A 208,810-nucleotide genomic window follows, 5' to 3' on the forward strand; every position below is an offset into this window, starting at 1 on the left:
AAGAAGGCTATACTTTAAAATGAAACCAATGGAATAAAAACCTTAGGAGTTTTAAATGTTATGAAGAAGTGTTATAATGATATAATATTTCTAGGGGCTGATTTTTAGAAAATGAAATAGGACTGTTAGAGAATTTTTTAAAACTCTGCTAATTGTATTTCTGATGGCATCAAGGGGAAAATGTGCCATGACTGGCTGCTGGTTCTGTTTGTCTGCTTAGATTTCCTTATAGTAAAGAAGGGTGCTTCAGACTAGTATAGCTTGATGACATTATCCCTTAGGATAATCTTCATTTACACTACCTTTGTCAAGCCACCTTTTGATTTAAATTTAGTGCCTCAAGGCGACTTCTCTACTTGGAAGGGAAAGTATAAAGAAGCTAACAAAGCATACCATGCTCATTCTATAGGTGGTATTTTGTATTTTTCAATGTAGGGTAATATTAATATCCTGATTAAACAAGCAGTCTCATACACAACTCCTTACCTTGGGAGTAAGGGTCTGCTCCTGGGCTCATGGTAACTCTATCCTTACACAGACATTCTGCTTCAGAAGTCAGTAGGATGGCTTTCTATCTCTTGAATCATGGTGAATACAAGAAGGTCACTGGTGACTTTCCCCCTATGGGTAGTACACTTAAAGCTTCTCATGACTTGATGTTTACATTACTTTGTGATTAACTGCACACCATTTGGAGCTCACAGTAACTTCCACTGTTTCTCACTCCTATTTCTCCCTTCCTTAGATTTTTTTCCCTTTCATATTCCCCTTTCCTTTCACATACATGTGTTTTTAATAATAAATTGGGTTTCTTTAACTAATTCCATTCTGTAATTGGGCCTCTCAAAGGTAATTTACCTCTCTTCTCTTGTTTTCATGCATATTTGGCATAAGGAATTCCTTGGAATATTGTTTATGAGCAGGACAAAAGTATTTAAAATATTTTGAATGATTTTCTTAAAAATAAAAATGATTCAAGTTTGGATGCTTCAAATGTCTAGAATGCTCCATGCCTTGTGCAGGCTCTAGAACATAGAAAGCGACCCACTGACATTTGTTGAATGAATCTGGGAAACGAAAAATAGACTAAACATTTTATTCCTGAACGATGAAGCAAAAAAAGAAAAGCTTTTAGACTTCCATTTAGACCCACTTTATTAACAGGCCAAATCCTTTAATGAAAAGGATCCAAGCATCATTCTCGTAACTTGTCTTTACCTAAATCTATTTCTATCAAATTCTGCTTGACTATTGCTACCTCGGGGTTTCAAGTCTTATTTTTATGACACGGAGACGTTCGTTATAATGGAAATAACACAAGTAGTATGGGCTTCCCGTCTTTCTCCCTCTAGGATTTCAACCTCTTCTCGAACACCATCCTCCTCTTCTAGTAAATCCTACATTACAGAACAGGCTTAGGACGGAGAAGAGAATTAATCGGAGCCATGGAAACGGCCGAGCGGAGGAAACGTGTGAGCTGGGAGGTGAGCAGAAGGGCAAGATACCCTCCCCTGACGACGGCGCCAGGGCGCTCCGAGGATCACGTCACGCACCTCAGGTGACGTCACGACCGTGACACGCGGGTGACGCCGTTGCCGCGGCGACTTCCAGTCGTCTCCGCCCCCTGCCCCCGCCCCTCGCTTAGCGTCCTTCCCCCAATCCCCTCAGGCTCAGCCGCGCCGGGGGCAGCAGGCCGGTTCCCGAGGTGGCCCAGGCGCCCTCCCGCCGCAGGCGCCGCCCGGGCCGTCCCTCCCCGCCGCCCCCCGCCCTCCGCCTCCGTCTCCCCCCGCCCTCCTCCTCCCTTCCCCCTCCCCGCCCAGCAGCGGTCGCTCGGGCCAGGCTCTCGGTTATAAGATGGCGGCGCTGAGCGGCGGCGGCGGCGCGGAGCAGGGCCAGGCTCTGTTCAACGGGGACATGGAGCCCGAGGCCGGCGCCGCGGCCTCTTCGGCTGCGGACCCGGCCATTCCCGAGGAGGTGAGTGCCGGCGCGCCCTGCACCCCTCCCGTCTCGGGGCTCGGCTGGCTGGTGTTTATTTTGGGGAGAGAGGTGGCGGTGGGGGCTCTGGTGCCCTCAGCCACCTTCCCTTCTGGGCGCTGCGGGCTGGGAGACGGGCATTCCCCTTCTGTGCCTCTCCGTCATGCAGCTCCTCGCTACGTAAACACACACAATGGCCCAGGGGGTTTTCCCTGGCCCGCACTTGGGGCTTGAGGGATTCGGGCAGCGGTGGTGGAGCAGGAGGCTATCAATAGGGGGCGAGACTCAGGGTTGGTCCGAGAAGGTCACGGCTGGCTGAAGGTAGCCAGCCTCGCGTCTGCTGGATGTTTTCTTTATTTTGAGTGGGGGGCGGGGGAGGCTGGCGGCGGCATCTGGGTGGAAGATGTCGGTCAGTAGCCGGGGCCGGGACCCCAGCCCGAGTTAGCGTTGTATGTAATTATTACACGGTCACGGTGATGATGGGGCGATCATTCCCTCTCTACTCTCCCTGACTCTGCCTCTTTTCAGGCCGCTGCCCTCCCTTACACTTCTCTACTTGTTAGGGGAGATTGCTCTTCACCTGTTTTAACCAGCGGATGGTCTTTACTTTTTTAACCCTAAATGCCACTGTTTCCGTTCTTTCTCCCATCCCGGTCTCAGGCCCCCGATTCCTAATGTTTGTCAGTGTTCTGTCGCCGACCGGTAACCCCCATCCCAGTTCCATCTGCCGCCCCGCTCCTTTGCCAGTGGTCGGACCTGCCTGCCTTCTAACCTCAGCTTCTACTTAAGACCATTTTTGCATTTCTCTTATCTTAGTCCTGTTGAGGCCTTCTACTTCATTTCACCGCTCGCTAACGTTGTTATCGTCACAAATCCTTCTGAACGCTTTGGAGCTACTTACTTTCTGAATCGTGAAGCTGTCAAGATCCCGTCAGGTTTCACTTGCACTTCTATTGTGCATCCACACCTCCTTGTTTATTTCTACTCTTTTTTTAAAAAAAATAGGTGTGATTGATTTCTTTCCGTTGTCTTCCTTTTTGTCCCAATATTTTTCTTTTACTTTTTCGTCTTCAGTCCTTGCTTCTCTCAGCCATTATTTAGCCTCTTATCACCTTGTCAAATGACTTTATTTACACTTTGGTTTTTGTTACGTAAAATTTATTACATTTAGTGTTTGGTATTGTATTACATAAAATAATACACTTTATTGTACTTTACAAATAATGAGATAATATATGGTATAATAACTGTGCTTTACAATTATTGATTAGATAATGTGACTTGCTCCGTTGGCTTTGCTCAAAGTTCATTCCTTTCTACTACAGTACTTACATTTTGTTTCCCAATTCTCATAACGTCTCGTTCTTCAGTCAATGCACTTCTCTTTTTCCTGCTTCATCAACTTTACTTTGGAAATTCATTAGATATGGTTGCTCTATTCAGTATCAGTTTGTTCACAATAATATTTGTTTTTCATTCTCTTATACCACTTCCATCTATGCCCAAGATGTGTTCTGTACCATCATTTGATCTCATCTAAATTTCTCATGTATACATACATATATATATCTTTTATGAATATATATATCTTTTATACCACTTTCCGCTTACTTTTCTGTTTGCATTTCTGCTCAGATCAGTTTCCTCTAATATCTGTTCATTTCCCCCAACTTCTTGGATTTTAAGTAGCACTCTTTCCTTCTTCCATTTCCTAGTTTATTCTGTTTTCCTTGTCCCCAGTTGCCATTCATTCTGCCTTGTTTCCTGGCTTTTGGTACTTACTCGCTGAAGCTTCCTCTTGTCTTCCCCACACCTCCACATTCCTTCTTATTTATAAACAGCTTTGTTCCGTTGACATGGAAATTTATTTTTAGGATACATTGTTTTTAATGGATAAATACTAGGGGTCACATCTGCTGTCTATTTTTTCCATGAATCGGATATGCCTTTGTCTTACTCTGCACAGGTGCCTCTAGGCTTGCTTTACTCTGTAGTGCAAGTGTGGTTTTATTGAATTGTATCTAGAAGAATGGGTAAATTAATGGACATGGGTTATGAAATCGTATTTCTCTGATTATAACATTGTTTTCGTTGAGAACTTTGTTTGAGAGTTATTAGAACAGTTTGTAATGATATAGAGAAGGCTTTTGTTAAGTACAGTGTCCGCTATCTTATTTGAAACGGCCAGATTATTTGAGCTCTACTCTCTGAAGATTCTGATTCGGTAGGTGAGAGCTAGGGCCATGAATTTCTGTTATTTGGCACACTTCCTGGGCAGTTATGTATCAGTACTTGAGAACCTCTAGGCTAGATGAATTTAAACCTCAAGTTTAAATTGGCAGTAACTGGAAGGCATATTAGTATCTCTTGAAACCATAAGGATACTCAACTAATTTTAATTACTTAGTAGTGTTTCCCACTGCCTCCTCCACCCAGGTTTTAATGGTTAATGATGAATAGTAGTTTTTCCTCCATATTTTCTTACAGGAACTTATAATAAATGTATTTGGGGGGGATAAAGGGTTAAAAATGAATCTCTTTCTAATATAGATATCAGTGTTATGGATGGCAGAATAAAGTACTCCAAGAAATAATTTTTAAGTTTGAAGTTGGTATTTGTTTATCCACTGGAAACTGAAATGTACTGTGGTCTTTTAATTGAACTGTCTTCTATGCACTTAAAGAGATATAATTGTCAAGTGCATGGAAAGAAATGAAAAAAATGTGTCTAAAGAATTACCTTGGGCTTCCCTGGTGGCACAGTGGTTGAGAGCCTGCCTGCCGATGCAAGGGACATGGGTTCGTGCCCCGGTCCGGGAAGATCCCACATGCCGTGGAGCGGCTGGGCCCCTGAGCCATGGCCGCTGAGCCTGTGCGTCCGGAGCCTGTGCTCCGCAACGGGAGAGGCCCCAGCAGTGGGAGGCCCGCGTACCGTTAAAAAAAAAAAAAAAAAAAAAAAGAATTACCTTACTTGACAGTAAAATACAGGTTTTAAAAAGTTTCTCAGAGTAAAAGCACATTTATTATTGAAAAATTAGAAAAATGTAAGTACAAAAAGTTTTAGAAACTGTAATCTTGCCACTAAGATAGAATTACTATAAACATTTTAGTGTGTATCCATATACTCCTTTTTCATGCTTGTCTAATGTATGTGGTTTTGTAATTTTTTTTTTTTTTTTTTCGGTACGCGGGCCTCTCACTGTTGTGGCCTCTCCCGTTGCAGAGCACAGGCTCCGATGCGCAGGCTCAGCGGCCATGGCTCACGGGCCCAGCCGCTCCACCGCATGCGGGATCCTCCCGGACCGGGGCACGAACCCGCGTCCCCTGCATTGGCAGGCAGACTCTTAACCACTGTGTCACCAGGGAAGCCCTCTCTTATCATTTAATAAACTCCCTTCTTTAGGCATCTGCTCACCTCTTCCTTTATTTAGAAATTTTTTCTGATATCAGTCACTTATATATGCTGACTATTAAAGGAATTGATTGTCAGTAAACGGATTAAGAAAGGAACGTTGGAACTGAGTACTTGAATCCTTGAATGTAGTAGAACCTGAAAGCAAACTTGATTTAATTGTATTTAGATAATAGGCCAGAAAAATTATATTAAGGTAACAGGTTAGAGAAGTCTGATTTATCTTGATTCCCTGTCTCTGGCTTTCCTGTTTAGGAAGCTGATCAGGTCTTAACAACTGGAAACCTATGTTCTGTGAGTGGTAGGGAAGAAAGGGAGGGAGCAGGCTACATTGCTTTGTTAGCATTTTCTAAGACTTGATGCTTACCTTGTTAAAGAATGAGACAGCTCTTAAGTGTTCTTCGTGTTTCTCCAACCATAAAGCTGTTTTTCTCCTTTAGAAATGCAAAAGTGTGTTTTTTTAATTTGACATCTTGATATTAATTTAGCTGAATACTTAGTGGACATTTTGTGTCATAATCCTCTTTTATGAAATTCAGTATGTTCCTGTGCTTCCTATATTTCTGCCTCAAATTATCTTTGAAATAAGCCTTTATAGTCAGTGGCTCTTACTGGACTTTGTCTTCCTCAAAAGTTGAATTGTTTTAAGTCCTTTACTCATTCTCTTTGTCCAGTTGATCTACATTGGTTATTCTGTAAAGTCAGGATCAGCAATAGTTAAACAACTTCTGAATTCAAAATAGAAGAGCCTGTTTAGGAGCTTTTCTGTTTCATAAGCAGTGCTTTCATAGTCATAGTGTTGTAGATACTTAATATAAGAACCAAAAATTTAGCTTCATTTCTTCCATTCCTTCCTTTAATATTTGGTGGAGACGTTGACATGTTCTGGGAGGTAGTTTTTATTTTTCAGCTTTCTTTTGTCTACCAACCCAATTTACTGTTATGCATAATTAGCAGGGTAGTCAGAAGAAACTCTTTAATACAGCCTCCACCCTAACAGTAAGCAGTTATTTTTTTTTCCCCTCTACCCTCTGAGATTATTTTGGTTTCCATGTTTTCTCTTGGTCTTAAAAAACTGTTATTCTTGTTCCTTCCCATATCAGGACTATGCTTATAGAGGGAAAGTGATGCTCAATAACATTACATTTCTTTCTGCATCCTGGGAATGCCCTTGATAAAGAATATAAAAATTGCTCTGAACTCAATTAACTTTATATCTTCTGGAAGCTCTGTAACATCAAATGAAACATCATTTTCATTCTTGTAATGTAGCTGCAGTTATTGACAGCACTTTGGGAACAAATGTACTGTAGGGCGGTGGTTTTCCAATTACTATAGAGCTCTAGCACCGCTTTTAAAAAACAACATTAGCACTGTAAGAAATACAGATTTTGAGTTGCTCTAATACCTATATACATGAAGCAGTTTTTGTCTGTTTTGTACATTTTTTTAATCCTCATCTGGCACGTACATACTCAGTTAGTGAAAGAGTTAATGTGTACAAAACAGAGAATATAGCCAATATTTTATAGTAACTTTATTTATTTATTTTAATTTTTTTATTTGTGGCTGTGTTGGGTCTTCATTGCTGCACGCGGGGTCTCTGTAGGTGCGGTGAGCGGGGGCTACTCTTCGTTGCAGTGTGCGGGCTTCTCATTGTGGTGGCTTCTCTTGTTGCAGAGCATGGGCTCTAGGCACACGGGTTTCAGTAGTTGTGTCTTGTGGGCTCTGCAGCACAGGCTCAGTAGTTGTGGAGCACGGGCTTAGTTGCTCTGCGGCACGTGGGATCTTCCCGGACCAGGGCTCGAACCCGTGTGCCCTGCATAGGCAGGCGGATTCTTAACCACTGCGCCACCAGGGAAACCCTATAGTAACTTTAAATGGAGTATAATCTGTAAAATTTTTCCATCACTATGTTGTACACCTGAAACTAATATAATATTGTAAATCAACTATACCTTAGTTAAAAAAATTTTTTTTAAATAGTGAATGAAACCCTATTAGATATGGTGCACTCTGATTTTTCTATACCATTCAGTTCTCTTTTTTTAAAAGCTGCTCATAAAATCAATTTATTAAATTGACAACCATCTAGTTGCAGCACACAGTTGGAAAAACACTGTTTTGAGGCTATCAAGGACTTTCTTCAGATGTTACCTCAAGGCTCTATTTAGTCCCACTACACCTTAACTATTGAAGTTCTTCATTTATCTGCATTACTTGTTGGTTTCCTTGAAAAAAAAAAAGGCTTAATGGCTGTAAAAATGTTAGAGCTACTGTGTATGGAAGGGAGATCTGTGCTGACATGAATCTTCCTAAGTGTAATAATCTGTGTAGAAAATTTCAACAACTTGTGTTTAAGGCAGTGGTCAGCGGACTTGCGTAAATGGTCAAGTGGTAAATATTTTAGTTATTGTGGGTCTAACTGCTCTGTCTCTGTCACAAGGACTGAACAGACTGAAAAATGGTATTGCAGTGTAAAAGCAGCTGATAGACAATATGTAAATGAATAAGTGTGACTGTGTTCCAATAAAACTTATTTATGGACACTGAAATTTGAATGTGTCATGAAATATTCTTTTTTTTTTCATTTAAAGATGTAAAAACCATTCTTAGTTTGTGAGCTGTACAAAAAACAGGTGGTGGGCCAGATTTAGTTCATGGGCCAAAGTTTTCAGACTCCTGGTCTAGGGGAGACTAAGTATATCATATTTGAGGTTCTGAAATTAAGGTGTGGGTTAGAGTTCTATAGAAAGTTCATAACTGCTTTTTAAAAATCGGGTTTATTGGGATATAATTTACACATACTATAATGTACCATTTTAAACACACAGTTTGATGAGTTTTGACAAATGTATATACTCATGTAACTACTGCCACAGTCAAGAGATAGAACTTTTGATGGAAAAGTTCCCCAGTTCCTCTTTGCATTCATTTTCCTCCCCACCCCACCTCCAGCCCCTGGCAAACACTGGTCTGATCTCTAGCTTTGCCTTTCCTAGAAAGTCATATACATGAAAACATACAGGATGTGGTCTTATGTATTTGGCTTCTTTCATTTAGTTTGATATTTTTGAGATTCACCCATGTTGTTGCTTGTATCAGTAATTAGTTTGTTTATTGCTTAGTAGTATCGTGTGGATGTAGCATGACTTATTTCTACATTTACCAGTTGATGAGTAGTAGGGTTCTTTCTAGTTTTCAACAGTTATTAAGGTTGCTATAAATGTTTGGGTTCGGGTTTTGTGTAGACACTCATTTTTATTTCTCTTGAGTAAGGACCTAGAGCTTGGACTAATGGGTCGTATGGTAAGTATATATTGATATTTAACTTTATAAGAAAGTGCTAAACTTTTCTAAAGCAATAGAAACCATTTTGCGTTGCCACCCACAATGAATGAGAGTTCCAAACTCTACCCTTGTCATGTCAGTCTTGTTAGTTTTAGCCATTCTAGTATGTATGCAGTATTGTGGTTTTAATTTGTATTTTCCTAATGACTAATGATGTTGGACATCTGTATATATGCTTATTTACTACCCATGTATTTTCTTTGGTGCAGTACCCATTCACATCTTTTTATTCTGTATTTACCTTCTTATTATGGAGTTGTAAGAGTACTATATACATATTCTAGATACAAGTTCTTTGTATCAGATATGTGTTTTGCACATGCCTCCCAGTCTATGGCTTGTCTTTTCATTTTCCTAAGTGTCCTTTAAAGAGTAGAAGTTTTATTTTTGATGAAATCCAATTTATCAATTTTTTCTTTTAGAGTTCATGCTTTTTGTGTCCTACCCAGTATAACTTTGCCTAACTTAAGGTCATAAAATTTTCTCCCATGTTGTCTTCTAGAAGTTTTACAGTTTTAGCTTTTACATTTAGGTCTATCATCCATTTGGAGTTATTTTTTATATGTATTGTGAGGTAAGGGTTAAGGTTTGTTCATTCCTTTTCATATGGATGTCCAGTTTCACCTTTTTTGAAGAGACTAACCTTTTTCTGTTGAATTACCTTGGCACTTTTATTGAAATCATTTGATTATGTTTGTGAGTTTTATACTGTTTTATTGACATATATGTCTTTGGTACCACAATGTCTTGATTGCTTTACAGTTCAGTCTTTTTTTTTTTTTAATATTTATTTATTTGGTTGCTCTGCATCTTAGTTGCGGCTCACTGGCTCCTTAGTTGCGGCACGTGGGGTCCTTAGTGGTGGCATGCGAACTCTTAGTTGCAGCATGCATGTGGGATCTAGTTCCCTGACCAGGGATTGAACCCGGGACCCCTGCATTGGGAGCTCGGAGTCTTATCCCTTGTGCCACCAGGGAAGTCCCTATAGTTCAGTCTTAAAATTAGGTAGATCCAGTTCATAGGATTTTTAGAACTTTAAAATTTGATTTTTAAAATTTTTTGTGCTATTGTCTTTTGAAAGGACAGGGTACATAATTTGCTTCCAGTTCTTAAAGGTGTCTTCTACTCAAAAAAAGCTTAAGACTCACTGTGGTATATAGTTAACACACCCCTATCTTGAATCATTTGGTGGAGAGATTGTGAAAAGTGACAGGTAAAGAAACATACTTCATCCAAAATTAATTTTTTTGTAAGAAATGAAGGCGATATCCTAATAGGTGGCACCAAAAAGTCAATGTCTTTTTTTCCCACCGTATTTCAAAAATGTTAACTGTAATCAAGATACATTTAGGTGAAAGTGAATACGCCAAGATGTTTATTCACCAAAAAAGTCATGGAAAATGTCAATCAGGTGGTGGGGGATACTAGTTTATAATACTAGCTGTGTCATTTTCCATCTTCAGCGTGAGTTTTTCCATTTGAAACCTATGTCATGTTCTGTGATGTTCCAGAATTAGCACCTTTATTACACTTAGAGGCATCATTAAATTGTTGTTACTAAGGATAAGCATATGATGGTTGTTGGTCATATTTCTGCCTTTTTCATTTGGACCCATAGGACCCTTTACCTTGTTTTAAATTACAATGGTAGTAGCTTTTCACTGCTTAGCCTGGAGGGCTTCCCTACCATATAAAATGATATTTCTAGTTATGATTTTTGCTTAATAATTATGAACATGTTTCCTGATTTTTTTGTTTTTTAAGTTTCATTATGAAGGAAGGAAGACTTAAGTCTTAAAAATGAGCGTAAGTCTTGAATATCTGACAAGTACAGGGTCATGTGACAATTGGGAAGGTAGACACTGTTCAGGCTTTCGTTCATGTTGTAAGTAGTAGTAGTCTAATTGTATTTGGCTACCTTGCAAATTTGGAAATGGCACTTACAGGGAGAGAGAACCATAACATTTTGGAGACTATTTTCAACTGTTGTTCCAAAATTAGTGTGTTTAAAAAAAAGTATGCATCTCCTTATTGTAAAAGATGCCTTGTGTTTAAATTAAGAAATACTCTACTCTTGTTTTACGTTTTTTCTTTCACTAAATATATAACCTTTAAGTTAATAACACCAGAAAAATTTGACTTTTTATTTCCAGAACAGCTTAAATTAAATAAAATTTTAGGATGCTTTGAATTAGTCACTTCCCTTAAATAGGTATTTTGAAACAGTTTAAAATACTGCTTGGGGTTGTTCCTCCATTGACCTAGGATTTTTAAACTGTATTTGCTACATTACAGAACTTATTTTGCAAAGTAAATTTCTTTTTTTTTTTTTTTTAATTAATTAGTTTATTTTTGGCAGCACTGGGTCTTGGTTGCTGCGCGCAGACTTTCTCTAGTTGCAGCGAGCAGGGGCTACACTTCGTTGCGGTGCATGGGCTTCTCATTGAGGTGGCTTCTTCTTTTATTGTGGAGCACGGTCTCTAGGCACGCGGGCTTCAGTAGTTGTGGCTTGCGGGCTCTAGAGCGCAGGCTCCTAGTTGTGGCGCATGGGCTTAGTTGCTCCGCTGAATGTAGCATCTTCCCAGACCAGGGCTCGAACCTGTGTCCTCTGCATTGGCAGGCAGATTCTTAACCACTGCGCCACCAGGGAAGCCTGCAAAGTAAATTTCTGTTTGAGTTTATAGATGTGCTCTATTAAAGAGGATTACTAGGCCCAGCAGTAACATTGTAAATAGTTATTAGAACCCCTGTTTTTTGTTTGTTCATTTTGTTTTGTCACCTTGGATCTAATCCCATTTCGTCTGTTTTAAAGTTTATACTCTCTACTTAGAAATCTGTCTGTAGCATAGAGGGAAAAGCCCACAACAGTTACTAATTTGAGAGTTTTATTTTTAAAGTGTTCTTATTAGCATAATTTCTGGTAATGTTGTATGAAGGTAATTTAATTCCCATTTATTATGTTTAAAAAATCCTACCTTTTCTATGAATCCCAAACAATTATTGCCTTTGTAACTTTTTTTACTATAAAAAGTTAAAGAACTATTGTGAATTATTCCTAAATAACTCAGAATTCATTTTTTACACATTATATTACTATATTTCCATGGGTATAGTGTCAGAGACCTTCAGATAGGAAAGACATTGTGATTCAGTATAGTCCTTACATTCCTGTTTTACAGCCACTGAAAATGTTTATTGCATCTTAGTTTTTACATGCTTTCTTCTAAGATTTGAAATATTCTACCCATATATTCTTCCTGCACATGTCTTCTCATGTTAATAATAAATTACACAATCTTAAGTCTCATTATACATAAGAATTTAGTTCAGTGTAACTTCTGGTAACTCTATTGCAGATGATTTTCTACTACTGAGTTTGGCACGTAATTTAAGTTTCTACATGAATTTATGAATCAAACTTTTGGTTATTGGTTATCATGGATGGCTATTTGAGAGAAAAGTTTAGTCATAAAGTCATAACTATTCTATGTCATAGCCATTCATATGCTGCTTGCTTTTCACTGGCAACTCTTGATCCTTCTCCTCCTGATGCTACGTTAAGTAAGATAAAGACTAAGAATTTATCACTCTAGTTAAGGTATTGGTGGTATTGATGATTTACACAAGGAGATGCTGAGAGAGATATTCTGATTGAGTGATACTAAGAGAAGAGGAGGGGAAATGAAGATAGTGAAGACTTTTCCTGTAAAGGGAAAAGAGAAATGGGGCCATAGGTAGTGAAGGAGATGGGGTCAAGGAATTTTTTTTTGATGAAAAAAATAAGGGCCTGTATTGTAAGAATGAACCATTAGGGAGTAAAAATGTGATTTCAGGAGAGAGAGAAGAATTGCTGGAGCAATGTCTGAAGAGGCAAAAGAGAGAGGGATTTGGTGTACAAGTGGAAGGGTTGGCTCTCAGTAGGAGCATAGACACTTTACCTTTGATAATAAGTGGTAAGGCAGAATATGTGGAATAGTGATGCTGATAGGTAGATAGATGTAATGCTGCGAATCTGTACATGTTCTCTTCCAGTTGCTTCATTTTTTTCTTCGGTGAAGTAAGACTCAAGGTTATCAGTGAAGAGTAAGTCTTGGGGATATGGTGTTGTAAGGAGGAAGATGAAGGTGTTAAAAGTTGTTAGGGACCATGTGAGAGTGAATGGACTAGGAACAAATAGTGAAATTGATAGGCAATATTAGGTTATGTTACTTAATATTTTACTTGCTGATGTCCAGACAGCATTGTGGGCCTCCTAACTTGTCCTCAGGTCAAAGTTCATTGTAACTTGCCAAAGCAATTTAATAATTGATATGAGTCATTCTCATTTTGACTCTCAAACATAGAAGCATTGGGAAATAGAACATGAATTATTACTTCTTCATGAAGTATCTGCCATTATCCTGCTATGAATGTAAGCTAAATTTGGAGAGGTCTGGTTGCTAATTTTCTTTTTAAAAATAATTCTTTCTTTCTTGAAATTTTTTTGAATATTTATTGTTTTGTCTATATAGAATAGCATCCCCACCATTGTAGTCTAATTTTTATACTGTATAGTGAAGCAATTGCTATCCTGTTATTTTCTTTTAAAAACTCTCCAAATTTGACCTGTCTTTGCTCATGCTTTTCCTGCTGCCTGAAATATAGATTCCTTCCCCGTACCCATCCCCCAAACCTTTCAGACTTAGTTCACTTATTGTAGGAAGCCTTCCTTAACCTCTTTCCAAGGCCCAGTTAGGTGCTTCTACTTTGTGCTTTTATAGCATCCTGAGGTATACCTATATCATTTTACTTTCATTGTATTATAGGTTTTTTGTTGGTATCTGTCTACTCCCTCTAGACCAGCACTGTTCAGTCAAAATATCTGCCATGATGGAAATGTTCCCTGCTGTCCAGTATGTCCACATGTGGCTATTGTATACTTAAAATGTGTATAGTAGGACTGAGGAACTGGCTTTTAAATTTTATTTGATTTAAATTAATTTAAATTTAGTCACACTTAGCTAGTGGCTACCTTGATCAGTACAGTTCTAGACCTTTTAAAAGTCAAGGCTTACTTATTTACAAAACAGAAGCAGAGTCACAGACATAGAAAACAAACTTATGGTCACCAAAGGGGAAAAGAGAGGGGGAGGGAGGGATAAATTAGGAGTTTGGGATTAACAGATACACACTACTGTATATAAAATAGATAAACAACAAGGACCTACTGTATAGCACAGGGAGCTATATTCAGTATCTTGTAATAACCTATAATGGAAAAGAATCTGGAAAAGAATATATATATATTATGTGTATGTATACACATACACATATAGCTGAATCACTTTGCTGTATACTCGAAACTAATACATTGTAAATCAGCTATACTTCAGTAAAATAGATAAGTAGTCAAGGCTCGTGTGGGTTTCATATTTATTCTCTCATTGCTTCTTACCAACAGTACTTAATCCTACTTAAATGATTGCATTCTTTTTCAGTGCTCTTAGTCCACATAGTTCTCACTCACCTGGAATGTGACAGTTTTCTTCTCTAGACTTTTGTTCTTAACCACAGCTTTCCAGTTTGTTTTCAGAATTATTTTGAAGCCCTAAGTTCTTCAGTCCTGTAAAACTAGGTTGTTTTTGGTTTTGTTTTCCTCTTTAGAAATGAACACCTGGGTGCTGTAAGGTTACCTCAAAGACTTTCTCAGGGGTGGGGAGTGTGGCAAGGAAGAGCTCAGTGAAAGGTTTGGGGGGTCAGGGAGGCAGTTTCTGCTGCAGCCAAAGTAGTTACACTTCGTAAGTTAATGTATTGGAATTGTGCTTAAGATTTCTCTTGGAGGGAAAAGAAGACTTCTAAAAGGTAAGAACACTCTTAACTGAGTGTGCGGGCATGCACGTGGCATTATGTGATTAAGTGTCAGAGTGGGTGATGGAGAACAATAAATGCAGGAGGAGTTCAGACATGGAAGGTTATTATAGGCTAATAAGGTCTTGATGGAAGTTAGTGTTTAACCTAGGCAGGTAGAAGGAAGGAAAACGGATGTAATAGGCAGTGGGAGTAGAATTTGAAAAAAATTAGAGATGGAAATACATAAGGTAGTTTTGTTGAAGGAACAGAACAATCTGAGTATAGTTGGGTGAATTGTATAAAATAAAATTTGGCTAAATTTGATGGCACTGGATTGTGGAAAATAGTGACAGACTGAAAAAAATTTTAACTTTATTTTGTATGCCGTGGGATGAAAGTGTGGAGATTTAAAATAAAAAATGATAAAAGCAGTGTTTGAGGATGATTGAGTTGGTAAGTGTTTGTAGGGTAGATTCAAGATGGGAAGAGGTCAAACAAAAAATGTTTACAGAAAGACTTGGTAGTCAGATGTTATACTAGGCCGCTGTTGGGGGTTGGGTTCTTTGAAAGCAGATACTGAGACATTTTTTGCAGTGCAAGATGTTTATTCGGAATCAATACCTGTGAGAGGAAGAGGCACGGTGCAGGATTGAGCAGACAACAAAGTTGTATTGTGACGCAGGCTTCACAAAACCTTTGCCTATCAGCGTGGAGCTCTAGAGTGAGAGATTGCCTGTCAGTCCCACATTGAGCAGAATGGCTGGGCCTTTATACCTCTCCTTGTTTGGTCACTAGATGTGGGCTGCAGTTGAGGTGGACCTTGAAGGAGGTGACATTTGGAGGCTGTCTGCTGACTGTACTCACAGCTGGGCAGCAATTCCTTCCATGAAGGGAGAGCTTGGTGGTACATCTCTGTGTTTTCTATAGCCAGAGGGTTTGCATGTGGGCAGTTCTTCCCCAGAGGAAAGGTTTTAAATACTTGGAGGTGTTTTGGTTTTTACAAAGATGGGGGAAAAGGGTACTTACTAGCATTTAATGAGCAAGGACCAGGGAAGTCAGCCATCCCACAGTGTTCCAGACAGTCTGCACATTTAAAAACTGTTCAAATAAGCACATGACTTAGAATGAGTTGCTGGACTTTGATGTAGGGAAAAAAGTGATCGTAATGATGTGAGCTTAGAAACTAACTTTGTTTTATGTATGAGGCATTATTATTTTTTTGTTTTTTTGCAGCATTATTTTCATAGAGTACACCAGAAGCTTCAGGAATTCAGTTGTCACGTAAATTGGAGGAATATTAAAGTTTTCAATCAGAACTTTATCAAGAGTTCTTTACCACTTCAGAAAATCACATAATTGATGGCAGTGCCACTCGTACAGTAATTGATGACTCAAACACTCTTTCCCTCAGTCTACAGTTGTAACCACCACAGTCACAGTGATTCTGTGTATAGATGCAAGCACCTGATGCCCTCATTATGTTGTTTATTATAGTAATTGCTTTCACATTTTGAAGTAAATATTATTTATTATAAATTAATTTCTTTCATAGGCTTGAAAGTACAATTAGGGAATTATATTGACTTTTAAAGTTGTGTTTATGTACGTTATCACTGAATTTCAAGAAGTATTACAAAATGGTTGTCATAAAGGGGAAATTGAATTGTTTTCAGTAATGGTGGATTGGGTTATTTGGATAAACTCTTTTGATGAAAACAACTAAAAATCTTGGAAAAATTATTTTTAAAAATCTTAAAGAATGAAGAGCTGAAAAGTTGGTGGAGAGTTCCCAGGCCAAATTATAGAAAAAAAGCAGAAACCCAAAAAAATAAGTAGATGATGAAGTAGCTTTTGCCCTAGGGGCAGTTGCCAGTCTGTTTGAATTTGGGCTTTAGTTTTGGTGGACTTCATGGGGTTGAAGAGGACAGAATTCAAGGCCTACAGTTCATCCAGAATGAGAGTCAAAAAGAGAACAACTCCATTTGAAGATGGTACCCAAGAACTTCATCATTAGGTTAAGGGTGAAAGAGAACTGTCTACCAATTACAATATCTAGGGGATTGTAGGGTTGATTGGAGCAGGGCAAGAAAAAGGAAATTAATTAAACTCTTCAAGTTGTGGCCATAGTTTTAACCCTCACACTGATTGGCAGTTAGATTTGTCCTGCCTGGGTGATCCAGGGACCTTTTATTATGGTTCCTGTTTCCGACTGGTAGTACTCCCAAGGTCTGGCAAAAGGAAAGGCAAATCATCTGTAGAGAAAGTCCCCTTCATTCTGAGGGAATTGCCACCAGTAATTTTTCAGGGACAAAGAACAGTACATTGTCACAAGTAACCAAGCATAGTTTAAAAAAAAAAAAAAAGAAACCAAAATTATATGAAATACGATGTAGAATTCAAGTAATATAGTTAATATTTGTGTAGTTTTAAAATTGAAATATAATTGATATATAATTGTGGTTTTTCTTTATGTGCATATACCTCGAGGTAAGTTTTTTATTTTTTAAATTTTTCATAAATTTATTTATTTATTTATTTATGGCTGCATTGGGTCTTCGTTGCTGTGCACGGACTTTCTCTAGTTGCGGCGAGTGGGATCTACTCTTCGTTGCGCTGTGTGGGTTTCTCATTGTGTGGCTTCTCTTGTTGCAGAGCACAGGCTCTAGGCGCCTGGGCTTCAGTAGTTGTTGCACGTGGGCTCAGTAGTTGTGGCTCACAGGCTCCAGAGTGGAGGCTCAGTAGTTGTAGCACACGGGCTTAGTTGCTCTGTGGCATGTGGGATCTTCCTGGACCAGGGCTTGAACCCATGTCGCCTGCATTGGCAGGCAGATTCTTAACCACTGCGCCACCAGGGAAGTCCCTCGAGGTAATTTTTTTAAAAAGAAAAATATAGTAACATGCATGGAAATAGCACTGTGAATAAGAACTAGAGAGCATAAATGGACCCACAAAATTCTCAGATATCGCAAATTTCGGAGTTAAAACAGTTGCTTTTTGTTATGTTTAAAGAATTAAAGACATATTTGAAGACAAGCAGGGAATGAGAGATAAAAACCAAATAGAAATTTCAGAAATGAAACTATGCCAAATATACCTAAGGGGAAAATTTAACAAATTATGCCTAGCTGAAGAAAGAATTAGTTACCTGGAAGGTAAGGCAGAAGAAACTTTCCAGAATGCGCCACTGAGAGTCAAAGATATGGAAAATATTGGAGATGTTGAGTGGCGTGCAAGACAGAGTGAGATCTAACATAATTAAATCAGAGCTCCAGAAAGTGAAGAAAGAGATTGATACCGAGGTAATATTTGTAAAGGTATTTCTGGCTGAAAAATTTCTAGTTTTGATGAGAAACCAGTTGATACATTTAAGAAGCTCAGTGAATTTCTAACAATATAAATAAAAAGCAGTCTGCACTCAGATCACATAGTGAAACGGCATAAACCCAAATACAAAGAGAAAAACCTTAGAAGCAGCCAGAGGAAGAATTTCTTTCAAAGGAGCAACCGTGGACTGACAGCTGACTTCTCAACAGAAAATCATATATATTCTCAAAATAACTTCCAGTTTATACTTATAAATTCTATACTTAAAAAAAAATACCCCTCAAGGATGGGGGCAAAATAAACATCTAGTTGAACAAAATCCATCAGCCCTTTGTAAAGAAAATTGAAGGCAGTTTAGTTTTCTACTTCAGGCAGAAGGATTCCAAATAAAGGTTGAGGTATAAGACGGAATGAAGAGTAAAGAGAGTGACAAATATGTGGATGAATTGAATTAAACATTGTATAAAATATTAGTAAGGCCTTAATTAAAATATATGACAAATGAAGGCTGTGTTCTGAGATCTTCTGTTTTCTGGGAGAAAGTGTATTAATTGACTTGACTGATAATTGCATGTGTTAATTTCTAGGCTAAATATAAGTCTAAAACCTAGATTTATGACTTCTAGGAGAGGAGAAACATGGAATAAAAAAAAATTTATCCCAAAGAATGCAAGAAAGGTAACAAAGAGCACGTAGGACAAATAGCACAAAGTAAGATGGGTAGATTTAAATCTGAACATAGCACCAGTTACATTAAGTACTAAATGAATTAAATGCTTCACTTAAAAGCCGAAGATTGTTAGACCAAATTAAAAAAAGAATTAGTTATGTGGGGTTTATCTGGGACCTAAGTAAAAGTTGTAGTAAGATCATGCATATTTTAACAAAGTGACTATGGTATGGTTATATTAATATCAGGCAAAGTAGACATTATGGCAGAAGGCATTATTGGCAATCAGGAGAGTCCCATCAAAATGTAAAGTGAGCGATTCACTAGGAAGATTTAATAATCATATAGGATAGCCTGAAATATAGCTTCAGAATACATATAGCAAAAATTAACAAAACTACAAGAAGTAGACAGATTTATAGTCTTAATGGGATGTTTTTAAACATTTCTCTCATTACTTGATACAAGAAGCAGACAGGTTAGGTAGGATTTAAAATATTTGAACAACGCAATGAACAAACTTAACCCAGCTGATGTATAGAACCTATTGCACCCAGTGGTAGAAGACTACACATCATTTTCAGGCACATATGGATATTTGGGGGGAAAATTGTATACTAGGTCTAAAACAAGTTTCAACAAATTTCAAAAGATTGAAATAAAAAGAGCATCTTTTCTTTCCATAATGCATTTTTATTAAAAATTGTCAGTAGGGTAATTTTAAAAGCGTCATGTGTTTATAAATTGTGTAACTACTTTGAATTAATCCATGCATCAAGGAAGAAATCACAATGGAAATTAGAAAGTACCTTGAACTGGATGAATACAAAATTTTGATGGCAAGTTGTGGAATTTGATCAATCTCAGATCATTAAAAACGGGATAATCAGACGTTATGTCCCTCACATGTAAAGGATCTTGACAAAAAAAAAAGTAGGAAATACACAGCACCAAGCTATGAAAGATTCTTGATTGGAAAAAAAAAGATTGAATCTCATCAAATCTTTAAATCAAACCTCTGGATCTTACTGGCTTATGGGAAATACAGGAACAAGGTAAGTGATCCATGAGAAAGCAATCAACCAAATCCAGAAAGTGGGACTTTCTACAGTATACATGATGTTTTTTCCTAACAAATCAATGTCGTAGTAAAGGAAAGAAGGACAGGGAAAAGGAAAAGGAAAGGATAGATAGGTGTACTATTAGAATAAAAGTTTTGATAAATATAACAGTCACTCCCCCCAATGGAAACAAAATTAAAAAGTTATAGAATGCAGCTAAATAATGCATGGAGAGAAATTCAGAGTCTTAAATGTGTACAACTACGAAATAAGAAATCTCATTAATTGTCAACTTCAATATCCATTTATCACAGGAATTTAATTTTGACAAACACCTGGAAAATAAAGGAGGAAACCAATAATGCAGAGGAGAATCATACAATAGAGAACGTTATCAAAGCCAGAATTGATTCTTTAAAAAGAGGAATGGATAAATCTCGAATGAATAGTGATCAGGAAAAAAAGTCATAGAATAACCAAGAGCAAGGAGCAAAAAAGAAGGGGGCTCGGGGGGAACATCATTACATACTCTAAAGACATTTTAAAAGATCATAAGACAGAATTATGAATGGCTTTAAGCCAACTAATTAGAAAACTTAACAGAAATGGACAAATTCTTAGAAAAATAACACCAAAGCTGACTCTTAGAATATTCAGAAAACTTGAAAGTAGTATCACAGCTTAAAACCAGTAGTCAAGGGAGTCCAGTGGTTGGGACTTCGTCTTCCAGTGCAGGGGGTGCAGGTTCAGTCCGTGGTCAGGGAGCTAAGATCCCATATGCCTCGCGGCCAAAAAACCAAAAAACATAAAACAGAAGCAATATTGTAACAAATTGAGTAAAGACTTTAAAAATGGTTCACATCAAAAAAAAAAAAACTTTGAAAAAAAACCAGTAGTCAAAGCTTTCCCCCAAAGAAAACTAGTAATTCTACCTTCATTCAAGGAAGAAAATTTCTGTCTTGCATATGTTCTTCCAGAGACCAGCGAGAGACAAAATGTTCTCAACTTCTTCAAAGTTAGCACAACTTTGATTCCAAAGCAAGACAAGAAGAAATGATAAAAGAAAATTACCAGGTTACTTCCATTCATGAACACAGATGTAAAATTTCTAAACAGGATATTAGGATATCTGTCTATCTAAATAAAACAAGAGTGCATTTTGACCTAGGAATGTAAGATTTATCCTAGGAATGTAAGATTTAATACCAGAAAAATAAATTTATGTTTGTGTTGCCATCTTAACAGGTTAGAAGAGAAGAAACATATGATCTGCTGAATAGTTGCAAACAGTGCTTGATAAAATTGAGCATTCATTAATCATAAAACCTGAGACAAATCTAATGTGATAAAGGGTATCTACTTTAAAAAAATCAAGTTTCATAATTAATGTTGAAATATTGAAAGCTTTCCCTCTGAGATTGGGAGAGAGACAAGATTGTCCATTATAACTACTTCTAGTCAAAGTTATACTAAAAGTCGTGACCTTCACTAAAACAAGAAAAAGAAATTTTAAAAACCTGAGAATTGGAAAGGAAGAAATAAAACTATCACTATTCACAGACTTAACATGAGTGTGTATTTAGAAAATCTAAAAATATCTACAAATTGTTAAAAACAATAAGAGTTTAACAAGATTGCTGATTAGGAAAATGAAAGATCATTTTTATTACTATATTCTAGCAAATAGGAAAGGAAAATCTAAAACAGTATAATTTCACAATAGAATAGAAAATATGTACTCAGAGATAAGTCTAAAAAACAGTCTAAGACTTATAGGAGCCTTGTTGAAATAAATTATTAGAAGACCTGCTGTTTGGAGCAAAATACCATGTATTTACATGGGTTGATCGACCTGATATTGCATAGATATGATTCTCCCCAAATGGATTTATATATTTAATACAGTTCCAATCAAAACAGTAGGGTTTTTGTTTGTTTCGGTGGAACTTAAAAAACTGGTTCTAAAATTATATGGAAAATCCAAAAAGGGCCAAAGTAGCCAAGACACTCTCAAAGAAGGCAATATGGGAGGACTAACTTTTCCAGTTTTTGAGACATTACAAAGTGTAGTAATTAAGACATTGTCATCAGTAGTCTAGTGATAGATGGAGGACCAGTGGAACAAAACAGAATAAAACCTATACTTATAGATTACTTGATATATGACAGATAGATGTTGGAAATTAGAAAAGAATGCCCTTTTCAATAAATGGTGCTGGAAAAATAAATTTGGATTTTTACCTCACAGTATTCACAAATTCTGGGTAGATTAAATGCGTGGATGTGAAATGCAAAAATATAAAGATTTTAGAAGATAATATGAGAACATGTTTTTATTTGGAGAGCTTTTAGAGCTTTTTTTTTAAATTTGGGAGCTAAAGTTACATTTTTCATTAAATTTAAGATGTAATTGATTCTTAGATTCACCATTACTTTTGCATTTCTGAAATAAAATATTGCTAGTTAACCATGATATGCTATTGATTGTAAAATGCATCCCAATTTTCACTTTTTCAAAATGCTTTAACATCTTACAAATGATGAAGTACAGTGCATTTCCTGAACTCCCTCTCATCAAATGTGGATGCAGTTTAGGTTCTTTCAGTTAGATGAATTCCCACAATTTGGAAGCCAGATTGGACAGGGAAGCTTTCTTTTTGCTGCTGTTCTGGCTGGTTAGCAGAGTTGTGAAATCTGAGTAAATAGAAGCAGTTGAGGTGTCTGGACTGAGCATTCCTGTGTTTACAAGCTTCATGGATATGTAGAAGCAGTAGTAGCAAACAGTTTTTGGACCTTTGACTTGCAGTGTATCCTTTAACTCCTTAGTTCAGTGGCTGCTCCTTATTCCCAGTCCTTCCATATGTTGAATGATAGGCATCTTAGTCCTTGTATTTAATGCTTTACTAGTTGCAATATCTAAGTGAAATGTATTTTTTTCTTTTCTGCATTGGGTCCTGATTAATGAATTTTTATTGGCTCAAGGAATGATTTAATGTTTTAAAAATTCGTGTTAGCATATACATAACATAGTATTTGTCATTTTAACCACTCATAAGTATATAATTCAGTGGCATTCAAAATACTGTATCACCATCATCATTATCTATACCCCCAATTTTTCATCATCCCCAACAAAAACTGCCCATTAAAAAATAATTCCTTCATTCTCCCTTTCCCAACACCTGGTAACCTCCATTCTACTTTATGTCTTTATGGATTTGCCTATTCTAGGTACCTCATATAAGTGAAATCGTACATTATTTGTCATTCTGTGCCTGTCTTATTTCACTAAGCTTAATGTTTTCAAGTTCCATCCTTGTGGTGACATATATCAAAAAAACCGCCAAACTTTTCCCACCAGCATTCCATTTACATTCTCACCAACAACGAGAATTCCAATTTCTCCACATCCTGTAAGCATTGGTGGTTCAGTGGTAGAATTCTTGCCTGCCAATTTTTCCACATCCTTACCAACGTTTGCTATTTTTCTTTTTTTGAATCGCAGCGTGTGGGATCTTAGTTCCCTGACTAGGGATCAAACCCATGCCCCCTGCAGTAGAAGTGCGAATTCTTAACCACTGTATCCAAACGATTATTTACTTTTAGAATTAGATGATAATGCATCTAAGGACTAAGCATATTATTGTGCCCAGCACATAGAAGGTACTCAATAAATAGTAGTTCTTTTCCTTATGACAGTTTATACTTTACATTAATTGGTTATATTTATTCATTCTTTTGTTTAAAGTTTTAAAATACTGAGTTCCCTTGTGATGGTTGCTAGGTGCTGTGATATAGAAATGAATGATAGTCCCTGTCCTTTAGAGGCTTCTAGTCTAGTGGTAGAAGCAGACAAATAAATCAAGAATTAATGACAGTATACTATGTTTAAAGTGTGCCCCAGGTGCAGAGGAATCACAGAAGAGGAGCATATAACCCAAAATAGTTGCGGGGGATAGAGGACAGAAAGATTTTCTAGAAAAGGAGATACTTAAACTGAATTCTAAATATGTAAGATGTGTAAGACCTTTATAAAGACAAGTAATTAAACTTTATTTAGAGACATAAAGGAAGACCTAAATAAATGGAGTTACATACCCTATGCTGAGGATGGATTGGAAGGCTGAATGGTAAAACTGTCAGTTTTTCTCAGATTGATCAGTAACTTTATTGAAATCCACACCTCTGTAGGTTTTTCTGTGGAACTTGACAACTTGATTAACAGTTTCTATTGAAGTAAAAAGAGGCAAGAATTGCCATGATATCCTTAAAGAACAGTAAGATGAGACAACTTCTTTAATCCGTTTTTTCAGCCAACAAATTTGAATGCTTGCTATATGTGAGGCACTGCTGGGACCTGGTTATTACCTTGGTGAATATGACATGTGGCTCCCACCAAAGGTCACATTCAAATTTACTTCTAGAGATATCTGAGGGTTTTAACAGACCACTTCCTAAAATATCAGATGAGTGCCAGGACTACCAACAAACTTATCACTCTAATTTTAGTATCTGCTTTTTATATTTAAAAATTTTCCTCGTTGTATATGTTGTTTGTTTATATTTCCTTTTATTAATTTCTTTTAATGGTAGGAAGCCTAGAAATAGACAGGTTTTTCTTTAAATAGATCTTTAAGAATGTCAGTTGGATTACAGTTTTGTTAGAAAGGCAGAAGAGGATGGGGATCTGTTGCTGAGTGATGTCCAGAGCAGTTACCTGACCTTGGGGAGCAAGGGAGTGACTTTGAGGGTTCCACAGGCATGGGTTTTGAGGCCTAGCCAGCGGGTGTCTTAGGGGCCTATAAGAAGAAAAGGGAAGATGAATAACAAAATGACAGGTGATACTATATAAGTAGAGGTTGCTAATGAATTTTATATGCTTTTATGGGAGTAGGTGGGTGGATGCATGCTTAATGGCAAATTAGTTGCTTATTGTATTAAATAAATAAAGCTGTACCCCCACCTCTTAATATGCATAAAAATTAATTACTAGTGGATTGAAGGTTAAATACAAAAAGACAAACTCAGAAAGCTTTTTAAAAGAGGGGGCATACTTTTATGAGCTCAAGGCAGGGAAGGGTTTCTTAAGACTGAAAAACACCATAAAAATTGATGAAGTTTTGACTATATTAAAAATAGAAACTCGGTTGAGAGTCCGCCTGCCGACGCAGGGAACACGGGTTCGTGCCCCGGTCCGGGAGTATCCCACATGCCGCGGAGCGGCTGGGCCGGTGAGCCATGGCCGCTGAGCTTGTGCGTCCGGAGCCTGTGCTCCGCAACGGGAGAGGCCACAGCAGTGAGAGGCCCGCGTACAGAAAAAAAAAAAAAAAGAAACTCTATTGAGATCCCCGTAAGAGGCTAAAAGGCAAGGCACAGATGGAAGATATCTCCAAGACAAGCAATAGCTACCTACTGCAGCTGAAAACAACAAACATTTATCTCTCTGTTTCTGTGGGTCAGGAATCTGAGAGCAACTTAGCTTGGTGGTTCTTGCTCAGGGTCTCTCATGAGGCTGCAGTCAAGGTGTCTGCCGGGCCTGCAGTTATCTCAAGGCTGGACTGAGGGAGGACCTAATTCTGTGATCCCTCACGTGTATGTTGCAAGCCTCAGAAGATCCAGTTCCAGATTCACTCACATGGGCCTCTTTATAGGGCCACCTCATAACATGGTAGCTGGCTTTTCCCAGAATGAAAGATCCAGAAGAGAGTGAGAGAGACTTTCTAAGGTGGAAGCCACAGTCTTTTTTTTTTAAAATCTGTATTCCCCGTGCTGATCAATATATCCTTTTAGCTTATTTATTTTATACATAGTAGTTTGTACCTCTTAATCCCCTACCTGTATTTTGTACCTCTTAATCCCCTACCTCTATTTTGACCCCCTCCTTCCCTCTCCCCACTGGTAACCATGAGTCTGTTCTCTAATTTCTGTGACTCTGTTTGTTGTATTTATTCACTTGTTATATTTCTTAGATCCCACATATGTGATAACATACAGTACTTGTCTTTCTCTAACTTATTTCACTAAGCATGATGCCCTCCAAGTACATCTGTGTTGTTGTAAATGGCAAAATTTCATTCTTTTTTATGGCTGAGTAGTATTATCTATCTATAGATATCTGTAGATGGTATATCTACAGATATACCACATCTTCTTTACGATTTGTCTGTTGATGGACACTTAGGTTGACGGTATTCTTTTTTTTTTTTTTTTTTTTGCGGTACGTGGGCCTCTCACTGCTGTGGCCTCTCCCGTTGCGGAGCACAGGCTCCGGATGCACAGGCCCAGCGGCCACGGCTCACGGGCCCAGCCTCTTCACGGCATGTGGGATCTTCCCGGACCGGGGCATGAACCCGTGTCCCCTGCATCGGCAGGTGGACTCCCAACCACTGCGCCACCTGGGAAGCCCAGGTTGACGATCTTCTTAAAACTTAATCTTAAAAGTCACATCCCATCACTTCTGCCATATTCTATTCAGTAGCAACTCAGTAAGCCCAGCCCACACTCAAGGAGGGGAGGTTGTACAAGGGCATGAATACCAAGAGGTGAGAATCATTGGGGCCATTTTAGAAGTTACATACCACAACATATAATGAATGGACAACTGTTATGAATCACTAAGACAAAGAACGCCAAGTAGAAAAAGGGCAAAAAAGTCTGAGAAGGCATTTGATGATAAAAGAAATTTAAATGACCGGTTAACATATGAAAAGATCGTTATCCTCATTAACAGGAAAATAGAAATTAAAACCACAAGAGACCATTTTATACAGACTAAATTGACAGAAATAAATATGTGACAGCATCAAGCATTGGTAAGGATATGGAGCAGTGGGAGCTCTTCCGCTGCTGGTAGGAGTGTGAATTGGAAGAACCACTTTGGAAATTAATAGTTTTCTACAACCTGCAATACTACTCCTAGGCAGTTACCCTAGAACAGTGGTTGTGAGACTTGAGTGTGTATCAGAACCACCTGGAAGTCTTCTGAAGACAGATGGCTGGGCCCACCCCCAGAGTTTCTGATTCAGTAAGAATGGGGTGGAGCCTGGTAATTTGTATTACTATCAAGTTCTCAGGTGATGCTGGTGTTGCTGGCCCAGGAATCATACTTTAAAAACCAACCATTGTCCTAGAGAAATGTGTCAATATGTGGACTAGGAAGCTTATGTATAGAAGAATGTTCATAGCAGCATTACTCCTGTTAACCCCAAAATACATAGACACGAAATTCAGATGTCCATCAGTAGTGGATTGGATAGATAAATCATGGTATATTCACTTATGGAATAAAAATATTGTTCAGATAGATTAGAAAAAACCACAGACGGCTCCTGCATCAATCGGTGTGGATCTCCCAAATATAGTCAAACATTAATCACAAAAGACTACATGCAACATGATTCTATTCATAAACAGTTCAAAAACAAATGGAATTAACTATATTGTTCAGGAATGCAAATTATAGATACTAGAATTATAAGGAAAATCAAGGGAATAATCACAAAAATAAAGAGTGATAGTGATTATTTCAGGGATGACAAAGTGTATGCGATTGAGGAGGACGCATGGAGGCTTTTAAGATACTAGCGGTGCTCTGTTTTTTGGGTTGTGATTATGTAAGGTTTGCTCTAATTTACAGTTATTCTTTAAGCTATAGATATGTTTTGTAAACTCTTCTCTACATAAGTTTATAATAGAAGAAAAAATTTAACTTTAATTTCTATCCCTGATTATTACTGAGGTTGAGTATGTTTTTATATGTTTACGTGCCTTTGGATTTTTTCTTTTTGAATTATTTGTGGACATCTTCTGCCCATTTATGTATTGTGCTTATTTTGTTTTTAAAATTTATTTTCAAGTGTTCTATTTTATATTATGGATATTATTTTTAATCTATTATGTGTCAAAAATATTTTCTTCCAGGCTCTTGTTATGAAGAAGTTTGTTGTTATTGTTTATGTGGTCAAACTTATCCATCTTTTCCTTTTTTTTTGCTTTGTCTAGAAATCTTTCTGTACCCAGGATTTAAAAAGATATTACCTGATTTTGTCTTCTGATAAATTTAAAGTTTTTAAAATTTTTGTAGGTATTTAAGTGGTCTGGTATTTATTATGTGAAGATATGAAGGTATTTGGGGGGATATAATTATCCAAACACCATTTGCATACATGTGCGTGGTCTTTTTTCCTCTTTCTGTTTTGTGACACCATCTCTAATATATACCAGCTTTCCATGGGTCTGTTTCTGGGCTATCTCTGATTTGTTTGTCTGTAATAGCACTAGGTCTGCACTGCTACTTTATACTGTATCTTGCATTTTGGTAATGCCAGTCTCTTCTCTTTGTTCATTTTGTGCAAACATGCTCATTTACTCTTCCATATGACTATTAGAGTCAGGTTGTCAAGTTCTATAAAAAGTCCTACTGGGATTTTGATAGTGATTGTATCAAATTTATATATTAATATAGGGACATATATATTAGATATTTACATATTGAGTTTTCCAGTTCGTGAACATGGTCTTTATCTTCATTTATTTAGGTCCATTATTTCCTTAAATAAATGTTTATAGTTTTCTATATAATGTTCTCATACTTTGGGGAATGGGGGGTTAGTTTTATTCCTGAGAATCTTTTGTGCTTTTGCAAATGGGATAAAAAAAAACTTATGGTTTGGTATGTAAGGAACCTATTGTTTCTTTTGTATGTTGATTTTTGTATCGGGTTCTTACAGAACTCTTGTTACTTCTCAAGTTCATCAGTGGATTGTCCTGGATTTTTAAGTAACAATCATATGTACGAGTAATGATTATTTTATTTTTTTCCCTTTCCATGCTTATGTCTTTTTTTTTTTTTTTACTTGTTCTAACACACTGCCTAGGGCCTTCCATACAATGTTTGATAGTTGTAGTGATCTGTATCACTACATTTTTATTTCTCCTGTCTTTAATGGGAATGCTTCTATATGCTTGTTGATTGAATTTCTAGTTCGAGAGGTTTGTGGGTTTTTTTTTAATTACCATAAATGGGTATTGAATTTTGTCAGATATTTTTTCCTACATCTGTTGAGGTGATTGTATGGTTTTTTCTTCTTTCTTCTACTAATGTAAGTAATTATATACGCAGACATCCTAGTTTTGAGAAACTCATTATTACTTATGGAATACATTTTATCACAGTGTGTGTTCTTTTAATTTGTTATTGAATTCCATTTGCTAATACAGGTTTTTATTTAGGGCTTTTCCATCTTTGTTTATAAATGAGATTAGTCTGTAGCTGTCTTGTGCTCTTCTACCCAGTTTTGGTATCAGGATTATTTGTGTTGTTAGAAAGAGCTGATTAGTTTTCTCGGACTTTTTATGGTCTTGAACAGTTTTTATACCAAACCAGAGAAAATGTTGCTTGAAATAACTTAAAATAAAATGGTTAAGGTTTTATCATTGCTTATGATTCCCTGATTTAACTAACCTTCTCAATTAACCAACCGTTAGACTTTATTACATTGAATAAAGGGGCTTCTCTTGCACCCACTTCAGTATTACAATTGTGATGATTTACTTTGTAGAGTTGGGATTACAGTTTCTCTCAGCACCCTACTTTTCTGGTCATCTAAACTCATAGCTGAATTATTAGACAAAAAGTTCTCAAACTTCCTCTTTTGGAATGGCCATTTACTCTCTCAGAACCTTAACTTCTTCCTTGCTACCCTGCAGGGTTGTGGTAGGATATTAAATTGATCAACAGTAGTTCAGACCCTCATTACTTCTTGCTGATAATTGTAGCACGCTTTTAATGGGACTCTCTGCCTCTAGTACCTCCCTGACTTGTTAGTTAACCTAAACATTGTTGCCGGAGTAAACATCCTAAAATATATGTCTAATCAGATCAAAAGCCATTTATAACAACAAAAACTGCATTTAAAAAATTACGCTATGTGCTGGCTTAGATGTAGTCTCTGCCATCAGCTGTCCTTTACAAAATTATTTTAAAAATACATATATACACAAATTCTGAATTGTGATTATCTGCTGTGAGAGTTTGAGTATCCAGTATAGACTGGGAGGAGGGTAATGAGGAAGGGCCTCTGGGAGGAAGTGAAATCTAAAGATCTCTTCTATCTGAATAAGCTGTGCTAGTTTGGAAAAGTGCTGAACGAAGAGTTTTCCAGGAAGAAGGAATAGCATGTGAAAAGGTTTGCTGCTGGAACTCCATTGTGGTTGAGTTTATTGAATAAGGGATGGAGAGAATAGTGCCTGATGAGGCAGGAGGTAGGCAGGAACAAAATCATTTAGGATCTTGTATTCTTTGCGAAGAACTTTAGGTTTTATTCTGAGTCATTGGGAAGCCATTAAAGGTTTAAGCAAGGAGAATCATGCGATCAGATTTGTGTTTTAGGGATTTCACTCTGACTGTGGAGAATGGATGTGAGAGGAATGGAAGTAGGGCAAAGGAAGTGGGGGAACCAGTTAGGATGCCTTTGTAAGTAGTAGTTCAGGGAGTAAAGATAATAGTTTAGAGTAATGATAGTAAACAAGGTAACACATGAAATGATTGTCTCATAAAACCATTAAAATAAACTGTGAAGTAAGAGCAGAATAAGATTTGGAATAAATTGATCCAAGCCCATCTAGTAAATGGTGGTATAGAATTGAAACCAAGGGTGCTGACCATTTGCCCTTGTCTTTAAAATAAAAGCCAAACTCCACTGTAGATTTTTCAGTCTACCTTTATTACCTTTATCTCCTCCTAAACTCTTATTCACTTATGCTGTAGCCAAACCAAACTATTGCAATAGTTATCATTAACATACCTTGTACCTTGATGCCACTGATGATTATTTACTATGACTGGAATACTCTTACCCCATATACTTAATAAAATTCTAACTATCCTTGAGGACCCAGGTCAAATATGAAGGCTTCCAAGTGTGCCTCCTGACACATGTTGTCCTTTTACCTTCTTTTAACCAGAGTAGTTTCTTTGTATTGTAGTATGTTAATTCAACAGACTTATGTGATGACTGTGTGCCGGGCACTATGTGTCTACATTGTGGACGTTGAACAAAATCTGTTTACACATATATGTAACTATAAATTTTGAAAAGTGATATGAAGGAATAATAAAGAGTGCCTGTGGGTTCTTGAGACCCTTAGAGGGTCCTTGAGGTCAAAACTATTTTCATAATACTAAGACATTATCTGCCTTTTGACTCTCATTGTCCTGTGAGTATATGGTGATGTGATGTGTGATAGTGCAACAGATTGAATGCAGAAGATGATATGAGAATTCAGATGTCTTCTGTTAAGGTAGCTATTAATTAGTATGGTAAAAAAATGCCGCTTTTCATTTTTACTGTTTTTTATTGTTTTGGAAAATGTAGTTATTTTTTCATAAAAAATAGATGATTTGTGTTAATGAGTTTATTGTAATTTTTAAATGAATTAGGTATAAAAATTTCTTGGATATAATTTTTAATATGATGAATATTGATAGCTATAACCTGCATGAATAAAGGCTCTGTGGCGTCCTCAGGAAATTTTAAGACTATAGAGGGATCTTGAAACTGGGAAGTTTAAGAATCTCTGTAATGGGGACCTGACTTAAATTAGCAGCTTCTGGAGAAGTAAAAGATATCTTATGTCTCCTTTTAAATTATCATGTTTTTCTAAAAAGTAGAGTTTGGTTGTCTCCATATTTCTAAAGCCTATAGTTATTTGCATATAATGGGTATGTTGGTTAAATTTCATTGTCAGGGTCTCCTGTAGATGGTCATTCTTTATTGGATTTGTGATTTGTTTGAAGCCTTTGTTGAAATACTGTCATTTCTCATTACTAAAGGAGATGGATCTGGATTCAGATCCTTCTTGTTATGAATATGGGCAAGTTACTTAACCTTGCTGAACCTTACCACTCATCTGTAAATTGGAGTACATATTATCTTACTCTTTTGTAACAGTTTAATGAGTTAATGTATGTAACCTGATTAGTAAGTGATAGTTACCATTTTATTGCGTGCCTCTGTGCCTATTTTTATTTTACATATCACATACATACTGGCCTTAGCTTAGTTAGTAGGGAGGTCTGTGAAGAAATCAGTATATAAATTTAAAAATCACCATTTGAGTACATATAACAGTTTATTAGGAGGGGAGAAAGCCAAAATAATCTATTGTGTGGTTATTCATCTCTTTTTTTAAAAAAAATAATGTATTTATTTTGGGCTGCGTTGGGTCTTCGTTGATGCGTGCGGGCTTTCTCTAGCTGCAGCGAGCAGGGGCTACTCCTCGTTGCGGTGCGCGAGCTTCTCATTGCAGTGGCTTCTCATGTTGTGGAGCATGGGCTCTAGGCTAATGGGCTTCAGTAGTTGTGGCTCACGGGCTCTAGAGTTCAGGCTCAGTAGTTGTGGCACACGGGCTCAGTAGTTGTGATGCACGGGCTTAGTTGCTCCGCGGCATGTGGGATCTTCCAGGACCAGGGCTTGAACCCGTGTCCCCTGCATCGGCAGGCAGATTCTTAATCACTGCACCACCAGGGAATTCCCGGTTATTCATCTTTAGAAAAGGGAACTGAGGGCTTCCCTGGTGGCGCAGTGGTTGAGAGTCCACCTGCTGATGCAGGGGACATGGGTTCATGTCCCGGTCTGGGAGGATCCCACATGCCGTGAAGTGGCTGGGCCCGTGAGCCATGGCCACTGGGCCTTTGCGTCCGGAGCCTGTGCTCCACAACGGGAGAGGCCACAGCAGTGAGAGGCCCGCATACCAAAAAAAAAAAAAAAAAAAGGAACTGAAACAAAATGTGGGCTTGGAATAGTTTAAGTAACTCCCTTAACACTATAAGGATAGGGACAGTGCCTCACATTTACGGAATATTTGAACAGTATTAAATAGCTACAGATACTTAAGAACACATTTTAGAAGCCTTGAAAAATATGTACTATAGATTAAAGGTTAAGCCCTAAAATATCGCACATGGCTAACTAGAAAAGTAAATAATTACCATGGAAGAAAAACAGAATTGCCCTGTGGGAATAATACAAGATGTAACTAAATACGATCTAGTAAGATAAGAACATAGGACATCCTGCCTGTGGTGGATTCCAAATTCGGTGGTTAAAATCCTAACTATATTAAAGGTAGACTTCTTAAGATAACTGCAGAATGTTTGCCAAGGGATGACCAGGAAATAGTTAGGAAGATCAAGTGACTGCTTTGCTTTGCTTTTCATAGCAGAAAACTATAGGAAAATTATCCTTTATAGTATCTTTTGAAGCAGATAGTTCAGTTGTGCTTAAAAATAAAAAAGAAAAAGAAATAATACTGTTTTTTCTTATATGAGATAAAAAGTAAAGTTGGTTTAAGTTCTAGGCTTGGATCTAGAACTTGCTTACATTTTAAATAGAAAAGGTTGTAGACATTCTGTTCTTTGTACAACTGTGAAGCTTTCTAGGATACGTGTGTGTGTATCCTAGATACACACACACACACACACACACATACACACAAATGTATTCATAGTATTTCTTTCTTGTTTGAAGATTTTATCAATGTAAGGTTTATTTGATTTTTCATTGATTATTGCTGTGTATTATCTCCATAGCTGTGATCTTTGAACTTACAGTCCATTAGGTTGTGATGTCATTTGTATTAAAAGCAAATGAAAAGCTATCTTGCTATTTACGTTTGCCATTTAAGTTGATGCTTAAATCATGCAGTCAGTGCCAGTTAATTGAAAAAGGTTGTTAATTAAAAATGGTTAAAATGGAAAATTATTTAAGGAAAGAAGGAGATACATATTTCATTTTAATTGAAAGCATATAACTATATTCTCATGACTATATTTTGATATAGGGCTTAAATTTTTTGTTTGATTAATGGTACTCTGAGTGGAGTTACATGTTGTTTTTAATGCCACAACCATACCCATAATGCATTATCCACAATTTCTTGTTTTCTTTTTCTTTTCTTTCATTTATTTTTCTTAATAAATTTGTTAATTAATTAATTAATTTTTGGCTGCATTGGGTCTTTGTTGCTGCACGTGGGCTTTCTCTAGTTGTGGCAAGTGGGGGCTACTCTTCATTGAGGTGCACGGGCTTCTCATTGTGGTGACTTCTCTTTTGCAGAGCACGGACTCTGGATGTGCGGGCTTCAGTAGTTGTGGCATGTGGGCTCAGTAGTTGTGGCATGTGGGCTCTAGAGCGCAAGCTCAGTAGTTGTGGCACATGGGCCTAGTTACTCCACGGCATGTGGGATCTTTCCGGACCAGGGCTCGAACCCATGTCCCCTGCATCGGCAGGCGGATTCTTAACCACTGCACCACCAGGGAAGTCCTCTTTTTATTTTAATCATCTGTGAGTTCAGTGAACAAATCAGTGGAGATTCTGGGAGAGAGATGATGGTAGTTTGGACTGGAGTGATAGCAGGGGAAGTGGTAAGAAGTCATCTGATACAGGATATATTTCAAACATGGAGCCAAGATAATTTTCTCTTGGACTAATTTCCAAATGTATAACTTCCGAAGACAAACTGAAGAAGAGAAACCACTGTTCAGAACCAAATTTGTGTTCTGGAAGACCAAGTAAAATCTTTTTTCCTTCACATCCAAAATCCACTCTTCCAGTGAGTGCCATTGGCTCTACCTTTGAAATACCTCTTGAACCAGATCAGTTCTCACTATTTTCTTTGCCACCATCTTAGTCCTAGCTACTGTCATCTCCCCAGTTACTGCAATAACCTTCCAGCTGGTCTTGCCCCCTTATATTTTGTTCTCTACATAGCAGTGGGAGTGATTATTTAAAATGTAATTTATATTATGTTATTCCTTTGCTTAGAAAACTACACTTAAAACAAAAGCCAAACTTTAAACTATGGTTTCAAGGTTTATGTAATCTGGCCCCTGCCAGCCTCTGTAACTTCATCTTCTAAACCAGTGATTCTCAAAATGTGGTCCAGGGGCAGCTGGAGGTCCTTAGGCCCCTTTCAGAAGAGCCATAAGGCCAAAACTATCTTTATAATAATAGTGGGATTATATTTACCTTTTTCTCTCTCATTCTCCTGAGTATAGAATGGATTTTCCAGATGCTACATTATATGTATTATTGCTACAGGTTAATGTAGAAACAGATATGAGAATCCAGCTACCCTCTGTTAAACTAGTCATTAAAGAGAATTGTAAAAATGTAAAACAGTGCCATTCTTCTCACTAAATTCTTTTTTTGTTTGTTTTGGACAGTGGACTTATTTTTATTAAAAAAGTTATTTGTGTTGGGCTTCCCTGGTGGCGCAGTGGTTGAGAGTCCGCCTGCCGATGCAGGGCATACGGGTTCGTGCCCCGGTCCGGGAAGATCCCACGTGCCGCGGAGCGGCTGGGCCCGTGAGCCATGGCCGCTGAGCCTGCGCGTCTGGAGCCTGTGCTCCACAGCGGGAGAGGCCGCAACAGTGAGAGACCCGCGTACCGCAAAAAAAAAAAAGTTATTTGTGTTAAACAATGGATTTATTATTAAATTAATACCTTAACAATTTATCAGTCTTATTTTTTAATATGGCAAATATCATTAGATACAGCCCATGTAAACAACAGTTTTTGGGATCCTCAGTAATTTTTAAGAGTGTAGAGGGATCCTGAGAGCAAAAAGTTTGAGAGCTGTTGTTTTGCACTATCTGCATTTTCTTACTTCACATCAGCTACACTGGCTTTCTCGTTCTCAGAGTACTCCAAGCATACTTGTGACCTAGGGCTTTTTTTATTAGTTGCTATTTTTTTTCTGCCTGGAGAATATTTTCCCCAGCTTTCTCACTTCATTCTCATATCTGTTCAGATGTTACCACCTCTTTGACAAGACCTTTCCTAACCACAAACAACTCTTTCTAAAAGAGCCTTCTTGGGACTTCCCTGGCTATCCAGTAGTTAAGACTCTGCACTTCCACTGCAGAGGGCATGTCTTCGATCCCTGGTCAGGGAACTAAGATCCCACACGCCGGGAGGTGCGGTGTGGCCAAAAATAAATAAACAAATAAATAAATTTTAAAAATAAATAAAATAAAAGCCTTCTTCCTACTCTCTGTCTCTTACCTTGATTGAATTTTCTACAAAGCATTGATCACTGCTGGAAATTATACATTTGTTTTCTTGTTTGTTTGTTCCCCTAATAGAATGTATACTCCATGAGGGCAGGGACTTTATTTGTTACATGTCTAAAGCCTAAAATAGTGTGTTTGGTACATAACCCCTTAATCAGTAAAAAAAGAGAAATACACAGAATTGGAATTCATTAGTAAAAATGTAAATGACTTACAAGATAGACTCAGGAACTCTAACACGAATTAACAGGTTTCTAGAAGGAAAAAAGAAGCAGAGAAGTAATAATTAATTAAATAATAGAAGACTATATCCTGAGCTGAAGAAAGACTTGAATCTGTATATTGAAAGGCAGAATAACAAGCAAAAGTTGAATTGCCTGGTGAAATTACTGAGTATTAGGGATAAACATGATCATAAGCTTCTATATAGAACAGAAAGGAAAGATAATCAGGTGAACAATGGCAACACGGAGAGAAAAATAAAGCTGTGATTAAGAATCCCATACCCGGGGGCTTCCCTGGTGGCGCAGTGGTTGACATTTCGCCTGCTGATGCAGGGGACATGGGTTCGTGCCCCGGTCCGGGAAGATCCCACATGCCACGGAGTGGCTGGACCCGTAAGCCGTGGCCGCTGAGCCTGTGCGTCCAGAGCCTGTGCTCTGCAACGGGAGAGGCCACAACAGTGAGAGGCCCGTGTACCACAATAAAAAAAAAAAAAAAAAGAATCCCATACCTGGCCAAGGTATTTTCAGACACAAAAGGAGCCAAAGTATACATATCACCTCTATACACTATTTGTACATTCAAGAGATACGGTTAATAAAACTGGAAATCAACAATATCTATTGAAAACTGATCCCATATCCTTTAACATAGCTTTTTAGAAATTAAGAAACATTCTTTTAAATAAATTGTTCTCAAAGTGTGGTACCCATACCAGCAGTGGCAGCATTACCTGGGAATCTGTTTAAAAATGCAGACTCTACCTTAGACCTACCGAATCAGAAACTCTGAGCATGAGGCTCTGCAGTCTGTATTTTAACAAGCCCTCTGTGTGATTCTGATGCATATTTAAAGTGAGTTACTTGTAGACACTGTGTATTTAGGTATTTTTTCATCCCTTCTGATGATCTTTGTCTTTTAATTTGTATCTGTAGACCATTTACATTTAATATAGTTATTGATAAGTTTGGATTTAGGTTGACCAGTTTGGTAATTTGTTTTCTATTAGTTTCCTCTGTTTTTCATTACTCTGTTTCCCTTTTCCTGCCTTCTCTTAGGTTATTTGAGCATTTTTTTACTATTCCATTTTAAATTTACCTAGTGTGGTTATTTTCTTTAAATATGTCTCTCTATAGTTTCTTTAGTGCTTGCTCTGGAGATTACATTGTATGTATATATAATATACATACTAAAGTTTTCACTCTCTGCTTAGAATAAATTCTCTACTCCCTTAAGTAGATTATAGAAATATAGTTACCACTATATAGGTGTCTTTATCCCCTCCACCGCACCCCTTTCTGTTATTCTTGTCTTGCATATTACATTTTCCTTTATGGAAAGCCTCGTTAGGAAATGTTATAAATTTTCCTTTCAACTATTAAACATATTTAAAGAATGTAAGAAGAGAGGGTTAGTGTATTATATTTACCCAGATATTTACCATTTCTGTTGCTCTTCATTCCTGCTCTTTCAAGTTTCCTTCTGATATCATATCTCTTCTGTGTGAAGAATTTCTTTCAGTAATTCTTTTAGAGCAGGTCTTGTTGGCAGCAAATTTTCTTAGTTTTTATTTATCTGAAGATATCTTTATTTTACTTCATTGCTGAGAGATATTTCACTAGGTAAAATACTAGGTTGACAGTTCTTTCAACACTTTGAAATGTTGTGCTACTTCTTTCTGCCTTCATGGTTTCTTTTGAGAAATCTGTAGTCATCTGAAATGTTGTTCCCTTATAGTTTATGGGTCATTTTTCTCTGCTTTCAAGATAATGGCTTTGTTTTTAGTTTTCAACACTTAATGATGTGTGTGGGTGTGAATTTCTATATATTTATCCATTTGGGGATTCACTGACCTTTCTGAATCTGTAGTTTTATGCGTTTTGTCAAATTTGGGGAGATTTCAACCAGTATTTCTTCATATATTTTTTATTGCTTCACTCTCCTCTCCTTTTGGAAGTTCAGTGACACAAATGTTAGACCTATTGTTGTTGTCCCATAGAACCCCAATTTTTAAAAAAAATTTCAATTCTTTTTCCTTCTGTTGTTAAGATTGGATAATTTCTATTGATCTGCCTTCATGTTCACTGACTCCTCTATCTTCATTCTGCTGTTGAGCCCATCCATTGAGTGTTTAAATTTCTGTTATTGTAATTTTCTGTATTGTCTTCTCTTGCTTTGCTGAGGCTCTCTAGTTTTCCATTTGCTTCAAGATTATTTTTGATTGCTTGTTGAAGTATTTTTATTAAAGTTGCTTAAAGTTTTTGTCAGAGAACTCCCAACATCTGGGTCATGTTGGGGTTTGTAACTTTTGCTTGTCTTTTCCATGTGAGTTGGAGGTTTTCCTGGTTCTTTGTATTCTGAGTAATTTTGAATTGTTTGCTGGACATTTTGAATGTTATGTTCAGAGAATTAATCTGACTAGGGAATGATAGTCATATAAGTTCACAGTTAAGCTTAGAAATGCTACTCAGATATTCATCACTGCCTTTCCATGCTCAGATGTGAAGATTCGCATACAATGATTATTACTCTTCCCTTCCCTTTACCCTTCACCTTTGTTCTTCCTCTCTTTTTCTTCTTTTTTGGTTGAATCTATGTAAATGAGATCTATTGAATATATCAAGTTTCAGTGAAAGTTACCTTCTTGTGTTGAAAGTTTTGTCTTTTTAAATTATACTTGGTAACTTGATTATGGCTACTTGAATTTATAAGGCTTACTGCTGAGCAGATTTTTAAAAATCATTAACACAGGTAATTTCTGTTCATAACGTGTTTAATAGAACTAGTTATATAACCTTTTGCATGATCAGAAAGGAAAATTGGATACCTCTAGCATATGGATATTTCTTTCACGTGTTTACTTTTCAGTGTTACTCAATTTGAGTCTTTTATCTGGGCTTTCTGGCCAATCTCAGAATTCATTATGCAGCTTGGATTAGATGGGCATGTTTGTAGCCAGATACATTTCTTCCTAGTTCTCGTGCCATCTACAGGGAACCTGTTCTTCTGGTGTTCTTCAGCCAATGGACACTGAAACCAAATTCTTCTTTTAAATATATTATTTGGCAAAAACAGTGTTGGTCAGAACAGAAACTTAACTCAATCCAGCTTAATCAAAAAAAGGGAAATTTATGATAAGTATACTAACTAGTTGAGCTGCAGGAATCAGTCAAGGCAGGACCTTAGGTTGTCAGACACCACTGGTATTCTATTTTCCACCTTTCTTTGCTTGTTTCTAAATATTTGCTCCTTTTTTTTCTTTGGAGATAGGTTTTCCCCTGTGGTGGGGAGCATGGCTGTAAGTAGCCCTAGATTCATTTGCTTCCACTTACGTGACTATAGTCAAATGTATATAGCTAAGAACATATAGTCACACATATATAGTCAGGAAAGCTAAATTTCAGGAAAATTCCTGGGAAAATATTTAATTTTTTATGACTGGAATCATTTGCCCAATTGCCCAGTCTGGTGGGTTGAAGTACACGATTGGTCCATCTTGTATAACATGTCCTTCCTGTGTCCAGGTGGCAGTGTCTATTATCAGAAGTAAGGTGTTACAGAATTATTATGGATCTCAAGGAACACCCTATTTTATATTTATAATTTCTTCTTTATAGATAGCCGTTTTACTTCCTAATTTTTCCTCTTTTATCATTGGAAGGAGAGAAGAAAACAACATTAAATTTCAAATCCTTCAGTTTCCTGGATAAATATTGGAATTTAAAATTATATCCCAGATTTCTTATGATTGTATTGTTTTTTTCTAATATGAATCAGCTTAAGTATGTGCTAATCATTGTGTTTGGGGCTTACTGTTTTTGTTCACATTAAAGACTTTAGGGGAAAAAAGCCTAGTTCCCTATTTGACTGTATTGTGGAGTGGTGTGGGTAATGGAAGAAAAGAACATTCTAGCAGAAGGGGCAGTGTATTCAAAGACCATTAAAATGTGGATAGTGTTTGATAGATGTAATGCGTTTCTTCATTTCTTCCATGGCATCTAGTAATCATTCTTTCTAAGCCAAAGTCTCAGACTGTTTTTCTATAGTTTTCTTGTATCTATGGATTTCTAGATAAATTAGCCTTCCCTGGTAGTCATTTGTGTGCCTTACACATATCCAGCTTTCCTATTCCTATCACACAGAAGGCCATGTGACTAGTTCTGTGCTATGAACAGATATGACCTGTGTCACCTCATGTCCTATGTCTAATTGCCAGTGTCAGGCCCTCCAGAGTTTTTTTTTCTATCCAGCCTGGTGATTGGCATTTTTAAAAATAGTGACTGCTGCTCTATCAACCTGCATCCTGTCTGACTACAGTAAACAGGGCTTCCCTGCCTACCTGAAATGGACATATAGCATGAATGAAAACTAAACCTTTTTTGTTTTAAGGCAAAGAGACTGTGGAGTGTAATGTAGCCTTCCTGGCTGGCACACCTTCCCTGGAAAATGGCCCATTGATGGAACTTCTGTCATAAGCCTTTAAACATTTGATGATAACATTAGTGACAAATAATTGTATTTTCAATTATATCTTAAGCAATCTGCTCAGTGCTTTATAAAATATCTCACTAAATTCTAGCAATTTTCCTGTGAGGATAGAACTATGATTAGGTAGGAACCTGCCCTATCTCTTCTTTTCTCTATCTACTATCACTTCCCTGGTAATCTAATTCATTTTCATGATTTTAAATATCATCTTTCATTTTTCACTGAATTTAAGATACTGTTGATTGTAAGATGCATTGTTGTTTTATGTACCACCAAAAACTAGTCTATTTTAGTGCTTATTTTCACTTAACATTTTTATTTCATACTTAACTGTTGCAGCCTGTTGACTGAAGTATAGTTGATTTACAATTTTGTGTTAGTTTTACGTGTACAGCAAAGTGGTATTCCTTTCCAGATTCTTTTCCGTTATAGGTTATTACAAGATACTGAATATAGTTCCCAGCGCTATACAGTAGGTCATTGTTGTTTATCTATTTTATATATAGTAGTGTGTATCTGTTAATCCCAAATTCCTAATTTATCCCTCCCCTCCAGTAACTCTAAATTTGTTTTCTATGTCTGTGAGTCTGTTTCTGTTTTGTGAATAAGTTCATTTGTATCATTTTTTAAGATTCCACATATAAGTGATATCATATGGTATTTGTCTTTCTCTGACTTCATTTAGTATGATAATCTCTAGGGCCATTTGTATTGCTGCACATGGCATTATTTCATTCTTCTTTATGGCTGAGTAATATTCCATGGTGTGTGTGTGTGTGTGTGTGTGTGTGTGTGTGTGTGTGTGTGTGTGTGTGTACACAGACATACACACACACACATATACCACATCTTCTTTATCCATTCATCTGTCAATGGACACTTAGATTGCTTCCATGTCTTGGCTATTTTAAACAGTGCTGCGATGAACATTGGGGTGCATGTATCTTTTCGAATTAGAATTTTCATCTTTTCTGGATATATACCCAGTAGTGGGATTGCTGTATCATATGGTAACTCTATTTTTAGTTTTTTTTTTTTTTTTGCGGTACATGGGCCTCCCACCGCCATGGCCTCTCCCGCCGCGCAGCACAGGCTCCGGACGCACAGGCCCAGTGGCCATGGCCCACGGGCCCAGCCGCTCCGCGGCACGTGGGATCATCCCGGACCGGGGCACGAACCCACGCCCCCCGCATCGGCAGGTGGACTCCCAACCACTGCGCCACCAGGGAAGCCCTATTTTTAGTTTTTTTTAAAGAAAGCTCCATACTGTTCTCCATAGTGACTGCACCAATTTACACTCCCACCAACAGTGCAGGAGGGTTCCCTTTTCTCCAAACCCTCTCCAACATTTAGTATTTGTAGACTTTTTTTTAATATTTATTGATTTATTTATTTGGCTGCATTGGGTCTTAGTTATGGCATGTGGGATCTTTGTTCTGGCATGCGGGATCTTTCATTGTGGTGCATGGGCTCTTCGTTACGGTGGGCAGGCTTCTCTCTAGTTGTGGCGCGTGGGCTCAGTAGTTGTGGCGTGCGGGCTCTCTAGTTACAGTGCACGGGCTCTAGAGTGCATGGGCTTAGTTGCCCTGCGGCATGTGAGATCTTAGTTCCTCAACTGGGGATCGAACCCGCATCCCCTGCATTGGAAGGCAGATTCTTAACCACTGGACCACCAGGGAAGTCCCTTGTAGACTTTTTGATGATGGCCATTCTAACTGGTGTGAGGTGATACCTCACTGTAGCTTTGATTTGCATTTCTCTACCAACTAGCAATGTTGAGCATCTTTTCATATGCCTGTTGGCCATCTGTATGTGTTCTTTGGAGAAATGTCTGTTTAGGTCTTCTGCCCATTTTTTGGTTGGGTTTTTTTTTTTTTTAATATTGAGCTGTATGAACTGTTTGTATATTTTGGAAATTAAGCCCTTGTCAGTCACATCATTTGCAGATATTTTATCCCAGACATAGCCTTTTTAGGCTTATTTGCTTTATCAATATCAAATTTATGTTTGGCATCTCTATTTATATGTCTTTCTGCATCTATAATAACTTTTGTTTCAGTATGGAGTCATGTTATAATCTCAGTGGCAGTTAATCTCAACATATGCAATACCAACAATGCATATAACTTAGTTGACTGACAACAGTGTGAATAGCCTTGACCAAATTGTACATCCTCAGGCACTGGTAACTATATCATGCCCACCATGTGGGCAACAGCAATTTTAAGATGTCATCAATCGTAAGATTGCATTCTGTTGTTATAATGTGCATGTGTGTGTGTTGGGGGGTGGTCTCTTAGAATGAGTGAAAAACATGTTATTTCTCAACTTCCAAATTTATATCTCCAGCCCAGACATCTTATTTAATTCTAGATGTGAATACCCAGCTCCTATTTAATGTCTTTACTCTGGTTGTTTAATAGGCATGTCAGGATGTTTAAAATAAAATTTCTAATTCCACATGTTGTGCCTTTATCTCCTATCCCCAGTGTTCCTTCTGCAGTCTTTTTGATTTGGGGCTCTTATATTCTTTGACTTAGGTTAAAAACTGCAGAGTCAAAGATGATTGCTTTCCATCATACCCCACATTCAATTCATCAGCAAATCCTGTTGACTCCACCTTTATACTATATCCAGAATCTGACGCATTTTACCACCTCTGCCAGTATAAATTTGGTAAAAAGCACCATCATCTTTCCTTTGGCAGTCATCTCCCATCTGGTTTCTTGGCATCGACTCTTGCTCCCACTATGGTCCATTTTCAATGTAGCAGCCATTTAAAAAATCTAAGTGATCATGTTACTTTCTTTCTAAAAAACCAATCTCTACAGATATATAGTTCACATACTGTATTAATCACCCATTTAATGTGTAATTCAGTGGCTTTTCATATGTTTACAGACTTGTGCAAAAACCCTCACCAAAATCAACTTTAGGATATTTTCATCACTCCAAAGAAGAAACCCACACCTCTTAGCTCTCATCCCTCAATCCCTTTATTCTCCCCAGTCTTAGGCAACCAGTAGTCTAGTTTCTGCCTCTTGTGGATTTCCCTAGTCTGGACATTTTATGTAAATGGAAATACACAATTTGTGGTCCTTTGTAACTGGCTTCTTTCATTTAGTATTTAAGGTTTGTTCATGTTGTAGCGTATATATTTATTGCCAAATATATACATTGAATGGATATACACCACATTTTATTTATTATCAGTTGATGAATGTTTGAGTTGTTTCCCCTTTTTGGTTATTATGCGTAACTCTGCTATGAACATTCACGTACAAGTTTTTGTATGTGTTGTTGTATGTCACTGTTCCTCTAACACAATGTGTTATCTATTGTGTCTCAAGCCACCCCAAAGCTTAGTACTTAAAACAATCACTATGAGTCTATGAGCAGTCTTACTTTGGCCAGACTATGCTTTTAAGACCAGCTGGTGGTTCTAGGTAGGCTGGCTGGTCTAGGATGGCCTTGAAGGGCACTTGGTTCTATCAGGCTAGTCCACGCATGTTCTCATAGCAAGGCGGGGGCGTAAGAGCAAGCAAGTTCAGTTGTGCAGGAGGGCAAGAAGAAGTGTATATTTTCATTTTAAGCCTCTGCTTGGATCATGTTTGCTAATAACCTGTTGCCCAAAGTGAGTCACTTGGAGAAGCCAAGGGTCAGAGTGGAAAGGGGACTACAAAGTTATGACTCAGAAGGTATGTCTACAGGGAAACCATTAATTGGGGTCTTGAATGCAGTCAGCCTGTCTGTCACACATACCAGTTTTAATCCTACCTTAATACCTTTGCCTTTGTTTCCCCTCTGGTCTCCTTTTTATATAGCTGCATGGTGAGCTTGCTCCCTCACTTTTTCAGGTCTCTGTTCATATATCATCTTATCATTGAGACCTTCAAGTCTGACCACTCTCCAAAATTAATAGCCACCTACCTCTCTCCTGTTTCCTGGCTCTGTTTTTCTTTGTAACTTTTTATCACCATCTGATATATTATGTATTCTCTTTGTTTAGTGCTTGTCTTCCCTCAACTAGAATGTATGCTCTGTGAGGTCAGGGACTTTGTTTAATTGCACTGTATTCATTGCCTAGAACCCTGCCATATAGTAGGCAATTATTAAATATTTGTTGAATGAAGGAATGCATCTACATTGAACCACTTTTACTTAAATTCTAATTTTCTCAAAAATTCTCACCTGCCTTATGTTGGAGAATGTGTAAACGGTCAGCTGTTCTTGGTTAGAATATCTAATGATGGAATATTTCTTCTGCTTCTTATAAACACATAGACTGTGCAGTATATGAGTAGTTTTGCCACTTATTAGCTGTCTGTCCTGGGCCAGTTTTTTTTTTTTCATCTCTATTTTCTCATCTGTAAATTAAGGATAACAATAGTTTCAATCTCACTGAGGCGTTGGGAGGAGTTGAACAACTAAATATATATAAAGTGTGTAAACAGTTACTGCCTAATATTCCTGTCACCCACTTGTTATGTACATGGCACAGGGAAAATGGAACTGGAAGCTGGAGAGATCTTACATTGATGGAGAATTTGTGAGGTCTTTGAAAACTGGCAGTATATTTTTTTGGAAGTGGAAAGCACAGCAGAAAAAATAGCCAGGTGATATTTTTCCAGTGTGTGTATGGTTACATTGTATTCTTTTTTTTTTTTTTTTTTTTGCGGTATGCGGGCCTCTCACTGTTGTGGCCTCTCCCGTTGCGGAGCACAGGCTCCGGACACGCAGGCTCAGCGGCCATGGCTCACGGGCCCAGCCGCTCCGCGGCATGTGGGATCTTCCCGGACCGGGGCATGAACCCGTGTCCCCTGCATCGGCAGGCGGACTCTCAACCACTGCGCCACCAGGGAAGCCCCTACATTGTATTCTTAAAACATTCACATACCACTAAGTGCTCTTCACAAAATATTATGTGTTGTTCCAGGGTTTACAAAAAAAAATGCCTAAAACTAGTGAGCATTCGTTTTAACTCTTGTCTCACTTGGGAGTCTTCTAGGTACCATTCTAGATATATCGGAAACAGGGTAGTTCATTACTTACACTGGATGCCTTGGGGCATGAGAACTTAATTCTCTCATGGAACCCCAGCTGAAAAAGAAAGAAAATATCTTGACTAAGGTGGCTCCTACTTCTCTGACCTCAGTTGAACCCTCTTGAATGTGATTTAATCAGTCTGCTCTGAGCTTACCCAGAATATAGAGTTTTTATATTTTCGTGCAGCCAGCACCTATAAAATACCTGCTTCTTGCCAGTATACTTAAGTGCTAGGAATAAAACAGTGATCAATGTGTTACAGATCTCAGCTTTACTGAACTTACAGCCCTAATAGGCCATCATGGCCCCAGTTATTTACTTGTGACAGTGTTTTTCCACAAATCTTTGTGACAGTGATTTTAGAATTGTAGGATGTGGTGCTCAGAAGTGTTTCCTATGGTTTTGGAAAACAGAGAGTGACTTGGGATAGGAGGTTACAATGGAAGAAAATTATGACCTGGGGGTTGTACCAAAATTAATAGCAGGAAACATGATAAGCTGTTAAGATGTGTAAAAATATTGTAACTGAAAGTCCTGAATCTGTGCTGCATCTGTTTCACATGATATAAATCTGCATTTTCATCCAATTTTATTCCTACTCCAAATGCAGTTCTGTTTAATTCAGTTATATGTATGTGACAAAAATTTGATCTGTTATACTGAAGACCCTTTTGAATAGTAGTGGTGAGTAGTTGAATTTTTTAAAGTTACGTAAATTTAGTGGACAATTTTATAGACAGTTTAAAATGGTTCATTTATGGTGCTGTGTTCTTTTGTGTTTTGTCAGGATCCTTGAAATGTTAGGATTTACTTGCTCTTAACCAACCAAGAGAAATATTTTGATCCTCTTATTCCATTTCAGATAATTTTAGATTAATTTCCAAGTTTAACTCAAAGTCAGGATATATTCTGTTATTGATTTCTTGAGTACCACTTTCCTATTTTTATTTATTACTGGCTACTGGCCAAAGTAATTGTGGAACTACGATCAACAAACTCTTAAATCCTCAGCCTCTTTCTTAACCTGAAAGGTTCCAGACACCTGTCTGGCCCTTGATTATAGCCGTTCTTCAGCCTTCTCAAGTAAAACTGTTTCTTCACAACTCACAGACTTCAGGACTAAGATATTAGTAAGGAATGACTATAAGAATTAATAATATCCTTGGGGAGGGGGTGGGAGGAATTGGGAGATTGGGATTGACACATATACACTATCGATACTATGTATAAACTAGATAAGTAATGAGAACTTATTGTATAGCACAGGGGACTCTGCATAATGCACTGTGGTGACCTAAATGGGAAGGAAATCCAAAAAAGGGGATGTATGTATATGTATAGCTGATTCATTTTGCTGTACAGTAGAAACTAACACAACAATGTAAAGCAACTATAGCCCAATAAAAATTAATTTAAAAAAAGGAATAATATCCTTGACTCTCTAGTCCACCTCCCCTTTTATGGGCGGAATAAATATTGATACCAGCTGCCCAGCGTCTCTCTGCCTGCACTCAGGCAGTTGAATGTACTGCTCTAAGTTTGTGCCATGAACCTCAACAGGGCTTCAACAGTGTCTGGCAGTGCTGCTCCTTCTTCACTTTCCCTGTTAAGACTGCATTCTCACTCATTGCAAACCTCTCACAGCCCCCATTCTCATCTGTGGACTTCACCTCAAACTTTATTGAGAAATTGGATGCAGCTGTCATCATCTTCGCATCACCATATCTGCAGACCTATCTGCATTGGTCTTCATGTTCTCAGTCTTCCTTTCTCTTGTTATCAGAGACCTTCCATGACAGTCTAATCTAATTCCTCTTCTTGTTACTCAGGTTCCATCTCTTCTTACTGTCTCTAGGGCTTCCTTCCTGCAGTTAGCTTCTCTTTTCCACATCATGAATTTCTCTCTATTGGATTTTCCCTTCAGCCTACAAACATACTCTGTTATCTGCCAGCCCTGATACATGTGCAAATATATGTAAATATGATGATCAAAGATGTACAGTTATATAGATTTCATCCTTCCTAGTGTCTTCTATCCACTATTTCTTGTTCCTATCCTTATCCAATAAATTATCTTCATTGAATAGTTTTTCTCCTACCTCAGTGTCTGTTTCTTCTCAACCATTTTTGTGGACTCTATTCTTTACCAATCCTCTAAATATTGATGGGCTCTAAAGTTGAGTCTTCTTTGCCTACACTCCCTTGGAAATTTGCTTATTAAAATACTGTGACACCCAAATGTATCTCCTGCCTCATATCTCTTCCTGAGTGCTAAAATGCATAGCTAGCTGCCTCCTTGATCATTTAATTATCCTCTCTTGTGGGTGATATAATACTTGATTTCTTCTCCTCGAGATTCCTCACTTGAGTAAATGGCATCACCGTCCACCCTGTTACTTAGTCAAAATCTTGGGGTGAGCCTTGATTCTTATTTCTCTCTCTCACCCTTCTCCCATGTCTAATTTATTAGTGAGTTTCATTTTCCTACCTCTAAAATATATACCAGATTCACCAGTTTTTCTCCATCTCCACTGCTTCCACTTTAGTCCAAGCAATCGTCTCTTGCTTAGCCTACAACCGTAGTCTCACTGGTCTTCTCTGCATCCATTCTTGCCCTTCCTATAATCTCTTCCCCACTAAAGTGATATTTGAGGCACTATATATATACTGCTTTGGATTTACATTGTCTAGAATTAAAGTCTGACTTCATTGTTTACCAACTTTGTGGCTTTGAGCAAAATACTTAACAGCTCTGTGCCACAATATTCTCATCTATAAAATGGGATGATAATTGTCAATAATAATAAAATATCAATCAGGTTATGTCACACACACACACACTTCCACTTTTGAAACTTTGAATTCTCATATCTTAGAATAAAATCAAAGCTACTTACCATGGCTTTCAGGATGCTTCATAACCTGGCCCTTTGCCTAATTGTTCTGACTGCTTTTTGTTATCATTCTTGCTATCTTTAACTCTCTACTTTAAAACATGACTTTTTATGGAATATCTTTTTTTTTGGTTGGGGAGCAACTTAGGTTTTTGTTTTGTGTTTGTTTTGTTGTATGTAAAGATAGTGCCAAATTTTTAAAAATCAGTTGATGTTTTTTCACCTGGTGAATCATTTATCTTTATAAATAGACCTACTGTGTTTTCGAGTTTTGTGGGAGACTGGTAAATTCCTAGAAGTAGAACTGTGAAGTCAAAAGATAGGAGTGTTTTCAGAACTATAAGTCCTGTTGAGGTAAATTTTTGAGACCTTACGTGACCAAAAAGTTTCATTACCCTCATGCTTGATTGGTAGTTTCCTGGAGGGTAGAATTCTAGGTTCAAATCATTTTTATTCAGGGCAATGAAAACATTACTCCATTGTCTTTTCTGTTCAAAGCTTTATTGAGATATAATTCACATATCATAGAATGCACCCATTTAAAGAGTACGCTTCAGTAGTTTTTAATATATTCCCAGAGTTGTGCAATCGTTATCACAATCCATTGTAGAACATTTTTATCACCCCAAAGAGAATCCCCCAGATAGAATTCACTCCCCATTCCCACTAACCCCTCAGCTTTAGGCAATAAGTTAATCCATTTTCTGTTTCCATTCTCTTTTCATGTTGCTGATGAAAAGTCTGATATCAATTCTAGTTATTCAGTAGGAAACATTTAGGGTTTTCTTCTCAACTTTGAGTTTCTGAAGTTTATTCATGGAAACTAGGATTTATTCAGACATGAGTCTTTTTTACTCATCTATCTTAGCCCTCACTGAGCGTTTTCAGTCAGAATACTGATGTTTCTCCTTAGGTCAGAATATTTTAAAATTTTTATTTCTTCTATTTTCATCATTTAGAGTTTTTATCAAATGAATTTTGAACTTCCCGGTTATGTTCTTAATATCCCAACTATTTACTTGTGTTATGCACCTCTGTTTTGTCCTTTGTTTTGCTTTGCTTTACTTTCTGGGAAGTTTCTTTAACTTTATATTGCAAATCACTGCCATGGTCTTTACCAATGCTCATTCTGTTATTTACCCCTTCTAAATTTTTTTCCCAATAATAATATTTCCATTTTCTCCTTACCCAGTCATTCTGTTTGTTCATCGTGATCTTCCTCTTTCTTCCTGTTGGATTTTCAGTGTCTTCTTTTTTTTTAATTGAGATATAATTGACATATAACATTATATTAGTTTCAGGTATACAACATAATGATTTGATATTTGTGTATATTGAGAAATGATCACCACAATAAGTTAGTTAACATCCATTTTCACACAAAGAAATTTTTTACCCCTTAGGATGAGAACTTTTAAGATCTACTCTCTTAGCCACTTCCAAATATACAGTACAGTATTATTAACTATAGTCACCATGCTGTACATGTCTTGTGAATCTTGACTGTCTATTCATACTTATGAATAAAAGACTGAGTTAATTATAGTAGAGAACTTTGTAGTTATACAGATCTAGACGTCTTTTCTAAATGGGAAGTCTGATCGTGGGTTTTCCATAAGTCTTTTGTGTTCATTGGTTGGTCTCTTTTAGGGCACAGGGATTGGAGTAGGCAGGTTTAGGGCTGCCCCAATTACAAAAGTAAAGACAAGTTTAGTGTGGAAGGAGCTAACCAACTCACCAGGTCAATTTATTTATTTCCTTCCTTCTTTCCTTCCTTCCTTCCCTTTTCAAGCATATATAAAATTGTAGAGAATAATATGACCATCCATGTATCCATTACCCAACTGTGTTGAATCATGTCTTTTTTCATATTTCCTTCAGATTTTTTAAATATATAAGAAAATTATAGAAACAATAATCAAAGAGATCATATAATCAAAGATTACCTTTGAATCTATTCCTTGCCCTCTCTCTTTTCAGAGGTAACCATTATCCTCAATTTAGTGTTTATCATACCCATGCATGTCTCTATATTTTTGCTGTGGGTATATATCCATAAACAATGTCAGTTCCATGTTTAAAGCTGTACATACCCTGGAATTTGCTTTTTTCACTCATTATTGTGTTTTTTGAGATGTGTTCATGTTGATATATTTAGCTTTAGTTCTTCATTTTGACTTCTATCTAGTATTCCATTTCACAAATATATTGGAGTTTGCCCTTTTTTCTCTTAGGGAATATTTGACTTGGTTCCAATATTTTGCTATTATAAACATTATTGCAATGAATATGTCTTGTGCCTATGTTAATATGTAATAGCTAGATGATAGCTTAATGCCTATCTTCAACTTTACTAGATATTGCCAGTTTATTCTCAGACATTTACATCATACCCACCTGTAGAATAGAAGAGCATCTATTGCTGTACATGGTTGGTGCTGAATTTTTTGCCAGTCCCATGGGTGTGAAATGGTTTCTCATTTTAATTTTCATTTCTTTGATTACTAATGAGGTCATTTATTTTATCATGTGTTTTTTGGATATTCTGAATTCTCTTTAGTGAACTCTTATTCATAAACCCTTTGCTCTGTTTTCTTTTGGATTATTTGACCTTTTCTAAAGAGATAACCAGTTACCCCAGCATTATTTATTATACAGTTTTGTTCCCCACTAAATTATAATGCCAACACAAACCATATGCCATGTATATAAATACCTGTGCCTACTCAGCCATAAAAAAGAATGAAATAATGCCATTTGCAGCAACATGGGTGGACCTAAAGATTATCATACTAAGTGAAGTAAGTCAGACAAAGACAAATATCATATGATATCACTTATATGTGGAACTTAAAAAAATGATACAAATGAACTTATTTACAAAACAGAAATAGACTCACAGACATAGAAAACAAACTTAGAGTTACCGGAGGGGAGGGATAAATTAGGAATTTGAGATTAAGAGATAAATACTGCTATATATAAAATAGATAAACAACAAGGACTTAATGTATAGCACAGGGAACTATATTCAATATCTTGTAATCACCTATAATGGAAAAGAATCTGAAAAAGAATGTGTGTGTGTGTATAAAACTGAATCACTTTGCTATATACCTGAAACAATGTAAATCAACGATACTGCAATTAAAAAAAAATCCATGTTAAAAAAAAAATCCCTGTGCTTCTGAGTCCTTTATTCAGTCCATTTACTCTGTTTTTCTATTCCTACCATACTATTGCTTTATAAATCTTGCTGTCTGGTAACACCTTTCTTACTTTCCTTATTATTAAAAGGCTATCATTTTACAGTGCTTCCAGAAGAATTTTAGAGTTTGTCAAATTCCATGGGGAAAAAATCTCTCGGGAATTTATTGTACTGCACTGAATTAATTTGGGGAAAATTGAGATTGTTATGGCATTGAGTCCTCACACACACACACACACACACACAATTCACGTATTTGTCAAATGAAGAGGGGGCACACATACACATATCATATAGTGTAAATGTGAAATAAAGTTTAGTGGAGAAAAGTAAGTACCAGAATACACACAATCCCCTGAGCTCTTTTATTTCCACATATTTGTGTTTTTAGGGTAGATATAACTAGAATTAATTTACCATGGAAAGAGCTCCTAGGTAATAATTGGAGCTTTGATGTTGATGAAATAGCCTTATTAGAAAGGGAAAGGATCCTGAGCTCTGTAATTGTCCTCAGCCTCTTCTTGCATTGAGTAAACTCAGGCTGTTGAGTCAGCTTCTTGATAGGCTATAATAAGAAGGGAGGCAATTAGCCTCCAGAGTCATCTGAGTTTGTCTCTTATTAATATTCTTTTATGCACTTGTATATTATTTTGTTGTTTATGCCACAAAGATCTTGCAGTCTCTTGTTAGATTTATTCCTGAATTCTTTACAGTTTCTGTTGCTGTTGTGAACGGCATCTTTTTTTAATTGGCTCTGGCTGATGCATTGGAACACTATGTAATATTTGTATCCTTGATCTTACATCCGCCAGTCCCAGTCTTGCTGAACTCTTACATTAGTCTTTATAGTTAATAGTTATTAGTCCTAACCGTTTATAGAGTCTCTTGGGTTTTTCTATAGATAGCGTGTTTTCTACAAATAAATTTTTATCTCTACCAGTCCAATTCTGAAGTCTCTTTGTATCGTATCTCCATGCCATTAACTGTAACGTCTTGTATATCACAGCAGTGATAACAGGCACCCTTATCTTTTTTTTTTTTTTTTTTTTTTGCGGTACTCGGGCCTCTCACTGCTGTGGCCTCTCCCGCTGCGGAGCACAGGCTCCGGACGCGCAGGCTCAGCGGCCATGGCTCACGGGCCCAGCCGCTCCGCGGCATGTGGGATCCTCCCAGACCGGGGCACAAACCCGCGTCCCTTGCATTGGCAGCCGGACTCCCAACCACTGCGCCACCAGGGAAGCCCTGGCACCCTTATCTTATTCCTCATCTTTCACTGTGGTATTTTGCTGCAGGTTTCATATACTTTATTAAAAGATCCCTATTTCTAACATTCTAAGATTTTTTAAATAAATGTTGACTTTTTCAAAAATATATTCGCATTTTGTTACTCATTTATAATTTAGTTGCATCATGGTAAACGAATATGGTTTGTATGATAGCAATTTTTGTATTTATGAAACTTGCTTTGTGGCTGATATATAGAAGTAAAAGGAAGAGTAACAAAACTCGATCAATTTCATACAAGTCAGAAAAGCAAGAAGCAGCAGCATAAGCAGAAATCACATAATAAGATGATAGAAATGTATCAGCTACAAAAATATAAATGAACTAAATTCTCTGGTTAAAACACAGATGTGTTTAAAACAAAACAAGCTAACAAAAAAAGAAGTCTATCTATAATTCATTTATAGGAGACACACAATGGTTGAAAGTCAAAGGGTGAGAAAGGACAATACCAGACAAGTAGTGGTTAAATGCTGGTGTAGGTAGGTTAATATCAGACTTTAAGATAAAAAGCATCGTTGGGAGAAAGAGGACCATTACTTAACATTAAAGGTAAAAGAAATTAAAAGTTTGGGTAAGGGCTTCCCAGGTGGCGCAGTGGTTGAGAGTCCGCCTGCTGATGCAGGGGACACGGTTTCGTGCCCTGGTCCGGGAGGATCCCACATGCCGCGGAGCGGCTGGGCCCGTGAGCCATGGCCGCTGAGCCTGCGCGTCCGGAGCCTGTGCTCCGCAACGGGAGAGGCCACAACAGTGAGAGGCCCGCGTACCGAAGGGGAAAAAAAAAAGTTTGGGTAAGAGCTCAAACCTACAGAAAAGTTGAAATAATAGTACCATGAATACTTACATAAATACTATTTACACTACCTAGATTCAACAGTATGTTAACATTTTGCTCAATTTATAGCTCCTAAGGAGAAAAAAGAAATTATTTTACCTGGTCACAATATCATTATGTCTAGGAAGATTGACAGTTTCGTAATCTTATATCTAGTACATGTTCAAATTTGCACAGTTACCCCAAGAATATCGTTTATAGCTGTTCTCCATCCCTGAACTAAGATCTTCTCTTTGTGCATGCATTAAATCAGTTGCTGGCTTTTAGTAGTAGTTGTCTTTTAGTCTGAAGTGACCACCCACCATTTTGTTTCCCATGACATAATTTATTAAAGAGACCAGGACAGTTGTCATGGAATGACATGTTTGGGTTTGTCTGATTTCATAGCTTTGATTTTCAAAGGAAGGTAAATATCTTACAGAATGTCGCATATTCCATATTTGTCTGATTATTTCATTGTGGTTCTTTTAGCATATTTTTCTTTATTCCTTATATTTCATCTAAACTAGAAGCTAAGTATAAAGGTTTAGATTCTATTTAAATGTTTTGCACGTATACTTCATGGGTGATAAATAACGTATTGTTTATGTTGTATCACATTAAGAGGCACTTGTCAAGTTGTCACTGTTAATGATTCTAAGCCACATCTCTCCTTGTAAAGGTGTATGTTTCCCTTTGTCTTTAATCTGGGGGGAAATACTTTGGCACTATGCTAGTATCCTGTTCATCAATTTTTCACCTAATGGTTTTAGCATCCTGTCCTTTTCTGAATCAATTATTTTATATTAGCTGTCATTGTTTTGTAAAGAGGAGCTTCTTGGGACTTTCCTGGTGGTGCAGTGGTTAAGAATCCGCCTGCCAGTGCAGGGGTCACAAGTTTGAGCTCTGGTCTGGGAAGATCCTGCATGCCACAGAGCAACTAAGCCCGTGCACCACAACTACTGAGGCTGCGCTCTAGAGCCCGTGAGCCACAACTACTGAGCCCGCATGCCACAACCACTGAAGCCCGCACATCTAGAGCCCATGCTCTGCAACAAGAGAAGCCACTGCAATGAGAAGCCTGCGCACCACAACAAAGAATAGCCCCCACTCGCTGCAACTAGAGAAAAGCCCGCTCACAGCAACAAAGAATAGCCCCCACTCGCTGCAACTAGAGAAAAGCCCGCTCACAGCAACAAAGACCCAACACAGCCAAAAATCAGTTAATTAATTAAAAAAAAAATACGTGCTATTTACTTATTAAAAAAAAAAGAAGAGCCTCTTATATCAAATGAGAATAACTATGATTTTTCCCCTAAAAGGCAGGATAAATGCATAATTCTTTTCCATTAATATTTAATTTTCTAAAGATGTCACAGTTACCTAAAGTCTCCCATCAAACACTATTTTTATGGGCTAGTGAATTTTTATTTTTTTAAATGTATGCAATCTATTATAGCTAATTGTAGTCTTTACTCTTTTTGCTGAAAACCTCCCAAATTTGACCAGTAGGAGTCCCTTTAGGCTAGCTCCTGTGTTGTTTTCACATCTGTCCAACACAACAAGATGTTCCAGAACTCCTCTTCTTGAATAATAAATAGATGGACCTTAAAATGCTTTAGTGCTGGCCATTTCTCCCATTAGTTGTAGTCATTGTTTCAGTTGTTATTTTATATAGTCTATGCTTACTTTATATATACTCTCATGTTTATAGTTTCTAGGTTCCCCATTTTTATTAGTTTCCTGTGGCTGCAATAGCAAATTGCCACAAACTTGGTGGGTTACAACAGTACAAATTTATTCTCTTAGCAAGTCTGAAATAGGTTTCACTAGGCCAAAACTAAGGTGTCAGAAAGGCTGTGCTCTCTCTAGAGCAATTTCCTTGCCTTTTCCAGCTTCTAGCGTTGCATTCCTTGACTCATGGCCCCTTCTTCCAACTTCAAGGCCAGCAGTGTAGCATCTTCAAACCTCTCTGGTAGGTCTCCTATTGCCTGATGCTCTGTAGTAAAATCTCCCTCCAGTTCCACTTTATAAGGACGTGATTACACTTAGGGCCCACCCAGATAATCCAGGATAATCTCTCTAACTCAAGATACTTAATTACATTTGCACAGTTCTTTTTGTCATATAAGGTACCATTTATAGGTTCTGGGTTTCAGGATGGATACGTCTTGGGGGATGTTAATTAGCCTGCCATACTGTTCTTTTATATTATTCTGGGTTCAGTTTCCTTTTTCTAGGTTGTTAGCTATTTTCTTTTAGCACCTTGAAGTCAATTCATTATCCTCTGGCTTCTTTTACTGTTCTTAGGAGTATGACATCAGTCTAATTTATCTTTCTTTTCTTTCTGGTTGACCTTAAGAACTTTTGTGCATTTTCACTTCAACCTGGATGGTTGTGGATTTAGGTTTATCTGTCAGGCCAGGACTCATTTTGCTACTCTTGAGTATTTTTGATTTCCAACTGTTTTGGAAAATTACAGCCATCTTCTTTTCAAATATCTCTCCCATTTTCTGTTTACCTCTGCATTTACTAATTCTGTTCTTTATGTCTTTCATGTTTTCCTTTCATTTTTTTCTGCCTTTTGGCTAATTTTCTCTGAATCATCTTCTAGTTCTTTAATTCTCTTTTCAAGTCTAATCTATTTACTTATACTGAGATTTTGTTTAATGACTATATGATTCAAAATTCAGTCTTTGTAGTTTCTTCATGCTTCCTTTTTATATGTATGTGTTGTCTTCAAGCTTTGAGATCTTCCAGAGTTATTTCAGTAGGAACTTCCTCTTATATTTTGGTCCACAGTTTATTAGCTTTGATTTTTTTGGTCAAGCTTGATTATATCTGTATTATTTTAGAGGAATTACTCAGAATTTTTTCTGGTGAATGACAGGTGTGCTAGTTTTCTTGCTTTCAGTACCATGATTCTTTTAACAATTTTCTTGGAATTTTAGGAAAAAGTCTTTTCTTTATTATTATTTATTATCTTTGGTAATAATCATTTGTTTTTTGGCATCTATTAGACTAGTCCTGTAATTTTCTCCTTTGACCTAAAGTATAATGTTACTGGATTTCTAATGAATGACTATCCCCACATTAAAAAATACATATATAGTTTTGAATTATGTTTAAGAGTTTGTCTTTCCTCACAGGTTTGATTATTTTGTGGCTTTATTTTTTTGTCTTATCTTTGTCAAGTTTTGACATATAAAATGAATTTGGAAGATTTTCTTTTTTACATATATTATCACCTATTAATAATTGATAGTATATTTCCTTAAAGGTTTGATAGAAACCAATAATTTGGATCTGATACCTTCTTATTGGGAGGAGGGGAGTCAGTGGCTATAGTTTTTTCTGCCTTTGCTACCCTTCAATTCCTCCCATAGCAGTTTGTCTGCATTATATTTTAACTTGGCTTTTAAAAAAAAATTCAGTCCTTTTTTGGAGAGTGAATTTTGCCATTTTTAAAGTTGCTAGAAATGATAAGTTGTTTACTAATATTGCCTGGTTTTAATTGCTGTGTTCTACTGAAGAGATCAAAAAAGGATAGGAAATCTTCTAGTACCTTTCTTGAAGTTTTTTGTTCTTAATTCTTTCATTTCCTTTTTAGGATTGTTGTAACAGTTTTTCTTGTTTTTCCAAGAAGACATTTTAGGGCCAAAGCTCTATGTCTACTGTTAACTTTACAGTATCTTATTCTACTTTTTAATATATCGTCAAAGTATAAATATCATCAAAGCTTTTTTTCTTACTCTTTGGGGAAAATCTGAAAGAAGTTCCTCTCCCAGACTCATCTTTTCTAATTACAGCTAGGGTTCATAGTGATTTTTCTTCATTCTTCGGATATAAAGTTGCTTTTGTTTGGAAGTTAAGAAACCTGCCTTTCAGGCATTTGTGGTCAGGCCCTGCATTTTCTACCTCCAGCAAGAAAATTTAATTCTAATCAGTTCTAATCAGCTCAGTCTCCTCATTTCCCCCATGCTCTTTGCCCTCTCTAATTTTTTTTCTTTTCCCTTTCTCCCATTCTTTGGGGGAATGGTTCTTTACCCTAACTGCACATGAGTTTTATCTGTGGAGCTTTAAAAAAAAAAAAAAAAAAAAGGAATGTACTTAATTTCCTGGACTGGAAAGAATTGCTGAACTAGGATTAATATTTCTCTCTTATGCTATTCTGAAGACAGCTTAAATCTTAGCTCCAGAACTAATTGAATACATGTTATGACAAAGACACACCAAGATAAGTGATGGGGGAATAAAAGATGAATAAAACATGTTTCTGATCTCAAAGTAGCTAATAGACATGAAAAACATAAGCAATTTTAGGATATCAAATTTTGACTATAAAGCAGTTCTGCCTGGGTGGTCAAGGAACTCATCATAGAAGGAGTTTGTCATTTTCTGAGATGAAGAGACTGTAACAAAAACAAGTTTTGAAGGGGCTCTGGGGGGACAGATCAAAAGTTGACTTTTGAACATGTTAAGTTTGAGATGCTTATTAGTTATCTTAGTAGAGATATTCAGTAAGCAGTTGGACAAAAAGTCTGGAGTTGAGAGGATAAAGTTGGGTTTAAAAATTTGGGTTTCATCAATTCATATTTGGCATATAAAGTCACAAGATTAGGTAAGATCACTTGGGGTGTAAGTATAGCTAGAGAAAAGAAGATGTCTAATACTTGTTGGGGATATGAGAAATTAGCGAAGGAGTCATAAAGGAAAATATTGTAATATCTGACTGTAGAAAAAATTAGAAACTTCTGTCATTCTCAAACTTTAATAAGGATCACTTTGTTAAAGTTTGGTAGGTCTGAAATGGGGCCTGAGATTCTGCTACTCTAACAAACTTCCAGAAGATTATGCTGCTGGTAGTCTATGGACCGTGCTTTGAGTAGCAAGACTTTCTGTGACTATAGAGACATAAAGTAAAAAGAAGGAAAGACTGTAACGTTTGTAGGAGAATAAGGATTAATACCCAGAATATCCAGAATAAAGGGTATCTATAAATGAACAAGAAAAAAATAGATGGGGAGAAAGGATACAGATAGGGAATTTTCCATAAAGAAATTAAAATGGTCAATAAACATGAAAAATGCTCAACTTTCTAGGAAATACAAATTGAAACAAGATCATCTTTCCCCTTAAGATCAGGAAAAGTTTAAAAATTTGAAAATATCCAGTGTTGGTGAGATTGTGGGGAAAAGGGTGGACTGATACCCTAGTAGGAGGGTATCTTGGTACCTTTTTCCTTTTGGAAGACCATTTGGCATATTAACTTTTTAAATGTGCATATCCTTCAATCCAGGAATCCTTTGCCTTAGTATCTAAAAGGAAAACTTGTACCTTTGCCCAGAAAGGCATTTCAGAGCTATTCACTGAATTGTTTGAAGTTGAGAAAAATGAAATAATCTAAATGTCCTCTAGTAAGGAATTATTAAATAAACCAAGGGTCCTGAAACCCTTTGCTCACTTATTCTCCCTTGTACATTTTAAAATTGTCTCACATTTTTGGGACTTCTCTAGTGGCTCAGTGGTTAAGAATCCGCCTGCCAATGCAGGGGACATGGGTTCAAGCCCTGGTCCGGGGAGATCCCACATACTGTGGAGCAACTAAGCCGGTGCACCACAACTACTGAGCCTGTGCTCTAGAGCTCACAAGCCACAACTCCTGAGTCCACATGCCACAACTACTGAAGCTCACGCACCAGAGCCCGTGCGCTGCAACAAGAGAAGCCACCGCAATGAGAAGTCCGTGCACCGCAATGAAGAGTAGGCCCCGCTCACCACAAGTAGAGAAAGCCCACGCGCAGCAACAAAGACCCAATGCAGCCAATAAATAAATAAATAAATAAATAAAATTTTTTTAGAAAATTGTCTCATGTGTTTTCATTATAACTGTAATAGTTTAAAAGACCATGATTTCTAGTATATGTTAAATAGATTTTGGTTACACCTTAAAATTGCAGATTCAAATCATTCAGTTTATAGAGAGTATCTATCATATACCGTATGCAGAGCAGATTCTCACACCACTCAGATAAATTGAACTCATTTTTGGTAAGGAAAAAAAATCTGACTTCTTATTTATCTTAAAATAAACATGTAATATGTGCCTGTATTATGACTTCTGAATTCTAGACTTTGAATTCTCAGCTGGCTGAGACTTCTGAATTCTCAGCTGGCTGGCTGGTTAAATGGATGAGGCTTGGAGCCTTCCCAAGAATGTGTTTCATTAATAAAATAAGGTCTTGCTCTTAATTTCCCCCCTTTTCCTTCTTCTTTTGTTTGTTAGGTGCTTTGAAGTTTATACAGCTCAGAACAGTGCACCTTAGTAGGATTTGAGATGGATAAGAACTTTGCCTTTCTTTTACAAAGTGGAGAATTACAAAGTGGTAATTTTAAAAGGAGAGGAAGAAAGGAGAACTAGTTCTAAAGCAGATCAACTAGGAAGAGTACAGATAGACATTGAGGATCTGGAAATTGATTCTCCTAAAATCACCCATGTCGACCTAACCTTAGGTTACCGTTGAAGTTTGAAGACCGTTGAAATAAGCAGTGCCATAACAATATTTTGAAATGAATGTTAGATCTATCTATACTTAATTCAGCCATTTAAAAGGATGCTTATACAACCCTTGAAATGGAGTAAAATACATGTGTATTGACATGGAAAGAATTCTGAGGCATGTTGTTTGGTGAAAAAAGCAAGTGTTAAAAATATTTTAATATGTAATATTTATATTATATATAGTTGTATATTTTATATATGTATATATTTATGTTTTTTACTTGAGTGAAAAGGAGACATGGAAGAATGTATATTAGACTGTAAACAGCACTTACCTTTTTGGCAGGGGGCCCAGCAATGTGGGGAAAGTGAAAAGAGATTTTCATTGCTTGTTCCTGAATATTCATGTATTATTTAAATCTTTTATAGTTGAGAATATATTGTGTTACTAGTGTAGGAAAAAATTTAAAGAAGTTTAATAATAAAAGGGAAAAACCACTATACTAAGTGATCTCTAAGGTCTCTAAGCTTTAAATTTCAAGGAACACTGGCAGTTACTGCAGTATTTTAATAGAAATGTTAAAATATTTCTAATTCATATTCTAAATGATTTGTATTCAAATTCTTTCAAAATATTTTTTAGGTGTGGAATATCAAACAAATGATTAAATTGACACAGGAGCATATAGAGGCCCTACTGGACAAATTTGGTGGGGAGCATAATCCACCATCAATATATCTGGAGGTAAGCTTTTGAGTATCATATATGTAGTAATTTTGGAAAGAAGAAAATGAACTTATAAAAAAGCATTTGTACTGGTAATATTGGTTATTTTAGGGAGTGGGATTAGAAGTAGATATGGGAAGAGAGAATTAGCTTTGTCTTTATTGTACTTTTTAACCTTGTTTCACTTGTTACAATAAACATGTAGTATTTTCTAATTTGGAAAATATCAAAACTAAAGGAGAAGTTGTATATAAGCTTCAAAATATCACCCTAGTTTTAAAAAAAACAAAAACTTAGTGAAAAAAAGAGAGAGAGAAAACAGTCTTTTCTGGAGGTCAGCAAACTAGTTACCATATTAGAAAATGGGGAGAATTTTGTGAAATATCTTTTTCCCAGAACAAATCCCCACAAAATAGGTTTTTGCTTCCTTATGGATAAAGTCTACAGTATTTAAATAGCTCAAAATTGCTTAGCCTTACTGTTTGATAGTGCCTTCAGGCTTTTGTATCAAACCTTTAACATAACTGTAAATTTATTGATTAGTCATTGTTCTTAATCCTGTGAGGTAGTAGTTACTGTTATAATCACAGGTAGGCTTTCTTGGCGTTAGTTTCCTATGTAAGTCACTCAGCTCCCACAGCTAGGAAGCTGTTATGGAATCTAGGCAGTCAGGCTCCACAGCCCACACTGCTTACCACTACACTATACTGGCTGTCTCTATAAAAGCTGGCTCCAACTGTAATCACTAGTCACACTGGGAGATAACCCTAAATTACAAATGATCAGGTTACCATTTGCCTTCAAATGCCAGAGATTTTTAGGCATGGATTGACAGACTCCTAAATGAAAATTCTAATTTAGTAATCTAATTACTTTTAAAGGGTAAGTAAATCTTCAGTATTTCAAGAGAAAGTAAGCTTGCATTTCTAAAATAAACTTGGAAGTTTGGAAATAACTGCTAATAAACTGTTCTCTTCTTCATATGGCTTATCACAGAGCACACTGCCAGTTAGTATCGGTGCTAGGACTAGAATTCATACTTCTGAATATAGTTAGTGTACTTTCTAATATCCCATGCTGTTTTTTTTTTTTTAACATCTTTATTGGGGTATAATTGCTTTGCAATGGTGTGTTAGTTTCTGCTTTATAACAAAGTGAATCAGTTATACATATACCTATGTTCCCATATCTCTTCCCTCTTGCGTCTTCCTCCCTCCTACCCTCCCTATCCCATCCCTCCAGGGGGTCACAAAGCACTGAGCCGATATCCCTGTGCCATGCGGCTGCTTCCCACTAGCTATCTACCTTACGTTTGTTAGTGTGTATATGTCCATGACTCTCTCTCGCCCTGTCACAGCTCACCCTTCCCCTCCCCATATCCTCAAGTCCGTTCTCCCGTAGGTCTGTGTCTTTATTCCTGTCTTACCCCTAGGTTCTTCATGACATTTTTTTTTCTTCTTAAATTCCATATATATGTGTTAGCATACGGTATTTGTCTTTTTATTTCTGATTTACTTCACTCTGTATGACAGACTCTAGGTCTATCCACCTCCTTACAAATAGCTCAATTTCGTTTCTTTTTATGGCTGAGTAATATTCCATTGTATATATGTGTCACATCTTCTTTATCCATTCATCCGATGATGGGCACTTAGGTTGTTTCCATCTCCGGGCTATTATAAATAGACATGCTGTCTGTTTTACTTGTATGTGTGAGGAGAACGAGCAAAGGAGTCATAAGGAGGCAAATAGTCCTGGTGAAAATAGTAATTCTTTGTTAATCAGAGTTAGACAACTTAACCAGCAGTTTTTCTGCCAACCATTTTGTGTCGGGAAACTTTCCCCATCCTCATGTAATCCATTTGCATCGATCACCATGTCTCACTGTTGCAGGGATTTACTACCCCTCCACACACATACGCTTCAGGCTTTTTACTATTTGAATTACATCTAACGAGGATGGTATACAGCAGACTATACCTCATAGGTTATATCATTAGCATGTAGATTCTTACTCTCAGGGACTAACACTACACAATTTCTCTGTAGAAGGCAGTATAATATAGTGGTTAAGATGAACCATGGAGTCACACAGACCCTGTGTTTAAATTCTGGCTCTGCCTTAATTTATGCAGACAGGTTACCTAACCTCCTTATACCTCACCTCATTGGTAAGATGGGACTGTATCACACATATGGTAATTTAAAGATTAAATTGAGTTTATAATTATGAAATAGCATAGTTCCTGACACATATTAAGTGCTCCGTAAATCTTTGATTCATTTGTTCAACAGATAATTTTTGAGTGCCTGCTAATATTTGTACTTGTCTAAGCTCAGGGGATATAACAAAAAACAACCCCGCCCACCCCACCTCCAGCTATGCCTTCAGATAGCTTGTATGTTAATCAGGGGAGTGGGTTACAGAAAATAAACATAGAAATAATAAAACATTGAACTTACCACCGTTTGATATACTGTGAAGAGGAGCCTGGCTGCAGATGGCAGTATTCTTCCCTGAGGAAAGTTGACCAGGCCCAGGGAAAAGACTTGTGGGTATTGCTATTTGAAGGCCCTTAAGTGGGTAATCTACTGATTACCCACTGAGACCCACCATTCTCCTTTCTGTCTCTATGAATTTTACTACTCTAGAATGTCACATAAGCGGAATTCTAACATATTTCCTGTAACTGGCTGATTTCATTTGGCATAATGTCTTCAAGCTTCATCCATGTTGAAGCATGTGTCAAAATTTTCTTCCTATTTAACGCTGAATAATATTCCATTGTATGTATATATCACATTTTATTTATCCATTTATCTATCAATGGCTACCTTCAGTGGTTAGTTGTTTCCACCTTTTGGTTACTGTGAATAATGCTGATTTTACTTCTTTGGGGGGTGTATACCCAGAGTGGAATTACTGAATCATAAGGCAATTCTATATTTAATTTTTTAAGGAATTGCCATTCTCTTTTCCATAAGCAGCTACATTTTGCATTCCCACTAACAATCCTTTATATGCTTGCCAAGACTTATTTTCTGTGTGTGTGTGTGTGTGTGTGTATGTTTAATAATAGGCATCCTAATGAGTGTGAAGTGGTATCTCATTGTGGAAATGCAAATCTCCAACTTTGTTCTTCTTTTTCAAAATTGTTTTGGCTATTTGGGATCCCTTGAATTTCCTCATGAATTTCAGAATGGATTTTTCTATTTCTCCAAACACATTGCCATTTTGGTAGGGCTTACACTGAATCTGTAGATTACTTTGGGTAGTATTGACATCAAGAGTCCTTAACTCTTAAATATGAATGGACAGTTAAGAATAACCAGATAGGGACTTCCCTGGTGGCACAGTGGTTAAGAATCCATCTGCCAATGCAGGGGACATGGGTTCGAGCCCTGGTCCAGGAAGATCCCACATGCCACAGAGCAGCCTGTGTGCCACAACGTCTGAGCCTGTGCTCTAGAGCCTGCGAGCCACAACTACTGAGCCTGCATGCCTAGAGCCCGTGCTCTGCAATAAAACAAGCCACCTCAGTGAGAAGCCCGCACACCGCAACCAAGAGTAGCCCCCGCTCGCCGCAACTAGAGAAAGCCAGCGCGCAGCAAGAAGACCCAGTGCAGCCAAAAATAAAATAAATAATTAAAATTTAAAAAAAAGATTAATGAATAAATAACCAGATATTTAAAGAAAGCTATTAACAGGAAAGATAATGGCAGAAATGGTCAAAAGGAACTCAGAAACAGTGCAGAGAACAGAAGAAAATTTGAAAATAACTATAATTAACATCAAAGATAAGAGAAAATATAGTAATCTGTTCTTGTTTCATGGTTGTACTAAAGAAGCAAAAGTAATAGAGAATAAGAGCTCTTGGAAACTAAAATAGTAAATTAAAATGGCATAACAGAAAATTTAAATATGTGTGTGTGTATCTGCATGTGCATATAAACAGACAAACAAACAAATGCTATAAAGTTAAGGACATCTTCCAGAAAGTAGAAAAAAACAAAGATGGAAAATATTAAAGGAAAGATCAGAAAAATTAGAGAATAAGTCTAGGAGATCTATAAAAATTACAAATGTTTTTAATCTGCAAAAAACAAATAACAATTTGTCCAAACATGTAGCGGTATTAATTTCCGCTCCCATAACAAGAAACACGAAGGTAAATTATTCAAAGATTGTTCTACAGCTCAAGGTTGTCAGACACTGGGGTAGATTGCTGTAGTCCTTTTGGTTTTTCTGTCATAACTGCAGCACATCTGAGAATCGTACTCTAACACAAGACGTCAAATCAGGAAGAAGGGATCACAGATGTTCTCTGGTGTACTGAGCCCTTGCAAGGAGGAAAACCTCCCCCCCCAAATCCCTTACAAGTCTTTACATTTCACCAACCAGAATGGGGTTACATACACCCCTAGACTAGTGCCTGTGCTTACATTTCCTGAAATAAGGGCTAAAAAGTAAAATTTTCCCAGTGTTCACAATTTGGCTTCAGATTAGTTTGTGCACTGGCAGGTAGAAGTTGTGCTATAGCATTTCGAAAGAAACCCCTTTGGTGTTTTCATAGAGAGATAAATCTTTACCTATCTCTCCATTTCTTCCTTTTAGCAGAACAGAATGAAATCACTTATATCACCATCAGAAATCCTTGTGGCTTTCTTTTTTCTATGTACTAATTTATTTAAAAACGAGTTTTTAAGTTCTAGATTTTCTCCAACTGGCGTATGAATAATAATTAACATTCTGTTTATTCCCTTGATGATAACTGCAGTGAAATGAACTATTGTACTCTAAAGAATTTCAGGTTTGTCTTTTCAATCATTGGTTCCAGTCTTTTCTTTTTACCATCATACAGAGGAAGAAAAGATGAGTTTCCCCTAAAAGTCGTTCCCCAGAATTTCTTATTTTTCTCCCAATTCTTCTGTATTTACTCATCCAACAAATTATTTGAATGTCTTCTGTGTGTAAGATATAATGCTAGATGCTTTTCTAGTAGTAGATTCTTCTTTCTAGACCTGATATATTGGATTTCAGAGGTGAAGGGATAAAGTTTCTGGAATAACCCTACATATCTAGTGTTAACACACTGAATCCAAGCTACCCCTGAATTTATATGTATGCTGGAGTCCCCTGCAGACAGACAGATGATGACAATAAAGCTCCTAACATTTATTGAGTGCTTGCTGTGCCAGGAACTGTTCTAAGCATACAGTAGGTCATTTAATCCTCAACCTGCCCTGTGAGTTATATTTAATACACTCATTTACATTTTATAGATGAGGAAGCTCAGGCACAGAGGGTTTTAATAATAACATGACGAGAGTTACACAACTAGTAATGGGGTAGCCAAAGTTTGAAGCCAGACATTCTGAATTCAGAACCTGTGTTCTTTTTCTTTTTTTTATGAGTCTTCTATAACTGCTTACATTTTCCCCACGTGTATGTCTTCTTTTTTTCTTCTTTTTTATCAGAGCCTGTGCTCTTAATTGCTATATCATTATTATGATGCTGACAGCCTTTCTGATCTGTAGTCTGTGTAGAACCCAGGATAATGCAGAGACATTTATCAAAACAAATACTGCAATGAAAATAATACTGGGACTCCCATGGTGGTCCAGTGGTTAAGATTCTGTGCTTCTAGTACAGGGGCACAGGTTCAATCCCTGGCCAGGGAAGTTCTGCATACCACTCAGTGTGCCCCCCCCCCAAAAAAATCTACGGAGAAAATAATACTGGAAGCTAGGTACTTCCTTTGGAATGCAGAACAGTTCATAAATTATCACTCGTGGGCAATTTGAAAGATTTCATTGTATCTTGTAAGATTAAGTTAAAAAGAATAAATATAATGAACTCTAATGATAAAAATTTTTTCTTCCACTGCCTTTTCCCATTATGTTTTAATTAAGTACGTCCTGAATTTTCTTCCCATTTTAATTTTTTTGTTTATTATTTTTTAAGTCTTTATTGAATTTGTTACAATATTGCTTCTGTTGTTTATGTTCTGGTTTTTTGGCCATGAGGCATGTCGGATCTTAGCTCCCCGACCAGGGATTGAACCCAAACCCCCTGCATTGGGAGGCGAAGTCTTAACCACTGGACTGCCAGGGAAGTCCCCATCTTCCCATTTTTAATTGGGAAATAATTCATATACCATAAGATTCACTTTTTTAAAGTGTACAATTGCATAGTTTATAGCATATGCACAGAATTGTACAGTCATCACCACCATCTAATTCCAAAACATTTTCATCACCTCAAAAAGAAACCCTTTACGCATTGGCAGTTGTTCTCTCCAGCCCCTGGCAACCACTGATCTACTTTCTAATTCTATGGATTTGCCTATTTGGACATTTCGTGTAAATGGAATCATACACAATGTGGCCTTTTGTGACAGGCTGCTTTCGCCTTAGCAGAATGTTTTCAAAATTGAACCATGTTGTAGCTTGTAGCATTCATTGTAGCATTTATTACTTTTATGGCTAATATTCTGTCATGTGGATATATCACATTTTGTTTATCCATTCATAAACTGATGGACGTTTAGGTTGTTTCCACTTTTGGACCATCATGAATAAAGCTGCTATGAACATTCATGTACAAGTTTTTGTGGTAGGCATATGTTTTCAGTTCTTTTAGTTATGTACCTAGGGATGGAATTGCTGTGTCCTTTGGTAACTCTGTGTTTTAACTTTTTGAGGAACTACCAGACTGTTTTCCAGAGTGGCTGCACCGTTTTACATTCCCACAAGCAATGTGGGAATGTAAATGTGAGGGTTCCAGTTCCTATACATCATCACCAACACTTGTTATTTTCCATTTATTATTATTATTGCCATCCTAGTAGGTGTGAATTGGCATCTCATTGTGGTATTTTGATTTGTAATTCTTTGGTGACTAATGATATTAAGCATCTTTTTCATGTGCTTATTAGTATTTGTATATTTGTATATCTTGTATACAAGATACAAGATTTGTATTATATACAAATCTTGTGTATGTATATACATATATGTATATATATACATATATATATACGTATATATATACATTTGTATATATATACAAATCTTATACAAGATTTGTATCTTGTATATCTTGTATATTTGTATATATTGTATATCTTCTTGGGAAAAATGTCTATTCAAATCCTTTGCCCATTTAAAAAACAGGGTTGTCTTTTTATTACTGAGTTGTAATAGTTCTTTATATATTCTTGGTAGGAAATCCTTATCAGATATGATTTGCAAATATTTTCTCCCATTCTGTGGGATGTCTTTTTTTCACTCTTTTGATAGTGTCTTTTGAAGCACAAAAGCTTTAATTTTGATGAAGTCGAGTTTATCTACTTTTTCTTTGGTTGCTGTGTTTTGGTGTGTCATCTAAGAAACCATTGCCTAATCCAGGGCCATGATGATTTACTTCTGTGTTTTCTCTAAGAGTTTTTTAGTTTTAGCTCTTACTTTTAAGTGTATGATACACTTTGAGTTAATTTTGTAATATGATGTTAGGTAGTAGTCCAACTTCATTCTTTTGTATGCAGATATTCAGTTGTACCAGTAACATTGTCAAAAAACAGTTAACCATAAATGTACGGCTTTTTTTCTGGACTCTCAATCTATTGTGTTTTTTTATATGTGTATCAATATCATGTGTTTTGATTACTGTAGCTTTTAGTAACTTTTGAAATCAGGAAATGTAAATCTCCAAACTGTTCTTTTTCAAGATTGTTTTGGTTATTCCAAGTACTTTGTACTTCTGTGTGAATTTTAAGATCAGCTTGTCCATTTCTGCAAAAAAAAGCCAGCTGGGATTTTGATAAGGATTGCATTGAATCTGTAGATCAGTTTGAGGAGTGTTTTCATCTTAATAATATTGTGTTCTTACATTCTTTTTTAAGTTCAAAAATAAATGAACTATACTTCAGTTTGAGAAAAGAATCCATTAAATGAATGAATGAATAAATAAATAAATAAATAAATAACATGAGCTGTGCCCTCAACTACCTTATAATTTAGTAGAGTCATGCTGAGAACTCAGTGAAGTAATACAGTAATAACGATAAGAACTAGTACTACTTATTACTACTAATAAAAGTATTTATTGGGTTTTTGCTGTAATAACTTCCTTTGCTAGTATTATTTCGCTTAGTGCTCACAAAGTTTTTTCACAAATGATTTTGTAAAAAGCCATATAAAGAAGAGTGTGGTAATACTCCAAAGGAAGTGAAAAGAAAATACCGATTTTGGATTTTTACCAAGCAGACCTTTGAATTAAACTTTGAAAAATAAGTAGGATTTTTTTTTTTTGCGGTACACGGGCCTCTCACTGTTGTGGCCTCTCCCGTTGCGGAGCACAGGTTCCGGACGCGCAGGCTCAGCGGCCGTGGCTCACGGGCCCAGCTGCTCTGCAGCATGTGGGATCCTCCCAGACCGGGGCACGAACCCGTGTCCCCTGCATCGGCAGGTGGACTCTCAACCACTGTGCCACCAGGGAAGCCCAATAAGTAGGATTTTGATGAGAAGGAATGGGGTTTTGGAAAACCTGCCTGCTGAAGAAATATCTGTTTTTTGCAGCTTCTTGAAGCACCAGAGGAATTTTGTTGATGCTGGTAATGGTGCTTGAGGTGTATGTTTATGTGGGAGGACTTGCTCAAGGTTGCAGGGTAAGAAAACAGAGAAAAAGAGAAAGTTGGAAGATACGAGAGAAAATGGAGATAATGATGAACCAAGGCCTCCACAGAAGAGGCTCTAAACACCCAGTGTTAATACTAAATTGAGAGCAAAAGAAGGATGGGGAAAGATGGGGAGAATTGATTGGACAAAGAAAGAAGAGGAAGCTGTTATTTGATGGCTTTGATCTTCAGAGTAAATTTGAAGGTAATGCTATTTTCTTGAGTGAATTAAAGGTTGGGGGATGAAGTTAGGATCCAGAGAAGCATAGGAAAGGTGGGAGTAAGTATTGTGAGAAATGTAATACGAATTAAAAATAAGTACAGGGGCTTCCCTGGTGGCACAGTGGTTGAGAATCTGCTTGCCAGTGCAGAGGACATGGGTTCGAGCCCTGGTCTGGAAAGATCCCACGTGCTGCACAGCAGCTAAGCCTGTGCACCACAACTACTGAGCCTGCGCTCTAGAGCCTGGGAGCCACAACTACTGAGCCCGTGTGCTACAACTACTGAAGCCCGTGCGCCTAGAGCCTGTGCTCCGCAACAAGAGAAGCCACTGCAATGAGAAGTCCGCATGCAGCAATGAAGAGTATCCCCCGCTCACCGCAACTAGAGAAAGCCCGCGCATAGCAACGAAGACCCAACGCAGCCAAAAATAAATAAATAAATAAATATTTCAAAAAATTAAATAAGTACAAATTTTCATATAGTAGTGTGAAAGACTAATTTCCATGAATTGATAATGGAACCAGTTGGCCTTGTTTTATTATTTTCTTCAGTAATGTGTGGTAACCTGAGAGAAAGAATGGAGTAATTGAATGATAGAATTTACCCAAAGTTGGTATTTGACAAGCAAGTTGGTAAAAGAATAAGAATTAACCAATCTAAGATGTTACCATTGGCATTGTTGAAATGGTGAGCCACAAAGTATGGGAAGTAAAACAGCAAAGAAATCTGAAAAAAATAAAGGGATTAATGTTGACAATGAACAGATTAGTGTGGTAGTGAGGATGAAATTTAAGACAGTGGGATAAGTGTGTGTACATAGGGGTATGGGAGGTTCCCAGTTGAGATCTTGTCATCATTTGGAACTCTTTGGTTAAGAACTCTTTGGTTTATATCTCTGGATCTTGAAGGTAGAGTAGAAACAAATGTGTTTATAGATACAAGGTTTAGAGAACTTCAAGGCAGGAGTGTTGTAAGAGTAATCAGCATCCACACGGAATGCAGCAAGGATAATGGGATGAAATGAGTCAAACCAGGTTCAAAACAAGGTAGGCAAGTACCTTGGTAGATTGCAGCTATGAGGATGGAGAGAGGTGGAATAAGTAAATGTTTTGTACTTAAGGAAGAGTTATTGATAAATGCAGTGAAATAATAGATTGTAATCCACAGTGGAGGGAACAATATATTTTTAAAAATTAAGGCTAATATTTTGATAAATAACATTCAGAAAATTTGTTTACATTTATTACTTTTCCTAAGCCTAACTTTGTGTAGTAAATGTACTTGCCCAGGTGACAGTAAATAAGAATATTTGATCTACGCAAGGAGGAATTTTTGTCTCCCAGGCTGCATGTACATAATCTTCGAAGTGTAGGAATTGTGTTAGTCTTCATTTTTGTGGTTTGAGCCCCAAACACTACTAGGTACATGTGTGCTCAATATATATTTATTGAATAAGCGAAATCTCAATAAGTGGATCATACTGAAAAAGATGCCCGTAAGTAATTAGCCCATCGAACTGAAAGCTAAATAGAAATACAGCTCAGAAAATTTTGGACTGATTTGATTATAATGCCTGAGATGCTGTGAAACATTTCAGGGTCAGCGTTGGACAACTATTAGATTCTAAAGGAGAGGGCATTTTGGTGTAGTTTAGGCCCTTTACTTCAGTAGCTCATTTTAGTATTTTCCCTCCTCACCCCCCCCAAAAATTATATGGTAGGATCAAGCATATCAGGTGTGGTGGCCTATATTGAAATGAAATTTCTCCTTTATTCTCCTCTACCTTAGATAATTCTCCCTTGCTTATAGAATGAAGTTCAGGCTTCATAACATAGTATATACATTCTCTACAAGCTGGTCCCTTACCCACTTTTCCAGTCTTATTATTTGTGTTCCTGTTCTTCACTTAAATTTCACAAACATCTATTGATCCCTTGATATGTCCCAGGTATTGTATGACGTTGAGCTATACTAGTCCATAGTTTTCCTCTATGTCTTAAAATTTCTTACCTCCTTACTCTGTTACAAAATTTCTCCTGTGCTACACAGTACTCTCTTCTCCCCACTTAACTCCGTCTATCTAAATGCTAACCTTTTAAGACCCCCCTCTTTCCTTACTCTTATCTTTGTTTATTTCTCATGTACAATACTTGCACAAATAAAAATGCATCCATCTGCTTCTTTGTAGCCTAATAAGTGATGGGAAATGCCATTTTTTTAAATCTTTGATTCTTTTCAATCTTTGTAGCCTTTCATAAATCTTTATAGTGTTGCATCTATTTGGGGTGGTAGGGAGACATGGTGGATTATAGTGTGGGGGAAGGTGATTACTACTGCCTCAAAGGACCATGGACACATACATTCCAATTCATTCCATCTCTTTATTTTCAGTAGCATTCTCTTTCCAAGATTCTTCCTACTTTTAGAATATGATATCTTAAGTGATCATTTGACCTTATAGCTTTAGTAAAATGAAACTTCTAGAAAGATACCCTGATGGATAATGGCCTCAAAATTTCTTGACTGCAGGGTGTAAACTACCTTTTCAAACAAAATTCTATTCTCTAAGCAGTATTTGATGGGAAAGGGGAGGTCATAAGATATCCATAGTGAGTAAAAGAAGGTATTTTAACTAATAGCTGTTTCAGAAAAAAAAGTGGCAGTTATACATCCTCTAATCCCTGTTGAGCTGATTTTGGTGGTAATGGTGAGATCTGACACTGTGTACCTTAGTCTTGTTTTTTGACAGATCTCTCTAACACCTCATCTCCTTCTCAACCTCTCTCTCAGTTCTTTAGAGAGAGAGAGGCAGAGAGAAGTATGAAACCTTATATGCCTACAACTTTTCTGGAAAAAAAATTAATAGGGTATTTATCTGTGATATATTAGTATTTTATCTTATGTTAGATATGTAGTTTGGAATATAAATTGTGATTTGGCCAGAAAATTGCAAATACTGGTTTTTCAAAATTAATATTCATGGCTATTATAGACATATATGTGTGTGTGTATGTCAGTTTCTAGATGTAGTGTCTTATAACAAAAGATTTATCAATTTAAAGGTAAAAGTACTAATTTACAATACTTCCAGCACTTATTTTGTAATTTGTAATACAAAATCGTGTTAGCTAGATTATAAAGAGATTATAATCAAAGACTTAAATTTCATATTTCCTTTTGTTACTGTCAGGAAAAAGTCCAGATTCAATGTAAGTCTACTTTATTTTATAGGCCTATGAAGAATACACCAGCAAGCTAGATGCCCTCCAACAAAGAGAACAACAGTTATTGGAATCCCTGGGGAATGGAACTGATTTTTCTGTTTCTAGCTCTGCATCAACAGACACCGTTACATCTTCTTCCTCTTCTAGCCTTTCAGTGCTGCCTTCATCTCTTTCAGTTTTTCAAAATCCCACAGATGTGTCACGGAGCAACCCCAAGTCACCACAAAAACCTATCGTTAGAGTCTTCCTGCCCAATAAACAGAGGACGGTGGTGAGTCAACTTTAATATCATCATTGCTTTTTCTTTGTATTTTTCAGAAAGACTGGTTGTTGAAAATGAAATGTGATACCCAGTGGTCATGCAAATGTAAGCATCCATTTCAAACAAGAGTGGAAAAGACATAATTATTTGGTGCCTAAGTCTGTGTTCCTTAACTGGAACAAATTGCATTGTTTTTAGTGTCAGATTTGACATTTATACCTGTCAAACTTGAACCACACTCAAGTCTGAGTACTAGTGCCAGGGCTCCAAATAAAGGTTAAAGTTTCCCTTGTGAATTCTTAACTATAGACCTGTTCTTACCATAGTGTGTGGGGTTCATAATTATATTATCTATATTATTCAGGAATTCTTAACCCAAGAAATTAACAACTGCTCCTGAAGTGGTAATAGCATTCAGGAACTGGGCAGAAACAAATGCATACCCTCCCTTAGCCCATATAGGTCTCATGGAATTCACATACAGAATGCCTCAATGACAAGGTCAAAATCACAAGTTATAATATGCAAGGAAACAGTCTACCATCAGTGCATTAGAAGACTTAAAAATAGCAGGATTAGATTCCTAAGAAGGAACCAAATAGAATTTCTAGGTAGCCTTAAAATTTAAAACTCAGTGGATGAGTCATCATCTCTGAAGTATTATTACTAAAAATGATTGTGTTGAATGTTAAGCTTCTGGACTTTCCATTTTATAAGAAACACGGGATAAAGGGAAAAGTTAAGCACCATGAGGAAGCAATTAGACAAATTCAGAAGGTGGACATTCTATAAGACGAACAGCCTGGACTCAGTGTCATGGAGGATAAAAGGTTGGGGATTATTCTACACTGAGTAAGACTAAAGAGACAAAACAAACAAATGCGCTGTGTGATCCTGGTTTGGGACCAGGGTGGGGAAGAGCTGTAGAAGTCCTTCTTGAGATAGGAAATGTTGAATGTTGATTGAATATGATGTGTTCTTATGGAATTATTAGTTTTCTTAAGTGTGACAATAGCGATATTTTTATGTAGGAGAATGTCTTTATTCTTAGGAAATACATGCTTAAATATTTAGGAGTAAATTGTCATGATGCCTGCAACCCCCCTCCCGCCCCTTTTTTGAAATAAAACTTACATATAGTAAAGTGTACAAATCTCAAGTGTACAGCTCAGTGACTTTCTACATGTGTAAGTGCCATGCAGACCAAGATATAGAACATTTCTAATGTGAGTGTTCTCTTGTGCTCCCTCAATTCAGTGACCACCTTCAAGAGTAACCACTATTCTGAATTCTATCTCAGTCAGTCAATTTAGAACTTACTTTCAAATGGTATGATGGAAACAAAATGTTAAAGAGAGAAAACAAATATGAAAAAATAACTTTAGGATCTGAGAGAACTTGGATGTTAATTGTACCACTCCTAATTTTCTGTGTTTGAAATTTTTCATAGTAGAGTTGGAAAAATTCAAAGAACATAGAACAAAAGAAAAATAGAGAGTTAAAAAGAAACAGTTCCCACTAGGAAAAAAAAAACTGATGAACATATTCATGCTGATTTGAGGAAGTAGCAGAGGTTTAGAAAAGAACATTCATAAGGTTTTTAACTTTTTTATTTAGGAAATTTATTTATATGGAAAAGTATAAAGGACAATATATTAAACACCTGTGTTTAGTCACCTACAATGAACAAGTATTAATGTTTGTTATATTTGCTTCATATTACACACACACACACACACACACATATATAACATATATCCATATATACGTACATACATATATATATTTAGGTTCCTCTTACCTGTCCCATTCCCTTCCCAAAAATCCTTCATCCCACCTTGTCCCCCAAGAAGTAGCCACTATGATAAATGTGGGGTACATTCAATCGAAATTTTTATATTTTACTACATGGATATGTACCTATAAGCATTTTTTTAATATATAAAATAGTATGATACTGTATGTAATGTTCAACATCTTGTCCTTTTTATTCAAAATTATTATAATTTCAAGGTATACATATGTATGTGTTGATACATATAGGTCTGATTCTTTTCAATTTAACATAGTTTATCCTGACAGACATCTAGGTTATATTCAGGTTTTTTGTTATTACTAACAGTGCTAAAATATGAACATCTTTATACAGGACTCTTTGTCTACAAGTAACAGGGTATTTCCAAGTTGCACACCTGTAAGTGGATCTCTCAATGGGAAATGCAGATTTGGTTCAAAGACTGTAAATAGCAGGTGTCTGAAAAAAATATCTAAAACTACTAAATTAATTTTAACATCTTTGGGGAGAAAGCTCTCAAAGCAGCTTATCTTTTTTGGTTTCCTCAGTGTCTAACAATTAGTAGGTGTGATTGTATTTAACATAATGAAAGGAAGGACAGTGGGAACAGATAGGGCAATGTTGGCTCCTTCAAAATCATGCCTTGGTTGTGTGGTAATTAAAGCAAGAAATGTTTATGGATTGGAAGGGTTAAGGAGAAGCTAAACAAGCTGTTCTTGTTTTAGCCAGTTTGAGGAAAAACATGTAAAGAGCACGAAAACATGTAGGAAACTCTAACTCTCTTACTAGCACAAGTAAGTAGTTTTAATGGAATAGATTGAGTAAAGGGACATCATTAGAGTAGATGCTAGAACCCCAGGGAATACCCTCCCTCTCCTTTTATTTTTAGCAAAAAGTAAAGCAGAAACCTCTAAGATCTGCAAGTGATGAAAGAGAGTTACACATTCCATCCTTTTGTAGACAAGAAGAATACCTATTGCATAGTGGTTTACAGTTTGTAAAAATGTTCCCCCATACTCTCATTTGATCCTCATAGTAACTTTGTGAGGCAGAGTATTATATGGAGCAGTATTAACTCATGTTGATATTTAAAATACTGTGTTTAATTTTAATAAAATAGCTGTGAAGTCTGGGACATTCTTGACTCCTCATAAATTCTATTAACTTTTGCCACAGTGAAAGGACTTAATCTGTTGCTAGATAAGTTTTCCCCCTTGGAGGTCTAAAGAGGTAATTGATTAAATTTAGTTTTGGTTTTCGATTTAATTGGGACCAGCAATTTAGGAGTAAAAGACCTACCACCTTTATCACTTGTTCTTTGTCAGTTAAATACAACTTGACCAGGAGGCATACTTAATTCTAAAATCGCTTTCACCTTAGGAAGTTTTGGTAGTATATATAGTCAGCCTCTTTTAACTTTAAAAAGACCATGTTATAAGCAGATCATATTAAATTTTTCCTTTTATTGTGAATTGGTTTAACAGTCTATAATAATAAACTATATTATGACTGGTTTAACACTCCTAAAAAAGGACTTGACATCAAGATAAATTATGATAAAATCAGGAAGCTATAAATTTAGGTTTATTTTAAAAACCCATATATTAGCATGTATAATCTGTGCCAGTTTTATACAAGGAGATCTCAGTGTATCATGAAGTTTACTTAAAGCATCTAATAAAGTCTGCATTGTAAAGAATTTAAACTACCACATTAATCTACTAGCTCAGATAATTAAACATGTAGTAATTGTGATGGCCACCTGAATTTTGATGGCCACTCCTTTAAGGAGTTCTTAAGGTTTTAAGAGAACATTTTATATGGAAAATTTTAAACATACACAAAAGTAGGGTAGTGTGGTGGACCATCATGAATCCATTGATAAAAGATGATTTATATTCACTTTAAAAACTGGTATGTTAAAGTTTAGACTGATACATTTTGTTTTGGTCTAAATTTTCCTTTGCAAATATTCAGATGATTACATTGACTATAGATCGCTGTTAAGGTAGGATGCTTGTTTTTAAATTATTTTAGAGAAACGGTATTGCTGCTTTGACAGCCTAATCAGGGACATTTAATTTTGTAATTTGGAGAAGAGGCATTAACCTGGTTCTTTTGAAAATATCTTTTTAGTCTTTTCAGCCTTAAAATTTGAGACAGTGCTCCCCTTCCCCTTTTCCTTTTTGAATAGGTAATTCTTTTTTTTTTACATCTTTATTGGAGTATAATTGCTTTACAATGGTGTGTTAGTTTCTGCTTTATAACAAAGTGACTCAGTTATACATATGTTCCCATATCTCTTCCCTCTTGCGTCTCCCTCCCTCCCACCCTCCCTATCCCACCCCTCTAGGTGGTCACAAACCACAAAGCTGATCTCCCTGTGCTATGCGGCTGCTTCCCACTAGCTATCTGTTTTACGTTTGATAGTGTATATATGTCCATGCCACTCTCTCACTTTGTCACAGCTTACCCCCCCCCCCACATATCCTCAAGTCCATTCTCTACAAGGTCTGTGTCTTTATTCCCGTCTCACCCCTAGGTTCTTCATGACATTTTTTTTTTCTTAGATTCCATATATATGTGTTAGCATATGGTATTTGTCTTTCTCTTTCTGACTTACTTCACTCTATATGACAGATTCTAGGTGCATCCACCTCACTACAAATAACTCAATTTCGTATCTTTTTATGGCTGAGTAACATTCCATTGAATATATGTGCCACATCTTCTTTATCCATTCATCCGATGATGGACACTTAGGTTGCTTCCATCTCTCCTGGCTATTGCAAATAGAGCTGCAATGAACATTTTGGTACATGACTCTTTTTGAATTATGGTTTTCTCAGGGTATATGCCCAGTAGTGGGATTGCTGGGTCATATGGTAGTTCTATTTGTAGTTTTTTAAGGAACCTCCATACTGTTCTCCATAGTGGCTGTACCAATTCACATTCCCACCAGCCGTGCAAGAGTGTTCCCTTTTCTCCACACCCTCTCCAGCATTTATTGTTTCTAGATTTTTTGATGATGGCCATTCTGACTGGTCTGAGATGATATCTCATTGTAGTTTTGATTTGCATTTCTCTAATGATTAATGATGTTGAGCATTCTTTCATGTGTTTGTTGGCAATCTGTATATTTTCTTTGGAGAAATGTCTATTTAGGTCTTCTGCCCATTTTGGGATTGGGTTGTTTGTTTTTTTGTTATTGAGCTGCATGAACTGCTTGTAAATTTCGGAAATTAATCCTCTGTCAGTTGCTTCATTTGCAAATATTTTCTCCCATTCTGAGGGTTGTCTTTTGGTCTTGTTTATGGTTTCCTTTGCTGTGCAAAAGCTTTGAAGTTTCATTAGGTCCCATTTGTTTATTTTTGTTTTTATTTCCATTACTCTAGGAGGTGGGTCAAAAAGAATCTTGCTGTGATTTATGTCATAGAGTGTTCTGCCTATGTTTTCCTCTAAGAGTTTGATAGTTTCCGGCCTTACATTGAGGTCTTTAATCCATTTTGAGCTTATTTTTGTGTATGGTGTTAGGGAGTGTTCTAATCTCATACTTTTACATGTAGCTGTCCAGTTTTCCCAGCACCACTTATTGAAGAGGCTGTCTTTTCTCCACTGTACATTCCTGCCTCCTTTATCAAAGATAAGGTGACCATATGTGCGTGGGTTTATCTCTGGGCTTTCTATCCTGTTCCATTGATCTATATTTCTGTTTTACTGCCAGTACCATATTGTCTTGATTACTGTAGCTTTGTAGTATAGTTTGAAGACAGGGAGCCTAATTCCTCCAGCTCCGTTTTTCATTGTCAAGATTGCTTTGGCTATTCAGGGTCTTCTGTGTTTTCATACAAATTGTGAAATTTTTTGTTCTAGTTCTGTGAAAAATGCCAGTGGTAGTTTGATAGGGATTGCATTGAAGCTGTAGATTGCTTTGGGTAGTAGAGTCATTTTCACAATGTTGATTCTTCCAATCCAAGAACATGGTATATCTCTCCATCTATTTGCATCATCTTTAATTTCTTTCATCAATGTCTTATAATTTTCTGCATACAGGTCTTTTGTCTCCTTAGGTAGGTTTATTCCTAGATATTTTATTCTTTTTGTTGCAATGGTAAATGGGAGTGTTTTCTTGATTTCACTTTCAGATTTTTCATCATTAGTATATAGGAATGCCAGAGATTTCTGTGCATTAATTTTGTATCCTGCTACTTTACCGAATTCATTGATTAGCTCTAGTAGTTTTCTGGTAGCATCTTTAGGATTCTCTATGTATAGTATCATGTCATCTGCAAACAGTGACAGCTTTACTTCTTCTTCTCCAATTTGGATTCCTTTTATTTCCTTTTCTTCACTGATTGCTGTGGCTAAAACTTCCAAAAACTATGTTGAATAAGAGTGGTGAGAGTGGGTAACCTTGTCTTGTTCCTGATCGTAGTGGAAATTCTTTCAGTTTTTCACCATTGAGGACGATGTTGGCTGTGGGTTTGTCATATATGGCCTTTATTATGTGGAGGAAAGTTCCCTCTATGCCTACTTTCTGCAGTGTTTTTATCATAAATGGGTGTTGAATTTTGTCGAAAGCTTTCTTTGCATCTATTGAGATGATCATATGGTTTTTCTCCTTCAATTTGTTAATATGGTGTATCACGTTGATTGATTTGCATATATTGAAGAATCCTTGCATTCCTGGAATAAACCCCGCTTGTTCATGGTGTATGATCCTTTTAATGTGCTGTTGGATTCTGTTTGCTAGCATTTTGTTGAGGATTTTTGCATCTACGTTCATCAGTGATATTGGCCTGTAGTTTTCTTTCTTTGTGACATCCTTGTCTGGTTTTGGTATCAGGGTGATGGTGTCCCCATAGAATGAGTTTGGGAGTGTTCCTCCCTCTGCTATATTTTGGAAGAGTTTGAGAAGGATAGGCGTTAGCTCTTCTCTAAATGTTTTTTTGGGGGTTCTTTTTGTTTTTTTTTTTTTTGCAATACGCAGGCCTCTCACTCTTGTGGCCTCTCCCATTGCGGAGCACGGGCTCCGGACGTGCAGGCTCAGCGGCCATGGCTCACGGGCCTAGCCGCTCCGCGGCATATGGGATCTTCCCGGATCGGGGCACAAACCCGTGTCCCCTGCATCGGCAGGCGGACTCTCAACCACTGCGCCACCAGGGAAGCCCTTCTCTAAATGTTTGATAGAATTCACCTGTGAAGCCATCCTGTCCTGCGCTTTTTGTTTGTTGGAAGATTTGTAATCACAGTTTCAATTTCAGTGCTTGTGATTGGTCTGTTCATATTTTCTATTTCTTCCTGATTCAGTCTTGGCAGGTTGTGCATTTCTAAGAATTTGTCCATTTCTTCCAGGTTGTCCATTTCATTGGCATAGAGTTGCTTGTAGTAATCTCTCATGATCTTTTGTATTTCTGCAGTGTCAGTTGTTACTTCTCCTTTTTCATTTCTAATTCTATTGATTTGAGTCTTCTCCCTTTTTTTCTTGGTGAATCTGGCTAATGGTTTATCAATTTTGTTTATCTTCTCAAAGAACCAGCTTTTAGTTTTATTGATCTTTGCTATCATTTCCTTCATTTCTTTTTCATTTATTTCTGATCTGATTTTTATGATTTCTTTCCTTCTGTTAACTTTGGGGTTTTTTGGTTCTTCTTTCTCTAATTGCTTTAGGTGCAAAGTCAGGTTGTTTATTCGAGGTGTTTCCTGTTTCTTAAGGTAGGATTGTATTGCTATAAACTTCCCTCTTAGTACTGCTTTTGCTGCATCCCATAGGTTTTGGGTCGTCGTGTCTTCATTGTCATTTGTTTCTAGGTATTTTTTTGATTTCCTCTTTGATTTCTTCAGTGATCACTTCGTTATTAAGTAGTGTATTGTTTAGCCTTCATGTGTTTGTGTTTTTTACATATCTTTTCCTGTAATTGATATCGAGTCTCATAGCGTTGTGGTTGGAAAAGATGATTGATGCAATTTCAATTTTCTTAAATTTACCAAGGCTTGATTTGTGACCCAAGATATGATGTATCCTGGAGAATGTTCCATGAGCACTTGAGAAAAATGTGTATTCTGTTGTTTTTGGATGGAATGTACTATAAATATCAATTAAGTCCATCTTGTTTAAGGTATCATTTAAAGCTTGTGTTTCCTTATTTATTTTCATTTTGGATGATCTGTCCATTGGTGAAAGTGGGGTGTTAAAGTCCCCTACTATGAATGTGGTACTGTCGATTTCCCCTTTTATGGCTATTAGTATTTGCCTTATGTATTGAGGTGCTCCTATGTTGGGTGCATAAATATTTACAATTGTTATATCTTCTTCTTGATCGATCCCTTGATGATTATGTAGTGTCCTTCTTTGTCTCTTGTAATAGTCTTTATTTTAAAGTCTATTTTGTCTGATATGAGAATTGCTACTCCAGCTTTCTTTTGGTTTCCATTTGCATGGAATATCTTTTTCCATGCCCTCACTTTCAGTCTGTATGTGTCCCTAGGTCTGAAGTGGGTCTTTTGTAGACTGCATATATATGGGTGTTGTTTTTGTATCCATTCAGCCAGTCTGTGTCTTTTGGTGGGAGCATTTAATCCATTTACATTTAAGGTAATTATCGATATGCATGTTCCTGTTCCCATTTTCTTAATTGTTTTGGGTTTGTTATTGTAGGTCTTTTCCTTCTCTTGTGTTTCTTGCCTAGAGAATTTCCTTAACATTTGTTGTAAAGCTGGTTTGGTGGTGCTGAACTCTCTCAGCTTTTGCTTGTCAGTAAAGGTTTTAATTTGTCCATCAAATCTGAATGAGATCCTTGCTGGGTGGAGTAATCTTGGTTGTAGGTTTCTCTCCTTCATCACTTTAAATATGTCCTGCCACTCCCTTCTGGCTTGCAGAGTTTCTGCTGAAAGATCAGCTGTTAATCTTATGGGGATTCCATTGTGTGTTACTTGTTGTTTTTCACTTGCTGATTTTAATATGTTTTCTTTGTATTTAATTTTTGACAGTTTGATTAGTATGTGTCGTGGCGTGTTTCTCCTTCGATTTATCCTGTATGGGACTCTCTATGCTTCCTGGACTTGATTAACTATTTCCTTTCCCATATTAGGGAAGTTTTCAAGTATAATCTCTTCAAATATTTTCTCAGTCCCTTTCTTTTTCTCTTCTTCTTCTGAGACCCCTATAATTCGAATGTTGGTGCATTTAATGTTGTCCCAGAGGTCTCTGAGACTGTCCTCAGCTCTTTTCATTCTGTTTTCTTTATTCTACTCTGCAGTAGTTATTTCCACTGTTTTATCTTCCAGGTCACTTATCCGTTCTTCTGCCTCAGTTATTCTGCTATTGATCCCTTCTTGAATATTTTTAATTTCATTTATTGTGTTGTTCATCATTGCTTGTTTCCTCTTTAGTTCTTCTTAGTCCTTGTTAAATGTTTCTTTCATTTTCTCTATTCTGTTTCCAAGATTTTGGATCATCTTTACTATCATTATTCTGAATTCTGCCTATTTCCTCTTCATTTGTTAGGTCTGGTGGGTTTTTATCTTGCTCCTTCATCTGCTGTGTGTTTTTCTGTCTTCTCATTTTGCTTATCTTACTGTGTTTGGGTGTCTCCTTTTTGTAGGCTGCAGGTTTGTGGTTCCCGTTGTGTTTGGTGTCTGTCCCCAGTGGCTAAAGTTGGTTCAGTGGGTTGTGTAGGCTTCCTGGTGGAGGGGACCTAGTGCCTGTGTTCTGGTGGATGAGGCTGGATCTTGTCTTTCTGGTGGGCAGGTCCCCATCTGGTGGTGTGTTTTGGGGTGTCTGTGGCTTTATTATGATTTTAGGCAGCCTCTCTGCTAATGGGTGGGGTTGTGTTCCTGTCTTGCTGGTTGTTTGGCATAGGGTGTCCAGCACTGTAGCTTGCTGGTCGTTGAGTAAAGCTGGGTGTTCGTTTTGAGATGGAGATATCTGGGATATTTTTGCCGTTTGATACTACGTGGAGCTGGGAGGTCTCTTGTAGACCAGTGTCCTGAAGTTGGCTCTCCCACCTCAGAGGCACAGCACTGACTCCTGGCTGCAGCACCAAGAGCCTTTCATCCACATGGCTCAGAGTAAAAGGGAGAAAAAGTAGAAAGAAAGAAAGAGAGAGAGGAAGGGAGGGAGGAAGGAAGAAAGAAAGAAAGAGGCTAAAATAAAATAAGAAAATAAAAGTTATTAAAATAAAAACTAATTATTGAGAAAAAAATTTTTTTAGTAAAACAAAAAAAACGGACAGACAGAACCCTAGGACAAATGGTGAAAGCAAAGCTGTACAGACAAAATCTCACACAGAAGCATACACATACACACAAAAAGAGGAAAAGGGGAAAAAATAATAAATCTTGCTCTCAAAGTCCACCTCCTCAATTTGGGATGATTCGTTGTTTATTCAGGTATTCCACAGATGCAGGGTACATCAAGTTGTTTGTGGAGCTTTAATCCGCTGCTTCTGAGGCTCCTGGGAGAGATTTCCCTTTCTCTTTGTTCTCAGAGCTTCCGGGGCTCAGCTTTGGATTGGGCCCCGCCTCTGCGTGTAGGTCGCCGGAGGGCGTCTGTTCTTCGTTGAGACAGGACGGGGTTAAAGGAGCAGCTGCTGCTTCGGGGACTCTGCTCACTCAGGCGGGGGGGGGGGGAGGGAGGCGTATGGAGTGCGGGGCGAGCCTGCAGCAGCAGAGGCCGGCATGACGTTGCACCAGCCTGAGGCGCGGCGTGCTGCGTTCTCCCGGGGAAGTTGTCCCTGCATCACGGGACCCTGGCAGTGGCGGGCTGCACAGGCTCCCGGAAGGGGGGTGTGGATAGTGACTTGTTCTCGCACACAGGCTTCTTGGCGGCGGCAGCAGCAGCTTTAGCGTCCCATGCCCGTCTCTGGGGTCCGCGCTGTTAGTAGCCGCGGCTCGCGCCCATCTCTGGAGCTCCTTTAAGCAGCGCTTTTAATCCCCTCTCCTCGCGCCCCAGGAAACAAAGAGGGAAGAAAAAGTCTCTTGCGTCTTTGGCAGGTCCAAACTTTTCCCCGGACTCCCTCCCAGGTAGCCTAGCTGTGGCGCACTAACCTCTTCAGGCTATGTTCATTCCGCCAGTCCTCTCCCTGGGCTCGACCGATGCCCAAGCCTTAGCCCCCAGCCCCGCCCGCCCCGACGGGTGAGCAGACCAGCCTCTCGGGCTGCTGAGTGCTGGTCGGCACCGATCCTCTGTGCGGGAATCTCTCCGCTTTGGCTTCCACACCCCTGTTGCTGTGCTCTCCTCCACGGCTCTGAAGCTTCCCCCCTCCGCCGCCCGCAGTCTCTGCCTGCGAAGGGGCTTCCTAGTGTGTGGAAACCTTTCCTCCTTCACTGCTCCCTCCCACTGGTGCAGGTCCCGTCCCTATTCTTTTGTTTCTGTTTTTCCTTTTTTCTTTTGCCCTACCCAGGTACGTGGGGAGTTTCTTGCCTTTTGGGAGGTCTGAGGTCTTCTGCCAGCGTTCAGTGGGTGTTCTGTAGGAGTTGTTCCAGTAATTCTTTCATGTGGTATTTACATCAGGAAATCTTGTTTCCACCTCTACCTCTTTACATCCAGTTTCCCTTGTACCTTTTAGGTAACTATTTTTATTTGGGTGGGTGTGTGTGTTTTCTGGGTTTCTTCATGTAGCAAGAAGAAAATAGAAAGATATATTCTTATTTCTCCACTCCTCTTCATACACACAAGGTATCATACTGTATATATCATTCTGTATTTTGCTTTTAGTGTTTATGTAGGCTATCCTGGAAATTTTCCATTTCCACGTATAGCATGCTTAAGTATTCTTTTTTATAGCTATAGATTCCATTGTATAGATGTACTATAGTTTACCAGTTAAATTATGGTATACCAAAAGTAGGCTTCCTTGATCAAAGAGAAATTTACATTTGTAATTTTGATAAGAAACTTTCAAATTTTGCTTCACAGGTTTTGCTTAGTCTTGCACTGTTATCAGCAGTGTATGAGATGCCTGTTTACCATAGCCTCATCAACAGAGTATGTTGTCAAACTTTTGTATTTTTGCCAATGTGATAAATGAAAGATATTTTGGCAAGTTTGAGTTTGCTTTTCTCTGAGGTTGAACACCTTTTCATAAGTTACAAGGCCGTTTATATTTTGTTTTCCTGAACTGTCTTTCATGTCCTTTGCCCGTTGATCGTGATCTCGATTTTTCAGGAGCTCTTTATATACCATGAAGATTATATGCCTCTTATATAAGTTGCAAATATTTTTTTCCCAGTTTGCATTTGTCTTTTGACTTTGCTTATATAGTCATCCCTCAGTATCTACAGGGGATTGGTTCCAGGACCCCCTAAGGATACCAAAATCCTTAGATGCTCAAGTGCCTTATATAAAATGGCATAGTATTTGCATATAACCTATGCACATACTCCTGTATACTTTAAATCATCTCTAGGTTACTTATAGTAGGAAAATTTAAGTTTTGCTTTTTTGGAACTTTCTGGAATTTTTTTCTGAATATTTTTGATCCTCAGTTGGTTGAATCCACGGATGTGGCACCCACGATACGGAGGGCTGACTGTAGTATGTTGTGTGTGTTTTGCCATCTAAAAAGTTCTTAGTTATATGTAGGTGAATTTAACATTTTTCTTTTATGGCTTCCAGACTTTGCATCATAGATTTATAAGGCTTCTTCACTTGAGGTTATAAAGGAGCTTGCCGTGTGTTTCTTTCAGTTCTTTTATGGTTTGTCCCCTCCTTCCTTCAACATTTAAATATTTGATCCTTTTGGAATTTACCCTAGTGTACAGTATGTAGTATGGGTGAACCTTTTTTTCCTAGATTGGTTCCAGTAGTTCCAACATCAGTTATTTAAAAGTTCATCTTTATCCTGTTTCAGATGCTGCCTTTATTTTATTTTGATTTTCTTTATGTGTTGGAGTCTGCTTTGGTCTTTCTGTTTTATTCTGTTGGTGTGTCAGTCTGTTGAACAGGTATCATGAAGGAACAGAAATCAGCCTACAGAAGTGAATGAAGGACTGATAGGTGACTTTCCCTTGGTGATAAGAGTGGAAAACCAAATTTTTGCCTACTGATGAAACATATATACACCTTGGAATCAACCTGTTCAGAGAAGCATAAGGGAGCATAGCTATATTAGAAGATGGCATTACAGGAGTGCATGAGGGGAATTACCAAAGGAACTGAAAGGTTGATAGCCCCAACCCATTGATGACCTCGTATGCCATATTAAGGAATTTGAATTTTGTCCTATAAATAACTGGAAAATTTTGAGAAGACTAATGAAATGTAAGGTTATACCTTAGAATGGGATTCTAAATCTGAGTTCAGTGGACTCCTCAGCAGTCCATAATGGGCTTGAAATTTTATGTTCCAGAGAGAGTATCTAAGGCTTTCATCAGGTTCTCAGAAGTATTTGACACGCACACATGTTAAGAATACCTTCTTTAGAAAGATTTCACTGATAACATGGGGATAGGATAGATTGGATGGGGTTTAAAACTAAAGATAGGGTTGTCAATCAAGAAGTTTTTGGTTTAGAGTAGGCAGAATATGAGTTGCAGAGGGAAAAAGTAAGCTTTCCCTTCTGTTCATTATTTCTGGAAGGTATGGCCAGTTCTCACGATTTGCAATAGTTATGTTCTGTACATTCCCTGCAAACACTGAATTAGTGAATACTGAACCATTGCTCCTAGGAGAAATGCATGATTACTGTTATAAATGAGCCAAAGATGGCCTCTGTATATTGGCCCCTAGAATGGACTGGGGTCCATTAGCTTAAAAGTCACCTGGCACTTGTCTACAGTATGAGAGCTAGAAAAAGAAGGCAGTGTCACCTTGATTAACCTCAGCTGGGAAAGTATGCCTTGAGCAACTCAAATTTTTCAGCCTCTGTGCATGTCTGCAAAAGCACTGCAAGTATTGATTTTGGGGTTACAAATAAATTTTAGCAAACAAACAAATTTGCAAATGCAGAGTCTATGAATAAAGAGGATCAACTGTACCAATCCAGTCTCTTGAATATTTCCAATGATGAACCTACTCCCTCATGGTAAACTTTTCCCTTGCTGGATAGTTTTAACGGTTATATTGAGCTAAAATCTGCCTCCTGTGTTTTCTAATCTTAGGTTCTAATTTGGCTTTCTCGATTGTTCCCCTTCAATATACTGTTTAGATTCAGCTGTCTTATATTCATTTTTACTCCATTTTTCCCCCTCTAGCATAAGTTTCCCAATTTCTTTGGAAACCTTTGGTTTGCTGAGTACTTTAGTGATTTAAAAGAATGAAACCTTTAATTTTGTTATTAACATTTCCTCTGTCTGCACTCCCCTCCCCCCATAAAGACTGACCAACCTGAACTCCCATTGCTTCACTTTAGTCTACACTGTGTTTGTCAGTCCTTTTTCAGTTTTAAATTATTCGGATTAATATCTGGGGAGATGGGTCGCTGGCAGAAAAGGCCAGGATAGAGATAACTTCAAATATACAGAAAGATTCTTATCTCTATTTTCAGTGCCTCTTTTCTCCCCGCTCCTAATGTCATCTCTACTTCTCCTTAGGTTAGCTTCATTCTGTAGCCAGGTTTTCTGAGTGTACTAGGGAAGATGGCCATTAGGGACTCCAGATTTCTATCCTTTTGGAACACTTTAACTACAGTAGAAACAGAAACTTCTCTCAACCAGTGTCCATCTGTCACTTAAGGAAAGAACTCTGGTGCTGTTTGGGTCATATATCTAGCCCTGGATTAGGGATATGGGAAACTGATTAGCCGGCTTATGTCATGTGTAGCCAGAAAAGTAGTGACCCTTGTGATTGATGGCCTCTCCAGAACCATGTGGTTTTTAGGGAGGGGTGGATTCCCAGAGGAAATAGGAGTGCCAAACAACTAAACAGCAGATATCAACTATACACATTAAGACAGGTATTTTCTTCTGCTATGTTTAGGATCAGTAAGACATCTCTTAGGGACCATCATTATGATTGAAGGATTAAGAGTTTTCAGCTTTGAACAATGTTGGATCCAAATTGATTTTGCTTTAAATGTTGACATCTATTATTTCTCAGCAGTGAGCACATAAGGATCTGTAGTATTTTCTGTTCTTTTATATGTTTAAGATATTTTGTAATTTTAATAAAAAAATAAAAATTAATTTTGCTTTAAGTTGGTGAGTAATAATAGATACTTGAGTCATAATTTCCCATTAATATTAAGTTAGTGAAATAATTTTCTGACACAGTAATCCATATGACATTTTAAAGGTGTTATAAAGGTAAATTATTGGTTTTTTTCAATGATGTGGAAAATATATAATTTATTTCCTTTACCTCATATCATATGTTTATGATACCATAGGTACCTGCAAGGTGTGGAGTTACAGTCCGGGACAGCCTAAAGAAAGCACTGATGATGAGAGGTCTAATCCCAGAGTGCTGTGCTGTTTACAGAATTCAGGATGGGTATGGTTTGTATGTGATGTGAAACTTTGTTTAAAAAAGGAAAAAAAAACCTCAGACATGAAATTTTGGGGTTTTCTGTAAGATCTTTACCCAGACCTAGGGTATTGAAAATCAGCTTCAGGAAAAAAATATTAATACTAAGTTAATTAGCCTAAAGAAATCTTGTAGGCCCTTTGAGGAGTTAACATTAGATAATTTCTTGTGATGATAGTGTTTGTTTCTCTGATCAAATGACTTTGTTTAGAGTTTGAGATTCTTAAAATTTTTGAACTATTTTTTTATGTGTCTTATTTGAATAATGGACTCTTTCCCAGTCCTTTATTTTTAATATAAACTCATAGTTTCACAAAAGACTTACCAAAATTAACATTTTATATTGAATTATTTTTCAGAAAGCATCTAAAATTTTGCCATGAGCCCCCCAACCCCAATTTTGAGTCCTGTTTTTTTAAAACAAAAAAAAAGTCTCCTTTTTGGGGCATATTGTCCCTTGAGTACTCTTTTTCTTTGAATGGGTACGTAAATCTGTACCTGTGATTTCTTTTTTTTTTTGGACCCCAGGAACAATCCATTTTCTGCTGTTGTAGGTCTTTTCTGGAGCTGACTTGAAGAAAAGAGTACATCTCTTTACCCTGCTGTTTGTCCAAGAGTGATACATTTATTTGGGGTAAACTTAAAAATTAATTTATTGCCATTTAAATTTCTAACGATGGAAGACCAGGGAGCCAAAACTCCCTCACCATTACTAGCCCCTCAATAACCAATTTTCATATCTTCAGCATGAGGTTTATGAAGATCTTTAGGTATGATAACCAAGAAAGGATGTGTCTACACTTTTCAGAGAGAAGAAACCAATTGGCTGGGACACTGATATTTCCTGGCTTACTGGAGAGGAATTGCATGTAGAAGTGTTGGAGAATGTTCCACTTACAACACACAACTTTGTATGTACTTTTATATTTTTTTTAATGTCAAAAATCTTCAAGTTCTTGTGAATGAATTTTTATGTAGAGAATATGAAGTATGGATGAATAATTTTGACATTGATATTTTACCTAAGTTGAAAATCAGTTCTGTTATTTAAAAAACAACACATATTTAAAGAGTTTTGTTTTAATCATTATACTTTATTTTTAATTTAAAAAGTAATAACATATGTATGTATATAATTGACTTTGTTGTACACCTGAAACTAACACAACATTGTAAATCAACTATATTTCAATTAAAAAAATTCAAAAAAAAAGTAATAGATACTCATTATTGAAAGAAAACTCTTAAAAATTTGAGTGGTACGAAAGTATATCAAGTAAAAACGTGAAAGTACCCTACCAGAGGTAAACAGTTGTTAATTGATTATTGTGTATTCTTCCAAAGTCTTTCTATATATAAAACATGTGTCTGTGAACCCAAAGTTTTCTCCTTTCTTTTTTTTCTCCCTTCCCTTTCCTTCATTATTTTCCATTTTTTCCTTTTATTAAAACTAAAAAATGGAATCATGTTTTGTATGATATTCTTCTTTTTTTTTTTTTTTTAAGTTAAACGAAGCATCATGGGCATCTTTCCATGTCAGTACACCTAGCTTTATAATGATTGCATAATAGTCCATAAGAATATAAATTCAGTATATTTAACCATCCCTCTTAACAGACATTTAAGTTTTTAAGAAATCTGTTACATATATGGTAAATAGACTCTTTCTGCATACATCTTGACACACTTGTGTAAATGTTTCTGAAAGATAGACTAATGGAAGTGGAATAGCTTTCCTTGAGGACTGAAGAAAGATAGATGTTAAAGCTCTCCTTCAATACTTCTCCCTTTATCTGGTTTTGCATTTGCCAGAACCTAGCCTAAGCTAAGTGTCACCAGCATGAGGCCTGGAACAGTGGAACCTCTCTACCTCAGAGATAAGGTAGAGGGTACAGTTCCAGAGCTTGAGAACCTTGTCCTCTAAAAGAGTAGGCAGGAGCCAAGATTAGAGTGATCTATAAGGCAGGAATGCACTTCTTACTTTTCTATATATGGACTTTGGACCACAGTTTAGTTTTCTAGATGGATAGTTATTGCTACCCTTTTGGCATCAAGTGTTTTCCCTTGTGCCTTGTTGATTAGTACAGCTGGGCTCTTTCGATTTCCTGGGGGGTGTTAGTGTTTTGGAGGCTCCATTAGCGGTGAATAATGAGATCAGGTTTGTGCTTCAATAGATAAGGTATCTTTTGGACGAGTGTAAGATACACCTGATGCCAATCAGATTTACTATGTGGCAGATAGTTTTATAATGGTGAGATAAGGAGTTCACTACTATTGACTTTTTTTTTAAACCTGGAGAATTTTGAGAGGATAAATCTTAAGATTTTTTATTTAAGTTTTTAGGAATTAAAAATAAGTACTCTTATTCTTCTTAATTAGAAATTGGATATGAGGAGGTAAAAGAAGATCTAAGTTACTAACCTTAAGCAGTGCAGGAAGGTCCTTGCCACAAGAGGGTAATGAAAGCAAACTGCAGGTTAGTTGCAGAGTATGGAAATCTTCACAACACAGTTGGAGAGCTGCCAGTTACTATTTGTTGAGATCTTTTCATTTGCCAGTATTTTGTCTGATCTGAAGATATAACAATTAATAAGAAAACAGTATCCCTGCCTTAGAGTAGAGAGAGACAGATCATTTAATTAAAAATTTTCATAAGCACTCTTAATTACTGTGTATGTTTAAAGTGCTATAGATACACAGAGTAGAGATTCCTAACCTGGCCTTTGAGGAGTCAGGAAGTTTTCCCAAAGGAAGAAATACGAAAGCTGTGGCCTGATGGATGAGGGAAGAGTACTCTGGACAGGGACTTCCCAGGTGGCGCAGTGGTTAAGAATCTGCCTGCCAATACAGGGGACACGGGTTTGAGCCCTGGTCCGGGAAGATCCCACATGCTGCGGAGCAGCTAAGCCCGTGCACAACTACTGAGCCTGTGCTCTTGAGCCCGCACTCTGCAGCAAGAGAAGCCTGCGCACTGCAACGAAGAGTAACCCCCGCTCGCCACAACTAGAGAAAGCTCATGTGCAGCAACGAAGACCCAAAACAGCCATAAATAAATAAATAAATATTTTTAAAAACCACAAGAGTACTCTAGACAGAGGGAACAGCAAGAAAGCATGTTACCTTTTCAGTTTTGAAAGAAGTTCAGAATGGATGATGCAAAGTTGGAGAGGGGGCTGTTAGAGTGTAGTGTGTATATGGGTGGAGTAAGCTTATGAGAGTCCTTGTAAGCTATGTTAAAGATTCAGACTTTTCCCTAAAATCATTGGAAATTTAATGATTTTAATAGGCAGGGCAGCAGTGTGATTAGATTTGTGTTTTGGAATGATTGCTCTTAGTGTCATAGAGAGGCAAGACTAAGCCTGTGTTCTGCTTAGAAAGGGAAAGAAATCCTCTCTCTGCTTCTCTGGGCTGGTTTTTGTTGACTACTGGAGGAAGGCTGATTATGCCTCCTGGTTTCATAGTCTGTTATAAAAGCGATTCCTTCAGTATATACGTGCATCCCAGGAATCCTTGGGAACTGACAGGGGGCAGGGAAGGTAGAGAAACAAGATTAAAAACAGATGCTATGTGTCCAGACCTTCCCATTTTCTATAGGCACTAAAGTTAATGTCTTCCCTCAGCCCCACACCTTACAAATTAATGCGTGCAAATTACCTGTTCTATGGCCCCCACGAGTTTACCATCCATGTCTTGAATTCCAAAATAAGCATAATTTGTGGCCCAAAAGAAAAGGTATACCTTCCTGTACCCACCTTTATTGACAAAGGTATATTCACAGATAGAGGTATATGTCAGTTACTCAATTTATGCTCAAATGCATACCCACATTTTCTCCTGCTCAGGTGTTTTTCGCTCCTTTCTGCTTTCCTCCCTCCTGCCCTCCTTCCTTTTCTCTCTTTTTTCCCCCTTCCTTTACATACAGAAACAACCAGTTACACATAGTTTTCACATATAAGTCAGTGACAGGAAGAAAGACTGCAACTGAGTAGATTAAAGAAGGAAGAGAAATTAGGGCTTCATGAAAGTCTGCAGATTATTAGGCGATTGAGAGTATGAGTAGTTAGCAAAAAGGATAAAGTGACTATAAAATGCTGATTCCTGTGAATACATTTTGTATTTTTCTGTGCTCTAATTTCCAGAGATTATGCTAGCAATATAAAAAGATGCTTGCTTTAGTAAATAGTAGACACATAAATATTAAAGATTTTCTAATTGCTTTTATATCCAGAGACAAATGGAAAAGGAACAAAGCTAAAAACAGTCAGTTGCTTTTTTATATCCCCTAGAAAGTGATACATAGACAAAAAGGTGAAGAAAACAAGAGCTACTCTTAAAACTATCTAAATGTTCTCAAAAAGCCAGAATGAATGATGTGCCAAGATATCATTTTCTTGATGAAGTATTATTTTTAATAACATTTTATCATGTTAAATATGTGTTTATTGAAAAGAGTTTGATAAAGTGGGTGTTGAAATCAATTTAATGGATCATGAAAAGCATTTACATGCAGTAGAATGGATTAGAAAATTCTGATATGCATTATGTATAGTTAGGGTAATATTATTATATGAATACAGGTGTGTCCTGGATCATGATGTGTTTTTCTTACTATTGTAATGTGTGATTAATGCTGTCTGAAAAACTGAGATGAATTGAGAATATACAGCAAAGAACAAAAGACAAAATAGAGTCACCCATGCTCTCGTCACTCTCAAATAGCCATTGTTAACATTTTGTTATTTGTTTATCCTTTTTATGTTTTCTGCTTCTTATATATACAAACCAAACAGTTTTAAACAATTTCTGGTTTTGTTCGTTATCAAGATAGAGCTTCTCTGGCACAGTTCTGTTTATGTGACCCATGTTTGGCTTCTGACATGGAGTTCTTACACGTTGCCTTTTAAGTTTCACACAGAGGAATGTTCACAGATACATTTAGGTCTTCTAATCCTCTAACAAACTGATAGTTTGTTAAAAGTAGTTCTTACCTTCTTTTAGGTGATTTTCCTTTTCCTTGTCCTAAGTTAGCAAGTTCAGGTAGGGTTGATCTGATTTTCATATAATTATAAACTAGTTTTTTCGTTTATAAATTCTTTTTTACATTTTAATCAAAGTATATTACATTTTAATCAAATGTATATAGTTTTTAAGATAGTGCAGACGGGTTTACAAAAAAAATCACCTGTTGCCCTATCCCTTGTTAGCCTCTAATGCCACTCTCCAGAGGAAATCATTCTTTTTTTTTTTTTTTATTAGGTCCCACTTGTTTATTTTTGTTTTTATTTCCATTACTCTAGGAGGTGGATCAAAAAAGATATTGCTGTGATTTATGTCAAAGAGTGTTCTTCCTGTTTTTCCTCTACGAGTTTTATAGTGTCCAGTCTTACATTTAGGTCTCTAATCCATTTTGAGTTTATTTTTGTGTATGATGTTAGGGAGTGTTCTGACTTCATTCTTTTACATGTAGCTGTCCAGTTTTCCCAGCACCACTTATTGAAGAGACTGTCTTTTCTCCATTGTATATCCTTGCCTCCTTTGTCATAGATTAGTTGACCGTAGGTGCGTGGGTTTATCTCTGGGCTTTCTATCCTATTCCACTGATCTATATTTCTGTTTTTGTGCCAGTACCGTGTTGTCTTGATTACTGTAGCTTTGTAGTATAGTCTGAAGTCAGGGAGTCTCATTCCTCCAGCTCCATTTTTTCCCTCAAAACCGCTTTGGCTATTCAGGGTCTTTTGTGTCTCCATACAAATTTTAATATTTTTTGTTCTAGTTCTGTAAAAAATGCCATTGGTAATTTGATAGGGATTACATTGAATCTGTAGATTGCTTTGGGTAGTATAGTCATTTTCACAATATTGATTCTTCCAGTCCAAGAACATGGTGTATCTCTCCATCTGTTGGTATCATCTTTAATTTCTTTCATGAGTGTCTTATAGTTTTCTGCATACAGGTCTTTTGTCTCCCTGGGTAGGGTTATTCTTAGGTATTTTATTCTTTTTGTTGCAATGGTAAATGGAAGAGTTTCCTTAATTTCTCTTTCAGATTTTTCATCATTAGTGTACAGGAATGCAAGAGATTTCTGTACATTAATTTTGTATCCTGCAACTTTACCAAATTCATTGAATAGCTGTATAAGTTTTCTGATGGCATCTTTAGGATTCTCTATGTATAGTATCATGTCATCTGCAAACAGTGACAGTTTTACTTCTTCTTTTCCAATTTGTATTCCTTTTATTTCTTTTTTTTCTCTGATTGCCGTGGCTAGGACTTCCAAAACTATGCTGAATAATAGTGGTGAGAGTGGACATCCTTGTCTTGTTCCTGATCTTAGTGGAAATGCTTTCAGTTTTTCACCATTGAGAATGATGTTTGCTGTGGGTTTGTGGTATATGGCCTTTATTACGTTGAGGTAGGTTCCCTCTATGCCCACTTTCTGGAGAGTTTTTATCATAAACGGGTGTTGAATTTTGTCAAAAGCTTTTTCTGCATCTAATGAGATGATCATATGGTTTTTATTCTTCAATTTGTTAATATGGTGTATCACATTGATTGATTTGCATATATTGAAGAATCCTTGCATCCCTGGGATAAATCCCACTTGATCATGGTATATGATCCTTTTAATGTGTTGTTGGGTTCTGTTTGCTAGTATTTGTTGAGGATTTTTGCATCTATATTCATCAGTGATATTGGTCTGTAATTTTCTTTTTTTGTAGTATCTTTGTCTGGTTTTGGTATCAGGGTGATAGTGGCCTCATAGAATGAGTTTGGGAGTATTCCTTTGCAGTTTTTTGGAAGAGTTTGAGAAGGATGGGTGTTAGCTCTTCTCTAAATGTTTGATAGAATTCACCTGTGAAGCCATCTGGTCCTGGGCTTCTGTTTGTTGGAAGATTTTTAATCACAGTTTCAATTTCATTACTTGTGATTGGTCTGTTCATATTTTCTATTTCTTCCTGGTTCAGTCTTGGAAGGTTGGAAGGTTATACCTTTCTAAGAATTTGTCCATTTCTTCCAGGTCGTCCATTTTAATGGCATAGCGTTGCTTGTAGTAGTCTCTTAGGATGCTTGGTATTTCTGCGGTGTCTGCTGTAACTTCTTTTTCATTTCTAATTTTATTGATTTGAGTCCTCTCCCTCTTTTTCTTGAAGAGTCTGGCTAATGGTTTATCAGTTTTGTTTATCTTCTCAAAGAACCAGCTTTTAGTTTTATTGATCTTTGCTATTGTTTTCTTTGTTTCTGTTTCATCTATTTCTGCTCTGACCTTTATGATTTCTTTCCTTCTGCTAACTTTGGGTTTTGTTTGTTCTTCTTTCTCTAGTTCCTTTAGGTGTAAGGTTAGATTGTTTATTTGAGATTTTTCTTGTTTCTTGAGGTAGACTTGTATAACTGTAAACTTCCCTCTTAGAACTGCTTTTGCTGCATCCCATAGGTTTTGGATTGTCGTGTTTTCATTGTCATTTGTCTCTAGGTATTTTTGGATTTCCTCTTGGATTTCTTCAGTGATCTCTTGGTTATTTAGTAACGTATAGTTTAGCCTCCATGTGTTTGTGTTTTTTACTTTTTTTTCCCTGTAATTCATTTCTAATCTCATAGTGTTATGGTCAGAAAAGGTGCTTGATATGATTTCAATTTTCTTAAATTTACTGAGGCTTGATTTGTGACCCAAGATGTGGTCTACCCTTTAGAATGTTCTTTGCTCACTTGAGAAGAAAGTGTAATCTGCTGTTTTTCGATGGAGTGTCCTATAAATATTAATTAAATCCATCTGGTCTGTTGTGTCATTTAAAGCTTCTGTTCCCTTATTAGTTGTCATTTTGGATGATCTGTCCATTGGTGTAAGTGAGGTGTTAAAGTCCCCCACTATTACTGTGTTACTGTCGATTTCCTCTTTTATAGCTGTTAGCAGTTGCCTTATGTATTGAGGTGCCCTTATGTTGGGTGCATATATATTTATAATTGTTATATCTTCTTGCATTGATCCATTGATCATTATTTAGTGTCCTTCCTTGTTTATTGTAACATTCTTTATTTTAAAGTCTATTTTATCTGATGTGAGTATTGCTACTCCAGCTTTCTTTTGATTTCCATTTGCGTGGAATATCTTTTTCCATCCCCTCACTTTCAGTCTGAATGTGTTCCTAGTTCTGAAGTGGGTCTCCTGTAGACAGCACATATATGGGTCTTGTTTTTGTATCCATTCAGTAAGCCTGTGTCTTTTGGTTGGAGCATTTAATCCATTCACGTTTCAGGTCTTTATCGATATGTATGCTCCTATTACCATTTTCTTAATTGTTTTGGGTTTGTTTTTGTAGGTCCTTGTCTTCTCTTGTGTTTCCCACTTAGAGAAGTTCCTTTAGCATTTGTTGTAGAACCGGTTTGGTGGTGCTGAATTCTCTTAGCTTTTGCTTGTCTGTAAAGCTTTTGATTTCTCCATCGAATCTGAATGAGATTCTTGCCATGTACAGTAATCTTGGTTGTAGATTCTTCCCTTTCATCATTTTAAGTATATCATGCTGCTCCCTTCTGACTTGTAGAGTTGCTGCTGAGAAATCAGCTGTTAACCTTGTGGGAGTTCCCTTGTATGTTATTTGTCTTTTTTCCCTTGCTGCTTTCAATAATTTTTCTTTGTCTTTAATTTTTGCCAATTTGATTACTATGTGTCTTGGCGTGTTTCTCCTTGGGTTTATCCTGTATGGGACTTGCTGTGCTTCATGGACTTGGGTGGTTATTTCCTTTCCCATGTTAGGGAAGTTTTCGACTATAATCTCTTCAAATATTTTCTCTGGTCCTTTCTCTCTCTCTTCTCCTTCTGGGACCTCTAGAATGTGAATGTTGTTGCGTTTAATGTTGTCCCGGAGGTCTCTTAGGCTGTCTTCATTTCTTTTCATTCTTTTTTCTTTATTCTGTTCTGCAACAGTGAATTCCACCATTCTGTATTCCAGGTTACTTATACGTTCTTCTGCCTCAGTTATTCTGCTATTGATTCCTGCTAGTGTATTTTCCATTTCAGTTATTGTATTGTTCGTCTCTGTTTGTTTGTTCTTTAATTCTTCTACGTCTTTGTTAAACATTTTTTACATCTTCTCAATCTTTACCTCCATTCTTTTTCTGAGGTCCTGGGTCATCTTCACTATCATTCTGAATTCTTTTTCTGGAAGGTTGCCTATGTCCACTTCATTTAGTTGTTTTTCTGGGGTCTTATCTTGTTCCTTCATCTGGTGCATAGCCCTCTGCCTTTTCATCTTGTCTGTCTTTCTGTGAATGTGGTTTTTGTTCCACAGGCTGCAGGATTGTAGTTCTTCTTACTTCTGCTGTCTGCCCTCTAGTGGATGAGGCTATCTGAGAGGAAATCATTCTTAACTTTCAATGGTTTCTGTTTCAAGCTCTTCTCGTGATTATTTTCATATTACTAAATAATAACTTTAAGCTACAATTTCTTATTTTATCAGTTTTAGACATTTACTTATGGCTAGTTCCATAGGGAATTAGATTATTTGTAACATTACAACCTTCCTTCTCTTTTCGCTCCTCCTCTGAAGCATTTTTGTTTTTTGTGGGTTTTTTGATTCCTCTGTTCCATACCTTTGTAACTTTAAGTATGCCATTGTTTGTTGTTCTGTCAACACCAGTAAGCATCTGTTAACTCCTTTCTTTGTAGAGTTATTTAAGTGTACCCTTATTCTGTCTTTCACCTCTGTTTCTTCCTGCTCCTGTCATCTCTGCTTTTACTTTTATGTAGTAAAGCTTAATATTAGTTAGTCTTTTATTTATTTTCCATCTTCTTGACTTACGAGTTTAATTGGTTAGTGGGTGGGAGAAAAATACATGTAGTCCATCTGTTATCTTGAATCCACTGGTTTTCATTTTAGTATCTTAGTGTTTAAGTCAGTTCTCATGATGTAAGCATATTAAAGATTTGTTATTTTAATCAAGAGTAAATAAGTTGGGCTTCCCTGGTGGCGCAGTGGTTGAGAGTCTGCCTGCCGATGCAGGGGACACGGGTTCGTGGCCCGGTCCGGGAAGATCCTACATGCCACGGGGCGGCTGGGCCCGTGAGCCATGGCCGCTGAGCCTGCGCGTCCGGAGCCTGTGCTCCGCAGCGGGAGAGGCCACAGCAGTGAGAGGCCCGCGTACCGCAAGAAAAAAAAAAGAGTAAATAAGTTGATTTCTAAAAAGATTCTTACTAGTTTTTGAAATCCTCTACGATGTTTTACTTTGCAGGTACGGAAAACTTTTTTCACCTTAGCATTTTGTGACTTCTGTCGAAAGCTGCTTTTCCAGGGGTTCCGCTGTCAAACGTGTGGTTATAAATTTCACCAGCGTTGTAGTACAGAGGTTCCACTGATGTGTGTTAATTATGACCAACTTGAGTAAGTAATCAAAAAATTTTTCTTTTCTGTCTTCCACTTTACATTTAACTTTTCTTAATGTGAAACTAGTATGTCTTAGAGTCTGTGAAAGTTTTCTGTACAGAATAGTTGTTACAGGGAACTTTTTGAAGTGTGCCTAGAGAGTAATATGTAGTATAGCCAATACTTCTCTCTCAAATTATAATTCTGGTTTGCTGTACATTTCATTTATGTTTTATATTCTCTTTTAATTATAAAGATCCCTTGCCCATAGAAATCACTTTTAGATGGTTTTTGGGTGTTTCAATTAAATAAACCATTATATTTTTAGACTGCAGATTGGGGAATCTGGTTCTGTCAGCAATTTTGTAAATTAAGTGCTCTCTCTCTCTCAAAGTTAGTGTGCCTGTCTGTCTGTCTCTCTCTCTCTCTGTCTCTCTCCCTCCCCCCTTCTCTTCCTCCCTCTCTTCCCCCTAGTCCCTCTCTTCCCCCTACTCCCTCTCTCAATAGATTGAGTCTATTTTAATCTTTTTTTGTGTTGTTACTGCTGCTAGTAAAATCTTATTACTTTTTTTGATTACTTGAGTAGAGGGAATTCAACTCTGTACTTTAAAGTATATCATAATGATATAACCTAATTTTTAGCAGTAGATACATTTTCTAATTCCTTAACCATAAAGCATGATTTTTCTCCTCTACTATGTAGAAATTTGCTGTATAGAGCAATTAGTTTTAGATTCTGAGCTTGCCTTTGAAAAGTACAATATAATTTTTTTACAGTAAGCCTTTAGACAAAAATACAACTAATTGAATTTAACAGTCCTTCCTGAAAATGGAATTTGATCTCAGACATTTTTGTTAATTCTTTAAGATATTCTGGTATATGAAGCTTCTGGGTTTTGCACAAGTTAGGTTTGTTTTTGTTTTGTTTTTCTTTTTGCCTCACAGTTTGCTGTTTGTCTCCAAGTTCTTTGAACACCACCCAATACCACAGGAGGAGGCCTCCTTAGCAGAGACTACCCTTACGTCTGGATCATCCCCTTCTGCACCCCCCTCCGATTCTATTGGGTATGATTTGATTCCTGCTGTTCAGTGACATGCTGTTTGAGCTGATTTCTTTGGAACTTTTGGCTAATTATAAACCTTTCCAACATTTGGATTGTTAAATTAAGGGTTTTTTTTTTCAGGTAATTTATCACACCAGTCAGCTAATTTACATACATTTGGTACAGATACACAGGGTTAAAGCTGATGTAGACTGTTTTAGGACCATCCTTGAAAAAAATCAAGCAACAGATAATTTAGAGTCCCTGCCTTGTGCTCATTGCTTTATTTTTAATATCAGATATAGAAGTATATGATTTCCATTTAGAAAAGTAACATTAATATATGAGATAATGGCCGACAATTTTAAAATAGTATATAATTATAACCTACAATTTATGATATATTATTTTAAACTGTGTGATATATATCCTCATGTTTACAGGAGAAGAGAGAATAGTGAGAGAGGGTAGTCAACATTTAATCAAGAAAGTAAAGAATTCTAGAATTCTGTAAAGAATTCTAGAATCTGAATGAGCATAGGAGCATGGTGATGGTGGGGGCACAGGGGCAAGGGGAGAAGGGAGGTACAAGCAGCATATCTTCATCTTCTAGTATACCCATTTTCTTTAGATTTGCTAATAAAATACATTAGATTTAATCCAGGTTTTTGTTTTTCTTACTTAAAGACGAGTGTCCTTTGCATACATATTTCTGACTTATTGTGTACTACATGTTGCTGTCATAGTTTTAATTCAGTAGGTTTCAAGAATGACTTGCTGTCACTACACCAGATCAGTTGTGTTAATTAGACTACCCTATTCAGTTGTAGTAAATTCAGGCTTTTTCCACTTTTAAGTTCTAACTTAAAGTATGTTACTGCTTTGAGACTTTAAATCACCTGTAAGTAGTGTTTAAAAAGTGAGTGCACTTTCCAAAACTTTTTAAAAGCTAATATTGTGACTTCTACGTTCTTTTTACCTGCTCCCCATATCCCTTGCCAGTGGCTTTTATTGGCTGTCTAAAGCAAAAATAAAGACAGCTTTGTCACAAACTAAAAATTTCTCAATTATCAGAATAAAAAGGACCAGTAGAACATGCTAATTTTCTTAGAGGCCAGTTCCATCAGCCTTACCTATAATTCTCGTTGGTTTATAGCAGTTTTTTATTTATTTTTGTGGTATGCGGGCCTCTCACTGTTGTGGCCTCTCCCGTTGCGGAGCACAGGCTCCGGACGCGCAGGCTCAGCAGCCATGGCTTATGGGCCCAGCTGCTCCGCGGCATGTGGATCTTCCCAGACCGGGGCATGAACCCGTGTCCCCTGCATCGGCAGGCAGACTGTCAACCACTGCGTCACCAGGGAAGCCCCTATAGCAGTTTTTTAAAGTACATAATATTTTATTATTTTTATTTCCCTTCTAAGTGGATTCATTTACATAAAGTCAAAATTTCTTTCCCTACCCTTAAAAGTGTGCTTCAAAGAAGCACAGATTCTTGTTCAGATTCTATTAACATATTTTATTTAGAAGTTTTTTGTCACTATTTGGCTTCTTTGGCTGTTTCAACCTTTATCTAGTCCTTTTCTACTGTATTTTCTTCTCATTCCTCTCTAAACCCTCTCCCGTCTTAAAAATGTCTTTTTATTCCCTCAACATTGTCTTTCTGGCTGTCTTGTTAACCACTAGATAATGCTGATTAGTTACAGAGTTTGCATAAGATGGGGTGCAACAATAACCAATCTCTGAAGAGAGGCTGTTAGCACTGAGTCATTCATTGGTCCTGGTGGAGCTCACTAAGACAGTGACACCTCGTCAGTCAAGTGACACTCATTTCTTAGCTCCCTAGGATACTCCTTCTGAGGGGCACAGACTTCTCACAGGTGCTTACAATCTATTCTCAAAACTTTAATGTGCTCCGTGAGTGCCAGGTTCATTTTGGGAGCAGTGAGAGATCATAGACTTTGTTATTTATCCACAGTACCAAAATAGGTCACTCTGTCACCTGTTTTGATGGTTTCATCAAAAAGCAGTTTTTACAAATATTTACTTTAATGCTTAATATATTATTTTCCTGTGTGTCTTGTATCGATTATTGGTCATGGTAAACATTTCAAAATATGAGAGATTGACACTCTGAGAATCATCTTTTGAATTTGGAAATGATCTTTTGCTATTATTGTTCAGGATTTTAATTCAACTCTTGTATAAAGCAATAGGTATATCTTTTAGGTCATGAAAAACACATGTATGTTTTTAAAAGATTTATAATTTCCTAATATTGATACTTCCCATAAAAAGTTCATTTTAGTAACTTCAACTATCAAGAAATGGCAAAGGTAGAAAAATTGGCAGACATTATTCAGTCACTGCCTACCTAGAGCATTTTTGTATAACTTTAAAGGACAAGCGTTGCTTCAGCTGATTAACAACAGGTAATTTTTAGCCATTTGTAGATTTCTCTGGAGTTTTCTGGATAAGAATCAGTGTTCTTATCATTGATACTCCCTGGAGTGTCTGCTTGAGCAAAGCAGCTTTGTCAGTGGTTGCAAGCACATATTAGTTTTTTAAACTAACAGTTTTAAAAGCCATTACTGCTGGATTTTTAATGCTTTATTGTAAAGATTTTATTTGAGAATACGAAAAGAAGAAAATCTGTATATCATCCATTTTTCTATGTTATTATCTCTATAAAGTTGCTCTGAATCTTATCTTCCAATCACTTGATTTTTCCAGGCCCCCAATTCTCACCAGTCCGTCTCCTTCAAAATCCATTCCAATTCCACAGCCTTTCCGACCAGATGAAGATCATCGAAATCAGTTTGGACAACGAGACCGGTCCTCATCAGCTCCAAATGTGCATATAAACACCATAGAACCTGTCAATATTGATGTAAGTATCCAGCAGTGCTCGAAGTTAGAAAATTCAAGTGTGTTTCTTTATTTTTTCTGCTACATTTATAATATAGATCAGAAATAAGTGCCATCTTTCATTTATCACAGTTATTATAAGTGATAGACTTTTCATGAACTACAAATCAGGAAAGCCTTTCAGCTTCTCTGATGGCATAAAATATTTAACTGGCACCAAATTATAGAGTTATTCTTATTTTTTTCCTTATGACACCATCTCTGTAAAAGTCTTATCTTCATTTATTTAACAGGTAATCCACTTGACCATTTTGGGGTAAAGAAAAAATAAGAGTACACTTGCATATTTCCTATTTAGATCAATTTGAAATCTTTACCTGAATATCTAAAAGTTTAACTTTGAGTTAAATAACCCTTAAGGATTAATCATTACTTTATGTACTTCTCATGCAAAGCTACCTTTTACCTTCTTTACTTTCTTGAGTATACCATTGGATTGCATCTCTACACAAATCAATTATTTTAGTCTCCTTCTGGGGCTGGTCACTCTTGAATTTTTTTACTTTCCCGGTTTATCTTACACACTATAAGTTAATTATGTACATTAGTGTCACTTCTTCAATTTGACCTTAACTCCTGGACAGCAGAAACCATTCCTAATATAGTTTTCTAACATAGGAACTATTAGGTGTTAGTTGGCACCTAACATAAGAGGTCATCAAAAAATATTTGTATTAGTAAAAGAGTTAGAAGACAAAGCAGAGGTCTGTTTCCCATAATATAGACCAGGGATCAACAAACACTTAAAGGGTCACATAGTAAATATTTTAGGCTTGTGTGTCATGTGATCTCTAATGATAGCTGTTGAACTCTGCCACTGTAGTGTGAAAACGGCCATAATACATCTTAAACAAATAGGTGAGGCTTTATTCCAGTAAAACTTGAGTAAAGCAGGTGGCCAGCCAATTGTATTTTGCCAGTCCCTGCTATAGACAAAATAGAAGGAAGAGATGAGAAAAAAGATGAGATACGCAGGATCAATCCAAAAGGACTGGTTCATTCAGCTATCAATACATCATCTCAGTAACTGAGTTACTGAAGATAATAAAGAGCCCTTGCTATCTGAGCTGTGGTGGGGTTGGGATCACTTCTCCCAGAATTTGTACTTTAGGATAAAAAATGTGGGTTATCCTCAGTCTCTGTGTGTAATAAGCAAGAAAACAAAAAAGCCACCAAATTTGTTTGCCTTGGAAAGTAATTATATTTAAAAAGGAATTTGAAACTGTTTCCCCATGTAAGCAGGATACTGAAGTTACTGAGGGGTCATGTGTATGTTAGAGGACAGGGGTGGTTCTCATTATACCGGCATTCCTTATGTGAGTGCTCATAAGGTTGAGTAAAGAAGGAAAAATTATCCTAACAGGAAAATAATCACTAATTAACAGACTCCCTTAATATTAGTCTCCACTCACATATCCCTCCCCATTTAATACCAGCTTGCATTCCAGCCCTTTTCCATCACTATCCAACATTTCAGTGAAAACATAAAGCACATTGATTGTGAATATGACAACAAAAAAAAGATTTTAAGGATTTTATGAAGACAGTGAAAGTCACTTGGTAGAACTACTCACATCTTATAAAGTCATTGAGAAATAAGGGTACAGCAGAATTAAATTAGTCCAGTTAACAGTAAAAGAGAGAAAGTCTATAAGGATGACAAGAGAATAGGCTTTTCAAGTGAAAATGATTTAAATATCATAGGATTGATGGAGGGCTTTGAGGGAATTGATGAAGTCCTTTAAGATTTTTATAAAAATGATTATGATTGTGATGTAAAAGATGAATATGAAATTAAGAATTTCAATTTGTGCTGTCGTAAGTTTGATGTTATTACCAATGAAAACTTGATTTTTTCTGTATTCTAAGGATTAGCATACTGTTGAAATTATAACTTAAAGTTTTGTTGAATGTAAAAGAAAATAAACTTTTTATAAATCTTAATTTCATTTTTCAAGATACATTCCCAAGTCAGACTTTCTTCCTATATTTTACTATGAAATTTTTTCTCTATTTTTATTGGGTTCATTTAAAGTAGCCTTTTCTTAATATCAGTTTTTCTCAACTAATAAGGTCTTCTTCTATCTGGCTAGACCTGAATATAAAGGAAAAAAAAAATAGGAGAGGGAAATATGGAAATAAGGAGATTGTGTGAAATAAGAAATCAAATCTTATTTTTATGTTAGATCTATTGTCAGTATGTTCAAAGTTGTTACCTTTGTATTTACTTTCAAAACTGACGTTCTTTTAGACTATTTCTCTTTATGTCTTAGTGTTACTAAGTTTCTCCTGTTGTCTTAGGCTTGAACATTTGGAGTGTCATCTTTATATCTTGCTTTTTCATCTTCCCCTATAAGCAAATAGTCATAAGGTATCACCTTTCCTTTTGATATACGTCTCAAATTTGTTATTACTACCACCATTTGGGCCCATATTTCTTCACTTGAACTACTTATTACATTAATCTCCTAAATAGATTTCTTGCCATTGATTTCTCTCTGCCCATTTCCATTTTTATTGCTATTATCAGAATAATTTTTTATAAGACCTCTATCATCATCTGTTCCTTTGTTCCAAAACTTTCATTTACTTCCCATTGAAAAATATAAACCTTTTAGCATTTCATTCAGTTTCAGTCATTTCATTCAATTTCAGTCATTATTTGTCATTTATTATTCCAGTAAACCAGATTTAATATTTACTCTGGTATAGGCACTGTGTCAGAATAGGGAATTAAGATGAATTAGCACAGTTTTTGCCCTCAAGGAGGTCACAGTCTAATGGAAATGGATGAATCAGCCATATAAATAAATAAACACAAAATATACAGTGATAGTTTATAGAAGGGGATGATAAACCCTACCTGGTTAAATCTAGTAATGTTTAGCAGAGAAAGGACAACATTTAAGCCAGACTGTAGAAGATGAATAGGAAGGAGTTGGAGTTTATTCAGTGCACTTGGTGGGGGTTTTAAGAAGGAAGGGCATTTGTTAAGGAAATGGTATGTGCAGAAATATAGAAGTACCTTTATGTGGGTTGTAATGAATAGTTGGTATTGTAGGAGTTTAGGGTTCAGGAAAAGGGTGGGTAATGGTAGAAGATGAAACTAAGTAGGTAGAGTCCACACTGAAAGACATTATGTTATTATTCTGAGGTCACTATAGTAGTTGGTAATAGGGGGTCCAATAAACTGAGTGGGAAAGAAAGTGATCAGCTCTTTACTTTAGAAAGTTCTTTTGAATTAGTGAGAGATTTGATAGGCACAGTTGTTAGGATTGGATACTGTAAATGGCTACTGTTAATGCTTACTATGTGCTAGATACTTTACATAAATTTTTTTATTCTTTCCTCACAAACACTTGTGAGGTAAGTAGTAGTATTTTCCTTATTTTACTGTTAAGAAAATTAGATTTAGAGATATCAAGAAACTTACCCCAGATCACACAGGTGATAAATGATTGAAATGGGGTAAAACCTGGCCTTTCATTCTTATCTCAATCACTGTTCTATATAGTAGTAGAGGAGAGAAGTGAAAGAGATGAGAGGTAATAAAAGATAATGCCTAGGGACTTCCCTGGTGGCACAGTGGTTAAGAATCCGCCTGCCAATGCAGGGGACACGGGTTCGATCCCTGGTCTGGGAAGATCCTGCATGCCGCGGAGCAGCTAAGCCTGTGCACCACAACTGCAGAGCCTATGCTCTAGAGCCCATGAGTCAGAACTACTGAGCCTGCGTGCCACAACTTCTGAAGCCCACGCACCTAGCGCCCGTGCTCTGCAACAAGAGAAGCCACCGCAGTGAGAACCCCGTGCACTGCAACAAAGAGTAGCCCCCTCTCACCGCAACTAGAGAAAGCCTGCGCACAGCAAAGAAGACTCAACGCAGCCAAAAATAAATAAATGGTAATTTTAAAAAAAAGGTGATGCCTAGAGTTGTCTGGCTTAGGTGGATAGGTAGTATTTATTCTATCCATTAAGATAGGAAATGCCAAAGGAAGAAGAACAGGGATTGTAGAAATGAAAACGTTAACTTTTATTTTGGACATCTTGACTTTAAGATGTCTGTGGAACTTTCCTTGTTTAGAAGTGCAGTAGCGGTTGAAATAAGGACCTTGAGTAGAGATACAGATTTAGAAATAATTAGCCTATTTTTGTCAGTTAAAGTCATGGATGTAAGTGATATTACTCAAAGACTATATGTAAACTGAAAAGAGGGTAGACATGCAACCCCAGTAAACATTAACATTTGAGATACAGACAGAGACTGTCATTCTCTGTCTCCATTTTAGGCTTCTCTTCCTAACTTTAGCTTCAAATAAGTAAGAGAAAGTAGTGTTGCAGAAGCTAAAGGGAGAAAAGGGGACTTCAAGAATGCTTAAGTAGTTGATGTCAGTTGCCATTGAGACTCAAATGAGATAAGGACTGGAAATGACTATTGAATTGGGCAATTACAATGTCATTTTTACTTCATTGAGAGCTGTTTTAGAGGACTATTGGAGGATAGGAAAACCAGGTAAAGATGTGGGATTAAGTGCCAATTTTGAGAAGCTTGGCTATAAAGGAATGCTGAAAGGGCCGTAGATTGAAGCAGAGACTTGAGCATATTTGTATCTTCAGGGGAAGAAGCAAGTGAAGAGAGAGGTTAAATATAACAAGAAAGAATAACTGAGGTAGTAAAATTTCTTGAACTTGGAAGTGATGTTCCTCAGAGGCTATGAGGAATTAAAGATGAACATAACTAGCTCCGCAGCTCTTTACAGGCAATATGACCATGGGCAGATGACTTAACCTTGAGGCCTATAGTGTCTACCCCTTGTAGTGATTTGAAAATGCTTATTGTTCTTGGCACAAAATAAGAATTCAAAAATTATAGCTAATATTATTAACAAATGTTTGTAGATATAGAGGCAGAACAGAATGTTCTTTGATAGCTTCTGTTTTCTCTGTCATGCTAAGAAAGGGAAGAGATATAAGTAAGAAAGGAACCCCATAGGAGATTGGCAAAAAGTTTGAAATAGCCAGTATTGGAACACTAGAAGATCCTATTTAACCTAGGTCACATAGATAAAGATTGTCAAGGAGCTTTAAGAACATATTTGAGATTGGAAAATATAAGTTTATGGTGGTTATTAGCAGTAGGTTGTCTAGAAGACTTTTTTTTTTTTTTTGCCACGCCTCTCAGCTTGCAGGATCTTAGTTCCCCGACCAGGGATTGAACCCGGGCTACGGCAGTGAAAGCGCAGAGTCCTAACCACTGGACCACCAGGGAAGTCCTCCTCTACTTTTCTTTTCTGCTTTCCTGTCTGCCCCTCAAACCCCAACACTTAGATCATCTTCTTCAAATGCTTCACCAATGGCCAAGTTCTATAGTTATTTATTTATCCTTTGAACTTACGTAGCATGAAGAATCTTTTCACCCATGCTATTTATTTGGCAATTAACTAAGCAACTTTGGCACCTTTTTTATTGTTTTCTTAAGCCCTTATTCTTATATCACATAATTTTTATGTGTGTATATCTTTCTTACACTTAGATTATAAGCTCTCAAGAACACAAAGTTAGTGAGACCACCATGATTTTTTATATTTATTGATAGTCACACAACCCCTAACATTAGCATCTTATTTGGAGATATGAGTATTTGTTGATTATTCTGTAGAAAATGTTAAATGCTTTATATAATACATTGAACATGACAGAAATACATCTGTAAAGAATGTGCTCTTTGTTTTAGCCTATAAACGAAAAGCTGCCTATTTGCAAAGAGACTTATTTAGAGACCTCATATTTAAGTTATACTGGGTAGATTAAGTTCTGTCTGTCAGGGTCCAAATTGCACTGTATTGCCAGTAGGCTCTTCCCCCACTGCCCTGCCCCACGTTGTCTGTTGTAAAAAGCTGTATTTTAATAATAAAGACAAATTTTTTTTCCCCTTCTGGTGTGTCCTTACACATTTATATTTTTATAATTGTATCAGTGTACATTTAATTTTGTATTCTTTTTTATTGTAAACATGTTTTATGAGTCAAGGTTCATAATTGTTTTAGTAGCTACATAATACTTACTAAATTGATACACTATAGTTAACCAATATGTCAATATGCCTAAAATAGGGAAATAATTTCTGGTTTTTTAGTATAATGGATAATGTTGCACTAAACATCTTTGTGCATATCATTTTTTTCTTCTGAATTATTTCCTTAGGAAAAATTCCCAGAAGTGGAATTACAGGATCAAAGGGTATGAACATTTTATGGCTCTTAATATGTGCCAGTAGAATTTTTTTTTAAGAATTAATGCAGCCATTGGTTTTGAATGGCCTGAAATGGATTTCAACATTTCATCAGGACTAATAATCCCTTCAATCTAGGGTTAGGTTGGCGAGTGCTTCAAATTTTTTATTTTATCATGTTCACTAGCTAATTCCATATTCTTTCTGTTTTGTGAAGTAATTTATAAGGCAGGTATTATTTTGAATTAACCTTTCTGTGAATGCTTAATGGAAAATAAAATTTTATTACTTTCTTACCATATTCTTTGATTAAATATACATTACTATTTATTTGTAGGACTTGATTAGAGACCAAGGGTTTCGTAGTGATGGAGGTAAGTGGTGATTTCAATTAAAAAAAAAAATCAGGGAAAAATGCAATTGCTTTGCTGCTTGTCTCCTTTATATTTGCTTCTTTCATGAAACACAGACACAGAGAAAAATGTGCAGAGAAAAACCAAAAATTGTTTGCTTTTCTGTAGTATTTATCATTTATCTCTAATAAAATTTTAACTAATTCATAGCCAGAGAAAAAGAGAGGACATAAAAGGGAGTCTTAAATGTACTATCTACAGTTTTTTAGATGTTGTTATCGAGGAGAGATCCTTAATTTTTTTACCCACTTTATTCCTTACCATCTCCACTAATACTTAAAGATTGAGCTTACAACCAGTTAAAACTTGACTCCCCTACATCATTCTTGGGGAGAATCCCTGGGGTTGCCTGCTACAACTTGCCAGTTTGTTAGACATTGTCAGCCACTTCCCTTCAGCTTTCTAGAAGGCTTTGGAATATATACTTTATAGCATGGACCCCTAATAGAAAAGCCTAGTTCCCGTTTTACTAGTCCAGTAAATAAAATAAGCAAATGAGAAACTGAATTGAGATTTCTTACAGAATTTTCATCAGATGTTCACTCTAGCACACAGTGAAAATTGGGAGCATAGCAAAACATTACTTTAGAAAATACTTTTTAAATAAGATTTTACTCCCATAAGATTTTTCTAAGAGATGGTGTTTGAAACTGTCTTGACGTTTTCTTCCAGGTGGGCCTTTATGCTTACCTCTTCAGCTGTCTTCTATTTAATAAGGAAGCCCTACAATACCTGCATATCTTGTTTAGAGTTGGTCTCTTCACTGTGACCTGCTTTATATTCAAAATATCTAAGCCCAGACTCAAAGATACTTTATGTTGAATAAACATTGAGTAAACCATCTTTTGTTGTAATATTTATATATACCTGTGGACCTACCAAAATAATAAGCCTGCATTATGTACTCTGGACTTAGTATTTACTATAGCACATAGTTATAAAAGTTTTTTTTTTCCCTGTTTGTTGTTCCATGAACCCACCAATTAATGTTGCTGCCAGTATGACTTTCATATGTCTTAATAGCTGTGGCTTTTGATAATTTTGCCCAATACATCCAGCATTTAAATGTTGCCATCATGTTAGCATCACAGAGTTAACTTAGTCATAAAAATTGCCTGCTTAGTACCAAAAATCAAATGCCATTTCTTATCCTTTTTGTGAATCACTTTATAAAGAATCATTGGAATTTTATGAAAATAAGCAGATTTTTTAGACATCCAGAATTATTTTGTGAAGCAGGCTTCAACTCATTTATTCCCCGTGACTTCTTTCATTTCTTCTGTGTGTCTGTCTTCCTGTGTTTGCCTGCCCCTCTCTTTTTCTTCTAACAGCCCCTTTGAACCAGCTGATGCGCTGTCTTCGGAAATACCAATCCCGGACTCCCAGTCCCCTCCTACATTCTGTCCCCAGTGAAATAGTGTTTGATTTTGAGCCTGGCCCAGTGTTCAGAGGTAGTTGGGCTCTTCTTTCTTGTTTTCACCCAAAGCAAACTAAATATAAACAACAGATACTGTTTGTGCCTCACCCTCACAGTGTGTGTTTGTAAGTGTGAGAGTTTTCAGTACTAAATTTCTGCTTGGCCTGGCTGGAATGCTCTGAATGTGCTTCTCACACATACTACCACAAGCTTTCTGTATGCTGTCTGTCATAAATTTTTAAAAGCAAGAAAATTCTGAGTTGAGATTTCCATCTTGTTTTTTGTTATATTACTTACTTTTTGGTCTTGATTATTTCTTAAACTCGGTGGGTGACAGTAAATAATGTGGGAAGGGGCTTCTTCAAGTTGAATTTATTTTACTTTAATCCATTTAGCTGATAACCTTGATGGCTGCTAATAATGGTTATCAATTTTTTTGGTTTTTTAAAAAAGTGGAAATCCCTATTATGAGTTCTTACTAGACTTTTTGCTTTATTCTTCTGTAAATGTGTCCTTTTTTTTAAAACGTAGGACATGTATATTTTATATCAAAGGTAGGGAACCTTGTTATAACCTTGTTATATTCACTAAGAAAGAAGATTTGTAATATATTTGGGGTATTTTAGCATACTTCAGAAAATTAGGATTTATACTTTCAGTTATGCCCTCATGTGAGGAAAAAGTTAGCAGTATAATTTCACTCATCCATTTTATCTTTTCCATCCTTTAATTACTGGTTAAACTGATTTTTAAAAATTTAAGTCAAAATTTAGATGGGTATCTTGCTGTAAATATTTTTAATGAATTATATTTACTGGCTTTTCCTAGTTAGTGTCTTTTAACTTATTCTGAATGTAATGGTGGCATTTCAGATTTTTGCTCTCTCAGCCCAACTTTCTCAGAAAATCCATGGAATGGGCTGGAAGTTACAGAGTACTGAGTAGTGTAATTAAAGTAAGTGATACAATACAGCAGTGAGTAGATCAGAATTGTGAAGCCTGGGTGAGCAGTTAAGGCTTTATGATGTTGAAAATTATCAGTGGAAGGCAGAATATGGATTGTGCTCTAATTAATAGACATTCCAGATACCATTTTCTTTTAGAAAATTGCATGTGAGGTCATGGAAATTCCACATGATGACATATGTGGTGTAGTAATGAGAAAAGTTCTACACAGTTTTAACATTTAAATGTTGCCATTAGTATTCTGATCCTTGTTCTTTGAAAGATAGTGACTTTTTAACCAGAGAATAGTTATCTACTTTTTTAAAAAATTGAAGTCTTTTTGTTCTGTATGTGCAAACATTACCTAGCATCTCAGTCCTACTTAGCTATACTCAGGCCCCACTAGGAGTCATTGCTCTGAACCCCTCTGAACCAGGTGCTTTCTGTACATGAATTGGGATTTTTGCTCAATCAGCATTTGGAAAAATGTCCATCACAAAGGTATGCAACCCTGCCAACTGAGTCCATTTTCAAAGAGTGTACCCCTTGGACTCGTTTGGCTGATAAAATTTTTCCATTTGTAGTAACTTGGCTGAGAGGCCACAGCACTTACCTTGGCCTCATTTTATAGGCAGAGGTTTTTCAGAAAGTCTTGAGAAACCTGCTTGGCTTTGTTTGCATTAACTTTGTTATGCAGGTAGAATTTCATCTTTGTGTAGCAAAATAAGCCTCCAGGAACCAATGAAAGTGACCAGTATCTCTCACTCTTAAATAGTATAGTATATAGTATAGGATTTTTAAAAATTTCAGTGGCTAATATGAAAGAGCCAGGTAATGTCAACATTATGGCCGTTATCAGAATATGTTTCCATTTGGGGAATTTCTATCTTTTTTTTAATTGATAGGCTGTTAAGGTAACATAATTAAAAGTTTATTTTTTATATTCGCTTTTAAGTTGATTTTGCTTCTTATTTTTTGATCAAAGAAAAAACTTGGGAGTATTTTTTAGTGTTTATCTCTTATTTTAAAAAGATTATTTTTCTCCTAGACTCTGCACCAATAAACAAAGTATATATCTGTAATCAGATGTTTTAAAGGTCATTAAATTGACCAGAAAGCTAAAAGTATAAAACTAAAAGAAATTGTAGTTTTTTAATTTAAAGCTAGTCACCAAATGAGGCTCCTTTTTTGCCTGTCCTTTCCAAATGGTATTAGAACATATACTGAATTTTTAAAATAAGTCTAAATCTCCTTCTACCCTCTGCCCCCAATAAGCTAATGTACTTGATCCTCCTTTAATAGATATATTTTTCCTTTCACTAACTCAGGATCAACCACAGGTTTATCTGCCACGCCCCCTGCCTCATTACCTGGCTCACTCACTAATGTGAAAGCATTACAGAAATCTCCAGGACCTCAGCGAGAAAGGAAGTCATCTTCATCCTCAGAAGACAGGAATCGAATGGTGAGAGTATATGATATCTTTTTTCCTCTAAGTTCTGTCTTCTTAGAAGTCATAGCCAAATGTAATGTCACCTTTTAGATATATGATATCTAGTGGCATATATGTCCATATTTGACACAGAATTCCCATAATCAAATAAATTTAAGAGCTGATAGTTTTTTGCTTAAAAACAAAACACAACACTGATTTTTGCTCTCAACTGTAATATAATTGAGTAAAAGGCAGTTTTGGAAGAGCAAGAATAGTGTAGTTTCTAAACTATGGAAAGAGAGTAAGCTAGTATTTTAGGAGGCATGATTAGGCATGTATGTTCTAAAGAGTTGGTCTGAAATACAAATATCTACCAAAGGACATTCTTCCCTAATGAAAAATTAGCTATCTGCTGTAAATTAAATCTGTATTAAAAACTAATTATTTTAGCAATAGTATATGTTGGATATGTGGGTCCTTTATCATCCCAAAGTGATTGTATATGTTGATAAATTTTTTTAAGAGAGAGATTGGGTCAGATAAGATATATGAGGAAATTTAGCACTGACAGGGAGAAAGTAATTAGATTATCAACAGCCATAGTATGTTAACTTTTTGGCCTTTGGAGCCAGAACTAGTCACAAATGTATAGCACTTATCTTGCTCCTAGTAGTCTTCCAAATGATAAAAAAGCTGCTTTATTTTATTGATTTTAATAATAAAATTTAATAATAGTAACATTTCTGCTCATACCCAATAAATAATTTTTATTTTTTAATAAACTGTTTCCACCCTAATACTGACTTAGGTCTTAAACTTAAGTTCTATATTGTAAGAATCATCCTTCTATTATTCCTCTAGAGTGTGGGGTTTTTTCCAAAGTTCTTGCTCTCTTCCTAACTTATGTCCCTTTCAGGAATAGGGAAATGTACTTAGTGTGAAGCATAAGATTTTCCTTTTTTGTTTGCCTTGGCTTGACTTTTGCACTATTTTTATCAAGAAAACACTTGGTAGACGGGATTCAAGTGACGATTGGGAGATTCCTGATGGGCAGATCACAGTGGGACAAAGAATTGGATCCGGGTCATTTGGGACAGTCTACAAGGGAAAGTGGCATGGTATGTAATACGGTGACCTTGTCACAAATTATAATAATAGAATATAATAACTTTTGTAAAAATATATCAAAGGGAGTATTCACTGTTTGCATCATTAAGCTAATTTTGATCAGATGCAAGAGTCCTCCAAAGGTTTATAACAGAAATTATGGGAAATAAAAACTGGATTCACAGCAGCCAGAAGTTTAATCATTATACTACAGTAATAATTTTTAAAGATGATCCTCCAGATGAGCTAGTCCCCAAGATTTTTTATTTTTATAAGTCTTTCTGCTGGTAATTTTATTTGTATTATAAACCACAAGTAAACATATAAAAAGAGTGCTTACCAAAGGAAAGAGTGGGCAGTAAACATACAAAAAATGTTCAGTCTCACTAGTTGTGAAAGAATTACAAATTCAAAAAATAGAAATCATTATTGCCTCTCAAATGACTTATATTTCTTTGAAAAGATAATCAAATGGACAAAGGTTTTTTTTAAAATTGATTATATTTAGAGTTGTGATTGTAATGCTGCTGGTGGAAACATAAATTGCTATGAATTTTCTGGAGGGCAGTTTGGCAATATGTATATAGAGCCAACAGTTCCATTTGTAGAACAGGAACAAACAGATGTGTGTGCAAGTATATTCATTAGAGATTTGATATTAATGAAAAATGGAAATAACTTAAGTGCTCATTAATAGAGGAAGGAATAAATAAATTGATAACCTCCATATATGATTATATAGAAATTAAAATGGTATGGTAGATGTCTATTTTATGGAAAAGTGTATGTAGTATATTTTAAAAGCAGCACGTATAATATCCCATATTATGAAGCTACATATAAATATATATAACATAATTTTTTAAATGACCATCAGTATTTTAGTATATATCTTTTTAGGTTGCCTTTTTCATATGTATTTATAAATATTTATACTGCATACATATAGAAGCCTAGTAGGGTATACATCAATAGGTTAACAATGGTCATTTCAGAGTGACATGATTATGGGAAATTTTAATTTTATTCCTTTTGCTTTCAAAATGTTTAATTTTTTAATTTTAAGTTTGATTTTTTTTTTTACTATAAGCACTTTATTTGATAATCAGGAAAAATCAGTAAGTTAGTTTAATTATACTGAAATATACATGCAAAAAAGTACACATAAGTGTACAAGTAGCTAAAATTTCACAAAGTCAACACACTGTTCAATAAACAAAACATTACCAGCACTCTAGAAGTCCTCCTTATGCCCTCTGCCCCCAAGGGTAACCACTGTCCTGACCTAAACAGAAATAATACAGGATGTACTCCTTTGTATCTGGTCCTTTTTACTCAATATTGTTTATAAGATTCATCTATATTATTGTATGTAGTTGTAGGTTATTCATTCTCTATATAGGGTTCATTGTGTGACTGTAGCATGACTATCTACTGTGTGATGAGCATTTGAATAGTTTCCAGTTTGGGGCAATTATGGATGCTACTTCTATGAGTATTCTTAGTACCTGTCGTTTGGTGAACACGTGTCCAAGTTAGTTGGTATATACCTAGGAAAGAATTGTGGGGTCCGTAGTAGGTACTGCCAACAGTGTTTCAAGTGGTTGTACCAATTTATACACCCTTTGGCAACGTGTAAGAATTGTACCTGTTTCACATGCGGTTTTGTGTGTTTTTTAAATAATTTTCCTAAGTAAAAAGCAACAAGTGATCCATGGATTTGAAAAGGTGTTAAATACTCTGATAAAGAAGTCTGCAGTTTTCTATTTCAGCCAAGTTGCATTGGGCCTGTCTACTGCAGTTTTAACATTCAGTTAGTGAATGCGTCTAATTTAGTTTTGTTAAATAACTAGGAAAATATCATGGGTGTTTAATTGGTTAAACTAAATTTCCAGGGGAAAAATGAGATTGGCTGGTTTTTTTTGGATTGGTATTTTGAAATACTAGTATAGGAATATTATTGTTAGTTTAGTTTTTATCCTTAGAAAATTAATGCAGTTTAGGAAGTTAAGATATAATTTATTTGCAGTTTTATAATGGTATAGTTTTAAGGCCGTAGTAATTAGTGAAAATACCCTAGGTTTTTTTATATTTTTAAATTTTAAAAATTGGAATGACATTTGGAATGGCAATTACCTTTTAGGTGATGTGGCAGTGAAAATGTTGAATGTGACAGCACCCACACCTCAGCAGTTACAGGCCTTCAAAAATGAAGTAGGAGTACTCAGGTGAGCTTGTGTGAATCACGTTTTCCAGAGAAGTTATCTTGATCAACTTGTGTTTTCCAGTGGTAGCCACTGTTAGCTTTACAGACTTACTTAAAATGAATAAAACAAAGTTTGTCTGAGTATATTTTGTCTTTAACTGTATTCTTTTAAGTGGTATGCAATATTACATAGTACAGCTGATAGAAATATTAATCCTAGAGTGAATTAATGGAAATACAGTGTTCTGATCACGAGAAGTAATACTTCCACTTATGGAGACAATGCTCTCAAAATCGTAAGCTTATCAGAACACATTTAGAGATTATATCAAGCCCTGGAACTTGAGGAAAATTAACAAACTAGAACATGTCCAGGCAAGGACAACTTAGGTGGGAAGGATTCTGGAACTGTAACTTAGGGAGAAAATAGTCAACAGAACTGAGAATATTTGGGTCCATAGAAGGCTGTTATGTTCAAGAGGATATAAACTTACTTGTTTCATTGCAGAGAGCAGAACAGGGAATCCAGTGGCGGAAGTTGTAGGAAAATGATTTTTTCTCAACCTAAAATTTTACTAATACTAGAACCATTTTAAAAGAAAAAAAAGAGGGGACTTTCCTGGTGGTCCAGTGGTTAGGACTGCAAACTTCCACTGCAGGGGGCACAGGTTCAATCCCTGCTTGAGGAACTAAGATCCCACATGCCGCGCAGTACAGCCAAAAAAATTTTAAAAAGAAAGAAAGAAAAAGAGTATTGGGAACAGGCTACAGTCTCAGTGATAAACTTCCCATAATTGAAGGTATTTAAGGAATCTCTAGTTGCCTATCTATGAGGTATACTAAAAAAGATGTTTATGAAAAGGGTAGGATGTTAGACTAGACAGTTCCTAAAGTCTCATCTAAATTTATCCTTCTGTTGGCTTTTTTAAAAATACCTTTTTCTGACAACATCTTATTAATAAGTAGACTGCTTCGGCCCTCTTTTTTAACATTTGCTAAAGTTTATCAACATTTACTATTTACTGTCACATTTCTTTTACAGGAAAACTCGACATGTGAATATCCTACTCTTCATGGGTTATTCAACAAAGCCACAACTGGCTATTGTTACCCAGTGGTGTGAGGGCTCCAGCCTATATCATCATCTCCACATCATTGAGACCAAATTCGAGATGATCAAACTTATAGATATTGCACGGCAGACTGCACAGGGCATGGAGTAAGTTCCATTCTATTAAATCTCTTGTAAGTTACTTTTGAAGACCATTGAGGATATTTTAAAGGTTTTAGCTATTATTTTTTGACGTACATTTTCAGTTACTGTCCAGCAACATGTAGACACTTTTAACTAATGGCTAGCAATATGATATTTGAAATAAAATAGCCTCTGTCTAGTATAGTCTTCAAAACATATATCAAATATTGATAATAAATATATGGCTACAAATTTATGTTTAGCATGCTGTAATTTAGCTAAGCAATAAGGGTTCAAAAGACAAAAATAGGCCAAAAAGAAAACCCACTAAAAAGTCATTAACAGTTATTGAAGTATATAAAATGATTGTTAGTTATCCTTTCAAATTTTTTCCACGTACCCATATTTTCTATTGCAAAATGATCATCTGTGTGAAATAAAGAAAAAGTAAAATAAAATGAAAGTCCGCATTTTGATCCTTTCTGAGGATTTCAAGTTGACTTGTTCATATCCATTGAATTTTGCTGTGTAATTTAAAAGATAAAAAGTTACTCTAGGGGCTTCCCTGGTGGCGCAGTGGTTGAGAATCTGCCTGCTAATGCAGGGGACACCGGTTCGAGCCCTGGTCTGGGAGGATCCCACATGCCGCGGAACAACTGGGCCCGTGAGCCACAACTACTGAGCCTGTGCGTCTGGAGCCTGTGCTCCACAACAAGAGAGGCCGTGATAGTGAGAGGCCCGCACCCCGCCATGAAGAGTGGCCCCCACTTGCCACAACTAGAGAAAGCCCTTGCACAGAAATGAAGACCCAATACAGCAAAAATAAATAAATAAATTTATTTAAAAAAAAAAAGTTACTCTGTAAAATTTATCATGGGTCAAAATAGGAAACTGACTACGAAGAATAAATTTTGCATGCAAGTACAAATAAACAGGTAAATCAAAAGGTAAAATTAAATAAATTTTGAAAGCACTTAGATGAAAAAATTTAAGTAAAATATGTTTGAAAGTTCCATAGGTAGTTTAAAAATATGCATGTGTCTTAAGTTAATTTAACATTTTATAGTATACAAATGGCTTTCACATGCATAGGCCATTATGTCATTTAATCTTTATAATGTTATGAAGTAGATTTTTTTTTTTTTTTTTTTTTTTTTTGCGGTACGCGGGCCTCTCACTGTTGTGGCCTGTCCCGTTGCGGAGCACAGGCTCCGGACACGCAGGCTCAGCGGCCATGGCTCACAGGCCCAGCCTCTCCGCGGCATGTGGGATCCTCCCGGACCGGGGCACAAACCTGTGTCCCCTGCATCGGCAGGCGGACTCTCAACCACTGCACCACCAGGGAAGCCCAGATATTTTTATTTTATGTTTACAGATAAGGAAACAGGCTTCTAAATGACTTGTCTAGACTCCACATTTAATAAGCAGCAGCAAAGGTGTTTAAGTCAGGATTTTTGACTCCCAAACCATTATTCTTTCCCCATAACCACTATAACCACTATACTGCTTTTACATTATAAAATTAGAATAAAAAAGGTAAAAGAGTATACATGTACTAATGCCTAAAACTCTGACTCAGGATCATTTGTAGCAAATAAGCATAGAACCAAGACTCAAAACCAGATCTAGCTGTTAAATCTTCCCACTGTCCTACCCTTCTGTCTCAAAACTAGGCAATATATCTGTAATTTAGATTGTTTATAAACCTGTATTCAGCCAAAATCCTTATTGCAGCAAATTATTACCTTATTCAATAACATTACCACTTATCCAGTAGACTTAAAACAATCCCACCTCTGAATCTGAATCTGTTCAAATCTGAAAGATTATATTAAAATCTTGCAAAGAGGGACTTCCCTGGTGGCACAGTGGTTAAGAATCCGCCTGCCAATGCAGGGGACACAGGTTTGAGCCCTGGTCCGGGAGGATCCCACATGCCGTGGAACAACTAAGCCTATGGGCCACAACTACTGAGCCTGCGCTCTAGAGCCCATGTGCCGCAACTACTGAAGCCCGCACACCTAGAGCCTGCGCGCCGCAACATGACAAGCCACCACAATGAGAAGCCCGTGCACCACAACGAAGAGTAGCCCCTGCTCGCCACAACTAGAGAAAGCCCGCACGCACAGCAATGAAGACCCAACGCAGCCAATTAATTAATTAATTAAAAAATCTTGCAAAGAGTAAACCTTGGCCAGAATGGTAAACATTGAGAGAGAAACAAAGCTTGTTCTGCTCCCACCCCACCAGTCTCTTTGCTGTTTCTTCAGCAGGCCAAGCATGCTCTTTCCTCAGGGCCTTTGTACTTGTTATTTTCTTTTGGGGATAAGTTCTCATGCCACAGATATTCATAGAGTTTCTCTCTTTTGTCTCTGTTCAAATGTTGCCTTTTAAAGGAAGCCTTCCCTGATCACCTTATATAACATTTTCCTGCTCCACTCTGTCACTCTATACCCCATTCTTGTTTTTGTTTTTAACACCCAATTCCATATAACATATTTGTTTATTGTCTGTCATCCCCACTAGAATACAAGCTGTACCAGAGCAGGGGTCTTGTTTTGTTCATTGTTTTATCTCTAATGCGTAGAACAAGGCCTGGCCTATGATAGATACATATGACAAAAATTTAAAAATGAAACCATGATTACACACAACTGCGTATTATTGATAGGTTTACCTTCCAGAAGAGAAAGTAGTCACATCCTTGTCATATCAAAACTGAGAAATGTCAAGAAAAGGAAAAATAGTCAAAGAAGTAATAAAAGAATAACAGAGGGGAAATGTTTTTGCTATACACAGAGGCAGCAGAGAATAGTATTAAAAATTGTTTTAGAAACAGTAAGGAGGCAGTGAAGTGCCAGTGTCGATTAAGGTAAGAAGTGACAGGAGAGAAGAACACTATCAACTTGGAATCGTTCTGTGGTCTGGGGAATAGTTAGTTAAGAGGCAATATTTTCCCATTACTTTACAGTTTGGGATCGATAAGTATAAAGCTTTACAGTCAATTAATTTCTCTAAAATATTTTGCTTACATTTTTAAGTAACACTTACTATATGATGAGTATGTCCGGCTATGAATGTAGATCGTCCCATCAGTTTATCCTATATTTTAATAGCTGAGAAAGTATTAATTATAAAATGTAAGCCTTCTAACAGATTATATTTTTTATTACCAGCTTAAATTTAACCAAAGAAGATACAATTCCCTTCGGTTCTTTATAAGGCAATATATACAACTGAGGCTAAATGTACCAACACATCTTCAGTTTCTGAAGGCTTTGGCAGATTGCAAATCCTCTTATTAAGGTGGCTATGTGATTTTCAGGTTAAGGTGACAGGTTTTTGCTCTCTTGAAACTCCACCAAAACTATAATAATGAGAATTTGTTTGAAGCATGAACATATAAAGATGGAGAAAACAAAGAGGAAGAAAAGAATGGTAACATTTTAGAAGCTAGAAAGCAGATGGAGAAGTGATAATGGACATAGTACACCCAAAAAAACTAAATTATTAACTGACTGTGGAAAAATGGAAACCAACCTGATTTGTACCACAGAATTCTCAAGTCTCAAGAATTGGCACTGTGAGGTTATCTCTGGAGGAGAAAGAGTACATAAATGAAAAGGCCTGTCTGAAATGTTTCTCTAAATCCCTTCTGCTCTGTGCCACTGGGTAGATACCCCATCCCTACCCTGGCAGTACACTGGAAATGTATTCTCTGAAGAGGGGAGAAACTCTCTGGACCCAGGACCTAGGGGGAAATGGCGGGGCGGGGGGGGAGGTGAGTTACTGCTTACTGAGTGATGGACAGAGAGTTCCCCAGTACTCTCTTTTCATTTGCTTCCCAGACTGCTGGCAGCCAAACCTTCCCCTTCAGGCAAGAGATTGGAAGAGTTTTGTCTGAGGAATCTTAACAGCCAAGAGTAAAGACCCAAAGGTAGTGATATCAGGGATTCCACCTAGATGGGAGTACATGGGAGTTCAAAAACAAGAAGCCCATCTGTATGCTCAAAGTTTCCGTAGCCTTTTAGTCTCAATCTGAGTAAAGACAAATTATCTCTCAATTACCAGACATCAGAGAGGAAGTCTCTGATGCCAGTGAGAGAGAACAAATGGGGGAAAAGGCAACTAGGAATAAACAAACACAATGCAAGGAGAAGAGATACCCCCCCCAAAAAAAAACCTATCACTTTTCTCAGAGATAAAAGATTTTCTATCTATGAAACAAGAACAGATGCTTTATAAGGAACATTCAGATAACAATTTAAAATGTTAAAATGCTGATATTTACAGTACACTGGAAATTAATTTCCTTGCAATTATTAAACTTTTAAATGTCGGGTTCCTCTTCCCTTGTCTTCCACCATCATTTCACAAAGAACAGAACAAGCTAGATGTAGCTGACCAGTAACTCCATAGACTATTTAAATAGCTGCTTAATAATGTACTTCTGCACAGCCTCATTTCAAAATACTCTGCCCCCGGCATGATTTCCAGATGCTATTGAAAGTGATCTTTTCTACTTTGCAAAATTGACTCTAAAGTCACAGGGTATAAGCAGAATAAGAGCATCCTATCTCATTGTATAAAGTATTGAGGTCACAGTCATTCATAAGATAAAAACTTTAGTAATTAGGAAGGTGAATCATTGGGACTTTCAAATATGTCACCTTTATTGGATTATAGAATATAAGCACACGGTGAATGAGTGACATTTCTCCTGTGTGGTTCTGTTCTCTCTCTTCAGTAAAAGATCATTTCTGATTCCTAGGTTAACTTTAAGAGAGCAGAGCTATTCTAGTGGTAGATAATTAAAGACTCACTCTTAGGAATCAGGGTTCATGTAGTATGTTTATCATCTTCTCACCTGATAGTCATTGATTCAGCCTAAGGGCCAGGGTATTTTAAAGAATAATGTTACTAAAGAAATTTCAGGACTCGTCAGTCTATTGTGCTGTTTCTTTGCAGGACTTTTCATTTCAGTCTAATATTTATTAATAATTTTAAATTAGGCTTTATTATAAAATTGACTAAATGTTAAATCAAGGAGGCACAAAGAAAAGGTTGTGGTCTGTTGTTTACTCACAGGAGTGTTATATTCTGTATATAAGGTGATTAAAAATAATTTGGGGATAAATGCTCACAATTTACTTTTTAAAATAATGAAGCGTATGCCTGCCTTTACTCATAAGTAAACCTAGTTATAGGAAAGATAGAAGAATGAATTGAAGCTGAGAAGATGGTGAACATGTATTAATGATTGAAAATAATTCTAATTAATTGAAGAATAATTCTAGCAAACGTCATTTTCTGGTCGATAAAAACAGTAATTGAGAGGAGGATGCTGATAATCACAAACAATGCAAATTAGAAGAAGCACACTATTTTTTACCCACTGGAATTGGGCAAATTCCTAAATTCTGGCAAGGTTAAGTGTTGATGAAGGTTAGGGGAATTGCTTACTGGGACACTCCTCATGCAACCAACCACCCTGGGGACATTTTGGAAGTATCTGTTAAAATGTACAGTGTTTGGCCTACCCCCAAGAAACACCAGCTTTTGTTCCAAGAGATGTGTATAGGAAGAGATGTATTACAGGAAAATATATAATAGTGAAAAATTGGAAACATAAATGTCCATCACTGGAGGACTGAGAAAGTTTGGCACATATGTGCAGGGAAAGAATATATAGCAGAAATGAATAATATATGTATCAACATCAGCTTTACAATATGTCCAGTGAGAAAAGCAAGCTGTAGCATGAGACCACTTAAAATTTTAAAAACAAAACATTATATATATTTATTTATTTATTTATTTTTGGCTGTGTTGGGTTTTCGTTTCTGTGCGAGGGCTTTTTCTCTAGCTGCAGCGAGCGGGGTCTACTCTTCATCGCGGTGCGTGGGCTTCTCATTGTCATGGCTCCTCTTGTTGCGGAGCACAGGCGCTAGACGCTCAGGCTCAGTAGTTGTGCCTCACGGGCTCAGTTGCTCTGTGGCATGTGGGATCCTCCCAGACCAGGGCTCGAACCCGTGTCCCCTGCACTGGCAGGCAGACTCTCAACCACTGCGCCACCAGGGAAGCCCTATATATATTTTTTTAAGTCTTACATATATGTATGTAGAAGTATTAAAGCAAAGATTAGAAGGTATATGCCAAGCTCAGTAGTTGTTGTCTCCAGGAATGGCAAAAAGGGGTCAAGATGGGGATAGCTATCAAGCAGAGAGGGGCTTTAGCTTTACCTATATAAAATTCTTGTGGTTTCTGGCTTTTAATTAAAAAGATTCTACAGTTGTGTTTTACTTTCACAACCTTTTTACAGGTATAAATTTTTTTAAAAGACAGGAGGCAAATGTGTAAAAATTTAACCGTGTTAAGTATGGTAAGAATAAGTGATTTCTACATTAGCCTTTGTTGCAGTTTTTCTTAATTTCAAAATATAAGGTATTATAAGGAAATACATAATCATTATAGAAAATTTAGAAAATGTAAACATAAATAAGCACCAATACTCCACTGAGAGAGAAGTACCATTAGTGTTTTGATGTGTAGTATTGTGTATCTTTGCAGAATTCTGTATTTTAATACTGTATACAGTGGTTTGTTGTTGTCGTTTTAAATATGGAATCACACTGGTTTTACCTTTATTTTTTACTTGCTCTTATTTTAGACATCTTTACTGATCAATAAATATTATGTTCTGACTCCAGCTCTGATACTACTAGTAACTCACTCTTTTTTTATACCAGCTATGTTTTGTGGTTTTTTATATACAGTGATATATTTAGCGATTACATAGTACTTTGTGCCAGACACTGTTCTGTGTACTTTATGTATACTACCTCAATTAATCCTCAACAACCCTGTGAGGTAGATCCTATTATTATCCCCTATTTACTGATGGAGAAACTATAGTTTAAAAGGCCAAGTGACTTGCCGCAAGCCCTTTGGCTCCAGAGTGTATTTCCTTAAACTCTACACTGTTCTGCTTCTTCAGTTTAGTCAATCCTTTCAACACCTCAAGTGAGCCCTTAATGCCATGCAGCAATCATACTTTCCTTTCCCTGGTTTTTTGCTCTTCCTCTCTCGTAGACACTCTCATACTTCCTTTATCCTCAGTTCTCCAACACCTCTTCTCCAAGAACTGTCAACTGATAACCTTGCTTGCCATTTCATTAATAAAATTAGAAGCACCCACCACAATATCTACCTACCTACCTACATTCATGCTCAGTTTTTCTGTTTTATCACTAAGAGTAAAAGCCAGTCCTTCAATTTTGTGCACTAGATTCCATCCCCTTTCTCCTACTCACTGACATCTTTTGAGTGGTTCTCTCCTGTACATCATCAGATTTTCCTTTTCTACTGGATTTTCTCCCATTTTAAAACATCTTTCTTATCATGCACATTTGGAAGAATGCTGACAATTGTTGAACCTACGTGGAGGGCACCAGGGTATTTATTGTACTCTTCTTTTCTTTTTTTTTTTTTTTAAGATGTTGCGGGTAGGAGTTTATTAATTAATTTATTTATCTTTGCTGTGTTGGGTCTTCATTTCTGTGCTAGGGCTTTCTCTAGTGGTGGCAAGCGGGGGCCAGTCTTCATCGCGGTGCACGGGCCTCTCACTATCGTGGCCTCTCGTTGCGGAGCACAGGCTCCAGATGCGCAGGCTCAGTAGTTGTGGCTCACGGGCCTAGTTGCTCCGCGGCATGTGGGATCCTCCCAGACCAGGGCTCAAACCCGTGTCCCCTGCATTAGCAGGCAGATTCTCAACCACTGCGCCACCAGGGAAGCCCCTATTGTACTCTTCTTTTAATTTTTCTCTATGATTAAAAATTTTCATAATAAAAAAGTTGTGGAGGTCCCTTCCTTGATCCCACTTCCCTCTGAAGCTATCACCTCATTCCTCTTGTTTCTCTTATAGTAAAACTTCTCAACAGAGTTGTTGATACGCACTCTCTGATTTTCTTCCCTCCCCTTTTGTCTTGGACTCCACTCCAATCAGGCTTTTTTGCCCTGACACTTCACTGAAATATCTCTGAATAAGATAATTACCATGTTGCTAGATCCAGTGGTTAAATACTCAGTCCTCAATCTTTTTGACCCATCAGAAATATATAATGCATTTGATCACACTCTTTTTCATGAAACCTCTTCTTAATCCTTTAAACTCTACCACCTGGGAGCCTTTTCAAATGACACATTTTAGGCACCACCCCAGATCTATGGAATTGAAGACTGCATTTTAACAAGATCCCTGAGTGATTTGTATGCATACTAAAGTTTGAGAAACTCTACTTTAAATCATATTCTGATTTTCCTTCTCCTTACTATCTGTTCCTTCTCAGCTAATTCTTTTTCAACTCCTTAACCTCCCTAAATATTGGAATAGTCCAGGGATTACGTTCCTTTGGTAATCTCATCCAGTTTCGTGAGTTAAAATACCATTTAATTACCTTTTCTGTGCCAGTCTCCAGCCAGTTCATTTCCTCTGAACTCCAGACTGTCATATCTAACTGTGTGCTCAACATCGCTTGATTGTCTAATGGACATCTCAAATTTAAGATGTCTAGTTCTGAGGTCCTGATCTTTTTCCTCAAACCTGCCCTTCCAAACAGTCTTTTCATCTCAGTAACTGGCAACTCTGTTCTTAGGCTGCTTATGCCTGACATTTTGTACTTAATTTTTGACTCCTTTCTTTTTCTCATACCATACAACCAATCTGTTAATCAGCTCCTGTTAGCTCTATCTTTAAAGTATATCTAGACTGTTACAACTTCTCATCACCTATTTTCCTGTCACCGTGATTCAAGCCACAGTTATCTCTTGGCTGGATGAGTGCTTTGCTTCCACCCTTACCCACCCTCAGCTTACTCTCAGCACAGCAGCCAGAGTGGTCCTTTGAAGACTTGGGTCAGATTACGTTGCTCCTCTGCTCCTCAAGTGTCTTCACATTTCATGCAGAAAGGAAGCCTTATAATAGTCCTTGTAATGTGACCACCACCACGACCCTTCCTCCCCCACTGCCTATTTTACTCCCTCTCTCAGCTCATTCACTACTCTTCTCCCTCTTGCTCTTTCTGTTCCCAGCCAGTTTGCCTTCTTTGCCATTCTTAGAACATGGGAAGTACACACCTGCTGTAGGACTTTGCCCTTGCTAGTCCCTCTGCCTACTGTGTTCTTATCCCATATCTGCATGACTCCCTCCCCTCCTTTGAATCTTTACCCAAAATGTCCTTTGTAAAGAGGCCCTCCCTGGCCTAAAATTACAACCCCCTACAACTTAGCATTTTCTGTCTCCCACCTATAGAATACAGTATATTCTACTCATACATCTTTTTTATTTTCTATCTTCTATACTAAAATGCAAGCCCCTTGAGGGTAGGGATTTTCTGCCTTATCTCCAAGACTTAGAACAGTTGTTGCTTAGCACATGGTGGGCTTTCAATAAATATGTGTTAAATAAGTGGAAGAAAGAACCTATGAAGGTGAACATAATTATTATCTCCATTTTACAGGTTAGGAATCCAAAACTTTGAGAAATTATGTCATGTACCCAAGGTCGTATAGCTAGTAAGTGATACAGTTGGAATTCAAAGTGAAATCTGTACACTCAAAACCCATGCCCTTTCCACTGTGCCTCTCTGGTCATGTCACTTAGGTCCTCTGGGCTCTGGTTTTCCCATCAGCATAAGTGGCATTATCGCCTTTTTGCTTGCCTCACAAGGAAACAAAAAGGTTATAAAACCAAGTGATGTAAAAATATCCTGAGAACTTGAAAATGCTTTACATGTACAAGAGGGTGATAGTAATTCTTTGTTTTCTTATAGAAGTTTTACAGTTTTTGCTTTTAGTTTTAGTTCTTCAACCCACTTCAAATTGGTATGAGGTAAGGGTTGAAGGTTTTTTTTCCTCATATGGGTATCCAATTGTCCCAGGAACATTTTTTCAAATATCTGTCCTTTCCCACATTGAGCTGTCTTGCTCTTATAAATAAACAAATATCATGCTTCTGATTTTATGTATTTGGGCTTATGAATGTTTGAAATGAACTTAAAAAGAGAGAATAGCATAGTTTTTGCTATTCCATCAATATCATGATATTCCATGTTTACAATACATTCTCATTTATTCTCTTCAGGCCAGTGTTGTACTTAAGAAACAATGATGAGAATATTTTCCAAAGAGGAATTATACCCTCTCTAATGGAGGTCCCAGATAGGAAACAAAAAAGACATACAAATATCATATTCATGGACTAGAACACTCAACATTGTTAAGATGTCTGTTCTTTCCAAATTGATCTATAGAATCTATAGGTTCAGTGCAGTCCCAGTCAAAGTCTCAGCAGGATTTTTTGTAGAAATTCACAAGTTGATCCTAAAATGTATATGGAAATGCAGTGGCTAGAATAGGCAAGACAGTTTTGAAAAAGAACAAAGTTGAAGGACATTTAGTGTGAGATTTCAAAACTTTCTATAAAGCCACAGTAATCAAGACACTGTGATACTGGCATAAGGATAGATGTGTGAGTCAACACAGGGAGGAAAGAAAGCCTACAAATATATCTATTATGTCTGTGGTCAATTGTCTTTTTTTTTTTTTTTTTTTTTAACCAAGATGCTAGGGCAATTCATGGAGAAAGGATAGTCCTTTCCACAAATGTTGCTGGGACAACTATATATCCACATAGGATAAATAAATAGCCCTTTCCTGATACAAGGCATGAATATTCATTCAGAATGGATCACAGACCTAAGACTAAAAGCTGAACATCTAAAACTTCTAGAAGAAACATAGGAGAAAATCACTGTAGCCCAAAGATAGGCAAAGATTTCCTAGGACACAAAAATTAAGAACCGTAGAAGAGGGCTTCCCTGGTGGCGCAGTGGTTGAGAGTCCTCCTGCCGATGCAGGGGACATGGGTTCGTGCCCTGGTCCGGGAAGATCCCACATGCCGCGGAGCGGCTGGGCCGGTGAGCCATGGCCGCTGAGCCTGCGCGTCCGGAGGCCATAACAGTGAGAGGCCCGCGTACCGCAGGAAAAAAAAAAAAAAGAACCGTAGAAGAAAAAATTCGTAAATTGGACTTCATCAAAATTCAAAACTTTTGCTTTTTGAAAGACATTGTTAAGAAAATGAAAAGACAAGCCCCAGTCTTGAGGAAAATGTTTGCAAGATACATTATCTGGTTAAAGAATTGTATCCAAAGCATATATAGAACTCATACAACTCAGTAATAAGACAAACTACCCAGTGGAAAAATGGGCAAAAGATTGTAGTAATTTATTAAAGAATATAAAAGAATGGCAAATAAGCAATGCAAAGATGTTCAATATGTTAGGCATTAAAATAGACAAGGTTCCCCTGCACACCCGCTAGAATGCTTATAATCAAAGCCAACAATACCAGGTTTATTAGCAAGGATGCAGAGTAACCAGAATTCTTATACATTGCTGGTGAGGATCTTAAATGGTACAACCACTTTGGCAGTTTCTTTTAAAATTAAAATTACCATATGAGCAATTCTAATCCTACTGATTTCCCCAAAAGAAATGAAAACAAGTCAACAACAAAGATATGTACATGAATGTTTATAGTATGTTATTCATAATTGCCAAAAAACACAACAACCCAAATGTCTGACAGGTAACTGGGTAAGTTATGGTATATCTGTACCCTCTTAATATTGCATGCAGCCAGTGTGTGAATCTCAGGATCATGCTGAGCAAAAGAAGCCATATGTTTATGTGAAATTCTAGAAAAGGCAAAACTAATCGCTAGTGACAGAAATCATTATCAGTGGTTGCCTGAGCCTAGTGTGGGTGTTATTAATTGCAGAAATGTGTGAAGAAACTTCTAGGGGTGATGGATATCCATCTTGATTGTGGTTGGTCTTTAGACAAGTGTATATATATGTGTTTGTGAAAAACCCTTTAAACTGCATAAAAATTGGGTGCATTTTGTGTTGTATACTAGTTATACCTCTCAATAAATTTGATTTTTTTAACGCGACAGAAACTGAAAAATCTAAGTAAAAATAGAATTTAGGCCACTATAGAGCACAACTGAAAAATGTGTGAACTCCATGTATTAAGGATTTTAATTACTTTAAAGTGGTAAATGATTACTGACTACACAGGAGTAGCAGAAGGGCATTCCCTTCGGTCTTGCTCACTTTCCACATTGTGATTATGAGGGCTTGGAGGGCAACAAAGTAGAAGGGAGACCAGAATTTGAAACTGTATTTGGATAAAATAACACCTTGTCACCACCGTCATGCATACCAGTCCAGTCAACTGCTGAATTCTCTATTGGTGTCAGAGGAGAGACTTAACTTGCTGTGTGAAGACTGATGAACTTTTTTGAAATTGTGTAGCATTAGATGAAAGAGGACTGAAGTGCTAATGTCTGTGTAGGCCAGTCGTTTGGTTTTAGAAATAGTAGAAAATACAAGAAAATAGCAGCAAACTTGAGTGAGAGATACTTGAGGCTTTTATAAATAGACTAGACTGGTAAATGCCTGCACCTACAGATGGTGTAGGCATAGTATTTGAATTTCAGCAAGGTATTTGAATAATATTTCTCATGATATTCTTGAGGATAAGATGGAGATATGTAACAAATATGAAGAATTTAACTAGGTTCATAACTGTATTATTGTCATACCTGAAGGTCTTAAGCTAGGAGATTTTTGTCCTCCTTCTTCTCTTGAATCTGACTGCGTATTTACAGATAACTTAGATGAGGGCATCGTTAGCATGCTGATCTTTTATAACTTATTTTTTAGTGAAAAGTAACATTTTAATAAGCTGAAATTATAGGTCATGTCTACAAAATATGAAGTCTTATCCAAGTCCAAAAAAGAGAAGTATACAAATGTTGGATGAGGGAAATGGTTTTGTAGGAGCAACGCAAGAACAACAACTCTCTAGGGTTGTAATTGAATATAATTTTAATAGGAGTCAGTTGAGTGACTGTGGCTGCCATAATAGTAATGGCTGGTGCAATAAACATTTTTTCCCGCTGTAAGGAAGATGAAGATTAATTTGGGTTTTGTTTTTGTTCTGTTTTTCCAAATGTAAGTGAGATCATACAGTATTTGTCTTTCTCTGACTTATCTCACTTAGCATAATGCCCTCAAGATCCATCCATGTTGTCATAAATGGCAGGATTTCCTTCTTTTTTTATGGCTTATTCCTGTGTGTATGTATGTGTGTGTTACATTTTCTTTATCCATTCATGGACGCTTAGGTTGTTTCCACGTCTTGGTTGTTGTGAATAATGCTGCAGTGAACATGAGAGTGCAAATAACTCTTTGAGATCCTGATTTAAATTTTTTTGGATATATATATACCCAAAAGTGGGATTGCTACATCATATGGTAATTCTGTTTCTAATTTTTTGAGGACCCTGCAGTCTGTTTTCCATAGCAGCTGCACCAATTTATATTCCCACCAACAGTGCATAAGTATTCCCTTTACTCCTCGCCAGCACTTGGTATTTCTTGTTGTCTTTTTGATAATAGCCATTCTAACAGATATGAGGTGATATCTCATTGTGGTTTTGATTTGCATTTCCCTGGTGATTAGTGATGTTGAACACCTTTTCATGTATGTACCTGTTGGCCATTTGTATGTCTTCTTTGGGAAAATGTCTATTTTTAAAACTAGATTGGGGTTTTTGCTACTGAGTTGTATGAGTTCTTTATATTTTTTGGGTATCCCCTTATCGGATATATGATTTGCAAATACTTTCTCCCATTTGGTAGGTTGCCTTTTCATCTTGTTGGTGGTTTCCTGTGCTGTGCAGAAGCTTTTTTGTTTGGTGTAGTCCCACTTGTTTGTTTTTGCTTTTGTTGCCTTTACTTTTGGTGTCAGACACAAACAACTTGTCATCAAGTCCAATGTCAAGGAGCTTACTGCCTATGTTTTCTTCTAGGAGTTTTATGGTTTCAGGTCTTACATTTAAGGGGAGGATGAAGATGAGAATCTCACTCTAGTTTGTGTTGATCAGATCAAATCTAGAGCATTGTATTTCCTTTCGGGGCATCATATTGTGGTCTAAAAAGAATGTTGAAAAGCTGAATCTTGGATAAGACCTTGGAAGAAGCAGTGTAGAGAACAAATTTTACTGGATGATTTGCCAGCTTTAAGATTAAATTGAGTCTGTAAATGGACACTTTTTCTTTTACAAGGAAGGAGACTCCTAACAGAAACCTATCAAGAGAATGATATTCATTTAGTTTATAGCATGTTTTTTCTTTCCTGCTACTTTTATAAACTTATAAGGTTCTACTTAACATCTTCGAAAGGTAAGAAGGCGGTCCAATTTAATTGTCCTATGTAATGGATAGACTTTTGCATCATCTGTAGCAAAGTCAGTTTATTCTTATTCCCTTCCTTACCCTCAACCAGTTATGTGGTTTTTGGCGTCTTCCACTGTAACTGGTTGGTGCTTAGGAAATAATGGTTTAGTGTCAGCCTATAATATAATTATTTAGGGTAGTAATTACTCTGGAATATTATGTAGGGATTGAGGTATGATACCTATCCCATTTTTCCAGCTGGGGAATTTAAGTCTCTTTTCTTTCCAACCTTCCATTATATAGACCTGGATTTCTGTTCTTTTGCTGCTTTTGTTATAGAAGTGTTACAGAAAGAGTTTATTAAATGATATAAGTTAGTAAAGCAATTTCTAAACAATAGAGGATTACACAAGAATAAAGTAGTATTATTTCAAGTTGCAGCTATATGCAACTTTGGCCTATAATAGATTTATGCTGTTTATGGTTATATCACTAGCTCAGCCATCATATTTATATCTTGTTAATTACCTAGTACTTTCTTGGCCAGAAATTTTCTGTCTTCAGCCCTCTAGTTACATTTCTGTCTACCTTATTCTTGCTGTATTTCTTTGTATCAGATTTGTTGAGAGGATTGACACTATCCATCAAGAAATACCTTTATCTTCCCATCTTATAACTTCATCATGCCTCCGTATTCTCATGCATACCATCCATTTGTTGTTGTTATTGTTGTTTTTAATTTCAAAGGAGACAGAATGTCTTTTCAAAGACCAACACCTTATCTGTGCACTAAATACCAGACTGAAGCACTGAGCTCCACCGCCAGCATCATCACCTGTCCCCTTTTCTTTCTAATGAGGATAAGGTCTCCCCATCTTGGAACAGCTTTTGATTGAGACTCATTTTTCTCCATCTGTTTTTTACCTTTGTTTGCCACTGCAGAACTTTTTAAGCAAATGAGACCTATGACATCATGTTTTTTTTCAATGGAAGAGTGACAGTGTGATGTAGTATATCAAACGCTAGGCCTAAAAAATCATAACAGCAAGATAAGTTCAGATTGTGATAAATGCTGTGAAGGAAGTAAACAGTATCATGTAAGAGTAATTGGAGGAGAAGGAGTTACTTGTATAAACAAGTAATTTTAAATGAAAATTTGGTCTGAGAAAAAATTTCGAGATCTTGATCTCTGGATGAGAAAATTTAATTGAAGGTTTAAAATTTAATTGAGAAAGTATAAATAATAAACTTAATTATTTGCAAATCTTTCATTTTTAACAGTGTTCATTACATAATTTTGATTATATCATTTGAATTTTAAGGTTTTACTTTAAGGCAAAATTTATTTCCTAACAGTCATTGTTAGATTTCAGAAGTCTCATATGTCTGTTCTTTCCAGTATTAAATGAAGAAAAATAACCTTGATTAGGACATTATATGCATCTTATTGTAGTTGATTCAACAGATATGTATTGAATACCTGCCACGTGCCAGGCACTGTACTAGGCACTGGGGATAAACAGAAATAAACTAGACACAGTTAGTAAAGCAATTTCTAAACAATAGAGGATTACACAAGAATAAAGTAGTATTATTTCAAGTTGCAGCTATCTTTCCCTCAATCAGTTCAACTAAGACAGTTTTTAGGGGTATCAGATGATTTAAACTTACCATTGACTTTGAAATAGATTCACTGTGTCCATTACATTAGAAAGTAAGCACATCACTAGTTTTAAGAAGGTCTTTTTAGAATATATAATTCTACTTTTAAAAATAGTTTTATCAAATGGAGTTTACATTCCAAATAGAAAATGAACATAGTCAGGTGAAAAAAATACATGAATCAAACTGTTAAAATAATTACTACATAACTGAACAGGGGAAAGAAAGATCACTTGTGGTTGACTCTTGGGAAAGCTTCACTTAGGAGTCATAATGTATATTGAATCTTAAAGAATAAGTATGATTCAGTAGAGAATAGAATGAAAGCTAATTTGGTGTGAGAGGGGAGCATTGGTCACAGAGGTGGGATTAAATACCAAGGTATACTTAAAGGACCTGGATAAATAGGCTTGACTGGAGTGGAAGGTTTGTATTGGTAAATAGTAAAAGATAAAGCAAAGTCTTTCAATAGAAAAGATTTTGGTTGTACCATAATAGTAATATGGTCCTAAAATCCTTAGTTCACTTGCAGTCTATTTTACTATTTCTTATTTAAAGGGGTTATGTACAGTTTGCAGTTGTATCATGATTCTAAATAAATCTTTATTTATACCCCTAAATGTGTTCTGTAGATACTGAGGCCAGAGTCTTTAGCTCTACTCAGGTTAAAATGATGTTTTGTTTTTCAGTTACTTACACGCCAAGTCAATCATCCACAGAGACCTCAAGAGTAATAGTATCCTTCTTGAATTTGTCTGCGAAGTTTGAAAACATCCTGACCTTTTCTCCTGCATTTTATCTTCACATTATGTAAAAACAGTTTTCATGCTAAGTTCAATAATACACTGTAAAGGGAATTAATAAATGGGTTTACACAAGAGTATAGTAGTACAAGGTACTACAACCTGCTTTTGGTTTTTGAACAATTGACCATTACAAAAAAACCTATCAAGTCATTATGATAGTAGGACTCTTTGCTTGCTTATTTATGTTCTATAAGCACTACAAGATGCATAGTTTTGTAGCTATCTACTAGTTTCTTTCAGTGCTCTGACCTTGCTCAGTGGTAGTTGAGATGTAACTGAAGGCTCTACATTATATAACAATGAGGTGAGAAAAACGTAACGTTTCTTCTTCCATAAGCCCAAATTAAGATCCTGTCTGCCAGTTGTCTTCCTTCATTCCAGTGAAGAGCCTTTACAGCTTTCCCAGCAGTGCCAGAAAGATATTTGGGCCTACATTACTAAAATCTAATGGGAAAGTTTCAATGTCTCCCATAAACTTAGGAAAACATCTCACCTCATCCTACCACATTTCAAGCACCAAATATCTTAAAAGCAGGTCACAGAGTCCAAATAACACTATTTTTAAAACATATTTATTAACTTTAAAAGGAAATATGAAGTACTATACTTCTTTAAAGAATATCATAATATATAGAATTATAGAAATTAGATCTCTTACCTAAATTTTTCTTAATGGTTGCTTTGATAGGAAAATGAGATCTGTTATTTTCCTTTACTTACTACACCTCAGATATTTTTCTTCATGAAGACCTCACAGTAAAAATAGGTGATTTTGGTCTAGCCACAGTGAAATCTCGATGGAGTGGGTCCCATCAGTTTGAACAGTTGTCTGGATCCATTTTGTGGATGGTAAGAATTGAGGCTATTTCTCCATTAATTAAATTTTTGGACCCTGAGATGCTGTTGAGTTATTAGAAAGTCACTGAAGATTTCAACTATATAGTATTTTCATAGTTCTCAGTATTCACAAAAACCAATGTTGATCTTACTTTATATATAAATAGATTTTAACTTTTTTCTTTATCTTTAAAAAGAATATTATGAAACCAGTTTCAGTATATTTCAAACAAAAAGTGTATTTTATAAACACTGTTTAAATTTTATTCAGATTGTCTCTTTAAAATATTTTGTGTTCAGAATGTTCTGTGTATCCGGTTTCAAAAAAAAAAAGTATGCAATTTAAGCAGGTGTGATCTGCAGCCATTATTAAGGTTTCAATAAAAGAATTACTCCTTTTAAGAGAGAGACTGTTTCACAATCTTATTTAAGCCTAAATTGGAAAGTTACTTTCTTTAGACTAGAAAGAACTGTATAATTATGGGCAGCCGGGAAAGGAAAGACAAAAAGAAAAATGAAAGGTAGATTTTTAACACTGTCAGTTTTGTGGGCCCTGCATAGCTCTTTCTTTCTTTCTTTATTCCTATTTCTGCTTTGCGGAAAATAAGAAAGATAAGTTATAAGAGAAGGGAACTAAAACTTCTGTGCAGTTACTTTCAGCAGGCTGTGAAAAGGGCAGCATAGGATCATTTTCTTAAGCCAGCTGTTCTCAGAAGGGTCCTTAAGACCCTGTCAGAGGTCCCCAAGGTCATCCTGTGTGAAACTAGATTTTTCTTCATATTCTTCAACACATCAGAGCAGATTGAATGCATAAGCAAATATGTGACTCTAGCTGGCTGCTGTTAAACCAGTCAAAAAGAATTGCAGGGACTTCCCTGGTGGTCCAGTGGTTAAGACTCCACGCTTCCACTGCAGGGGATACGGGATCAGTCCCTGGTCAGAGAATGAAGATCCCACATGCCGCGCAGCATGGCAAAAAAAAAGAAAGAAAAAAAAAAAGAATTGCAGTACTATTCTTCTCACTAAACTTTGTTTTTGAAAATACAGTTACTTTTCATTAAAAAAAAATGGGTGATCTATGTTAACATCTAATGACTGTTTTGTTATTTAAATTAATAAATATTTTAACAGTTTCTCAGTTAAGTTTTAATATGATGAATATCCACAGGTATAATCCACATAAACAGAAGCTTCTTGGGGTTGTCCATAATTTTTAAGACTGAAAAAGAGTCCTGAGACCAAAAAGTTTGAGAACATCTGCTCCAAGCTGAATACAGGGTGTCCCAAAACTCTTAGTGCAGTTTTAAGCTTTAAATAACTGAATCTGCAGTAAGACTTTGGGACACCCTGCTGGAAATAGAAAAGCTGCAAGGGCTTTCAAAGCCACATTGGCCTAAATTCCCTGAACTTATCTGTAGCAGTTCCATAAAGAGAATTCCAAGGTAGGATTCTGAATTAGTCAAGATACGCCTAGGGTTAAATTTGGCCGTGATTTCTTGTAATAATAACTGGCATTAGAGTGGCAAGGTGGGAAGGGGGCGGCATTGGACTAGGAGTCAGAAGGTCTGTACTCTCGTGCTCTGTTTGACTCTTAACTTGCACGTTCCTTGACCTCCTCCAAGTCTCTCCATCTTTAACATTGGGTTGAACTAGTGGATTTTGAATGCATTTTCTCAGGTTTAGTAATTAGAGTTAGCTATATTTTTTTCTTCAATATGTTTGTTTTAATAAATAATTATAAACAGGAAGCTAATTAATAATTGTAATCTGGATCTCAGATACCTTTAAGGCATATACCTTGTAACAAAGATAACAGTGTATCCTAAGGGGGAGAGAAATTGCAAAACCTACAATTATAAAGAAACAATTGTTACATGTTTTAAGGGTGTGTTTATTTTAACTACTGCGGGGAAAGTTAGGCTCAGTCAAGTCTCCAGATTTGTCCTTTTCCAAAAACCTTAGTTTATACAGTTTATAGACTACTATTACACATGAAGGTTTATATTTTCTTTTAATTTCTTTTTTGTTGATACCTGGGTAGATGGGTTCATCCTTTATTCCATCAAGCTGCGTTTTAAGACAAGAGATTAGTCAGTAGTACACTTAATTGTTGAGTAAAATCCTTTTGGGTTGATATTGCCTTCAGAAACAAATATGGTATTTCCATAGACTAGGAGAGAAGAGTTTGTTCAGAACCAAAGGTTATGTAATTCGCTGAATTATTTACAATAGTATTCTCAACCTTGCTTTATTTATATCTTAAAGAAGAAAGAAACTTCTGTGAAAATTTTTACAAATTACTAAATTAATTGAAGATAAATCATGCGTTTCTTATAAATAGATCCCATACGACATTTCATCAAACGATCTACCAACAACAGTGAGATAAAACTAAATTTTAAAAGGGTAGTTCTTACACTGTCCCTCACAGAAATTGTGTTCTGGCTTTGAAAATTATGTCTGTAGCATAACCAGCCTCTTATATTCTGGCTTGTTCATTACATCACAGTTGTATGTGGTTTATTTTGCGCTGTACTACCAAGAGCAGTTATCAATAAAATATATGGCAAAAGCAAATAGATAAAACCTTCTTCACTGCATGCCCCCCCCCCCGCAATCCTTTACTCTCATCTGGATCTCCCACACATCTTTCATCAGTGGTTCTCAACCTTGGTTGGACATTAAAGTCATCTGGGGAACTATAAAAACTCACAATTGAAGCTGTTCCCATCCCCAGACTCTGATGGTATATTATTGGGCTAGAATGTAGTCTGGATGTTGAGAGGTTAAAGGCTGCACAGGTGAGTCTGTTTTGCAGGTGAGGCTGGATGCTCTTACTGCCTGCCTTGAGAGATAGCCTGACCTGCCTTACCCTGACCAATAACCAAGAATCCTGTCCCAGGTCTTTCATTTTTGCAGTTAGTCCTGGTTTTGGTATCAAGTTAATGTTTTCACAAAGTTTTTTTAATACCCTGCAGTTTCTCTAATTTCTTCCAAATGAAACAATACAGAAGATGCAAGGTGAAAGAACTCCTTTAAGCTAAGATTTAATCAACTGTTTATTGTATTTCATGTAAACAGCTAATAAGAAATCTATCTGTAGAATACAGTGACTGAAATGTGTAAAAATGTAACAAATATGATTAGATCTGTATCTTTGCCCAAGAAGCAGCAGCCAAAAGATTCTTTATACCATCTTCTACTAAATCTACCTACTGTCTATTGCTTTTGTTAATAAAGCATCCATAGCATATTTATACCGTTTTTGGAGGCAAGAAAGGAGTTTGAGTTTATCAGTCTTGAAATTTTACCTTTATTGTCTAAGGTGCCCTGAGATAAGGAGAATCATTTGTACCAATGGGAAAACTTAAATTCTAAGGTGATTACCATAGTGGTTGTGCTACTTCCAAACATCTCATAACAACAGGTCTAGTATTTCTTTCCTGAATCAGGAATGGAAGGTAGGAACTCACTCTTGATAGGGTAAGTCATGGGAAAAATTCAAATGGCAGTGATGGTATTTTGTACAGAAAGAGGGCAGCTGATAAAATTATAAAATCTTAGTAATGTATATAGAATCTCAGCTAGTACTGCCTCTCTCAGAGTTTACAGAGCATTTTTTAAAATTTATCTTTCATAATCAGTTTTATTTCTTTGGCCATAAGTAAGAGAATTGATTACATATTACATGGGTTATTTAATGATAGAAACATTGTTCTGGGAATTATAATAGTTTGGTTTTCAGTCTTTATTCAGTTGATGTGAAGAATAAACAAGAATATTTTTCTTTTTATGTTCTACCAGGCACCAGAAGTAATCAGAATGCAAGATAAAAACCCATATAGCTTTCAGTCAGATGTATATGCATTTGGGATTGTTCTGTATGAATTGATGACCGGACAGTTACCTTATTCAAACATCAACAACAGGGACCAGGTAAATATTTACCATCTCTTGAGGTTCATTTTACTGTTTGTAGAAAGGCTCCAGTTCATTGTAGAAAAGAGGTATTGGATCCTGGGTAAGCATGAAAGATAGATCTCTTGATCTTTGTCACCAGTTTTAGAACCTTTTGTATACTGTTGGCAGTAATAATAGCATGTAAGGCCTTTCCTGGAAATACCATGCTTCAATCTTGTAGTGGAGTGAAACTCCTGATCTTCTGACTAGAAACTAGAGATGCAATAATGATTATACCTCATGCCTCCTGACCATGGCACAGTTAGAAGAATGAGCTCTGCTGCTACAGCATCTGGACTTATCCCTTTTACTCTATCACAGATTGTGCTCTCTGAGCCAGGCCCTCAGCTCTGAACTTCTTTATATCAAATCCTTTTAAAATTATTAAGATTTCTCCATACTTCTTAAATTTTTAAAACTAGGTAAATGAAAGGACTGTTACATCATGCTTTCATTTTTCTGTGGTGAGAATTCAAGTAGGAGGGAATTTTTTACTTCTCTCTTCCTAAAAGTTTCTGTTCTCTGTTCCTTACCTTCCAAAGTATAGCCTCGTGCAGCTCTTTGCCTTTTCGATCCCAGCCATATTAAATTCACCTAGTCTTTTAATACTGGCCAAGAAAAATGAATTGTCTTTACTGAAATTACCTCATATACCTCAACTTTTTAAAAGTGCATGTGTGTGTGTGTGTGTGTGTGTGTGTGTGTGTAGAGAGATTGCTGCAATTACAGTTAATATAATAGAAAACAATAGTTGACCATATAAACTGTGATTAAATAATATTTATACATTATACTGTGATGTACATGTGAATCACCTGGATAATTTGTTTAAAAAATGGAGATGCTGGAGTAGATTCTGATTCAGTGGGGTGGGTCCAAGCATCTGCATTTTTAATAAGTTTGCTAGTTGTTTCTGATACATACCAAAGTTGAGAATCACCAGTGTAAAGAATCTTCAAAAGCATGAGTGTTTTATGTGTTTGATCATAACCTCCCAACCTAATGAAATGATAATTTTTAATGTATAAATATATTACTTCATTTAGTAGTGTTTTGGTCAACAGTTCAACTCTCAGTCTTTTTGGTGATACTGAAGCTTTCTGAAGATACTGAGTAGCTTTCTCACTAAGAACTTATAACTATCATGTGGTATCAGAGAAGTAATCTAAGTTGTCATATACTTTGCATATGCTTATTGAATCACCATATGGCCCTTACCCAACAGTGGTCTTGATTCTCTATTTTGAGAATTTTAAAAATGACTGCCTTTCTACATAAGTCAGCATAAAACTAATTTTTTAAATTGCTGTTTGGTCTTTCTAACTACTTTCATAGCTTTAGAGTGTTGGATTATAGCTTTAAGTGTTAAAAAGGAATCTATGACCTGGCTTCTGATGATCTGATCTTTTAAGCCTCCATGAAACTTCGATTCAGGACGGACCAAGATAGTAGCTAAAGAACATAAAAACATTGAAACATTGCACTTAGTGTACTTGTGACAGATCCTAGATCACTGAGATGATTGATTTGACTATAGCAGTCTGAAGAGCAAGATTGTCTCTAATTTAGCAGCTTCACGTGCTCTGCCTTTTACAGTCTTATTAACTCAACCATACAGCATAATACCCCATGCCGTGTTTAATTTTCCTATGCATTCTGTTCTTCTAGAGGAATTACGAGGGAATTTTAGTTTAGTTTTAATTGATTTATCATAGAGACTACAAATAATAAAAATTTATGAACCTAAGATCTGGATGAAATCCATTTGTCAGTAAATAAGTTTATTTTAATGAAATAATAAAGTTATATATGGAAATAAGTAGTAGTGTCTCCAAAATATGGAAAAAGTGTCCCAGAGTTCTGCACTCATCCACTTCTTGGCATTTTAGGTGCTTTGTCCTCCATGGGAGTATAATAAATGATGTGGCAAGGGCTTACTCTCCATGAGAGAAGTAAGTGAGTGACCAACAGATGGGTAAGGCCTTTACTAGTTAATTCTTTCTGGGAGTATAGTTAGAGCCTTCTGGAATATGCCAGTCTGAAACCAAGTATTTGATGAAGAAAAAGGATATGAAAGAATTATATACTCTTCCCATCATCCCCATTCTACTTCATTACCTTCTAGTCTGCTTTCTTCAAGTGGCGCTTTCCATGGAACTCCCTCTTTTGAATCAGTAACTCTAGTCATCCTCAGTGAAGTAACCCCCAGGTACTGTTCCATCCATCTCCTTGATTTGATTTTTCTTTCTCTCATACTTTGATCTCCATGGCTCTCAGATTGGACTTCTATTTGAAAATCTAGGGATATTCTTTTTTTTCCATGGGAGATGGGACAGCTGCTTCATTACCATATAATATGGTAATGACCCATGCCCCTATACTCTCACCCCCCCATAGTCTGAGGTGGCAGGTTTTGCCTGTAAATTCAAGGCAGGACTCTGGTAAAGCAGTGTGATGTAATGGCAGACCTTGGACTCATGACCTGCATGACCTGGCCACTGTACCTCTCTAGGTATCTTTTCTTTTTCAATTATTAAAAATAAGAGAATGAACTAAAGAATTCCTTAACAGTTACAAAGATTGAGTTCTTTCCTAAAACAGGTTTCTTAGCTCCTTGAGGGATGACCACCTCTATGTTACTTTGCAGAGTAGCATGCCTTTTTACTTCACTTACCCTAGTGCCGGAAGTCTGAGAAATTGCTTTGTCATTTTTCCCCCTCTTTATCATTCTGTTTTGCTCTCTTTCAGTGCAGCTTCTTTACTAAATTGGGATTAATAATGTGCTCAGTTAAGCTAGGTATATTGGCTTTTTTTTTTATTGGAGCAGACGTGCTGTGTCATCTTAGAAGAAAATAGCATAACATTTATTATTTCACGTGAATTCCAGTTATCATTGCTATAGCAAACCACCAAAAACGTAGTGGCTTAGACAAATTGTAAATCTGCAATTTGAGCTTCTCTCAGTGTGGAAGGCTTATCTCTTTCATATGGTATTATTGGCTGTGGTAGATTCACTGGGTGTTAAAGGATCTACTTCCAAAATGGCTTGAAAACATACCTGAGAAGGTATGTGACCAGTTAGCCGTCAGCTGGAAGCTTAGTCTTGGCCGAGGGCCAGGGGCCTCAATTCTTCTCGACATGGGTCTTTCTGTGACGACTTTTTCACAGGAACCTTGGACTTTCTCACAGTATGGTGGCTGGGTTCTAAGCACAAGATCTCAAGGAGACAGAAAATGATAATAAGTACCAGTGTCTTATCAACATGCAAATTATTTTATTTTAATAAAAAATTTTGATATCTACTGTATGCAAAAACTGTGAGATATAGAAGGATGCAAAGGTGAATAAAACACAGGCTGTGCTCTCAGTTCTGTTGAGGCAGTGCAGGGGGTGATGTTGAGGATGAGCAGACCTGTGCTCCAGTAACACAGAGGAGTGAATGAAGGGGTAGGGATACCAGGAGTGCGGCTGTAGATGGAGAATGAAAATAACCAGTCCCAGAATTTCAAACTGAGCTATTGATTTTGTAGTTAAGTGCTACTTGAATTTTCTATCCATGAATTACATCCAGGAAAGACCTTTCCTTTAAGCTTAAATAGTTGCAAAGAATGTAATTTCCAGTGTATTATATTGACATTTCAAAAAAAAAGCATTATATCATTCTTTTAAATGTACCAAATAAAATCTAAACGTCATACTGATTTGATTCTTACCATCATCACTTGTTTAAAAAATAAAAAACCTCGGGCTTCCCTGGTGGCGCAGTGGTCGGGAGTCCACCTGCCGATGCAGGGGACGCAGGTTCGTGCCCCGGTCTGGGAGGATCATGCGTGCCGTGGAGCGGCTGGGCCCGTGAGCCATGGCCGCTGAGCCTGCGCGTCCGGAGCCTGTGCTCCGCGGCGGAAGAGGCCGCGGCAGTGGGAGGCCCGCGTACCGCAAAATAAATAAATAAAAATAAAAAACGTCTTCATTAGTTTTTGGAATTTTACATGGTTCTTTTTTTGTCTGTAAATTATTTGTATCCTACTTCCTCCACAGAATTTTTTCCCTAATGTAACATATTTGTGTGCTCTAAACCCTTTTATTGCTCATTCAAATTATATCTCTGCAACAAAAAAATGTCCTTAAATTTAGAACTAAAAAAGTTTTTCCCAGTGACTTTAGGCTGTTAACTTTTTTAATTCCAAATTATGCTATTAATAATTATTAAATATATAACTGATGAAAATAACATGAGTTTTGATATAAAGAAACAGGTAAAATTTTATTGGAAGTGTGTTTCTTAATGAGCAACATGGGGCTTTTGTTTTCTCTTCAGTCATTTATTTGTGAAAAATATGACCTTTGCTAGAATAAGCTGGGACTTAGCGTCAGTCCTTCTAGTTTTATTTTTAAAGAAGTAAGTGCTGAGGAATATTGTTCAAATAAATAAGAATATGGGAAAGTCAGGAGTTTTGTTATAACCACATGCAGAGTTCAGCAGACCACCTTCAGGTTCAGTAATTTATTAAGTCTTATAGAACTCACTGAAAGTTGTTAATACTCACGTTATGGTTTATTAAAGCAAAAGGATACAGATTAAAATCAGCCAAGGGAAGAGGCACATAGGGCAGAATTCAGGAGAGTTTCACATAGGGAACTTCCAGTTGTCCTCTTCCCGTGGAATTGTGGCCAGCGCTCAGTTCTCCTGGCAGTCATGCGTGACAATGTGCAGGAAGTGTTGCCAACCAGGGTAATTCACTGGAGCCTTGAGTTATTGTTGGGCCTCAGTCACGTAGATAACAATTGACCACCTCTGTTGTTGACCTTAGTTTTTAGCCTCTACAGAGGTCAAGCTGATACCATATAACTTAAAGCCCCCTCTGTAGAATCACATTGATAGCATAGACTATCTGACATGACCTTAGACTCCCAGATAAACAAAGGCACTCTTAACAGGCAGGACATTCCAAGGGCTTAGGGATTACCTCCCAGGAGCCAAAGGCAAAGGCCAGCCCTCTCTTTGGGCAAGATTAGTTCTTTACCATAACCATATCACTGCTTATTTGAACTCATTTCTATAGCATACCAAAAATTATATAATAACTTGTCATTTAAAATTATTTTAACAATCAGCTGACAATTCAGTTAATTTTGCTGAAAGCAAAGAATTGGAAACCAACTGTCTTGCAAAGGGATTTGCTACCCATTCATTAGAGTCCAGTTAGACCAATATTTGGAAGCATCCCTTTGGTACCCTCAGCAGTGTTACACACTGACGCAGTGTGCACGGTAGTTAAATTCCATGTAGGTAAAAGGTGTGCCTTTTGTGAAGTGGGAGAAGGGCAGTTGTGACAGAGGAGATGGAAAGGAGGTTAAACTTTACATCTTCACTTTAGTGGTGCTTGGGCAAATCATCTTATAGTTAAGTAAGGGTTATTACAGCACCAAACAAGAAATAACATAAAATAGCATATCAGACTTGACTGTTCCTAAAATTTATCAGTTCTACCTTGTAACCTGGGATCTCTGACTGGCTCTCTCCACCTTAGCCTCTAGTCTGTCCCTATTGAACCTATTCCCTGTAAGATCAAAACCCCTCTCTCTTCCGTGACACCTAAGACTGTTAACATCTGTCTCTGCCCACTTTCAAAAGAACCACAAGTCAGAAAATTAGAAATGTAAGAAATCAGAAAAATTATAAATCTCTGTACCCAGGGAAGACAAGGCTTTTTACTTTATTAAACATTAAATTTTAGTTCCCAGTAGCTTTACCTTCCCTCTGGAGGAGGGTCTGGTTCTCAGACTTATATAACTAAATGCCCCATTAGAGTTTCCTCAACAAAAGAATTTAAAATTCAGATGCCAAAACAACTGTTAAAAAGGTTAACTATTTTGGTTGAGTAGAAGAGGCCCGATCTGTGTTTCAGAATGATTACTATCAGTGGGAAAATGGATTGGATAAGGAGAGACTGGAAGCATGCGGAGCAGTTAGGAGACCTTTGCAGTAGTCCAGGGGTCATGAAGATTTCGCCTTGCAGCACATTAAGTATTGATTCCCCACAGTCTATGGTATATAGGAATCAGAATACTAGTAGCATTGTGTTTTTTAACCTTCTATTGAAGTGTAATGTACATACAGGAAAGTACATGTCATAAGTGCACAGCTTGTTGAATTTTCAATGTTTATATATTTTTCAACTTATCTACAAGGTTATATGATTTGCCTTTTTTTTCCTCCCCAGATAATTTTTATGGTGGGACGAGGATATCTATCTCCAGATCTCAGTAAGGTACGGAGTAACTGTCCAAAAGCCATGAAGAGATTAATGGCAGAGTGCCTAAAAAAGAAAAGAGATGAGAGACCACTCTTTCCCCAAGTAAGAAAAAGCTTTATGTTACCTAGAAGGACAGACTAATATTCTGATGCAGATTTTTAAGCACTTTTTAGAGCACAGTTTGTATTTTATGGATTTGGATTCCATGTGATTATGTGCAGACTCCAGATAAGTAAACACATAAAGGTGATTTTATAAAGGTTGAACAGTGGTACACCTAAAAACTTAGGATCCCAGTACAAAATATTCAGAAAGATTTTGCTTTTGTCTAGCAGTTCTCAAACTTTTTGGTCTCAGAACTGTTTTCTACACTTAAAAATTATTGAAGAACCCCAAAGACCTTCTGTTTGTGTAAGTAGTAATTCCCATTTTAGAAATTAATACTTTTTAAAATATTTATTTATAAATTTATTTAAACATAATAAAACCATTACATGTTAAATAATGTTTTATGAAAAATAATTATATTTTCCCAAACAAAAAAATTTAGAAAAAAGTGGCATTGTTTTAGACTTTTCGCAAATCTCTGCAAAAAGAAGATAGCTGGATTCTCTGCTTTGCATTCATTATGTTGCAATATCTTACATTATATAGCCTCTGAAAACTCCACTTACACTTGTAAAATAATGAAAGTAAAAAAGGCAAATAATATCTTAGTGCTAGTATAAAAATAGTTTTTCTACAGACTACACTTTGTGCACTGCTACTTTTATTCTTCTTGATGGTAAAATTAAACAGGTTGCAAGCATCCCTTTAATGTTAGGTTTTCTTGAGGGGCATTTTTACCTGGGACAAAAAGAGAAGGCAACTGTTGGTACTGTCTGCCGTTCTCTGATTCTTGGAAACTTTCCATTGTTTTTTATCTTTTCAAGTTGGAAGGCTAAAGCCCTCAATTTAATAATCTTTCATAAGCCTCATGAACTGGAACTAAGTACCTGAACAGTCTTAGAAAGTTTAGCTGTAGTAGATATTGTAATATAAATTCCGTGTTTTATAATGCCTAGAAAAATCACGATAGCGCTGTATAAATCTGTCCCAATGAGTCAGTACAGTTTTCAGGTGGGAAGTGCTGACTCCCATAACTCAGCTACCATGTGGTCCTTTGTGAATGCTATCAGTCCTAGCTCAGTTTCTTAGAAGTCAGTGTTACAGGAATGTGTGAATCTTTTATCCCTATCTAAAGAATTAAAGATTGAATTTTTGCTTTTAACAAGTCTCTCAGGGGCTTGTGCCAGAGCAGGGAGGGGAGGCTGAATGGCTGCATAGGTAGTTATATGTTTTACATATTGGAATTCTACGTTACTATTCCTTTGAGGAAGAGTTGGGTTTTTTTAAACCCAGAAAACCACTGGTTTAAGACCATCAAAGTAAACGACCGGTATTGTTGGCCATTGTGAGCAGGATTCTGCACCCTGTTCTCTTTTCACATTCCAGGTGCTAGGGTTTCCTATTAAACGTGGTTGATGTACATTAATAATGCAGATTATATCCTTAGGCTCACTTTTCAAATGGTATTAAAAGGGACAAAATGGTCATATTTCTTAATATAAGTAATATTTTATTCTTTTCATGGTATCAGAAAATGAAATACATATATGAGTATTCCAGATTATTAAAAGCTGCCCCTTTTAAGTATTATTTTTAAATTTTCATTACAGGATGTCTCTTCACACCATACACAAACATAAATTTCAGATGGCTAAAGGTTTATATGTAAAAAACAAAACTATAAAATAACAAATCATTTTTATAACCTTAAGGTAGGAAAGGCTCTCCTAAGCAAGAGGCAGAATCCAGAAGTTATAAAGGAAAAGGTTAGCAGGTATGACTACATTAAACATTTTAAAATTTCTATATAGTAAAAATAATATTGAAAGGAAAACACTGAGAAAAATAATTGTAGCATGTATAATAAAGAGTGTTTATGCTATACAGAGGACTCCTACAAATCCATAAGTAAAAGGTAATCAAAGGAAAATCAACAAAGAATATGCACTGGTGATTCACAGAAGAAGTACAAATGCGGAATGAACTTAAGCACAGGATGTTAGGAATAATAACATCAGTGATAATCAGTAAAATGCAAAGTCACAATTGTGAAATACATTTTGATTTTGTCTCTGAGATTGATAGTATCCAGCATTGGGTACAATGTTGGGAAGTAAGGAAGGAATGTTGGTAAGAATGTAAATTGGTTTGACCTTTTTTGAAAGGACTTGGTAGACTCCATAAACTTAAAATACATACACCTTTTGCTCTGGTAATTCCACTCCTGAAAATCTATGCTATATGCTACAGAATCTGCCCCCACAGGTATCCGGATAAAGACTGTTAACTGTAACTGGAAAAATTAAAGACATAAAGATCAAGGTATCTCTCTGTAGATGGCTTGGATGTCAGTGAGGGAAAAAGAAAGCAATGCAGAAAAATGTGTACTGTGATACCACTTTAAATGGTGGTGAGGGAGGGGATGGGCTCTGTTTTCATATGTGCATGTTTATGCATAGGAAAGGTCCAGAAGAAAGTATAGACTCCTTAACAGTGGTTACCCCTGGAAGGTAGCATTCATACTTTCCTGTATTATTTGAATTTTTATTTGTGTGTTATGCTTATAATTTTAAAAATTTTGTAACATTGCTTCTTTGCCTTCTTATACTAATCACTCTACAGATTACAGTTTAACTTCAAAAAAATTTTTGGTAGCTGAGAAAAATAATAATAGTAGTATATAATGTGTATAATACTACTATATAGTATATAATCATAGTAGTAGTAATAATGGCTGCTAAAGTTTTATTGAGTACTTACTATATGCCAGGCATTGTGCCAAGCCTTTTATATGTATGTTTCATGCATTATCATACTGTATGCCTTCAAGAGTCATAACCGGTTTCTTTGTACCTTAAAAATGTGCTGTATTTCTACATTTTGTGCATTGGTGTCTACTTGTAGAGTTTTCCTATCTTTTCTTTCACTTATGGGTATTCATCTGTCACTTCTCACTCCTGTGGTGCTGGCATTCTGGGTCATTGGGGCCCTGTTTTTAATTATGTGTGTGTAAGACATTTCCCATTACTAAATTTCTTTAAAGAATAAGTTGCTCTAATGGTTCTGTTTATGAAGTTACATAGTGCTTTCGTTATTTATGCTCCATCTTCTTCCCAAAAGGGACTTGTGGTCTATGAGAAATAGGTATATAATTGATTTTAAATTTTTTTTTATTTACTGTTTCAAGGCTGGCAAATGATCTAAAATTATAAAATGTAAAGAAAAGCTAACTATGGGTTACTTTTCCCATTCAGTTTATAGAGAGTAAAGCTGTAATAGTTTGGTAATTCTCTCTTCTTTTTAAGGAAAAGTATCAGTTTCTTTACTATTTTCCAGGCATTTGAGATAATAGTGAAAACAATGTATTATAAGATTTCATATGCTTTCTTGTAGAGTATGATGGGGCTCTTAAAGATTAACACCACCTAGATTTTCATCATTCTTTCTTTTTTTCTTTTTTTAGATTCTCGCCTCTATTGAGCTGCTGGCCCGCTCATTGCCAAAAATTCACCGCAGTGCATCCGAACCCTCTTTGAATCGGGCTGGCTTCCAAACAGAGGATTTTAGTCTGTATGCTTGTGCTTCTCCAAAAACACCCATCCAAGCAGGGGGATATGGTGCGTTTCCTGTCCATTTAACAAGCTAAATGAGTGACAGAGTGTAGGACGGTAGGGACAAAGGAAAGTGAACATATGTTTGCTTACATATTTGTTAAATTGAATAGGATATTCTTTTTTTTTTAAGGTGAACAAAAGAACATGTATGTTTTTAAAGACTGGATGTAATTGTTTTGCCAATCTCAAATTCATACTTAGCATTAGAGTTTCAACATCGAAGGGTTTTTGAAGTTCTCAGACATTGCTGAAAATTCACAGTACCTTTTCCAGAGGTTTTACTTCCCGTTCCAAGTTTATTTTGTTTACTTGATTATTCTAATTATTAAACTTCAGTTAAACTTTCCTCACTCACCTTTTGCTGTTAGCTGTCCTGCGTCCATTAGGGGCTCCAAGAACAACGCTGCCACCTGTGTGTGTGATGGCAGGTGGGAAGCTGACAGTAGGTTAGGCTGTGTTAGTGAAGGTAAACTGAACAGGTCTAATTAGGAGTCACTAAAATTGAATAAGCTTATTTTTATTCTTAATATTTTTTCTTATAACTATTTCTTTTTGTTAATGCAGTTTGGAAAATATAGTTGTCCTTTATTCCCTTAGAGCAGTATAAATTATGGGTACAGGTAACCAGAGATATTGCTGAGTGGCATGTTTGACATGAGTAACATGGTTTAACTTTGGATTTTTAGTTAATATTTCTTTATATATTAAGGATGTCTTACACAATGCAGAAGTCGAATTTCCTTACAAATGCATTGCCTCCTCTTCCTTCCAAAAAGTTCCACATAATTCTGTGAGAACTTGTAGGTTTGTTCTGTTCTTCTTTTAGATAACTGTGGTTGCCAAACAACCAGGTAATGGATTTTTTAAAAATTATTATTTTAGGTTATACTCACCTCTCATGATGCATATTAGCAATGACTTATCCGTGTGTCTCTGTCCTCCTTATTATGAATGTATGAATTGTTTTTTTTTATTCCACGGTGTGTGTGTGTGTGTGTGTGTGTGTGTGTGTGTGTGTGTGTATAGTACGTTTAGCGCTTTCTAATGCTTACACTTTCTTATGTAGAAAATAACTGTAATGTGGCAGTCAGTATATTCTTACTGTGAACCAGAATCTTACCGGGAATCAAAAGTGAAAGAAGCAGCATTGCTGTCATCAAAGAAATCACCGTCTCTACTTCAGAGTCAGCCTAGGGACCAAAGCCAGCCTCTTAAATACATCTTCATTTACTCAGTTTGGAGTTGTGATGATATTAAATATAACTGACAGTTCCAGGGTTATTCAGGGGCACACAGATGGCATTTGCATAAATGCCATCCTTCTTGGAAGCCAATAAAGAAGAAAATCGGGAGGACTTTAGTGATAATTTAGTCTTGTAAGTATCACAAATAAATTTTTGAAATATTTTCTTTATTTGAATAAGTTAGATTTCATCCAGGGAAACCACTCAGTGATAAGTTTGGCATACCTTGTGCCCCCCCATTTGGGTATCTTAAGATAAATAATGCCATTCATGTTTTTAGAAATCAATTCATGACTTTGAATGTAGGAAGAGTAGTGAAAAAGAACGTTTATTGTATTTTAAAAAATGAGAATAAGAAAGTCATAAAAGAATGTGACTTATTCAGAAACATAAAAGTGTGTGATTTCTAAATCTTCCAGTGACGCTAAAGATGTGATTATTAGTAACTATTAGATTGGGTTTTATTTATTCACAAATTGAATAGCAAGCATGTAGCTAACAAAGTTTTTTTTTTTTTTTTAAACATCTTTATTGGAGTATAATTGCTTTACAATGGTATGTTAGTTTCAGCTTCACAACAAAATGAATCAGTTATATATATACATATGTTCCCATATCTCTTCCCGCTTGCGTCTCCCTCCCTCCCACCCTCCCTATCCCACCCCTCCAGGCGGTCACAAAGCACCGAGCTGATCTCCCTGTGCTATGCGGCTGCTTCCCACTAGCTATCTACCTTACGTTTGGTAGTGTATATATGTCCATGCCTCTTTATCGCTTTGTCACCGTTTACCCTTCCCCCTCCCCATAGCCTCAAGTCCATTCTCTAGTAAGTCTGTGTCTTTATTCCTGTTTCACCCCTAGGTTTTTCATGACATTTTTTTTTCTTAGATTCCATATATATGTGTTAGCATACGGTATTTGTCTCTCTCTTTCTGACTTACTTCACTCTGTATGACAGACTCTAGGTCTATCCACCTCATTACAAATAGCTCAATTTCGTCTCTTTTTATGGCTGAGTAATATTCCATTGTATATATGTGCCACATCTTCTTTATCCATTCATCTGTCGATGGACACTTAGGTTCCTTCCATGTCCTGGCTATCGTAAATAGAGCTGCAATGAACATTGTGGTACATGAGGACTAGTCAATTCTTGATGCCATGGAACCAACACATTTCAGGACACCAGTGAGCAAAGGTTAAGACAAGAACTAACTGTAACTAGAAAAAAAGTCTTTTAACTGTAGGTTTCAGCTAGCCAGATTGTTTAGTTGGATTTCTCTGGTCACGACCCAAACTATTTGTTTTCCCTCTAATGTTTAGTGTTTTGTGTGCATGAAGGATTTTGCCCTTGACTTTAGTTTATTGTATTTTAAAAAATGAGAATAAGAAAGTCATAAAAGAATGTGACTTATTCAGAAACATAAAAGTGTGTGATTTCTAAATCTTCCAGTGACGCTAAAGATGTGATTATTAGTAACTATTAGATTGGGTTTTATTTATTCACAAATTGAATAGCAAGCATGTAGCTAACAAAGTTTTTACAAATTGACTTGGTCTGTGGAATGCTCAAAGGTTTGGGCATTTTGAGGCACAAGAGTCAAAGGATCTTTTTATTGACAGAGCTCTTTCATAATTCCTCAGCATACTTTCTTCACTTTTATCTTCCTTTCTTTGTTCACTCTCTTTTTTCCCCCCAACACTACCCACACTAAATACTACCCAGCTCCCCACATCTGCATTTGACACTTTTCCTTCCTTTCTTTACCAGTCTCCTTTGCCAGAGGGCATTTGCTAAACTCTTAGAGCTGCTCAGAAAACTCATTATACCAGGGGTCCCCAATCCCTGGGCCGCACAGCAGGAGGTGAGTGGCAGGCAATGGAGCGAAGCTTTGTCTGTATTTACAGCTGCTTCCCATCGCTCACATTACCACCTGAGCTCCACCTCCTGTCAGCATTATGGTGAATTGTATAATTATTTCATTATATATTACAATGTAATAATAATAGAAATAAAGTGCACAATAAATGTAATGTGCTTGAATCATCCTGAAACCATTCCCCCGACCCCGTCCGTGGAAAAATTGTCTTCCACGAAACCGGTCCCTGGTGCCAAAAAGGTTGGGGACCACTGCATAATACCATCCCATTGACATTTGAACATGCCTTCAAAGGACTGCATAGTAATTCTCTTCTTTCCAAATTGGGCCCACTGGAAATGTTATTGGGAGAACATTAAAAATAGAGCAGGTGAAATATATAAATAACATGGATCTGGAGAAGTAGAAAGCATTAGAATGATACATGGTAGTTTCCCTTTCTGTTGTTGCTGTTTGTCTGTTTGATACTGAGTTTTAGATATATTCTCCTAATAAGAAAAACATTATTTTCCTAACCATGTGTAGAGTTAATCTTTTTCACTAAGGAATTGAAACAGAAGGACATTCATTATCTTGCAGCTGACGGCTTCTTTCCTAAAACCTGAAGCCTCAGATCTTTTCATTAAAGTTGATATCCTTCTTCAGAAGGCAGCCATTTTATAAAATTTGTTTTACATTTTAAAAGTTTTACCAGTCAGTGATGAGGAATGAGGTTTGTCTTCTTGGTTTTAAGTAGTTTAGGGATCACAGCATTTAACTCAAATACTTCAGGTTTGTTTGTTTTCGGATATTACAGGATTGTACCAACCATTTAAATACTAAACCAGTAGTTAAAGTCATTCTCTTTAAAATAGTGACTATTTAACACACTTGCTTATTAAATGGCCTTTCTCTCAAGTAGATCACACTCAATTTAAGGAAATGATCTGCCTTTTTTTTTTAAGTGTTATGAAAAGAGTATTTCATGACTAAAACGTTTTGTCAGTTATAGTCTTATTTGAGAATTACTGAACATTTCTATGGTACTTTTTCTTTTACTAAATATTTCATCTCTCCTGTGATCATTTCTCTAAGAATTTTAAGAAGTCCAGTGTGTCTCTGGCAGAATGTTCCTCATCCTTTAGAAACTGCCTGAAAGGTCACCACAAAAAAAGAATGGGACTTATTCTAGTTTCAAATGACTGCCCCCCTACATCTAAGACAGGGATTTATTTACGTACAAAATAACGTGTTAGATTTTTCACAGCATATTTAATCTTTAAGGAATTCTTTATCAAATTATATGTGTAACAGCCACTGAAATACATTTAATTCTAGAATTAAGGGTGATTAGTAATATCTTAAAACTAGTTAATCAAGTCCTTAGCTTTCAAATTAACAAAGCATGATATTGGAGGTGTCTGAAATCTTGGGATCTTCCCAAGTGTTCTTTGCCCCATTCCTTAATAAAGTCAAATGGAAAATAGAGCTTAGGTTATTCTCAGCCAAAAAGGAGGTTATTTAAAAAGTTTCATTTTGGCCTCTGCTTGATTTTTTGGTTAATAATTAAATTATTTTAAAGTCAGAATATCTAGATGTTTCACTTCAAACAACTTCACACAAGCAGAGTTGGCTCTTACCTCAAATAAAATAGGGTAGGAGTTGGGATAGTAGAGATTTCCTGATATGCAAGGAGGAATAAGCAAGAAAAAAAAATTTTTTTTTTCCAATAGCAGATCCATCTCCTGTTACCCTGTCTTTTCCTTAAATTTTCTGTGATTTCAGGGACATATGTAGAAGGAGTTTTATTTTATTGCTCTCTAAACTATGAGTCCTTTTTGTCTTTTTTTTACCCCCCTGGACCTGAAGTCTGATTATGAAAAGAACCACATTCCATTAGAAGCAGTAGACTCTGGTAGCGAGATCTTTAGTGTTTGCTTTATTGGTATTTGATTTGGAGTTTGTTGGCAAGATTTTGTGCTTTGGGGGGTTGTTTTGTGTGTTTGTATTTTTAAGGCTAATATTTAAGTTTGTAGAGAACACTGTTAAATGAAATGGAGTGTCTAATTGTAATAATGAGTAGGAAACATCTGAAGATTTTTTTAAGTTATTTTTAACATGGTATATAAGATTTGGGCTTAGAGTTTATCATTTTCTGATATTTTCTCACTTAATAGATGAATTCTAGCCATTTTTTATAAAGATTTCTGTTAAGCAAATCCTGTTTTCACATTGGCTTCCTTTAAGGAGTTTTAGGTTCTGTTAGATACAGTGACTACTCATAAAAACTGTTGAAAATTGCTTTTAAGAAATGTATTAAAATACTTCTGAAAAAATAGCAACCATAAAACCATAAGCAAAGATAATAAGGATGTTTATGTATTTCTAGAGTCTCTGTTAACATAATAGCCTCCTATGATTATGCTCTAAATGTTTTACTCTCCAGGGTCTTAGTAATTTGACTTTTTTTTCTTCCAATCAGTGCCAATTTCCCCAGTTCTTTTAACTTTAAATATGAAGGGTAATAAATGTTTTACCCTTCCTTGAGCTTTTGACTCAAAATACCTTGGTTAATTGTTGAGAGGAATCCTTAGATGGAAAGAGATAGTATCGCTGTCTGCAGTCCAATTAGTAGTTGTATTCAGAACAGGAAAGCAAATTATTAATTATTGAAAATCATTTAGGGGTCTGTTAATTGTTAAGACCTTGGACTTTGGAGTCAGCACCTGGCTTTACATTCCAACTCTGCCATTTTCTGGCTGTGAGATTTCTGGCAAGTTACTTAAAATCCCAGCTTGCTCCTCTATAAATTAAAGAGAAGTAATAGTACCTGCTTCATAGAGTTATTATGAGGATCAGATGCAAATGTGTATAGTGTTGAGTGAGGCATCTGGTATACTATAATAGACACTCGAGTAGTTGCTAATATTATCAGCATACAATCTGAGGGTTCAGTCAGCCAGTCGTTAGCAATCCATTGTTTGTTGGAACATGCCAGTGTTCTCTGGTACACCAGTTGAAATCGAACAGCAATCAGAAAACATAGATTATTCCTCGATTAAACAGTGTATTCATATAAATGATTGCTTGGATCCTCATCAGAAGCTATGTTACAGAAAAATGATGTTAAGGCTCACTAAATTCTGATAGCTGTCAGTTATCAACCAACCCCCAGAAATTAACTGTGGTGTATTTAATAAGAGGAACCCTAGTTTGAAGTAGAAGCTGTGGACAAAATAGTAGGTGAAAAATAAGGCATGAAGCCCCCAAATTCAGTAAGCAAAAGAGTGCAGTACCTCAGAGGGTCTTTGTGGTTAAAAACATTTTTATGCTGAGAATAATGTTCATTGACATGTGCCTATAAGTAATTTTTTGGTAGTTTAAAAGGTGAAATGAACTACAAATGGGAGAGGTCTGAACTTCCTTTCCTTCGTTCAAATGTGTGATGTGGACAGATCATTTGACCTGTGAATTTTATCTTTTACAAAATGAGAATTATTCCTGCTTCTTCCTTCCTAATAGTGGCATTATAATAATGAAAATGAGTTGATAATTTAGGTGGGAAGTGTTCTACAAATCAGCCTTACTGTTTTACCGTCAGTTACTGAGAAGTTTTGTTCATTGGAACTGTTTCAGCTTGATTAGAATCATAGCATGTAAAACCCAACTGGGAAATTATCTACAGACTTAATATCCTATATAAGTTGTCGTCTTTCATGGTTACAGCCTTTTTTACTTTTAAATTAGTGATGTCGTTGCTAGATTTGTAACATATAGCTAGTCACCTTTCAGTGAGGTTTCCATGAGGCTTTTCTGTGTCTCTAGGTTATTTGAGATAACTTTTTTAAAACTAGCTCTTGTCCTCCCTCTACAGGAGAATTTGCAGCCTTCAAGTAGCCACACCATCATGACAGCATCTACTCTTATTTAAGTCTTGTGTTCGTACAATTTGTTAACATCAAAACACAGTTCTGTTCCTTAACTCTTTTTAAAGATAAAAATTTTCAATGCATAAGCTGGTGTGGAACAGAATGGAATTTCCCATCCAACAAAAGAGGGAAGAATGTTTTAGGAACTAGAATTCTCTGCTGCCAGTGTTTCTTCTTCAACACAAATACCACGTGCATACAAGTCTGCCCACTCCCAGGAAGAAAGAGGAGACCCTGAGTTCTGACCTTTTGATGGTCAGGCATGATGGAAAGAAACTGCTGCTACAGCTTGGGAGATTTGCTCTGGAAAGTCTGCCAGTCAACTTTGCCCTTCTAACCACCAGATCAATATGTGGCTGATCATCTGATGGGGCAGTTGCAATCACCAAGCCTCGTTCTCTTTCCTGTTCTGGGATTTTGTTGTGGAGCTCTTTCCCCTAGCCACCACTGGTTAATTTCTGAGGGATGGAACAAAAATGCAGCATGCCCTTCCTGTATGGTGCATGTTCAGTCCTTGATAAATTTTTACCAAAATGAAGCTATTTTATTTAAATGGAGGGTGAGAGATGAGGAGGTAGGTTTTGGTGTAGAGGAAAAGGGAATGCTGCATCTTTTTCCTGACCTGCTGGGTCTCTGGCCTTTGTTTCCTCGCTCACTCAGGCTCTGCCTGGCGGGCAGACTGGAAGCTCTGGCGCACATTGCCTTCTTTTCCCATTGGGTCCAGCAATGAAGACGAGTGTTTGGGGATTTTTTTTCTCCACGATGTAGCAAGTTCTCAGGAAAATACAATTGATATCTTCCTCCTAAGCTCTTTCAGTCACCAATTACTTATGTGGCTACTTTGTCCAGGGCACAAAATGCCTGTATCTAATTAAAAGCCTACAAAACTGCTTGATAACAGTTTTGAATGTGAGACATTTATATAATTTAAATGTAAGGTACAAGTTTTAATTTCTGAATTTCTTCTATTATATTTTTATTAAAAACAAAATAATTTTCAGATTTAATTGAATTGGAATAAAATAATACTTCCCACTAGAATTATATATCCTGGAAAATTGTATTTTTGTTATATAAACAACTTTTAAAGAAAGATCAGTATCCTTTTCTCTACCTAAATATATGGGGAGTCTTAGCATAATGACAAATATTTATAATTTTTAAATTAATGGTACTTGCTGGATCCACACTAACATCTTTACTAATATCTCATTGTTTCTTCCAACTAACTCCTGCACTACATCCTACATTTTCTTTCTAGTCTTTGATCTAGCATATGCAACCTCAAATAAAAATGGTGGTGTCTCCATTCATTCTCCTCCTTCCTTTTTTCCCAAGCCTGGTCTTCAAAAGGTTGGTTAACTTTGGCAGCCGAGTCCCCCAGGCAGAGAATAGAGCAATTTTAGGTGTATTGGGACTGAGGGAGGATGTGAAAAGCCTGACATCAGTTGTTTTTATAGAAAGAACTGCTGTGGTATTAAGAACTTGTTCCTTATCTTTATAAATGGGGAATATAACCTAGTCATAACTTCCCTTGACCTTTACTGAAGTGTGGTATAAATCACAGTAGTAGCAAAGAAAGTGACTCTGGATGTATTAATGGCAAATACCCCCCTTATCATGAATCTGGACTCTTATCAAGATTTAGGAATGTAAATCAAACGTACCTAGCCCAACCAAGCTATGTAGTGAAGGACCTGAAAGAAATTAGACAGGACCTATAAAATAAATCAGGGAATTAGAAATTATTTAAAGTTTTCAAATTGTAAATTGCCCCGCTATTTTTCAGCCTATTAAAGCTTACTGTCATTAGATGATTTCTTGCTACGTTACCTATGTTCAGAGGAAGGCCTGTTGAAAATTCCATGGACTTGTAAAAGATTGTCCCAGTAAAATGGGAAATAATCCTCAAGTTATTAACGAGTTTGAAAAGCAGTGTGTTCTTTAGTCTTTCGTGAGCAGAGCAGTATCTTACAAAATTGAGAAATTGCAAGAATGAAAATGATTTGTGCTGATTTGAAGAGCATCTTTTGTGCATAATGCTGCCTCTCTTTTAAAAGCATTGTTTATTTTTCTTTTTAAATATGTCCCCACAGATGCTTTTGAACATGCTTGTGTTACCTTTTCCTAGATTGGAGAGAGCTGGGCTTGAACAGTAGGCGTGTCCTGCCGGAGCTTCTAGTGCAGGACTCCCTCCCTGAGCACAGCAGGAGCCAGCACAGGAGCTAGTTATGGAGGGAGCTTAGCATTGGAGTTTTCAACACAAAATTCAAGGTGATTAAACACTGTTTTCTTCCCTTTCTTTTTAGAATACATTGCTATCTCATTTGAAAAATCTCATTTCTTAAATGAAGCTGTGCCCAGAAGCCAGGCTCAGGGTATTCTTGAGAGATTTGTATAGAGCCCTTAAAAAATAAAAATAAAATTTTAGCATTTCCCTTTTCTTCCTTTTCTCCATTAAATACTTTTTCTCTAGTTTACAAATGGCATGGAAAAGGAATTTCCCCTGAGTTTTACATGCTTTTTTTGATGCTTAGACTACAGATAGACTTGAGCTCCTAAGAAAATACAAGGGAAGAACTCCTTGTTTGTTGTGCAGTGCACTTTATGAGTAGTTTGTATCGATATTATGTGGCTGCTTTACTGACAGGCTTGTAAGGCTGCACTTATCTGTCTTTCCTGTAAGGTGGCTGCAGTGCCTTCTGTAGTGTATTTTATTTTGGATAAGGAGAGGTGACACCTGAAAAATTTCAGAGTAACCATAAAAGATTGTTTTAAAGTATGTAGTATTCCTGATGGACTTTTTCATCATTAAACTAGTCTAGGGTCTAAACTTTTACCACTGAAATAATATTGACCAAAAAGTAATTTATAAAAGGGATTTTGTGAATAGAAAATCCACTGTAATCATTTGTACTTAAGTGCACTCTTAAAAGAAGATTCTGTCTCGCTGTCAAACTCTGGTTCCTTAACATCCAATCCCTGGTTGTGTTTGCGATCTGGTAGGACATGCTAAGGCAAGCTAGAAGATAAAATCCCATATACTTTAGTATACGTGTTATATTTATGTCAGTGTTGGAAAAGAAAGAGCAGTTACTTAGTAATAAAGATCCAAGACTTCAACACTGTCAACCTGAAACTTTGTAAATATTTCCTAGATTCTTGTTTGGTGCGGTCACAGCTCTTTATCACACAATGTTATCTTTTACTCATCAGGCAATTTTGGAACTGCTGCACACCCCTCCTCAGATCTCACCTGCCCCTCCCGTACATTCACCTCTCCAGCCTTGTGCACACCTCATTTAGCTTTACTTTGAAACACATTGCAGGGTTCAGGTGACCTCTTCTAAAACTACCTCCTCAGAATGAGGTAATGAATAGTTATTTATTTTAAAATATGAAAAGTCAGGAGCTCTAGAACATGAAGATGATTTAAGATTTTAACTTTTATGTGTACTTGTATTTGAGCCTTCTCATTTTGTCCTAAGGGCATTATACATTTAAGCAGTAATACTGACAAATGTAGCTCAGAGTATCTGAATGTTGTTGAAAGTGATGCCAGAATCTCTTTAGGGGTACGTTTCAGAATTTTTAACCTTATATCGGTTGCATGAAATTAAATAGTTAATGGTAACACTTCACTAACAGTGATATAATTTTAATTTTTGGTAGTCTTAGCAAGACAGTACATCTTCATAATGAGTTAGCCGCAGCTTCATCACATGCACAGATGCTCCTGTAGAGAGACTGCCCAGTTAAGAGGGTAGAATGATGACCCATTTTGCAAGTTTCTCTTCTTTGTCCAAATTGGCATTCTTTGTGCTAGAAAATCAGCACTTTGAGTATAGCAATTTCAACCATTAGACTAGTAAAAAGCAAAACAAACAAAAAAACCATAGCCAGACATGGAAAGTTTACTGTGAGTATAAACAGCAAATAGCTTACAGGTCATACATTGAAATGGTGTAGGTAAGGCTCTAGAAAAATACCTTGACAATTTGCCAAATGATCTTCCTGTGCCTTCATGATGCAATAAAAAAGCTAAAATTTTAGCAGAAATCAGTGATTTGTGAAGAGAGCAGCCACCCTGGTCTAACTCAGCTGTGTTAATATTTTTTAGCGTGCAATTTAGACTGCAAAGATAAATGCACTAAAGAGTTTATAGCCAAAATCATGTTTAAAAAAATGAGAAAACACACAGGTAAATTTTCAGTGAACAAAATTATTTTTTTAAAGCACATAATCCCTAGTATAGTCAGATATATTTATCACATAGAGCAAATAGGTTGAAATCATAATTCAGTGACATTTCTAGAGAAACTTTTTCTACTCCCATAGGTTCTTCAAAGCATGGAACTTTTATATAACAGGAATGTTTGACAGACATTTTAAGAAATTGCTGTAGTTTAGGGTTGAAGTTACTATATGCTGGGCAGCAGTCATATGTATTAACTAGTGAGAAGGATGAAATTAACATATAGGACAGAATTTGATTTTCTCAGTTCCCATAGTACTGCTGCCAACCTAGACACTGATTTTCCAGAGTTTGAAATATAAACTTGCCTCTCAGGATTTGTTTGCAAATTAAGTGGGACTGTCTTGCTAATGCTCTGGGGGCCAGGTGGAATCTCCAAGGGCTCCTCTATGAGGGGACATAAGGCTGGCGGGTGTGAACTGGACACACTCCATGGTGTGCTTCTAGTATCTTGATTCCTTGCCACCCCCAAGAAAGGCTTCAGCAAGTTCTCTAGACGTTTCACTAAGGAGTATTACTAATGCCCATAGGTGCAGTAGCATCTCTGCCTGATTGTATATTGGCCCCCAGAGGAGAGTGAAGTGGCCAGTGTACTCATATTCCATGTTGCTAGCTCTGGTAAACTGAAAATACTGGTAAGATTTTTGTTTTATTAGTACACTAGAGAGTAAGCTTTGTTTTGTTGTTTGAAGATAATCAATTTTCACTTCTGTTTGGGAAAACATTTAAATTGAATTTCAGTCCTAAATTTTGCCAGTTGTGGCAATTAACAGTTTCTATCAGGTGTTTTTAATGTAGAAGAGGACAGAAACTAAGTCCTAAAATCTTAAATTAAGGTAACAGTGGTTTATTTTAGAACGCTTAGGGGTGGTTAGTCTCTACCTCAAAAAATTGATTGAGTGTATCATTTATTTCAGTATCCACAATTTCAGCTGTTGTTCTTGTAATACTTTTTTTTAACATTTTGACCCCCTTTACCCAACTGTTAACTTAGTCTTATTACTAAATCAGTTTCATTAAAATGTTTAATTTTATTTAGCAGTTTTGACTAATTACAATGATATAACCAGTTGTGCATGAGGACACAGCCAGTGAGTGTATCTGGGTTTTTTTGTGATGCTTTTTTTTCTTAAGAATTCTGTAGGTTGAAGTACTCTTTGAAAACAAAGAACTAAAATGTTTATTCATGTTAGCATAAAAAAAAAAGATTTGTGCAAACCATCTGCTTTTCCTGGCAGGCTGAGCACATTGTCCAGCACCCGCGAGTGGCTGGTTCTCATCACAGAATCTATGTAGGGAATTGGGCATGAAATTCACTGAAGAGGTGGAGCAGAGGAAGTGTTCTGTTTACAGGAGTGGAGATAGGGCTTATGAGTAAGTTGCTTAGTAAGTTGGTTTTGTTTTGAGAATTATTGTGTTACATTTGTGTGTTAAGCTTTTTTTAACCCACTTGTGTTTTGGTGGAGTATGTGTTACGTAAGAGGAAACGTCAGACTAGCATAAGCAACAAAGCTCACAGTCTAGGCACAGGTGTAGACAAAATGGACCAAAATGGGAGGGGGGAGGGTATGGGAGTAAGTCTAGGGGTAGGGAAGAATTGATGTGAGGGTGGGAAATAAACTATAATTACCTGAAATAAAATGTTAAGAGTGCAATAAGTGTGCTTTTTATTCTAAGCTGTGAACGGGTTTTTTAAAAAATCATTCCTTCCTAATACATTTGCCTGTGTTCTGTAGCTGATTAAAACCAGCTATGTAAACATATAATGCCTTTTTATTCATGTTAATTACCAACATAAATGGCTAACCTTTATGTCTTATTTATCTTCATGTTATGTTAGTTTACATCCAGGGGTGTGTATGCGTGTGTATGCTGTAAATTTTCCCTCCTTCGTTTGAAAACGCCTTTGTTGGGTCCTGTGTGTTTCCTTTGGCCATGCCACAGGTTATAGTCTCGGCTTGGCCTTCATATCGCCTGATTTGAAGGACTCTATCACAGTGACATAGCTCATTCATTTGTTGTGCACTCTGACCCTTTCCTCACTCAGCAGTTGCTGTTTCTTCTAAAATATGAGTGTACAACTATGAGGAGATTGAAATTAACTGTTTAACATATGTCCCTTTGAATTCTATTTAGTAGTTATGATTGCTCTTTGGTTTGGACCAAGAAAAAGGAAATCCGCGCCCCACCCCCACCCCCCGCCTTTCACTTATTTCTCGGTTTGAGGACAATTCTTCTGTAAGAGAGGGGAAAGGGAAATCCTTCATGTTTTAACTGCAGTGAGTTAATGGCCCCTGGTTTACTCCAAACCTTATGGCGATTCACATTCACATTCCTCTCCTCTCTTGCTGCCAGAGGTTTGGGTTTAGTTCACTTCAGTTCCGCTCAAGCATTGAAAAGGTTCTCATGGAGTCTGGGGTGTGCCCAGTGAAAAGATGGGGACTTTTTAATTGTCCACAGACCTCTCTATACCTGCTTTGCGAAAATTACAAAGGAGTAACTATTTTTAAAGCTTATTTTTCAATTCATAAAAAAAGACATTTATTTTCAGTCAAACGGATGATGTTTCCCTCTTGTCCCTTAATCCTCAGTGTTTGCTTGAATTTTTTTTTTTCAATTCTTCCCCATCCCTGCTTCTTGATACTTTGGGTTCTCTTTCCTGCTCAGGTCCTTTCACTTGTATTTTGGAGTTTTTCTCATGTAAATTTGTACAATGGAAAATATTGTTCAGTTTGGATAGAAAGCATGGAGAATTAAAAAAAAGATAGCTGAAATTCAGATTGAAGAAATTTATTTCTGTGTAAAGTTATTTAAAAACTCTGTACTATATAAAAGGCAAAAAAGTTCTATGTACTTGATGTGAATATGCGAATACTGCTATAATAAAGATTGACTGCATGGAGAAGTCTTTATCAAGATCATTTTTCTAGCACTGTCACATTCAATAATGGAAGTAGGGCTTTTGACGGTCAGTTCTATCAGGCAGTGGAGGAACTAAGAAGTGTACATTGTTTCCAGTTACCGCTTGGTGGGCAGAGGTATTTATGAGAAATATTTTAAAAGTAAATTGTCAAGATGAATACCTAGTACATTGCACCGGCTACACTTTTGTAGTAGAGTTTTTTATCTGGTGTTGGTGATTATTCTCAAGCATTTTATGATGCTGTGATCTGACTGTTCCCCTCCAGTGGCTCAAATGAAGTGTGTGCTGTAATAGAGTCGTTTAAGTAGTAGTCTGTAGAAGTTCCATTTTCTGAACTTTGGTATCTTTCAAACTTTTTTGACACAACTTCCAGTAATACATTTTCTATAGGAACACAGACAGTACACACAAATACATATATTTGAAACTATGCACTCCTGTTTTACACTTTTTTTTTTTTTTTAATGCTGGCTACCTTCCCCCATGAGTTGATTTTATGCATTTGATTTCATAAAGCTTGAAAGACACCTAGAATATCATCAAGGCTATGTCATATTACCAGGCAGTTTCCAGAGGAGAGGTAAACAATTTTAAGACTTTACCTGGAAACCCTATGTCTGAGAAAAATATAAACAGAAAAGTCTTCAAGATGGTACATATTTGAGGAATCTGGTTTCTGGTCTTCATGCCTCTCCAGCAAATCATAAAATGCTGTTGAGACAAGTATTTTCTCTGAACTGCAGTTTTCTCATCTGAAAAATGTAATTCTGTAATAATTACAGAAACTCATTTTTAAATAACCTTCATACATGATTACAGTAGGGTAATTGTGGATTCATTTCTTAATGCATTATTCTATAAGTTTTCCTTAAAATTTAGTCCAGAATTATGAAACTTTTAATTATTGTGATAAAATTCTATTATAAAGAACCCTACCATACTAGCTCTTCTGAAATTTTATCAGGGGCTGTAGTAATTGGGCCTACTGTCTGGGCTGTGTAGTTCTCCTAGATTCGTAAAATGTTAGAGCCAAAAGAGTTCTTAAAGATTACATGGTTTAGGGACTTCCCTGGCAGTCCAGTGGTTAGGACTTTGCACTTCCACTGCAGGGGGCCCAGGTTCAATCCCTGGTTGGGGAACTAAGATCCCACAAGCTGCGAGGCACGGCCAAAAAAAAGTTTATATGGTTCAGCCTTAAAGATTTCATGGTCCCCTCATCAGCTACTGAATATGAATCCCCCCAGGGATGACTTCCCTAGGCTCACGTAGCCAGGACTCAGTCATGACTTTTGTTTCCAAGATCACTACTATGCATTTTATATATACTGTATGTATAAAATTTTGTTGTGGTTGTGATGATGGTTATAGTGAAATTGAGTGACATTGAGTTTGTAGCTAGAAATGGATATTGTGCCAGGTGTATTCCACTTGCTCCTTCTGTCTTCTCCAGGCAAGCAAGCCCACTGCTCATGCAGGTGATAAAAGGTAAAGGCCCAGTTGCTCAGGCAGGTCAGTACCAGCTCAGGCAGCTCCTGTTTCCTCCACTGTACACTGATGTCCTGCTGAAGCTCCTGATGAGATTGGTGGCAAAAGGTACCCGGGTCAGCCTCTTCTACAGAATAGTTCTAGAAGCAAGTGGAACCAAGATGACTTCTGTACCTTCCCAGAACATGCACAACAGGTGTTCCTTACACAGTACCTCCCTGGTCTCATAACTTTATTAGGTAATCAATTGTGGTATTTACACTCAAGTTTCCATAGGAAACTTAGTAAACTTACAAATTTGTGTGTTAAAATTTGACACTTAATATTCTGTTGCCATCAATAATTCTTTCACTGCCTACCTTTCCATTTATGAAGGTACATCTGTCCATCTACCAGGCTACACACTAAAACTGACTTAGAATGTACTTTTAGCAACTCAATAGGAAGGAAGAAAAGGTCATCCTAAATGTCTGTCTTGCTTTAGGCAGAGGAGAAGGGTGGTACTGCATCTGCTGAAATAATGTTTACAGTTTATCTCCATATGGAGGCTTTTCTATAAAAATCAAACCAGGATTCAAGGGTCACTATAAACTTAGCTTAGACCCAATGGTCTAGAAATAATAGTTGCTTCCATTCCTTCATGCCAGATGTGGTTCTGAGGGCTTTGTGTGCTAACTCATTTAATCTATTTAATCCATTTTACAAATGAGGATATTGAGGCACAGTTCAAATAAGTAGTCTGCCCAAACTCACAGCAAGTAAATAAATGGTAGAACTATGAGTCAGACCAAGCAAGTTTGGCTCCAGAGCCTGAGTTCCTCAAGCACTGTGCCAGTTTTTCAAACTGCAGGTTGAAACCCATTAGTGGGTAGTAAAATCAGTCTCAACCATTTTTTAAAATGTAGAATAGAATATAAAAGAAAATGTAACATAAGTTTTCATAAAACTTTTGTATTATTTACGTACATATGTATACATACACCCACACACTAGGTCACAATGTAAAATTATTTCTTAGAGTAGGTAGGTCATGATCAAAAAGCTTTACACCATCTACCTCACTCAGACCTACAGCCAGACAACCAGGATTTGAACCTCAGTTCTCTTAACTTGTAGCTTGGGCAAGTTACCTATCTACAGCTCAACTTACTCATCTATAAAATGGAAAGAATATGAGGAGGGTGGAGGCCTATTCCTTGGGCTGGGACAATTTCTGCATCAGTGCAAACTGATTTCACAGCCCAGGTATGGAAAAGAGGATCCAGCATGTGGAGGCCACACTGGCCAACTTTAGAAGACTGCTAGTTTTAAAGTTATTTTTTAATTCAAGTCAAGCAACTCTGATTGATTTCTAAGGAAAAAAGCTAATGGGATTATCCTACTTGAGTTCACTGTTGCAGATTGTATTCCTTCCCGAAACAACTTTCATCCATCGGGGCGGGGGTGGCAGGGGGTGGCGGCAGTGGAGAACAACAAATAAATGAAACCTAAAAAGTACACAGAGATCTAACGGTCTTTTAAAGACCATAAATATTTATCAGGTGAGACAGCACACTCCTACACAGGTGAGTAAACACAAAACCAAGGAGAGCCTCAGACACCCTGTGCAACAGGCTCAGGACTGCTGGAGCTGGCAGCGGGGAGGGTGAAACTGTTCCACTTAGCTTTTGTTGCCATTATGCCCACTCTAACACCTAGGGAGAACCAAAGGGGGGATGTGAAAAACCTAAGAACTAGGAACTCGAATTGGACCACCCCCTGCCTAGAGCCTGTCAGAAGCTTTCTCACTGCATTTAACATAAAATCTAAACCTGCAACCATGACCTATTATCTCATCTAGTCCCACCCTCTCCTCCCCTGCTGGAACCCCACTGGACTTTCTGTCCCTTAAACATGGTGACCTTGGTCCCTCCCTAGACCTTGGTTCTCGCTATTCCTTGTCCCTGAGGCACTCTTCCTTCAGACCCCGCACAACTGGTTCCTGCTACTTGTTCAGGTTTCAGCTCAGATGTCTTCCCCGCCCACCAAAAAGATCAGCATCAACCATCTCTGGCACCCAATGTTATTTCCTTCACAGCAATTAGTAAATCTCACTTATCTACTTGTCTGCCCTTCCTAAAATCTACGTTCTCATCTGTCTTGTTTAGCATGGTATTCCCAACACCTAGGTGGTCAAAAACCTAAATTAAAAATATGAATAGTTATGCTTCTGGGCAAGTCATTAAGCCACTCTACTGCATTTTTTTTTTGGCGGTACACGGGCCTCTCACTGTTGTGGCCTCTCCCGTTGCAGAGCACAGGCTCCGGATGCGCAGGCTCAGTGGCCATGGCTCACGGGCCCAGCCGCTCCGTGGCATGTGGGATCTTCCCGGACCGGGGCACGAACCCGTGTCCCCTGCATCGGCAGGCGGACTCTCAACCACTGCGCCACCAGGGAAGCCCCTCTACTGCATATTTTTATCTGTAGATAGAAGAAAATTCTGTCCTACCTCCTCTCAGAATTGTGATGCTACAGAAGGCTGAAAAATACTTTTGAAACAAATTTTTGAAAAACTACATCATCCTATTTCACCCTTATCTCACATTCCTCTGGTCCCTAAGAATTCCTAGTTAGACGTGTGTCTTAAGAGTTCCACAAATGGTGACTCAACACAATGCCCAGCCCACAAGAGATACATAAACACAACAGATGGACCACACCGACTTCAAACCTCTGTATACTTGGGCAAGAATACACTAGCAGTAGAGAAATGGCAAGAGTTTCACATAAACTGTCAGTGTACATACGACTAAGACATCAGCTAAGGAGGTAGGCAGTATGGCACTGTAGTTAAGCGTGGGGTCAGACCTAATGTCATCACTCATCAGTGTGTGACCCTAAGCAAGTTACTTCATTTCCTTGAACCTCGATGTCCTCACTGATAAATGGCACTAAGGCTTATCTATCGACACCATGGGGTACCCAAGAAGACCTACCAAACGGGCTATAACCAGTTAGCACAGCAGTTGGGAGCACAGGAAATAATCCATAAAGGGTGGTTGTCATTACCAGAAATATCCATAACTCAGTTCCTCATTCTTGACCAAAACTTTAATTTACAACTTAATATACAGTATGATGTCTGTAACTTCTTGAAATTCTCACCTGGTTCCTGCAAGGAAACAAAAGTGAAAAGCTTTAAGAACTTTTATTTTCAGTAATTCAAATCCATCATTCTTGTTCATTCAGTTATTCAAGCATTCATTGAGCATCAGTCATGTGAGTAGCCTTGCAGAAGAGTCAAATCACCTTGCAGATTTCTCAAAGGGTTTACAGTCTAGCCATTAAAATGTTAATGACTGTGTACAGGAATACTGGAAAATATGTAAGAAAATAGGAAGAGGCTAGTGCTGGCAGAGCCATTAACACTAGGGAAACAAGAGGCCTGGTAAGGACCTTGTAAGGCCTGGTAAGGACTCTTGTCCATAGGAAAGCCAGCGACAGGAAACGAGCTATAAAACAGCTTCACGGGCTTCCCTGGTGGCGCAGTGGTTGAGAGTCCGCCTGCCGATGCAGGGGACACGGGTTCATGCCCCGGTCCGGGAAGATCCCACATGCCACGGAGCGGCTGGGCCCGTGAGCCATGGCCGCTTAGCCTGCGCGTCCGGAGCCTGTGCTCCGCGGCGGGAGGGGCCGGAACAGTGAGAGGCCCGCGTACCTCAAAAAAAAAAAAAAAACAGCTTCACTGTTTGCCCCCCCACCACCTGCCCCCATATACACAAAACTGCTGTGATTTTCGTGTCAATAAGCTCCTTCGAATTAAAATAATAGCAATACTAGTAGTATGATTTAATGGGAACACTTAACTGTCTCTTAATGCTTCCTATCCTTTAAAACGATTTCCAAGGTATTTTGAATGATGGCAATTATTAATGTGCAATGGTTAATTTTTTTGTTTTACATTTTTATTGTGGTGTAATTAAAGATAAAATGCGCAGATAATTAAAGGTCTAGTTCAACGAATTCTGACAACTGTATGTACCCACATAAACCCAACCCCCAACCCTACCTCTATAGATAAGTATCACCAGTTTGCAGACTTCATATAAATGGAATCATTCATTATTAGTACTTTTAAGTGACTCACTCTTTTTGCTTAATATGATGATTTTGAGATTTACCTAAATGACTGTCTTGTAACTTTTTTTTTTTTTTTTGCGGTACGCGGGCCTCTCAGTGTCACGGCCTCTCCCGTTGCGGAGCACAGGCTCAGCAGCCATGACTCATGGGCCCAGCCGCTCCGCGGCATGTGGGACCCTCCCGGACCGGGGCACGAACCCACCTCCCCTGCATCGGCAGGCAGACTCCCAACCACTGCGCCACCAGGGAAGCCCAGTAACTTGTTATTTTTAATTGCTGAATTATTACTCAATTGAAGGAATATACTGTAATATGTTTATCTGTTCTCTCACTGATGTACAATTAGGTCTAGTTTGGAGATACTAAGAAAAAAATTGCTATGAAAAATTTTGTACGTATTATTTTCATTTCTCTTGACTAAATGCCTAGGAATAAAGTCGTTGAATCCTAGGATATACGTGTTTAACTTCATTAGAAACTGCCAGATAATTCTACAGAATTGTTGTACCTTACTACATTCTTACTGGCAAATATTCCAGCTGCTCCATATTGTCATCAGCATTTAAAGTTGTCAGTCTTTCTAGTGGGTACAAATGATATCTTACTGTAGTTTTAATTTGCATTTCCCTGGTGATTAATGATATTAAGGGCCTTTTTTCATGTGATTACTGGCCATTCATATATCTTCTTTTGTGAAGTATCTGCTCAAGGCCTTTGCCCATTTTTCAATTGGGTTGTTCATCTAATTTTTGTTGATTATAGAGGTTCTTTACATATACTAGATACAAGCCCTTTGTTGGATATATATGCTGTATTTTTTCCCAATTAGTGGCTTGTATATTTATTTCCTTAATGGTGTCTTTTGATAGCAGAAATTTTTGATTAGGCTAAATCAAATTTATCAAGTTTTTTTTACATCAGTGCTTTTGTGTTTTCTCCAAAAGTTTTTTGTGTGCCTTAAGATTATGAAGATACTCTCTTGTGCTTTCTTTTAGAAGCTTTAAGAGTTTGGGTTTTATTTTTAGGTCTATTATCCATGCAGTGATTAATTTAAAATCATATTAAATGAGAATGTCTTAATCCGTGAAGGATTTGTGAGGAAAGGAATTCCTCCTAGTATCTTCCTTTTGAAAGAAAAACTCTCTCTGACTTCCTGATTGGGAAAATGAAAGGGCCACAACCTTTTACTGTTTAAAGAGTTAATTCCATGCAATTCCATATTGTAACATTCCCATGTGCTCGAATTTTCCATTAAAACGCTGAAGGTAGAACACTGTACTTTTGCAACTACAAACAAGCTCCATATCTATCTTGTCCATCACTTTAAGCCCTGTGCATTGTTGGTGCTTAAAAAGTCTTTGATCGGGCTTCCCTGGTGGCACAGTGGTTGAGAGTCCGCCTGCCGATGCAGGGGACGCGGGTTCGTGCCCCGGTCCGGGAGGATCCCACATGCCGTGGAGTGGCTGGGCCCGTGAGCCATGGCTGCTGAGCCTGTGTGTCCGGAGCCTGTGCTCCACAACGGGAGAGGCCACAGCAGTGAGAGGCCCGCGTACCGCAAAAAAAAAAAAAAGTCTTTGATCAATAGATAGATAAATGGGACCCTAAACTGTAACATAGCTTAGGAAAAAATAATTTTTTAAAACATGAAAAGGAAGATGAGACTAAAAGTGTGTATGGGGAAAAGGGGGCAGAATGACAGCAAATGTGAAAATACCAAAGACAGAAATTAGACATGATGTGTTAATTGTTCTTCATGCTGTTATAAAATGCACTGTTTCTTTGAGACCATGATAGGTGCAAAGTCAAAACATGTTTATTGACAAAAGTTAAATATAACTTTAAAAAGAAACTTGGGGTATACCCACTTGGAAAGAGTTGAGTCTACATTTTCAGTCTTCATCATCAGGAAGTATACCTAATTCTTCATCCGTCCACTGAGAAGGATCTGGATATGGAAAGTGACCCTAATGACAACCAATTAAAAACAAAGTTCATGAATCTATACTTCACGCAACTAAAAGAATCTACACTCCATACAACTGGTTACATTTTAAAAGAAATCTTGAAAACAAATGTGATTAAAAAAAATCCTTGGGCTTCCCTGGTGGCGCAGTGGTTGAGAGTCCGCCTGCCAATGCAGGGGACAGGAGTTCGTGCCCCGGTCCAGGAAGATCCCACATGCCGCAGAGCAGCTGGGCCCGTGAGCCATGGCCGCTGAGCCTGCGCGTCCGGAGCCTGTGCTTCGCAGCGGGAGAGGCCACAACAGTGAGAGGCCCACATACCACAAAAAAAAAAAAAAAAAATCCTCAAAATACCACAGGAACAAATTCTCCTTCAACTATCTGATGGTCCAGCTATTCTTCAATCTGTTCAAAATGAGCTGTGGCCTGAATTTTAAAAGCCTGGCCATCTTGGAGCTACTGGCCTGAGCCAGCATTTGAGTATGTGTTTGTGATGGAGCGTGGGCGGTACGGAGACAACAGATTGCAAAGATACCCGATGTCACAACAATCTCTTGAATCCCTCACAAAACATAAGGTCTCAAACTGTCCTGTCATTCCTGCTGGGAGATTTGGAAGCATTCCTTGTCTATCCTGATCTAGGGCATATTCGGCTGCATCATTATCTCATGCCAGACAGCCACACAATAATCCTGACAGCGGACCTACAGTGAGATAAAGGTGTCTATGTGCTGCCACAGACACCATGCAGCTCCTTACTGGGTGACAAGGGCACAGAGAAATTGTAAGAGAAGTGGGATATTAATCAACCTGATGCTTCTAGAACTCACTGTATAAATTTAAGATTTTTCCCTATCCTAAAAAAAAACCCCAAATTTACTAAAATTCAAAGTATTCTGGATCAATAAGCATGGATTTCAACGGCTTCAAGGTGTAATTTCCTAGAGAATAGCATCTGTGCAAATGTGACTAAAAGCTCCTTTTGAGGCCAATGACATGTTAGAAAGTTACCAGTAACTAACTTCCCTCCTGAGGGAAATTAGCCCACATCCATCCCACCTCAACCTGGCTGCCTTGGGCCTCTGGACAGACTAAATAACATTTATCATTTAAAGGCACTTAACTGTGAAACTTAACCTGTGGATGAACCCCTACCCTAGCTTGGAAAGTAAGAGAATTAGCTTCTATAGTCTCCCTTCCAAATATGGCCACCAAACAGAAACCGTAAGACATGGGCCACCTACATGTAATATACATCCTTGAGTGGAAAAGGTCAGAGACAATATGTTTCATAAAATAAAAGGATTCCTGCATATACATAAGGACAATGTGGTGAAGAGATACATCCAGGTTGAAAAACAGTCTACAAACAGAAAAAAGAAACAAGGTAAGCTATTAAGAGATCTTCTCTCCCCACACGCAAAGGACAAGAATTCTTCTCCTGCACTTACCAGCACGGCATCTGAGTCATGCCAAAAGCGCCAGAGAATCCAGAACCACATGGTTGCACTGAAGAACTCTGCCTTGATCACCTGGGATCTGGTCAGCTGGGGAAACTGCCTGTACTGGGGCTCGATATGCACACCTCCACCAGCACTACATGACAAAACGAAAATGTTAAGCAGCTTGCTATATCTTCAAAGTATGAACTCATCCAAAACTTTGAGTTACAGCCAGAAACTGAACCTTTCTCATCTCCTCCACGAAATACAGAATGGCAGTGCTCCACAGTCCCTCGAAATACTCCTTTTTCAGAAGTTGCTTTAAACTTGTGCAGCAGCAAAAACTGGCCTGAATTGACAAGAAGCTAATTATGATTTTCATTTAGTGAATATTCATGTAGTTTACACCAGAAATATGAATGTGCTGATTATGGGGTACTGGCCCCAAGGGTTTTGATTAAGGAATCATAAACCTGTAGTAGTAAGTCACTAGCTTATCCAGAAAAACAAATCAAATTTATTTTGTCTGGTTAGCCATCTATTTCAAAGGCAAATTATGTCTCTGCTCTATTACAATCTTTATTAAAAGACCACTTTATGGAAAAGAGGACTCAGCAGACCCTTTTTAATAAGCCAAAAGCACTGAGCAAAGCAAAGAGTCTTAAACAGTAAGTTTGAACAAGTCTTTCTGGGTTTTGTGTTTTCATTTACTGTTGACAAGGTGAGGAATATAATCCATATGAGCTATCCTCATGTTATTCAGTTGGACTGTAATTATCACAGGTTGAATCTAATTCAAATAATAGAATTTGTACTTAATGGGGCTACTTTCAAGTCCTATTCAGCAGCTATATGTATGCTATTACATACAAATGGATATAGAAAATTTAAAGAGAGGGACTTCTCTTTAAGTCCAGGTTCGAACCCTGGTCTGGGAAGATACCACATGCCACAGAGCAACTAAGCCCATGCACCACAACTACTGAGCCTGCGCTCTAGAGACCACAAGCCACAACGACTGAGCCCACGTGCCACAACTACTGAAGCCCGTGAGCCTAGAGCCCGTGCTCCGCAACAAAAGGAGCCACTGCAATGAGAAGCCTGCGCACCGCAATGACGAGTAGCCCCCATGCGCCACAACTAGAGGAAGCCCAGCACAGCAACGAAGACCCAACACAGCCAAAAATAAAAATAAATAAGTAAAAAAAAAGTTTCCGTCAAGCATCACTGCTTTACACCCTGAATTTATCATACTGTTTCTGTACGCCAATTATATTTAACAGTATCTATTCAGGATCTATCTGCATATAGATACTACATTATATAAATAAACCATGGGGGTGGGAATTCAATATATTGTAACAACAGGCTTCCTCTTTGATAGGTTTTGGATATAGCCTAGTAATAAGTACCCATCAGTTAAACTCATTTAAAATAAGATTTGAGAATTATAGTTTAAACCCATTCCCAGAAACTCTCCACACTTAATTACTGCTAGAGTGACATGTTTTAACTATGACTTGAAATAAGTGGATCACTGACTGCAAGGTGGAAATCTTTTTGAACAAAATTTGAAACACTGCAATTAGAGAAAAGGAATGCATGACATAACAATTGCCATGATTAAGGAATATAAAGATTCCACAAACATCTAATGTTATGTTCCAAGACAGGTTGTTAACTGCACTATGGCAAACTAGACAAGCTGAACAACCCTCCAAATTGAAACAACTACAATAGTAGTTGAGATTTTTTTTTTTAATTTTTAATAAATCATTGACCAGACACAAAAGAAAGGAATCTACCAAGGGCAAAACCCAAGTTAAAACAAGACCTGGAAACTACATGAGCACTGAAGCTGGCCTTCGCCCTGAGGGTTTCTGCTGTTCCCCAGACTCTGTGACCCTCTACCTGGACAGCTGTGGGAGACAGGAGAAGCCTGGGGCCCACCCACGATGAGAAGTCTAATTACTAGACCCCTGAAGAAAGCTGCAGCCCCATGATATAAGAGTGAATGGGACATAAACCTGCCATGAAGAAGGGAACAGGAATTTGTTACCAGTAGCCAGTCCTCAGGTGGGTTTGCACCCAAATTCACACTACCTGGGTTTTGGACATTATGGTCCAAGAGAACCTCAACCCAAGATTTTAAAGTGGTATTGGATTCTCTGAACCCTTGAGAAGCAAGACCTTAAAGAATTCTGACAGATAAAAGTTCCAGGAAAAGCTCACAGTCAAAAATTACAAGGAAATAAGACACTATGAGTGAGAATCAGCAAAACAACAGACAGCAGTATCAAATATACAAGACTTGAAAAATGGATAATTACAATTTATAATACAGAAAACATGTTATTTTTAAATAAAAGTTTGAAATTAAGAGCAAGGAACAAGAAACTATAAAGATCAAGTTTGAAACAACAGAATTTCTAGAAATAAAATGTAATCATTTGAAATAAAAAGGATTAAAGCCAGGAGTAGACACAGCTAAAAAATATGAAAAGAGGTTAGAAGGATGAGAAAACCCAACATATGCCTAATTCGTGTCCTATAAGAAGAAAACAGAATGGGGAAGAAACAATATCCAAAGAAATAATGGCTGTTCCAACCCAGGCTTTGTAAGTGTCAAGTTTAAAAAAAAAAAGCAAGCACCATAACTCTCCGTTAAAGTTACCTTTTTAAAACATAAACCAAGGATGAATTGGGAGATTGGGATTGACATATATACACTAATATGTATAAAATAGATAACTAATAAGAACCTGCTGTATAAAAAATAAATTCAAAAAAGAAAAATAAAATGCAATAAAAAAAGTGTAAAAAAATAAAACATAAACCAGATCATATTACTTTCCTGCTTAAAGCCTCCAACAGCCTGCCATCATTCTTAGAATAAGACCTCATCCTACAAGGCCCATCCTAATCGGGGCCCTGCTTGTCTCTCTACCACTGTCCCCTCACCAGCTTGCTTGCCCATTATCAGCACTCAGAACCTTTTCACTTGCTGTCTCCTTCATCTGAGAAGCTCTTCCTGGCATTTTTGCATGGCTGACTACTCATCACTTAGGTCTTAGTTCAAATCAAACCTTCAGGCCTGCATTCCCACATCATCCTAGGTATAATAACCCACCCACCAACCCCAGACACTCTCTAGATTAATCCCGTTTTATTTCCTTCATGCCACTTAAGAGTACCTAAACATGTTCTTTTCTACTTGTTGTGTCCTCTCTCCAGAATGTAAGCTCCATTATCTTTCTTGTATTCTGCTCTATCCCCAGCACCTAGAAAGACTCTCCAGAAAACCTACTGACTTAAGTATTCACATACTGTGAAATACAGTGTGTTACGGAAGTACCAAGACCTCGGTGAAGAGGAACACCTCCTAGTCTTCCCATGCAGGTCAAGGGCTATTGCTGGTGGCTCTCCATCTCTATCCTTGCTCAGGTCACACATGCCTTTTCCTTCTCGCCACCCCACACCTGTCCCAGCTCCATATCCTTAATAGACACATGGCTTTAGGCAAGTCACTCCTTTAATTTTCCTGGTCTCAGTTAAACAATACTTGTATGATCCTTAGTAGGCACCAGCAGCCCTCTTAAAACATTTTAGAGATTTGTTATTCATTTACTTACCTGGAAGTCAACATTATTATCCCCATTATATGGGTGAGAAAACTCAGTTATTAAGAGATTATGAAACTTTTCCAAGCCATACAGCAAAAGTGTGGCAGAAATGAGATTTGAACAGAGGCACTTTGGGGGCTGAATCCTGCTTTTAACCACTATTCTGCACTGCCTCTTGGTAAAGTGTAGATCATGGTGTAAGGGGCCTGCCCCATTACTTGGAGAAATCCAATGTACTATTTTCAGTCCTGCTCTTACTGAACCTCTCTGCACTACCAACTCCTTTTTGGTAGACGTGCCCTCCCCTGGCATCCCAGCACTATGCTCTCCAGCCGGTTTCTTGGGCTACATCATGGGTGACTCTGCTTTTGCTCACTCTTTAAATTCTGGTGTTGCAAAGGTGAACTCTATAGTATGGGACTTTGGGTTATAATATGTCAGTGTAGGCTCATCAACTGTAACAAATGTACCGCTCAGGTTGGGGATGTTGATTATGCAGAAAGCTATGCACGTGTGGGTCTGGGGATTTATGGGAAATCTCGGTACCTTCCACTCAATTTTTATGTGAACTTAAAACTGCTCAAAAAAATACTTTAAAAAAAGAAAAATTCCGATATTGCCCAAGCATTTACTTTTGGCTCTCTTCTCTTCCCACCCTTCGACACTCTCTACGGGTGACTGCCTCCACGCCCGTGCCTTAACTAATTCTCTAGTCTGCAACCACAGTAATTTTTCAGAATTAAAATCTGGTCGCATGGCGTCTGATTAAAACCTCTCAACGACCGATTATTGCCTGCGTTCGAAACCCCTGAGCCAGGAATAAGGACTCTCTACCATTCCTTCCCTACGTCCCAAGGTCTCCTGTCTCACCTTGCCTCGAACTTGACGCTTCAAACTACACCGGCAACGCCCTCGCCTCCCCAACTCCTGCTCTCGCTTCCAGATTAGCTCCAGCCGTCTCCACGTTCAACTGTCAACTTCCCGAGGGCAGGCTCCCGCTGGGGCAGGGCCCGCCCGAAACACACTTCAACCTGCCGAGCGAGCAGAACTCCCCGCCCCACGTCCCCCCTCTCCCGGGCCCCTGGGTCACGCCGTCAGCCTACGAGTCCCAGCATGCCTCGGGGTGGAGGCCGCTGCAGACCCGGATCTGCCCGTGGCGCTCGGCGTCAAGGTGAGAGCGTCCAGAAGACTGGCACTTTTCGTTAGATGCAGGCGAAGCCCCCACCGCAGGCAATACTCACTGACGGACTCCAGCACCTCCAGCCGCCCGCGCGCGTAGGCCCCTAAAGAAGTGGCCTCCAACGCGCGCTAAAGGCGCTACACGCGTCAAAGCCGACATACCAGCCCACGTTCGGTCAGCAATGCCTAGGCCGCACCGCCGCTTCACGTCACTTCCTTTGGCGCCCCTCCCAGTGACGTCAGTGGCGTCGCCCCGCCCATCTCCCGGAGGGGGAAGTACGGAGGCGGGCGGGGACGGAGGAGTTCCTGCCTCAAATTAGCGTCGGAAGCCCTTCCCAGCTGTGAGGACCGTGGGGCCGCTAGCTGAGCTCGCCCTCCACACGGAGGGACTTGGCTCGCCGTGGCTTTGATGGTCAGGAGTCGCCTCTGAAAGGCGAATGGTGTAGCCGGCCCTGGAGAACTCGGCTAGGTGGAGCCCCCGGATGGGTGTGCCGCGCCTCGGCGCTCCGCTTCAGGAGCCCCTCTTCGTTACGCGGGCGCTAAGAAGCTTAACCCTGAAACTGAGCTCGCTCCTCCTTACCGGTGCTTATCTAGATGCTGTTACCCGACCTGCACCCGCCTCCCTGCCTGCTCTCCTGAATTAACTACCCTTCCAGACCGTGTTAGGAGGCCACATCCTTTCTGAAACAGTATGTCCTTCCCAAAGCTAGTCCACTGTACTCTTCTTTCCTGCAAAGGCTCAACGGTTTCTTTAAAGCCTTCATGGTTGTATTGTTCTGCAAACTTGAACTTGATTACCAACCCGCAGCCAGTCGTTCCCACATGTCAGCACCTGGACTGGTGGTATCAGAATCCCCTGAGGAGCCCGACCCCAGATATTACGTCTGGATTAGGGCCAAGGAATCTGCCTTTTAGCAGGCCTCCAATTTATGCCTCCTTGATCCTGAGCCAGCTCTGGATTCTTGGCCTTTGTCTCTTAATATTGCCTTCTATTACGTCCTGGACGAACTCCAAACTTCTCTAGACACCCCTCCCCCAGTCCCCAAATTCTTTTTTTTTTAATTTATTTATTTTTGGCTGCGTTGGATCTTCATTGCTGCGCGCGGGCTTTCTCTAGCTGCGGCGAGCGGGGGCTACTCTTAGTTGCGGTACACAGGTTCTCTTGTTGCGGAGCACGGGCTCTAGGCGCGTGGGCTTCGGTAGTTGTGGTTCGCGGGCTCTAGAGCACAGGCTCAGTAGTTGCTCGCGGGCTCTAGAGTGCAGCCTCAGTAGTTGTGGCGCACGGGCTTAGTTGCTCTGCGGCATGTGGGATCTTGCCGGACCGGGGCACGAACCCGTGTCCCCTGCATTGGCAGGTGGACTCCCAACCACTGCACCACCAGGGAAGTCCCCCCAAATTCTTAAGGTCCCCACTTACAGGTTATAGTTTTCCCAAGAACTTCCAGATTTGATTAAATTATAAACTTAACCTGCCAGCCTCACACCTTGGAGATTTCGATTTGAAATGGATCACCTGCCCAGCACTGAAGACTTCACACTGAGTCATAAGCATGAAGAATAGGAAACTTTTTGAGAGAAATGTAGACCTGAATTTAGGGATTTGAGTGCATTGAATATAACTGACACTACTTCTGTGGCAAGATATGGGCCTCCATGTGCCCTGTAACTGGAAACCCCTCTCCCTGGAGAGAGGCTTACATAAAGCTATGATTACTATGATGCCCTTCTGAAGAACTTATTGATTGACCTCTAGCCCTATAAGACTCATCCCCCCACACCCTGCCTTTTCCTGCCCTCCTAACTTCCAAGTATATAAATTATAGGAAAGAACTTACTGTTTTCTGGGTGCAAGTTGACGTCCCAGCTGACATGCAATAGTGTGGCTTTCTCTGGGCTACCATTCACCGCTTACCCTTCCTAGTGACATATACAAATCTCTAAGATAGGAAGTTCACGAATTGGGAGGACAGGGCTTTCCATCCTTCCTAAGGGAGCTCTCTGCCCATATTATACAGCTGCCTGCCTTGCTCCCAGGAAAGAACAATGCTGTGGTTCCTAGGCCACAAAAAAAAAAAAAAAAAAACACAGCGTAAACACACAAACAAAAAAGCATAGAACTTGAGTCTGAAGATCTGGAGTTCAAACCTCAGCTCTGCCAACAATTAGCTCTATGAATTTGGACAAGTCACTTCTCCAAGCCTCAGTGCCTTTCATCAGCCATTTAACAGAGTACCTGGCCCACAGCGTGTGCTCAGCAATTTTTTATTGCTTTGTTAATACTTTCCTTTCCTGGTAGCAAAAGCTTTTCAGGTAAACTAAAATTCATTTACCTTCCCCTTCTTGCTGAATTACAAAATAAAAAGTTTTAACTTTAATGCTGGCTTGTATTTAAAGCAATATTGTTCTATAGACCATTTGTGGGGTCCTTAGCTCTAATGTTTTGCATCACAAATTCTGATTTTTTGCTATAAAAAGTTTAGGGTCCCAATCAGTAAACTATTTTGACTATGTAACAGCGACGCATATTTGTTTTGCAGACATGCTCTAAAAACTCCAAGGGCAAATATCCCTGACTGCCTTTTGCAGCTTGCATGATGACCCTCTTTTTGGTTCTCAGATAAGCACACTATTTGAATGGATGCATTTTAGAAGGTGAGGGAAAGGATGCCAAGCCCAGACACTGAGCTCTCAGCTTCGACATGCAAATCAGATTCAAACTGTGAGATAACAAACTGTGAGGACAGACTCTAAATGGCCTAACATTATAGCATCTAACCCCAAATCAAAAATCTGTCCCATAGCTAGAAATAGAGAACACAGCAGGGGGATGAGGAAGGAAGGAAAAAAAAAAAAACTTGTTTACACAACTTCACGTTTATTTAATTTTCTACTTTTATTTATTTATTTATTTATTTTTGGTTTTTGGTTTTTGGGGGGCTTTTTTGGCCTCGCTGCAAGGCTTGTGGGTTCTCAGTTCCCTGACCAGGGATTGAACCCGGGCCACAGCAGTGAAAGCACCGAGTCCTAACCACTGACCACCAGGGAACTCCCTAATTTTCTACTTTTAAAGGCTTGCTTGATCTCCCTTTCCCTATAAGCCTTGTAAACAAGAAAGGAACTTAGCTTTCCAGTGGTTTTAGTAACACAGAAATGAATCTTGTTCTTTCTACTTTAGTGGGATTGAGCTGTGATCTTCCTTCGGGGAGGTGCCCTGCTGGACACTTTATCTACTTATACCCAAGAAGTAGCCTTTTCTCCTTATGAAGATGAACGTACAAATCAAGTTTAGCATTTTTAAGATACTTATTTTTAAAATCAGCAAATTATCTATATTAAAGCACAACCATTAACCATTTTTCTCCTCTTCAATCCAGCCTGTGTTCGTTTTCTGTTGCTGCTGTAATGGCTCCTGAGGAACTGAGGCCCTCGGTCCAACAGCCCACAAGAAGCTACATGAGTGAGCTTGGCATCAAACACCCCAGTGGAGCCCCAAGATGCCTGCAGGCGTGCAAGACTAAGCAGAGGACTGGCTGAGCTGCACCCACATTTCTGACCTGCAGAGACTATGAGGTAACAAGTGTAGTTGTATTAAACTGCTACATTTGGGGGTAGTTTGTATGCAGTGATAGATAACTAATACATGTCACAGTGGGTTGATGGAATCCATTGGCTTTAAAGGAAGGCTCAGTGGTGCTGGTGTTCGCTCAGGGAGACACCTGCTGTATGTCAGTGCCCCCTTCTCTCGCCCCACAGTGTAACTGTATGTGCCGAATGTCTAGCTGGCTTGCCCATGAGGAGGGAGCTGAACAGGGCTACCTGGAGCTCCCCAGCACCTCACTGCCTGATTCCAATGCCCTCCCCTCAAGACCTGGAAGGTACAAACAACATCTCCACCCCCCTGAAAAAAAAAACTGCACCAAAGGAATCTCTGTCCAACTAAACCTTAGTTGTTCCCTAAAAGACAGAACCTTTAGCCTTAAGAAGGAAAGAATGAAAGGATCTAGTCCTGTGGTCAGAGCAGGACTTTTAGAGAGCAGGGAGGCTTGAGCTTCCACTCACTGTCTAGAGCCGTGGTCTCCAAAACGAGGAGAATCCACTGGAATGTGGGGAAAATACTATTTTTATCAAAAACAAGAAATTAAGCTTTACTGATATCCACTCTACAAGCTGACCCTGCGACCCTCTACATCCATGTGGGCCAGACACACGTCAGACCAGCTTTGAGACAATAGTCCGTAGATGAGCCCAGTGCAGAGGGCGGCAGTGGCCGCCACCCCTTCCTTCGCTGCTGGAGTGTCACTGAGTGCTACCGTGGATTTCCAGTCCTGGTTAACAGGATGTACTCATTATATTATCTATATGTTAATATTAACTGAAATTAACCCTGGGCACATGCACAAGGGCCTGAACGTTGCTCAGAAAAACCAGAATCTAAATGCTAATATGTGAGCGCAGGGGATCTTTAAGAAGAACGGCAGAGCTGATTCTGTTCCTATATCTAGTATGTCACATTAACCATTAATCATTGTGGTTTTTTCCTTTTACCTTATAATACAACTTAGCAAGAGGTTGGCAAAAAATATTTTAAATTGTCCAGAGGATAATTTGAGATACAGTGACACTTGCCCTAAGTGAAGGCTGTGCCTCCAGAGATTGGCTAGTGATGGTAGCACCTGTATAAAACTGATATATGTGCATGTATATATAAATATATGCAACTTTTTACCAACAGGGCACATAATCAAAACATTTGAAACAAAACAAACAAACAAAAAACACAAAATACTGTGGGGAATTCCCTGGTGGTCCAGTGGTTAGGACTGTGCTTTCACTGCCGAGGGCCCGGGTTCAGTCCCCGGTCGGGGAACTAAGATCCCGCAAGCAGTGCACCAAAAAAAACAAAAAACAAAAGACATTTGGAAGCCATGGGCCTACGGGAGTCTATGACATTTTCTAACCTAGATATCAGAGTCTGGAAACAACCAGCAGGACCCACCTGATCCGGGAGTACAGAGGGTTAAGATGAGAAGAGGGAAAAACCAGAAAACAAAATAAGTTTATTCGTCCTCCTTCAGAGAACATTTTCCCTGAAATAGAGTCTCCCTGACACCAGGCACAGCTTCCACGACTGAACCGAGAGGACCTTCTTTCCCTTTACTTCTCCAACTAACCCAAAGCTTTTAAGACAGATGCCTGAAACCAAATCGGAGTGAAAAGCAGTGGCAGGTCTTCCACAATCCCAATTTTAGAAAGTTCAAGCTGCCACAGGAGAGGCTGTTGGGAGTGGCCTCCAGTTGAGATGAAGCACCCACTGCTGCAGTCAGCGGGAGGTCGCTAGTCCTGGCAGAAGGAAGGGCTTTGCTGCCTCCAGGATGTCCAGTTTAGGGTCCAGTGAGCGGCCAAGCCCCTCCAACACCATGATGGCAAACACAATTGAGGCAAAGTTGCTCTCAAGCTTTACCTGAAACAGAAAAACAGTTGTTCTTTCCGAAGCCCATTGATATACAGAGTGTCCTGGGTAACATGTCACCATCCACTCCCAGCCTCGTCTACCTGCCCATGTGATTTTTATCATCTACCTAACATTCTTTTCCCTACCCAGTCATTTTTCCCACCATCTCATCTACTCACCCAACCCCCATCTACTAGAAATATTAAGGAAAATATAGGGGATGCAGTGTGTACAGCTCTTCTCTAGGGGAAGTGTGTAAGTGTGTGAATGACTTAAAAATACTAAAGTGAATAGTTTACAGCTACACCGGGAACCAGAAATCTAAATAAGGGTCATTCTTCAAAATCCACAGTAGTCTTTTTGAGACCAAGCACAACTGGCTTTGCTCAAATACAGCAGAGTTTCTTCCCCTTTGGAGCCAGGTTAATAGTAATAACAATTTACGAGGATTACCCAATTAATTCTCAAAAGTACTCTCATTATCTCCGTTCAGTAGATAAGGAAGCTAAGGCTCAGGGTGGCTCAGGTGGTGACTTGCTCAAGGCCTCTGGGTGAGGAAGAGTAGAGCCAGCATTTAAACCTAGAACAAGAATCTCTTTTCAGGTGGACAGAAGGTCAGGCAATGGAAGGTTGACTCATGGGGAAATAATCTTTGTTAAAAGTAAAGGGGGGGGGCTTCCCTGGTGGCACAGTGGTTGAGAGTCCGCCTGCCGATGCAGGGGATGCAGGTTTGTGCCCCGGTCTGGGAAGATCCCACATGCCGCGGAGTGGCTGGGCCCGTGGGCCATGGCCGCTGGGCCTGCGCGTCCGGAGCCTGTGCTCCGCAACGGGAGAGGCCACAGCGGTGAGAGGCCCACGTACCGCAAAACAAAAACAAAAACAAAAACAAAAAAAACAAACAAAAAAAAAGTAAAGGTGGGGCTTCCCTGGTGGTGCAGTGGTTGAGAGTCCACCTGCCAATGCAGGGGACACGGGTTCATGCCCCGGTCCAGGAAGATTCCACATGCTGCGGAGTGGCTGGGCCCATGAGCCATGGCCGCTGAGCCTGCGCGTCCGGAGCCTGTGCTCCGCAATGGGAGAGGCCACAACAGTGAGAGGCCCGCGTACCGCAAAAAAAAAAAAAAAAAAAAAGTAAAGGGGACTGGGGACTTCCCTGGTGGCGCAGTGGTTAAGAATCTGCCTGCCAATGCAGGGGACACGGGTTTGAGCCCTGGTCTGGGAAGATCCCACATGGAGCAACTAAGCCCATGCATCACAACTACTGAGCCTGCGCTCTTAAGCCCGCGAGCCAGCCACAACTACTGAAGATCGTGTGCCAAGAGCCTGTGCTCCACAACAAGAGAAGCCACCGCAGCGCGAAGCCCGTGCACCACAGCAAAGAGTAGCCCCTGCTTGCCGCAACTAAAAAGAAAGCCTGTGCACAGCAACGAAGACCCAATGCAGCCAAAAATAAATAAATAAATTTATTAAAAAAAAAAAAAAGTAAAGGGGACTTCCCTGGTGGCGCAGTAGTTAAGAATCTGCCTGCCAATGCAGGGGACACAGGTTCGAGCCCTGGTCCGGGAAGACCCCACATGCCACGGAGCAACTAAATCCGTGTGCCACAACTACTAAGCCTCCACTCTAAAGCCCGTGAGCCACAACTGAGCCCAGGTAACACAACTACTGAAGCCCGAGCGCTTAGAGCCCGTGCTCCGCAACAAGAGAAGCCCGCGCGCCACAATGAAGAGTAGCCCTCTCGCCACAAGTAGAGAAAGCCCGCGCCAGCAACAAAGACCCAATGCAGCCATATATAAATAAATATTTAAATATTTTAAAATAAATAAATAAATAAGGGGTATTTTTCCCAGCTAAGGCCCAAAAACTTGTCTGGGGAGTCATATGGCTGATCAGGAGAAAGCGGCATGTTACACATGCACACTCATCGTGGGAACGTAAGATTGTGCAGGCTATGGAAGACAGTATGGAGCTTCCCCAAAAACTAAAAGAAATACCATCTGTAAATCAACTGTACTTGAATTTAAAAGAAACTATGTGATCTAGCAATCCCACTTCTGCATAAATATCCAAAAAGAATTGAAAGCAGGATCTCAAAGAGACATTCGCACACCCATGTTCATTGCAGCATTGTTCTTAGTAGCCAAGAGGTAGAAGTGGCCCAAATGTCCATCAAAGGATGAACGAATAAAGAAAATACAGTATATACATACAATGGAATATTATTTAGTCTTTAAAAAAAAGGCAATCCTATCACCTGCTACAAAGTACATGAACCTCAAGAATATGACATCAAGTGAAATAAGCTGGTCACAGAAGTACAAATATCTTATGATTCTACTATATGAGAAATCTAGAGTCATCCAAATCATGGACACAGAAAGTGGAACAGTGGTTGCCAGGGGCTGGCGGGGAGAGAGGCATGGGGAGTTTTTGTTCAGTAGATACAGAGTTTTAGTTTTGCAAGATGAGAAAATTCTAGAGCTCTAGAGATCTGTTACACAACTTTGTGAATGTGGTTGACACCGCTGAGATGTGCACTTGGAGATGGGTAAGGGTAAATTTTATATTATTTTTTTAACCGCAATTTAAAATGTTTTGAATTGTTTTAAATTAAGTGCCTGGTGAAGCACTTGAATAGAGTGGCTGTACTCGATTGGCCCTCTCTCTGCTGTCCTGTCCTGAGAATCACAATGACAACAGCAAACATCTAAAGCTCTGGTAACCGTTGTGTCCCACGCAGTGTATGAGGAAGGCTGTGTGCCAGTGGGAGCACCGGAGGCCAGAGAACAAAGCAGCTGGGAGTGGGGCTCCGCAGTCGGGCTGCGGGCACAGGGTCGGGCACTACCATGGGGGCCACCTGGCCGGGGGTGAGTTGCTCGGTGCCGGCCTCGAGGAATGTTGCGGGGATTAAATCAGATACTAATAAATGTTACACAGCTAAATTAGTTGCGTAGAGGGGAGTCACGGCACACTGCTACCGTTGTCAAGGCCTCATCCGGCCCTCCCAGCGGCCCCGGGGAGACTTGGAGAGACTTGAGCAGGTCAGAGCTGGTTGGTGCAGAGCTGGCTGTGAGCCTCACCCTCCGGCTCCCCGTCCCGTGCAACTGAACTCCCAGGAGTGTGTGTTCATTCCAGGTTCTCTCCAAGCCAGCCCCCTAGCAATGATTAAAGCTTTCCCCAATCCTAAGGTGATATTTAAGTCATTTTTCTTTCCTTTTTTTTTTTTTTTTTTTTTTTTTGCGGTACACGGGCCTCTCACTGTTGTGGCCTCTCCCGCTGTGGAGCACAGGCTCCGGACCCGCAGGCTCAGCAGCCATGGCTCACGGGCCCAGCCGCTCCGCGGCATGTGGGATCCTCCCGGACCGGGGCATGAACCCATGTCCCCCGCATCGGCAGACGGACTCTCAACCACTGCGCCACCAGGGAAGCCCTAAGTCATTTTTAAAATGGAACCTGTCAAAAGTTTTGGAAAACAAAGTTTTTCACCAAAAACCCCGCCAATGTGGGATTACAACGTGACCAAGGAAAGATTTTGCCAGACGTCAAGAAACAGAAACAGCACTCTTCACCACAGGGATCGGTGCATGCAACGTTTTCAAAAACAAGATCTCACATAAGAAAAGTACCTGTCACCACCCTGAGGCCACCCACCTTCCCCAGATCCCTCCCCTCCTGCCTGACCAGAGGGCGAGCTCTCCACCCAGACCTCACCTTGTGAGTCATCAGCAACTTAAAGACATTCGAGAGAAGGATGGAAACTTGAAGCTGGAAAACAGAATAAAGAGTCTGCAGAGGCTGCAGAGCCCCCGGGAACCCCTTCTCCCTTGCCTGCCCCGTCCCACGGCCACACGCACGCACGCACACACACACAGCAGTGAGCAGAAACAGACTGCCTGACAAATCCCAGAAAGGACTGCATGCACACAAGCCCAACTTGCACCTCACAGCTGAGTTCAAAGACCCCTCGGAAGGACCAGCCTGGAGGCCTCTACCCCCACACTCCCGGCACACACAGACATCACTTCGGAATCAATAAGACAGGCAGCGCTGGGGGGCCCGCTGCCGCTCCCCACTGCCAGTGGGCCACCTCTTGTTCTGACTCGCTCCAGCTAGCGTGGACTTGGGAATGAACTTGGGAAGAAAACTCAGGTTTGTCAGAACTGTGTGTGGAATACCAAGTGGGCTCTGCTGCAGGTCTAAATAGAGGGCGTGAACATTCGGTATGCCCTCTGTCTGCTCAGGGGCCTCAGTCCTCCCTCGCCCCACCGCCATGCTCCGCTGAGCTCCACGGACATAAGGCAGCAGAACAGCTGACCCCCAGTCTGGGCAGGGCAGGTATGCAGCACTACATATGTCACCGTCCCAGCAGCCACCCAGGAGAGCCTGGTCAAGGAGCCGCTCTTGAAAGCCGGGATTCCAGAGGGCCTCCTCACACCTCAAAGATGTGGGCAGAGGAAAAGCTTTGTTCTTTATCTGCCTGAAAACCCAAGCCCCTCGAGACTTCCCCCCATGAAGAGGCCTCCCTTAGACCTGTGGTTTGCTGTGTCCAAGGGCAAGGTCAGTAAACACCCCGAGGCCCCTGCGCCTGGAGTGGCCTGCTCACCTTTTCCAGCGTGATGGTGTTCTTCCTGGCCTGGGTCACCAGCCTGGCCATCTCAGCCTTAAATCCCTCCACATCCTTGCACTCACTGGCCCGGGCATGATGCAGGATGAGCTCAGCCACTCTTTGGCCCTGGAAGACGCAAAAGAAAAAAACTTGGTAGAGTCAAGAGGGCATAAAACTAGATGCTCTGCCCAAACTTCTTCATATCCTAGTTGTTTCCGCCCCAAATTTTCTACCACCCTGCTTTTGGCCACCCATCCTTTTTTAGCTTTACTTCCCCGCCCCGCCATACCTGGTAAATAGTCAAGGTCTTTTGCAGCTTGTCTTGGGCAGTGGGGCCCCACCTATACTCAGCACAGTCAAGGAAAGGAGCTGCACTGTCTCCTTTGCCTCCAAGGCCACCCAGGCCCAGCAGCAAAGCCAGTGCCTGCTACGCGGCACTGCCGACCAACCCACCTGGCCCAGAGCCACCAGGACCTGCCGCCAGCCTGGACCAGCCACACCATCCTTGAGGGCGGTCTTCCCGCCCGAACAGAATTCCCTGCTCACGGCTGACCCAGCCTCTGTGCTCCAGTCGTCTCACCCCTCCTCCACCCAGGAAGCCCCTGATCAAAGCCTCCATGGTCTCCCCAGCACCCACGCAGCCCCGGCGGTCACAGCCCAGGAGCCAGGCTCCTCTTCCTCGGCTGTGACCTTCTTCTTTTGCCCAAACCTGTGCAGAGGAGCACCTCCCACCCCCTCACCAGCCACTGCACCTCAGTGTTGAACCTCGGCCCAGGAGGTCCTTTCTACCTGGCTCAGGCTCACGCCTCTGGTCTGCCCCCTCAGAAGCCTCCTAAGCAGGGGTTCCTCTGAATTTCGCCTTTTCTTCCAGCTTTCTCTTTCCCAGGGTCTTTCTTGCTGGAGAATTCACTGTCCCCCTTGATGTGGCACTTTAGGTTGACTCAGTAGAGGCTTCGCTGAGTCCTTTTTGCTAAATAATAATTCTCAACCACTGGAGCCCCTCAGAGGCACGGGGTGAGGGGTTAAAACCACTTATGTCCCCCCACACCCGCCCCAATCATGTGTTTTCCCACACCTGGAGAATAAGTTCCCTGAGCTGCTGCTTCTCACCAGCCCCACCTTCTCGCAGCAAATGGCACAGACCAGGGCGGCTGTTATTCAGTCAAGAAGCTAGCGTTCCCAGGGCCCAGCTGTACACTTACTGAGGAAGGAAGAGAGACCACCAGAACAACAGCATTTGGGAAGGAGGAATGTCTTCCCATCATTCCAAACCATGAGCCGCTCGAGCAGGCCCGTTCTGACTACAGAGCCTTCGGCAGCTTCATTGTCCTGCTCCCCTTCCTTCTCCCCGCTTCCTCTCTCTGCTCCACCCATTTCCATCAGGAGCGCCCTTGGCAAACACAGGCATTTACAAGAATGACAAACGCTGAGGAGCCCCAAGGTTCCCAAGGGCCTAAAAAATTCACCCCCAAATCCCGAGAGCCCAGTGGGTCTCACCTGCCCCATCACCACGGCCATGAAGACTTCCCGGAAGTTCCTCAGGTCGGCAGCCTGCAGCTCGGCCACAATGCCGGCGTCCAGAAGCACCAGGCACAGCGGGCACCGGGCAGGCGTCACAGCCACTGCCAGCGCGTCACAGACATCTACCTGCTGAGGCTGCGCCTCTTGGCTCTTGGGAAGACCGTCGGCGCCCTGAACCAGGATGTTCCCAGGGTGAAGGTCCGCATGGACAAAGTTGTCCACAAATATCTGGGAAGAGATCAGAGCTACTCTAGGCTAAGTCAACCTCACCATCCCATCACCACGAGGCCACGTGTGGAAAAGCTTCCAGGGTGACGCGAGTTCTCGATGATGAATTACAAGGCAGAGAGGTGTGCGTTTTATAAAGCCTCAGAGCTTGATATCATTGATTGAAAATTTGTACAGGGACAAGCCAGGTTGATGTTTTCAGGAGAAAATTTATTTTCAAAGTAAAGAGCATTAAAAATGATCATAGGGGAACATGATCAAAGACCAAACCGCATTTCAAGAGACTTATTTTTACTCTATGAGTTGAGCAATTAATATTCAAATTAAAAATTATCTAGTCATTGTTGACAGATTTTCCCCAAACCTCTCAGTTCTTACAATTCATGTAACTTCCTTCCTTCAAAAATATTTCATAAATCAGACTTTGCCTCCATTACCTCCATCTGTCCACATAACGAAGGCTAGCAGTGATCCTGACAGCTGTACTGGCACATGGAATCGGGGAGGCTGGGAGAAATGGCTTTGAACCTGCTAAGCAGGAAAGAAAGCCCCAGGCACTGTGATGGAGGGAAAGTCAGGCATGACTTTGTGGAACAGGAATCTGCCTGCTGTGAAAGAGCATAGAAACCACCAGCAATCCTTCTATGAGGGGAAGGAGAGACCCGGGGCAGAGGTACAGAACAGCTGCTGCTGGAGGGGCTCCTGGGGGCCTCCTTCCAGCCAACACAGAGCCCTTCCTCCTACTGGATTCAGGCCAAAGACCCCATCCCTCATGGTGGTCATGGCAGCAGGTCACTGAGGGACCCTTCTAGTCCAGATCCTGGCTCTGCTGGAGGTAAGGGAGGCTGCTATCCTGGTGGAAATCCCAGGAACTGAGGAAGCCGGGGCCTGCACACCTGTAGGATACGGTCACCAAAGGCTAGCTGACCCCCGACCCTGGGACAGAACCTCCTGGCACCTTGCTGTTAGCTGAGCCCCAGGGTCCTTGATCCCACAAGCTGGAAGCCCCCCGTGATCTCCCAACTCCTGAGCGCTGCTTAGCACTGCTTCTCCCCTAGCTACTCCCCCCTGCACCCTCCCCTCTGGCCCACGGTGCGCCTCGGAGCCCTGTTACTGGGGACAAAGTCCTCTCCCCACTGAGCTTCCACTGTGCTGACAGTGGAAACCCAGCTCTCCAGCGACAACCCCACTTCTCCAGGAGCCCCTTGGGTGAGGGCTACCTATTCTCGATACCCACGCACCCCAGGGCTGGAGGTGAAGTCAGAGCCACTCAACCAGCAGCCCCTGTCACCCTGAGCCCTCTCCAGGTGTCTGGCTTACAGCCTCCTGTGCTGTCTGCCTGCACCACACCACCGTCCCGCTCGGCGCACCCATTCCCACCTCTGCCCCACTTCTGCCACCTGCCTGGCCCTCACGGCTCCACCTTGGTTACCTGGTTTCTCTCCTCCTACTCTCTGACCACACGCCTGGTTCCTTCCTACCCCGATTCTGTACCCCCAGACCTGGGCACTCGTCCTCACTATGCATCCTAGACCAGCTGTCTGTGCCTCGATCACTCTCTTCTGTGCCAACCACCAGGAAGAGTTCAGACCCTCGACAATCTCAGTATCTTTTTTTTTTAAATTTATTTATTTTTACTTATTATTTTTGGCTGTGTTCGGTCTTTGTTGCTGTGCGTGGGCTTTCTCTAGTTGCAGTGAGCGGGGGCTACTCTTCGTTGTGGTGCGCAGGCTTCTCATTGCGGTGGCTTCTCTTGTTGCAGAGCACAGGCTCTAGAGCACGCGGGCTTAGTAGATGTGGCACGTGGGCTCAGTAGTTGTGGCTCGTGGGCTCTAGAGCACAGGCTCAGTAGTTGTGGCTCACGGGCTTAGTTGCCCCGCAGCATGTGGGATCTTCCCGGACCAGGGCTTGAACCCGTGTTCCCTGCATTGGCAGGCGGATTCTTAACCACTGTGCCACCAGGGAAGCCCGTGTATCTTCTTTCCTTGCTCCTACACATGAGCTGCTAACAATGCTGGGTTCCTGCTGTTACTACTAGTGATGAAATAACTGATATTGCTTTGGGCTCACTATAGCCTTTTTTGAGTGTCAACTCATTAGTAATTATTGTCAGGCCATCCTCTCCAAGGAGACAGCTAGACTTCCTTCACATCCCGGAGGAGATGGTGCCACTTCCTGAACAAATCCTGGGGCTGGGACGGCCCATCCTAAATGACCCTCGGGTACCCGTACTTCACCCACTTAGCATCGCCTGTCTTCCCACTAAACGGGGATGTTCCCTGAACATTGTTGTCATGTCTCTTTTGCTCACAACTGTAAATCCAGCACTTAATTCAGTGCCTGGCACGTAGCAGGTGCTCAACAAATACTTGCTGAATGAATGAATGAAATAGCATGTAACACCCGAGGTGGTCTTTGGCTGTTTGTCTAAACTGTAGGCAAGTCGGGTGGGGCCTGGGTCTCCCTCCCCACTCTTGCACAGAGACACAGCGCATAACACGGAGAAAGTGCTCAACAGAAAGCTGTAGAAGAAGGCGCGTTTGGGTCAGCTGGGCTATCTCTAGAGCTGACCCTCTCCAGCCAGCAGCCGTTTGCTCGGCCGAACAGGGTCCCCCACCTCCCGCCTCCCACACACAATTCCACCGCGTGCCAGCTGAGCGGCCGCCCTGCCGTGAACTCACCATCTTCAGGAGCATGTTGATCCCCAGCCGCGCAATCTTCCTCTTCACGTCCCCGGGAATCCCTGCTTGCTGGTAACTAGACACAGGCACACTCTCCTGGGGGAAGATCGGGGAGAGAACAGCTTCAGCCTGCACAGCCCGCGACTGCCCCGCTCCTCGTCTCCACGGGGACACACCCGCACGGCCTTCCCACTGATGGGGAAGTGACCCGGAGAGGTTTTCCTTTCTTAGAGCCCCTATGAATCTGTCACCCACAAGATAATTTTAACCTATTTACCCTTCCCTTCTACAACACGTATCAACAAGTCCCATAGGTTTACTAGGGAGGAAATCCAGCGGCTGCCACCCACAGGTAAGAGAGGCTTTGCTGTCAGGGTGAGCTTGTTTCTGGTCAAGAATCAGCCAATGGGCACAAGAATGAGCTCTGTGACCTCACAGGAGGGAAAAGAAAAGGAAGAGAGAAGAAAGGGGAGCCAGTCAGTACGTGTTTCGTGTTTCGTATAGGTTAGTTATTTAATTGTCAAAGCAGCCTATTGAGATAGATCTTGTTATCCCTAATTAACAAATAAAAGAACTAAAGGCCAGAGAGTTTAAGTAACTTGCTCAAAGTCACACAGCTAGTAACAGTGGGTCATTCAGGTCACTCCTCTGGATCTCATTACCATCTTTACAAAGGAGACTGAACCAGGAGACAGCTAAGGCCATGACAGGAATACTTGTTGAGCACTTTCTCTGTGTTGAGCACTTTTGCCGTGCAGTCTCTGTGCAGAGGGCATTTTGCATTCAATGTTTCATTGACTCTTGGGACAACCCTATGAGGCAGGAAGGGTTGCCTGCTGTTGTACAGGAGGGAACTGAAGCCAGCCAGCAAATACAGTGGCAGAGCAGACTTCCAAATCCAGAAAGTCTTAGGTCAGGGCCAGGCTCTCAGCCACCTTGCTACGCTGCCTTCCACCCTCAGGCGTATCCAAACCCCTCTCAGTTTCACAGGCAGTAATCACATGCTCTCTTGGCTTTTGTCTTTTCCAACTCAGGCCTTCCTGTGAAGGGGAGACAACCTGACTATGAGTAAAAGGCACGGCCAGGGGAAGCTCTCAGTCTTACTTCATACGTTTCCACCAAGACATCCCTGGTGACAAAGGGACGCAGAGGGGTGGGGAATTTGACAGAGTTCACATTCAGGAAGTTGCATTGGAAGTGTTCTAGATTCCGAGCTTCATAACGCAGGTCAATCTACAGGGAAATGGAGAGAAGAGGTGAGGGAAGGGGTAGCCTGGGCCCAGAGACAGCAAAATCTGAACCCCCCAAGAGCTAGCAAGTCCCGAGATTCACCTGCCTTCCCCACCTGCTCTCTTGCAGAACTCCCAAGAAACTCGGGCTGCCCCAGAAGTCTCAAGCCCCATCCCTACCCCACGACGTGAGCTCCAAGCTGCAGACAGCAGACACGCTGGAGAACTTGTCTAAACTGAATTTACATTCACCCTGCCCCCAGTCACCTGCGAGTCACTGCAGATTACACCTTCTCTCTTACCCTCCATACCCATGGGAGACTCAGTGCCATCAACTCTGCAGCCCTCACCACTCTCAGATCTGTTCCCCTTTTCCATCCCACTGTTCCTCCCACGGTGACTCAAAACCAGTCACCTGAACCCTAACAGAGGTGTCCTAGTTGGGCTCCCTGTCCCCCATCTTCCCTCTCTCCAATCCATGTTCTGGTGTCCCCCCCACCCCACCTGCAGGACGGAGTCTTCATTCATTAGGATGACGTCCAAGGTGGGCCATGGTTTGGCCCCTGCTTCTCTCTCCAGGTCCATCTCTTGGGGCGCCTCCTCCTTCCTCTACTTCCCCAAACTCCAGCTGCACCCAATCTGCAGAGTGCTGAACATCTCAGCCTGCCAGATGCCTCCCGTCTCAGTGCCTTGTTTACTCCCCCTGACTGGAATGTTCTTCCCCCATTTGGGCCAACTGCAAACACTGCCCTTTCGCGAGTCAGAGCAAGCCTAGGGAGCCTGGACCCTCAGGGTGGAATGACCACTTCCCCTCTTGAGCCTCAGCTGAACCCGACCGAATCTGTAGAGACTCCTATTGTAACTCATGCTTTTTCTCCAAATATTTCACATCAGCCCTCCTCCTACTACTATATATTCCTTGAGGACAGGAAAACCTCACTTGTTTTCTTAGTTCACCAGCTTCTAACACAGTTCTTAATACATGTTACATGAATTTATAAATGAACATACACCCCCTACATACACCCAGACTCTAAGATTTCAAGGCTGGGAACGTGATTGGACCACTCAGAGCTACAGCTGGTAGGAAGAGTTGATTTTTGAGATAAATGGGGTGCACTATAGAGGTCTAAGCTTCAAGTGATGGGATCCCATGATGCCTATCAGACTTCTCAAAGGGGAACTGAAGCTCAGATGGTAGAACTGAGAGTGATTAATGCCAAGATGGGTGTCAGAAAAGAAGTTATTTTTCTCTGTTTTAATTTTCTTTTATTATCAAACCTACACAACTCCATAGCATAAAGCAAAGCTTTCTAAACGTTAAAACGCATCCCTGGGGCTTAAAACCCTAAATCAGAGGACATAAGTGAAGACTTGGTACACTGCTTCTGAAAGCCTGCCAATTTCTGTGCCAACCGCCAGGAAGCCAGCACAGATGCCTCCTTGGAGCCCTGAGAGCCTCCAGCATGTTTACCAAGTCTGGCTACTTAAACAGGTGTCCCAAGGGCCCTGGACAAGGAGGAGGTCCTTGTCTACTCATTAACCCCGGAAACAAAGCAAACCAAAGGCACCGTGTGTGACTTCGCTAATTCTTCTTCTGCTTCTGGAGTTCGGCCATTGATTGTGGCACAGATAATGCTATATGTTCCACCAGAATCATTTCATTTTCATCCCAGACACTAAGGAAGACTGCCTTCCCCAAGCTCCCTTGTAGTTACACTGGGCCCGTGTGATTAAAGCTCTGACCTGTAGACTGGGAAGAAGTGATATATATCACTTCCAGACCTGGCCACAGAATCCTTTACATGACCCTCCGTGGTCTCTCTCCCCATTCCACACTGACCCCAGATGACAAATTTGGGAGGAAACTGGGTCCCTGAATAACTATGGAGTAGAGCTGCCACTCACTCCCTCAGTTCACCTGCATGGAGCTTTCATATAAGCAAAAAATAACATTGTTGCATTAAGTCACTGAGATTTGGATATTCTTTGTTATATCAGCTAGCATCACCTATCCTGACTAATATACTACATTAGCCACAACGCACTGGGAAAATACTCATCCATTCAGCATTTACTAAGCAGCTGCTAATGGCAAAAACTGTTGTGTGCTATTTACAACTGAGGGAAAGAGAATTCACCTGTTGCACCATGAGCTTCTCAAATTCCTCCACAATCTCAGGCAAGCTGAGCCACTTGATTCCTGGCAAAAGTGCAAGGACTCGGCTGCCCATCTTCATCAGCAGCAGGTCCATCTGCACCTGAGCAAGCAGGCCAGGGTGCAACACCTGCCAAAAGGAGGCACAGTGAGACAGGAGGGATCAATCAACCCAGCCACGGCTGGGTCCTACCGTCAAAGGAGAGTCAGCAGGCTTCTCATCAGAGCAAAGGAGAAGCAGTCCCAACGCCCAGGATGCTCCTGCATTCCTCCCTTTGCGTCTTCCTGAGGAGACTCAGAGGGCAGCTCGCCTGCATGGCACTCAGCTTTGCTGGGAAGCATAGGTGGGCTTCTCCTTCAAATACATTAAGTTTAGATCAGTGATTCCTAAACATTAGTGAGCATAAAAGTCACCGTGGGTTGCCTGGTGAAAATGTGGACTCCCAGATCTCCTCCAAGACCTACTGAGTCAGGGACTTCCCTGGTGGTCTAGTGGTTAAGACTCCACGCTCCCAAGGCAGGGGGCCCGGGTTCGATCCTGATCAGGGAACTAGATCCCACATGCATGCTGCAACTAAGATCCAGCGCAGCCAAATAAATAAATAAATAAATATTTTTAAAAAAGACGTACTGAATCAGACTGGCTGGAAGGGGAGCTGGGAATCTGCATTTTACTGAGTGTACAGGTAGCTGAGTCAGGTGGTCCAAAGCCTGCAAAATACTGCTCTAGAGTCACAGAACTCCAGAGGTGGAATGGAAAGAGTTCAAACTCCAGTTCTGCAACCCATTTCCTGTATGAAACTGGACAAGCTGTGCAACTTCTCTCAGCCTCCTGTTCTATCATTTAAAACATGCATATAGGGGACTTCCCTGGTGGTTCAGTGGTTAAGACTATATGCTTTCAATGCAGGGGGACGCCGGTTCGATCCCTGGTTAGGGAACCAAGATCCCACACGCTGCGTGGAATGGCCAAAACAACAAACAAAAAAACCCCATGCGGACAATAACCCCTACCTCCACCTCAAATCCTTTTAGGAATAAAGTGGAGTATAAATAAAGATATAAGAAAAAAAATGCCTATCTCGGGCATCTAATAAAGATTAAACAATGCATCTGACGTGACGGGCATGTTTCCTGGTATACAGCAGGCATCCACTCCTTTTGTATCCCACAGAGCAGAGGGGAACCTTCGAGATATTTTGGACCAGTGTTTCCTAAATGTGCCTAATGATGAGAATCATTTGCAGCATTTATAAAAAGCCAGGCCCAGGCTCTTCCCTTGGAAAGTATAACTCAGTAGGTCTGAGTGAGGCACCCTTGGGAGGGTTTTATCTGAGGAGGTAAAAGAGAGCACCAGGGTATTTGCTACTAGCATCTGCCAGTTCTCCTGGGGACGTGCTGAACAGGGGTGGAAAGGTGTGGAGAGAAGAGTTGATGGAGCCGGGAAGGGGTGATTGCAAATAAAGAGAGAAGGAAACCACTTCTGTAAAATGAACGCCACCCTCTTGGGCTCACCACAGCACACCTAACACAGTCTGTCTCCGATCTATCCTGACCCCAGAGCAGGAGGTCAGCTGAATGGTGGGTCCTCCACCCACAGCGACAGCCAACTCCAAACCCTCTTCATTTTCCTCTTTCAGACCATTCGCATCACCACTCCTTCAAGCCAAGAAATCAAACAGCTTGCACATCACAGGCACTCAGATAACGGTCAAGCTAAAAGAAATCAATGGAAGGCAATGTGGGGTGACTTGCAAAGGGGGACTTCCTGATCTGGGCAGCTCCGTGGAGTCGGTGAGATTTTAGAGATGGGAAGGGTCTGGCTGCAAACATCAGAACACTTACTTTCACGGCCACGGGGATGAGGTGATCTGGCTGTGGTCCATGGGCAAGTCCCGAAGCCTGAGACAAGGCTGTATTCGATCCAACCAGGTCAGCTTTAGGGAAGAGCAGCCCTTCTAGAAATGACTGGTCGGCAAGACTTCCTTGAGGCCTCCACGCCTTCCCCAAGTGTCCAAGGAGCTCTCCCAGCCCCCGGACTTTCCCGGCTTCCGAAGAAAGCTGCAGTCTGGAGGCTGTGGCCAGTCTCCGGATGCTGTCATTCTCCAGGAAGGCAGGATTGGCACGTGCTTTGTACACTTGGGCCACGCAGCCGGAACCCACAGGCTCCTGCTTCTCAAAGCAAAGGACCCTTCCCCAGTCCTCTCCGAAGGCCTGCCGTAGGAAGTGTTCAGTGTGGGTCCAAGGATGGGGCGTCACCTGGACGTGCAGCTTGGAGAACTGCGCACAGAAAGCCTCTGAGAAGAGATCACGCCGGGTGCTGGCCCACTGGCCGAGTTTGATGTATGTTGGACCGGAGGTCTCGGTGGCTTTCAGAAGCAGGTGGAGCCAGAGCCTGGAGACGCTGGGAGCCAGGTAGGTGAGGGGGTAGAGTAAAAGGAGGGGGAAGAATTTCACCAAGAGCGCCCCCGCGCGGAGCCAGATCCGCAAGTGCAGAAGGAGGCAGCCTAGCCGCTGCTCCGGGGGGACTCTCTCCAGTGGCCCGTTTTCAGCCAGGTCACTCCAACTGGTCCTTTGCCGACACAAGCTCTCAGGGACCCCCTTGCCAATGTCCTCAGAGGCTGAGATGAGTTTCGGCAAAGTGCCAAGCAGAAGCCAACAGAGTCTAGCCTTGCGACAGCACCCAGAGGGTCTCAAAAGGCCGAGGTCCTTTCTGAGCTCCAAGCCCCTTAGGTGCGACAAGCAGACCCTGACAGAGAAGCGCCAGGGGGTCACCATGCTCTCCCAGAGGTCGCGGTCCAGGCTGCCTGCCTCCACTTAAGGAGCACCCATCTTCGTTCCTTCTTTCCGCAAGGCTGGCCTGAGTCTGGGCCCCAGCTGAGTATTCCACTTGAAAGCGAGGCAGCTGTGAGACTCGGGGAGCTCAGACCTCGCCTCGCGTGTGCAGCCTCTGCCGGGTCCTGCTGCGAGTCCTGCCTCCTCAGGGCCGCCCCGCCCCGCGGGCCCGCAACCCTGCCCCGCCTCCGCCGCAGGAGGGCTGGCCCATCAGTCCCCGCTCCCTGCCGGATACCTCGCCTGGGTCTGAGGCCCGAGGGTTTTCGGAACTGAGAGCCGGAGGAGCCAAGCCAGGCCCAGGTCGGGGACGTGGCCCGCGCGAGGTGGCCGCGCGGGTGGAGACAGAGCCGGGCCGCAGCAGGGTCACCGCGCACGGCGGCCGGCGCGCTGAGGGGCTGCGCGGGGTGGGGCTGGGGGGACCGTGCGGAGGGCCGCGGCGCCAAGAGCCCGGGTCGGGGTGAGGAACGGCCAGGCGGGGCGAGGCGTGGGGAGCTGGGGCGGGGGGCGGGGGCAGTGCGGGCGGCCGGGGACCCGGGCACCGAGTACGGTGTGGGGAGGAGTCGGGCGGGGTTGTAGAGAGCCGAGTCCCCGCACGCGGTGGGGTCCGGGCGCCAAGGGCGTGGAAGGGGCGCAGAGGGCCGGGGATCAGAGGGCCAGGGATCGGGGCGCCGAGGGCCGGGGATCGGAGGGTCGGCTATCGGGGTGCCTAGGGCCGGGGATCGGGTGCCGAGGGCCGGGGATCAGAGGGTCGGGGATCGGGGTGCCAAGGGCCGGGGATCGGGCCGCGGAGGACCGGGAGTCCGGGCGCGGAGGACCCGGGATCCGGGCACAGAGGACCGGGGATCCGGACGCGGAGGACGCAGAGGCCGCGGTATCCGCGTCTTCCGGGACCGCCCGCCCGCAGGCTCGGGGACCGCCCCTTAAAGCCGACGCGAGCCGGACTGCGGCCGAGGCTCACCCGGCCCTTGCGTCTCGGAGTCCCAGAAATAGAATTAACCCAAAACGCCAACGCGCCCTCCACGCCCCCTTTCCCCGCTGCGCGTCTGTCTCTCCACTAACATCCTTAGCTTTCCTTACAAAGAGCGCGGAAACGCGGAAACGTTAGGTGAACTGAAGGCCGGTTCCGGAACACGGGTCTGTTTTTCAACTGAGCGGGAAGTGGGGGGTGGGGGTGAGGGCGGGGGTTGGGAGCGTTGTCCTTGGACGGCTGGAGTCCCTGGCTGCCCCGATTTGGGGAACGTGTTTGGACCTTGGGGAGTGGCTCCGGAAAGAACATTCATTCATTCAACCAATACTTATTAAGCTCCAGTATTTCTTAAACTCAGTCCAGTATTAAGCCCCCAGATGGAAGGTGTTTGGTGTGAGGTTTTTGGGGAGTTTGTTTTTTTAACCTTGAAGAACCAAAGGAAGGTCAGCTACCTCTAGAGAGCAAAGGAGAGCAGAACAGAGCTTGGAAATCAGCCAGCACAGCCTGGGAGGGCCCAGTGGTCTTATGCTCTGCTCTTTGGGGCTTAGGAGGCTGCCCTGTGCTGGGGTACCACAGTCACCTCTACATACATGACCCTTTATCTCCACGAGGGTGACAGGCTTCAAGAGAAGTCTGCCAGGGCCTCACAAGTGGAAGGGCCCTGGGGAGGGAAACAAGGTCGTGGCCCATGCCTGCTCCTGGAAGTGTGACTGCCACTCACAGCCTAAGGAGTGCTCGAAATCTGGGAACTCCTGCAGCGCTAACTAATAATCCATATCCCATTTCCGCAAGATGCGGCAGACCCTTTTAAAGTTCCCTAGACAGAAGTCATACCTACTACCACTGGTTTCAAATATGGCCAGCTATTAATTATGCCTTCCCAGCTTCTTCTGATTTATTTATTTACTCTGTCCCAAAGGTGTAAAATATTCTTGTATGACTCTGATTCACCAAAGGGCTTATTGAGGACTTAATCTGAAACCAGAGTCTCTCGGTTCTAGCCCCCTAATTAAGAGGTAACCACATGAGTGGACACCTCTATGTGCCGCGGGAGGATGGTCGAACAGTTGACCAAGTCGGTGCTATTCGTGTGTCTGGGTTACCAAAGAAGACTTTGCCACATTTGATGATATGCTATGTATGGATGACAGCAACCTGAGAGATTTGAATAGAAAAAGTAATCAAGTTAAAAACTGCAGAGCGAAAATTGAACTACTTGGGGGCTATGATCCACAAAAGCAACTCATTATTGAATATCCCTATTACGGCAACGATGCTGACTTTGAGACCATCTACCAGCAGTGTGTGTGGTGCTGCAGAGCCTTCCTGGAGAAGGGTCGCTGACCCGGGTCCAGTCATTTCACGGCCCAGGCTCATCCCCACAGGCCCACGTTCTCTGTTGAGTGTCACAGTGTCACCATTCCCTAGCCAAGGCCACAGCCCTTTCTTCAGTTAACTCACTGTTTCTTTTTTCTTTTTGGCTGCGTTGGGTCTTTATTGCTGCACGCGGGCTTTCTCTAGTTGTGGCGAGCGGGGGCTATTCTTCGTCGTGGTGCGCAGGCGTCTCATTGCAGTGGCTTCTCTTGTTGCGGAGCACGGGCTCTAGGTGCGTGGGCTTCAGTAGTTGTGGCACACAGGCTCAGTAGTTGTGGCTCACGGGCTCTACAGCGCAGGCTTAGTAGTTGTGGCACACGGGCTTAGTTGCTTCACGGCATGTGGGATCTTCCCGGACCAGGGATCAAACCCGTGTCCCCTGCATTGGCGGGCGGATTCCTAACCACTGTGTCACTAGGGAAAGCCCTGACTCACTGTTCCTTACCTTAAAAAAAAATTGTGGATGGAAATCAGTTGTGTTTGGCCGAAGAATAAATAAAAATTTTTGATTCAAACAAACAAAAAAAAGAGGTAACCACATGACCTCAGGTGGTCTCTCTGGGCCTCTGTTTCTCCTTAAGCGAATTGCGGAGGGGAGTCTGACCAAAGCTATACAAATTCTCTAGACTTACATCTATGCTTCTGGCAATTAGTATCTTTAACAGTAGTTAAGGGACTTCCCTGGTGGTCCAGCGGTAAAGAATCTGCTTTACAATGCAGGGGACACAGGTTCGATCCCTGGTCAGGGAACTAAGATCCCACATGCCACAGGGCAACTAAGCCTGCGGGCCGCAACTACTGAGCTCTCATGCCTCAACAACAGAGCCTGAGTGCCGCAAACCACAGAGCCCACGTGCCCTGAAGCCTGCACGCCACAACTAGAGAGAAGCCCACGCGCCGCAACGAAGATCCCGTGTGCTACAACTAAGACCCAATGCAGCCAAAAATAAATTAAATAAATAAATAATCTTGGGGAAAAGAAAACAGTAGTTAAGAACAAAATTCTGGAGTTAAGTAAGCCTGGCTTCAGTTCTTGGTTCTGTGTAACCTGTATAACCTTAGGGACACGTTACCTCGCCTTTTGGAGCCTCTATTCCTCACTTGCTGGATGGAGGTAAGAACAGAACCTCCCTCTCTGGCTGTTGAAAGCAGTGAGTCAAAACTGTACATGACGTGGGTAATACCAGGTGTCACTAAATGTTAGCAAATATTGTCATTTATATTATCTAGATAAAGTGGTTCTGTTTCACAGATTTGGAGGAAACATCATGGAAGGTCTGACCTCAGCCCTTTGTGGCATCCTAGAAATTCACCTAATGTGGTGGCTCAAACTTGAGCATCCACCAGAATCACCTGAGGGCGGGGCCCATCTGCAGCGTCTGATTCTGTAGGTCTGGAGTGGAGCCTGAGAATTGACAATTCTGACAGGTTCCCATTTGCTGCTGCTGGTCCTGGGGACACACTTTGAGAACCAGTGTCCTTGTGGTGGTGATGCTGGTGGTGCTGATGGTGATAAAGTTGCACCATCTCAAGGAGTTAACAGTCACCCAAACAGGTGAAGCTAAGGGATTCCCGGGGCCCATGTGGATTTCAATTAGGAGAACAGAGTTATACATATTAAGACACCATGGGGCTTCCCTGGTGGCACAGTGGTTGAGAGTCCGCCTGCCGATGCAGGGGACACAGGTTCGTGCCCTGGTCCGGGAAGATCCCACATGCCGCAGAGCGGCTGGGCCCGTGAGCCATGGCCGCTGAGCCTGCGCGTCCGGAGCCTGTGCTCCACAACGGGAGAGGCCACAGCAGTGAGAGGCCTGTGTACCACAAAAAAAAAAAAAAAAAAGACACCATGGACAGCAAAATCAAACAGTGGTATCAAATATGAACGCTAAATCAAAAATTGTAAGGGCAGCCTTTAAAAATTAGAGTTGTTGATTTGTAGTCAAGCTGCTTCTCACATGGGAAACTCTATGTAATGTTTCGTGATTAGTAACAGCAGGAATGTATTTAGAATAATTAATGAATTAAGAGACTGAATATACAGACAGACACTGGCCAGACCATATATGACAATAGAACTCTGACCCGTAGCCTCGGCAGCAATGGGCCCCGAATAGTCAGGACTTGGTCCCTGACTGCAGCTTCTCTAATTTTCACCCCCCCAATTATCAACTCAGGACCAATCAGAGAAAGCCAAATAGCCTCTCCAAACCAATCACACGCGATGCCCTGGCCTCCAGCCTCCCCGTGCCAACAACCTCCAATTCAGGGCACCTGAAGCCTTTTCTTTTTCCTCTGTAAACCTTTTCTGCTAGCATTTGATTCTCCACTTGTACTTGAGTCTCTGCCAAATGCAATTGATTGTAAGTAACTGACTCCCTTGCTATAGAAAGCTCTGAATAAATAGCCTCTATTTGTTCTCATTTGGGTGGTCTTCATTTATTTCCACAGAATCTTCACAGTGATAAGTAAGCCCCTTAATAATCAACAGTTTCCAGTTCTTGGAAATGTTCCTGCTGGTATTAACTCTAGTACCACTAGGTGGCACCAATCGCTTGTGAAGTGCATCCAAATCTCCTGCAGGATGGGAGTGGGAAAGAGACGCCAAGACCCACCTGGCTGTGCTGATTTTTTCGCTTGAGCCAAATGACTGTGATTTTAGCATCTCCCACGTCACATTGTTACATAACAGATGTGATGCAGAGCAAGTATTTATTCAAGATCCTGGAGAAGGGGTTGGGGATGGGGACTTGGCTGGTTCTGGGGTTTTCAACCTCTGCACTTTGGACCTTTGGGGCAGGATAGTTCTTTGCTGTGTGTCGGGGGAGGAGCAGAAGCTGTCCCAGGATGTTTAGCAGTATCTCCGGCCTCTACGCACTCAGTGCCAGAAGCACCCCCCCTTTCCCAACTGTGACAATAAACTATGTCTTCAGGGACTTCCCTTGTGGCGTAGTGGATAAGACACCACGTTCCCAATGCAGGGGGCCTGGGTTCGATCCCTGGTCAGAGAACTAGATCCCACATGCATGCTGCAACTAAGAGTTCGCATGCCGCAACTAAGGAGCCTGCGAGCCGAAACTAAGACCCGGTGCAACCAGATAAATGAATAATATGTCTTCAAACATTGCCAGATGTCCCCTGGGGGAACAAAGTTGTCCCTAGGTGAGGACCACTTCTTGTGGAGGACAGCTCTCTGCTGAGACCCTTTCAGCATCCTGCTGCCCTCCCCCATCACACATGCTCACTTTCTTCAGAACAGATACCGGGAAGGGACACCCCTGCATACCCCTTCCACAGCCTCCACTTCATCCCCACCTTGGGCAGGCTCTACGCCAGTGTGTCTCCAGTGGGGACTTGAGCCACCTCCACCAAAAACACCTGGGGTAGCTGTAAAAATGCAGATTCGCGAGCCCCATCCCAGTCTCCCTGCATTAGGATCCCTCTGGGGAAGAGTAGCATCTGCTTTTCCCCCAACAAGCCCAAGGGGATTATCAGGGAAGGAAAAAGTTTGAGAAGCACCGACCCCACCCTACCCCTAGGTCCTGCTTGGTACACCTAGCCTGCAATTAGCTCCTCAGGGAGTTGGACCCTGGCATGAAAATGCTGGCTCTGGGCCACCCACATACATCTACTCCCTAAGCCGGTAGAGTAGAAATATCAGAAATACTGGAAAAGAACACTAAGGGAGAAGGCCCCTGCCCCTGCCCCGCCTGCTGCAGTGATTTTCCATCCCTTCCTCCCTCACGTCGGCCCCTCCCCAGCCCCTCCCTTTCTCTTTCCTTCACTTCAGCTGAATTGTCTCCATTAACTTCTTCTCTTGGGATTTCTCCTCCTCTGGTCCCCACCTTCTGGTTTCCTGGATGGTTGCCGCAGCTCTACCCTGGTGCAGGTGCTGCCCCTGTGCTGACGCCGCGTGGCCTGGGCAGGTCCCCAGTGCCCGTCTGTGAGGCCCCTTCCAGCTCTGCCGCTGCAATGCCCACCATGCTGCGTACAGCTCTGCTGCTCCCGGTCGGTCCTGTAACCAGGTCCTCCCTCTGTTTGCAAACTGGGCAGATGAGGACGGTAGCTCCTGACCAGCGGTCCCGACAGCAAAGGTGGGAAGGGGTTGTCTGGGGTCATCCCAGCTCTGGCACTCATTCATGGTGGCCTTGGGCAAGGCACCTCGCTCTTCTTGGCGGTTGCTTCATTGGTAAAAGAGGCTCTGCTGTTAGAACCTACCTCCTGGGTGATCTCTGGGAAGCCTTGACACTCCCTGGTACCTGCTCAGGCACACAGGAAAGAGCAGAATGAGAATAAGCACTTTCTCCGCCTACCTGAGCGGGTGGGGACTGGGGAGGACCTGAGGGCCATCTCGCCCCATCTCTCCAGGAGCCCGAGACCCACAAACGGCAGTTGCCTTGCCCAAGGTGGTGCTGCCATCTGGGGCAGTCAGAAGCCACCCAGGCTTGCCTTTGGCCAATATATATGTATTTTAAGGTGATGTATAGTTGATTTACAGTATTGCATCTTTGGCCAATATTTTGATTTTGATTTGATTTGATCTGAGAGATATAGGAAGTGGATCAGATATTAGGGCCTTCCAGAAATATGTTCTCGCCCCCCCCCCCCCGCAAGGTGTGCCCTCTGAGAGGCAGCACAATGACTTACAGCCATTTGGAGCTCTGAAGGCTGAGATCAGGGTCTGGGTGGGTGTTAGCAGAGGGGACGAGCTGGCAGGCTTTAAGCCCAGAGGTGTGGTGCCCAGATCCTAACATGTGATGAAAATGTTTGAAGGGGATTCTTGCCACCCCCTTATGTCTGAGGAGATTGCCTAGTTGGTCGGGAATCAGAGGGGAAGGCTCTGAGAAGCAAGAGGTGGAAGCCTTGTGTCCTCGGCATGATGCAGAGCCAGTCCGACTGTCCTACTGTGTTCTGAAATCACAGTGCACAGGAAGAGCGAGACCTGCTGAAACACAGAAGTTCATGCCTCTAAAAGGGTATCTCAGTCACCATCCTCTAGTTCCTCTCCCTGAAGTTTAACTGGATCTTCCAGAAGGAACAGAGAAGAATAGAGGCGTAGAGGGTACTGGGCATTGCAGGTACGATAGTTGAGACTTTGCCTAATGGTGCAAGTGCAGGCCTTCCATGACTCGGTTCTCTCTTTTTGTCATAGATACACTAATCCTTGTAAAGTTATGAACACTTTAACTCTGTGGGAAAAAAAAACCATGACCCTTCAAAGTAAGCTAGGGGCATAGGAGTGAAACAGGTGATGCTTATGCAAAAGTTACAGGTGATTGTCATACTTGCCAATTCGGTGATTCCCTGAGATTTCCAGTGGTACCCTGACAAATGTCAGTGGTGACCAACAAATGCCACCTTCTCCACAGCACCCCATAACGGGCCCCACAGCTTCCAATCTCCCAGCCCCAGCACAGGAGGTAGAAGGCAGGAGAGCATCAATTGGGGCAGGGCGGAGGGCAGCAAAGACAGGCCCTTCGAAGCTAGGGGAGGATGTCAGAGCACCAGGGCCCTCAGTCTGGGCTCTGCTCACCCCTTCCCCTGGGTGGCCTCCACTTCCCCCGCCCCATACTTCCCCTCCCATCCCACACCTCCTGGATGACATTTGATTGGGACCGAGAACAAACCCAGCCTGGGTTTGAGGTTTGGGTGGGATGCTTGGCTTGGTTTTATTTCCTCAGAGGGAGGCAGCTGGAGGTTGTGGTGGGACTGCGGGAGCTCGCATCCAGCTGCCTCTGGGCTGGGGAGAATGAGCCACGGAGGCAATGCGAGTAGCATGGAATGAGGACGGCAGGAGGGAGATGGCTTCCTGGGGAGGAAAGGAGTAGGATGCCTGCGAAAGACTGAGGCAGCCCTGCCGCCAGCCCAGATGGTTCCGTGGGCTCAGGCCCATTCTCAAGGGATGAGGAGAATCTTCACCAAAGGCATGTCAAGGTGAGGCTGTGGACTTTCCCTGCCCCTAAAACAGGCTCCTTCCTTCCTTGCTCTACCTGCCCCAAATGTCACAGCCCCAAACATAGATAAATGATTCCTCTCCCCATCCAGCCTTCTAGATAAAATAATAATAATTTAAAGAAATAACCAAACTTCTCATCTATCATCTACTGTGTGTATAACTTTCAACTACACGCTGGCAGGCCAATGGGCTTGAGATAGAAGTTCCTGCTGGGCAAGGAGTCGAAAAGGAATGGGTCACAGTGACCCAAGCAAGTGGTGCCCAGTCTCTGGGGAGCGGTGTCAGAGATGCCTGTGGCTTCCAGAGCAGGGAGCATAACCAGGATGAGGGTTGAATACTTATCCAGAAACCCCCCTCCAGAGTGACTGGCGCTGGGCAGAGCCCTTGCTCTCAGGCAACTTGGTGTGACAAAAAGGCCTGGGCCCGTGTGACCTCAAATAAGTCACATAACCTCTTAAAACTTGGCTTTCCCACCCACAAAATGGTAGGGATGATATGTAATTGCCCAGGAGTGTGGAGTGGATCAGGTGCCATGACAGAGGTGAAGGGCCTGGAACTGAAAAGACACTCAGGATGTGTTTAGCATCCCGAAGGAATGTAAGCGGACATTAGACAATTTGGGGGAGAGGAGATGTTCAAAGGCTCCTTCTCAGGCTCTCTCCTCCTCTTATTCAGACTGGCCTCCTTTCCCTCGTCCTGCATCTCTTCATTTGGCATATAGTGCTGGCTCTGTGCTGCTAGCCATGCTCTGGCAGAAGGCCCTGGACCTAAAAGGGCTGGGGGGAGGGGGAAGCTCAACTCAGAAGGGAGAAGAAACACTGCCTGCTGCCCTCCTCCCTCCTTGAACCTTTGCTCCTGCAAAGAAAAGAGATTAGGAAGAAAATAACAAACAGGGGCTGAGGGAGCGCACCCGCCATAGGCCAGTCCAGGTACTGCACCCTTTCCTTGAAGATCTGCTTTAATCCCCACACCATGAGGTCGGTTATAACCGCTTTTTCCACCATACGGATGAAGACACTGAGAGTGAGAGGCCAAGCAACCTGCTCCAGAGCCGGATTTGGCCGTTTGTGCCAGAGCCTGTGCCCCTCAACAGGATGCTGAAGGAAGAGGAAGGTGTGGATGGGAGACGGTCTGCAGTGCCTCGTGGTTGCTCTAGGTGGAAACAGCAGCATTCAAGATCAAGAATCAATCATTTAGACATATATACACTACCAAACCTAGGGTGGATAGCTAGTAGGAAGCAGCCGCATGGCACGGGGAGATCAGCTCGGTGCTTTGTGACCACCTAGAGTGGTGGGATAGGGAGGGTGGGAGGGAGGGAGATGCAAGAGGGAAGAGATATGGGAACATAGGTATATGTATAACTGATTCACTTTGTTGTAAAGCAGAAACTAACACACCATTGTAAAGCAATTATACTCCAATAAAGATGTTTAAAAAAATAAAAAAAATCAACCATTTAAATGCTTACACTTAAAAAAAGAAAAAAACAAAAAAATCTGCTTACACCTTGCAAATTTGTATTCTAAACTTTTACCGTGTTTAGTTGAAATGGGTATGGTGTGAAGGAGTTGAGGGAGGTTTAAGGAGGTCTACAAAAGCTTCAAAGATCTTGCAGAATGAGCAAGACCCTCAGCAAAGAAGATGGAGCTTTTCTGTCTTTGTGACTTTGATACCTGAATAAGCCCCTCAGAGCTCAGGCCCCCAGTCTGCAGGAACTGCCTAGGCAGTATCTAATGTTCCTCAGGTTCTGCAATCCTTTATTTTCTCTTTCCCCTCTCTCCTGCACACCCCTTTTCTGAATTTGTAGGCTAAGCCTCTCTCTCCCCTTTTCACCCCTTGCCTAGGCTGTAGGTCCCTCCTTCCAGGAGCCTCGTGGGCGAAAGACAAGAATGACTTTCCCAGGGGTGTAGACACGGGCCTGAAGCCTTCCCCCAACACTCATCAATCACCACTGCCAGCTCCATCTCCCTTTCAGCAGGGCACTCCTCTGCTCAAAAACCTTCCAGGCTCCCCAGCTGCCCTCAGCATTTTCACGTGTACTTTGGCAGTCCTAAATCATGCCGATCTGTGCTCCTTGATCCTTTGTTCTACGCAAGTGGGGCAGCAGGCACCATAAAGTCACTTCTCCTCTGGGAAGCTTTTCCTGACCCCTGCCCGGTGTGGGAGTCTTGTGCCCCGCGCTCAGGGCCCCTGGGCTTTCACTGATAGTGCCAGGGTGTCGGCATCCCAGCCAGACTTGGAACTGCAAGGGGCAAGGGTGGTGGCTGACTCGTTGCCTAGGGTGTCCCAGCCCCCAGCCCTGCGCCTGAGCCCTAGTAGGTGCCCCATAAACGCGTTAAAAGACTGGAGTGAGTTGAGGGCCGGGAGTGTCGCCGCCACTCCGGTGCATCTATCTCAAGGTCTCAGTCTCCGGCTGAGCGCGTCGCGCGGATAAAC

The 208,810-nt window shown here is 39.2% G+C and overlaps 3 protein-coding genes across 7 annotated transcripts; 1 reads left to right on the forward strand and 2 right to left on the reverse strand.

Annotated features, from left to right (window-relative positions):
• Positions 1 to 1,767: 1,767 nt before the first annotated feature.
• Positions 1,768 to 163,252, forward strand: BRAF (B-Raf proto-oncogene, serine/threonine kinase). Of its 3 annotated transcripts, XM_060305226.1 has the most exons (21): positions 1,852 to 1,974; positions 2,791 to 2,909; positions 60,797 to 60,898; positions 73,012 to 73,275; positions 88,390 to 88,493; positions 89,335 to 89,437; positions 98,751 to 98,899; positions 99,827 to 99,946; positions 102,655 to 102,811; positions 109,053 to 109,088; positions 109,418 to 109,454; positions 113,183 to 113,319; positions 114,290 to 114,407; positions 116,540 to 116,624; positions 117,645 to 117,821; positions 134,455 to 134,501; positions 135,302 to 135,420; positions 139,213 to 139,344; positions 145,593 to 145,727; positions 149,197 to 149,350; positions 156,325 to 163,252. In XM_060305226.1, the coding sequence occupies exons 3-21, from the start codon at positions 60,815 to 60,817 to the stop codon at positions 156,345 to 156,347; spliced, it is 2,181 nt and encodes a 726-aa protein (XP_060161209.1). In that variant the 5' UTR covers positions 1,852 to 1,974; positions 2,791 to 2,909; positions 60,797 to 60,814; the 3' UTR covers positions 156,348 to 163,252. The 3 variants fall into 3 exon arrangements, with proteins under 3 accessions (XP_060161208.1, XP_030709870.1, XP_060161209.1); XM_060305225.1 differs by lacking the exon at positions 2,791 to 2,909 and having other exon boundaries at positions 1,768 to 1,974; XM_030854010.2 differs by lacking the exons at positions 2,791 to 2,909; positions 109,053 to 109,088 and having other exon boundaries at positions 1,768 to 1,974.
• NDUFB2 (NADH:ubiquinone oxidoreductase subunit B2) lies at positions 161,831 to 177,585 on the reverse strand. Of its 2 annotated transcripts, none has more exons than XM_030854015.2 (4): positions 177,430 to 177,585; positions 172,575 to 172,719; positions 171,028 to 171,126; positions 161,831 to 168,194 (listed from the first exon to the last, which is right to left on the reverse strand). In XM_030854015.2, the coding sequence occupies exons 1-3, from the start codon at positions 177,525 to 177,527 to the stop codon at positions 171,052 to 171,054; spliced, it is 318 nt and encodes a 105-aa protein (XP_030709875.1). In that variant the 5' UTR covers positions 177,528 to 177,585; the 3' UTR covers positions 161,831 to 168,194; positions 171,028 to 171,051. The 2 variants fall into 2 exon arrangements, with proteins under 2 accessions (XP_030709875.1, XP_060161210.1); XM_060305227.1 differs by having other exon boundaries at positions 168,116 to 168,740.
• A 3,683-nt stretch (positions 177,586 to 181,268) lies between these two features.
• ADCK2 (aarF domain containing kinase 2) lies at positions 181,269 to 198,966 on the reverse strand. Of its 2 annotated transcripts, XR_004038919.3 has the most exons (9): positions 197,088 to 198,966; positions 195,226 to 195,372; positions 192,960 to 193,088; positions 191,856 to 191,951; positions 188,923 to 189,174; positions 187,423 to 187,551; positions 186,531 to 186,584; positions 183,273 to 183,399; positions 182,688 to 182,828 (listed from the first exon to the last, which is right to left on the reverse strand). XR_004038919.3 is itself a non-coding variant. In XM_030854013.3 (8 exons), exons 1-8 carry the CDS (start codon positions 198,018 to 198,020, stop codon positions 182,688 to 182,690), a joined length of 1,881 nt encoding a protein of 626 aa, XP_030709873.2. In that variant the 5' UTR covers positions 198,021 to 198,959; the 3' UTR covers positions 181,269 to 182,687. The 2 variants fall into 2 exon arrangements, 1 of the variants encoding a protein (XP_030709873.2); XM_030854013.3 differs by lacking the exon at positions 183,273 to 183,399 and having other exon boundaries at positions 181,269 to 182,828; positions 197,088 to 198,959.
• Between the last annotated feature and the right edge of the window lie 9,844 nt (positions 198,967 to 208,810).

Source organism: Globicephala melas, chromosome 9 (assembly GCF_963455315.2).
Source record: "Globicephala melas chromosome 9, mGloMel1.2, whole genome shotgun sequence".
Classification (NCBI taxonomy): domain Eukaryota; kingdom Metazoa; phylum Chordata; class Mammalia; order Artiodactyla; family Delphinidae; genus Globicephala; species Globicephala melas.

Excerpts from the sequence above, each read along its gene's own strand:
- BRAF (XM_060305225.1), top strand. The coding sequence starts at position 1,855 with ATGGCGGCGCTGAGCGGCGGCGGCGGCGCGGAGCAGGGCCAGGCTCTG. Across the intron at positions 73,276-88,389 it reads CCAATAAACAGAGGACGGTG|GTACCTGCAAGGTGTGGAGT; the intron begins GTGAGTCAACTT and ends ATGATACCATAG. Across the intron at positions 145,728-149,196 it reads AGAGACCACTCTTTCCCCAA|ATTCTCGCCTCTATTGAGCT; the intron begins GTAAGAAAAAGC and ends TTCTTTTTTTAG.
- NDUFB2 (XM_030854015.2), bottom strand. The coding sequence starts at position 177,527 with ATGTCGGCTTTGACGCGTGTAGCGCCTTTAGCGCGCGTTGGAGGCCAC. Across the intron at positions 172,720-177,429 it reads GGAGGTGCTGGAGTCCGTCA|TGCTGGTGGAGGTGTGCATA; the intron begins GTGAGTATTGCC and ends TTTGTCATGTAG. Across the intron at positions 171,127-172,574 it reads ATGACTCAGATGCCGTGCTG|GGTCACTTTCCATATCCAGA; the intron begins GTAAGTGCAGGA and ends GGTTGTCATTAG.
- ADCK2 (XM_030854013.3), bottom strand. The coding sequence starts at position 198,020 with ATGGTGACCCCCTGGCGCTTCTCTGTCAGGGTCTGCTTGTCGCACCTA. Across the intron at positions 195,373-197,087 it reads TCATCCCCGTGGCCGTGAAA|GTGTTGCACCCTGGCCTGCT; the intron begins GTAAGTGTTCTG and ends TCCTTTTGGCAG. Across the intron at positions 193,089-195,225 it reads AGAAGCTCATGGTGCAACAG|ATTGACCTGCGTTATGAAGC; the intron begins GTGAATTCTCTT and ends ATTTCCCTGTAG.